Here is a 288,358-nt window from a genome sequence, read left to right on the forward strand (position 1 = left end):
TTAATTTCTCCTGTCTCTACCTCCAAGGGACCTGCATTTACTTTCACTTATCTCCTCCTTCTTACATACTCATAAAAGCTCTTACCAGCTGTCACGCAAAGTTAACATTTCAGGTCAATAACCTTTAACCAGAACTATCTTTAGCTTCTCTAGTTAGCCATTGTTGTACGACTTTTCCAGTGGAGTATTTCTTCTGCTCTTCAGTTAAGTGGCTAAATATTGTCTCTCCCCTCTTTATGATTTCTATGTTAGCTAATTTCACAGGAGGGGGGTCAATCTGAGAATTTTCCTGGTTCCCTTCTTCCCCCAGCACCTCTTCACTATTGTTTCCATCCTCGTCTGTCCTCACTACCTGGCACACATTCACCGGTTTGTCTTGTTCACAATTGTAATATTTCTTTACAAGTGACTCCTGACAACACAGCCCAGCGCCCATGCCATCAGAGTGCTCCCAGTTTCGCACATTCTGTCAGTATGGTGCTGCATATGTGCAGCTTACATTGGCACCTGGCTTGCCAGGATGAATTCGCGCTTGCATGCAAAAATGTCATCCTGTACTGCAACGTCTGCTCGTCACTCACGCTCCGCCTTGCCACTTCTCCTCCCTCGGCCACTCGCTCCCCACTTCACCCCCCACATACCAGTGGGCCACTCCCACCCTGCCTCGCCATTTCTCCTCCCTCGGCCGCTCACTCCCCACTTCATTCCCCCACCCCCCCAGCTTGTCAGCCACTCGCTCCCCACCTCGCCACTTCTCCCCTCTCTGCTCTGCCTCTGCTGTCCGCTCCTTCCCGCTTCTGGTCCTCGCTCCCTCTGACGATCGCCATCTTTCCTACCCCCGTGGAGGAAGCGGGTGAGAGCGCCTTTAATTTCCAGCAGCCAGCTTTCACTTGCCATGTTATACTACAGTAGGAACACAAGGACATTTGGGAATCATTCCTACCCTCTGCACAGCCCTTCCTGACTTGTGGAGGGTCCCCTACATTCTCACTCCAAATCTCTCTTTCACTACCACCCCATTGCCTGTCACTACCTCACTTTCTGTCCTTCCCAGACCTCTCTGGATTCTTAGGGAAGGGTTTTCTCTGATTAAAGGGTTTGTGTATGAGTTCATAATCATCTTCCATTGCAACAGATTCCCTCACCTTTGTGACCCTTTGTTCCTCATTATAGATCTTTATATTAATTGGGATACTATTTTTAAATTGTTCTAATTCTACTTCACGTAAATTCTCATATGAGGATTTTTTAAATACTTTCATGGGATGTAAGCATCGCTGGCTATTTTATTGCCCATCCCTAATTGCCCTTGAGAAGGTGGTGGTGAGCTGCCTTCTTGAACTGCTGCAGTCCTTGGCATGTAGGTATACCCACAGTGCTGTTAGGAAGGGAGTGCCAGGATTTTGACCCAGCGACAGTGAAGGAACAGCGATGTAGTTCCAAGTCAGGATGGTATGTGACTTGGAGGGGAAATTGCAGGTGGTGGTGTTCCCATGCATCTGCAGCCCTTGTCCTTCTAGTTGGTAGAGGTCACAGGCTTGGAAGGTGCTGTCAAAGGATCCTGTTGTTGTTGTTAGCACGGTGCGAGCATTGTTTATAGATGTCTTGGAGTCTTTGTATGGTTAAATAGTAGTTCCTTTATTTTATATACATAACTATTTAAATTCTCATTAAGCATGTCCAGAGGATTTATCAACCTACTAATTTCTCCAGTACTACTTTTTCACTAATACTAATTTCTTTCAGTTCCTCATTATCACTAGTCCCATGGTTCTCCAGTATTCCTGGGAGGTTTTTTGCATCATCTTCCATGAAGACAGACACAAAGTATTTGTTTAGTTTCTTTGCCATTTCCTTATTTCCCATTATAAATTCCCCTGACTCTGACTGTAACGGGCCCACATTTGCCTTTGCTAATCTTTTCCTTTTTAGATGCCTATAGGAGCTTTTACAGTCTGTTTTTATTTTCCTCGTTAGTTTACTTTCATATTCTTTTCTCTTTGTTTATCAGTTTCTTGGTCCTCCTTTCCTGAATTCTAAAATGGTCCTTAAAACATGGCCATGTTCGATGCCAAAGTGATTGTAGAACAGGAAGATTTATCTTGGGGTGCATTAAAGTCATTAAATGTTGAGGAATTATAAAGCTGTAGCTAAACAGGTGGGAGTAACTTTAAGGCCGAAATCAAGGAGGCCTGCAATCCTTAAAACTCTAGCGAATCATTTTGGTATTGACTCAGAACCAGAAGAAGCAGGCACGGAACCTGAGACTGACAAAGTAACCTTAGCTATAATTCAAATTAAAATGCAGAGAATGGAATTAGAGTTGTAAATGCAAAGGGAGAGAGAGGCAAGACAGCTTGAGTTAGAGAGGGAAAGACTGAAATTGCAAAGTGTGGATACCACTGGCAATTCAAATACTGACCCCAATTCGGAACAAAGCTTTAATTTTATGAGACACTCACGATTAGTGTCAAAATTTAATGAGGATGAGGTCAAATCATAGTTTATCTCTTTTGAGAAAATTGCTCTCAGGTTAAAGTGGCCTAAAGATTTTTGGAACCTCCTTTTACAAGGCCAATTCGTGGGAAGAGCCCATGAAGTTTACTCCATATTGTCAGAGGAAAGCTCTTTAGATTATGAGCAAACCAAAACTGCTATTTTAAGTGCCTATGAGTTAGTCCCTGAGGCATACAAAAAATCAGAAATACTTGAAAAAAACCTGCTCAAACCTTTCTTGAATTTGTGTGAGTTAAACACATGACTATCAATCTCTGCATGACATCTCTGAAGTTAGAATATTTCATCTTCAGCTGCTTCATCAATGACCTTCCCTCCATCATAGGGTCAGAAGTGGGGATGTTCGCTGATGATTACACAATGTTCAGCACCATTCGCGACTGATACTGAAGCAGTCCGTGTAGAAATGCAGCAAGACCTGGACAATATCCAGACTTGGGCTGATAACTGACAAATTACATTCATGTCACACAAGTGCCAGGCAATGACCATCTCCAACAAGACAGAATCTAACCATCTCCCCTTGATGTTCAATGGCATTACCATCGTTGAATCCCCCACTATCAACATCCTGGGGGTCACCATTGACCAGAAACTGAACTGGATCAGCCATATAAGTACTGTGGCTACAAGAGCAGGTAAAACGCTGGGAATTCTGAAGACAGTAACTCACCTGCTGACTCCCAAAGCCTGTCCGCCATCTACAAGGCACAAGTTAGGAGTGTGATGGAATACTCTCCATTTGCCTTGATGGGTGTAGCTCCAACAACACTTGAGAAGCTCGACACCTCCAAGACAAAGCAGCCCTCTTGATTGGCACCCCATCCACAACTTTCACTCCTTCCACACCGACACATCGTGGCAGCAGTGTGTACCATTTACAAGCTACACTGCAGGAACGTACCAAGGCTCTGTAATATAAGGGTCTAAAAGGGTTAATATTTGAGACAGTGAGAGTAATCCCTCCCACTGTAGTGATGATGATGTAATAGTCACATGGGCATTCGGCTTGGAAGAAGTTAAAAGCATCATGAGAACTGTTATCTGGACATGCTTAATGAGAATTAAAATAGTTATGTATATAAAATAAAGGAACTACTATTTAACCATACAAAGACTCCAAGACATCTATAAACAATGCTCGCACCGTGCTAACAACAACAACAGGATCCTTTGACAGCACCTTCCAAGCCTGTGACCTCTACCAACTAGAAGGACAAGGGCTGCAGATGCATGGGAACACCACCACCTGCAAGTTGCCCTCCAAGTCACACACCATCCTGACTTGGAACTATATCGCCGTTCCTTCACTGTTGCTGGGTCAAAATCCTGGCACTCCCTTCCTAACAGCACTGTGGGTGTACCTACATGCCAAGGACTGCAGCAGTTCAAGAAGGCAGCTCACCACCACCTTCTCAAGGGCAATTAGGGATGGGCAATAAAATAGCCAGCGATGCTTACATCCCATGAAAGTATTAAAAAAATCCTCATATGAGAATTTACGTGAAGTAGAATTAGAACAATTTAAAAATAGTATCCCAATTAATATAAAGATCCATAATGAGGAACAAAGGGTCACAAAGGTGAGGGAATCTGCTGCAATGGAAGATGATTATGAACTCATACACAAACCCTTTAATCAGAGAAAACCCTTCCCTAAGAATCCAGAGAGGTCTGGGAAGGACAGAAAGTGAGGTAGTGACAGGCAATGGGGTAGTAGTGAAAGAGAGATTTGGAGTGAGAATGTAGGGGACCCTCCACAAGTCAGGAAGGGCTGTGCAGAGGGTAGGAATGATTCCCAAATGTCCTTGTGTTCCTACTGTAGTATAACATGGCATGTGAAAGCTGACTGCTGGAAATTAAAGGGGCAGCCAGTGGATTTTGTTGGGGTTCACAAGGCCAGTCCAGGAAAGGGCACCCTAACAGCTGGCATGGCAGACAAGTTCACGGTCCTAACCATGGCGATGGACCCCTCTAGGAATGCCAGCATGGAACAGTCAAAATCCCCAAGGGTGACCAGGATTTTGTCTTCAAGGGAAATGTGGTCCCACACCCTCTAATGAGGTGAGCACATCAATTGTCCTGCTCAGGGATACAGGGGCCACCCAATCATTAATGCTGGGTAAAGGCACAACCTTCCCACCAGACAGCTCGATGACTGTGAAGGTTCTGCTAAAAGGCATTGAAGGTGGGTACATGCCCGTAGCCCTATATCCGGTCCGCTTACTGTGTGACCTAGTCTCGGGACTGGTTATAGTAGGGATTGTCCTAGTCTGCCTGTGGCTGGAGTAGATTTGCTGTTGGGTTATGATTTGGCTGCGGATAAAGCCTTCCCGGTAGTCTTAGACCAGCCAAATGAGGCCAGAGGGATGGAACAGTTTCAGGAGGATGTACCTGGAATATTCCCTCACTGGGTAGTGACCAGATCCATGGCTAAGCCAGCTCCCATAGAGAGAGCTGAGCCAACAATTCAGAGGTCTGACTGGCTGAGACCTTTTTCAGAGATTTAGAAGAGAAGGAGATGTTCAGCAGATCCTCCTTGATTGAGGCTCAGCAGGCAGACTACCTGTTCTGAGGCAGAGACAGAAGGAGTGCCTAAATGTTATTACTTAAAAAACGGGGTAGTGATGAGAAAGTGGAGACTCCACAATGACCTGCAGAGGAGGAGTGGACAATGGTCCAAATTTTATTTCCTCCCAGCTATAGAAGGGAAATCTTGAGGATTGCCCATAACATCTCAATGGCTGGGCACATGGGTCTCCAAAAGACCCAGGCCTGGATAAGCCAGCACTTATATTGGGCTCACCTCCACAAAGATGTGGTTAAATTCTGTAGGATGTGTCAGGTTGCTGGGAAACCACAGCCTGCAATGCATCCTGCCCCACTAATACCTATACCTGCTTTTGACAAACCCTTTAGCAGAGTTCTGGTAGATTGTGTCGGACCTTTACCTGGAACTAGGACGGGTTTTCAATATCTCTTAACAGTTATTGACCTGGCCGCCCGATTCCCGGAGGGCATACCCTGAAGAAAAATCACAGCAAAAGCTGTGGTTGAGGGGCTGACCCAATATTTCACCCACTGTGGACTGCCCAAAGAGATCCAATCAGATCAAAGATCAAATTTTATGTCCCAGGTATTGTACCTCATAACCTCATCATCGAAAGCTAAAATCCTTGGCATAGCACTCAAAATCACAAGGGGTTCTGGAATGGGATCATCAAACCCTGAAAACCATGATCAGAGCCTACTGCTGTCTCTCTTTCCTGCACGGAGGAAGCGAGGGAGAGAGAGGGTGACAAGATAGGCGGGGCGGGGAGGAAGACTGCAAGCGGGAGGGAGAGGGGAGCAGAAGCAGGAGGGAGAGGGAGTGGGGACTAGAAGCACAAGGGTGCGGGAAGCATAAATCGGAGGGAGCGGGGAGTCAAGCAGAGGGGAGGAAGCGGCGAGTGACCGAGGGGGGAGAAGTGGTTAGGACAAGAGTTTAGCTTTTCTGCTCTTCGCCACGAGAGATTTACCCAATGAATTGACAGGCTTCAGTCTGTTTGAACTGATCTACAGGCATGAGGTAAGAAGTTCCCTTAAGTTGATTAAATAAAAATTTCAAGATCAAAGGGAGGAAACCTTGTTGCTGAATTATCTATCAGCCTTTCACAAGCGACTCTTTAAAGCATGTACCGTGACTAAGGAACACCTTAAAGCCTCCCAGCAGATCATAAAAAGGCAGACAGACATGGTGAGGCTGGGACATTCAAACCAGGGGATCAGGTCCTGGTGCTGTTATTGGGTAAACCCCTGAAAGCTAGGTTTAGTGGCCTGTACTGCACGAGGAGAAAGATCAAAGAGGTCAATTACCCGATCAACACCCCCGACCAGAGAAAGAAACAATGGCTGTGCCACATAAATATGTTAAAGAAATGGCTGCGTTTGTGGACAATGCAACCACTAGGTGGTGCAGTACTGGCACATATGCAAGTGCAGCCTCCTGCACTGAAACGTCACTGCGACATTTGTGACAGCTGCCGGTGGTAAAGATGGCGCTGCTCAATATATCACAAAAACAAATGAAACTCAAATCCCCAGTGGCTGTGAACGCTGCCTCCACCCCACCCCCAACAGTACCCCACTCCCGCACTTCTCTTCACTGCTGCCTCCTGTGCTCGCTTCCCACCTCCCGCCTCAACACTTCTCCCCCCTCGGCCACTCATCGTTTCTCCCCCACTTGCCTCGCCACTTCCTCCCCCTCTGCTCTGTTTCTGCTCCCCACTCCCTCCCGCTCACAGTCTCCCATCCCTGCCCTGCCTATCTTGTCGCTCGCGCTCTCACCCGCTTCCTCCACGGGGGTAGGAAAGATGGCGATCGTGGGAGGGAGCGAGGACCAGATGCGGGAAGGAGCGGACAGCAGAGGCAGAGCAGAGAGGGGAGAAGTGGCGAGGTGGGGAGCGAGTGGCTGACAAGTCGGGGGGTGGGGGGATGAAGTGGGGAGTGAGCGGCCGAGGGAGGAGAAATGGCGAGGCAGGGAGCGAGTGGCCCACTGGTAGGTGGGGGGGTGAAGTGGGGAGCGAGTGGCCGAGGGAGGAGAAGTGGCAAGGCGGAGCGTGAGTGGCGAGCAGATGTTGCAGTACAGGATGACATTTTTGCATGCAAGCGCGAATTCATCCTGGCAAGCCAGGTGCCAATGTAAGCTGCACATATGCAGCACCATACTGACAGAATGTGCGAAACTGGGAGCACTCTGATGGCATGGGCGCTGGGCTGTGTTGTCAGGTGTCACTTGTAAAGGAATATTACAATTGTGAACAAGACAAACCGGTGAATGTGTGCCAGGTAGTGAGGATATTCTTACAGGGCATGATGGGGTAGATGTAGGAAGGATGGTTCCCCTGGCTGGGAACAGTTTCTGAATAAGAGATAGGCCATTTAGGACTGAGATGAGGAGGAATTTCTTTACTTAGAGGGTGGTGAATCTTTGGTATTCTCTACCCTAGAGGGTTCCAGAGGCTTAGCCATTGAGTATAATCAAGACAGAGATCGATAGATTTCTAGATATTAAAGATGTCAAGGGATACGGAAATAGTGCAGGAAAATGAGGTTGAGGTAAATCAGCCATCATCTAGCTGAAAGGTGGAACAGGCTCGAGGGGCCAAATGGCCTACTCCTGCTCCTATTTCCTATATTCCTATGTTCCTAAGTGTTTTAGCACAGCAAAAATATGAGAAAGCCTGCAGGTTTTTGTTTTACAATTTTCTGATCAATTTTCCTCCTGTGTCCAAGTTATTCATTTAATTTAATGTTTCAGATCCCAGAAGAGCCCCTAATCTGTTATGGACAGATTGGAGATGATAGGGATGGTTTCCCCTTTTCTCGTCTCTCGACTGACCAAAGGCAGCATGTTTTTAAAAAGCCTTTTAACGCCTGAGCATTTTAATGGTCAACAAACAGAGTAAGTTTAAAAGAACGATAAATGTTTATTGTACAACACCTGGAAATATACACAACTTCACTCACTCGCACATGCATACAGACACACACACACAAGAAAAAATAAAGATTAAAAGACAATATGTGTTTAGGTCTGATGGTTTTAAAGAGTTCGCTGTAAAACTTGCTTTTTCCCCAGGGTGAAGACTTGAAACGATGCAGGCCTGCTTTTCCATTTTTTCTGGTTTCTCTGAAAAAAAAACTCAGAAGGTTCAGGAGTACCGATGCATTGTTGCAGATTTCTCTTGTTATATCTGAGTCACAGTTTAATGGCGAAAGTCTGGTTCAATTTTCTCAGGTAGGCAGCTCAAGGCCAACTCCAGTCTCCGCCTACATGTAGTTTAAAGATCTTAGGCAGAGTCCTCCTTCTTCACTGGAATAGGTGGAATTCTCACTTTTGAACTAACAACTGAATTAAAACCGACACTGATTTCACTCTGATTGTTCCAGAAAGTGCTGCCGCTTGATTTGCGCACCGCCGTTGACGTCACAATCCTTTCTCCTGATTGGCTGATTTGAATCCGAGCCACTTTGGCGAACCTCAAGTTTGTTTGGGTTTGTTTCATAAGTGCATTATATAGTTCATAATTTGTCCTTGCGTGAGCATGACATTACAAAATCTTAGAAGGAAACGAGGCACCTTGTACCTCAAATGCTCATGTGTTCTGTGATGAATGTCCGGAGGAATAGAATATGGTAAATCAAGGGTTGGATAGTGGTAATGTGAGCGATCACAATACGCAGGCCAGAGCTATCATATCCAAAGGCCAGTTGCCCCGAATGGGTACTCGGGTGACATATATTCCAGAGGGGTCTAGTGAGTGGAAAGGTGTACGGGGTGTTCAGATAGAGGTAGCACCCTTGTATTTTCAGTCAGCTGCATCCAATTTGTAGGATGGCCTGGAATCACTGGTCCTCATCTACACCCAGCTCTCACTGCTGGCTCCAAACGCCACACCCTAGTACACTGCCTCAGCTGACCGGTGGAACGTAGTGAGGGGAGAAATGATGAACATGACACCACCTGGATGGATGTCTTTCTTGATAAAGGTAACGGCCAGGGCAGAAGGATTCCAAGCGGCTCAAGTGACCATCATGTTCTGGACCAAAGGCGTGCCACATCATATTGTGTGGACTACAATTGTTGATATACCAGCTATGGATTAAATAGCAAGGGAAGGAGGATCCCTTCAAACCTTAGTTAACAACTCACCCAGGAGAGGGAAACTCTGAATCCAAACCTACGGCTTGGAGACCTCGCTGCCACCATCCCAGTTCACTGGGCCATGACAAATGAGCTCCAGGCTTAAAGGGTGGGGTCAGTCAGCACAAACTGTACTCCACCTTAAAGCACCACTGGGCAGGCAGGAAGGAACTCCATCCACCCCAACTCTAACTCAACAAGTAAGTCCCCGCTTTCCCGTTGCTACAGGAAAACGGCAGGTGCAGGATGGCACTGGCAGCCGCAGTTCCAATTCTGCTTGCAGGCAACTCAGGATATTGTTCATTTTGATGATGACCTAGAGATGACATCATCATCTGGTAGCACCCTGAGTGACCAAGCAGTCTTTTTGAAGGACAGCACTGCGTGCTCCGAAATTGGAGAGGGGCCTAGAAAAGGTGGCCTAAACAAATGCTCGTCTCCCTACCACCCAGTTGTCTTGCCGCGGTCAACGGGCATCTCTTAATGTGGTCAAACTACGACAAAGAAAGAAACGCGAACTCCTAACCTCGCTTCAAAAAGGTGGGAAAAGAAGAAAAATTCTGAAACTCTCCTGCTGGAACGTGAGAACAATGCTCGACTCTGGTGATAACAGTCGCCCCCAATGACGCTCAGTCCTGGTGGCCCATGAGCTAGCCAGACTAGACATTGATCTAGTGCTCCTGAGTGAGGTCCACTTCTCAGAGCAAGTCAGCCTGACCGAACACAGCATTAACTACACCCTCTATTGGTCGGGTCGACCTGAAGGTGAACAATGCCTCTTCGGTGTCGGCTTCATGGTGAAGAAGACTATCGCCATTAAACTTTCAAGCCTGCCAATCAGCCACTCTGAACACATCATGTCCCTGCACCTACCCCTCCAAGACCAAAAGTATGCAACCCTCATCAGTGTTTATGCTCCAATCCTGAAGACTAACCCAGCTGACAAAGATAAGTTCTACACAGAGCTCCGTGAACTCATCCAGAATGCCCCTCCCAAGGACAAAATTGTCGTCCTTGGCGATTTCAATGCCAGAGCGGGCCGGAACCGCCTGGCATGGAAAGGAGTGCTCGGAAACCATGGTGTTGGAAACTGTAATGAAAATGGACATTTCCTCTTGGAACTCTGTGCAGAAAAGCAGCTGTCCATAACCAACACCTTCTTTCAACAAAAAGATCGCTTAAGACCACATGGATGCATCCCCGCTCCAAACACTGACACCTGATAGATTACATCTTGGTGCACCAGTGTGACCTACAGGACCTCCTGCATACTACAGTCATACCCAGTGCTGACTGTCATACAGACCACTGGCTTGTTCGTTCAAAGCTGAACTCCACTTTCAGCCTAAGCCTAAGAACAGGCCTAGAGACAACCCATCAAAGAAATGTCGAGGCAGCAACCTGCAAACCTCATCTTGCAGAGATAGATATCGAGCAACCTTGCAGACTAGACTGGAACATCCTGATCTCACTGCTGATTCCACTCCAGAAGAACTCTGGGAACACATCAAAGCTGCAGGACGGATACTTCCAACGAGGTCATCAGACCCAGCACCAAGAAGAATAGGGAGTGGTTTGATGAAAATGACAAGGAAATTCAAGATCTGCTCAAAATAAAAAGGTCAGCTCATCAAGCTCACCTGGCTCAGCCAAGAGAAAAAGACAGCCTACCGTCAAGCATGAAGCACCCTTCAATGTAAACTGAGGAACATCCAACATGACTGATGGATTGCACTTGCGGAAAAAACGTTTCGCTGATATTGGTGACATAATAAGTTTCTGTGAAGCACTAAAATCTGTCTATGGACCAGCATATTAAACCCTAAACCCCCTGAGGAGCACCAATGGCAAGATCCTACACACCGCCAAGGAGTTAGTCCTGGATCGCTGGTCGGAGCACTTTGAAACTCTCTTCAGCGCCAAGTGCACAGTGCGTGATACTGCCATCAATCACATCCAACAATAGCCTGTCAAAGAAGAACTGGATGACAGCCCAACTCTGGAGGAAACTGTGACCGCCATCAACCAGATGAAGAACAACAAAGCCCCTGAAGTCAATGGAATTCCACCCAAAGCCTTGAAGCTTGGTGGCCTCGCCCTATACACCAAGCTTCATGAGTGTTTCACGGCCTGCTGGGAACAGGGCAGGATCTTCATGATACCGTTATCATCACCTTGTACAAAAACAAAGGAGAAAAATCAGACTGCTCCAACTACTGTGGGATCACCCTCCTTTCTATTGCTGGGAAGATCCTGGATAGAATACTTCTGAACAGGCTTGTGCCTACCATTGCAGAAGAAAACCTCCCAGAGAGCCAGTGTGGTTTCAGAGCAAACAGAGGAATCGCAGACATGGTATTTACACTCAGACAATTACAAGAAAAGTGTTGTGAGCAAAACAAAGGCCTGTACGTCACTTTCGCCAACCTCACCAAGACATTCAACACTGTGAGCAGAGATGGACTTTGGAACATCCTTGAAAAACTTGGATGCCCACCCAGGCTCCTGGCCATGGTGAAGCAGTTTCATGAAAATCAGTACGGACAAGTCAAGCAAAACAGCAACCTCTCAAGTCCCTTCCATATCTCCAATGGTGTGAAGCAGGAATGTGTGCTGGCCCCGACCTTATTCACCTTTTCAGCATGATGCTGCAGCAGGCAACGGAAGACCTTAAGGAGGGAGTTTACGTTCGCTTCCAGACTGAGGGAGGTCTTTTCAACCTCAGGCATCTTCAGGCTCACACAAAGACACAAGAAAAACTCATCCGTGAACTTCTTTTCGCCGATAACTGTGCTCTCCTGGCCCACAGTCAGTCAGACCTGTAATGTATAACAACACATTTTTCCAAGGCAGCACAACTCTTCAGACTAAAAATCAGTTTAAAGACAAGTGAAGTCCTGCATCAGCCTGCACCCCAAGAAGAATATTGATCACCAAGCATTGTCATCGAGGGAACCGAGCTGAATGCTGTCAAAAAATTTACTTATTTGGGGAGCGTCATCTCGTTTGATGCCACCATAGACAAGGAAGTGTACAATAGGATTTCAAAAGCAAACAGTACATTCAACAGACTCTACAAACGTGTGTGGAGCAACCACAGCCTCAGAGCACAGACCAAACTCAAAGTGTACAAAGTCATAGTCCTCACCACCCTTCTTTACGGTGCCGAGTCATGAGTTCTATACTGCTGTCATGTACACCTTCTAAAGCACTTCCATCAGCGCTACCTCCACAGCATCTTCAAGATCCGCTGGCAGGACCGCATCACAAACATTGAAGTCCTGGAAATAGCCATCAAAGCCATCCTCCTGCAAAGACAACTGTGTTGGGCTGGTCATGTTGCCCGGATGGACGACAATCACCAAAATCGTGTTGTATGGAGAGCTGACCACTTGTAAATGGAACAGAGGGGCCCCGTGCAAACGCTTCAAGGATTCCCTGAAGAAGACAGAGCTAAGCGATCCCATAACCAACAGATCAGATCAAAGCTCTGCAGTCCTGTCACATTCAGCCGTGAATGGTGGTGGACAATTAAACAACTAACTGGAGGAAGTGGCTCCACAAATATCCCCATCCTCAATGATGGGGGAGCCCAGCACATCAGTGCGAAAGATAAGGCTGAAGCATTTGCAGCAATCTTCAGCCAGAAGTGCCAAGTTGATGATCCATCTCGGCCTCCTCCTGAAGTCCCCAGCATCACAGATGCCAGACTTCAGCCAATTCGATTCACTCCGCATGATATCAAGGAACGACTGAAGGCACTGGATACTACAATGGCTATGGGTCCGGACAACATTCCGGCAATAGTACAGACGACCTGTGCTCCAGAACTTGCCGTGCCCCAGCCAAGCTGTTCCAGTACAGTGGCAACACTGGCATCTACCCTGCAATGTGGAAAATTGTCCAGGTATGTCCTGTGCACAAAAAGCAGGACAAGTCCAACCCAGCCAGTTACCGCCCCATCAGTCTACTCTCAATCATCAGTAAAGTGATGGAAGGTGTCATCAACAGTGCCAGCAAGCAGCACTTGCTTAGCAATAACCTGCTCAGTGACGCTCAGTTGGGTTCCACCAGGGCCACTCAGCATCTGACCTCATTACAGCCTTGGTTCAAAACAGCTGAACTCAAGAGGTGAGGTGAGAGTGACTGCCCTTAACATCAAGGCAGCATTTGACCGAGTATGGCATCAAAGAGCCCTAGCAAAACTGAAGTCAATAGGAATCAGGGGGAAAACTCTCTGCTGGTTGGAGTCATACCCAGCACAAAGGAAGATGGTTGTGGTTGTTGGAGGTCAATCATCTGAGCTCCAGGACATCACTGCAGGAGTTCCTCAGGGTAGTGTCCTAGGCCCAACCATCTTCAGCTGCTTCATCAATGACCTTCCTTCAATCATAAGGTCAGAAGTGGGGGTGTTCGCTGATGATTGCACAATATTCAGCACCATTTGTGACTCCTCAGATACTGAAGCAGTCCGTGTAGAAATGCATCAAGACCTGGAAAATATCCAGGCTTGGGCTGATAAATGGCAAGTAATGTTCGCACCACACAAGGGGCGGCACAGTGGCTCAGTGGTTAGCACCACAGCCTCACAGCTCCAGTGACCCGGGTCCAGTTCTGGGTACTGCCTGTGCGGAGTTTGCAAGTTCTCCCTGTGACCGTGTGGGTTTCTGCCGGGTGCTCTGGTTTCCCCCCACAGCCAAAGACTTGCAGGTTGATAGGTAAATTGGCCATTGTAAGTTGCCCCTAGTGTAGGTAGGTGACAGGAGAATGGTGGGGATGTGGTGGGGAATATGGGATTAATGTAGGATTAGTATAAATGGGTGGTTGTTGGTTGTCACAGACTTGGTGGACCGAAGGGCCTGTTTCAGTGCTGTATCTCTCTATGACAAGTGCCAGACAATGGCCATCTCCAACAAGAGAGAATCAAACCATCTCCCCTTGACATTCAATGGCATTACAATAGCTGAATCCCCCACGATCAACATCTTGGGGGGGTTGCCATTGACCAGAAACTGAACTGGTGTAGCCATATAAATTCCTGAGGCTACAAGAGCAGGTCAGAGGCTAGAAATGCTGTGGTGAGTAACTCACCTCCTGACTCCCCAAAGCCTGGCACAAGTCAGGAGTGTGATGGAATATTCTCCACTCCCCTTGGATGGGTGCAGCTCCAACAACACTCAAGAAGCTCGACACCATCCAGGATAAAGCAGCCCGCTTGTTTGGCACCTGATTGACAAACATTCACTCTCTCCACCACCGACACACAGTGGCAGCAGTGTGCACCATCTACAAGATGCACTGCATCAAGGCTCCTTAGACAGCACCTTCCAAACCCGTGACCTCCACCAACTAGAAGGACAAGGGCAGCAAATGCATGGGAAAATCACCACCTGCAAGTTCCCCTCCAAGTCACACACCATCCTGACTTGGAACTGTTTTGTCATTCCTTCACTGTTGCTGTGTCAAAATCCTGGAAAATCCTTCCTAACAGCACTGTGTGTGTACTTACCCCATGGATGGCAGCTCACCACCACCTTCTGAAGGGCAATTAGGGATGGGCAATACATGCTGCCCTAGCCAGCGATGCCCACATCCCATGCATAAAAATAAAGTCCCTCTCTGTGTGTCACATCAGCCAGTGGGAAGCGCAGGACAGAGATAATGATGCCTGGAGATGTAACATCAGGACGGCTACAGACACCTTTGAGACTGAGTAAAGAACCAGCATGAAAGAGAAAAGAGAAGGATAGATCCATTTACCCCCAGCAGCGACTGCACCCTTGTACCCACTGTTGGAGAATCTGCAGGTCACAGATAGGCCTGACAAGCCAACAGCGGGCCTGCAACTGATGAGTACAACTTTTCTAAAATCTTTGTCCGTGAAGTAAATGCCAAGAGAGAGAGTGAGTGGAAGGATGCGACAATTGTGGGATATGAGGAAAATCTACTGGCAAGTTTAAATATAAATTGAATGTTTAGTATGATGGCCAAGATGTGAGGTCCATGGACCGGCAGAATGGGGTGAAAGAGTCAAGAGTGAAAAAGCACAGCGCAAATTCTAATAATGGGTCTGGAAGTGACTCTTGCTTCAGAAAATGATCATGTGCTGGAGAAAGAGCCTCCGATAGTGCAAGAGTGAGATCTTACAGTAGTAGTCCCGAAAGACATCAAAGTGCTAGTGGAGGCCATAGTATGAACAGATTCCACAATGAAACGAAGGCAGAAGAACAGTCTCCCAATAGAACTAGAAGCAGAAATTCTCAACACCGTGACGTTTGGTGGCTACCAATAGACTTGAGGATAAACTAATCAGAGTGGCAAAACAAAAGGAGTTAGAAAGTTGGAGTGAGTTTGGTGTTTATTCCGAGGTACCAGATAGGGGACAGCCGGCCTCATCATATAGATGAATTGGTACTTAAAAAGCCCTCGCAGATGGAATTTATAAGGTTAGTTGTGAGGGGCTTTGAAGAGCAACTGGGTATTATTGAAAATCTCTTTACCTCATTTGGACACATATTCCTGGGAGTGTAGATCAATCGACATAAAAACCACATTTCTGCAGAGTGATACTTTTCAGAGAGAAGTGTTTGTGAAACTGCCTAAAGAGGCAGCAGATGCAGAAGGGAAATTAAACAAATGCGTTTATGGCCTCCATGATGCTTCCAGTGTGTGGTATTTCTCAGTGAGATCTGTCTTGCTGAAAATTGTGTTCAACTAAAAGTAGATCCTACAAAGGGAAACATTCATGATACATGATGATTCCGGGGCCCATATCCCTCTATTCCCATCCTATTCATGTATTTGTCAAGATGCCTCTTAAATGTCGCTATCGTATCTGCTTCCACCACCTCCCCCGGCAGCAAGTTCCAGGCACTCACCACCCTCTGTGTAAACAACTTGCCTCGCACATCACCTCTAAACTTTGCCCCTTACACCTTAAACCTATGTCCCCTAGTAACTGACTCTTCCACCCTGGGTAAAAGCTTCTGACTATCCACTCTGTCCATGCCGCTCATAACTTTGTAAACCTCTATCATGTCGCCCCTCCACCTCTGTCGTTCCAGTGAAAACAATCCGAGTTTATCCAACCTCTCCTCATAGTTAATGCCCTCCAGACCAGGCAACATCCTGGTAAACCTCCTCTGTACCCTCTCCAAAGCCTCCACGTCCTTCTGGTAGTGTGGCGACCAGAATTACGCGCAATATTCTAAGTGTGACCTAACTAAAGTTCTGTACAGCTGCAGCATGACTTTCCAATTTTTATACTCTATGCCCCGACCGATGAAGGCAAGCATGCCGTATGCCTTCTTGACAACCTTATCCACCTGTGTTGCCACTTTCAGTGACCTGTGGACCTGTACGCCCAGATCTCTCTGCCTGTCAATACTCCTAAGGGTTCTGCCATTTACTGTATACTTCCCACCTGTATTGGATCTTCCAAAATGCATTACCTCACATTTGTCTGGATTAAACTCCATCTGCCATTTCTCCGCCCAAGTCTCCAACCGATCTATATCCTGCTGTATCCTCTGACATTCCTCATCACTGTCCGCAACACCACCAACCTTTGTGTCATCCGCAAACTTACTAATCAGACCAGCTACATTTTCCTCCAAATCATTTATATATACGACAAACAGCAAAGGTCCCAGCACTGATCCCTGCGGAACACCACTAGTCACATCCCTCCATTCAGAAAAGCCCCTTCCACTGCTACCCTCTGTCTTCTATGACAGAGCCAGTTCTGTATCCATCTTGCCAGCTCACCTCTGATCCCGTGTGACTTCACCTTTTGTACCAGTCTGCCATGAGGGACCTTGTCAAAGGCTTTACTGAAGTCCATATAGACAACATCCACCACCCTTCCCTCATCAATCATCTTCGTCACTTCCTCAAAAAACTCAGTCAAATTAGTGAGACACAACCTCCCCTTCACAAAACCATGCTGCCTCTCGCTAATAAGTTCATTTGTTTCCAAATGGGAGTAAATCCTGTCCCGAAGAATCCTCTCTAATAATTTCCCTACCACTGACGTAAGGCTCACCGGCCTATAATTTCCTGGATTATCCTTGCTACCCTTCTTAAACAAAGGAACAACATTGGCTATTCTCCAGTCCTCTGGGATCTCACCTGTAGCCAATGAGGATGCAAAGATTTCTGTCAAGGCCCCAGCAATTTCTTCCCTTGCCTCCCTCAGTATTCTGGGGTAGATCCCATCAGGTCTTGGGGACTTATCTGCCTTAATGCTTTGCAAGACACCCAACACCTCCTCCTTTTTGATAATGAGATGACTGAGACTATCTACACTCCCTTCCCTAGGCTCATCATCCACCAAGTCCATCTCTTTGGTGAATACTGATGCAAAGTACTCATTTAGTACCTTGCCCATTTCCTCTGGCTCCACACATAGATTCCCTTCTCTGTCCTTGAGTGGGCCAACCCTTTCCCTAGTTACCCTCTTGCTCTTTATATACATATAAAAAGCCTTGGGATTTTCCTTAATCCTGCTTGCCAATGACTTTTCATGACCCCTTTTCGCCCTCCTGACTCCTTGCTTAAGTTCCTTCCTACTGTCTTTATATTCCTCAAGGGATTCGTTTGTTCCTAGCCTTCCAGCCCTTACGAATGCTTCCTTTTTCTTTTTGACTAGGCTCACAATATCCTGCGTTATCCAAAGTTCCTGAAACTTGCCAAACTTATCCTTCTTCCTCACAGGAACATGCTGGTCCTGGATTCTAATCAACTGACGTTTGAAAGACTCCCACATGTCAGATGTTGATTTACCCTCAAACAGCCGCCCCCAATCTAAATTCTTCAGTTCCTGCCTACTATTGTTATAATTCGCAGAATAAGTCTGGAATAAGTTTGAATCAACAATTCTATTTAGAGAGTGTTACTCCCATCCCGGTTCATCCTGTTCGGTCATCACAGAAAGATGATGATCTATCTAAAGCAGAGATTGAGCGATTGCAAAGCTTGATTGGTCAATTAAACTGGTTGTGCACTCACACTCGACCTGATGCTAGTTTTGATGTGCTGGATTTAATTACTACGACAAAACACCCAAACGTCGAGAATGTTTCAAAAACATTAAAAGAATTAAATCTGGAGAAATGTATACTGAAGTTCCCATTCTTTGGTAACCCAAAGAATATGAAACTAGTAATTTTCAGTGATGCTTCACATGCTAATCTTCCTGATGGGTATTCGAGTGCAGCTGGCTTCATCATATTTCTGATGGGTGAAAATGGGAAATGTTGTCTTTTAGCTTGGGAAGCTAAGAAAATTAAAAGGGTCATTAAAAGTACTTTAGCTGCAGAAACACTGGGTCGTGTGGAGGCAGTGGATCTGGGGTTCTATTTGTTAAATATTTTAGGTGAGATCTTACAAGTAGCATACTGAAGATAGAATACCCATTGAATGTTATGTATATAATTGTTCCTTGTGGGATAATGTACATACTACAAAAAGTGAGAGTGAAAAAAAATTATGGATTGACCTTGCTGGATTGAAACAAATGCTGGAGAGAAAGGATTTAAAATTAAATGGCAAGTCATCAACTATCTGATTGTTCTATGAAAAGAAATGCTTGTACAGAGAAATTGTTAGGGGCTCTGGAGAAAGAGCTTTGTACGAAATATGGAACTTATTTTGATTTGTTTTGAAATGTTTGTGCATGTTAAACTCTAAGTTTTATTTAAAGAAAAAGAAGAGTCTCTGTTAATTGTGTTTAATCATATGCAGGTGGAGGGTGTTAATTAGATTCTTACTTGAGTATGTATAAGGAGACACTGACTGAAACTGGGTGAAGGTTTGAGTGAGGAGTGTCTGTTTGTAACATTTTTACTTTATAAAATATTGCAAGACTAAGAAAAGATTGGCTGCAGCAAAGTCCTTCAACAAAAGCTTTCTGGAGTGTAACAAGAGTGACCCCTCATTTTGGAGGTGGTATTTATTGAGAGTGACCCCTTGGTTGGAGGTGGTATTTACTGAGAGGGTCCCCTCGGTTGGAGGTGGTATTTACTGAGAGGGACCCCTCGGTTGGAGGTGGTATTTACTGAGAGGGACCCCTCGGTTGGAGGTGGTATTTACTGAGAGGGACCCCTCGTTTGGAGGTGGTATTTACTGAGAGGGACCCCTCGGTTGGAGGTGGTATTTACTGAGAGGGACCCCTCGGTTGGAGGTGGTATTTACTGAGAGGGACCCCTCGGTTGGAGGTGGTATTTACTGAGAGGGACCCCTCGGTTGGAGGTGGTATTTACTGAGAGGGACCCCTCGTTCGGAGGTGGTATTTACTGAGAGGGATCCCTCGTTCGGAGGTGGTATTTACTGAGAGGGACCCCTCGGTTGGAGGTGGTATTTACTGAGAGGGACCCCTCGGTTGGAGGTGGTATTTACTGAGAGGGACCCCTCGTTCGGAGGTGGTATTTACTGAGAGGGACCCCTCGGTTGGAGGTGGTATTTACTGAGAGGGACCCCTCGTTCGGAGGTGGTATTTACTGAGAGGGATTCCTCGTTCGGAGGTGGTATTTACTGAGAGGGACCCCTCGGTTGGAGGTGGTATTTACTGAGAGGGACCCCTCGGTTGGAGGTGGTATTTACTGAGAGGGACCCCTCGTTCGGAGGTGGTATTTACTGAGAGGGACCCCTCGTTCGGAGGTGGTATTTACTGAGAGGGACCCCTCGGTTGGAGGTGGTATTTACTGAGAGGGATCCCTCGTTCGGAGGTGGTATTTACTGAGAGGGACCCCTCGGTTGGAGGTGGTATTTACTGAGAGGGATTCCTCGTTTGGAGGTGGTATTTACTGAGAGGGACCCCTCGGTTGGAGGTGGTATTTACTGAGAGGGATCCCTCGTTCGGAGGTGGTATTTACTGAGAGGGACCCCTCGTTTGGAGGTGGTATTTACTGAGAGGGACCCCTTGGTTGGAGGTGGTATTTACTGAGAGGGATCCCTCGTTCGGAGGTGGTATTTACTGAGAGGGATCCCTCGTTCGGAGGTGGTATTTACTGAGAGGGACCCCTCGTTCGGAGGTGGTATTTACTGAGAGGGACCCCTCGTTCGGAGGTGGTATTTACTGAGAGGGACCCCTCGTTTGGAGGTGGTATTTACTGAGAGGGACCCCTCGTTTGGAGGTGGTATTTACTGAGAGGGACCCCTTGGTTGGAGGTGGTATTTACTGAGAGGGATCCCTCGTTCGGAGGTGGTATTTACTGAGAGGGATCCCTCGTTCGGAGGTGGTATTTACTGAGAGGGACCCCTCGTTCGGAGGTGGTATTTACTGAGAGGGACCCCTCGTTCGGAGGTGGTATTTACTGAAGGGACCCCTTGGTTGGAGGTGGTATTTACTGAGAGGGATCCCTCGTTCGGTGGTGGTATTTTCTCCTCTGTCTTGGGGTCCGTGCATCATTCCTGATAAGGGAGAGATTGTATGATGGTTCTCATCATTGGCCAGTGCCATATGTCCAAGATATTAGGAGTGAATGTAGAGCTGCCTGCTAATTAATGTCTCTCTGTCTCCATGTTGTTCGGGACCTGCTTGTTGCCTGACTCTAGAGAAATGGCGTTCCCCTTGTGTGACATGTCACTTAGGCACGGCTTGTTGGGACTCCAGATATTGTGATGTTCCCCTGAAATTTTCCATTTACATTGTATGGATGAATGGAAATGGATTGAAACGTCTTTTATATTAAAGAAAGTTGGTGTATACTCTGAAAGCTGAAAAAGCCTTTCCAAATATTTATGTAATCAGGGAATTTGTCCTCTTTTGTGATTGGTTGCATGGTGTCCTTCCTGTGTTGAATCTGTCTGCATAGACAGATAGACCTTTGCTCAGTCCAGTGACATCTAGGCGGCCAGCAGACGACGGCTTTATGAAGAAGCAATTTGTGTTGAATATAATCACAAGTTTCAGAAGTGTCAGTGGATGAAATTGTGACCCTGTCGCGAGGAAGGAGTTGAATGTATCAGAAAAGTTAGTCAGCAGAGACATCTCCATAGGTTCCTTTTGTCTTTTTTTATTTTTTCTCTTTGGGACTATTATGACTCGCCTCAGAAACAAAGCTGCTCTGACAGGAGGGATTGCTTTGTGCTGCTTCATTATATTTCTGGTGTTAATTGTTAAAGACGTTTTTAAAAACCTAGTGGAAGACCAGATCAAAGAGGTAAGAAACAGCAGAGCTGTGTAACTTGAGCACTGTGCAGAGACCTATTGTTTATGTTTATGATGTTTTATGTATTTATGCAAAGATAATTTACACAGTGTGGTATAAAATTGGCAAAACACTTAACAGCATTAGCCTTTCAGTCTAACCTTGGCTTCCTTGAATTCATTCAGCAAATGGTAACACAAATGGAGAGAGATGAGTACCTGGTGAAAACGTCTATTGTTTGTCCTGCAAGCTGTGTGGAGAGAGATGGACGTGAGATGGGAAAATGATGGTCCGGTATCAATAAACCCTGCATGCCACCTCCTCCAGTGTTGCCTGTAGCCATGGCCATGATTCCCCTGCCTGCAATGGCCAACACATTATCTTCATGGAGTGGGGACAGGGTTCGAGTGTTGGTGGGGCTTTTCCAGTCCCTGTCTGCTGCCTCATGTTGTGTGTGACCGCCTCCTGCAAGAAAGAAGCTGTTTAGAGAATGTGAATGTTGTTGTAGAATAGTGCAGAAGTTGTTTTATAGTTAGGAGCAGTGTAGAAGAGGTGTGGGAAAGTGAGAGTTGAAACAATGCTGAGAGTACATGGTATGGAATGTGTAGGAGAGTAAGTAATGCCACAGTGATTGCAGGAGAGTAATGGGTAACAGGGGACTGGAATATTGAGTCATGAGACTGTAGGTGGTGGCGGTATGAACAGACGGTAATTGATGAGAGCTCGGATTCTTACCTAGACAACTCTGGTGAGGTCATTGAACTATTTTGCTGCATTGTAACCAAGTTCTGGGAGCTAAGCTCTGCATTTGCACTGGCGGTGGAGGTGTTGCCCAGAGGGCAAGGCATCAGGATCTCCCTCCACCAGTCCACCGCCTGGTTAGTCCCTCTATAGATGCAGACTCCATCTACAGATCTTAGTCTAGAAATTTGACCACATAGTGCCCAATTTCTGAGAACTAAATGGCCTTCTAAGCCTCCAGTATGATGGGCAGGAAGCACATGCCCATTACAAGTTAGAGGGACACTGCCCGCCATATTAGTATTGGCAGTGGGTGCCATTTTGGGTGCAGCTAAGATCCAAGATACACTCAACCCACTGTTTTGGGAAATGCTAATCGATGGGGAGAGATGAACCACTGCACCCAATCCTGAAAGGACCCTCATGTCCTGTGTTCATTGTTTATAGTTTGCTCACTGCTCTGATTTCTCACACTGGACTAAAAATTAAATTGCTCCCATTTTTGGGCATGGGGTGGGTGACTATTCACTATTGCCCCAAGCCTAATCTTGTTGAGGCAGGCAGCATGCACACTTTCAGGACTGAATTTTATACTCCTGCTAAAGGCAGGATTGTTGGAATGGGGGAGCGGGGGGGTGGGGGCAGAGAATCCCTGTGGAGCCGTCCACCATGGAACCCGGCACTGTAATGCTCTTTTCCGACTTTGTCGGAGGCGGGGAAGTATCATGGCAGCATTGACACTCTGACGCGACAGGGTCGTTATTTAAATCTTTTACATACTGATTTAAATGCAGTTGAATGTCATTCACTGCGATCGAGCAAAGTGTTCTCAATTTTGTGTTTGACATGCTGCACTTGTAATATCAGAGTTTGAAAGGGTTAATATTTGAGACAGGGTAAGGAATACCTCCCACCATGATGATGTAAGAGATCACACGTGAGGGGGACTGGAGGGAGATGCAGCATGGCTTCAGAGGAGTCACACAGACTTGAGTAAAGCTGTATATAGTTAGAATGTGATAAAAGAGTTAATGTTCAAATTACTGAAGACTCGGTAATCTCTCCTAGCTAGACTAACCAAATATACAAATGGTGAACAGCAGTGGTTCTTACCATACAACACCCAGAAGAATTTGAGAAATTCTTTAAAGAAAGCTGACCTGGAAAAAAACCCATCAGAACTGCAGGAGAGGCTGTGAAAAGCTCCAGAGCTGCTCCATGAATGAAGGACACATGGAGAGTCCGGGAATCGGCTTGTAGAGGCATTCAGGCTGCACCACAGAGGTGGGCAGTTTGTGGGGGAAAAAATTCCGGTCCAGCAATTGCAGGCTTCGAGTTAGAGAACCAAGCAACAGTCAGAGATCTGGTGAGCGACCCTGAAAGAGGGTAAAAATTTGTTCCTAACGACATTAGCCAGACAGTATCAGGAAACCAAAGATCCTTAGTGAGGGCGGATCCGAGGTCAGCGCCATTATATGTGGTGACCACGAGGCAGATAAAAGAAAGAGGCTGCAAATACTCAACTCCCTAAGTGAAGAGAGTAAAAAGAGTATAAAGAAAAAATGCTGCAAAACTACATTTGAAGAAAGAAATAGAGTCTAGCAGCAAGAATTCACAGGGAGAAATGGTGATCATAGCGGGAGTAAGTGCAAGGCTGAAAAGCACGGGAAACCTCCGATACCGGAGGGAAAATTTTAAAACAAAAAGTAAACCAAATAGAAAGCCATGGATCTTAAATTCACAATACAAAGAGATTTGGACACATTGGAAGGACCAATGGTGAAAAAAGATTTTTGAGATATAAAATTGCTTCCGAATTAGATAGCCAGTCTGAAGCCGAGCAAGTTAACACATTGCTGTATTCCATTGGAGCAATAGCAGACTATGTTATTGCAAGACAAGGCATTAATGAGACATCAGACAAATTTGAAGTTTGAAAAGCCTTTGATAGTTATTCTAACCTGCGGAGTAATAAGCTTCTGGAAAGAACAAAATTTAACAGAAAGGTCCAGAAACCAGGTGAAACAGTTTTTGCTTTTATTAATGACCTTTACAGACTAGCTGAAGAATGTGAATATGGAGACATAAAAGCAGAATTAATAAGAGGCTGCTTTGTTGTAGGTCTTGCTGATGAAAACCTTTCAGATTTATTGCAGTCAAAGGAAGACCTCATCCTAGACAAAACAATACAGCTGGTGAGAGAAGCAGAAGTCCAGAAGAAAAACCGAGCAATCCTGAGAGTTGAAGAAAGACCTTCATTTAGGAAACCTCTAGTGACCGTACAGTTCCTTAACCACAGGGCTGTAAAAGAGGCACAAAAAAAGAATATACACTGGTGGGGGGGGGGGGTGGGTGTCAGTGCAAGACACCATGAAACCCTGTCAACACTGTGGTGACACAAATACCCACAGGCACGAACAGTGTCCTGCAAACAAAGCAGAATGCTTCCACTAAGAAAATAGGGCATTTTGGGAAGATGTGCCAAAGTAAAATAAAAGCAAAATACTGCAGATGCTGGAAATCTGAAATAAAAACAAGAAATGCTGGAAATATTCAGCAAGTCTGGCAGCAACTGTGGAGAGAGAAGCAGAGTTAACGTTTCAGGTCAGTGACCCTTCATCAGAGCTGCTGAGTATTTCCAGCATTTCTTGTTTTTATGTGCCAAAGTAAAATCTCTACTCCCACAGGTTTGAAAGAAAAAGTCTTATGATATAGAATTGTTAATGAAGTTGAACAATCTCCATCAGGAGAGAAATCAAAAACCTTCCTTCGTGAGATCAGTGATCCTAATCAGACATTTTGATCTGCAGATATATATGTCAATAGACATATCACTAATTTTAAACTAGACACTGGAGCAAGTGTAAAGGTTTTATCAGACAATGAACTGTGGTTATCAATGCATTATCTGCACCCAACAGAAACTCAGTTACACGGTCCAGGAGGGATTGAACTGAAAGTCAAGGGAAAGCTACAGGCAACACTCCAGTACAGGGGAAAGCAGATATTAGAAATACTGTGTTGTAAAGGAATCGGGAATTTTCTCTTTTAAGCAGAAGAGCTTGTATAGAACTTCATCTTCTAAGAAAAGTGGAAGAAGTTAAGCAACAAGAATCCAGGCGTCCCTTCCAAAAGGATTTTCCAAAATTATTCACTGGTCTGGGAGACTGAAGACCGCATACAGCATTACTTTGCGAAAAGATGCTAAACCAGTTTGTCTCTTCATGCCTTGGAAGATGGCACACCTACTAATGAAGCAAGTCCAACATCAGTTAGAAGAGATGACCAGGATGGGAGCCATTACTGAACCTACAGAGTGGTGTTCGGGAATGGTTCCCATTCCTAAACCTAACAGTGTTCTTCGCATTTGTGTAGACTTAATAAGGCTGTGGCAAGAGAAGTTCATCTTCTCATCTTCATTATGCGGCACAGTGGCGCAGTGGTTAGCACCGCTGCCTCACAGCTCCAGCGACCCGGGTTCGATTCCGGGTACTGCCTGTGTGGAGTTTGCAAGTTCTCCCTGTGTCTGCGTGGGTTTCCTCCGGGTGCTCCGGTTTCCTCCCACAAGCCAAAAGACTTGCAGGTTGATAGGTAAATTGGCCATTATAAATTGCCCCTAGTATAGGTAGGTGGTAGGGAAATATAGGGACAGGTGGGGATGTGGTAGGAATATGGGATTAGTGTAGGATTAGTATAAATGGGTGGTTGATGGTCGGCACAGACTCGATGGGCCGAAGGGCCTGTTTCAGTGCTGTATCTCTAAACAATAAACAAAATAAACAAACATAATGTCCTCCATAGATGAAAGCTTGGCAAAGTTATCCAAAAGTACCATGTTCACAAAGCTTGACACAAATAGTGGCTTTTTGCAAGTTCCATTGGACAAGACGTCAAGGTTATTGACAACTTTCATTAGCCCATTCAGAAGATTTTGTTTTAACAGTTTACCATTCGGTATAACATCAGCACCAGAAATATTCCAAAGCACTTGGCAAACATTCTACAGGGCCTTAAAGGTGTAATAGGCAATATGGACGACATCTTAGTTCATCATGAATCCATCAAAGAAAATGACCTGAGGGTTAGAATGGTTTTGAATTGTGTACAAGAAGGTGGCCTGACACTTAATGAAAAGTGTGAATTCTCAAAATCATCTTTGCTTTTTAGGACACATTGTCAGTAGCAACGGCATAATAGCAGACCCGCAAAGTACGAGAGCCATTAGTGAATTCACACTTCCTACTTTTGCCCAAGATCTCCTTAGAATGGTTAATCAGTTGGCACAAGTTACCCAATCTAGCGCAAGCACAAAAACATTACGATAACTATTAAGGAAAGCTCGAGCATGGTGTTGGATGCATGTCATCAGCAGGCATTTCAAAGGATCAAGGAGATGCTGATTTCACCAGATATCTTTAACACATTATAACCCCTGCCAACCTTAATTGCAGCAGACGCCTGGGATACAGGGATAGGGGCAGTCCTTTTCCAAGAACAGCCAAATGGAAGTTGAAGACCAGTTTATTATGCATTACGAGCATTGTCTGACACTGAGACGATGTATGCCGCCATAAAGAAGATTTCGCAGTCACGTGGGCTTGTGAGAAGTTCTCAGATTATATTATCGGTTTAAAGATTGTTATTGAGACAGACCACAAAGCCCTAGTTTCCTTACTTGATGAAAAGGAACTCGCTAGAATGCCTCTGCAAATCCAGAGCTTCCAGTTGAAGCTAATGAGATTCATGTATGAAACGGTGCACGCACAGGGCAAGCTGCAAATGACAGCAGATGCATTATCCAGAGCTACTGTCGAACATCCTACACAACAGGATGTTAATTTTATTAATGAGGTTGAGTCATATTCTCAGTTCACTGCATCACAATGACTGGCAAGTTCGAAAAAGCTCTGAGAAATTAATCATGCTCAGATGCAAGATGAGGAATGCATCTAAAGTCACCAATATTGCACACAAGACTGGTCACAGCAGTGTCCCAGTGGTAAGAGGATGAAAATCTCCTTCAAACACAGAAGATACTTTACTATTATGGATGATTTACTGGTATCTGATTGGGGGTTGATGATTCCAGACTCACTCTGGGTAGACATCTTAGAGAAAATACATCAGGGTCAAATGGATACAACGAAATGTAGAGCACGGGCTCAGGCCTCCGTGTGGTGGCCAGGAATATCGAGAGGTAAAGAAGAAATGATTTCTAATTGTAGAAGGAACCCCCTTATCTCGATCCAATTTCCAACAAGACTGTGGGAATGTCTGGGGATGGATCACAGAACTGTTACAGTGCAGAAGGAGGCCATTCGACCCATCATGTTCACACCAGCTCTTTGAAAGAGCAACTCTCTCTGTTCCCTTCCCTGCCTTCTCCGCATAACCCTGGATCTATTCATGTTTAATGGAAAATCCTACCTGATTGTCATTGACTTCGATCCACTTTGAAAAATAGTCAAACATTTTGTACACAACGATAACTGAGACAGTCATTCGAGCTTTATCAGAGATCTTTGCAACACATGGTATACCTGACCAGATAGTTTGTGATAATAGTCCACAATTTGCTAACGATGACTTCACGCACTTTGCAGAAAACTGTGGATTTGTACATCTTACAAGTTCCTCTAGATATCCTCAACCTAATGGAGAAGCTGAAAGAGGAGTCAGTACTATTAAAGCACTGTTAAAGAAGAATGACATTTTCAAACAGCACTCCTGAAGTTTAGACCTACTCCATTTCAATCTGGATTAGCACCATCAGAACTGTTGATGGGAAGGAAGCTTCGAACACAACTTCCCATCCTACCTAAAAATTACTTCCAGGGCTAGAAGTCCAGAATTATCAGAGAGTTCAAGACAGAGAAAAGTCTTATTGAAAATCACAAACCTCTAACTATAACTGGAGTTATTGTACAGGAACCTACCCAAGTTAATGGAAGGAGAAAAGGTATGGGTATGAGACCAAGGCAGAGAAGGAGTAATCGTCCAGAGAGATGACAATCAACAGAGATCTTATTTAGTACAAACTTCAGAAGATACTAGAAGAAACAGGAAGAATCTTATTTCTATGCATCAAAGACATCAGTCAGTCAGATATTTGGACGAATCAGTTGTTGAACCAGAGATTCAGAAAGCACCAGATACTACAAACCTCAATGAAGGCTGTCCAAGTCAAGAAACAAGAGTTCAGAGAAAGAATACTGATCTCCGAGTCTGACAACAACACGATCAGGGAGAGTTGTGAAGCCTCCTGACAGATTGAATCTGTGATGTCAGAGACTTGGGGGAGATGTAATGTAAGGGTTTGAAAAGGTTAATGTGTGAGACAGTGTGAGAAATACCTCCCACCATGATAATGTAAGATATCATATGTGAGAGACTCGAGGGAGATGCAGCATGGCTTCAGAGAACACAGGCTTGAGAAAAGCTGTGTATAGTTAGAATGTAATATAAGAGTTAATGTTCAAATTACTGAAGACTAATCAACATACAAACAGTGGCAGCAGACTAACCAAACATACAACAGCAATACCCTAACTTCAGTTTCACAACTTTCAAAATCTGGCACCACCGAGGCGAGAGTCTGTGAGGGGATTGTGTGTGAGGGAGGGGGGAATCGCTGCGAGGGGATTGTGTGTGAATGGGGGGGATCTCGGCGAGGGGATTGTGTGTGAGGGGGGGGGAATCGCTGCGAGGGGATTGTGTGTGAAGGGGGGGGATCTCGGCGAGGGGATTGTGTGTGAAGGGGGGGGGAATCGCTGCGAGGGGATTGTGTGTGAGGGGGGGGATCTCGACGAGGGGATTGTGTGTGAAGGGGGGGGGGGATCTATGTGAGCGGATTGTGTGTGAGGGGGGGAATATCTGCGAGGGGATTGTGTGTAAGGGGGGGTGATCTCTGTGAGCAGATTGTGTGTGAGGGGGGGAATATCTGCGAGGGGATTGTGTGTGAGGGGGGGTGATCTCTGTGAGGGGATTGTGTGTGAGGGGGGGAATATCTGCGAGGGGATTGTGTGTGAGGGGGGGGGATCTCTGCGAGGGGATTGTGTGTGAGGGGGGGATCTCGGCGAGGGGATTGTGTGTGAGGGGGGGAATATCTGCGAGGGGATTGTGTGTGAGGGGGGGGATCTCTGTGAGGGGATTGTGTGTAAGGGGGGGGGCGGTGAACCCTGTGAGGGGATTGTGTGTGAGGGGGGGAATATCTGTGAGGGGATTGTGTGTGAGGGGGTGTGATCTCTGTGAGGGGATTGTGTGTGAGGGGGGAAATATCTGCGAGGGGATTGTGTGTGAGGGGGGTGATCTCTGCGAGGGGATTGTGTGTAAGGGGGGGGTGAACCCTGTGAGGGGATTGTGTGTGAGGGGGGGAATATCTGTGAGGGGATTGTGTGTGAGGGGGGGTGATCTCTGTGAGGGGATTGTGTGTGAGGGGGGGTGATCTCTGTGAGGGGATTGTGTGTGAGGGGGGGATCTCTGCGAGGGGATAGTGTGTGAGGGGGAGGATCTCTGCGAGGGGATTGTGTGTGAGGGGGGGATCTCGGCGAGGGGATTGTGTGTGAGGGGGGGAATATCTGCGAGGGGATTGTGTGTGAGGGGGGGGATCTCTGTGAGGGGATTGTGTGTAAGGGGGGGGGCGGTGAACCCTGTGAGGGGATTGTGTGTGAGGGGGGGAATATCTGTGAGGGGATTGTGTGTGAGGGGGTGTGATCTCTGTGAGGGGATTGTGTGTGAGGGGGGAAATATCTGCGAGGGGATTGTGTGTGAGGGGGGTGATCTCTGCGAGGGGATTGTGTGTAAGGGGGGGGGTGAACCCTGTGAGGGGATTGTGTGTGAGGGGGGGAATATCTGTGAGGGGATTGTGTGTGAGGGGGGGTGATCTCTGTGAGGGGATTGTGTGTGAGGGGGGGTGATCTCTGTGAGGGGATTGTGTGTGAAAGGGGGTATCTCTGCAAGGGGATTGTGTGTGAAAGGGGGGGATATCTGATTGGGGATTGTGTGTGGGGGGGGATCTCTGGGAGGGGAATGTGTGAGCGGGGGGATCTCTATGAGGGGAGTGTGTGTGAAAGGGGGGATCTCTGAGAGGGGATTGTGCGTGAGGGGGGGGGATCTCTGTGAGAGAATTGTGTGTGTGAGAGGGGGGGATCTCTCTGAGGGGATTGTGTGTGAAGGGGGGGGATCTCTGTGAGGTGATTGTGTGTGTGAGAGGGGGGATCTCTGTGAGGGGATTGTGTGTGAAGGGGAGGGGATCTCTGTGAGGGGATTGTGTGTGAAGGGGGGGATCTCTGCGAGGGGATTGTGTGTGAAGGGGAGGGGATCTCTGCGAGGGGATTGTGTGTGAGGGGGGGATCTCTGCGAGGGGATTGTATGTGTAGGGGAGGGGACCTCTGTGAGGGGATTGTGTGTGGGGGGGGTCTCTGCGAGGGGATTGTATGTGAGGGGGGGGGCAAGCGAGGGGATTGTGTGTGAAGGGGAGGGGATTTCTGCGAGGGGATTGTGTGTGAAGGGGGGGGATTTCTGCGAGGGGATTGTGTGTGAAGGGGGGGGATTTCTGCGAGGGGATTGTGTGTGAAGGGGGGGGATTTCTGCGAGGGGATTGTGTGTGTGGGGAGGGATCTCTGTGAGGGGATTGACTGTGAAGGGGGGGATCTCTGCGAGGGGATTGTGTGTGAGGGGGGGATCTTTGTTGTGGGATCGTGTGTGAGGGGGGGGGATCTCTACGAGGGGATTGTGTGTGAGGGGGGGGATCTCTGTGAGGGGATTGAGTGTGAAGGGGGTATCTCTGCGAGGGGATAGTGTGTGAGGGGGGATCTCTGCGAGGTATTGCGTGTGAAGGGGGGGTGATCTCAGCGAGGGGATTGTGTGTGAAGGGGGGGATCTCTGCGAGGGGATTGTGTGTGGGGGGGGGATCTCTGGGAGGGGAATGTGTGAGCGGGGGGATCTCTATGAGGGGAGTGTGTGTGAAAGGGGGGATCTCTGTGAGGGGATTGTGCGTGAGGGGGGGGGATCTCTGCGAGGGGAATGTGTGAGCGGGGGGATCTCTCTGAGGGGATTGTGTGTGAAGGGGGGGGATGTCTGTGAGGTGATTGTGTGTGGGGGGTGGAATCTGTGAGGGGATTGTGTGTCAAGGGGGGGATCTCTGCGAGGGGAATGTGTGTGGGGGGGGATCTCTGGCAGAGGATTGTGTGTGAAGGGGGCAATCTCTGTGAGTGGATTGTGTGTGAGGGGGGGATCTCTGTGAGGGGATTGTGGGGGGGGGGGATCTCTGCGAGGGGATTGTGGGTGGGGGATCTCTGTGAGGGAATTGTGTGTGGGGGGGGATCTCTGTGAGGGGATTGTGGGGGGGTGGATCTCTGTGAGGGGATTGTGTGTGGGGGGGGATGTCTGCGAGGGGATTGTGTGTGAAGGAGGGGAATCTCTGCAAGGGGATTGTGTGTGTGGTGGGGTCTCTGTGAGGGGATTGTGTGTTAAGGGGGGGGATCTCTGCGAGGGGATTGTGTGCGAGGGGGGGGGATCTCTGCGAGTGGATTGTGTGCGAGGGGGGGGGATCTCTGCGAGGGGATTGTGTGTGAAATGGGGGATCGCAGTGAGGGGATTGTGTGGGAGGGGGTGATCTCTTTGAATGGATTGTGTGTGAAGGGGGGGATCTCTGTGAGAGAATTCTGTGTGAAGGGGGGATCTCTGCGAGGGGATTGTGTGTGAAGGGGGGAGATCTCTGCGAGGGGATTGTGTGTGGGGGGGGATCTCTGTGAGGGGATTGTGTGTGAAGGGGGGATCTCTGCGAGGGGATTGTTTGTGAGGGTGGGGGATGTCAGTGAGGGGATTGTGTGTTGGGGGGGGATCTCAGTGAACGGACAGTGTGTGAAGGGGGGATCTCTGCGAGGGGATTGTGTGTGTTGGGGGGATCTCTGCGAGGGGATTGTGTGTGAACGGAGGGATCTCTGCGAGGGGAGTGTGTGTGAAGGGGGGATCTCTGCAAGGGGATTGTGTGTGAGGCGGGGGGATCTCTGTGAGGGATTGTGTGTGAAGGGGGTGATCTCTGTGAGGGGATTGTGTGTGAAGGGTGGGGATCTCTGTGAGGGGATTGTGTGTGAAGGGGGTGATCTCTGTGAGGGGATTGTGTGTGAAGGGTGGGGATCTCTGTGAGGAGATTGTGTGTGAGTGGGGGATCTCTGTGAGGGGATTGTGTGTGAGGGGGGGATCTCTGTGAGGGCATTGTGTGTGAAGGGGGTGATCTCTGTGACGGGATTGTGTGTGAAGGGTGGGGATCTCTGTGAGGGGATTGTGTGTGAAGGGGGGTATCTCTGCAAGGGGATTGTATGTGAAGGGGGTGGGATCTCTGCGAGGGGATTGTGTGTGTGGGGGGATCTCTGCGAGGGGATTGTGTGTGAAGGGGGGTATATCTGCAAGGGGATTGTATGTGAAGGGGGTGGGATCTCTGCGAGGGTATTGTGTGTGAAGGGGGGGATTTCTGCAAGGGGATTTTGTGTGAAGGGGGGGGATCTCTGAGAGGGGATTGTGTGTGGGTGGGGGTTCTATGTGAGGGGATTGAGTGTGAAGGGAGGGATCTCTGCGAGGGGATTGTGTGTGAAGGGCGGGGATCTCTGTGAGGGGAGTGTGTGTGAAAGGGGGATCTCTGTGAGGGGATTGTGCGTGAGGGGGGGGGATCTCTGTGAGGTGATTGTGTCTGAGGGGGGGGGAATCTCTGTGAGGGGATTGTGTGTGAAGGGGAGGGGATCTCTGTGAGGGGATTGTGTGTGAAGGGGGGGTTCTCTGCGAGGGGATTGTGTGTGAAGGGGAGGGGATCTCTGCGAGGGGATTGTGTGTGAGGGGGGGATCTCTGCGAGGGGATTGTGTGTGAAGGGGAGGGGACCTCTGTGAGGGGATTGTGTGTGGGGGGGGGGGTCTGTGAGGGGATTGAATATGAAGGGGGGGAGATCTCTGCGAGGGGATTGTATGTGAGGGGGGGGGGCATGCGAGGGGATTGTGTGTGAAGGGGAGGGGATTTCTGCGAGGGGATTGTGTGTGAAGGGGCGGGATCTCTGCGAGGGGATTGTGTGTGAAGGGGCGGGATCTCTGCGAGGGGATTGTGTGTGAAGGGGGGGATTTCTGCGAGAGGATTGTGTGTGAGGGGACGGATCTCTGTGAGGGGATTGACTGTGAAGGGGGGGATCTCTGCGAGGGGATTGTGTGTGGGGGGGGGATCTCTGTTTTGGGATCGTGTGTGAGGGGGGGATCTCTGCGAGGGGATTGTGTGTGAAAGAGGGGGATCTCTGCGAGAGGATTGTGTGTGAAAGGGGGGGGATCTTTGCGTGGGGATTGTTTTTGAGGGGGGGGATCTCTGTGAGGGGATTGTGTGTGAGGGGGGGATCTCTGCGAGGGGATTGTTTGTGAAGGGGGGGATCTCTGCGAGGGGATAGTGTGTGAGGGGGGGGATCTCTGCGAGGTATTGCGTGTGAAGGGGGGGTGATCTCAGCGAGGGGATTGTGTGTGAGGGGGGGGGGATCTCTGCGAGGTATTGTGTGTGAAGTGGGGGTGATCTCTGCAAGGGGATTGTGTGTGAATGGGGGGGGGGATCTCTGCGAGTGGATTGTATGTGAAAGGGGGGATCTCTGCGAGGGGATTGTGTGTGGGGGGGGGATCACTGGGAGGGGAATGTGTGAGCGGGGGGATCTCTATGAGGGGATTGTGCGTGAGGGGGGGGATCTCTGGGAGGGGATTGTGTGTGAAGGGGGGGGATCTCTGTGAGGGGATTGTGTGTGAACGGGGGGATCTCTGTGAGGTGATTGTGTGTGGGGGGGGGGGAATCTCTGTGAGGGGATTGTGTGTGAGGGGGGGAATCTCTGTGAGGGGATTGTGTGTATGAAGGGGGGGATCTCTGCGAGGGGAATGTGTGTGGGGGGGGATCTCTGGCAGAGGATTGTGTGTGAAGGGGGCAATCTCTGTGAGCGGATTGTGTGTGAGGGGGGGGGGGATCTCTGTGAGGGAATTGTGTGTGGGGGGAGGATCTCTGTGAGGGGATTGTGTGTGAGGGTGGGGGATCTCAGTGAGGGGATTGTGTGTGAGGGTGGGGGATCTCAGTGAGGGGATTGTGTGTGAAGGGGGGGGATCTCTGCGAGGGGATTGTGTGTGGGGGAGGGGGGATCTCTGTGAGGGGATTGTGTGTGAGGGTGGGGGATCTCAGTGAGGGGATTGTGTTTCGGGGGGGGATCTCAGTGAGCGGACAGTGTGTGAAGGGGAGGATCTCTGTGAGGGGAGTGTGTGTGAAGGGGGGATCTCTGCAAGGGGATTGTGTGTGAGGGGGGGGATCTCTGTGAGGGTATTGTGTGTGAGGGGGGATCTCTGTGAGGGGATTGTGTGTGAGGGGGGGATCTCTGTGAGAGGATTGTGTGAAGGGGGTTGATCTCTGCGAGGGGATTGTGTGTGGTGGGGGGGGATCTCTGTGAGGAGATTGTGTGTGAGTGGGGGGGATCACTGCGAGGGGATTGTGTGTGAGGGGGGGATCTTTGTGAGGGGATTGTGTGTGAAGGGGGGGGGGGGATCTCTGTGAGGAGATTGAGTGTGAGATGGGGAATATGTGCGAAGGGATTGTGTGTGGGGGGGGTTGTCTATGAGGGGATTGTGTGTGAGGGGGGGGATCTCTGCGAGGGGATTGTGTGCGAGGGGGGGATCTCTGCGAGGGGATTGTGTGTGAAGGGGGTGGATCTCTGTGAGGGGTTTGTGTGTGAAGGGGGGGATCTCTGTGAGGGGATTGTGAGTGAAGGGGGGGATATCTGCAAGGGGATTGTGTGTGAGGGAGGTATCTCTGTGAGGGGATTGTGAGTGAAGGGGGGGATATCTGCAAGGGGATTGTGTGTGAGGGAGGTATCTCTGCGAGGGGATTGTTTGTGAAGGGGGGAATTCTGTGAGGGGATTGTGTGAAGGGGGTGGATCTCTGTGAGGGGATTGTGTGTGAAGGGGGGGGGATCTCTGTGAGAGAATTCTGTGTGAAGGTTGGGATCTCTGCGAGGGGATTGTGTGTGAAGGGGGGAGATCTCTGCGAGGGGATTGTGTGTGGGGGGGGGGATCTCTGTGAGGGGATTGTGTGTGAAGGGGGGATCTCTGCGAGGGGATTGTTTGTGAGGGTGGGGGATGTCAGTGAGGGGATTGTGTGTTGGGGGGGATCTCAGTGAGCGGACAGTGTGTGAAGGGGGGGATCTCTGCGAGGGGATTGTGTGTGTTGGGGGGATCTCTGCGAGGGGATTGTGTGTGAACGGGGGGATCTCTGCGAGGGGAGTGTGTGTGAAGGGGGGATCTCTGCAAGGGGATTGTGTGTGAGGCGGGGGGATCTCTGTGAGGGTATTGTGTGTGAGGGGGGGATCTCTGTGAGGGGATTGTGTGTGAAGGGTGGGGATCTCTGTGAGGAGATTGTGTGTGAGTGGGGGGGGATCTCTGTGAGACTATTGTGTGTGTGGGGGGATCTCTGCGAGGGGATTGTGTTTGAAGGGGGGTATCTCTGCAAGGGGATTGTATGTGAAGGGGGTGGGATCTCTGCGAGGGGATTGTGTGTGAGTGGGGGGGGGATCTCTGCGAGGGGATTGTGTGTGTGGGGGGATCTCTGCGAGGGGATTGTGTGTGAAGGGGGGTATCTCTGCAAGGGGATTGTATGTGAAGGGGGTGGGATCTCTGCGAGGGGATTGTGTGTGAAGGGGGGTATCTCTGCAAGGGGATTGTATGTGAAGGGGGTGGGATCTCTGCGAGGGGATTGTGTGTGAAGGGGGGGTTTTCTGCAAGGGGATTTTGTGTGAAGGGGGGGGATCTCTGCAAGGGGATTGTGTGTGAAGGGGGGGGATCTCTGTGAGGGGATTGTGAGTGAAGGGGGGGATATCTCCAAGGGGATTGTGTGTGAGGGAGGTATCTCTGCGAGGGGATTGTGTGTGGGTGGGGGGAATCTCTGTGAGGGGATTGTGAGTGAAGGGGGGGATATCTGCAAGGGGATTGTGTGTGAGGGAGGTATCTCTGCGAGGGGATTGTGTGTGGGGGGGGGGATCTCTGTGAGGGTATTGTGTGTGAGGGGGGGGATCTCTGGGAGGGGATTGTGTGTGAAGTGGGGGATCACTGTGAGGGGATTGTGTGTGAAGTGTGGGGATCTCTGTGAGGGGATTGTGTGTGAGGGGGGGGATCTCTGTGAGGGGATTGTGTGTGAAGGGGGGGGGGGGGATCTCTGTGAGGGGATTGTGTGTGTGGGGGGGGATCTCTGTGAGGGGATTGTGTGTGAGGGGGGGGATCTCTGTGAGGGGATTGTGTGTGAAGGGGGGGGGATCTCTGTGAGGGGATTGTGTGTGGGGGGGGGATCTCTGTGAGGGGATTGTGTGTGAAGGGGGGGGGGATCTCTGTGAGGGGATTGTGTGTGGGGGGGGGATCTCTGTGAGGGGATTGTGTGTGAGGGTGGGGGATCTCAGTGAGGGGATTGTGTGTGAAGGGGGGGGATCTCTGGGAGGGGATTGTGTGTGAAGTGGGGGATCACTGTGAGGGGATTGTGTGTGAAGTGTGGGGATCTCTGTGAGGGGATTGTGTGTGAGGGGGGGGATCTCTGTGAGGGGATTGTGTGTGAAGGGGGGGGGGGATCTCTGTGAGGGGATTGTGTGTGTGGGGGGGGATCTCTGTGAGGGGATTGTGTGTGAGGGTGGGGGATCTCAGTGAGGGGATTGTGTGTGAAGGGGGGGGATCTCTGCGAGGGGAGTGTGTGTGAAGGGGGGATCTCTGCAAGGGGATTGTGTGTGAGGGTGGGGGATCTCAGTGAGGGGATTGTGTTTCGGGGGGGGATCTCAGTGAGCGGACAGTGTGTGAAGGGGAGGATCTCTGTGAGGGGAGTGTGTGTGAAGGGGGGATCTCTGCAAGGGGATTGTGTGTGAAGGGGGGATCTCTGTGAGGGTATTGTGTGTGAGGGGGGGATCTCTGTGAGGGGATTGTGTGTGAGGGGGGATCTCTGTGAGGGGATTGTGTGTGAGGGGGGGATCTCTGTGAGAGGATTGTGTGAAGGGGGTTGATCTCTGCGAGGGGATTGTGTGTGAGTGGGGGGGATCACTGCGAGGGGATTGTGTGTGAGGGGGGGGATCTCTGGGAGGGGATTGTGTGTGAAGTGGGGGATCACTGTGAGGGGATTGTGTGTGAAGTGTGGGGATCTCTGTGAGGGGATTGTGTGTGAGGGGGGGGATCTCTGGGAGGGGATTGTGTGTGAAGTGGGGGATCACTGTGAGGGGATTGTGTGTGAAGTGTGGGGATCTCTGTGAGGGGATTGTGTGTGAGGGGGGGGATCTCTGTGAGGGGATTGTGTGTGAAGGGGGGGGGGATCTCTGTGAGGGGATTGTGTGTGGGGGGGGGATCTCTGTGAGGGGATTGTGTGTGAGGGTGGGGGATCTCAGTGAGGGGATTGTGTGTGAAGGGGGGGGATCTCTGCGAGGGGAGTGTGTGTGAAGGGGGGATCTCTGCAAGGGGATTGTGTGTGAGGGTGGGGGATCTCAGTGAGGGGATTGTGTTTCGGGGGGGGATCTCAGTGAGCGGACAGTGTGTGAAGGGGAGGATCTCTGTGAGGGGAGTGTGTGTGAAGGGGGGATCTCTGCAAGGGGATTGTGTGTGAAGGGGGGATCTCTGTGAGGATATTGTGTGTGAGGGGGGGATCTCTGTGAGGGGATTGTGTGTGAGGGGGGGATCTCTGTGAGAGGATTGTGTGAAGGGGGTTGATCTCTGCGAGGGGATTGTGTGTGGTGGGGGGGGATCTCTGTGAGGAGATTGTGTGTGAGTGGGGGGGATCACTGCGAGGGGATTGTGTGTGAGGGGGGGATCACTGCGAGGGGATTGTGTGTGAAGGGGGGGGGGATCTCTGTGAGGAGATTGAGTGTGAGATGGGGAATATGTGCGAAGGGATTGTGTGTGGGGGGGGTTGTCTATGAGGGGATTGTGTGTGAGGGGGGGATCTCTGCGAGGGGATTGTGTGCGAGGGGGGGATCTCTGCGAGGGGATTGTGTGTGAAGGGGGTGGATCTCTGTGAGGGGTTTGTGTGTGAAGGGGGTGGATCTCTGTGAGGGGTTTGTGTGTGAAGGGGGGGGATCTCTGTGAGGGAATTGTGAGTGAAGGGGGGGATATCTGCAAGGGGATTGTGTGTGAGGGAGGTATCTCTGCGAGGGGATTGTGTGTGAAGGGGGGAATTCTGTGAGGGGATTGTGTGTGAGGGAGGTATCTCTGCGAGGGGATTGTTTGTGAAGGGGGGAATTCTGTGAGGGGATTGTGTGAAGGGGGTGGATCTCTGTGAGGGGATTGTGTGTGAAGGGGGGGGATCTCTGTGAGAGAATTCTGTGTGAAGGTTGGGATCTCTGCGAGGGGATTGTGTGTGAAGGGGGGAATTCTGTGAGGGGATTGTGTGTGAAGGGGGGAATTCTGTGAGGGGATTGTGTGTGAAGGGGGGAATTCTGTGAGGGGATTGTGTGTGAAGGGGGGAATTCTGTGAGGGGATTGTGTGTGAAGGGGGGAATTCTGTGAGGGGATTGTGTGTGAAGGGGGTGGATCTCTGCGAGGGGATTGTGTGTGAAATGGGGGATCGCAGTGAGGGGATTGTGTGGGAGGGGGTGATCTCTTTGAATGGATTGTGTGTGAAGGGGGGGGGATCTCTGTGAGAGAATTCTGTGTGAAGGTTGGGATCTCTGCGAGGGGATTGTGTGTGAAGGGGGGAATTCTGTGAGTGGATTGTGTGTGAAGCTGGAGGAATCTGCCAGGGGATTGTGTGTGAAGGGGGTGGATCTCTGCGAGGGGATTGTGTGTGAAGGGGGGATCTCTGCGAATGGATTGTTTGTGAGGGTGGGGGATCTCAGTGAGGGGATTGTGTGTCAGGGGGGGATCTCAGTGAGCGGACAGTGTGTGAAGGGGGGGATCTCTGCGAGGGGATTGTGTGTGAACGGGGGGATCTCTGCGAGGGGAGTGTGTGTGAACGGGGGGATCTCTGCGAGGGGAGTGTGTGTGAACGGGGGGATCTCTGCGAGGGGAGTGTGTGTGAACGGGGGGATCTCTGCGAGGGGAGTGTGTGTGAAGGGGGGATCTCTGCAAGGGGATTGTGTGTGAGGGGGGGGATCTCTGTGAGGGTACTGTGTGTGAGGGGGGATCTCTGCGAGGGGATTGTGTGTGAAGGGGGGATCTCTGCAAGGGGATTGTGTGTGGTGAGGGGGATCTCTGTGAGGGTACTGTGTGTGAGGGGGGGATCTCTGCGAGGGGATTGTGTGTGGGGTGGGGTCTCTGCGAGGGGATTGTGTGTTAAGGGGGGGGATCTCTGCGAGGGGATTGTGTGCGAGTGGGGGGGATCTCTGCGAGGGGATTGTGTGTGAAGGGGGGAGATCTCTGCGAGGGGATTGTGTGTGAAGGGGGTGGATTTCTGTGAGGGGATTGTGTGTGAAGGGAGTGGATCTCTGCGAGGGGATTGTGTGTGAGGGGGGGATCTCTGTGAGGGGTTTGTGTGTGAAGGGGGTGATCTCTGTGAGGGGATTGTGTGTGAAGTATGGGGATCTCTGTGAGGAGATTGTGTGTGAGTGGGGGGGGATCTCTGCGAGGGGATTGTGTGTGTGGGGGGATCTTTGCGAGGGGATTGTGTGTGAAGGGGGGTATCTCTGCAAGGGGATTGTATGTGAAGGGGGTGGGATCTCTGCGAGGGGATTGTGTGTGAAGGGGGGGATTTCTGCGAGGGGATTTTGTGTGAAGGTGGGGGATCTCTGAGAGGGGATTGTGTGTGGGTGGGGGTTCTATGTGAGGGGACTGTGTGTGAAGGGAGGGATCTCTGCGAGGGGATTGTGTGTGAAGGGCGGGGATCTCTGTGAGGGGATTGTGTGTGAAGGGGGGGGATCTCTGTGAGGGGATTGTGAGTGAGGGGGGGGGGATATCTGCAAGGGGATTGTGTGTGAGGGAGGTATCTCTGCGAGGGGATTGTGTGTGGGTGGGGGGGATCTCTGTGAGGGGATTGTGAGTGAAGGGGGGGTATATCTGCAAGGGGATTGTGTGTGAGGGAGGTATCTCTGCGAGGGGATTGTGTGTGGGGGGGGGATCTCTGTGAGGATATTGTGTGTGAGGGGGGGATCTCTGTGAGGGGAATGTGTGTGAAGGGGGGGATCTCTGTGAGGGGATTGTGTGGGAGGGGGTGATCTCTTTGAATGGATTGTGTGTGAAGGGGGGTGATCTCTGTGAGAGAATTCTGTGTGAAGGGGGGGATCTCTGCGAGGGGATTGTGTGTGAAGGGGGGAGATCTCTGCGAGGGGATTGTGTGTGGGGGGGGGATCTCTGTGAGGGGATTGTGTGTGAAGGGGGGATCTCTGCGAGGGGATTGTTTGTGAGGGTGGGGGATGTCAGTGAGGGGATTGTGTGTTGGGGGGGATCTCAGTGAGCGGACAGTGTGTGAAGGGGGGGATCTCTGCGAGGGGATTGTGTGTGAACGGGGGGATCTCTGCGAGGGGATTGTGTGTGAACGGGGGGATCTCTGTGAGGGGATTGTGTGTGAAGGGGGGATCTCTGCGAGGGGATTGTTTGTGAGGGTGGGGGATGTCAGTGAGGGGATTGTGTGTTGGGGGGGATCTCAGTGAGCGGACAGTGTGTGAAGGGGGGGATCTCTGCGAGGGGATTGTGTGTGTTGGGGGGATCTCTGCGAGGGGATTGTGTGTGAACGGGGGGATCTCTGTGAGGGGATTGTGTGTGAGGGTGGGGGATGTCAGTGAGGGGATTGTGTGTTGGGGGGGATCTCAGTGAGCGGACAGTGTGTGAAGGGGGGGATCTCTGCGAGGGGATTGTGTGTGTTGGGGGGATCTCTGCGAGGGGATTGTGTGTGAAAGGGGGGATCTCTGCGAGGGGAGTGTGTGTGAAGAGGGGATCTCTGCAAGGGGATTGTGTGTGAGGCGGGGGGATCTCTGTGAGGGTATTGTGTGTGAGGGGGGGATCTCTGTGAGGGGATTGTGTGTGAAGGGTGGGGATCTCTGTGAGGAGTTTGTGTGTGAGTGGGGGGGGATCTCTGTGAGGGGATTGTGTGTGTGGGGGGATCTCTGCGAGGGGATTGTGTTTGAAGGGGGGTATCTCTGCAAGGGGATTGTGTGTGAAGTATGGGGATCTCTGTGAGGAGATTGTGTGTGAGTGGGGGGGGATCTCTGCGAGGGGATTGTGTGTGTGGGGGGATCTTTGCGAGGGGATTGTGTGTGAAGGGGGGTATCTCTGCAAGGGGATTGTATGTGAAGGGGGTGGGATCTCTGCGAGGGGATTGTGTGTGAAGGGGGGGATTTCTGCGAGGGGATTTTGTGTGAAGGTGGGGGATCTCTGAGAGGGGATTGTGTGTGGGTGGGGGTTCTATGTGAGGGGACTGTGTGTGAAGGGAGGGATCTCTGCGAGGGGATTGTGTGTGAAGGGCGGGGATCTCTGTGAGGGGATTGTGTGTGAAGGGGGGGGATCTCTGTGAGGGGATTGTGAGTGAGGGGGGGGGGATATCTGCAAGGGGATTGTGTGTGAGGGAGGTATCTCTGCGAGGGGATTGTGTGTGGGTGGGGGGGATCTCTGTGAGGGGATTGTGAGTGAAGGGGGGGTATATCTGCAAGGGGATTGTGTGTGAGGGAGGTATCTCTGCGAGGGGATTGTGTGTGGGGGGGGGATCTCTGTGAGGATATTGTGTGTGAGGGGGGGATCTCTGTGAGGGGAATGTGTGTGAAGGGGGGGATCTCTGTGAGGGGATTGTGTGGGAGGGGGTGATCTCTTTGAATGGATTGTGTGTGAAGGGGGGTGATCTCTGTGAGAGAATTCTGTGTGAAGGGGGGGATCTCTGCGAGGGGATTGTGTGTGAAGGGGGGAGATCTCTGCGAGGGGATTGTGTGTGGGGGGGGGATCTCTGTGAGGGGATTGTGTGTGAAGGGGGGATCTCTGCGAGGGGATTGTTTGTGAGGGTGGGGGATGTCAGTGAGGGGATTGTGTGTTGGGGGGGATCTCAGTGAGCGGACAGTGTGTGAAGGGGGGGATCTCTGCGAGGGGATTGTGTGTGAACGGGGGGATCTCTGTGAGGGGATTGTGTGTGAACGGGGGGATCTCTGTGAGGGGATTGTGTGTGAAGGGGGGATCTCTGCGAGGGGATTGTTTGTGAGGGTGGGGGATGTCAGTGAGGGGATTGTGTGTTGGGGGGGATCTCAGTGAGCGGACAGTGTGTGAAGGGGGGGATCTCTGCGAGGGGATTGTGTGTGTTGGGGGGATCTCTGCGAGGGGATTGTGTGTGAACGGGGGGATCTCTGCGAGGGGAGTGTGTGTGAAGAGGGGATCTCTGCAAGGGGATTGTGTGTGAGGCGGGGGGATCTCTGTGAGGGTATTGTGTGTGAGGGGGGGATCTCTGTGAGGGGATTGTGTGTGAAGGGTGGGGATCTCTGTGAGGAGTTTGTGTGTGAGTGGGGGGGGATCTCTGTGAGGGGATTGTGTGTGTGGGGGGATCTCTGCGAGGGGATTGTGTTTGAAGGGGGGTATCTCTGCAAGGGGATTGTATGTGAAGGGGGTGGGATCTCTGCGAGGGGATTGTGTGTGAGTGGGGGGGGGGGAATCTCTGCGAGGGGATTGTGTGTGTGGGGGGATCTCTGCGAGGGGATTGTGTGTGAAGGGGGGTATCTCTGCAAGGGGATTGTATGTGAAGGGGGTGGGATCTCTGCGAGGGGATTGTGTGTGAAGGGGGGTATCTCTGCAAGGGGATTGTATGTGAAGGGGGTGGGATCTCTGCGAGGGGATTGTGTGTGAAGGGGGGGTTTTCTGCAAGGGGATTTTGTGTGAAGGGGGGGAACTCTGCAAGGGGATTGTGTGTGAAGGGGGGGGATCTCTGTGAGGGGATTGTGAGTGAAGGGGGGGATATCTCCAAGGGGATTGTGTGTGAGGGAGGTATCTCTGCGAGGGGATTGTGAGTGGGTGGGGGGAATCTCTGTGAGGGGATTGTGAGTGAAGGGGGGGATATCTGCAAGGGGATTGTGTGTGAGGGAGGTATCTCTGCGAGGGGATTGTGTGTGGGGGGGGGGATCTCTGTGAGGGTATTGTGTGTGAGGGGGGGATCTCTGTGAGGGGATTGTGTGTGAGGGGGGGGATCTCTGGGAGGGGATTGTGTGTGAAGTGGGGGATCACTGTGAGGGGATTGTGTGTGAAGTGTGGGGATCTCTGTGAGGGGATTGTGTGTGAGGGGGGGGATCTCTGTGAGGGGATTGTGTGTGAAGTGGGGGATCACTGTGAGGGGATTGTGTGTGAAGTGTGGGGATCTCTGTGAGGGGATTGTGTGTGAGGGGGGGGATCTCTGGGAGGGGATTGTGTGTGAAGTGGGGGATCACTGTGAGGGGATTGTGTGTGAAGTGTGGGGATCTCTGTGAGGGGATTGTGTGTGAGGGGGGGGATCTCTGTGAGGGGATTGTGTGTGAAGGGGGGGGGATCTCTGTGAGGGGATTGTGTGTGGTGGGGGAGGATCTCTGTGAGGGGATTGTATGTGAGGGTGGGGGATCTCAGTGAGGGGATTGTGTGTGAAGGGGGGGATCTCTGCGAGGGGATTGTGTGTGGGGGAGGGGGGATCTCTGTGAGGGGATTGTGTGTGAGGGTGGGGGATCTCAGTGAGGGGATTGTGTTTCGGGGGGGGATCTCAGTGAGCGGACAGTGTGTGAAGGGGAGGATCTCTGTGAGGGGAGTGTGTGTGAAGGGGGGATCTCTGCAAGGGGATTGTGTGTGAGGGGGGGGATCTCTGTGAGGGTATTGTGTGTGAGGGGGGGATCTCTGTGAGGGGATTGTGTGTGAGGGGGGATCTCTGTGAGGGGATTGTGTGTGAGGGGGGGATCTCTGTGAGAGGATTGTGTGAAGGGGGTTGATCTCTGCGAGGGGATTGTGTGTGGTGGGGGGGGATCTCTGTGAGGAGATTGTGTGTGAGTGGGGGGGATCACTGCGAGGGGATTGTGTGTGAGGGGGGGATCTCTGTGAGGGGATTGTGTGTGAAGGGGGGGGGGATCTCTGTGAGGAGATTGAGTGTGAGATGGGGAATATGTGCGAAGGGATTGTGTGTGGGGGGGGGTTGTCTATGAGGGGATTGTGTGTGAGGGGGGGGATCTCTGCGAGGGGATTGTGTGCGAGGGGGGATCTCTGCGAGGGGATTGTGTGTGAAGGGGGTGGATCTCTGTGAGGGGTTTGTGTGTGAAGGGGGTGGATCTCTGTGAGGGGTTTGTGTGTGAAGGGGGGGGGATCTCTGTGAGGGGATTGTGAGTGAAGGGGGGGATATCTGCAAGGGGATTGTGTGTGAGGGAGGTATCTCTGCGAGGGGATTGTGTGTGAAGGGCGGAATTCTGTGAGGGGATTGTGTGTGAGGGAGGTATCTCTGCGAGGGGATTGTTTGTGAAGGGGGGAATTCTGTGAGGGGATTGTGTGAAGGGGGTGGATCTCTGTGAGGGGATTGTGTGTGAAGGGGGGGGGATCTCTGTGAGAGAATTCTGTGTGAAGGTTGGGATCTCTGCGAGGGGATTGTGTGTGAAGCTGGAGGAATCTGCCAGGGGATTGTGTGTGAAGGGGGTGGATCTCTGCGAGGGGATTGTGTGTGAAGTGTGGGGATCTCTGTGAGGGGATTGTGTGTGAGGGGGGGGATCTCTGGGAGGGGATTGTGTGTGAAGTGGGGGATCACTGTGAGGGGATTGTGTGTGAAGTGTGGGGATCTCTGTGAGGGGATTGTGTGTGAGGGGGGGGATCTCTGGGAGGGGATTGTGTGTGAAGTGGGGGATCACTGTGAGGGGATTGTGTGTGAAGTGTGGGGATCTCTGTGAGGGGATTGTGTGTGAGGGGGGGGATCTCTGTGAGGGGATTGTGTGTGAAGGGGGGGGGATCTCTGTGAGGGGATTGTGTGTGGTGGGGGAGGATCTCTGTGAGGGGATTGTATGTGAGGGTGGGGGATCTCAGTGAGGGGATTGTGTGTGAAGGGGGGGATCTCTGCGAGGGGATTGTGTGTGGGGGAGGGGGGATCTCTGTGAGGGGATTGTGTGTGAGGGTGGGGGATCTCAGTGAGGGGATTGTGTTTCGGGGGGGGATCTCAGTGAGCGGACAGTGTGTGAAGGGGAGGATCTCTGTGAGGGGAGTGTGTGTGAAGGGGGGATCTCTGCAAGGGGATTGTGTGTGAGGGGGGGGATCTCTGTGAGGGTATTGTGTGTGAGGGGGGGATCTCTGTGAGGGGATTGTGTGTGAGGGGGGATCTCTGTGAGGGGATTGTGTGTGAGGGGGGGATCTCTGTGAGGGTATTGTGTGTGAGGGGGGGATCTCTGTGAGGGTATTGTGTGTGAGGGGGGGATCTCTGTGAGGGGATTGTGTGTGAGGGGGGATCTCTGTGAGGGGATTGTGTGTGAGGGGGGGATCTCTGTGAGAGGATTGTGTGAAGGGGGTTGATCTCTGCGAGGGGATTGTGTGTGGTGGGGGGGGATCTCTGTGAGGAGATTGTGTGTGAGTGGGGGGGATCACTGCGAGGGGATTGTGTGTGAGGGGGGGATCTCTGTGAGGGGATTGTGTGTGAAGGGGGGGGGATCTCTGTGAGGAGATTGAGTGTGAGATGGGGAATATGTGCGAAGGGATTGTGTGTGGGGGGGGGTTGTCTATGAGGGGATTGTGTGTGAGGGGGGGGATCTCTGCGAGGGGATTGTGTGCGAGGGGGGATCTCTGCGAGGGGATTGTGTGTGAAGGGGGTGGATCTCTGTGAGGGGTTTGTGTGTGAAGGGGGTGGATCTCTGTGAGGGGTTTGTGTGTGAAGGGGGGGGGATCTCTGTGAGGGGATTGTGAGTGAAGGGGGGGATATCTGCAAGGGGATTGTGTGTGAGGGAGGTATCTCTGCGAGGGGATTGTGTGTGAAGGGCGGAATTCTGTGAGGGGATTGTGTGTGAGGGAGGTATCTCTGCGAGGGGATTGTTTGTGAAGGGGGGAATTCTGTGAGGGGATTGTGTGAAGGGGGTGGATCTCTGCGAGGGGATTGTGTGTGAAGCTGGAGGAATCTGCCAGGGGATTGTGTGTGAAGGGGGTGGATCTCTGCGAGGGGATTGTGTGTGAAGGGGGGAATTCTGTGAGGGGATTCTGTGTGAAGGGGGTGGATCTCTGTGAGGGGATTGTGTGTGAAATGGGGGATCGCAGTGAGGGGATTGTGTGGGAGGGGGTGATCTCTTTGAATGGATTGTGTGTGAAGGGGGGGGATCTCTGTGAGAGAATTCTGTGTGAAGGTTGGGATCTCTGCGAGGGGATTGTGTGTGAAGGGGGGACTTCTGTGAGTGGATTGTGTGTGAAGCTGGAGGAATCTGCCAGGGGATTGTGTGTGAAGGGGGTGGATCTCTGCGAGGAGATTGTGTGTGAAGGGGGGATCTCTGCGAATGGATTGTTTGTGAGGGTGGGGGATCTCAGTGAGGGGATTGTGTGTCAGGGGGGGATCTCAGTGAGCGGACAGTGTGTGAAGGGGGGGATCTCTGCGAGGGGAGTGTGTGTGAACGGGGGGATCTCTGCGAGGGGAGTGTGTGTGAACGGGGGGATCTCTGCGAGGGGAGTGTGTGTGAACGGGGGGATCTCTGCGAGGGGAGTGTGTGTGAAGGGGGGATCTCTGCAAGGGGATTGTGTGTGAGGGGGGGATCTCTGTGAGGGTACTGTGTGTGAGGGGGGGATCTCTGCGAGGGGATTGTGTGTGAAGGGGGGATCTCTGCAAGGGGATTGTGTGTGGTGGGGGGGATCTCTGCGAGGGGATTGTGTGTGGCGTGGGGTCTCTGCGAGGGGATTGTGTGTTAAGGGGGGGGATCTCTGCGAGGGGATTGTGTGCGAGTGGGGGGGATCTCTGCGAGGGGATTGTGTGTGAAGGGGGGAGATCTCTGCGAGGGGATTGTGTGTGAAGGGGGTGGATTTCTGTGAGGGGATTGTGTGTGAAGGGAGTGGATCTCTGCGAGGGGATTGTGTGTGAGGGGGGGATCTCTGTGAGGGGTTTGTGTGTGAAGGGGGTGATCTCTGTGAGGGGATTGTGTGTGAAGTTTGGGGATCTCTGTGAGGAGATTGTGTGTGAGTGGGGGGGGATCTCTGTGAGGGGATTGTGTGTGTGGGGGGATCTTTGCGAGGGGATTGTGTGTGAAGGGGGGTATCTCTGCAAGGGGATTGTATGTGAAGGGGGTGGGATCTCTGCGAGGGGATTGTGTGTGAAGGGGGGGATTTCTGCGAGGGGATTTTGTGTGAAGGTGGGGGATCTCTGAGAGGGGATTGTGTGTGGGTGGGGGTTCTATGTGAGGGGATTGTGTGTGAAGGGAGGGATCTCTGCGAGGGGATTGTGTGTGAAGGGCGGGGATCTCTGTGAGGGGATTGTGTGTGAAGGGGGGGGATCTCTGTGAGGGGATTGTGAGTGAGGGGGGGGGATATCTGCAAGGGGATTGTGTGTGAGGGAGGTATCTCTGCGAGGGGATTGTGTGTGGGTGGGGGGGATCTCTGTGAGGGGATTGTGAGTGAAGGGGGGGTATATCTGCAAGGGGATTGTGTGTGAGGGAGGTATCTCTGCGAGGGGATTGTGTGTGGGGGGGGGATCTCTGTGAGGATATTGTGTGTGAGGGGGGGATCTCTGTGAGGGGAATGTGTGTGACGGGGGGGATCTCTGTGAGGGGATTGTGTGGGAGGGGGTGATCTCTTTGAATGGATTGTGTGTGACGGGGGGGATCTCTGTGAGGGGATTGTGTGGGAGGGGGTGATCTCTTTGAATGGATTGTGTGTGAAGGGGGGGGATCTCTGTGAGAGAATTCTGTGTGAAGGGGGGGATCTCTGCGAGGGGATTGTGTGTGTTGGGGGGATCTCTGCGAGGGGATTGTGTGTGAACGGGGGGATCCCTGTGAGGGGATTGTGTGTGAAGGGGGGATCTCTGCGAGGGGATTGTTTGTGAGGGTGGGGGATGTCAGTGAGGGGATTGTGTGTTGGGGGGGATCTCAGTGAGCGGACAGTGTGTGAAGGGGGGGATCTCTGCGAGGGGATTGTGTGTGTTGGGGGGATCTCTGCGAGGGGATTGTGTGTGAACGGGGGGATCTCTGCGAGGGGAGTGTGTGTGAAGGGGGGATCTCTGCAAGGGGATTGTGTGTGAGGCGGGGGGATCTCTGTGAGGGTATTGTGTGTGAGGGGGGGATCTCTGTGAGGGGATTGTGTGTGAAGGGTGGGGATCTCTGTGAGGAGATTGTGTGTGAGTGGGGGGGGATCTCTGTGAGGGGATTGTGTGTGTGGGGGGATCTCTGCGAGGGGATTGTGTTTGAAGGGGGGTATCTCTGCAAGGGGATTGTATGTGAAGGGGGTGGGATCTCTGCGAGGGGATTGTGTGTGAGTGGGGGGGGGGGATCTCTGCGAGGGGATTGTGTGTGTGGGGGGATCTCTGCGAGGGGATTGTGTGTGAAGGGGGGTATCTCTGCAAGGGGATTGTATGTGAAGGGGGTGGGATCTCTGCGAGGGGATTGTGTGTGAAGGGGGGGTTTTCTGCAAGGGGATTTTGTGTGAAGGGGGGGGATCTCTGCAAGGGGATTGTGTGTGAAGGGGGGGGATCTCTGTGAGGGGATTGTGAGTGAAGGGGGGGATATCTCCAAGGGGATTGTGTGTGAGGGAGGTATCTCTGCGAGGGGATTGTATGTGAAGGGGGTGGGATCTCTGCGAGGGGATTGTGTGTGAAGGGGGGTATCTCTGCAAGGGGATTGTATGTGAAGGGGGTGGGATCTCTGCGAGGGGATTGTGTGTGAAGGGGGGGTTTTCTGCAAGGGGATTTTGTGTGAAGGGGGGGGATCTCTGCAAGGGGATTGTGTGTGAAGGGGGGGGATCTCTGTGAGGGGATTGTGAGTGAAGGGGGGGATATCTCCAAGGGGATTGTGTGTGAGGGAGGTATCTCTGCGAGGGGATTGTGTGTGGGTGGGGGGAATCTCTGTGAGGGGATTGTGAGTGAAGGGGGGGGATATCTGCAAGGGGATTGTGTGTGAGGGAGGTATCTCTGCGAGGGGATTGTGTGTGGGGGGTGGATCTCTGTGAGGGTATTGTGTGTGAGGGGGGGATCTCTGTGAGGGGATTGTGTGTGAGGGGGGGGATCTCTGGGAGGGGATTGTGTGTGAAGTGGGGGATCACTGTGAGGGGATTGTGTGTGAGGGGGGGGATCTCTGTGAGGGGATTGTGTGTGAGGGCGGGGGATCTCAGTGAGGGGATTGTGTGTGAAGGGGGGGGATCTCTGCGAGGGGATTGTGTGTGGGGGAGGGGGGATCTCTGTGAGGGGATTGTGTGTGAGGGTGGGGGATCTCAGTGAGGGGATTGTGTTTCGGGGGGGGGATCTCAGTGAGCGGACAGTGTGTGAAGGGGAGGATCTCTGTGAGGGGAGTGTGTGTGAAGGGGGGATCTCTGCAAGGGGATTGTGTGTGAGGGTGGGGATCTCTGTGAGGGTATTGTGTGTGAGGGGGGGATCTCTGTGAGGGGATTGTGTGTGAGGGGGGATCTCTGTGAGGGGATTGTGTGTGAGGGGGGGATCTCTGTGAGAGGATTGTGTGAAGGGGGTTGATCTCTGCGAGGGGATTGTGTGTGGTGGGGGGGGATCTCTGTGAGGAGATTGTGTGTGAGTGGGGGGGATCACTGCAAGGGGATTGTGTGTGAGGGGGGGATCACTGCGAGGGGATTGTGTGTGAGGGGGGGATCTCTGTGAGGAGATTGAGTGTGAGATGGGGAATATGTGCGAAGGGATTGTGTGTGGGGGGGGTTGTCTATGAGGGGATTGTGTGTGAGGGGGGGATCTCTGCGAGGGGATTGTGTGCGAGGGGGGGATCTCTGCGAGGGGATTGTGTGTGAAGGGGGTGGATCTCTGTGAGGGGTTTGTGTGTGAAGGGGGTGGATCTCTGTGAGGGGTTTGTGTGTGAAGGGGGGGGATCTCTGTGAGGGGATTGTGAGTGAAGTGGGGGATATCTGCAAGGGGATTGTGTGTGAGGGAGGTATCTCTGCGAGGGGATTGTGTGTGAAGGGGGGAATTCTGTGAGGGGATTGTGTGTGAGGGAGGTATCTCTGCGAGGGGATTGTTTGTGAAGGGGGGAATTCTGTGAGGGGATTGTGTGAAGGGGGTGGATCTCTGTGAGGGGATTGTGTGTGAAGGGGGGGGGATCTCTGTGAGAGAATTCTGTGTGAAGGTTGGGATCTCTGCGAGGGGATTGTGTGTGAAGGGGGGAATTCTGTGAGTGGATTGTGTGTGAAGGGGGGAATTCTGTGAGTGGATTGTGTGTGAAGCTGGAGGAATCTGCCAGGGGATTGTGTGTGAAGGGGGTGGATCTCTGCGAGGGGATTGTGTGTGAAGGGGGGGGGATCTCTGTGAGAGAATTCTGTGTGAAGGTTGGGATCTCTGCGAGGGGATTGTGTGTGAAGGGGGGAATTCTGTGAGTGGATTGTGTGTGAAGGGGGGAATTCTGTGAGTGGATTGTGTGTGAAGCTGGAGGAATCTGCCAGGGGATTGTGTGTGAAGGGGGTGGATCTCTGCGAGGGGATTGTGTGTGAAGGGGGGAATTCTGTGAGGGGATTCTGTGTGAAGGGGGTGGATCTCTGTGAGGGGATTGTGTGTGAAATGGGGGATCGCAGTGAGGGGATTGTGTGGGAGGGGGTGATCTCTTTGAATGAATTGTGTGTGAAGGGGGGGGATCTCTGTGAGAGAATTCTGTGTGAAGGTTGGGATCTCTGCGAGGGGATTGTGTGTGAAGGGGGGAATTCTGTGAGTGGATTGTGTGTGAAGCTGGAGGAATCTGCCAGGGGATTGTGTGTGAAAGGGGTGGATCTCTGCGAGGGGATTGTGTGTGAAGGGGGGATCTCTGCGAATGGATTGTTTGTGAGGGTGGGGGATCTCAGTGAGGGGATTGTGTGTCAGGGGGGGATCTCAGTGAGCGGACAGTGTGTGAAGGGGGGGATCTCTGCGAGGGGATTGTGTGTGAACGGGGGGGATCTCTGCGAGGGGAGTGTGTGTGAACGGGGGGATCTCTGCGAGGGGAGTGTGTGTGAACGGGGGGATCTCTGCGAGGGGAGTGTGTGTGAACGGGGGGATCTCTGCGAGGGGAGTGTGTGTGAAGGGGGGATCTCTGCAAGGGGATTGTGTGTGGTGGGGGGGATCTCTGTGAGGGTACTGTGTGTGAGGGGGGGATCTCTGCAAGGGGATTGTGTGTGGGGTGGGGTCTCTGCGAGGGGATTGTGTGTTAAGGGGGGGGATCTCTGCGAGGGGATTGTGTGCGAGTGGGGGGGATCTCTGCGAGGGGATTGTGTGTGAAGGGGGGAGATCTCTGCGAGGGGATTGTGTGTGAAGGGGGTGGATTTCTGTGAGGTGATTGTGTGTGAAGGGAGTGGATCTCTGCGAGGGGATTGTGTGTGAGGGGGGGATCTCTGTGAGGGGTTTGTGTGTGAAGGGGGTGATCTCTGTGAGGGGATTGTGTGTGAAGTTTGGGGATCTCTGTGAGGAGATTGTGTGTGAGTGGGGGGGGATCTCTGCGAGGGGATTGTGTGTGTGGGGGGATCTTTGCGAGGGGATTGTGTGTGAAGGGGGGTATCTCTGCAAGGGGATTGTATGTGAAGGGGGTGGGATCTCTGCGAGGGGATTGTGTGTGAAGGGGGGGATTTCTGCGAGGGGATTTTGTGTGAAGGTGGGGGATCTCTGAGAGGGGATTGTGTGTGGGTGGGGGTTCTATGTGAGGGGATTGTGTGTGAAGGGAGGGATCTCTGCGAGGGGATTGTGTGTGAAGGGCGGGGATCTCTGTGAGGGGATTGTGTGTGAAGGGGGGGGATCTCTGTGAGGGGATTGTGAGTGAGGGGGGGGGGATATCTGCAAGGGGATTGTGTGTGAGGGAGGTATCTCTGCGAGGGGATTGTGTGTGGGTGGGGGGGGATCTCTGTGAGGGGATTGTGAGTGAAGGGGGGGTATATCTGCAAGGGGATTGTGTGTGAGGGAGGTATCTCTGCGAGGGGATTGTGTGTGGGGGGGGGGATCTCTGTGAGGATATTGTGTGTGAGGGGGGGATCTCTGTGAGGGGATTGTGTGTGAAGGGGGGGATCTCTGTGAGGGGATTGTGTGTGAAGTGTGGGGATCTCTGTGAGGATATTGTGTGTGAGTGGCAGGGTGGATCTCTGCGAGGGGATTGTGTGTGTTGGGGGGATCTCTGCGAGGGGAGTGTGTGTGAAGGCGGGATCACTGCAAGGGGATTGTGTGTGGGGGGGGTGGGATCTCTGTGAGGGTATTGTGTGTGAGGGGGGGATCTCTGTGAGGGGATTGTGTGTGAAGGGGGTGATCTCTGTGAGGGGATTGTGTGTGAAGGGTGGGGATCTCTGTGAGGAGATTGTGTGTGAGTGGGGGGGCATCTCTGCGAGGGGATTGTGTGTGTGGGGGGATCTTTGCGAGGGGATTGTGTGTGAAGGGGGGTATCTCTGCAAGGGGATTGTATGTGAAGGGGGTGGGATCTCTGCGAGGGGATTGTGTGTGAAGGGGGGGATTTCTGCGAGGGGATTTTGTGTGAAGGGGGGGGATCTCTGAGAGGGGATTGTGTGTGGGTGGGGGTTCTATGTGAGGGGATTGTGTGTGAAGGGAGGGATCTCTGCTAGGGGATTGTGTGTGAAGGGCGGGGATCTCTGTGAGGGGATTGTGTGTGAAGGGGGGGGATCTCTGTGAGGGGATTGTGAGTGAAGGGGGGGGATATCTGCAAGGGGATTGTGTGTGAGGGAGGTATCTCTGCGAGGGGATTGTGTGTGGGTGGGGGGGATCTCTGTGAGGGGATTGTGAGTGAAGGGGGGGGATATCTGCAAGGGGATTGTGTGTGAGGGAGGTATCTCTGCAAGGGGATTGTGTGTGGGGGGGGGATCTCTGTGAGGGTATTGTGTGTGAGGGGGGTATCTCTGTGAGGGGATTGTGTGTGAAGGGGGGATCTCTGTGAGGGGATTGTGTGTGAAGGGGGGGATCTCTGTGAGGATATTGTGTGTGAGTGGGGGGGGGAATCTCTGCGAGGGGATAGTGTGTGGGGGGGGATCTCTGCGAGGGGATAGTGTGTGGGGGGGGGATCTCTGCGAGGGGATTGTGTGTGAAGGGCGGTATCTCTGCAAGGGGATTGTATGTGAAGGGGGTGGGATCTCTGTGAGGGGATTGTGTGTGAGGGGGGGGGTAATCTCTGTGAGGGGATTGTGTATGTGGGGGGGGATCTCTGCGAGGCGATTGTGTGTGAGGGGGTATCTCTGCGAGGGGATTGTGTGTGAATGGGGGGGATCTGTGCGAGGGGATTGTGTGTGAGGGAGGTATCTCTGCGAGGGGATTGTGTGTGGGGGGGGGATCTCTGTGAGGGGATTGTGTGTGAGGGGGGGGATCTCTGCGAGGGGATTGTGTGTAGGGGGGATCTCTGCGAGGGGATTGTGTGTGAATGGGGGGGATCTGTGCGAGGGGATTGTGTGTGAGGGAGGTATCTCTGCGAGGGGATTGTGTGTGAGGGGGGGATCTGTGTGAGGGGATTGTGTGTGAAGTGTGGGGATCTCTGTGAGGATATTGTTTGTGAGTGGGGGGGGGATCTCTGCGAGGGGATAGTGTGTGGGGGGGGATCTCTGCGAGGGAATTGTGTGTGAAGGGCGGTATCTCTGCAAGGGGATTGTATGTGAAGGGGGTGGGATCTCTGTGAGGGGATTGTGTGTGAGGGGGGGGGAATCTCTGTGAGGGGATTGTGTGTGTGAAAGGGGGGATCTCTGTGAGGGGATTGTGTGTGAGGAGGGGGGGATCTCTGCGAGGCGATTGTGTGTGAAGGCGGTGGATCTCTGCGAGGGGATTGTGTGTGAGGGGGGCGGATCTCTGCGAGGGGATTGTGTGGGGGGGATCTCTGCGAGGGGATTGTGTGTGAGGGGGGGGATCTCTGCGAGGGGATTGTGTGTAGTGGGGGATCTCTGAAAATGTATAGACTGTGTTTGTCAGTGGGGGAGGGGGAGTGGGAGGCGGGGAGCCATTACAGGGTAGTTTAAATGTTGGTTGTGAAGGCTCACATTTTTGAAAACGTTGTCAGATCAACATTAACCCCAACTATCGAACAATCACTGGCATCCTGCAGAGCAAAAACTAACAAATATCAGAGAGGCATCACCGAACCATTGGGCCTCACTTGCTTTGACATTTGACCTGGTTCCCCGGTGGCTTGCTTCTTGTTTGAGAGATTTAATTCAAAACTAGACTACTGCTTTAATACATTGCTGCTGAATGCTCAGAGACTATTGACAGAACTGGCAGCCTTTTAAAGATGGCAACAGTACCTGCTTCAGCATCAGGTGACGCTCCATTGCTGCCCCCACCACTTGATATGGTGAAGTGGGGGGGTGGGGGGGGGAGAAAGCCGTCGCCATTTTGCAAAATGGCCACTTGCCACATAATTGTAATCGTAACTGGCAGCGGGATCATAATTTCCAGTCCGAGTGTGCAGCCCAGCGCTGAATGTGCAGCTGCCTGGCTGCAAGCTTAGCAGTGGGCCTAGCAGCATATACAGTTAGCACATGTTGCAGCTACGCTGCACTTCTTAAAGGCAGCCTGTCCTCCTTAAAGGGGAGCAACACCCATTGTAAGGAAGCTGTTGCTGACTGTCTCTGCAGGAATTGGCTGCAAGGAGAAGCATCCCAAATGAAGTAACAGCCAAGAGAGAAGGATCCCAGGTTTCTGTGGGGCGGCTGGAGGTACTTGTGCATGAGGTTGAAAGGAGGAGAGAAACAATATTTCAAAACAAACTTCCGACGGGAGTGGGAGCAGGTGGCCAAGGAAGTCAATGCCAAGAATCTGGCCCCGATGACCTGGCAACAGTGCCACAATGACCTCACACAGGTGGTCAATGTCAGTGAAGGCTTCGTCATGAGACACCTACTACCGTCACAATGCCAATCTCTCACACTGCTCAATGCACCACACCCCCATCACCCACCCAGCAACACTCCCTGGCATTCAGAATTCAGGCCTAACATCCAGATACTCCACCTCACTCTCACACACCAATGATGCCAGCCTCACCCCCACTGCTCACTGCCACCACATACTTCCAGCTATTCAGCTATGGCAGGCATATCACCCAAACACATTCACTGATATTCTACCTTCTGTCTTGCAGGATACGGTGGCCCACAACAGGGAGGAAGCATAGCAGAGCTGCAGAGGGATAGACAAGTTTGCATCTCCTAAGCGCTCCGGAGGAGATGGTGCTCTGTGTTATGGGGACGTCTGTGACTGGGCCCGTGGCATCTGACAGCCCCGAGAACATTCGGGAATGGTGGTACGTTCCTGCCTTATGCCCCTTCTCGAATCCCTCCTCACCCACATCCCGCTCTCTGGAATGAGGGGCAAGCTACAGATGGTGTGACTGGGAACTTCTTGTTTTTCCTCATAGCCGGCCACCCACCACCACCACCCCCCAGATTTTATGCTTTCAGATACCCAAGAACTGCCACACGAGCAGCCAGTGCAGCCTCATCCTGAAGAGCAAGAGCAACACCAGACCTCTGATGAAGAAGCACTGTCACTTGGTCTGACACTTGCAGCCACCAGCTCACATCCTGGCACTGCATGTAGTTTATAGGGGAGTAAAGAGATGGGATCAGCACGTGGTGAGTCACCAGGCACATGTGGCCTGCAGCCAGACCAGGGGGAAAGGATAGTTTATGCGCTAGCTCACCAGAGGACAAGTTCTACTCCACAAAACTTGTATGAGGTGACATGCAGGAGAGTACTGACAATGATGCACAACAAGGGATGCTTCCTTCATTGGCAGACCTGCCAGATAGCCTCTTGTCACTGTCAAGGAGCATGGGGGAATCTGGCTCCAACTTGACCCAGGACTGTGCACAGTGCCTGGAGCCCATTCTTACCAGTGCAGAAGTGGTGGCAAACACCATAAGAACATCTGTGGACCTAATTATGATGCAGTGTCTGGTTACTGCTGTCTCAGCTTCCATTGCAGCACAGGCCAGAACATCACTGCAGGAGTTCCTCAGGATAGTGTCCTAGGCCCAACCATCTTCACCTGCTTCATCAGTGACCTTCCCTCCATCACATGGTGAGATGTTGGGATGTTCACTGATGATTGCACAGAGTTCAGTGCCATTCGCGACTCCTCAGATACTGAAGCAGTCCGCATCCATGTTGTTATGAAAGTGATTCTGTTTTTTGTTAAATATTTTTTTAAAGGAATTTATAGTTAAAGTGAATAAATGTTGGAACAAGTTTGTTTTTAAAAAGAGAGCCATCAAGACGACACTGAGGGAGACAGATTGGCAAAAGTGTTGCTGGTTGTCACATGACTCAGGTTGGAGATGGAGCAGAAAACCTGGTAACGGGTGGATAAATGACAAGCGTCCCTTTGATTGGACAAGCCCAGTAGCAGCAAAGCACTTGGGATGAGTAGAACACTGACAAGCTTTCTGGTGTGTGTGTTTTACCCACTGGAAGGAGATAAAGTCAAGTCTGTAGAAGTGTCAAGGTGGGAGAAAAGACTACAACCCAGCTCACTTCCCAGAAGCTCCAAAAAAGATCCTGTGAAGTCATTGTGTCGGTTCATCTTGTTTCCTGTATTTGAAGAAAGCCTGCTAAAAATAATTCTCAACGCCGCCAGTAGAGAACTGTTCTAATGGAATCTCTGTGGCCTGTCTGTGTGCTTGGAGGTTGGACTGTTTGCCAGTTTTGGTGCAGTGTGTCTCATCTGCTGTTTTCTTCAGGGGTGGGCAAGTCATCTGCCCGGGTGTTTTTTTTGTCTGTAATAGAGCTCTGGTCCAAAAATCCTTTTTTTTTGGCTTTGGTATGCATATATCTGTGTGTGCGTGAGTGTGAGATGCTAAGGTAAAAAAGGCGACTTTAAAAATTTTAATCTGTGTGTTTGTTTACTTCATTACTGTTAAGACTTGTCTTATAATAATCTGATAATTTTGGTTGTTCAGGAAAGAAACATGGTCAGTGTGTTCTATTCTGGGGAAAATAGAGTATATGATTAACTGTATCGATAAGTGGGAAAATTTTAAATATGTTGTAACCTATGGAGAAGTGGGACTGAATTAACAGTGCACTCCTCCTGCCTCAATCGTAACAATATGCAACAAGACCTGGACAACATTCAGACTTGGGCTGATAACTGCCAAGTAACATTCACGCCACATAAGTGCCAGGTAATGACCATCTCCAACAAGAGAGAATCTAACCACCTCCCCTTGACATTCAATGGCATTACCATCGCTGAATCACCTACTATTAACATCCTGGGGATTACCATTGACCAGAAACTGAACTGAATCATCCATATAAATTGTGGGTGGCTTTTATTTCTGGATTTTGGCCAAGAGGACACTGTGATGGGATGTAGCAGAGGGATAGAAAGGTGGGGATTGGGGTGCAATGGTGATGATAGGATGAGGTCTTGAAGGAAACAGAGTGTCAGTAGCCGCTCATGGACAACCTGTCCAGAGCAAAGAGGACCCAGATGCTTCCTCCCTGCTTCCTCCTTCTTCTCTTACTCCTCCCAACATGGCCTCCAGATGCTTGGTGGCAAAGGCCGCACCCTCATGACAGTGATGTTGTGGAGAATGCAACATGGTGTACACTCACTCTGCTAAGTATTGGAGGGATAACCCTGAGTGGTTCAGGTAACGAAACTGTGCTTCAGGATTCTGGTGGTTTACTCCATGGTATTTCTTGTGGCTGCATGCCTCTTGTTATAGACACATTGTCCTTGCATGGCCTTGTGGCAAAGAAGTCATGAACCATGTACACAGAGGGAATTCCAGCCAGCCTGGAAGGATCTGCACTGTAGAAATTGAAGGCCATGGTGACATTGGCAGCTATTGGCAATGCCATCCTCATCTTGCTGGGTGGCTTTAGGCCCTGGTGAAGGAGGTGGCACCGTTCAGTGACTACCTTGTTGTAGGCACCTCAAACATTGCTGCTGGCTGAATACCCTTGGTGGGCAGGACCGCTGCGGAGCCTTCCTCCTCTCTGCAGCCTGTACTCCATGCCCTGATGAATTGCAGGGACTGCAACTATTGCCCCCATAACTCTAGCAGGCTTTCTGTCGTCAGGCAGAAAACTCCTCTGACCTCCCTGGCAGGATGCAGCAACAATCCCTCCAAAATCCAACAAGTCACCAAAACTCCTCCAAGGACACATCATGGTACCTCCACAACCTTTGCAAGAGCAAAGTAAGTCCAAAAGCACCTCACTGGCGAGTTGGATGGGCTGGTGGGGAATCCCTCGTGCAGCTGATTGCATGTTTAGGACATGGCATTAACTGAACCTGTACAGTCCAAATTGGCAGAACATGTGTCAAATCAGCCTGAGTGTCTGTTGGACGTCACAATCTGTGTAACCTTGTGGTGCACACATGGCATGCCCACGCGAGTGTCCTTACCAGCGTGACGTGCTGCATGGGCTGCACCTGAAGGGGCATGCCCACCATTTTCACCAACTCCGATTTCCATAGTGCTGGCTCCAACAGCGTTACCGAGATGAATTTATTGGCCACCATGTAAGCTCTAGTGCTTACTGTTAATTATTAACATATCCTGCAAAACAATACACAGTAAACATAAAATGTAAATGGCGTCACTGCTCAAATGTACTAATACTGTATTGAAAATGAACTCACCAAATATTTTTTAAAAATTAAAGATCTTGAATAAAGAGCTTATCTTATTTTAAGATCAGATTTTGTTGTATTTCGCACTCCATTTCTGGTCCTGCCAGATTATTGTGCTGACAGTTATCAAGTAGACCTCAATTCATAACTCCTTTATCCGACACACCATATAAATATTACAATTTTTACATCATCAGTCTTTTTATATTGCTGAGCTCAAAATGTAAATTATGCCTATGATTTTCAACTAAGATTTAATTCTTTAGTAATTAGTTTTAGCAAGAATTGGATTGTAGAAACCAAATTTTAGTTGTCTTGCTTTCAAATTTATATAATAAAATAAGGTACTGCAAACAGATTCCAACACTTACACTATCACACACCATTTTTATTGACAGCCCCTGTTGCAAGGACAATTAATGGTCTTAAATTGCCTTGTAGGAAACTATATTAATGTTAATTAAATTAATTAAAATGTTTTAAAGTGGGTTAATGGTTTAGATAAAATTGCAATATAGGAATTTCAAACAATCACATTGGCCCCAATATTGACTGAGGCGGGACTTCTCGCAGGGAGTGCGGAGTGTGCAGGGAGGGAGGAGATCTGTATGGAGCACTGAAGTTTTAACTTTGCAGTGTACTTTTTTTTTAGGTTTCGTGCCCAAATGCCAGTCTGATTGACAGGCTTTGGCTCCCTGCCAGGTGGGGGAATAAACATTCTGTGCATGTTGGGCGAGAGATTTCAGGGGTGTGTAAAGTGTAGTTTGAAGGGTCAAGGGAAGAGCAAGGGCAGAGATGGGGTTGGTGACCACAGGAAAGGGGGGGGAGCGGAGGGGTGGTGGTCATGGGACGGGGCATGATTGCTGAGTGGGAGGGGGTAGGTTCTGATCATGGGGAGGTCCAATCGTGTGAGAGGAGACATCTGCCTGAGTGAGATATTGCCAGAGTGAATTTGGAAATTTGGTGCATGTCGGAATTCGTGCAGAGGGGGAAAGAGGGGCTCCTTTTCTTATCTTTTTTAGTCTCCAGCAGCTGGTGAGTCTTCTTCCTTTTGAATCTATAGTAGGTGAGTGCAACTTTCCATTGCTTCAGCTGTGAATTATTAACTAATTGACTGAAGAAAAGGTTGTCCAGAGATGTCGGTGGTGTGCTACAACTGCAGAATGTGGGAATCTGTGGAATGCACTGCGATCCCAGATAACAATGTCTGCAGTAAGTGTCTGCAGCTTGCATGAATTTAGCTCAGAATTGCTGAGCTGGAGACTGAGTTGGAGACATTGCAGAGCATCAGGGAGGGGGAGAGTTACCTGGACACTTTGTTCCAGGAGGCAGTCACACCCCTTAGAGTAGGGAGACCATTAGAGATGGCCAATGGTCAGGAATAGGAGGGTGTGACTGTGAGTCAGGCAGGTAGGTGGAATCAGCATGTAGTGATGGAGGAGCCTCAGCCCTTGACCTTGTCCAACAGGTACGAGGTCCTTGCTACCTGTGTGGATGAAGAGAAGGACTGCAAGGTGGATGAGCGGACTGACCGTGGCACCATGAACATAGAACATAGAACAGTACAGCACAGTACAGGCCCTTCGGCCCACGATGTTGTGCCGAACTTCTAACCTACTCTAAGATCTAACTACCTACCTACCCTTCATTCTACTATCATCCATGTACCTATCCAAGAGTCGCTTAAATGTCCCGAATGTATCTGCTTCTACTACCACCGCTGGCAGCACATTCCACGCACCCACCACTCTCTGTGTAAAGAACCTACCTCTGACATCTCCCCGAAACCTTCCTCCAATCACCTTAAAATTATGCCCCCTGTTGATAGCCCTTTCCACCCTGGGAAAAAGTCTCTGGCTATCCACTCTATCTATGCCTCTCATCATCTTGTACCCCTCTATCAAGTCACCTCTCATCCTTCTTCGCTCCAATGAGAAAAGCCCTAGTTCCCTCAATCTTTCTTCGTAAGACATGCTCTCCAGTCCAGGCAGCATCCTGGTAAGTCTCCTCTGCACCCTCTCTAAAGCTTCCACATCCTTCCTATAATGAGGCGACCAGAACTGAACACAATATTCCAAGTGTGGTCTAACCAGGGCCTTATAGAGCTGCAGCATAACCTCACGGCTCTTAAACTCAATCCCCCTGTTAATGAAAGCCAACACACCATACGCTTTCTTAACAACCCAATCAACTTGGGTGGCAACTGTGAGCGATCTATGGACATGGACCCCAAGATCCCTCTGTTCCTCCACACTACCAGGAATCCTGTCTTTAAGCCTGTATTCTGCATTCAAATTCGACCTTCCAAAATTAATCACTTCACACTTTTCCAGGTTGAACTCCATCTGTCACTTCTCAGCCCAGCTCTGCATCCTGTCAATGTTCCGTTGCAACCTACAACAGCCTTCCACACCATCCACAACTCCAGCAACCTTCGTGTCATCGGCAAACTTACTAACCCAGCCTTCCACTTCCTCATCCAAGTCATTCATAAAAATCACAAAGAGCAGAGGTCCCAGAACAGATCCCTGCGGAACACCACTGGTCACCGAGCTCCATGCTGAATACTTTCCATCTACTACCACCCTCTGTCTTCTATGGGCCAGCCAATTTTGTATCCAGACAGCCAACTTTCCCTGTATCCCATGCCTCCTTACTTTCTGAATGAGCCTACCATGGGGAACCTTATCAAACGCCTTGCTAAAATCCATATACACCACATCCACTGCTCTTCCTTCATAAATGTGTTTTGTCACATCTTCAAAGAATTCAATAAGGCTTGTGAGGCATGACCTGCCCCTCACAAAGCCATGCTGACTGTCTCTAATCAAACCATGCTTTTCCAAATAATTATAAATCCTGTCTCTCAGAATCCTCTCCAATAATTTGCCCACTACCGACGTAAGACTGACTGGTCTGCAATTCCCAGGGTTATCCCTATTCCCTTTCTTGAACAAGGGAATAACATTTGCCACCCTCCAATCATCTGGTACTACTCCAGTGGACAGTGAGGATGCAAAGATTGTCGTCAAAGGCGCGGCAATCTCTTCCCTCGCTTCCCGTAATATCTTTGGGTATATCCCGTCTGGCCCTGGGGACTTATCTGTCCTCATGGTGAAAGATTCCATTCCATTCCAGTGGGGGGAGTGAAGAGGTACGTGGTAGTGATAGGAGACAGTATAGTCAGGGGGATAGATACTGTTCTCTGCAGCCATACTTCAGTCCCGCCATCCCAGGAATCAGTCTGGTAAACCTTCGCTGCACTCCCTCTATAGCAAGAACATCTTTCCTCAGATAAGGAGACCAAAACTGCACACAATATTCCAGGTGTGGCCTCACCAAGGCCCTATATAATTGCAGCAAGACATCCCTGCTCCTGTACTCGAATCCTCTCGCTATGAAGTCCAACATATCATTTGCCTTTTATGTTGCCTGTTGCACCTGCATGCTTACCTTCAGCGACTGGTGCACGAGTACACCCAGGTCTCGCTGCATATTCCCCTCTCTCAGTTTATAGCCGTTCAGATAATAATCTGCCTTCCTGTTTTTGCCACCAAAGTGGATAACCCCACATTTATCCACATTATACTGCATCTGCCATGCATCTGCCCACTCATTTAACTTGTCCAAATCACCCTGAAGCCTCTCTGCATCCTCCCCACAACTCACCCTCCCACCCAGTTTTGTGTCATCTGCAAATTTGGAGATATTACATTTAGTTCCCTTATCTAAATCATTAATATATATTGTGAATAGCTGGGGTCCTAGCACCGATCCCTGCGGTACCACACTCGTCACTGCCTGCCATTCGGAAAAAGACCCATTTATCCCGACTCTTTGTTTCCTGTCCGCCAACCAATTTTCTATCCATTGCAATACACTGTCCCCAATTCCATGCACTTTAATTTTACACACTAATCTCTAATGTGGGACTCTTGTCGAAAGCCTTCTGAAAGTCCAAATAAACCACATCCACTCTTTGCTTCTCTTTCTGCCCCTGATTTGAGTCTAATTCAGCCGACTTCCTTCTCAGTCATTCCTCTGTTTCTTTCTCACTCTTTCAATCTCATTTGTTAAGGAGATACGCTGCCAGTCCTGTTATTGGCTGAGGTCCCGGATGCGCCATTGCACTCACACACTGTTATCAGCTCACACTTCCAGCTAGTTACAGGGCAGCAAGATTCCAAGCTGAGGGGTGCAGGATATTGTCTAATTAACCGGGCAGGTGCAAGATGCCCCACTGCAGCAAATTCTGGGCCATTGTGTCTAATTCATTCAGTGTTGGATTTCTATATTTTAATCAGTTTATTGCTGAATTTCAGCAAGCCAAATTCAGTATTTGTATGAAGAGGAGTGTGCAATGTCATGATAATTAAAGTAATGTTGCTATTCCATTGCCAATTATTATCTGTAGCAGCCCACAAGTGTCAAATTGATCTGAGCTATTAGAAACAATAACCTCATGTAGAATGCTGAGGTGGTGGGGATGGGGGACGGGGGTTGGGGGACATTAGGCAATATAGTGCCTGCTTCTTCGACTCTGTGCAGCCTCCTAACACGTGAAAGGGTATCTGAGATGTGCACACCTACATTGGGGAGTCCAGGCCAGATGACACAGTCTCTGAATAAGGGGCAGGCCATTTAGGACTAAGATAAGGAGAAAGCTCCTCACTCAGAGGGTTGTGAATCTTTCGAATTCTCTGTCTCAGAGGACTGTGGAGGCTCAGTCATTGAGTATGGTCAAGACTGAGATCAATAGATTTCTAGGTATTAAAAACATCAAAGGGCTATGGGGATAGAGCAGGAAAATGGTGTTGAAGTAGATGATCAGCTATGTTTGCACTGAATGGAGGAGAGGGCTCGAACGGCTGAATAGTCTACTCCTGTTCCTATTTCTTATGTTCTTATTTCCAACTGGAAAAGGAGTTTGCCGGTCTGCACCTAATGACTGCCAGCAGCATGCAGCGTAGGCAGGTAATGATGTCAATCAGAGCGTAATGCTGATTCTAAGCCAGTGCTGCCATTTTTGAACACCACGCTCAGCCAATACCCTGTCTTAATCTCTCACAGCTGAACGCAATCCTAAATGGCATGATAAAACCCACCCCCACCACACCCACCTCCCCACCTCTCCACCTACGCTATTTAAAGGGATTATGAACTACTTACCGGTTAGTTGCTGGTTTATTTCTCCTGGCTGATGGTCCAATTGTATGTAATCTTGGAGGTTTCCTGTATTTGGTGAAAGTATGAATAATCTACAGGGTGTGGCCTGGCTGGTGCTGAAGTATTTTTCTGTTCATTTAAAAACCTGTGCTGAAATAAGTTGCTTCCGGACATGGGTGACCTGGTCAGCATTCCTCTGGGAATTGAGTATCATTGAGAGAATGAGCAGAGGCCACAGAGAGCAGGACAAGTTTCAAGAAGAAGGAGGAGGACAAGGAGGGGGAGAAGAGCTCTCAACAGGAGGTCATATCCGCAGAGGGTCTTTACTGAGCTGCAGTCGAGGCAGGACAAAGGTTAACAAAGCAGTTAATAAAACATATGGGGTCCTGAGCTTGAAAAATACAGGCATAAAGTACAAAAGCCAAGAAATTATGCTAAACCTGTATAAAACACTAGTTTGGCCCCAGCTGTAGTGCTGTGTCTAATCCTGGGCACTGCACTTTAGGAAGGACATGAAGGCTATGGAAAGGGCACAGGGGAGATTTACTAGATTGGTTCCAGGAATGAGGGATTACGGTTATGGGGATAGACTGGAGAAGCTGGGGCTGTTGTCCTTAGAGCAGTGCAGTTTAAGGGGAGATTTGATAGATGTGTTTAAAATGATGAAGGGTTTAGACAGAGAAAACAAAGAGAAACAGTTTTCAATGGCTGGAAAGTCAATAGCTAGAGGACACAGATTTAAGGTGATTGGTAAAAGAATGAGAGGTAACATGAGGAAACATTATTTTATGCAACGAGTGGTTAGGATTTGAAATGTACTGCCTGATAGATTGGTGGATACAGATTCAATAGTAGCCTTCAAGAGGGAATTGGATAACATTTTTTATTCATTTCATGGGATGAGGGCATCACTGGCTAGGCCAGCATTTACTGTCCATTCCTAATTGCCCTTGAGAAGGTGGTGGTGAGCTGCCTTCTTGAACCGCTGCAGTCTATCTGGTGGAGGTACACCAATAGTGCTGTTAGGAAGGGAAGTCCAGATTTTGACCCAGTGACAATGAAGGAACAGCAATATATTTGCAAGTCAGGATGGAATGTTTGAAGGAGAAAGAATTTCAGGGAGATGGGGAAAGAGAAGGGAAGTGGGACTAATTTAATGGCTTTACAAAAGAGCCAGCACAGCCTCAATGGGCTGAATGGTCTCCTTCTGTGCTGTACTATTCAAAGAAGTGTGTAAACTTGAGGTAATGCAAATGGATTGAAGGGTTGAGTACTGATTGATATTGCTGGCAGCTGGATGATGGGGGTACAGTGCTATGAGCAGTGAATGAGGTTAATGCTGCAATTGGTAGGATATACTATCTAAGATGAACTCACTCACCTTGACCTTTCATGTCAGATCATTAAACTTCTTTCTGCACTGCATCAATGATCTTTGAGCTACACGCCTGGCATTGCCCTCCATTGCTATCTGTTCAGATTGCCTCCTGCCCCTCTGTGGACACGGACAACTCTCCTTCTCTCCAGGCCTCACACTAAGACCTCTAGTGCATTGTTTGAAACCTTCGGTGCTCGCGCTCTCACAATTTCAGCCATTGTTCAAACTATCAGAACCCAAACTGACTTTTGAAAAAATTCACTCCACCTCTGCAGCCATGATGTGGATAGCACATGCTGCTGCAATGCAATTCAGTGAATGGGCGGATGTTAATCACGTACAGTGATCCCCACATCCATTTTGGGGGGGTTAGCCAATCGCTTCCCCCTTGGAGTTCTATTTAAAGGGGCTGAGAGAAAATCCCACCCCGAGATGTAATGAATTGGAATGCATAGACCAATGTTACTGATTCTTTGCAAGCTTGAGTGTTCTGAACAGAGACTTCTCTTGCTAATTTGAAAAAGTTGGAAGAAGTGACAACCTCAACATGAGTAATTTTAACTTGGGATTAAGGCATTAAATGGGTGATGTGGGATTGGCTGCCATAACATACCTCTCTCGATTTGCCTCCTCATTGACTTCAACAGGAAGGAACATTGGGGGAGAGTACAACGAGCAGTTAATCTGATAGTCTCCATTTGACACATTCGCCAAAGTGAACGTGAGCCCCTGAGTGTGACTTTCTTTGGATGATAACAGATGTATGTGAATGCACGGAATGTGGTTAATCAGACTGGTGAAGTACCGGTGCAGATTGCACTGTGGAAATATGATGTTGTGGCTATAACAGAGACCTGGCTCAAAGAAGGGCAGGACTGGGTATTAAATATTCCTGGATACAAAGTGTTCAGGAAAGATAGGAAAGGGAAAAAAGGGGGAGGGGTGGTGGTATTGATTAAGGACAGCAATGCAGTGCTGGAGAAAAAGGATGTCCCAGAGGGGTCAAGGGCAGAATCAATTTGGCTAGAGCTAAGGAATGAAAAAGGAGCAGTTACATTGCTTGGTGTTGCCTATAGGCCACCAACTAGTGGGAAAGGGTATGGAGGAACACATTTGTAAGGAAATTATAGAGAGGTGCAAAAATTATAGGGTAGTTATAATGACGGATTCTAATTATCTAAGCATAGACAATTGGGACAATAGTAGTGTAAAGTGCAGTGAGGGGCAAGAGTTCCTAGAGTGTGTTCAGGAAAATTTTCTACAACAGCATGTTGCGAGCCAATGAGAAAGGAGGCACTGCTAGACCTGGCTCTTGGGAATGAGGTGGGCCTAGTGGATCAAGTATCAGTAGGAGAATATTTTGTGGATGGTGATCATTGTATCATAAGGTTTAGGTTGACTATGGAAAAGGACAAAGAGCAATCCAGGGTAAGAATAATTAACTGGGGGAAGGCCAACTTCAATGGGGTAAGAATGGAGCTGGGGTGAATAAATTGGAGTCAAAAGCTGGCAGGAAAACCAATAGAAGAACAATGGGCTACCTTCAAAGAAGAGAGAGTTTTGGCACAGTCAAGGTATGTTCCCTCGAAGGGGAAAAGTAAGGCAAACAAATCCAGAGCTCCCTGGATGACAAAAGAGATAGAGATTAATATGAAGAAGAAAAAGTGTGCTTATGACAGATGCCAGGTAGAAAATACTATTGAGAACAAGGCTGAATATAGAAGGTCCAGAGGGGAAATGAAAAAGCAAATAAGAGAAGCAAAGAGAGAGCATGAAAAGAGACTGGTAGCATTAAAGGAAAGCCCTAAGTTTTCTATAGGCGTATAAATAGTAAAAGGGTGCTAAAAGGAGGAGTGGGGCTGATTAGGGACCAGAAAGGGGATTTACACATAGAGGCAGAGGGCATAGCTGAGGTATTAAATGAATACTTTACATTGTCTTTACCAAGGAAGGAGATGCAACCCAGGCAATGTTGAAAAAGGAGGTAAGTCAGACACTCGAGGGGTTTAAAATTGATAAAGAAGTATTAGATAGGCTGTCTGTACTTAAAGTGGATAAAGCACCAGGGTCGGATGAGATGCATCCAAGGATACTGAGGGAAGTGAGGGTGGAAATCGCAGAGGCACTGGCCATAATTCTTCAGTCTTCCTTAGACTCAGGGCTGGTGGCAGAAGACTGGAGAATTGCAAACATTACACCCTTGTTCAAAAAAGGGTGTAAAGATAAGCCCAGCAACTACAGGCCAGTCAGTTTAACTTCGGTGGTGGGAAAACTTCTAGAAAAAATAATTGGGGAAAAATCAGTAGTCACATGGACAAATGTGAGTTAATTAAAGTAAGCCAGCATGAATGTTTTAATAGAAAATCCTGTTTGACTAACTTGCTGGAGTTTTTTGAGGAGGTAACATAGAGGGTTGATAAGGGCGATGTTGTATTTGATACAGTGCCACACAACAGACTTGTGAACAAACTTGTAGCTCATGGAATAAAAGGGATGGTAGCAACATGGATACAAAATTGGCTGAATGACAGGAAACAAAGAGTAGTGGTTAATGGATGTTTTTCGGACTGAAGTTTGTAGTGGAGTTCCCCAGAGATCAGTGTTGGGCCTCTTGCTTTTCCTGATATATATTAATGATCTAGACCTTGGTGTACAGGGCACAATTTCAAAGTTTGCAGATGATATGAAACTTGGAAGCATTGTGAACTGTGAGGCGGATAGTGTAGAACTTCAAAAGGACATAGACAGGTTGGTGGAATGGGCAGACAGGTTGCAGATGAAGTTCAATGCAGAGAAATGTGAAGTGATTCATTTTGGTAGGAAGAACATGGAGAGACAGCATAGAATAAAGGGTACAATTGTAAAGTGGGTGCAGGAGTAGAGGGACCTGGGTGAAAAAGTGCATAAGTCATTGAAGGTGGCAGGACAGGTTGAGAGAGCAGTTAATAAAGCATACAGTATCCTGGGCTTTATTAATAGGGGCATAAAGTACAAGAGCAAGGAAGTTATGTTGAACTTGTATAAGACACTAGTTTGGCCTCAGCTGGAGTATTGCATCCAGTTCTGGGGGCTGCACTTTAGGAAAGACATGACGGCAGTGGAGAGAGTACAGAAAAGATTCATAAGAATGGTTTCAGGGATGAGGAATTTCAGTTATGAAGAAAGATTTAAGAAGTTAGGATTGTTTTCCTTGGAGAAGAGAAAGCTGAGAGGTGATTTGATAGAGATATTCAAAATCATGAAGGGTCTGGACAGAGTAGATCGAGAGAAACTGTTCCCAGTTCGTGAAAGGATCGAGAACAAGAGGGCACAGATTTAAAGTATTTGGTAAGAGAAGCAAAAGTGACATGAGGAAAAACTTATTCACACAGCGAGTGGTTAAGGTCTGGAATGCACTGCCTGAGAACGTGGTGGAGGCAGGTTCAATTGAAACATTCAAAAGGGAATTAGACAGTTATATGAAAAGGAAGAATGTGCAGGGTTATGGGGAGAAGGCAGGGGAGTGGAACTGAGTGAATTTCTCTTTCAGAGAGCTGGTGCAGACACGATGGGCTGAATGGTCTCCTTCTGCACTGTAATGATTCTGTGAAGGAGACTGATGGGCTTGTGGGGATGTCGGTAGCCTATGTTTTAGTTAAAGGGCAGATATAAAGGCAGAAAAATCAGGAAAATGTGTTTATAAGAGACACTGGCCTCATAAAAACTGTATTTGCCACTGTGAAATTCCATGTTTCAATCAGACGATTGAGTAATATTTTAGATTGGAAAATACTGTAACTATTGATGTTTCACTTGAATTGAACTGACGTTCATCGTCCAAATGTTGTTGTAAAGTTTCTGAACCTATCCTTGCAGCACACAAAGCTGAAGTTGAACAGCGAGGCCTATAAGAACTGGAAGGACCCCCCTGTTCCTGCATACATGCAGTTCTTCTTCTTCCATGTGGAAAACCAAAAGGAAACATTACAGGGTGAACGAGCAATCGTGAGACAACTTGGACCATACACATACAAGTAAGGGCCACAGTTACTGCTGTTAGATTACCAATCAAATTTTATATAAAGATAAATAGAGGTCTAATCATCTGTTCCAATACACTAATAATTATGCTTACTATGTGATATCTTTTAAAATATAGAGACAGTCTTGATTTTTCAGAGATTTCTGTTTTTTAATTTCAATCTGCTATATTCTGTTTTGGTCGATTGTTAAGTTCTTAATGGCTAATTTGTGGTTAATGACATAGAGAGGGTGCAGAGGAAATTTACCGGAATGGTTCCAAGGATAAGGGATTTTAATGACAAAGTTAGGTTGGAAAAGCTGAGGTTGTTCTCCTTCGAGCAAAAGAGATTGAGGGGGGATTTGATTAGAGGTGTGCAAGATTCTGACAGGTTTGTATAGGGTAGACAAAGAAAAGCTGTTCCCATTAACTAATGGTACAAGGACAAGGCGACACAGATTTAAAGTTTTGGGCAAGAGATGCATTGGGGGATGGAACTGACTGGATTGCTCCAAGGAGACCTAGCCTGGACTCAATGGGCCGGATGGCCGCCTTCCCTGTCGTGATGACTTTATGACTATGATTTTTTTTGCACTGGAGAATGATGATACTGGAACTGAGAGGTTCTAACTATTAGGAAAGACTGAACAGGCTGGGTCTCTTTTCTCTTGAAAAGAGAAGCCTGAGAGGTGACCTAATAGAGAATGCTTTCACTTGTGGGGAAGAGCAAAGCTAGACGCCATCAATGTAAGATAGTCACCAAGAAATCAGGGAATTCAGAAGAAACTTCTTTACCCAGAGAGTGGTGAGAATGTGGAACTCACTGCCACAGGGAGAGGTTGAAGCAAATAGTATCGATGCATTTAAGGGGAGGCTAGAAATGCATATGAGAGGGAAAGGAATAGGATATGGCCATAGTATGGGATGAAATAAGGCAGGAGGAAGATTGTGTGGAGCATAAACACTAGCATGGGCACGTTGGTCCAAATGACTTCTTTCTGCTCTGTAAATACTATGTAATTCTATGATCCCAGAAATCACCCAAAATGTTCTTCAAGTGAACATCATGTCTTTCATATGGGGGTGAGTTTTAACTTGGTGTGGGCTCCTGCCCAGCTACCTACACCATGGTGGGAGCCCCAAACCACTATTTAAAGGAGGTTGCGTTCACTCAATTTCAAGCCTGCTTTTGGGTTCAGGGATTTTCTCAGAGATGGAAACAAAGGAGGGGTTCGGTCCCTCCCATGTTAGCTGGATGGAAGTGCTGCTCCCACAAAGTAACAAGAGGCTGCCCGGCAGCTTCAGGAGGAAAGTCTGGTTGGAGGTGACAGAAGACATTAGCAGCAGGAGCATCATTCCTGAGGGCCTCGATCCAGTGGCATGAGAGATTTAATGACATGATTTGACTAGAAAAGGTCAGTTTCCCAGCTGTTGCTGTTCACCCCGTCTTTTCCCCCACTTCATTCGCAGATCAATGACCACCCATTCCCTCACCACCAATCACAAGGGTACACTCTGCTCCCTCTCATACTCACATCTAAGATGCACCGATCTGCGGGTTGATGTTTCCACCAACAGGGTCCTCTCCTCGATCGCTTTCAGTTGCAGAAACTGCACTCAGTTCCCAATGATGACATCTGCATTCTTCCACCACTGCCCTCCTTTTCCCACTCAGCTCATGTGCACAAGACTCACACATTTCCCATTGCCTTCTCAAAATCTACGAGTAACTCGCTATCTACTCCCCTTCTGCAGCAGAGCAGAGCACACAACACAAGAGGCAAAAGTAAGACTGAGGGGGGGAAACCATAGAATCATAGAAAGTTTACGGCACAGAACCACCAGCCTCCTGCCCTTTACCCAGGTGGAGAAAGACGCATAGAAATAAATGGGTCTTCCAGAAACTGACCATTGGAGAGGATGATGGTTTGCTGAGCATGATGAATGTTCAGTGAAGTTGGAAATCTCAATCAGTCTTTCATTTTCAAATGGCCACGTATGTTAGACTCACACATCTAATTCATCCCTTTCCTCTTTCTGTTATCTCTGCTTAGACCACATCTCGGGAACTGCGTTCAGCTCTGGGAACCACACCTCAGGAAAGATAAATTGACCTTGGAAGGGGTGCTGAACAGATTCACCAGAATGATCACACAGCTGAAAGGGTTAAAGTGTGTGAACTGGTTGCATAGACTGGGCTTGTATTGCCTTCTGTACAGAGGATTAAGGAGTGAGCTATTCAAAGTGTTTAAATGATTAAAGGAGTTCAGGAGAAACTATTTCCTCCCATTGGAGAATCCAGAACAAAGGGGGCATAACATTAATTTTAGAGCTAAGCTGTTCAGGAGTAATGTCAGGAAGCACTTCTGCACACAAAGGGTAGTGGAAATCTGGAAGTCTCTCCCCCCACCTCTTCCAAAAAGCTGCAGGGGCTGGTCGGGGTGGGGGAGGGGCGTCAATTGAAAATTTCAAAACCGAGACTGATAGATTTTTGTTAGACATAAGTATTAAGGGTTAAAGAACCAAAGTGAGCAGATGGAGTTGGGTACAGATCAGCCATAATCTAATTGAATGGTTGAACAGGTTCGAGGGGCTGAATAGCCTCCTCCTGCTCCTATGTTCCTGTGATCCCATATGTTTTTTAACAGCCCCAACTTGTGCTGCCACTTTCAAAAATTTGTATACATAAACTTTCTGCTTTCTCTGTTCCTGCATCCCCTTAAAACAAATCGCTAATAGATAATGTTAATAATATATTTTTGCCCTTACATTCTTCCTCCCCATAGAGATTGAAATCCATTTGCCCTGATTTTTGGGCATGAGGGCTGTGATTCAGTGTGCCCATGCCCGTTGGAAACAAGGTGGGTAAGACACAAAATTCATCTACCAACCTCGTTTCCATGATTAAAACATGGCCACAAACAGCTCCCGTGCAGCCCTGGATTCCATTGTGCAGCCCGTGTCCGCTGGGTGCTGCAAGAGTCTGGGTGACACTGTGAAGAATCCATGTGCTCCAGGGAGTCGTCCCTTTTTAAAGGCATAATACCTATAAAAGGGGAGTTTCAGTAACGCATTGCAGGCTGCTGAATAATCACATTTTAGCACTGAGGGAGAAGGAGGATGGTGCAGCAGGGAAAAGAAAGGGTTCCTTCTACAGTGATGCCCCCCTAGAAGCACTACACAGAGAGGTGGAGGCCAGGAAGGAGGTCATGCTTCCCACTGACCCTCCGAAGGGAGTGGGAGCATATGGCGAAGGTGGTCAATGCCCAGCACCTGGCAGCAGTGCCTCACAATGGTGGTCAAGGTCAATGGATGCATCTGCCCATCTATCACGCAGCACACTGCACACCTCTCACTCTGCCCAATCCACCACGTGCCCATCATTCAACCACCAGCACAACCTGACACTCAGGACTCAACACCTCACTGACACACCCGCCCACACAAACATTCCACACACCTCCACCTCTAGATGCCTCTGCAAACCTACAGTTATTCAGCGATGACCGGCATCAGCCAAACACAGTGACACAGGGTCACTGACATTCTGCCCTTTCTCTTGCAGGAGAAGGTTGCACACAGCAGGAGTGAGAGACAGATGAAGAATTGGGTGGAGTGATTGAAGTCATTGGAAAGGTCACGCAGAAAGCCACCTTCAAGGCAAAGGATAGAAACGGTTTTGATGTTAGCCCTAATCAAGCCCTTGTGCATGAGTTTCCACTGTACTTTCCATTTAGTGTGATTTTATCATATTACACATCACCTTGTGAAGGACCATTATGGTTGAGGGCCACCATGAATCCATCCCCTCAGCGCCCTCGAGCAGATGGTCCACAGGGTTAAGAACACCAATGCCACGGCACCGGTGATACCCAGCGCTGCCAAGGCAGTCCTGGATGATAGTAATTTGCTGCCTTATGCACCTTCTCCACTCACTTGTCCTTCATCCTGAAATGTACCATGAAATGCTGATGGAGTGACCACCTTCTGCTTTCCTCCCCACTCCCCCTTCCCTCGTGCACACCCTCCCCTATCCTTTTGTACTTTAAGTTAGTCAGAAACTGCTAGCTGCTCAGCCCCTGCAGCTTCACACTGAAGAGCAAGAGGAGGAAGAGAGCTCTGAGGAAGAGGCACCGGCATTTGACCTAACACTCGCAGCCACCTGCTCAGATACTGTCACTGCACGAACATTAGAGGCTAATTTAGAGCCAGGACTAGTAGTTGGTGTGTCACCGGGCATAAGTGGGCTGCAGCCAGGACAGGAGCTTTGGCCAACTTGTGAGAGAACTCCCCAGAGGGTGAGGTCGTATACCAGTTCTGCTGCAGGGGACTCAGATGAGGAGCCTGTTGGGGAAGATTACAGGAGAACACTGAACACTGAGATGCTTGGAGCATTGGCAGGCCTTCCTGGGAGCCTCCAGTCACTGAAAAAGATCATGGATGAATCCAACTCCACCATGGCACAGGGCATTGTGCAGAGCTTGTAGCCCATCCTTTCCACTGTGCAAGTGGTGGGCACCTCCATGGCAGCACTGCCAGACTGACCCATGAGGGAACGTCGGCTGGCTGCTGTCTCAGCTTCCACTGCAGCACAGGTGGAGGCCTCCCGATGTCTCAGTGCTGCAGTGGAAGCTCAGACAGAGGTCATGAGATCCATGCTTGCTGCCTTGCAGGATCAGATTGCTGCCATCATGGCAGTGGGCCTCAGTGGTCAGAAAGACATGCAGACTCACACAACAATCTGTGCTCCAGCAGATTACTAGAATTGCTGAGGTGCCACCCAAGGGGAGTGGCAGTGACACTGTGAAGCACGAACCTACTGTCCTCCCTCAGGGCAATAGCATTCATCCTCCCACCACTGCCACTCCAACAGTGCCCTTGCTGTTGCCTGTCAGTCAGCCCAGGCTGCTGCAGCCCATGCCGAGGTGGTACAGTCCAAATCCGGGTTCTCAAGACCAGAGCTGCTCGAGGTCATCCTGCAAGGCCATCTGCAGTCTCCCCCAGTGAAAGTCAGCAGCCTTCCAACAGTCATGCTGCAGCCACTGGGGTAGCTTTGTGTAGGCGAACTAGGTCAGGTAAAGGCACCACCAAAATAGGCATTAAGGGTGAACAGTTCAGTTTTTTGTATTTTTGATGTGTGGCTGGACAAAGTTGTTGAGTGAAGGTATTTTTTGTTGCTCTTTATTGAATGGTGTTGGCCCAGGGGACTTTGTGATGGAGAGTCTGATATGGATGTACTGGAGGGAATGGTGGCTCCATGGTGAGGTGAGGAAGTTCCGTTTAACTGAAGTCAAGCCTCACAATGCGATCCCTCTCTCTCCATCCAGTTGCACGTGGTGGATGTGGTCTCCTCCCTGCCTCCCTCCCTCCGCCTCCTCCTCTTCCTCTTCTTCTTCCTCCTCTTCCTCTTCCTCTTCTCTTTCTTCTCCTTCTTCTTCTTCCTCCTCCTCCTGAGGTGGCCTCTAGATCCCAGCAGATAGGGTCTGGGGCCTCAGAATTGCAAGGTTGTGGAGACCCTCTTGGGTGTGTACTGCAGAGATCTCCCCGAGTGATCTAAGCAGTGAAATCTGTGCTTTAGGAGGCTGATACTTGCTCCATGGTGTTGCATATAGTCCCATGGCTCTCATTGAAAGTCCTCTGAGCTTGTGTGCTGGGATGGTGGAAGGGGGTAATGATCCATATATGGAGTGGATAACCCTTGTCGCCAAGCAGCCATCTTGTTGGCTGGCTAACAGCATTGTGGGTGCTGCCAGGATAGTGGGCATTCACCTAGATGAATTTCTTATTATGGTTGTGGATCCTGTATCGCTCCCCGTTGATGTGTGGTGAGGGCCCGTAGAACCATGAGTGTGCATTCAATGGCTCCCTGCACCATTGGGAAGCCACTCTCCTAGAGAACCACTGATCCTTTCAGCCTGCTGTTCCCTTTCCAAAGAGGAGAGATGAAATCCACTCTCCTCCTGTACAGCACCTCTGTCACCTCCCGCATACCTCTGCAGATGGCAAAGTGCAACATGTTGCTGATGTTGCTGTTTGCTGCCTGGAAGGATCCTGTGGAGTGGAATGTAAGAGTAATGGTGATCTTCAGAGCCACTGGAAGGGCCATCCTCGGCCTGGTTTGAGGCTTTAGGCCGTCTTCAAGGAGGTGACACAACTCCATCAATAACACCTTTGTGAAGCAAAGCCTCCTGAGGTATTGCTCCTGGCTCATCCCAACATAGGATAGGTGCTCCTGGAAAACCCTCTCAGGTTCCAAAGGGAGCCTCCCCTCTCCCCTCTCCTGTCAGAGGTACCCCTTTCTGCCTTTTCCATTGCCTGACATGCTCTTGCTGCAAAGTAAGTGGCACTGCAACTACTGGCCCCATACTTATCCAAAAAACAAGGATCACCGAGAAATGGACAAGTGAGAATGTGTTGCATTGCGGCAGTTTAACTTCACTTATGCTGCTACTTTGCAACAGCATCCCACTTATCCATTATTCCATGATCTCAGTGAAGTTAATTAAAACATTCCATTTTCATTTCCCAGGATCCCAGGAGGTGTTGAAACTCTGAGTACAGCAGGCAAATTTCCAGGTGATAGGAGCTTTCAACTGGATCTGGCAGTGGGTCAAAAATTTTGAAAAGAAGTTGTTCAACCATAACTGCTTTAGTTTTCTTGGGGTTTTTTACTTCATGGGCGGGGCCTAAGCCAAATCGAGCAGGAAGAGCTCAACAGCACCACTAGAGGTCCAAGAGAAAGTAAAAGGCCGGTTGTGGCAGCTGCCGGTACTGCAAGCTGCAGATCTTTGTAGGGAGATAAAAACTGTTCTCTTCAGCTCAAAGCTGATGAGTTAGAGTCTGAGATTCAGACATTGTGATGGATCAGGGAGGGGGAAAGTTACCTGTTACTTGTTCCTTCAGGCTAGGTACTTCAGATTTTCTCTGTGGTCAGGGACAGGAGGGTGTGATTATGTGTGGGGCAGGCAAGGGGACCAGAAGGTAGAACTGGAGGGATTAATTTGGATGCCATGAAATCCAGTGGTGCTAGGGGTTGCTAACTCTGAGTGGAGGTATTCCTGGGTGTTTGATCATCTGAGTACACAGTGGTAGCAGCAATAGCAGAGTGGTAGATGTTTAACAGAGTGATAGCACAGAGTAATCACTGAACAGAGTGCAGCATTAACAGAGTGAAAATGCTGGGAATTTGCTAACATTGGGAATTCAGTGCAAAGGGCAAAGGAGGGGCTGCTTTTTGCCTCCAGCACTTGCAGTGGAAGCTTGTGGCTGTTGGTATTTAAAATTTTTCTGCACTGTCCAGTGCATGTTAGTGTGTAGGAAAAAAAAAACTTCAAACAAACTAAAAACTACATATAAATAATATAAATAAATGAGACTAAGAGATAGCAGAGCAGGTTGTGTGTCTGCACTGCAGTATGTGGGAGTTTGTGAACAGCGAGACTATTCAGAGTGAACAGGTAAAGTAGATGTCTCCATCTCAAATCTCTTCGGCAAACTGAGGTCCGGCTCTGCTAATTAGGGAGGTGAACATGTGGCTGAAGTTGTAATGTAGGAAAGAGGGGTTCCATTTCCTAGAGTGAACTGTGGACAGGAAGCAACTGTACATTTGGGACAGGCTCCACCGGAATCCTTTCTGGAACCAGAGCCTTAACGGAAAGAAAAAATAGAGCAGTTACAAGGACTGGAAACTGGTAAATGGCAGCGGAGGGCTCAGGCGGTACAGATAATAGTTCAAGAACAAAAGGGTGGAGAGTAGAGTGACAGCCAGAAATTGGGGAAAGGAAAAACTAAACGATGAAAAGTACTTAAACCAGAACATAGAACATAGAACATAGAACATTACAGCGCAGTACAGGCCCTTCAGCCCTCGATGTTGCGCCGACCTGTGAAACCATCTGACCTACACTATTCCATTTTCATCCATATGTCTATCCAATGACCACTTAAATGCCCTTAAAGTTGGCGAGTCTACTACTGTTGCAGGCAGGGCGTTCCACGCCCCTACTACTCTCTGTGTAAAGAAACTACCTCTGACATCTGTCCTATATCTATCACCCCTCAACTTAAAGCTATGTCCCCTCGTGTTTGCCATCACCATCCAAGGAAAAAGGCTCTCACTATCCACCCTGTCCAACCCTCTGATTATCTTATATGTCTCTATTAAGTCACCTCTTCTCCTCCTTCTCTCTAACGAAAACAACCTCAAGTCCCTCAGCCTATCCTCGTAAGACCTTCCCTCCATACCAGGCAACATCCTAGTAAATCTCCTCTGCACCTTTTCCAAAGCTTCCACATCCTTCCTATAATGCGGTGACCAGAACTGCACGCAATACTCCAGGTGCGGCCGCACCAGAGTTCTGTACAGCTGCAGCATGACCTCGTGGCTCCTAAACTCGATCCCCCAACTAATAAAAGCTAACACACCATATGCCTTCTTAACAGCTCTATTAACCTGGGTGGCAACTTTCAGGGATTTATGTACCTGGACACCAAGATCTCTCTACTCATCTACACTACCAAGAATCTTCCCATTAGCCCAGTATTCTGTAATCCTGTTACTCCTTCCGAAGTGAATCACCTCACACTTTTCCGCATTAAACTCCATTTGCCATCTCTCAGCCCAGCTCTACAGCCTATCTATGTCCCTCTGTAACCTACAACATCCTTCGGCACTATCCACAACTCCACCGACCTTAGTGTCATCCGCAAATTTACTAACCCACCCTTCTACACCCTCATCCAGGTCATTTATAAAAATGACAAACAGCAGTGGTCCCAAAACAGATCCTTGCGGTACACCACTAGAAACTATACTCCAGGATGAACATTTATCATCAACCACCACCCTCTGTCTTCTTTCAGCTAGCCATTTCTGATCCAAAGCACTAATTCACCTTCAATCCCATACTTCTGTATTTTCTGCAATAGCCTACCGTGGGGAACTTTATCAAACGCCTTACTGAAATCCATATAGACCACATCCACGGCTTTACCCTCATCCACCTGTTTGGTCACCTTGTCAAAAAACTCAATAAGGTTTGTGAGGCACGACCTACCCTTCACAAAACCGTGCTGACTATCTCGAATGAACTTATTCTTTTCAAGATGATTATAAATCCTATCTCTTATAACCTTTTCCAACATTTTACCCACAACCGAAGTAAGGCTCACAGGTCTATAATTACCAGGGCTGTCTCTACTCCCCTTCTCGAACAAGGGGACAACATTTGCTATCCTCCAGTCTTCCGGCACTATTCCTGTCGACAATGACGACATAAAAATCAAGGACAAAGGCTCTGCAATCTCCTCCCTGGCTTCCCAGAGAATCCTAGGATAAATCCCATCTGGCCCAGGGAACTTATCTATTTTCACACTTTCCAAAATTGCTAACACCTCCTCCTTGTGAACCTCAATCCCATCTAGCCTAGTAGTCTGTATCTCAGTATTCTCCTCGACAACATTTTCTTTCTCCACTGTAAATACTGACGAAAAATATTCATTTAACACTTCCCCTATCTCCTCCAATTCCACACACAACTTCCCACTACTATCCTTGATTGGCCCTAACCTATCTCTAGTCATTCTTTTATTCCTGATATACCTATAGAAAGCCTTAGGGTTTTCTTTGATCCTATCCGCCAATGACTTCTCGTGTCCTCTCCTCGCTCTTCTTATCTCTCCCTTTAGATCCTTCCTGACTAGCTTGTAACTCTCAAGCGCCCTAACTGAGCCTTCACGTCTCATCCTAACATAAGCCTTCTTCTTCCTCTTGACAAGCTCTTCAACTTCTTTAGTAAACCACGGCTCCCTCGCTCGACAACTTCCTCCCTGCCTCACAGGTACATACTTATCAAGGACACGCAGTAGCTACTCCTTGAATAAGCTCCACATTTCGATTGTGCCCATCCCCTGCAGTTTCCTTCCCCATCCTACGCATCCTAAATTTTGCCTAATCGCATCATAATTTCCTTTCCCCCAGCTATAATTCTTGCCCTGCTGTATATGCCTGTCCCTGCCCATCGCTAAGGTAAACCTAACCGAATTGTGATCACTATCACCAAAGTGCTCACCAACTTCTAAATCTAACACCTGGCCGGGTTCATTACCCAGTACCAAATCCAATGTGGCATCGCCCCTGGTTGGCCTGTCTACATACTGTGTCAGAAAACCCTCCTGCACACACTGGACAAAAACTGACCCATCTAAAGTACTCGAACTATAGTATTTCCAGTCAATATTTGGAAAGTTAAAGTCCCCCATAACCACTACCCTGTTACTCTCGCTCCTGTCAAGAATCATCTTTGCTATCCTTTCCTCTACATCTCTGGAACTATTTGGAGGTCTATAGAAAACTCCCAACAGGGTGACCTCTCCTCTCCTGTTTCTAACCTCGGCCCAGACTACCTCAGGAGACGAGTCCTCAAACGTCCTTTCTGCCGCCGTAATACTCTCCTTGATTAACAATGCCACACCCCCCCCTCTTTTACCATCTTCTCTGTTCTTAGTGAAACATCTAAATCCCGGAACCCGCAACATCCATTCCTGTCCCTGCTCTACCCATGTCTCTGAAATGGCCACAACATCGAGATCCCATGCTGCAAGCTCACCCACCTTATTCCGGATGCTCCTGGCGTTGAAGTAGACACATTTTAAACCAAGCTCTTGCTTGCCAGTGCCCTCTTGTGTCCTTATAACCTTATCCCTGACCTCACTACTCTCAACATCCTGCACACTGGAACTACAATTTAGGTTCCCATCCCCTGCTGAATTAGTTTAAACCCCCCCGAAGAGCACTAGCAAATCTATCCCCCAGGATATTGGTACCCCTCTGGTTCAGGTGAAGACCATCCTGTTTGTAGAGGTCCCACCTACCCCAGAAAGAGCCCCAATTATCCAGGAAACCAAAACCCTCCCTCCTACACCATCCCTGCAGCCACGTGTTCAACTCCTCTCTCTCCCTATTCCTCACTTCGCTAGCACGTGGCATGGGCAACAACCCAGAGATAACAACTCTGTTTGTTCTCACTCTAAGCTTCCACCCTAGCTCCCTGAATTTCTGCCTTAAATCCCCATCTGTCTTCCTACCTATGTCGTTGGTGCCTATGTGTACCACGACTTGGGGCTGCTCCCCCTCCCCCTTGAGGATCCCAAAAACACGATCCGAGACATCACGTACCCTGGCACCTGGGAGGCAACACACCAACCGTGAGTCTCTCTCGTTCCCACAAAACCTCCTATCTGTTCCCCTAACTATGGAGTCCCCAATGACGAATGCTCTGCTCCTCTTACCCCTTCCCTTCTGAGCAACAGGGACAGACTCTGTGCCAGAGACCTGTATCCCATTGCCTACCCCTGGTAAGTCGTCTCCCCCAACAGTATCCAAAACGGTATACCTGTTGTTGAGGGAAACGGCCACAGGGGATCCCTGCACTGCCTGCTGGTTCCCTCTCCTTCCCCTGACGGTAACCCATCTACCTTCTTCTTTTACCTGAGGTGTGACTGCCTCCCGATAACTCCTCTCAATAATCCCCTTCGCCTCCCGAATGATCCGAAGTTCCTCCAGCTCCAGCTCCAGTTCCCTAACGCGGTCCTCGAGGAGCTGGAGCTGGGTGCACTTCCCGCAGATGCAGTCAGCAGGGACACCCTTGGCGACCCTTACCTCCCACATTCTGCAGGAGGAACATTCAATTGCCTTAACCTCCATTCCCACTATTCTAAATTCCCAAGTTTTTAACCAATCACACGATAAAACAAGAAGAGAAATAGAAAAAGCCTTACCTTACCTACACACAACCGAGTCCTTTTTTTTTGGTAAGAGGAGGAGGGCGGGTGGGAGACACTACAAGAGTAGTGTCTCAGGTTCAGAAACAGCCCAAGTATATAGGTTTCTACTTACCCAGCAGTCCCTGCTCCACCGAAACTCCCGATGAAATTGACTTCCCAGCTGTTCACTCCTCGCTCGCAATGCCTGTGCTCCTGGAAAAGCTGCAAAACGAAAAGAAATCGGGAAAAAAATGAGTAAAACATTAGAGCTGAAGGACAGCTTATGATGTATGGACCAAATAAGTGTTCTTTCTACAAAACACATGGACTTCCAGGCACAAATGAAATGAACTGCAGCTGCAAATTCACATTTGAGGTTATAACATGGTAGCCCTTACTGAGACAGGGCTGCAAGACAGTCAGGACTAGGAAATAAATATACCAGGTTACATGGATAGATTGGGAAAGGGGGATGAGTAGCCCTAGTGATTAAGGATGACTTTGAGTAGAATTAAGTAAAAAAGGATTTAAGACTGTAGTGGGAGTTGTGTAGAAGCCCCCTGTGAAGTGGTAGATTGAAAAAGATGCAGAGATCAGACAAGCATGTAGCAAATGCACGGTGGTCCTAATGGGGGAGTTTTAATTTTCATATAGATTGGGATAAGCACATGTCAGAAAGGTGGTGAATATCACCGTGTGTTCGGGATAGTTTTCTGCAATAATATGTCCTAGATCCAACAAGTGAATATGTCATATTAAATGTACTTAATGAGTAATGAGGCAGATTTAGTTGAAAGCCAAACAGTGCGTAAACTTTTATCTCATAGCGATCATAATATGATTGAGTTCAACATCGTGTTTGAAAGGAAGAAAAGCAAAACAGCTAATAAGATTCTAGATTTAGGTAAGGTTGACTTCACTGTGATGAGAAAGAGACTGTCCACAGTAAACTGGTCAAATCTGTTAATCGGTAAAATGACAGAAATCAGTGGAAAGTGTTCAAAAAGAATTTATGATACAAATCAAGTTTATGCCCTTAAAGGGCAAGAGCTCTCCTCAGCAAAAAAAGACAGCCATGAACAACTACAAAGGCCAGGAACAACATAAAACTAAAAGAAAATGCATACAAAAATGCAAAAAACAGCATAAATCCACTCAAATGGGAAAGAGATAAAGGACAGCAAAGGATGTCGAAACAGATAGTAAGAGCTACAAAGGAGCAAGGGATAACAAAATCAGCACTAATATTTTTGCAATTCTGTTAGGAATAAGAGAGTGGAGCAATGGGGGTTGCTTGAAAACTGACAATGGTGATAGTGTCCATGAAAATAAGAAAATGGCAGACATGCTGAATAATTACTGTCAATTTTTACAATAGAGGTGGAGGTCAGAAAGGTAATAGAGGAAAACCAGAGAATTATGGATCAGTTATCTGTTGTCATGAAATAACTAGATATAATTATAATTAAGGATTGAGGTACTGAGCACCTTGAACATTTTCAGCATTTATTTATATGGACTTCCAGAAGGCATTTGATAAAGTCTCCCATAAGAGACTGTTAGATGTAGTTGAAACGTATGAAACTGAAGGCAAATTATTGACCTGGTTAGGAAATTGGCTGAGTGACAGGAAACAGGAAGTAGGAATAATGGGCAGGTACTCTAATTGGCATGATATAACTAGTGGGGTCCCGCAAGGATCTGTGTTGGGGCCTCAACTATTCATCATATTTATTAATGACTTAAATGATGGGATCGAAAGGTCTACATCCAAATTTGATGATGACACAAAGGAAAGGGGAAAAGGATGGACCAGCCGGCATCGACCTCGGCAGTGACAAAGACACACCCTGCCCAGTCGACTGTGCAAAGTCCTCAGAAACATCTGGGGACTGGTGCCAAAATTGGGAATGCTGTCCCATGAGACTAGTCATGCAACAGCCTGACATAGTCATACTCACAGATTCATATCTTACAGCCAATGTCCCAGACACCTCCATCACCATCCCTACATATGTCCTGTCCCACCAATAGGGCAGGCCTACGAAAGGTGGCGGCACAGTGGTATACAGTCAGGAGAGAGTTGCACTGGGAGCCCTCAACATTGAAGTCTCATGGCGTCAGGTCAAACATGGGCAAGGAAACCACCTGATTACCGCCCACCCACAGCTGATGAATCAGTACTCCTCCATGTTGAATACTAATTGGAAGAAGCACTGAGGGTGGCAAGGGCACAGAGTGTACTCTGGATGTGGGACTTCAATGGCCATCATGCCATCACTAAGAGCGGCACCACTACTGACTGAGCTGGCTAAGCCCTGGAGGACATATCTGCTAGATTGGGCCTGTGGTGCGAGAATGAACAAGAGGGAAAAACTAACTTGACCTTGCCGTCACCAATGTACTGGCTACAGATGCATCTGTCCATGACTGTATTACTAGGAGCGACCACAGTCCTTGTGGAGATGAAGTCCCATCTTCACAGTGAGGATACCCTCAATTGTGTTGTGTGGCACTACCACCGTGCTAAATGGGATAGATTACAAACACATATAGCAACTCAAAACTGGGCATCCATGAGGCGCTGTGGACCATCAGCAGCAGCAGAGTTGTACTCAACCACAATCTGTAACCTCATGGCCCTGCATATCCCCCACTCTACCATTACCATCAAGCTGGGGGACAAACCCTGGTTCAATGAAGAGTGCACGAGGGCATGCCAGGAGCAGCACCAGGCATACCTCAAAATGAGGTGTCAACCTGGTGAAGCTACAACATCGGACTACTTGCTGCCAAATAGCGTAGGTAGCATGTGATAGACGGAACTAAGGGATCCCAGAACCAATGGATCAGATCCTGTGCAGGCCTGCCACATCCAGCCGTGAATGGTGGTGGACAATTAAACAACAAACTGGAAGAGGAGACTCCACAAACATCCCCATCCTCAATGATGGGGGAATCCAGCACATCAGTGCAAAAGACAAGGATGAAGCATTTGCAATCATCTTCAGCCAGAAGTGCCAAGTTGATGATCCATCTCGGCCTCCTCCTGAGGTCTCCAGCATCACAGATGCCAGTCTTTAGCCAATCCAATTCACTGCACATGATATCAAGTGATGGCTAAAGACACTTGATACTGCAAAAGCTATGGGCCCTGGCAACATTCTGGCAATAGTACTGAAGACTTGTACTCCAGAACTAGCCACAACCGTAGCCAAGCTATTCCAGCACAACTGCAACACTGCCAACTACTCAACAATGTAGAAAATTGCCCAGGTATGTCCTGTACACAAAAAGAAGTTCTGTGTGCACACTGTCTCTGCTGGAATATCCAGTTCTGTGTGCACACTATATCTGCTCAAATATCTAGTTCTGTGTGCACACTGTCTCTGCTGGAATATCCAGTTCTGTGTGCACACTGTATCTGCTAGAATATCCAGTTCTGTGTGCACTGTATCTGCTGGAATATCCAGTTCTGTGTGTGTGCATTGTCTCTGCTGGAATATCAAGTTGTATGTATGTACCTGCTGGAACATTCAGTTCTGTATACACACTGTCTCTGCTGGAATATCCAGATCTGCGTGCACTGTATCTGCTGGAATATCCAGTTCTGTGTGTGTGCCTTGTCTCTGCTGGAATATCAAGTTGTATGTATGTACCTGCTGGAACATTCAGTTCTGTATACACACTGTATCTGCTGAAATATCCAGTTCTGTGTGTGCACTGTATCTGCTGGAATGTCCAGTTCTGTGTGCACACTATATCTGCTCGAATATCTAGTTCTGTGTGCACACTGTCTCTGCTGGAATATCCAGTTCTGTGTGCACACTGTATCTGCTAGAATATCCAGTTCTGTGTGCACACTGTCTCTGCTGGAATATCCAGTTCTGTGTGCACTGTATCTGCTGGAATATCCAGTTCTGTGTGTGTGCATTGTCTCTGCTGGAATATCAAGTTGTATGTATGTACCTGCTGGAACATTCAGTTCTGTATACACACTGTCTCTGCTGGAATATCCAGATCTGCGTGCACTGTATCTGCTGGAATATCCAGTTCTGTGTGTGTGCATTGTCTCTGCTGGAATATCAAGTTGTATGTATGTACCTGCTGGAACATTCAGTTCTGTATACACACTGTATCTGCTGAAATATCCAGTTCTGTGTGTGCACTGTATCTGCTGGAATGTCCAGTTCTGTGTCCACAATGTATTTACTGAAATATCCAGTTCTGCGTGTGCACTGTATTTGCTGGAATATCCAGTTCTGAGTCCACAGTGTATTTACTGAAGTATCCAGTTCTGTGTGTGCACTGCATCTGCTGAAATATCCAGTTCTGTGTCCACACTGTATCTGCTGAAAGATCCAGTTCTGTGTCCACACTGTATTTACTGAAATATCCAGTTCTGTGTGTGCAAAGCCCCTGGGAAGGACAGCATTACCCCTGAAATAATCAAGAGTGCCAAGCCTGCTATACTCTCAGCACTACATGAACTGCTTTGCCTGTGCTGGGACGAGGGAGCAGTACCCCAGGACATGCGCGATGCCAACATCATCACCCTCTATGAAAACAAAGGTGACCGCGGTGACTGCAACAACTACCGTGGAATCTCCCTGCTCAGCATAGTGGGGAAAGTCTTTGCTCGAGTCGCTCTGAACAGGCTCCAGAAGCTGGCCGAGCGCGTCTACCCTGAGGCACAGTGTGGCTTTCGTGCAGAGAGATCGACTATTGACATGCTGTTCTCCCTTCGTCAGATACAGGAGAAATGCCGTGAACAACAGATGCCCCTCTACATTGCTTTCATTGATCTCGCCAAAGCCTTTGACCTCGTCAGCAGACGTGGTCTCTTCAGACTACTAGAAAAGATCGGATGTCCACCAAAGCTACTAAGTATCATCACCTCATTCCATGACAATATGAAAGGCACAATTCAACATGGTGGCTCCTCATCAGAGCCCTTTCCTATCCTGAGTGGTGTGAAACAGGGCTGTGTTCTCGCACCCACACTTTTTGGGATTTTCTTCTCCCTGCTGCTTTCACATGCGTTCAAATACTCTGAAGAAGGAATTTTCCTCCACACAAGATCAGGGGGCAGGTTGTTCAACCTTGCCCGTCTAAGAGCGAAGTCCAAAGTACGGAAAGTCCTCATCAGAGAACTCCTCTTTGCTGACGATGCTGCTTTAACATCTCACACTGAAGAATGCCTGCAGAGTCTCATCGACAGGTTTGCGTCTGCCTGCAATGAATTTGGCCTAACCATCAGCCTCAAGAAAACGAACATCATGGGGCAGGATGTCAGAAATGCTCCATCCATCAATATTGGCGACCACGCTCTGGAAGTGGTTCAAGAGTTCACCTACCTAGGCTCAACTATCACCAGTAACCTGTCTCTAGATGCAGAAATCAACAAGCGCATGGGTAAGGCTTCCACTGCTATGTCCAGACTGGCCAAGAGAGTGTGGGAAAATGGCGCACTGACACGGAACACAAAAGTCCGAGTGTATCAGGCCTGTGTCCTCAGTACCTTGCTCTACGGCAGCGAGGCCTGGACAACGTATGCCAGCCAAGAGCGACGTCTCAATTCATTCCATCTTCGCTGCCTTCGGAGAATACTTGGCATCAGGTGGCAGGACTATATCTCCAACACAGAAGTCCTTGAAGCGGCCAACACCCCCAGCTTATACACACTACTGAGTCAGCGGCGCTTGAGATGGCTTGGCCATGTGAGCCGCATGGAAGATGGCAGGATCCCCAAAGACACATTGTACAGCGAGCTCGCCACTGGTATCAGACCCACCGGCCGTCCATGTCTCCGTTATAAAGACGTCTGCAAACGTGACATGAAATCGTGTGACATTGATCACAAGTCGTGGGAGTCAGTTGCCAGCATTCGCCAGAGCTGGCGGGCAGCCATAAAGACAGGGCTAAATTGTGGCGAGTCGAAGAGACTTAGTAGTTGGCAGGAAAAAAGACAGAGGCGCAAGGGGAGAGCCAACTGTGCAACAGCCCCAACAAACAAATTTCTCTGCAGCGCCTGTGGAAGAGCCTGTCACTCCAGAATTGGCCTTTATAGCCACTCCAGGCGCTGCTTCACAAACCACTGACCACCTCCAGGCGCGTATCCATTGTCTCTCGAGATAAGGAGGCCCAAAAGAAAAAGAAAAAAAAAAAGTGTGCACTGTGTTTACTGAAATATCCAGTTCAATGTGCACACTGTATCTGCTGAAAGATCCAGTTCTGTGTCCACACTGTATTTACTGAAATATCCAGTTCTGTGTGTGCACTGTGTTTACTGAAATATCCAGTTCAATGTGCACACTGTATCTGCTGGAATATCCAGTTCTGTGTCCACACAGTATTTACTGAAATATCCAGTTCAATGTGCACACTGTATCTGCTGAAATATCCAGTTCTGTGTGCACACAGTATTTACTGAAATATCCAGTTCAATGTGCACACTGTATCTGCTGAAATATCCAGTTCTGTGTCCACACAGTATTTACTGAAATATCCAGTTCTGTGCATGCACTGTATCTGCTGGAATATCCAGTTCTGTGTCCACACTGTATTTACTGAAATATCCAGTTCAATGTGCACACTGTATCTGCTGAAATATCCAGTTCTGTGTCCACACAGTATTTACTGAAATATCCAGTTCTGTGCATGCACTGTATCTGCTGGAATATCCAGTTCTGTGTCCACACTGTATTTACTGAAATATCCAGTTCAATGTGCACACTGTATCTGCTGAAATATCCAGTTCTGTGTCCACACTGTATTTATTGAAATATCCAGTTCTGTGTGCGCACTGTATCTGCTGGAATATCCAGTTCTGTGTGTGCACTGTATCTGCTGAAAGATCCAGTTCTGTGTCCGCACTGTATCTGCTGAAATATCCAGTTCTGTGTCCACACTGTATTTACTGAAATATCCAGTTCTGTATGTGCACTGTATCTGCTGAAATATCCAGTTCTGTGTCCACACTGTATTTACTGAAATATCCAGTTCTGTGTGTACACTGTATCTGTTGAAATATCCAGTTCTGTGTCCACACTGTATTTACTGAAATATCCAGTTCTGTGTGTGCACTGTATCTGCTGGAATATCCAGTTCTGTGTCCACACCGTATTTACTGAAATACCCAGTTCTGTGTGTGCACTGTATCTGCTGAATATCCAGTTCTGTGTCCACACTGTATTTATTGAAATATCCAGTTCTCTGTGCGCACTGTATTTACTGAAATATCCAGTTCTGTGTGTGCACTGTATCTGCTGAAATATCCAGTTCTGTGTGTGCACTGTATTTACTGAAATATCCAGTTCTGTCTGTGCACTGTATTTACTGAAATATCCAGTTCTGTGTGTGCACTGTATTTACTGAAATACCCAGTTCTGTCTGTGCACTGTATTTACTGAAATATCCAGTTCTGTCTGTGCACTGTATTTACTGAAATATCCAGTTCTGTGTGTGCACTGTATTTACTGAAATATCCAGTTCTGTGTGTGCACTGTATTTACTGAAATATCCAGTTCTGTGTGTGCACTGTATTTACTGAAATATCCAGTTCTGTGTGCGCACTGTATCTGCTGAAATATCCGGATCAGTTGCCATTTAATTCTTTCAATTTCCTTCTTTGGCAATTTAATTAATTTTCCATTCCTTCCTTTTTTTTGTCGCCTTTTTCTCCAGTTTCATCTCTCTGGAATATGTTGGCCTTCGGCTCAAGTGCCATCTGCTGTCTGACCTGAGTGTCCGTTATTTACATATAACTCCTGACTCAGGGAACGATTCACTCACAGGGATCTCACTGCTCAGCCTATCCTGTCTTCACTTTATTCTCCACAGATACATACTTTCCAACAGTGGTCTGTGGATAAGGACTTGGGCTGGTTTTCCTAATCCCTACCCCAGCTCATTGAGGGAGTTGTGCACCTATCACTCCTGCTGCTGCTGCTGAGATTAGCTAACTCACAGCAATCACATTTGGGAACTTCTTGTGGCCTAGGATCACTCTCCTTCCCTATCAGGAAGCAGATACTTGACAATATCTACAAACAACAAAGCTGAGATTGGCATCTTGCGACAAGATAAATTATTCTGTGGGTGTTTGTGCAGTGAAATCATAACTACATGGAATGAAATAGTGTATTACAGCTCAGAACCCAGCATTCAGCCCAACAGCTCTGTGCTCTCCTTATGCTGCACAAAAGCTTCCTCCTTAATTTCATCTCACCCTTTCACCATATCCTTCTATTCCTTTCTCCCTCATGTACTTATCCCTTAAACACATTCTTTAAAAATGAGTTTATGATCTTGGAATAGGCAACAACAACAGCAACAACAACTTATATTTATATAGCACCTTTAATGTAATAAAATGTCCCAAGGTGCTTCACAGGTGAATTGAAAACAAAATATGGCACCAAGCCACAGGTGATCAAAAGTGTGGTCAAAGAGATAGATTTTAAGGAGTGTCTTAAAGGAGGAAAGTGAGGTGGTGAGGCCTCCAGATCTTGGGACTTAGGCAACTGAAGGTACAGTCAACAACAGAGGAGCAATTAACATCAGGATGCCCAAGAGGCCAGAATTAGATCTCTTGGAGGGTTGTGGGACTGGAGGACATTACCGAAGTAAGGAGGGAGAGGCCATCGAGGGATTTGAAAACAAGGATGCGAATTTTGAAATCAAGGCATTGCTTGACGGGGATCCAATGTAGGCCAGCGAGCACAGGGGTGATAGGGAAATGTGACTTGGTGTGAGTTAAGACAGGGGCAGTAGAGTTTTGGATGACCTCAAGTTTACGGCGAGTTGAATGTAGGAGACAAGCCAGGAGTGCATTGGAATAGTCAAGTCTAGCGGTAAAGAAGGCATGAATGAAGGTTTCAGCAGCAGATAAGCTGAAACAGGGGTGAAGTTGGACAATGTTACGGAGGTGGTAATAGATGGTCTTAGTGATGGCACGGATATGAGGTTGGATGCTCATCTTGGGGTAAAAGATACTTTTGTTCCACCTAGGGAATTGTGGATACAAAGCAGAGTCCCTTTCCTGTCATTTCTTGAACAGTGATGTCCCTTAGCATAATACTATGTGGCCTTACATACTGCTACTATTTTAGTTTACAATCAGTAGAAGATGCAGTACTGCTAAGGTGTTCATTATATTCTCATATCCAAAATGCTTAACTTTCCCAGCATGATGCGTATTACTGAGTATGACTTAACAGAGCCCAATCAATCTCATTTCAAACAGGGAGCTCAGATACAGGGCGAATGTGTCATTATTCGACAATGCCACAATATCAGCTACTAATCACAGGAGCTACATATTTGAACAAGCAATGTCAGTCGGTGACCCGAGAAAAGACTTTGTTACAACAATCAACATTCCATTTGCTGTAAGTAATATAATTTATTTATATATATATATATATATATATATATATGATACAATGCACCATCCATCAGAACATAAAAAATAGGTGCAGCAGTATTCCATTTTTCCCCTGAAATCTGCTCCACCATTTAATATGATCACAACTGATCTTTTACTTCAACTCCACTTTTCCATCCCATCCCCAAATCCCTTGATTTCCTTAGAGTCCAAAAATATGTCTATCCTATCCTTGAATATACTCAACGACTCAGCGTTCACAGCCCTCTGGGGCGGAGAAATCCAAAGATTCACAACCTTCTGAGTGAAGACATTTCTCCTTATCTCAGTGCTAAATTGCACCCCTTATCGTGAGACAATGAGCCCTAGATTTAGACTCTTCAGCCAGGGAAAACAACCTCGCAGCATCTACATGTTGAACCCTTTCAGAATCTTATATGTTTCAATGAGATCATCTCTCATTCTTCTAAATTCCAGAGAGTATGGGCCCAATTTACTCAATCACCACTCATAGGACAGTCCTCTCATCCCAGTTCCCAATCTAGTGAACATTTGTTGCGCTCCCTCTAAGACAAGTATATCTTTCCTTAGGCACAGAGATCAAAACCGTGCACAGTACTCTGGGTGTGGTCTCACCACAGCTTTGTACAATTGTAGCAGGACTTCCTTAATCTTTCACTCCAATCCACTTGCAATAAAGGCTAACATGCCATCCCGTAAATACTTTTATACTTGACTCAGGCCCAAAAACCCATTCTTGACACAAAAGCCCTTTGACCATCAGCAAGAGACTATCACATAATAGCTACACATGGTCCAGAAACATAGAGCACATTAATTTTCTCATACTGTTTTCTCAGACGTATATATAGAGTCATAGAGTCATTACAGCACCGAAGGAGGCCGTTCAGCCTATCGAGTCCTTACTGGCTCTCCACGGAGCTATCCAGTCAAACCCATTTTCCTGCTCAATCCGTATAGTCCTGCAAGTTTATTTCCCACAAGTACGCATCCAATTTCCTTTTGAAATCATTGATTGTCTCTGCTCCCACCATTCTCAGAGGCAGTGAGTTCCAGGTCATTATCGCCTGCTGTGTAAAAAGTTCCTCCTCACATTCCCCCCTGCTTCTTTTGCCCAAAACCTTATATCTGTGTTTACTAATCCTTGTACCATCAGCTAATGGGAACAATTTTTTTTTTTGTCTACCCTATCTAAACCTGTCATAATCTTGTACACCTTGATCAAATCTCCCCTCAATCTCCATTGCTCTAAGTAGAACAACCCCAGCCTCTCCAAACTAACCTTGTGGCTCAAATCCCCCATCCCTGGAACCATTCTGGTAAATCTCCTCTGCACCCTCTCAAGGTCCCTCACATCCTTCCCAAAGTGTTGTGGCCAGAGCTGGGCGCAATACTCCAGTCGGGGCCTAACCAGAGCTTTATAAAGGTTCAGCATAACTTCCCTGATTTTGTATGCAATACTCTATTTATGAAGCCCAAGATCCCTTATGCTTTACTAACCACTCTCTCAATACGTCCTGCCACCTTCAAATATCTATGCACATGCATCCCCAGGGTCCCTCTGTTCCTGCACACTCTTTGGAACTGTGCCATTAAGTCTATATTGCACCACACTATCCTTCTGCCAAAATGCATCACCTCACACTTGTCAGTATTAAATTCTATCTGCCACCTGTCTGCCCATCTGTGTCCTGTTGCAGGTGGCTCATATCATTCTCACTGCTACACCTCCAAGTTTGGTATCGGTGGCAACTTTTGAAATTTTACTCTGTATTCCAAGATTTAAGTCATTTATTTATAAATAGTTGTTTGGTAGTACAGAACTTGAGTATTGCTGAAAACAGAGACATTTTGTTAAAGCTTTCGGTCTTGCACTCATCAGGACAGTTCGCAGGAATACCAATGTAAGGGAAAGCAACAAATTTATACTGTATGAGAAGAGAGCCTATCACACAAATGAGTAACATGGTATATGAATTTCAATGCCAGTGTGATGCTAGGTATATAGGCCATATATCGCAAAGACTGGTGGATCGTATGACACAGCATATCCCTTCTACTGTTCAGAATGGGCATGGTACAGACCGTTCTCAACTAGTCTGCACTTGCAAAACTCAAAACACACTGCCCAACATGAGATGTGATTCCGTGATTGGACAACATTTGCTAAATAATGCTCAGTGTGCTAAGAATTACACTGACAACCAATTTAAGATTGTCAGTAGAGCTTGCAGTATGGTGCATTTGTACATACTGGAAGCTACATATATTAATACTCAGGGCCCTGTTCTTTGCAGACAGAAAGAACATGTACACACCATTGCACCTGTTTTAGCTAAACAAAATAAGTGACAGCCATTTGCTGGTTCATTCCTCAGGGCACTGCCTCGACCAATCAGAGTCAAGCTGCCTGGTTTAAATTTCAAACAAAGCTTGGCAGTTAACTGTCAGTCACCATATACTGCTCCATTCTCCACGGCAATGCCCCTACCAATCAGAGCCAATTTTCCAACAAATCAGCACTCTCTTCTCATACAATATAAATTTGTTGCTTTCCCTTTCATTGGTATTCTTGTGGATTGTCCTGATGAGTGCAAGACAAAAAGCTTCGACAAAATGTCTCTGTCTCTGTTTTCAACAATACTCATTTATATATATCAAAAAAGCAGAGGTCCTAGTACTGGCCCTTGGGGAACACCACTGTCTACCATTCTACCAGATTGAGCAACATTGCTTAGAGGGGATTGGTATTTTGTTCTTATTTAAAGACTGCAATTTGGAAACACAAGATAGCAACATTTTCAAGGGATCCTGATTTGATTAATCTGTTGGCAAAGTTGATTGTAGAGTACTGAGATCCCAAAGTATTGGGGTGTGCAGTCGGTTTGACACTGGTTTCTATCAGCTGATCAGTCGGGTTGGAGTTTCTTTATGTGGTAAATCCCAGCTGGGCTATTTCCACACTCTCTTGTTTGATAATGTAACAATAAAATCATTTGTGTTGCATGGCAATGTTTAAATAATTTCTTTTTCAGGCAATTATGTCTGCCTTGTGATTGTCAGTTACTGACAGGGGTTCGTTTCACAGTAGATTTCGTGACATTTTATTTGTGGGAATGATACTGACAGTTTTTTCCTGATTTCCTTTCCCAGACTCTACTGCAAATGATAAAGGACAGTAGTATGACCAAGAAAATCATTGTGTCAGCTTTATTTGCCTTGAAGAGCAGTAAACTCTTTCAAACCCGCAGTGTGGATGAATTGCTATGGGGTTATGAGGATCCTTTGCTGAAGCTTGGTCATAAACTGCTGCCAAGCATTTTCCCAAGCAGCCAATTTGGACTTTTCTATGGAGTGAGTAATCTGTGCATTGGAAAATGTTTCAAACAGCCCGGAATAAATCCGTGTATGAAATAAGATTTATTGCCATGCTTGGTAGATCTCCTGTGGCGTTGTTCCTGTGTATTGTGGGACCTGGAGGGTGGTGTCTAATGTTTGTCTTAGTCCTGCTGCAGCCTAGACGTGGCCATAATCAATCCATCACCGTCCCACAGCACATTGAATGAGACAATACTTGAAGTGGCCACATCCAGTTCAGCATGTGCAAAATCCTGAAGGCCTGGAGTAGAATGATATTTCTGAATGTTACCTTTGACGAAAGTGTATCCTTGAGAGTAAATGACTAAACACTAACTGGATCCTATTTTATTGTCATTTTAACACTTGATTTTGATCATAATTTTATCAACAACTTATATTTATATATACCCTTAAGGTAGAATAATGTCCCAAGGTGCAGGACAGAGCTAATGGCTTTGATTGTCCTGTTTCACTGGAGGAAACAATAGTCTAAGATTGAATGCTGGCTAAATAGTCTGACAATACAATGCCAGTGGAAGAGTCAGGAGAGATGGTGGTGAGGTAGAGCTGGATGTTGTCAGTATCCATGTGGAACCTGATGCTGTGTCTGAAGATGATGTCCCCAAGGGGCAGGATATAAATGAAGAAGAGAGGACAAGATAGATCCCTGGAGAACTCCAAATGTAATGGTGTAGGAGTGAGAGTGGGAGTGGGAAGGGAAGCCATTGAGGGAGACACTTTGTCTGAATGGAGCTAGGCAAGGGCAGTTCCACTGAGCTGGAGGAGGATGGTGTGGCCAACCATGTCAAAGCCTGCAGACAGGTCGAGAAGGATGAGGAGGGATACTTTACCATGGTCTGGTATTATTTACAGATAATGCAGTGTAGATTTACTAGAACAATACCTGGACTCCAAGTGTAAACCTACCAGGAGACATGCGTTCCCTTGAATTTAGAAGGCTGTGGGTGATTTAATCAAAGTTTTCAAGATATTAAAGGGAACAGATAGGGTAGATAGAGATAAACTATTTCCACTGTTTGGGGAGTCAAGATTCAAAGGACATTGACTAAATATTAGAGCCAGACCTTTCAGGAGTGAAATTAGGAGACGCTTCTACATGCAAAGGGATGGTAGAAATTTGGACCTCTTTTTTGAAAATGGCATTTGATGTTAGATCAAGATTGATTGATTTTTCTTAACCAAAGGCAGTACAGGATATGCAACATAGCAGGTATATGAGGCTAGGTCACAGATCAGCCATGATGTCACTGAATGGTGGAACAGGCTCGAGAGGCTAAATGGCCAGTGCCTGTTCCTGTGTTCCTGTGTTCTTGTAGTCACAATCAGAAAATTACATACAGCCTGAAATAGGCCATTCAGCTCAAATGGTCTTATGGTGTTTATAGTCCATACAAGCCTCCTCCTACTCTAATTACCTCTTTCCACCCTGCCCACATACACCTCTATTCCCTTTATTCCTGATGTATGCATCAGCCCTGCCCTTAAATGCATTAACGCTCTCTGCTTCAAGAACATCCACAATTTGCAAACAGGGCTAGGTGCATCTTCATGACATCCTTACAGTGTGTCTATTGATGTGTGCTTATGGGCAGTTGTTACTTACTCCTGGTCAAGCACAAGGCCTTCCATTGAAAAACAGCTATAGCTACTCTCTTCACATTATTTCCATAATTCTACATTATTTCTGTCAACAAGAAGATCTCATTACTCAGTGATGCCTTATCACAGTGTAATTTTTAGGTGTTTTGCCTTGCTCCAACACCCTGCCAATAAAACACCCCATTTGAAATTCCACATTCAGATGTGCTCCCTGCTGCATTTTTCAATTTGTATTAGTAGAATTGTAGGGCGTTCCAGAGAAAGTCTTAGACTCCGGTAAAGGTTAACTAATAACTTGTTCAAGAAGGGGAGTAGAGACAGCCCTGGTAATTATAGACCTGTGAGCCTTACTTCGGTTGTGGGTAAAATGTTGGAAAAGGTTATAAGAGACAGGATTTATAATCATCTTGAAAAGAATAAGTTCATTTGCGATAGTCAGCACGGTTTTGTGAAAGGTAGGTCGTGCCTCACAAACCTTATTGAGTTTTTCGAGAAGGTGACCAAACAGGTGGATGAGGGTAAAGCCGTGGATGTGGTGTATATGGATTTCAGTAAGGCGTTTGATAAGGTTCCCCACGGTAGGCTATTGCAGAAAATACGCAAGTATGGGGTTGAAGGTGATTTAGAGCTTTGGATCAGAAATTGGCTAGCTGAAAGAAGACAGAGGGTGGTGGTTGATGGCAAATGTTCATCCTGGAGTTTAGTTACTAGTGGTGTACCGCAAGGTTCTGTTTTGGGGCCACTGCTGTTTGTCATTTTTATAAACGACCTGGATGAGGGTGTAGAAGGGTGGGTTAGTAAATTTGCGGATGACACGAAGGTCGGTGGAGTTGTGGATAGTGTCGAAGGGTGTTGTAGGGTACAGAGGGACATAGATAGGCTGCAGAGCTGGGCTGAGAGATGGCAAATGGAGTTTAATGCGGAGAAGTGTGAGGTGATTCACTTTGGAAGGAGTAACAGCAATGCAGAGTACTGGGCTAATGGGAAGATTCTTGGTAGTGTAGATGAGCAGAGAGATCTTGGTATCCAGGTACATAAATCCCTGAAAGTTGCTACCCAGGTTAATAGGGCTGTTAAGAAGGCATATGGTGTGTTAGCCTTTATTAGTAGGGGGATCGAGTTTCAGAGCCACGGGGTCATGATGCAGCTGTACAAAACTCTGGTGAGGCCGCACCTGGAGTATTGCGTGCAGTTCTGGTCACCGCATTATAGGAAGGATGTCGAAGCTTTGGAAAGGGTGCAGAGGAGATTTACTAGGATGTTGCCTGGTATGGAAGGAAGGTCTTACGAGGAAAGGCTGAGGGACTTGGGGTTGTTTTCGTTAGAGAGAAGGAGGAGGAGAGGTGACTTAATAGAGACATACAAGATAATCAGAGGGTTAGATAGGGTGGATAGTGAGAGTCTTTTTCCTCGGATGAGGATGGCAAACACGAGGGGACATAGCTTTAAGTTGAGGGGTGAAAGATATAGGACAGATGTCAGAGGTAGTTTCTTTACGCAGAGAGTAGTAGGGGCGTGGAACGCCCTGCCTGCAACAGTAGTAGACTCGCCAACTTTAAGGGCATTTAAGTGGTCATTGGATAGACATATGGATGTAAATGGAATAGTGTAGGTCAGATGATCGGCGCAACATCGAGGGCCGAAGGGCCTGTACTGCGCTGTAATATTCTAATTCTAATTCTAAATTCTAACTCTATTATTTACAGTTATTATACACACTCTCCTCCAGCCACCTAAGCTAGCATCCTTAATGCTGCTATACCTTCTTCTTCTCCAGCCTATCTCATGTAACTGTTACATCATCGCTCGCACTGTTTTCAGTATTACCCCTTATACTGTAGTTCCCAACATTACCCACCTGGGTCATCCTCTCAGTGTCCAAAAATGATCATTCTGTCTACATCCCAAACTCACAGGCATCCCATCCCCATTACACAGGGATCCACTTCACTATTACATATGTGTCAGCTATGGCTCAGTTGGTAGCTCTTCTGCCCTTCAAGCAAGGGGTTGTGGGTTCAAGCCCCACTCTAGACACTTGTATATAAAGTCTAGCCTGTCATTCTAGTGGAATGCAGTGCTGTCTTTTGGGTGGTGCAGTCTCACAGCTCCAGTGACCTGGGTTCAATTCTGGGCACTGCCTGTGCGGAGTTTGCAAGTTCTCCCTGTGACCAGGTGGGTTTCCACCGGGTACTCCAGTTTCCTCCCACGCCAAAGACTTGCAGGTTGATAGGTAAATTTGCCATTGTAAATTGCCCCTAGTGTAGGTAGGTGGTAGGAGAATTGAGGGAAGGTGGGGATGTGATAGGGAATATGGGATTAATGTAGGATTAGTATAAATGGGTGCTCGTTGGTCAGCACAGACTCACTGGGCCGAAGGGCCTGTTTCAGTGCCGTATCTCTAAATAAAATAAAATAAATAAACATACAAATTAGGGTCAGAAGTAGGCCATTTGGCTCCTCGAACCTGCTCTGTCATTCAATAAGATCATGGCTGATCTGTTTGTGTCTCGAATTCCACACCCCCATCTATCCCCGATAACCTTTGAGTCCCTGCCTACCAAGAATCTATCTATCTCTGCCTTAAAAATATTCAATGACGCCGCCTCCACCACCTTCTGAGGCAGAGGTCCAAAGTCGCATAACCCTCTAGGGAGAAAAAAATTCTCCTCATCTCTGTCCTAAAAGGGTGACCCCTTAATTTTAAAATAGTGCCCCCTAGTTCTGACTCACTCACAAAAGGAAATATCGTTTCCACATCCACCTTGTCAAGACTGTCCTGGATCTTATATACTTCAATCAAGTCTCCCCTCACTCTTCTAAATTCCAGTGAAAAGAAGCCCAGTCTGTCCAACCTTTCCTCATTAGACAACCCGCTCATTCCAGGTATCAATCTAGTAAACCTCCTCTGAACTGCCTCCAACACATTTACATCCTTCTTTAAATAAGGAGACCAAAACTGCACACAGTATTCGAGATGTGGTCTCACCAATGCCCTGTATGGCTGAAGCATAACATCCTTACTATTATTTTCAATTGCTCTCATAATAAAGGACAGCATTCCATTAGCCTTCTTTATTACTAGCTGTACCTGCATACTAACTTTTTGTGACTCACGCACTAGAACACCTAGATCCCTCTGTACCACGGAATTCTGCAGTCGTTCTCCGTTTAAGTAATACTCTGCTTTTTTATTCTTCCTGCCAAAGTGAACAACTTCACATTTTCCCACATTATACTCCACCAGCCGGATTTTTGCCCACTCACTCACCCTATCGGCACAGTGGCGCAGTGGTTAGCACCGCAGCTTCACAGCTCCAGGGACCCGGGTTCGATTCTGGGTACTGCCTGTGCGGAGTTTGCAAGTTCTCCCTGTGTCTGCGTGGGTTTCCTCCGGGTGCTCCGGTTTCCTCCCACATGCCAAAGACTTGCAGGTTGATAGGTTAATTGGCCATTATAAATTGCTCCTAGTATAGGTAGGTGGTAGGGAAATATATAGGGACAGGTGGGGATGTGATAGGAATATGGGATTAGTGTAGGATTAGTATATGTGGGTGGTTGATGGTCGGCACAGACTCGGTGGGCCGAAGGGCCTGTTTCAGTGCTGTATCTCTAAACTAAACTATCTAGTTCGGTCTGCACCTCCTTATGTCCTCTTCACAGCATACTTTCCTACCTATCTTTGGGTTATCTAAACATTTAGCTGCCATGCCATCACTCCCCTCATTTATGTCATTGATATAAATTATAAAACGTTGAGGTCCCAGCACAGACCCCTGCGGGATTCCACTGGTCACATCCTGCCAATCAGAAAAGGACCCATTTATGCAAACTCTGTTTTCTGCCAGCCAGCCAAACTTCTATCCATTCTAATATGTTACCCACTACACCATGAGCAATAAACTTTTATGTGGCATCTTGTCAAATGCCTTCTGGAAATCCAAGTTCAGTACCTCAACAGGCTCCCCTTTATCCACAGCGCATGTTACTCTTTCAAAGAACTCCAATAAATTGGTTAACTATGATTTCCCTTTCACAAAACCATGCTGACTATTCCTGATTACCTTGAGTTTTTCGAAATGCCCAGCTATAGCCTCATTAATGATCGATTGTAACACTATCCCCACGACAGACATCAAGCTAACTGGCCTGTAGTTACCTGTTTTCTGCCTCACCCCTTCTTGAATAGAGGGGTTATATTTGCTATTTTCCAGTCTGATGGAACCTTTCCAGAATCTAGCGAATTTTGAAAAATTAACACCAATGCATCTTCTACCTCATTAGCCACCTCTTTTAAGACCCTAGGATGAAGCCCATCAGGATCCGAGGACTTGTCAGCCAACAGCTCCATCAATTTGTTCAGTACTGCTTCTCTGGTGATTGTAATGTCTCCAAGTTCCTCTCTTCCTTCCACCTCCTGAGTTACAGCTATTGCTGGAATGTTTTTTGTATCCTCTATAGTGAAGACAGAAGCAAAATATTTGTTCATTTCATCTGCCATTTCCTTATTATCTACTATTAACTCCCCATTCTTATTCTCTAGAGGACCAACACTCACTTTACTTACTCTTTTCCTTTTTAAATACCAGTAGAAACTCTTGCTAGCTTCCTCTCATACTCTAATTTATTTCTCTTGATTAACCTTTTAGGCATTCTCTGCTGCTCTTTATATTCTGACTAATCCTCTGACCTACCACTCATCTGTGCGCAATTATGTGCTTTTCCCTTAAGTTTGATGCTTTCCTTGACTTCTTTAGTTAACCATGGATGGTGTGTCCTCCCCTTAGAATTTTTCTTTATAGTAGGAATATACTTATTCTGAATATTCTGAAATATGTCTGCCACTGCTTCTCTATTGATCTATCTCCTAGCCTAGTAACCCAGTTCACTTCAGCTAGCTCAGATTTCATGCCCACAAGGTTGCCCTTATTTAAATTTAAAATACTAGTCTTAGACTCACTCTTCTCTCTGTCAAACTGGATGTAAAATTCAATCATATTGTGGTCGCTGCTACCCAGAGGTGCCTTTACTCTGAGGTCATTAATTAATCCTGTCACATTACACAATGCCAAGTCTAATATAACCTGCTCTCTGGTTGATTCCAGAATGTGCTGCTCGAAGAAACTATCTCAAAAGCATTCTATGAACTCTTCATCCAGGTTACTATTGCCAATCTGATTTTTCCAGCTTATATGTAGATTAAAATCACCCATGATTATTGCCGTCCCTTTATCACAAGCACCCAATATTTCTTCTTGTATACTTCGTCCTTCATTGTGATTACTGTTAGGGGGCCTGTTGACCACTCCCACTAGTGACTTCTTTCCCTAGTATTCCTCATCTCCACCTAAACATATTCTACATCCTGATCTCCTGAACCAAGGTCATTGCACCAATGCCATCCTTGATTAACTGTGCTGCCCAAAACCTTTACCTAGATTCCTATTCTTCTCGAATGTCATATACCCTTCAATATTCAGGACCCATTCCTTGTCATGCTGCAGCCATGTCTCTGTAATGGCTATCAGATCATATTGATTTACTTCAACATGCGCTGTTAGTTTGTCTACTTTGTTTTAAATGGTACATGCATTCAGATACAGAGCCTTCAGTTTTGTCTTTTTGTTATCTTTGTAACATCGAGTCTTGACTGTTGGTGTGGTCTTAGGTTTTTTCTCTCTGTCCCTTCCTGCCATTCTCTGACCTTCATTTCCCATATTCCTATTCTGCTTTCCTGCCTGGACTCTACCCCTTGATTTGTTACATCCACCCAAGCTTGATCCCTCAGCCGCCTTGTTTAGTCCTCTCTACTTTCCTACTTATACGGTTTGCTAGAATGCTGGTCCCAGCACAGTTCAGGTACAGACTGCCCCAATTGTCCAGCCCTCACTTTCCCCAATACTGGTGCCATTGCCCAACAGACCGAAACCTACTTCTCCCACACCAGTCTTTGAGCCACGTATTCATGTTGCTAATCTTTTGTGCCCTCTGCCAATTGGCATGTGGCTCAGGTAATAATCCAGAGATTATTACCCTTGAGGTTCTACTCTTCAATTTGGTGCCTAGATCCTCATACTGTCTAAGCAGAACCTCTTTCCTAGTCCTGCCTATGTCATTGATACCTACATAGACCACGACAACTGGATCCTCCCCCTCCCACTCCAAGTTCCTTTCCAGCCCTGAACAGATGTCCTGCACCCTAGCACCCTACAGGCAACACAATCTTCTGGACTCCCACCCTTGCTGCACAGAACAGTGTCAATCCCCCTCACCATACTATCTCCATACTAATACTACATTCCTTTTTGCTCCCCCCACTTGAATGGCTTCCTGTACCACAGTGTCATGGCCAGTCTGCTCATCCACCCTGCAGACCTTGCTTTCATCCATACAGGTTGAGAGCACCTCAAACCTGTTTGACAATTGCATAGTCTGAGGCTCCTCCACTACTGCCTTGCTTATCCCTTTACCTGCCTCACTCACGGTCACATCCTCCTATCCCTTACTGCTGACCAAAACAGACGACCCTGTTCTAAGAGGTGCGACTGTCTTCCGGAACAAAATGCCCAGGTATTTCTCCCCCTCCCTTATGGTTGCATAGTGTTTGCAGTTCGGCTTCCAGAGCAATAATCCTGATCCGGAATTCCTCTAGCTGCTTACACTTTCTGCAGACGTGTTTGTCCTGGATTGCCTTGGCATCCAAAAGCTCCCACAGACCACAGCTGTAACCTAACACCTGTCCTGCCTTTGTTACTTATGCTATTAGTTAATTTACTTTAATTACTTTCTTAATTAACTTAGAATAATTCCTCTGTATCGTAGAATTTACTGTGTTTATTATATGTTAGTAACACCTACAGCTAATTGTCTCTTTATCTTCTGTTTCAAACACTGCCTACATTCAACACTGCCCTAATTTACCCCATTACCCTAGTCAGTAAATTGTTTTCCAAATACATGATCAACGGGCAGTCTCTTCTCTCTTGCTGTTAGTATCTCTATGTCATATGAACATAAGAACATACAAATTAGGAGCAGGAGTAGGCCACTCGGCCCATTGAGCCTGCTCCGCCATTCAATAAGTTCATGGCTGAACTGATTACTCCACATTTCCACCTACCCCCGATAACCTTTCACCCCCTTGCTTATCAAGAATCTATCGGCCTCTGCCTTAAAAATATTCAAAGACTCTGCTTCCACTGCCTTTTGAGGAAGAGAATTCCAAAGACTCATGACCCTCTGAGAGAAAACATTTCTCCTCATCTCTGTCTTAAATGGACGACTCCTCAATTTTAAACAGTGATCCCTAGTTCTAGATTCTCCCGCAAGGGGAAACATCCTTTCCACATCCACCCTGTCAAGACCCCTCAGGATCTTTTATGTTTCAATCAGGCCACATCTTACTCTTCTAAATTCCAGCGGATACAAGCCTAGCCTGTCCAACCTTTCCTCATAAGACAGCCCGTCCATTCCAGGTATTAATCGAGTAAACTTTCTCTGTACTGCCTCCAACACGTTTACATCCTTCCTTAAATAAGGAGACCAGTACTGTACACATTACTCCAGATGTGGTCTCACTCCGATGCCCTGTATAGCTGAAGTATAACCTTCCTACTTTCATATTCAATTCCCCTCGTGATAAATGATAACATTCTATTAGTTTTCCTAATTACGTGCTGTACTGTGGGGACCTCTCTCGATGTACATAACACTCTGGCTTTATCACCATCTGTGCCAACTTGTTACTTTTCCCACCTTATCCTGTTAGACAAAAACCCTCAACAAAGATATGCTCTGTTCCGCAGCAGTACCATCCTTTCTTGCATCAAGCCCAGTTTAACATCTCTTTCCTCGCCCTGCAATGCTAAGCATGGCCAGATCCATAAACTCCTGGTTTGGTAGCTCCTGCTCCTGGCTCTACCCTGAACCATCACTGCTTTGTAAAGGGTGGATGGAAGGCACAGAGGGAGTCAGGAGTGAACAGTATGTTGCGGCCAGGTGAGGAGGAGGTCTCAGGCTCCCCATTTGTGCTTCCTCTTACTTTACTGCAATGGGTTTATTCCTTTTAAACAGTGGTTGTGCTTACCACCTCTGTGAGTGTTTTACCTTTACTGTGATTGGGAAAGAACCAATCGGACAGGTTTTCTTGAGTTTAAAGAAGAAAGAGGTAAGTTTATTTTACTTAACAATCTAACCCCAATTTAAAAATAATTTTAAAAAGCTACAAATTCACATGAGAATTACACACACACAAATAGATTACAAAGAAAAAAATAGATTTGGTGGTTGGATTGGAGTCGGAACTTAAATACACAGACTGTGAGTGTATGATTTGGTGGTCTTTCGGCTGAACCTGTATTCTTGAAGTCCTCGGCTGGTTGAAGTGCACTTTGTGGTTGGCCTGCTTTGCTCAGGGTTTTCTTGGAGGCAGAACTGTAGCTGGCTCTCCTCCCCTGGTCTCTGGCTGTAGCAGTCTGTAGGCTTGGAGGGTCCACAGTCACAGACGGTTTTCAACTTGATGTTTTCTGATGTGAGAGAGAGAGAAAGAAAGGGAATCATGCAGTCTTCTGCGACTGCACACACCGAGTTAGTGCCTGTCTCTTCTGTGTGTAACAAAATCCCCAGTTTTTTCAGAGATGGACAGATGGTCGCATAATTCTCTCAATACCCTTTGTTTTTAATGAGGTCCAAAGTCGAGAACCCAAAAGCTCTCTTGGGTGGTGTTGTCAGTGTTTAACCGCCTGGAGGGAGGTCTCCACTTATGAATGCCTCAGGATGACTTTGAATGTCCCGATAACAAGGATGATCTGGATAATCTACTCTGTTAGCCAAAGCATTGTTCTGACTGGGCTTTTTGTTAGACTTTTGTCTCCTGTTCTATCTCCTGGTATTTCAGATACAAATTGTGGTGGCTATCTTAGCTGCTACTTTTAAAAAAAAAGTTAACTGCAGTATTTTCTCCATTTTTAAAAGTCTAATGTAAGTTTCCAACTGATGAAATTAATATTTCTCATTTGGCATATAGGGTTTTCTTGACAAGCAGCTTTGAAAAAGAGTTTGGGATTTGTTTTTCCCACTTCCAGGTGACTTGAACATCATTTCTGTGACATTTGATTTGTGCATATTTAGTTAATCAAATAATTCATTGGTACAGCAGGTAGGTGGTTACTTGAACCAATCCGGATTTCATTTTTTTTGCCCTACATGTGTGAAACCACCTTTTCAGGACAGGTGTCTGTGAAATATGTGGTGCTGTGTGTGTGCAGCAGTTATGGGACTATTAATTGCATAGACTGGTCAAGCCTAATGAAAGTTATGAGACAATTTCCTGCATAAAAGCAAGATTAAAACACAAATAAAAGCAGAAAGTGCTGGAAATACTCAGCAGGTCTGGCAGCATCTGTGGAGAGAGAAGCAGGGTTAACGTTTCAGGTCTGTGACCTGATTTCTGATGAAGGGTCACTGACCTGAAACATTAACTCTGTTTCTCTCTCCACAGACGCTGCCAGACCTGCTGAGTATTTCCGGCATTTCTTGTTTTTTTTTCAGATTTCCAGCATCTGCAGTATTTTGCTTTTATTTACGATTAAAACACACTTGAGTGCACACACCAGGTCCGATCAGTGACATGGGTATTTTAAGAAACTGGCAGTGCAGACTGAAAAGTAAATCTCCGCAAATTATACACTTTGCAATTTTCCTCCTTACTTTCTAAATTAACATCAGGGATACGACTAGATCTAGAAATGCTGATATTATAAAATAGCTAAGAATGCTTTTAAATGGAAAGCGGGTTCATCACGATGTTCAGTGTATTTTTTTTTCATTTATTTCCAAAATTATAAACAATATCCAGACCATTCCACCACTTTCTGTGGTATCATGACAGTGAAAATACGACATTGGTCTTTCTTCTCCCCAAAACAACTTTTGATGAAGGCGGTGGTTCTTTAAATGGTGCACACAATCTCATATCAGACAACACTCATAAACTGTTGGTTTATGGTGCTACCTGAAGCCTTTAAATGTTACCAGGTACAGTAGTCTAGTCGTTAAGGTATTCCATTACTAGCAGGTTAAATCCCACTGGGACAATTGTAAAATTTAAGCCTTGGTAATTTGCGGCTTAGCTCCAAAAAATGCCCGTAAGCATTACTGTAAATACTCAACTGATTCACTAATATCCTTCAGAGAGGTAGCCTGTCACCTCTACCCAGTCTAGCCTACATGTGACTCCAGTCCCACACTTAAGTGGTTGACTTTAATGCCCTCAGGATAGCTGAGGATGAACAGTAACACCCACTTTGGTGGCGCCAGCCCTGCCCAAGAACATTCACAAATAGGTGCATTTATTATTCTGTAACAGTTCCTGCTTGTCTATTTGTGTATAGTTGACAAAAGAGTGTTACATTGGTCACAGAGGACAGATATAAATAATGAGCATCAGGTGCTTTTTATAACAGCATTTAATACACTTTCAGGCAAACGGAACAGATGATGGAGAATACTTATTCAACACTGGCAAAAACAATTACATGAAATTCACCAAAATAATAACATGGAAAGGACAGAAGTAAGTAAGTGTTCATAATTACAATTATTGGAACTAAAATTTTATATCAATTCAGTACGAACAAACTGAGAAACAAATTTGTCCAGTAAATTCAATTTATATTTGATGCAGCAGAGATTCTTGGTGCTATGTTGTCTCTGGATGTTATACTGCTGTTGATACAATGCAAGTGAGAACACCACCTTGCAGACCTGTATTTATATAGCGCCTTTCCTGATCTCAGGACTTTACAGCCAATGAAGTACTTTTTGTAGTATCACTGCTGTTGTAATGTAGTAAACACAGCAGTCAATTTGAGCACAACAAGCTCCGATGAACAGCGATGAAGTAAATGACCAGATCATCTGTTTGGTTCAGGAACATTGGTCAGGAAACCGGGGAGCCATAGCTAACATACCCTGAGTAGATCTAACACATCTTGAGCAGATCTAACATACCTTGAGTAGATCTAACATGCTGAGTAGATCTAACACACACTGAGTAGATCTAACACATCTTGAGTAGATCTAACACACACTGAGTAGATCTAACACACACCTTGAGTAGATCTCACACACCCTGAGTAAACCTAACACACCTTGAGTAGATCTAACACACACTGAGTAAACCTAACACACCTTGAGTAGATCTAGCACACACCTTGAGTAGATCTAACGCACACTTTGAGTAGATCTCACACACACTGAGTAAACCTAACACACCCTGAGTAGATCTAACACACACTGAGTAAACCTAACACATCTTGAGTAGATCTAACACATCTTGAGTAGATCTAACACACACCTTGAGTAGATCTAACACATCTTGAGTAGATCTAACACACTGAGTAGATCTAACACACGCCTTGAGTAGATCTAACACACACCTTGAGTAGATCTCACACACACCTTGAGTAGATCTAACACACCATGAGTAGATCTAACACACACTGAGTAGATCTAACACATCTTGAGTAGATCTAACACACTGAGTAGATCTAACACATCTTGAGTAGATCTAACACACTGAGTAGATCTACACACACTTGAGTAGATCTAACACACTGAGTAGATCTAACACACACCTTGAGTAGATCTAACACACACTGAGTAGATCTAACACACACCTTGAGTAGATCTCACACACACCTTGAGTAGATCTAACACACCTTGAGTAGATCTCTCACACACCTTGAGTAGATCTAACACACCTTGAGTAGATCTAACACACACTGAGTAGATCTAACACATCTTGAGTAGATCTAACACACTGAGTAGATCTAACACACACTTGAGTAGATCTAACACACTGAGTAGATCTAACACACACCTTGAGTAGATCTAACACACACTGAGTAGATCTAACACACACCTTGAGTAGATCTCACACACACCTTGAGTAGATCTAACACACACTGAGTGGATCTAACACACACCTTGAGCAGGTCTAACACACTTTGAGTAGATCTCACACACACTGAGTAGATCTAACACACACCTTGAGTAGATCTCACACACACTGAGTATATCTAACACAAACCTTGAGCAGATCTAACACACTTTGAGTAGATCTAACACACACTTGAGTAGATCTAACACACACCGAGTAGATCTAACACATCTTGAGTAGATCTAACACACTGAGTAGATCTAACACACACCTTGAGTAGATCTAACACACACTGAGTAGATCTAACACACACCTTGAGTAGATCTCACACACACCTTGAGTAGATCTAACACACCTTGAGTAGATCTAACACACACTGAGTAGATCTAACACATCTTGAGTAGATCTAACACACTGAGTAGATCTAACACACACTTGAGTAGATCTAACACACTGAGTAGATCTAACACACACCTTGAGTAGATCTAACACACACTGAGTAGATCTAACACACACCTCGAATAGATCTCACACACACCTTGAGTAGATCTAACACACCTTGAGTAGATCTCTCACACACCTTGAGTAGATCTAACACACCTTGAGTAGATCTAACACACACTGAGTAGATCTAACACGTCTTGAGTAGATCTAACACACTGAGTAGATCTAACACACACTTGAGTAGATCTAACACACTGAGTAGATCTAACACACACCTTGAGTAGATCTAACACACACTGAGTAGATCTAACACACACCTTGAGTAGATCTAACACACACCTTGAGTAGATCTAACACACCTTGAGTAGATCTCTCACACACCTTGAGTAGATCTAACACACACTGAGTAGATCTAACACACACTGAATAGATCTAACACACACCTTGAGTAGATCTCTGAGCTGCTGACTCAGCTAAAAGCAACAAAAAATCCGCATCCTCTGGTTACTGACCCTTCTGCCACTGGAAGCAGTTTTTCCTTATTTACTCTATCAAAACTCTTTATGGTTTTGAACACGTACATCAAATAGAATCACAGAATCATAAAAAATTTCAGGCACAGAAAGAGGCCACTTGGCCCATCGTGTCTGTGCCGGCCGAAAATGATCCACCTATTCTAATCCCACCTTCCAGCATTTGGTCCGTAGCCCTGCAGATTACAGCACTTGAATTGTATATCCAAACTCCTTTTGAATGAGTTGAGAGTTTCTGCCTCAACTACCCTTTCAGGCAGTGAGATCCAGACCCCCATCACCCTCTGGGTGAAAAGGTTTTTCCTCATCTGCCATCTAATTGTTCTACCAATCACTTTAAATCTATGCCCCCTCGTCACTGACCTCTCTGCTAAGGTGAATAGACCCTTCACCTCCACTCTATCCTGGTCCCTCACAATTTTGTACATTTCAATCAGATCTCCCCTGAGCCATCTCTGTTCCAAGGAGAACAACCCCAGCGTATCCATTCTTCCCTCATAGCTGCATTTTTCCAGTCCTGGCAACATCCTCATAAATCTCCTCTGTACCCCCTCTAGTGCAATTACATCCTTTCTGTAATGAGGTGACCAGAACTGCAACAGTACTCAAGTTGTGGCCTAAACAATGAGCTATACAGTTCCAGCATAACCTCCCTGCTGTTTTATTCTATACCTCGACTAATAAAGGAAAGGATTCCATATGCCTTCTTAACCACCTTATCAACCTGTCCTGCTACCTTCAGGGATCTGTGGACATTCAGTCCAAGATCCCTCACTTCCTCTACACTTCTCAGTATTTTCCCATTAATCGTGTATTCCTTTGCTTTTTTGACCTCCCCAAATGCATCACCTCACACTTCTCCAGGTTGAATTCCATTTGCCATTTTCTGCCCATCTGACCAGACCATCAATATCTTCCTGCAGCCTACAGCTATCCTCGTCGCTATCTACCACACGGCCAATCTTTGTGTTGTCCGCAACACTTTTGATCATGCCCCCTACATTTATGTCCAAATTGTTAATATATACCACAAAAAGCAAAGGACTTAGTACTGAGCCCTGCGGAACGTCACTGGAAACAGCCCTCCAGTCGCTAAAACAGCCGTCAACAATTACCCTTTGTTTCCTGCCACTGAGCCAATTTTGTATCCACCTTGCTGCATTTCCCTGGATCCCGTGGGATTTCATTTTTTTAACCAGTTTGCCATATGGGACCTTGTTAAAAGCCTTGCTAAAATCCATGTAGACCACCTCAACTGTACTACTCTCATCTACCTTCCTTGCTACTTCTTCAAAAAATTCAATCAATTTAGTCAAACAAGATCTTCCCTTAACAAATCCATGCTGACTATCCTTGATTAACCTGTGCCTTTCTAACTGACAGTCTATCCTGTCTCTCAGAATAGATTCTAATAATTTTCCCACTACTGAGGTTAGACTGGCTGGTCTGTAATTATTCGGTCTATCCTTCGCTCCCTTTTTAAACAGAGGTACAACGTTAACAGTTCTCCAATCCTCTGGCACCTCACCTGTATCCAGTGAGGACTGGAAAATGATGGTCAGATCCTCTGATATTTTCTCTCTTGGTTCTTTTAACAGCCTAGGATACATTACATCTGGCCCTGGTGATTTTTCTAATTTCAAGGATGCTAATCCCATTAATACTTCCGCTCTCCCTATGTTTATCACATCCAATACTTGACACTCTTCCTCCTTAACTACAATATCTGCATCGTCCCCCTCTTTCGTGAAGACAGACGTAAAGTATTCATTAAGAACCATACCAATATCTTCCACTCCTACACATAGGTTACCTTTTTGGTCTTTTATGGGGCCTACTCTCTCCTTAGTTATCCTCTTACTCTTAATGTATTGATAAAACATTTTTGGGTTCACCTTGATTTTGCTTGCCAATATTCTTTTATGCCCTCTCTTTGCTTTCCTAATTTCCATTTTGATTCCACCCCTCCACTTTCTATACTCCTCTTGGCTTTCTGTCGTATTGAGTTCTCGGTGTCTGACATAAGCTTTCCTTTTCTGCCTTGTCTTACCCTGTAGTCCCCTTGACATCCATGGGGCTCTAGATTTTGCAGTCTCACCCTTTTTCTTTGTGGGATCACTTCTCCCTTTATTCTTCTCTCCTCTGAGGGGACCAACCACAGTTTTTCTCATCTCTCCACAAAATTGAATTCCCTCATCCTGGTACTATTCTGGTAAATCTCCCCTGCACTCTCTCCAAGGCCTTGACATCCTTCCTAAAATGTGATGTCCAGGATTGAACATTCCAGCTGAGGCCTAATCAGTGTTTTATAAAGGTATAGTTATAACTTCTTTCTTTTTCTACTCTATTGCTCTATTAATAAAACCAAGGATTACAAATGCTTTATTAACAGCCTTTCTGGCTTGTCCTTCTCCCATTCAGATATTTGTGTAGATACACATGAGGTCTCTCTGTTGCTGAACGCCCTTTAAAATGTTATCATTTGATTTAAATTGTCTCTCATTCTTCCTTCTAAAAGGCCTCAAATATTAAAGGCACTGTTTACCTTAAAAGCGCAACTTAATTGCACCTTTTATATGCACAGAACTAAGTTGGGCCCAAATTTAACCCACTCAAAGCCCATTCCCTGACACAGATTTAAAATCAGGTCATTTTGTCCTAAAACCCCAGCTTCTCTTTTGTTTCTACTTTTTAGTGACTGGTGCTAAAAGCACGCTGCCTGTTCTGGGAAGATTGGAGAGGTGAATAATGTCTACCATGTAGTGATGTAATGTGTATGGTTTTAAACAATGAAGGGACTGAGAATGCAGGCAGTGGATTGCTGTTCTCTGAGTACTCTCTAAACGGCAGCTGTGACAATGAGTTGCTCTCTCACTATCAAGTATAATACTGCATCGCTCCCAGAGCATAATACATGAAACAGAGGTAAACATTAACTGGTGCCGTAAAGCTGTGCGGCTACTGAAGGAAATGACTGTAACAAGACCAAGGCAATAACTGACACACTGGAGCTGCAGCTTTGGAGAGTCTGATGCTGCAAGTGCTGAAGGAAAAGGAGGTTCTTTCTGAACATCCCTCGTGGAACAGTAGCATGATAGCAGCCTGGATGGGGGTAGAAAAAGAGTGAGTGATGTCTTACCTGTAACCAGATCGTGGAGCAAGTGAGGAAGAAATTTACTTAATCTTGGAATATTGCCTTACAATGGAACTTAACTGAACTTTACTGTAAGCTTGATGCAGTATTCCTTCAGGAATTGTTTGTAGTATATATAAATGATTTGGAGGAAAATGTAGCTGGTCTGATTAGTAAGTTTGCGGACGACACAAAGGTTGGTGGAGTTGTGGATAGTGATGAGGATTGTCGGAGGATACAGCAGAATATAGATCGGTTGGAGACTTGGGCGGAGAAATGGCAGATGGAGTTTAATCCGGACAAATGTGAGGTAATGCATTTTGGAAGGTCTAATACAGGTGGGAGGTATACAGTCAATGGCAGAACCCTTAGGAGTATTGACAGGCAGAGAGATCTGGGCGTACAGGTCCACAGGTCACTGAAAGTGGCAACGCTGGTGGATAAGGTAGTCAAGAAGGCATACGGCATGCTTGCCTTCATCGGTCGGGTCATAGAGTATAAAAATTAGCAAGTCATGTTGCAGCTGTACAGAACCTTAGTTAGGCCACACTTAGAATATTGCATGCTATTTTGGTCGCCACACTACCAGAAGGACGTGGAGGCTTTGGAGAGGGTACAGAGGAGGTTTACCAGGATGTTGCCTGGTCTGGAGGGCATTAGCTATGAGGAGAGGTTGGAAAAACTCGGATTGTTTTCACTGGAACGATGGAGGCGGAGGGGTGACATGATAGAGGTTTACAAAGTTATGAGCGGCATGGACAGAGTGGATAGTCAGAAGCTTTTTCCCAGGGTGGAAGAGTTAGTTACTAGGGGACATAGGTTTAAGGTGCGAGGGGCAAGGTTTAGAGGGGATATGCGAGGCAAGTTTTTTACACAGAGGGTGGTGAGTGCCTGGAACTTGCTGCCAGGGGAGGTGGTAGAAGCAGATACGATAGCGACGTTTAAGAGACATCTTGACAAATACATGAATATGATGGGAATAGAGGGATATGGGCCCCGGAAGTGCAGAAGGTGTTAGTTTAGGCAGGCATCAAGATCGGCGCAGGCTTGGAGGGCCGAATGGCCTGTTCCTGTGCTGTACTGTTCTTTCTTTGTTCTTTTTGTTCTTTGAAGGGTGTGAAGGCATTGGCGAGGGTGCAGAAAAGATCCACGAGAATGATTCCTTGGATGAGGGACTTCAGTTATGAGGTTAAATTGGAGAACCTGGGGCTGTTGTTCTTGGAGAAGAGAAGATTAAGAAGAGATTAGATAGAGGTGTTCAAAGTCATGAGAGGCCTGGACAGAGTAGATAGGGAAGAACTGTTCCCATTGGCAGAAGGGTCGAGAACCTTTGGGGCAGCACAGTGGCGCAGTGGTTAGCACCGCAGCCTCACAGCTCCAGCGAACCGGGTTCAGTTCTGGGTACTGCCTGTGCGGAGTTTGCAAGTTCTCCCTGTGTCTGTGTGGGTTTTCGCTCGGTGCTTAGGTTTCCTCCCACCGCCAGAGACTTGCAGGTGATAGGTAAATTAGCCATTATAAATTGCCCCTGGTGTAGGTAGGTGGTAGGGAATATGGGATTACTGTAGGGTTAGTGTAAATGGGTGGTTCTCGGTCGGCACAGACTTGGTGGGCCGAAGGGCCTGTTTCAGTGCTGTATCACTAAATATAATATAACCAATGGACACCAATTTCAGGTGAATGGCAAAAGAACCACCGGGGACACGAGGAAGAATTTTTTTATACAGCAAGTGGTTAGGATCTGGAATGTACTGTCTGAGAGTGTGGTGGAGGCAGGTTCAGTGAGTGTTTAGGATCTGGAATGCACTGTCTGAGTGTGTGGTGGAGGCAGGTTCAGTGAGTGTTTAGGATCTGGAATGCACTGTCTGAGAGTGTGGTGGAGGCAGGTTCAGTGAGTGTTTAGGATCAGGAATGCACTGTCTGAGAGTGTGGTGGAGGCAGGTTCAGTGAGTGTTTAGGATCTGGAATGCACTGTCTGAGAGTGTGGTGGAGGCAGGTTCAGTGAGTGTTTAGGATCTGGAATGCACTGCCTGAGAGTGTGGTGGAGGCAGGTTCAATGTGTGTTTAGGATCTGGAATGAACTGTCTGAGAGTGTGGTGGAGGCAGGTTCAGTGAGTGTTTAGGATCTGGAATGCACTGTCTGAGACTGTGGTGGAGGCAGGTTCAGTGAGCGGTGAGGATCTGGAATGCACTGTCTGAGAGTGTGGTGGGGGCAGGTTCAGTGAGCGGTTAGGATCTGGAATGAACTGTCTGAGAGTGTGGTGGAGGCAGGTTCAGTGAGTGTTTAGGATCTGGAATGAACTGCCTGAGAGTGTGGTGGAGGCAGGTTCAGTGAACGGTTAGGATCTGGAATGAACTGTCTGAGAGTGTGGTGGAGGCAGGTTCAGTGAACGGTTAGGATCTGGAATGAACTGTCTGAGAGTGTGGTGGAGGCAGGTTCAGTGAGTGTTTAGGATCTGGAATGCACTGTCTGAGAGTGTGGTGGGGGCAGGTTCAGTGAGCGGTTAGGATCTGGAATGAACTGCCTGAGAGTGTGGTGGAGGCAGGTTCAGTGAACGGTTAGGATCTGGAATGAACTGTCTGAGAGTGTGGTGGAGGCAGGTTCAGTGAACGGTTAGGATCTGGAATGAACTGTCTGAGAGTGTGGTGGAGGCAGGTTCAGTGAGCGGTTAGGATCTGGAATGAACTGCCTGAGAGTGCGGCGGAGGCAGGTTCAGTGAACGGTTAGGATCTGGAATGCACTGTCTGAGAGTGTGGTGGAGGCAGGATCAGTGAGTGTTTAGGATCTGGAATGCACTGTCTGAGAGTGTGGTGGGGGCAGGTTCAGTGAGCAGTTAGGATCTGGAATGAACTGTCTGAGAGTGTGGTGGAGGCAGGTACAGTGAGTGTTTAGGATCTGGAATGCACTGTCTGAGAGTGTGGTGGAGGCAGGTTCAGTGAGCGGTTAGGATCTGGAATGCACTGTCTGAGAGTGTGGTGGAGGCAGGTTCAGTGTGTGTTTAGGATCTGGAATGCACTGTCTGAGAGTGTGATGGAGGCAGGTTCAGTGAGTGTTTAGGATCTGGAATGCACTGTCTGAGAGTGTGGTGGGGGCTGGTTCAGTGAGTGTTTAGGATCTGGAGTGCACTGCCTGAGAGTGTGGTGGGGGCTGGTTCAGTGAGCGGTTAGGATCTGGAATGCACTGCCTGAGAGTGTGGTGGAGGCAGGTTCAGTGAGTGTTTAGGATCTGGAATGCACTGCCTGAGAGTGTGGTGGAGGCAGGTTCAGTGAACGGTTAGGATCTGGAATGAACTGCCTGAGAGTATGGTGGAGGCAGGTTCAGTGAGCGGTGAGGATCTGGAATGCACTGTCTGAGAGTGTGGTGGGGGCTGGTTCAGTGAGCGGTTAGGATCTGGAATGCACTGTCTGAGAGTGTGGTGGAGGCAGGTTCAGTGTGTGTTTAGGATCTGGAATGCACTGTCTGAGAGTGTGGTGGAGGCAGGTTCAGTGTGTGTTTAGGATCTGGAATGCACTGTCTGAGAGTGTGGTGGAGGCAGGTTCAGTGTGTGTTTAGGATCTGGAATGCACTGTCTGAGAGTGTGGTGGAGGCAGGTTCAGTGTGTGTTTAGGATCTGGAATGCACTGTCTGAGAGTGTGGTGGAGGCAGGTTCAGTGTGTGTTTAGGATCTGGAATGCACTGTCTGAGAGTGTGGTGGAGGCAGGTTCAGTGTGTGTTTAGGATCTGGAATGCACTGTCTGAGAGTGTGGTGGAGGCAGGTTCAGTGTGTGTTTAGGATCTGGAATGCACTGTCTGAGAGTGTGGTGGAGGCAGGTTCAGTGAGTGTTTAGGATCTGGAATGCACTGCCTGAGAGTGTGGTGGGGGCTGGTTCAGTGAGCGGTTAGGATCTGGAATGCACTGCCTGAGAGTGTGGTGGAGGCAGGTTCAGTGAACGGTTAGGATCTGGAATGAACTGCCTGAGAGTGCGGTGGAGGCAGGTTCAGTGTGTGTTTAGGATCTGGAATGCACTGTCTGAGAGTGTGGTGGAGGCAGGTTCAGTGTGTGTTTAGGATCTGGAATGCACTGTCTGAGAGTGTGGTGGAGGCAGGTTCAGTGTGTGTTTAGGATCTGGAATGCACTGTCTGAGAGTGTGGTGGAGGCAGGTTCAGTGTGTGTTTAGGATCTGGAATGCACTGTCTGAGAGTGTGGTGGAGGCAGGTTCAGTGTGTGTTTAGGATCTGGAATGCACTGTCTGAGAGTGTGGTGGAGGCAGGTTCAGTGTGTGTTTAGGATCTGGAATGCACTGTCTGAGAGTGTGGTGGAGGCAGGTTCAGTGTGTGTTTAGGATCTGGAATGCACTGTCTGAGAGTGTGGTGGAGGCAGGTTCAGTGTGTGTTTAGGATCTGGAATGCACTGTCTGAGAGTGTGGTGGAGGCAGGTTCAGTGTGTGTTTAGGATCTGGAATGCACTGTCTGAGAGTGTGGTGGAGGCAGGTTCAGTGTGTGTTTAGGATCTGGAATGCACTGTCTGAGAGTGTGGTGGAGGCAGGTTCAGTGTGTGTTTAGGATCTGGAATGCACTGTCTGAGAGTGTGGTGGAGGCAGGTTCAGTGAGTGTTTAGGATCAGGAATGCACTGTCTGAGAGTGTGGTGGAGGCAGGTTCAGTGAGTGTTTAGGATCTGGAATGCACTGCCTGAGAGTGTGGTGGAGGCAGGTTCAGTGAGTGTTTAGGATCTGGAATGCACTGTCTGAGAGTGTGGTGGAGGCAGGTTCAGTGAGTGTTTAGGATCTGGAATGCACTGCCTGAGAGTGTGGTGGAGGCAGGTTCAATGTGTGTTTAGGATCTGGAATGAACTGTCTGAGAGTGTGGTGGAGGCAGGTTCAGTGAGTGTTTAGGATCTGGAATGCACTGTCTGAGACTGTGGTGGAGGCAGGTTCAGTGAGCGGTGAGGATCTGGAATGCACTGTCTGAGAGTGTGGTGGGGGCAGGTTCAGTGAGCGGTTAGGATCTGGAATGAACTGTCTGAGAGTGTGGTGGAGGCAGGTTCAGTGAGTGTTTAGGATCTGGAATGAACTGCCTGAGAGTGTGGTGGAGGCAGGTTCAGTGAACGGTTAGGATCTGGAATGAACTGTCTGAGAGTGTGGTGGAGGCAGGTTCAGTGAACGGTTAGGATCTGGAATGAACTGTCTGAGAGTGTGGTGGAGGCAGGTTCAGTGAACGGTTAGGATCTGGAATGAACTGTCTGAGAGTGTGGTGGAGGCAGGTTCAGTGAGCGGTTAGGATCTGGAATGAACTGCCTGAGAGTGCGGCGGAGGCAGGTTCAGTGAACGGTTAGGATCTGGAATGCACTGTCTGAGAGTGTGGTGGAGGCAGGATCAGTGAGTGTTTAGGATCTGGAATGCACTGTCTGAGAGTGTGGTGGGGGCAGGTTCAGTGAGCAGTTAGGATCTGGAATGAACTGTCTGAGAGTGTGGTGGAGGCAGGTACAGTGAGTGTTTAGGATCTGGAATGCACTGTCTGAGAGTGTGGTGGAGGCAGGTTCAGTGAGCGGTTAGGATCTGGAATGCACTGTCTGAGAGTGTGGTGGAGGCAGGTTCAGTGTGTGTTTAGGATCTGGAATGCACTGTCTGAGAGTGTGATGGAGGCAGGTTCAGTGAGTGTTTAGGATCTGGAATGCACTGTCTGAGAGTGTGGTGGGGGCTGGTTCAGTGAGTGTTTAGGATCTGGAATGCACTGCCTGAGAGTGTGGTGGGGGCTGGTTCAGTGAGCGGTTAGGATCTGGAATGCACTGCCTGAGAGTGTGGTGGAGGCAGGTTCAGTGAGTGTTTAGGATCTGGAATGCACTGCCTGAGAGTGTGGTGGAGGCAGGTTCAGTGAACGGTTAGGATCTGGAATGAACTGCCTGAGAGTATGGTGGAGGCAGGTTCAGTGAGCGGTGAGGATCTGGAATGCACTGTCTGAGAGTGTGGTGGGGGCTGGTTCAGTGAGCGGTTAGGATCTGGAATGAACTGTCTGAGAGTGTGGTGGAGGCAGGTTCAGTGTGTGTTTAGGATCTGGAATGCACTGTCTGAGAGTGTGGTGGAGGCAGGTTCAGTGTGTGTTTAGGATCTGGAATGCACTGTCTGAGAGTGTGGTGGAGGCAGGTTCAGTGAGTGTTTAGGATCTGGAATGCACTGTCTGAGAGTGTGGTGGAGGCAGGTTCAGTGTGTGTTTAGGATCTGGAATGCACTGTCTGAGAGTGTGGTGGAGGCAGGTTCAGTGTGTGTTTAGGATCTGGAATGCACTGTCTGAGAGTGTGGTGGAGGCAGGTTCAGTGTGTGTTTAGGATCTGGAATGCACTGTCTGAGAGTGTGGTGGAGGCAGGTTCAGTGTGTGTTTAGGATCTGGAATGCACTGTCTGAGAGTGTGGTGGAGGCAGGTTCAGTGTGTGTTTAGGATCTGGAATGCACTGTCTGAGAGTGTGGTGGAGGCAGGTTCAGTGAGTGTTTAGGATCTGGAATGCACTGCCTGAGAGTGTGGTGGGGGCTGGTTCAGTGAGCGGTTAGGATCTGGAATGCACTGCCTGAGAGTGTGGTGGAGGCAGGTTCAGTGAACGGTTAGGATCTGGAATGAACTGCCTGAGAGTGCGGTGGAGGCAGGTTCAGTGTGTGTTTAGGATCTGGAATGCACTGTCTGAGAGTGTGGTGGAGGCAGGTTCAGTGTGTGTTTAGGATCTGGAATGCACTGTCTGAGAGTGTGGTGGAGGCAGGTTCAGTGTGTGTTTAGGATCTGGAATGCACTGTCTGAGAGTGTGGTGGAGGCAGGTTCAGTGTGTGTTTAGGATCTGGAATGCACTGTCTGAGAGTGTGGTGGAGGCAGGTTCAGTGTCTGTTTAGGATCTGGAATGCACTGTCTGAGAGTGTGGTGGAGGCAGGTTCAGTGTGTGTTTAGGATCTGGAATGCACTGTCTGAGAGTGTGGTGGAGGCAGGTTCAGTGAGTGTTTAGGATCTGGAATGCACTGCCTGAGAGTGTGGTGGGGGCTGGTTCAGTGAGCGGTTAGGATCTGGAATGCACTGCCTGAGAGTGTGGTGGAGGCAGGTTCAGTGAACGGTTAGGATCTGGAATGAACTGCCTGAGAGTGCGGTGGAGGCAGGTTCAGTGTGTGTTTAGGATCTGGAATGCACTGTCTGAGAGTGTGGTGGAGGCAGGTTCAGTGAGTGTTTAGGATCTGGAATGCACTGTCTGAGAGTGTGGTGGAGGCAGGTTCAGTGTGTGTTTAGGATCTGGAATGCACTGTCTGAGAGTGTGGTGGAGGCAGGTTCAGTGTGTGTTTAGGATCTGGAATGCACTGTCTGAGAGTGTGGTGGAGGCAGGTTCAGTGTGTGTTTAGGATCTGGAATGAACTGCCTGAGAGTGCGGTGGAGGCAGGTTCAGTGTGTGTTTAGGATCTGGAATGCACTGTCTGAGAGTGTGGTGGAGGCAGGTTCAGTGAGTGTTTAGGATCTGGAATGCACTGTCTGAGAGTGTGGTGGAGGCAGGTTCAGTGAGTGTTTAGGATCTGGAATGCACTGTCTGAGAGTGTGGTGGAGGCAGGTTCAGTGAGTGTTTAGGATCTGGAATGCACTGTCTGAGAGTGTGGTGGAGGCAGGTTCAGTGAGTGTTTAGGATCTGGAATGCACTGTCTGAGAGTGTGGTGGAGGCAGGTTCAGTGAGCGGTTAGGATCTGGAATGCACTGTCTGAGAGTGTGGTGGAGGCAGGTTCAGTGAGTGTTTAGGATCTGGAATGAACTGCCTGAGAGTGTGGTGGAGGCAGGTACAATGTGTGTTTAGGATCTGGAATGAACTGCCTGAGAGTGAGGTGGAGGCAGGTTCAGTGAGTGTTTAGGATCTGGAATGCACTGTCTGAGAGTGAGGTGGAGGCAGGTTCAGTATGTGTTTAGGATCTGGAATGCACTGTCTGAGAGTGTGGTGGATGCAGGTTCAGTGAGTGTTTAGGATCTGGAATGCACTGCCTGAGAGTGTGGTGGAGGCAGGTTCAGTGAGTGTTTAGGATCTGGAATGCACTCTCTGAGTGTGGTGGAGGCAGGTTCAGTGAGTGTTTAGGATCTGGAACGCACTGCCTGAGAGTGTGGTGGAGGCAGGTTCAGTGAGTGTTTAGGATCTGGAATGCACTGCCTGAGAGTGTGGTGGAGGCAGGTTCAGTGAGCGGGTAGGATCTGGAATGCACTGTCTGAGAGTGTGGTGGAGGCAGGTTCAGTGAGTGTTTAGGATCTGGAATGAACTGCCTGAGAGTGTGGTGGAGGCAGGTTCAGTGAGTGTTTAGGATCTGGAATGCACTGTCTGAGAGTGTGGTGGAGGCAGGTTCAGTGAGTGTTTAGGATCTGGAATGAACTGCCTGAGAGTGTGGTGGAGGCAGGTTCAGTGAGCGGTTAGGATCTGGAATGAACTGCCTGAGAGTGCGGCGGAGGCAGGTTCAGTGAGCGGGTAGGATCTGGAATGCACTGTCTGAGAGTGTGGTGGAGGCAGGTTCAGTGAGTGTTTAGGATCTGGAATGCACTGTCTGAGAGTGTGGTGGAGGCAGGTTCAGTGAGTGTTTAGGATCTGGAATGAACTGCCTGAGAGTGTGGTGGAGGCAGGTTCAGTGAGCGGTTAGGATCTGGAATGAACTGCCTGAGAGTGTGGTGGAGGCAGGTTCAATGAGTGTTTAGGATCTGGAATGCACTGTCTGGGAGCATGGTGGAGGCAGGTTCAGTGAGTGTTTAGGATCTGGAATGCACTGCCTGAGAGTGTGGTGGAGGCAGGTTCAGTGAGTGTTTAAGATCTGAATGCACTGCCTGAGAGTGTGGTGGAGGCAGGTTCAGTGAGTGTTTAGGATCTGGAATGCACCGTCTGAGAGTGTGGTGGAGGCAGGTTCAGTGTCTGTTTAGGATCTGGAATGCACTCCCTGAGTGTGGTGGAGGCAGATTCAGTGAGTGTTTAGGATCTGGAATGCACTGTCTGAGAGTGTGGTGGAGGCAGGTTCAGTGAGTGTTTAGGATCTGGAACGCACTGCCTGAGAGTGTGGTGGAGGCAGGTTCAGTGAGTGTTTAGGATCTGGAATGCACTGCCTGAGAGTGTGGTGGAGGCAGGTTCAGTGTGTGTTTAGGATCTGGAATGCACTGCCTGAGAGTGTGGTGGAGGCAGGTTCAGTGAGTGTTTAGGATCTGGAATGCACTGCCTGAGAGTGTGGTGGAGGCAGGTTCAGTGAGCGGTGAGGATCTGGAATGCACTGTCTGAGAGTGTGGTGGAGGCAGGTTCAGTGAGTGTTTAGGATCTGGAATGAACTGCCTGAGAGTGTGGTGGAGGCAGGTTCAGTGAGCGGTTAGGATCTGGAATGCACTGTCTGAGAGTGTGGTGGAGGTAGGTTCAGTGAGCGGTTAGGATCTGGAATGCACTGTCTGAGAATGTGGTGGAGGTAGGTTCAGTGAGTGGTTAGCATATGGAATGCACTGTCTGAGAGTGTGGTGGAGGCAGGTTCAGTGAGTGTTTAGGATCTGGAATGAACTGCCTGAGAGTGTGGTGGAGGCAGGTTCAGTGAGCGGTTAGGATCTGGAATGCACTGTCTGAGAGTGTGGTGGAGGCAGGTTCAGTGAGCGGTTAGGATCTGGAATGCACTGTCTGAGAGTGTGGTGGAGGCAGGTTCAGTGAGTGTTTAGGATCTGGAATGCACTGTCTGAGAGTGTGGTGGAGGCAGGTTCAGTGAGCGGTTAGTATCTGGAATGCACTGTCTGAGAGTGTGGTGGAGGCAGGTTCAGTGAGCGGTTAGGATCTGGAATGAACTGCCTGAGAGTGCGATGGAGGCAGGTTCAATCAAGGCATTCAAAAGGGAATTGGATAAACACCTGAAGAGAAAAAATTTGCATGGCTCCCAGCAAAAGGCAGGGGAATGGGACTAGGTGAGTTGCTCTTGCAGAGAGCCAGCACAGACACGATGGGCTGAATAGCCTCCCCCTGTGCTGTAAGCATTCTATGATTCTATGATCACAGAGAGAAAATGCACAACACTCTCCCAACCGTTCACCAATAATCCAAATGTACTTGCATGCTAATGTTTTAGATAGCATCTTTCATGACCTCAAGTCATCTCAAAGCACTTTAACCAGCAGTGAAGTACTTTTTGAATTTTAGTCATTGTTGTAATGCACCCTTCACTTCTTGCACATGACAAGGAAAATGGAAAGTAGATGCTCTTCTGTTTTTGAGGTTGAAGCATATTGCTGGAATTATGTGGAGGAACTTGATAAATTCTCCCTGGGTGTGCTTCATCTTAACATCCGCTGCAAAGGAACACTCTTCCAACCCATAGTAATAATGGCCCTGACCTTGATGCCCACAGAATCAGTCAAGACAAAGAATTGAATGATTAATAACCATGTTGAATATTTTCTATTGAACAGGTCTCTAAGCTGGTGGGGATCAAACTCTTGCAACATGATAAATGGAACAGATGGAGCTAGCTTCCACCCATTGATAAAAAAGAATGAGTCCCTATATATTTTTGCATCTGATATTTGCAGGTAATTGCGCAAATGCAGGGTTGGTACAGTGTACAAGTCTGGTCTCCTGAACATAAAAAGGATATTGAGGCTCTAGAGAAGGTGCAAAATAAGATTTACAGGGTTGATGCCAGAACTGAATGGTTATACCTATCAGGAAAGGATGAACAGGTTGGGGCTCCTTTTACTAGAAAAGAGAAGAGTGAGAGATGACCCATTCACTTTCTCCACTGCCTCTACATGAAGGGGTTTGGTAAGGTAGACATACAGCTGTTTCCACTCCTGTGGGAATCCAAAACTAGGAGCTATAAATATAAGCTAGTCACCAATAAATCCAATAGGGAATTCAGAAGAAACTTCTTCACCCAGACAGAGAGTGGTGAGAATGTGGAACTTGCTACCACGGGGAGTATTTGGGGTCAATAGTGTTGATGCATTTAAGGAGAAGCTGGATAAACACCCGAGGGAGAAAGGAATAGAGAGATATGTTAATGGGATTAGATGGAAGGAGACTCGTGTGGAACATAAACACTGGCATGGACCAGTTGGGCTGAATGGCCTGTTTCTGTGCTATAAATACTCATTAAGCCAATACATTACCATGACAGCAGGTCAGCCTTACATTTAATTTTTTTGTCCGTCACTTGCTTAGGCACCTGATCTCTTTGGCCAGATTATGGAACTGGCTGTCTTATATAGCCCAGCTCCCATTGCTGGTGCTGAAGATAATATTGGCTGATACTGGGCCGGCCCTCCTTCTCCCTTCTGCCGCCTACAGCACACAGCCCCTGTCAACATAATAACAGCTCCCTGCTCGTCCCTCTTGTACTATTCCAGAAAGCCAGTTGGTGAAGGATAGAACTGGAGCCAATCTTTATACAATTTTATAACCATTTATTTACCGAGTTATACATTACAAGCGTACATCTCCTAACACAACCATCACTGTTTCTATATATAGAGACTCAAGTGAATACCCAGTTAATGCCCACCACCTGCATACAATTAAACACAATTAATATACAATTAAGATACTTTTCTCTCTCTTCAAATAAAAATTAGAGTTAAGTGCACAACCAAAATTGCAAAGCAAGAAGAATCTCCATATTCTGTACAAAGCATTACATTGTGAGATACCCCTCCTCTAAGATCCCGAACAATTTCTTTGCATTTCTTTTTGTGAAACAATCAGACAGTTGATGACTTGTGCCCACCCATTTAATTTTAGATATTTCATTTGTTTTTTTAATAGAATGTTTACTCAACAGCAAGGGTATCTCATTAGAGACTTCAATCAGTACTTGTAAAATGGCTTACTCCAGCTATTTTACATGGGATCACAACTTTTTTTAGTGACCTCGCTGTGTTACCAGTGCCAAACCTAAAGCAAGTAGTACTTTTATATCCCTTAACCTTGCATCTATTTGCACTACTGAGCAAATCAAGGTAACATTTTTAACCATCTGTTCCTCCTACTGTGAAGTCCAAGCATTATCCAGCACTGCACAGTTAAACCAGTCTGTGAACAACACATTCATCGCAAGGATAGAACTCCTTGTGAACGGTAACATTTGTTTAGATTCGTCATTATCTTCATTCTCTTCCTCAGAAATCTCTGTGTCATTTGTAACTGCCTCTCTGCTTTGGGCAGTTCATCACATAATGATGCTTGGAGTCACACCTGAAGGACCTTATGACTGTTCCTAGGACATTCCTGGGATTCATTCATCCCTTATTGCTATTCCAATTCTGACTTCTGCTGTAATAGCCAGATCTGCTAAAGGTGCTTTCAGCCTCATTCTGCCCGTCTTTAACCCTTTCATTGTGCAGGTGCCTGCGTCCAGTATCTGGACCATTTTGAAATTTGACAATCATTGAGTCCTCTATTCTTTGCATCACCACAGAATGTCTCATTTGTTCCATGAAGGCTGAAGGAAATGATTGTTTCCCAGGAATCTTTCTATGGTAGCAGACATCTGATCTTTGGAATTCTCTGCCCGAGAGGCTGTGGAGGCTCAGTTTTTGAGTATTTTCAAGATTTAGATTGATAGATTTCTACATATTAAAAACATCAAGGGATACGGGGATAGTGCAGGAAAATGGTGTTGAAGTAGAAGATCAGCCATGATCTCATTGAATAGCAGAGTGGGCTCGAAGGGCTGAATGGCCGACTCCTGCTCCTATTTCTTATGTTCTTGTTATAGTTTATAAGGTGCTCGTAGTGGTGCCTTGTACCAGCCTCACCAGGGAGAACAGATGTGCATGGTCAGCAGGCCCAGAACAGAACAACTTATTTGCCTTTTTAAAGATGTCCTTGGGGGCCAGAAGAGCAGGAGGCTTCTGCCTTTTCCTGCCCCTGATTTCCTGCAATCACCTGGGATTTCCTCATCTCTCCACCTTTCTTGTTGGGAAGCATTCCAGCTGGTCCCTGGCAGCAAAGTCCTGCCAAGTTCAGTCTATCACCACCTACTGGCCTGATGCCATCGATGTGAGTTTGGCGAAAGTTAGGTCTGGTACTTTAATTGCCCTTGAGAAGGTGGTGGTGAGCTGCCTCCTTGAACCGCTGCAGTCCATGTGGGGTAGGCACACCCACAGTGCTGTTAGGAAGGGAGTTCCAAGATTTTGACCCAGCGACAGGAAGGAACGGCGATATAGTTACAAGCCAGGATTGTATGTGGCTTGGAGGGGAACTTGCAGGTGGTGTTGTTCCCAAGCATCTGCTGCCCTTGTCTTTCGAGGTGGAAGAGATTGTGGGTTTGGAAGGTGCTGTCGAAGGAGCCTTGGTGCATTGCTGCAGTGCATCTTATAGATGGTACACACTGCCGTCACTGTGCGTCGGTGGTGGAGGGAGTGAATATTTAAGGTGGTAGTTGGGGTGCCAATCAAGTGGGCTGCTTTGTCCTGGATGGTGTCGAGTTTCTTGAGTGTTGTTGGAGCTGCACCCATCCAGGCAAGTGGAGAGTATTCCATCACACTCCTGACCTGTGCCTTGTAGATGGTGGACAGGCATTGAGGAATCAGCAGGTGGGTTATTCGCTGCAGAATTCCTAGCCTCTGAACTGTTCTTGTAGCCACAGTATTTACATGGCTGGTTCAGTTAAATGTCTGCTCATAATAGCTTTGAATGTCAAGGGAGATGGTTCGACACTTTCTTGTTTGGGATGGTCATTGCATGGTACTTGTGTGGTGCGAATATCACTTGCCACTTATCAGCCCAAGCCTGGGTGTTGTCCAGGTTTTGCTGCATGAAGGTATGGACTGCATCAGTATCTGAGGATAAAAACAAGAAATGCTGGAAACACTCAGCAGGTCTGGCAGCATCTGTGGAGAGAGAAGCAGAGTTAATGTTTCAGGTCAGCGACTCTTCTTCAGAACTGGCAAACTTCCAAACCCTGGTCCACTCCTCCATTACCCCCACCACCTCATCCCTTTCCCAAGGCACCTGCCCCTGCAATCGCAGGTGGTGTAATACCTGCCCATTTACCTCCTCTCTCCTCACTATCCCAGGCCCCAAACACTCCTTTCAGGTGAAGCAGCGATTTACTTGTACTTCTTTCAATGTAATATACTGTATTTGCTGCTCACAATGCGGTCTCCTCTACATTGGGGAGACCAAACACAGACCGGGTGACTGCTTTGCAGAACACCTCCACTCAGTCTGCAAGCAGGACCCCGAGCTTCTGCTTGCTTGCCATTTCAACACTCCGCCCTGCTGTCATGCTCACATCTCTGTCCTGGGCTTGCTGTAGTGTTCCAATGAACATCAACGCAAGCTCGAGGAACAGCATCTCATTTACCGATTAGGCACACTACAGCCTGTCAGACTGAACATTGAGTTCAATCATTTCAGAGCATGACGGGCCCCCCATTTTACTTTTATTTTTGGTTGTTTTTTTTCTTTTTCCTTTAAAAAAAATTTTTTTGTGCTTATTTTATTTTATTTAATCTTAGTTTGTTCAGTTTGCTTACCCACTGTTTTTTTCATGTTTGTATTTGCGGCTGTTCAGTTTTCAGTCCATTAACACCCTTTCTGTACTAATGCTTTGTCTTTCAACACACCATTAACATATCTTTGCTCCATGACCTTCCGGTCAGCTATTTGTTTAGTTTAGCGATACAGCACTGAAACAGGCCCTTCGGCCCACCGAGTCCGTGCCGACCATCAACCACCCATTTATACTAATCCTACACTAATTCCATATCCCTGCCACATCCCCACCTGTCCCTATATTTTCCCTACCACCTACCTATACTAGGGGCAATTTATAATGGCCAATTTACCTATCAACCTGCAAGTCTTTGGCATGTGGGAAGAAACCGGAGCACCAGGAGGAAACCCACGCAGACACAGGGAGAACTTGCAAACTCCACACAGGCAGTACCCAGGATTGAACCCGGGTCGCTGGAGCTGTGAGGCTGCGGTGCTAACCACTGCGCCACTGTGCCGCCATTCTGTGACCTTGTCCTATCTACACCTTCTCCTTTGTTATCTCTTGCTCCACCCCCACTTTACTTGCTTATAACCTTTTACATTTCTAATATTTGCCAGTTCTGAAGAAGGGTCACTGACCTGAAACGTTAACTCTGCTTCTCTCTCTACAGATGCTGCCAGACCTGAGTATTTCCGGCATTTCTTGTTATTATTTCAGATTTCCAGCATCCGCAGTATTTTGCTTTTAATTCAGTATCTGAGGAGTCGTGATTGGAAGTGAACATTGTGGAATTATCAGTGAACATCCCCACTTCTGACCTTATGATGGAGGGAAGGTCATTGATGAAGCAGCTGAAGATGGTTGGGTCTAGGACACGGCACTGAGGAACTCCTGCAGCTTCTTCCCACTCCTCTTCATCTAATCCTATATTAATATTCCAATACATTGTAACCTGGAGGGAAGGGAGTGAATTGAGATGAGGTATTTGAGAGATAAGAGAAAGAGATACTTTCTGGTTAAAGAGTGACAATGGCAGGGGTTGAGAGAGATTACCTTCCTACGCAACCTGCCTGCCTTCAGAAGGGAAAGATTTTTCATTTTTCAGAATGAATTATGATAGAAAGGCAGAACAAACTTGGTATAATAAATAAAAACAGAACATGCCGGATATACTCAGCAGGTCTGGCAGCATCTCTGGAGAGAGAACCAGGTCACAGACCTGAAATGTTAACACTGCTTCTCTCTCCACAGATGCTGCCTGACCTGCTGAGTATCTCCCGCACTTTCGATTTTTATTACAGATTTCCATCACAGTATTTTGCTTTTCTTTTAGAACAAACTTGCTGTTTGTCTGATTAGGCTGTACTGGTCAGAATGGTGCAGGGAAGTCGAACTGGCATCACACCAGCAAGCTGAGGCTGGGGAGAGGAAGGAGTGGTGGGTTGGGTGTAGGGGAGGAGCAGAGAGAGTGAAGAGGAGAGGGTTTGCAGAGGGGGAGTGGTGGAGGGGCAGAGGGGAGACAACTGAAACAACTTTAAGGAAAGATTGACTTTTAAATGTTCCTGCTTCATACAGGTCTTTCAATATGGTCTTTGAAAAGGAGCTGGAAGTGCAAGGAATCAAAGCATATCGATTTGTTCTTCCGAAAGAGGCTTTGGCAAGTGACCATCCCAATAATAAAGGATTTTGTCTATCAGGGAACTGCCATTTATCCGGAGTTCTAAACATCAGCATCTGCAGACAAGGTGGAGCATTTAAATACTCTTATTCTGCAGGTTTAGAGAACAACACACAAATGGCAGTGCTTTTTACAAGTCCTGAGGACTGAATCATTTAGGAATATTACAAGCACATTATTGTTCTCTGAGTATTGACAGTGCATTACAAAGAAACAGGCCATTCAGCCCAACTGTCAATGGTGGAGAGCTGTGCCAACTGTAGCTCAATTGGTAGCACTTTCACCTGTGGGTTAGAAAGCTGTGGGTTTAAATCTGGGCACTGGTCCAATCTGCACCTTCTCCTTTGTTATCTCTTGCCCCACCCCCACCTCACTTGCTTATAATCTGTGACTTTTCTAATATTTGTCAGTTCCGAAGAAGGGTCACTGACCCAAAACGTTAACTCTGCTTCTCTTTCCACAGATGCTGCCAGACCTGCTGAGTGATTCCAGCATTTCTTGTTTTTGTATCACTAAAAGATTACCTGGTCAAAGTTTCACAGAATCGTTACAGTGCAGAAGGAGGTCATTCAGCCCATCGTGTCCACACTGGCTCTCGGAAAGATAAATTCACTCAGTTCCATTCCCCCGCCTTCTCCCCATAACCCTGCACATTCTTCCTTTTCATATAACTATCTAATTCCCTTTTGAATGTTTCAATTGAACCTGCCTCCACCACGTTCTCAGGCAGCACATTCCAGACCTTAACCACTCGCTGTGTGAATAAGTTTTTCCTCATGTCACTTTTGCTTCTCTTACCAAACACTTTAAATCTGTGCCCTCTCATTTCTGATCCTTTCATGAGTGGGAACAGTTTCTCTCTATCTACTCTGTCCAGACCCCTCATGATTTTGAATACCTCTATCAAATCACCTTTCAGCCTTCTCTGCTCCAAGGAAAACAGTCCTAACGTCTCCAAACTATCTTCATAACTGAAATTCCTCATCCCTGGAACCATCCTCGTGAATCTTTTCTGTACTCTCTTCAATGCCCTCACATCTTTCCTGAAGTGCAGTGCCCAGAACTGGACTCAATACTCTCGCTGAGGCTAAACTAGTATCTCATTGCTATTTGTGGGAGCTTGCTTCGACTCCACATTGTCACCAGTCTGTTGGTAAAGCAATTTGTCCTGAAATTCCTATTGGATTTATTACTTATCACCTCTAGTTCTGGTCTCCCACACAAGTGGAAACATCTTCTCTACATCTACCCTATCAAGCCCTTTCATAATTTTAAAGAGCTCTATTCGGTCTAGAGAAAAGAACCCCCAGACTGTTCAATCTTTCCTGATGGTTATAACCTCTCATTTCCAGCATCATTCTAGTCAAACTATTTTGCACCTTCTCTACTGCCCCTATATCCTTTTTTATAATTTGAAGTCAGGATAGATGACATTGTCCATTTGCATGTAGCTCTTTAAAGTATAGTGACTTATTTTCTCACACAAAGTGATGCTGACCATTTCGATGAATCAGATTTGCCTTTCAGTAGACAGCACATACTTTAACCTTGGCCAGTGGTCCAAGCTGATGTTCCATGCTATTACGTGGAGTATCACAGATCATGAGCCAACATCCCTCGGCATTTTGTGTTGAAGCCTGGAATGTTTCATTGTGTTCTCCAGATTTGAAGTATAATCCCATGTTGTGCTACTGGAAACCCCTGAAGCAGTCTGTGACAAAATACGACGCTACATTTTAGATCACAAGGCACCTTCTGATGGTTGAGTGGTTTTGTCTCTGCTTGGGTTTCCCATACAACAAAAGCTTAAAAACCTTAGTAAAGAGGAATAAAAACAAGAAATGCTGGAAATACTCAGCAGGTCAGACAGCATCTGTGGAGAGAGAAGCAGAGTTAGCGTTTCAGCTCAGTGACCTGGTTCTGATGCTGCCAGACCTGCTGAGTATTTCCAGCATTTCTTGTTTTTATTTCAGATAGCCAGCATCTGTAGTATTTTGCTTTTATTTTAGTAAAGAGGAGACAGAGCAGCAAACAATGCCTCAAACGTCATTCTTCAGAACGAATTCTCTTAAAAAGATCAAACTACATAAGATAGCCACGAATAAATAAAATAAGGAACTCAGGAGAAACCTTTCCACCCAGAGCGTGGTGACAATGTGGAGTTGTGGATAGTGCTGAAGGTAGGTTACCAGGGACATAGATAGGCTGCAGAGCTGGGCTGAGAGATGGCAAATGGAGTTTAATGCGGAAAAGTGCGAGGTGATTCACGTTGGAAGGAGTAACAGGAATGCAGAGTACTGGGCTAATGGGAAGATTCTTGGTAGTGTAGATGAGCAGAGAGATCTTGGTGTCCAGGTACATAAATCCCTGAAAGTTGCTACCCAGGTTAATAGGGCTGTTAAGAAGGCATATGGTGTGTTAGCTTTTATTAGTAGGGGGATCGAGTTTCGGAGCCACGAGGTCATGCTGCAGCTGTACAAAACTCTGGTGAGACCGCACCTGGAGTATTGCATGCAGTTCTGGTCACCGCATTATAGGAAGGATGTGGAAGCTTTGGAAAGGGTGCAGAGGAGATTTACTAGGATGTTGCCTGGTATGGAGGGAAGGTCTTACGAGGAAAGGCTGAGGGACTTGAGGTTGTTTTCATTAGAGAGAAGGAGGAGGAGAGGTGACTTAATAGAGACATATAAGATAATCAGAGGGTTAGATAGGGTGGATAGTGAGAGTCTTTTTCCTCGGATGGTGATGGCAAACACGAGGGGACATAGCTTTAAGTTGAGGGGTGAAAGATATAGGACAGATGTCAGAGAGTAGTAGGGGCGTGGAACGCCCTGCCTGCAACAGTAGTAGACTCGCCAACTTTAAGGGCATTTAAGTGGTCATTGGATAGACATATGGATGAAAATGGAATAGTGTAGGTCAGATGGTTTCACAGGTCGGCGCAACATCGAGGGCTGAAGGGCCTGTACTGCACTGTAATGTTCTATGTTCTATCTCCCCCGGAATGAGGTGATTATATCTGTACAAGCTGTGCAGTCTTTACGCTGAAGAGGGTGAGGCAAATGATAGGGGAAGGCTCATCGGGGGTCTGACTGTGGCAGGCGTTGTGTCAATTTAACTTGCAAAAAGATAGTGTGACAACGGGTAAAACTAGCAGATGAGGAATGTGTGATAAGCAGCAACAGAGAAATGAAGTAAGAGATGCAAGTATGAGATTGATAAAAAGGAGGATGCAGGTTTCGAGGCATTGCAAATAGATGATTACAGTGGATCTGTGAGCCAAGATACAAGGTAACCAGTTAAAGCATTCTTTCAGCCGGCTGCGTAGTGATCAGTCAGTGAGAAGGTTTTATATTCAGAGAGTGAAGCTCCTGCTGATGGCCAAAGTGGGCAAGGAGCAACTGGAAGCAGTGAGCAGTGTGCGGACTTGCTGCAGGCCTGTTCTTCACACTAGGGCGGGAGGGTATGAACAGTAGTTAACCCTGGGGAAGGGCATTGGCACTCGGTGACAGTCCTGGGGGTGAGGGGCTTGTAGTCGGGGTCAGTGCTGGGGGTGAGGGGGATGTAATTGGTGTCAGTGCTGGGGGTGAGGGGGTTGTAGTCGGGGTCAGTGCTGGGGCTGAGGGGTTGTAGTCGGGGTCAGTGCTGGGGGTGAGGGGGTTGTAGTCGGGGTCAGTGCTGGGGGTGAGGGGGATGTAATTGGTGTCAGTGCTGGGGGTGAGGGGCTTGTAGTCGGGGTCAGTGCTGGGGGTGAGGGGGTTGTAGTCGGGGTCAGTGCTGAGGGTGAGGGGGGGTGTATTCGGGGTCAGTGAGGGGAGTGTGACTCAGAGTCAGTGCTGAGGGTGAGGGGGTTGTAGTCGGGGTCAGTGAGGGGAGTGTGACTCAGAGTCAGTGAGGGGAGTGAGGGGGTTGTAGACGGGGTCAGTGAGGGGGGTGAGGGGGATGTAGTCGGGGTCAGTGAGGGGGGTGTGACTCAGAGTCAGTGAGGGGAGTGAGGGGGTTGTAGACGGGGTCAGTGAGGGGGGTGAGGGGGATGTAGTCGGGGTCAGTGAGGGGGGTGTGACTCAGAGTCAGTGAGGGGAGTGAGGGGGTTGTAGTCGGGGTCAGTGAGGGGGGTGTGACTCAGAGTCAGTGCTGGGGGTGAGGGGGTTGTAGACGGGGTCAGTGAGGGGGGTGAAGGGGTTGTAGTCGGGGTCAGTGCTGGGGTTGAGGTGGTTGTAGTCGGGGTCAGTGAGGGGGGTGTGACTCAGTCAGTGCTGGGGGTGAGGGGGTTGTAGACGGGGTCAGTGAGGGGAGTGTGACTCAGAGTCAGTGAGGGGAGTGAGGGGGTTGTAGTCGGGGTCAGTGAGGGGGGTGTGACTCGGGGTCAGTCGCAATGCCCCCTTGCCTCTCTCTGCATCCTGTCTTTAAAGTGCCTGAGCAGGGTTTGGAGGTCAGAATGAGTGGATTGTTGTGTTCTTGACAGGGATGTTATGATGACGTGCTGTGCTCTGGCTCCAGATTTTCTCAACTATTTATCTGCATCTTTATATTAAAATATTGCTGAGACTTGCAATAAAGACACAGTGGTCAGAGTTTGCTGTAAAAAAAAAAATACAATACTGTCATTAATTCTGAGCCCCTGCTTGTTGTACATGAGATTATACAACTTTCAGAGAAAATGGAACAAGTTCTTTCACCGTCTCTTTGTGAAATAAACTTTTTTTTTTCTTTTGATATCCCAGGAGCTCCTATTTTCATATCGTTTCCTCATTTTTACAATGCGGATCAGAAATTAGTGACTGACATAGGCGGAATGAAACCTAATATGGAAACTCACCAGACATTTCTCGATATCGAACCAGTAAGTGGAAAGAACTGTTTGTGCAATATATGGTACCTTGAAACCTTTCTAAAAACATGACATTTAAGGTACTGTACATGAATTCACCTCCATCAAACAAAAGAATGAGGGGCCACATAATTGTGCTGCATCTCTTGGTTTAGAATCATCGGGCCCTGGAACATAGAAGACTATTCACACCCCATTGTGTTTGTGCAGGCCCCTCACTGCAGCTGACCTAAACTAGCCCAGCTGACCTGCTCATCTCTTATCTTCCTCTGCTTCAATGATTATCCAAATTTCCCTTAAAAGATGGAATTATCGAAAGTTTACAACACAGAAAGAGGCCAATTGGCCCATCGTGTCTGCGTCAACCGGAAGAAAAAGAAGCCACCCAGCCTAATCCCAGTTTCCAGCATTTGATCCGTAGCCCTGCAGATTACAGCACTTGAGGTGCATATCCAGATTCCTTTTAAATGAGTTGAGGATCTCTGCCTCAACTACCCTTTCGGGCAGTGCGTTCCAGACCCCCACCTCTGGCTGAAAAGGTTTTTCCTCGACTCCCCTCTAATCCGTCTACCAATCACTTTAAAACTATGCCCCCCTAGTCACTGACCTTTGTGCTAAGGTGAATAGACCCTGCACCTCCACTCTATCCAGGTCCCTCACAATTTTGAACAGTTCAATCAATCTCCCCTCAGCCTCCTCTGTTCCAAGGAGAACAACCCCAACCTATCCAATCTTTCCTCATAGCTGCATTTTTCCAGTCCTGGCAACATCCTCGTAAATCTCCTCTGTACCCTCTCTAGTGCAATTACATCCTTTCTGTAATGAGGTGACCAGAACTGCACACAGTTCTCAAGTTGTGGCCTAACTAGTGTTTTATACAGTTTCAGCATTACTTCCCTGCTGTTATATTCTAAACCTCGGCTATTAAAGGAAAGGATTCCATATGCCTTCCTAACCACCTTTATTGACCTGTCCTGCTACCTTCAGGGATCTGTGGACATATACTGTTATTATTCGGTCTATCCCTCGCTCCCTTTTTAAACAAAGGTATAACATTAGCAGACCTCCAATCCTCCGGCACCACACCTGTATCCAGTGAGGACTGGAAAATGATGGTCAGACCCTCTGCTATTTCCTCTCTTGCTTCTTTTAACAGCCTGGGGTACATTTCATCCGGCCCTGGTGATTTACCAACTTCGAAGGATGCTAATCCCATTAATACTTCCTCTCTCCCTAGGTTTATCACATCCAATACTTCACACTCCTCCTCCTTAGCTACAATATCTGCATCGTCCCCCTCCTTTGTGAAGACAGTCACAAAGTATTCATTAAGAACCACACCCACATCTTCTGCCTCCACATGTAGATTACCTTTTTGGTCTTTTATGGGCCCTACTCTCTCCATGGTTATCTTCTTATTTTTGATGTATGATAAAACATCTTTGGGTTCTCCTCGATTTTACTTACAAATATTTTTTCATGCCCTCATTTTACTTTCCTAATTTCCTTTTTGATTTCACCTCTCCACTTTCTATATACCTGTCGGCTTTCTTTAGTATTGAGTTCTCAGTGTTGGACATAAGTTTGACAGATGATGCAATGACCTTTGCCTCAACTATTCCCTGCCGTAAAGTATTCCATGCTCCAGTGATCCATTGTGTAAAGAAATTCCTCAAAACATTTTAGTGGCTTTTAAAGGCTTTAAAAAAATATATGTTTTTAAAAATGTGGAATTTTTACTGATTGTGGAGAAACGTCATAATCCACAGGTATAAATTTAGCTTTTCAGGGCCAGTGAGGGTGTTTAGCAGTAGTTGTGAAACTAGTTCACCATTTAAAAGCTCAGTTACACCATCACCATGGACATCCTGCGGGTTACTATTGACCAGAAACTGAACTGGACCAGCCACATAAATACTTTAGCTACAACAGCAGGTCAGAGGCTAGGAATCCTGTGGCAAGTAACTCACCTCCAGTTTCCCCAAAGCCTGTCCACCATCTACAAGGCACAAGTTAGGAGTGTGCTAGAATATTGTCCATTTGCCTGGATGGGTGCAGCTCCAGCAACACTCAAGAAGCTTGACATCATCCAGGAGAAAGCAACCCGCTTTCAACATTCACTCCCCTCACAAAGGACACACAGTGGCAGCAGTGTGTACCATCTACAAGATGCACTGCAGCAACTCACCAAGTCTCCTTCAATAGCACCTTCCAAACCCAGGACCTCTACCACTTAGAAGAACAAGGACAGCAGACACATGGGAACACCAACACCGTCAAGTTCCCATCCAAGTACACATCATCCTGATTTGGAAATATATCACCGTTCCTTCACTGTCACAGGATCCAAATCCTGGAATTCCCTCTCTAACAGCACTGCGGCTGTACCCGCACCAAATGGACTGCAGTAGCTCAAGAAGGCAGCTCAGCACCACCTTCTCAATTAGGGATAGGCAACAACTACTGGCCTTGCCAATGACACTCACATCCCATGTAAGAATTAAAAAATATTTTACAAGAGGAACCTTTTTCCTGTGTTTTTAGAATGAGAACAACAGAGTAGAAGTTCTCTTCAGTTCATGGTTTCAATGAAAATAGCAGCCTCTTCAGAGCACCCTATAGAGGAGAATAGACTCACCAACAGTAACTTCTGAATTTCTGTATTTCACTGTGCGTGTGTGAACTCCCAAACTTAAGGTCGGTTTCACTGGAGCCATGATGGTGAATGCTGACTGTTTAGCCATCATTACCACAGCAAAATTTGGGCCATTGTCTGCAGTCAGCACCACAAACTCCATTCCCTTGCCACCAACTCCACCCTCTGCCTGACAACTGTCTGTGGCTAAACCAAACAGTTTGCAACATTGGTGTCATATTTGATCCTGAAATGAGCTTTCATGCTATCACTAATACCACCTATTTCCACTGCCTGAACATCACCAGATTTTGCCCCTGTCTCATCTCATCTGTTGCTGAAACCTTCTTTCATGCCTTTGTTACCTCTAGACTTGTTCTTTTGGCTGGTCTCCCAAATTCTGCCCTGTGTAAACTTAAGGTCATCCAAAACTCTACTGCCGGTGTCCTTACTAACACCAAGTCCCGTTCACCCCTCACCCCTGTGAGTGCTCACTGACCTACATTGGCTCCCGGTCAAGCAATGCCTGAATTTTCAAATCTCATCCTTGTTTCCAAATCCCTCCATAACCTCTCCCCTCCCTATCTCTGTAATCTCCTCCAGCCCCTACCACTGTCCCTGTCTGTGTAATCTCCTCCAGCCCCTACCACCGTCCCTGTCTGTGTAATCTCCTCCAGCCCTCTACCACTCTCCCTATCTGTGTAATCTCCTCCAGCCCCCTACCACCCTATCTCTGTAATCTCCTCCAGCCCCCTACCACCCTCCCTATCTCTGTCATCTCCTCCAGCCCCCTACCACCCTCCCTATCTCTGTCATCTCCTCCAGCCCCCTACAGCCCTCCCTATCTTTGTAATATCCTCCAACCCCCTACCACCCTCTCTATCTTTGTAATCTTCTCCAGCCCCCTACCACCCTCCCTATCTTTGTAATCTCCTCCAGCCCCCTACCACCCTCCCTATCTCTGTAATCTTCTCCAGCCCCCTACCACCCTCCCTATCTTTGTAATCTCCTCCAGCCCCCTACCACCCTCTCTATCTCTGTAATCTTCTCCAGCCCCCTACCACCCTCCCTATCTTTGTAATCTCCTCCAGCCCCCTACCACCCTCCCTATCTCTGTCATCTCCTCCAGCCCCCTACAACCCTCCGACGTATCTGCGCTCATTCAATTCTAGCCTCATGACCATCCCTGATTTTAATCGTTCCATCATTGGTAACTGTGTCTTCTGCCAGGGCCCTAGGCTCTGGAATTCCCTCCTAAACTCTCCCCCTCTCTTTCTTCCTTTAAGACAATCCTTAAAAGCTACTTCTTTGACCTAATATCTCCCTATGTGGCTTAGTGTTACATTTTGTTTATTAATACTCCAGTGAAGCACCTTGTGATGCTGTACTACATAAAGGATCTATATAAATACAAATAGCCGGTGCCTAGGCAAGCACAGTCGGGGCGGGGTGGGGGAGGTGGTGTGGGGGGACTGGGTGGCTGCCGGACTGACAAAGAAGTCAGGGCAGGTAGTGCAGGAGTCCCCAGCGGACATCCCACTTTCTAACTGTCAGTTCTGAGTACTGATGGGAAGAGGGATCATCTAGAGAATGCACCGAGAGTCATAACCGGAATGTCATGGGTGACTCAGCTGTGCTGGGATGGAGAAAAAGGGACAAGAAGGCAATAGTGGTAGGGGTGCTGTGGTTAGAGGAACAGATAGGCCTTTCTGTGGTTGCAGACGTGATTCCAGGATGGTATGTTGCCTCCCTGGTGCAAGAGTCATGGATATCACCGAGCGGTTACAGAGTATTCTGAAAGGTGAAGGTGCACAGCCGGAGGTCGTGGTCCACATTGGTACCAATGACACAGGTAGAAAGAGGGGTGAGGTCCTGCAAAAAGAATTTAGGGAGCTAGGTAGCAGATTAAAAAGTAGGACCTCAAAGGTTGTAATCTCTGGGTTTCTTCCAGTGCCACGTGCTAATGAGTATAGGAATAGGAGAATAGAGCAGATGAATGCGTGGCTGAAGAGATCGTGCAGGAGGGAGGGCTTTAGTTTCCTGGATCACTGGGTCTGTTTCTGGCAAAGGTAGGACCTGTACAAGTTGGACTGGTTGCACCTGAACTGGAACGGGACCAACAACCTTGCTGGGAGGTTTGCTAGTGCTGTTGGGGGGGTTTAAACTAATTTGGCAGGGGGATGGGATACAGAGTGGAGGTACAGTAGGGGGTAATAAAAACAAGAAATGCTGGAACCACTCAGCAGGTCTGGCAGCATCTGTGGGAAGAGAAGCAGAGTTAACGTTTCGGGTCAGTGACCCTTCTTCGGAACTGACCCGAAACGTTAACTCTGCTTCTCTTTCCACAGATGCTGCCAGACCTGCTGAGTGGTTCCAGCATTTCTTGTTTTTATTTCAGATTTCCAGCATCCGCAGTATTTTGCTTTTATTACAGTAGGGGGTGATATACAATCAAATATAAATGAGAAGCTAAGTCAATCTGGAGGGCATAGTAAATGTAGACTGGTTAAAGCTCAAGCAAATAATACAAGGCTGGATTGTATCTATTTCAATGCAAGGAGTCTTACTAGTAAGGCAGATGAATTGAGGGTGTTGATTAACACATGGGAATATGATATTATTGCTATCACAGAGACATGGTTGAGGGAAGGGCAGGACAGACAGCTCAATATTCCAGGGTATAGAATCTTCAGACGTGATAGGGAAGGGGGTAAAAGAGGAGGTGGCATTGCACTGTTAATCAAGGAGTCAATTAATGCCGTAAGGAGGGATGATATCTTAGAAGGTTCCTCAAATGAGGCCATATGGGTAGAACTTAAAAATAAAAAGGGACAATCACTCGGCTGAGAGTGTACTACAGACCTCCAAACAGTCAGGGAGAGATAGAGGAGCAGATAGGCAAATCTCAGAGAGGTGCAAAAATAATAAGGTAATAATAGTAGGGGATTACAACTTCCCCAATATTAGAGGGGACAGTATTAGTGCAAAAAGATTAAAGGGGGCGGAATTCTTCAAGTGCATTCAGGAGAGCTTTTTGAGCCAGTACGTAGAGAGTCCTACAAGAGAAGGGGCAGTACTGGACCTAATCCTAGGGAATGAAGCCGGTCAAGTGGTAGAAGTGTCAGTGGGGGAGCAGTTCGGGGATGGTGACCATAACTCTGTACGATTTAAGGTAGTTATGAAAAAGGACAAAGATGGAACGGAAATAAAGGTACTGAATAGGGGGAAGTCCGATTTCAATATGCTAAAACAGGATCTGGCCAAAGTGAACTGATAGCAGCGTCTTGTAGGAAAGTCTACATCAGACCAGTGGGAGTCATTTAGAAGGGAAATTGTGAGGGTTCAGGTGCAGCATGTTCCTGTAAAGGTGAAGAGTAGGACCAACAGGTACAGGGATATAGAGGATTGGATCAGGAAAAAAAATTAGGCTTATGGCAGATTCAGAGTGCTGAAAACATCGGAGGCACTAGAGGAGTATAGAAAGTATAGGGGGGGGTACTTAAAAATGTAATTAGGAGAGTGAAGAGGGGACATGAAAAAACACTGGCAGACAAGATAAGGGAAAAACCCAAGGCGTCTTATAAGTATGTTAGGGGTAAGAGGATAACCAGGGAAAAAGTAGGGCCCATTAGGGATCAAAGAGGCAATCTGTGTGTGGAGCCGGAGGACATAGGTGATGTTTTAAATGATCACTTTTCATCTGTGTTCACTATGGAGAAGGACGATGTAGGTGTAGAGATCAGGAGGGGGATTGTGATATACTTGAACAAATTAGCATTGAAAGGGAGGAAGTATGAGCTGTTTTAGTGAGCTTAAAAGTGGATAAATCCCCAGGCCCAGATGAGATGTATCCCAGGCTGTTATGTGAGGCAAGGGAGGAGATAGCAGGGGCTCTGACACAAATTTTCAAATCCTTTCTGGCCACAGGAGAGGTGGCAGAGAACTGGAGGACAGTGAATGTGGTACCATTGTTCAAGAAGGGGAGCAGGGATAAACCAGGTATTTACAGGCCGGTGAGTCTAACATCAGTGGTAGGGAAATTATTGGAAAAAATTCTGAGAGACAGGATTAAACTCCACTTGGAGAGGCAGGAATTGATCAGGGATAGTCAGCATGGCTTTATCAGGGGGAGATCATGTCTAACTAACTTGATTAGATTTTTCAAGGAGGTGACTAGATGTGTAGATGAGGGTAAAGCAGTTGATGTAGTCTACATGGTCTTCAGTAAGGCTTTTGCTAAAGTCCCGCATGGGAGATTTGTTTAGAAGGTAAGAGCCCATGGGATCCAGGACAATTTGGCAAATTGGATTCAAAATTGGCTTAGTGGCAGGAGGCAGAGGGTGATGGTCGAGGATTGTTTTTGCGAATGGAGGCCTGTGACCAGTGATGTACCACAGGGATCGGTGCTGGGACCCTTGCTGTTTGTAGTGTACATTAATGATTTAGACGTGAATATAGGAGGTATGATCAGTAAGTTCGCAGATGACATGAAAATTGGTGATGTCGTAAATAGTGAGGAAGAAAGCATTAGATTACAGGACAATGTAGATGGGCTGGTAAAATGGGCAGAGCAGTGGCAGGTGGAGTTTAATCCTGAGAAGTGTGAGGTGATGCATTTTGGGAGGACTAACAAGGCAAAGGAATATACAATGGATGGTAGGACCCTGGGGAATACAGAGGGTCAGAGGGACCTTGGGGTGCTTGTCCATAGATCACTGAAGGCATCAGCACAGGTAGATCAGGTGGTTAGACAGGCATATGGAATACTTGCCTTTATCAGCTGAGGCATAGAATCTAAGAGCAGGGAGTTTATGACAGAGCTGTATAAAACGCTAGTTAGGCCACAGCTGGAGTACTGTGTACAGTTCTGGTCACCACACTATAGGAAGGATGTGATTGCACTGGAGAGGGTGCAGAGGAGATTCACCAGGATATTGCCTGGGCTGGAGCATTTCAGTTATGAAAAGAGACTGAAAAGGCTAGGGTTGTTTTCCTTAGAACGGAGAAGGCTGAGGGGGGACATGATTGAGGAATGCAAAATTATGTGTGGCATTGATAGGATAGATAGGAAGAAACTTTTTTCCTTAGCGGAGATGTCAGTAACCAAGGGGCATAGATTTAAGGTAAGGGGCAGGAGGTTTAGAGGGGAGTTGAGGAAAGTTTTTTTCACCCAGAGGGTGGTTGGAATCTGGAACGCACTGCCTGAAGAGGTGGTAGAGACAGGAACCCTCACAACATTTAAGAAGTATTTAGATGGGCACTTGCACCGCCATAGCATACCAGACTACAGGCCAAGTGCTGAAATATGGGATTAGTTTGGACGGGTGCTTGATGGTCGGTGCAGGCGCGTTGGGCCGAAGGGCCTGTTTCGGTGCTGTAAAACTTTATGACTCTATGACAAATTCTTGTATTATATACAATTAAAGATCAATGTATGACTTCAGAAGTGGGAACTAATGTAGTTTTCTATCTTAGTCCAATTGTCCTCTGTCCTCTAACCAATTATTACCTAAAGATTACACTTTATATTGATTTTCCACAGGAGATCGACTTGTATTATATAAAAAGGGATCCAGCACTTCCTGTCTGCAAGCTTTACTTCCTGCTGTATTGATTTTTGGTCATTTTTTATGTCATCATTTATCATTGCGACTGGCTGCATAAACAAGTATAATTGGATTTGTCATGAAAACACTTCCCTGCAATTTACGTATCTAGCCTGTCAGTAGGAGGCAGTGTGTAGCGAGCCTCCTTTTCCCATTGCCCAGCTGTGCTTGTCTCCCAAACAAGTTGGCCTCTTACCTCTTGTGGTGCCTGCTGCTCATCTATCCTTTGTCACCTCTCACAGTCCCCACTTTTGCTTCAGTGGTGGATCAGTGAGTAGCAATCTTTCCTCTGAGTTAGAAGATTGTGGGTTCAAATCTCCCTCCAGTGACTTCAGCATAAAATCAAAACTGGTACTCCAGCATAGTACTGAGGGAATGCTGCACTGGTGGAGGAACTTTCTTATGAATGAGGTGTTTAAACCCTGTCTGCTCTCTCAGGTGGATTTGAACGATCCCATGGGACTATTCCAAAGAAGAGCAGGGGAGCTCTCCATAATGTCCTGGCAAATATTTATCCCTCAATCAACATCATGAAAAACAGATGATCTTATTGTTGTTTGTGGGAGCTTGCTCTGCACAGATTGGCTGCTGCCTTTCCTACTTTATAACAATGACTACACTTCGAAAAGTATTGGCTGTAAAGCATCTTGAGATATCCTGAGATCATGAAGGGCGCTATAAAAATGCAAGTCTTTCTTTCTCACATGCCCCCTTCCATGTGTTCATTGACAGTTGCATAATTCTCCAGCAGCCTCTCACTGCTATCCCTTCATTTACCTGCTCCTTTCTCTTTCCTGTCTGCCAATCCTGCATTCCCCTTCTTTGGCCAGCTCTTGTCGCTTGCCATTGCTACCCCTTCAGATTGTCTCCCCATACCTGTAAACATTTGATGAGAAATGCTAAAGAAACCAATGTAGCTGAAGTAACCTTGTCCTTTCATTATTCACAGATGACTGGTGTACCTGTCAGAGTAGCCAAGAGAATGCAGCTCAATATTCATCTTGAGTCGATAAACTACATTGTGTAAGTTCCTCACTTTGCTCCCTGTGGTAACTGAGAGCTGTGAATACATATTTTAGAACAAATATATGTATTTCCCAACTATAAAGCCCACCCATTGAGTGAATTATTGAGGATATCCATGGTACTTGTGAGTCTGCTTGAATTCTGAGTTGCCATTTCAAAAGCTTATGTTCTGAAGAAGGGTCACTGACCTGAAACGTTAATTCTGCTTCTCTCTCCACTGATACTGCCAGACCTACTGAGTATTTCCAGCATTTCTTGTTTTTATTTCAGATTTCCAGCATCTGCAGTATTTTGCTTTTATTTCTTAATTAATACTTCCAGTTATCCTCATAACAATGTCCCCAAAACATTTTACACAATGAAGTACTTTTGAAGAGCATTGGGTCAGATCTTGCTGGAGTGGAGCATCTCACAGTGTGTCCCATTAGTTAAACATTACCTGCACCCTTCACTTCAAATCTTGCTGCCCTGTAACTTGCTGGAAGTATGAACTAATAATGGAGCGGTGAGGGCAACAGACCATCTGGGACTTCAGTGACGAGCAGGGCCAATAGTCTATCTCTAGCCAATGAGATTGAAGGAATGAGACAGAAACAAAGGAGGGTCTGAGAAGAAAATCAGATAAATTAGAGACAAATCAGGGAGAGAAAGGGAAATAAAGAGAGGGAAAGAAAGATTGGATTAAGAGAGAGAAAGGAAAAGTAAGAAAAATACTTAAAATTTAATATTTGGCATTTTAATAATCTGTAAGAAGCATTTGCTTCCAGTAGGAATGAGACTGATGAGTTTAAATTGTTCCCTTTCTGGGCTGGTGAGATTGATTGGCACTGCAGCAACAATTATCACATCATTAAAAAGCTGCTTACACTCTTAGTTGCCATCCCTAACTTGCTATGGTGAATTTAATGGGCAATTAATGTGCAAATGCAACAAAGTTCTTAAAAATAACAGGTAGGCTAAGAGCAAGATGGTGTTTGTGTATGTCACCCAGCAAGTTCTAGAGATTTGCAGCTGATGGCATATTTCTTCATCGTCTGAACCTAATGTTTGATTGTTCATGAATACCGGCGTGTATTAATGCACCATTATTTTCCAGCAAAATTTGTCCTATAAACACATTGCAGTGATATAATATACAAAACACAAATGAGCCTGTATAATTTCATAGACACTGTATGGTACACGTAATACATTATGCAGTGTATGAGGGCCAGACATGACCACAGCAGTTGAAGACACTGGGCTGCTGGACAAGTACATCACTCAGTGGGGGCTGAGATTCTTACCACTTGATCGATTGCAGATATCTAACTGCTAGGTTGGTGTTGTGTTGACATCTTCTTCTGTTTTGATTATTGTACTTCAATTGACAACTCCATGCCCCAGTTGGGAAACAAAAAGAGTTTGTGTCATTAAACCTGAAGTAAACTTTGGGATCCACCAGTCAGGAAGCTCTGCCACTCACTTTATCAGAGTATCCGCGGTCAGGGGGATGTTCTCTGTTCAGTAGTCTCTGCAAAACTGCTGACACAATTGAAGCACCAACCAATGTAGGGGGTTAAGGCATTGCAGCCAGAGGGCTGGAGAAAAGGACGGGACTGATCTCTTACCTGCAGCTTGTCTGTGTCCTGGGGGATCTAAGCCAGGCCTGGGAATTCAAATGGGCTCCAATTCTGCCATCCAATATGCTTCCTTTCACCCAGAGTACCACTTGCACTGAGGATCTCAGGCCGAAACCTAGGAAACCCCCAACTTCCCATGGCCACGTCCCCTCTGTTTTAAGAGATCCTGTTTGGGGCAAATGAAAGTTCCACCACAAACAGAGTCTCACTAGGACATTCAGTGACAGGGCAAGGCTATGTCTTATCTGGTTCCTAAATCCAGGTCTTAGACTGGTTCTATAACCAGAAAGCCCACTGATATTTGGGGCATTTGCCTCAATGCTTGCAGTAAGATCAATCCTTTCTAGATTTGAATGCTGGTCATGCTATTGTATGAAATAGAGAATCACAGAATCCAAAAATATACTTTATTCATAAGATTTGTAAAAAAAAGTACATTACAAAACAATTCATAGTGGACATTTCAGAAAGTGCAAAAAGGTTCAGTTCTTTCGATACCGAACAACTTGCCTCACAACTCTCGCCATTCCATTTTATATACAATGTACATTTGCATTACGCAGCAAAACTATTTTCTGGTGCATACAGCCCGAGGGGTTTTACACAGGTTCCAGCCCCTTGATGTACTATGACGGGTTGCATCTGAACTGGAGGGGCACCAATATCCTGGGCGGGAGGTTTGCTAGAGCTCTTCGGGAGGGTTTAAACTAGCTTGGCAGGGGGATGGGAATCGGAGCTACGGATCAGTGGATGGGGTAGCTGCTGAACAGGCAGATACAGAGTGCAGAGAGTCTGTGAGGAAGGTTAGACAGTTGACAGGGCAAAGTTGCAGCCAGTATGATGGGTTGAAGTGTGTCTATTTTAACGCAAGAAGTGTCAGGAATAAGGGTGATGAACTTAGAGCATGGATCAGTACTTGGAGCGACGATGTTGTGGCCATTACGGAGACTTGGATATCACAGGGGCTGGAATGGATGTTGGATGTTCCGGGGTTTAGATGTTTCAAAAGGAATAGGGAGGGAGGTAAAAGAGGTGGGGGAGTGGCATTGCTAATCAGGGATAGTATCACAGCTGCAGAAAGGGAGGTCGTAGAGGAGGGTTTGTCTACTGAGTCAGTATGGGTGGAAGTCAGAAACAGGAAAGGAGCAGTCACTTTATTGAGAGTTTTCTATAGACCCCCCAATAGCAACAGAGACACGGAGGAACAGATTGGGAGGCAGATTTTGGAATGGTGCAGAAGTAACAAGGTTGTTGTCATGGGTGACTTCAACTTCCCTAATATTGATTGGAACCTCCTTAGTGCAAATAATTTGGATGGAGCAGATTTTGGCAGGTGTGTCCAGGAAGGTTTCCTGACTCAATATGTAGATAGACCGACTAGAGGGGAGGCTATGTTGGATTTAGTGCTTGGCAACGAACCAGGCCAGGTGGCAGATCTCTCGGTGGGAGAGCATTTCGGTGATAGTGATCACAACTCCCTGACCTTTACTATAGTCATGGAGAGGGATAGGAGCAGACGGGATGGGAAAATATTTAATTGGGGGAGGGGGAAATTACAAAGCTATTAGGCAGGAACTGGGGAGCATAAATTGGGAACAGATGTTCTCAGGGAAATGCACGACAGAAATGTGGAGGTTGTTTAGGGAGCACTTGCTGCAACTGCTGGATGAGGCAAGGAAGGGATGGTAGGTTGAAGGAACCTTGGATGACAAGAGATTTGGAACAGCTAGTCAAGAGGAAAAAGGAAGCTTACTTAAGGTTGAGGAAGCAAGGGTCAGACAGGGCTCTAGAGGGTTACAAGGATGGATTTAGGAGAGCTAGAAGGGGACATGAAAAAGTCTTGGCGGGTAGGATTAAGGAAAATCCCAAGGCGTTCTACACTTATGTGAGGAACAAGAGGAATGCCAGAGTGAGGGGAGGGCGGATCAGGGATAGTGGTGGGAACTTGTGCCTGGAGTCGGAGGAGGTAGGGGAGGTCCTAAATGAATAGTTTGCTTCAGTATTCACTAGTGAGAGAGACCTTGTCGTTTGTGAGGACAGCGTGAAACAGGCTGATATGCTCGAACAGGTTGATGTTAAGAAGGAGGATGTGCTGGAAATTTTGAAAGACATGAGGATAGATAAGTCCCCGGGGCCAGACGGGATATACCCAAGGATATTACAGGAAGCGAGGGAAGAGATTGCCGCGCCTTTGGCGATGATCTTTGCGTCTTCACTGTCCACTGGAATAGTACCGGATGATTGGAGGGTGGCAAATGTTGTTCCCTTGTTCAAGAAAGGGAATAGGGATAACCCTGGGAATTATAGACCAGTCAGTCTTACGTCGGTAGTGGGCAAATTATTGGAGAGGATTCTGAGAGACACGATTTATGATTATTTGGAAAAGCATAGTTTGATTAGAGACAGTCAGCATGGCTTTGTGAGGGGCAGGTCATGCCTCACAAGCCTTATTGAATTCTTTGAGGATGTGACAAAACACATTGATGAAGGAAGAGCAGTGGATGTGGTGTATATGGATTTTAGCAAGGCGTTTGATAAGGTTCCCCATGGTAGGCTCATTCAGAAAGTAAGGAGGCATGGGATACAGGGAAAGTTGGCTGTCTGGATACAGAATTGGCTGGCCCATAGAAGACAGAGGGTGATAGTAGATGGAAAGTATTCAGTCTGGAGCTCGGTGACCAGTGGTGTTCCGCAGGGATCTGTTCTGGGACCTCTGCTCTTTGTGATTTTTATAAATGACTTGGATGAGGAAGTGGAAGGCTGGGTTAGCAAGTTTGCTGATGACACGAAGGTTGCTGGAGTTGTGGATAGTGTGGAAGGCTGTTGTAGGTTGCAACGGGACATTGACAGGATGCAGAGCTGGGCTGAGAAGTAGCAGATGGAGTTCAACCTGGAAAAGTGTGAAGTGATTCATTTTGGAAGGTCGAATTTGAATGCAGAATACAGGCTTAAAGACAGGATTCTTGGCAGTGTGGAGGAACAGAGGGATCTTGGGGTCCATGTCCATAGATCGCTTAAAGTTGCCACCCAAGTTGATAGGGTTGTTAAGAAGGCGTATGGGGTGTTGGCTTTCATTAACAGGGGGATTGAGTTTAAGAGCCGCGAGGTTATGCTGCAGCTCTATAAAGCCCTGGATAGACCACACTTGGAATATTGTGTTCAGTTCTGGATGCCTCATTATAGGAAGGATGTGGAAGCTTTAGAGAGGGTGCAGAGGAGATTTACCAGGATGCTGCCTGGACTGGAGGGCATGTCTTATGAAGAAAGATTGAGGGAGCTAGGGCTTTTCTCATTGGAGTGAAGAAGGATGAGAGGTGACTTGATAGAGGTGTACAAGATGATGAGAGGCATAGATAGAGTGGATAGCCAGAGACTTTTTCCCAGGGCGGAAAGGGCTATCACCAGGGGGCATAATTTTAAGGTGATAGGAGGAAGGTTTAGGGGAGATGTCAGAGGTAGGTTCTTTACACAGAGAGTGGTGGGTGCATGGAATGCACTGCCAGCGGTGGTAGTAGAAGCAGATACATTAGGGACATTTAAGCGACTCTTGGATAGGTACATGGATGATAGTAGAATGAAGGGTATGTAGGTATTTTGATCTTAGAGTAGGTTAAAGGGTCGGCACAACATCATGGGCCGAAGGGCCTGTACTGTGCTGTACTGTTCTATGTTCTATGTTCTATATTCTAACCTTCAGTGCATCCCTCAGCACATAGTCCTGGACCTTGGAAATGTGCCAGTCTGCAACACTCGGTCGTAGACAACTCTTCGCGCTGGAGGACCAGTAAGTTTCAGGCAGACCAAAGGACGTCTTTCACTGAATTGATGGTCCTCCAGCAGCAGTTGATGTTTGTCTCGGTGTGCGTCCCTGGGAACAGGCTATAGAGCACAGACTCCTGTGTTACAAACCTGCTCCACAGGATGAACCTCCACAAAAACCACTGCATCTCTTTTCACACCTGCTTTGCAAAGACACATTCCAGAAGGAGGTGGGCAACAGTCTCCTCCTCAACCACCTCGAGGGCAGCTTGCAGAGGCGGTGAGAATTCAGGTGTGCAGGGAGGATCTGACAGGGAGGGTCCTTCTCACCACCAGCCAAGCTACGTCTTGATGCTTGTTTGAAAGTTCTGCTGATGAGGCATTCTGCCAAATGACTTTGGCAGTCTATTCGGGGAACCCATCCAACAGGATCCACCATCTCCTTATCCCATAGGGCCTTGAGGACATTCCGTGCAGACCACTGCCTGATGGATTGGTGGTCAAAGGTGTTTTTCTGCACAAACTTTTCCACGAAGGATAGATGGTAGGGCACAGTGCAACTGGATGGAGCGTTCCGCGGCAATGTAATCAGACCCATCCTTCGCAACACCGGGGACAGATAGAACCTCAGCACGTAGTGACACTTGGTGTTTGCGTACTGGGGCTCTACGCACAGCTTGATGTAGCCGCACACGAAAGTGGTCATCAGGACGAGGGCAATGTTGGGTACATTTTTTCTGCCTTAATCCAGAGGTTTGAACATCGTGTCCCTCTGGAGCTGGTCCATTTTGCATCTCCAGACCTGGGCCACATACAGCAACAACGTGAGCACCTCACACCTGATGGCCTGGTTTTTACCCACAATGGAAAGAGAATGCTGCTCCCTCATGCTCAGTTTATGGTGTACCCTGGCTACTCGCTCCTTCCAGGTTTGGGCACATGCCCCGGCCCTTCCGAACCATATCCCCAGCACTTTCATTTAGTCTGACCTGACGGTGAAGGGGACAAGGGATCGGTCGGCTCAGTTTCCAAAGAATATGGCCTCGCTCTTGCCACGATTTGCTTTGGCTCCCGAGGCCAGTTCGAATGGTCACAGATGCCCATCTGTCTGCGAATGGACAGCAGATCTGAGCAGAAGACGGCGACGTGGTCCATGTACAGGGAGGCTTTGACCTGAGTGCCTCCGCTGCCTGGGATTGTCACTCCTCTCATGTCCGCATCTTTCCAAATGGACTCAGCAAAGGGTTCGATACAGCAAACAAACAAGACAGGGGAGAGAGGACAGTCCTGTCTGACTCCAGATTGGATTGGGAAACTTTCTGATTCCCACCCATTGAGCGAGACTGCGCGACTGATGTTTGTGTAGCGCAGTTTGATCCAATTGCGAATTCCCTCACGTCCATCAAGTAGGTGTGCGATATCCTGTCAAAAGCCTTCTCCTGGTCCAAGCTGATGAGGCAGGTGTCCACCCTCCTGTCCCGTACATAGGCGATCGTATTTTTTTTTAGAATTAGAACATTACAGCGCAGTACAGGCCCTTCGGCCCTCGATGTTGCGCCGACCTGTGAAACCATCTGACCTACACTATTCCATTTTCATCCATATGTCTATCCAATGACCACTTAAATGCCCTTAAAGTTGGCAAGTCTACTACTGCTGCAGGCAGGGCGTTCCACGCCCCTACTACTCTCTGTGTAAAGAAACTACCTCTAACATCTGTCCTATATCTATCACCCCTCAACTTAAAGCTATGTCCCCTCGTGTTTGCCATCACCATCCGAGGAAAAAGACTCTCACTATCCACCCTATCTAACCCTCTGATTATCTTATATGTCTCTATTAAGTCACCTCTCCTCCTCCTTCTCTCCAACGAAAACAACCTCAAGTCCCTCAGCCATTACTCGTAAGACCTTCCCTCCATACCAGGCAACATCCTAGTAAATCTCCTCTGCACCCTTTCCATAGCTTCCACATCCTTCCTATAATGCGGTGACCAGAACTGCACGCAATACTCCAGGTGCGGTATCCCTGTGTAGCACGAGACTATCAGAGATCTTCCTGCCGGGTACAGTGCAGGTCTGGTCAGGGTGAATCACCAACTCCAGAGCAGACTTGACTTGACTGGTGATGACTTTGGACAGAATCTTGGAGTCTACGTTAAGCAGTGACATGGGCTGCTGATTCCTAGTTTCTGCTTCTCCCCCTTCCGCTTGTAGATGAGGGTGATGATGCCTTTCCTCATGGATTCTGACATGCTGCCAGCCAGTAGCATACTCTCATATACTTCCAGCAGGTCTGGGCCGACCCAGTCCCACACAGCTGAATACAACTCAACCAGTAAGCTGTCTGAAGGACCTGACAACCTTTGTCAGCTCGTCCAGAGTTAGCAAATTGTCCAGACTGTCCCATATGCTGTCATCTAAGACCTCTGTGATAGATGACAGGAAGGACTGGGAGGCTCTGCTGTCCATGGGCTTCATGGCGTACTGCCCAGCATAAAAGGATTTGCTGATCCTGAGTATGTCAGACTGCGAAGACGTTACCGAGCCATCCTCTTCCTTCAGGCTGCTGATCACAGAGCTGTCTCTGTGTACCTTTTGGAAGAAGTAACGCGAGCACATCTCATCCTGCTCAACAGAGTGGACTCTGGACCGGAAGATGATCTTGGAGGCCTCCGTGGGAAAGAACGAGGCCTGCTGGCTCTTCACCTCTTGGAGATCCTCCTTGACCTCCACCCCCATCGACTGCAGCTGGAGCAGATTTTGCATTCTTTTCTGGAGTCGGGACATTACCCTCTGTCTCTCTCTCGCCCTCTGAACACCTTTGAAGATAAAGAACTTCTTAATGTTCGCCTTGATCACTTCCCACCAGTGCACCGGAGCCCGTTCACTCTTTCCTGATGGGTATAACCTCACTGTTCAAGTATCATTCTTGTAAATCTTTTTTGCGCCCTCTCTATAGAGTGACTCAATATCCTATTGATATTATGGTGACCAGAATTGTATACAGTACTCCGGGTATTGTCTAACCAGGGTTCCATATAAGTTTAGCATAACTTCTTTTCCATTCTATCCCTCTAGAAATAAACGCTAGTGCTTGGTTTGTTTTTTAACTTGCATCGCAACTTTTAATGATTTGTGTATTTGTACTCCCAGATCCCGTTGCTTCTCGATCCCATTTAGATTCTTATTCTTCAAATGTGGACTCTTTATTTTTCTTACAGAAATGTAATATCTCACATTTATCTATGTTGCCAATTATATGTCCATTCTGCAAATTTATCAATGTTTTCTTGTAAATTGTTGCAGTCCTCCGCAGTATTAACTATCCCTTCCGATTTGGTGTCATTTGCAAAGTTAGAAATTGTGTTGTTGATTCCAAATTCTGAATCATTAATATAAATTGTGAACAGCTTCTTACATGCAATAGATTGTCACAAATATTTAGCACCAGGTATTCTAATGCATCATTTTCAATATATTTGTTTACAGCCAAACTGGGAAAATAAGGACAATGATTTTACCCATTATCTATTTAAATGAGGTAGGTTACATGATTTTTTAGGTTGCATGTTAAACATACTGAACGAACGTGACAGCTTTCATGTCCATTTCCCAAGCTTGATATTCTATGTCTTTCTGAGTGTCATTGACAATTTGGTGTCAATTTTTAAGCAGCATTTTTTAAAAACACAACACAATTATTAATTTAACCACAGTTTGCATTGCTAAAGCACTCCTCATGGAAGCCACTTGCTGGAGCTTGGGAAAGCAGTGGAGCTTGAAGAGCCATGGAGTTAGTGCAGGTGAAGCTGAGGAATTAGGAGTGAGTTGAAACTTATGGGTGCTTCAGCTGGAGAGAGTGCTGGAGAAGTCAAAACTCAAGATGACAAAGTTCTGGACTGGGGTTTTGGCAGCAGAAGGGGTAATATGGGGCACAGCTACAAAGGTGGAAGAAAGCATTCTTTGTGACACAGCTAATGTGGGAAACAATGCTAAAATTAGGATCAAGCAGCATAGGAATATTCCACTGTCCCTAACTCAATCTGATGTGGCAGCAGTGGGAACAAGGCTGGAGGCTGGAGAAGCAAAATCAATAGCTTATACTTTATTGGTGTTTCAGTTGGAGGAATTTTGTCTAATCCAAGTCTGATTTGTTGGGTACATGGTTGGTAAGGGTAGTGACAAATTTTTGTATCAACAAGGAGGCAAAGCTGACTGTTGCCATGATACATAGAACAGCGCCATTAAGTATTAAGATTGCCTTACCCTATCCCTTCTGTCAAAATGTATCACCTCACACTTCTCTGTTTTAAATTCTATCTGCCACTTGTCTGCCCATTCTGCTCGCCTATCTATGTCCTGTTGCAGGCGGTTTGTATCATCCTCACTGTTTGCCATACCTCCAAATTTGGTGTCATCAGAAAATTTAGACATTTTACTTTGTATTCCAATATCTAAGTCAGTCATATATATCGAAAAAGCAATGGTCCGAGCACTGACCCTTGGGAAACACCACTGTCTATATTCCTCCAGTCTGAAAAACAATCATTTACCACTAGTCGCTGTTTTCTGTCCTGAAGACAATTTTTTTATTCACTGACCCTTCTATTCCATGAGCCTCAGTTTTGTTAACCAACCTTTTATGTGACACTTTGTTCAACTCTTCCTTTAAATCCATAAAGACAACATCCACTGCTTTCCCTTTATCAACCCTCTCTGTTACTTCAGCAAAAAAATCAATTAGATCAGTCAAGCATGATCTGCCTTTTACAAATCCATGCTCGCTCTCCTTAATTAACTCAAACCTCTCTAAGTGCCTGTTGATTTTTTTCCTGATTCATTGTTTCTAAAACCTTACCCACCACTGATGTTACGAAGAAGGGTCACTGACCCGAAACGTTAACTCTGCTTCTCTTTCCACAGATGCTGCCAGACCTGCTGAGTGAATCCAGCATTTCTTGTTTTTGTTTCTGATGTTAAACTAACTGGCCTGTAGTTGCTAGGACTGTCCTTTCTTGAATAAAGGTGTCACATTTGCCACTCTCCAGTCCTCTGGCACCTCCCTCGTATCCAGGGAAGATTGGAAGATTATAGCAAGCCCTTCCACTATCTCCACCCCAACTTCCTTTAGTAACCTGGAATGCAAACCATTCGGATCAGGCCACACACCCACTCTAAGCATAGCCAGCCTTTCCTGTACATCCTGCCGATCTATTTTCAGCCTATCTCGTGCCTCCACCATTTCTGCTTCTACTGATAATTTGTCAGCATCTTCTTCCTCAGCAAACACCAATACAAATTACTAATTAAGTATCCTAGCCTTGCCCTGCACCTCTCGGCCTATATCACCCTTTTGTCCCTAATAGCACCTATCCTGCCTCTTACTATTTACATGCTGGTAGAAGATTTTTGGATTCTCTTTCATGTTGACTGCCATTCTATTCTCATATTCTCTTTGTCAGTCTTATTTCCCTCTTCACTTCCTCTCAACTTATTGAATTTGACCTGGTTCTTACTTGAAGAATTCACCTAACAGGCATCATATGTCCTCTTTTTTTTGGTTTCATGATGTTCTCTATCTCCCTCGTCATCCAAGGAGCCCTGGCTTCAGTTCCCCTGCCTTTCACTCTTGTTGCAATGTCCCTAGCCTGTACTTGAAACACTTCCTCCTTAAAGAATAACCATTGTTACATTAGTTTTTCTTGCTTCCATTTTACTGGCTAGATCCCCCACTCATCCTACTGAAGTTAGCTCTCTTCCAATTCAGAAGTTCTAAGATTGTTCCTTGCTTTTTTTCATTACTAATCTAAACTTTATGATACAATGATCACTGTTACCCAAGTTGTTCCCCCACAGACTCTTGGTCCACTGGCCCACCTAATTTCTCAGCACCAGATCCAGAATTACCTCCTTCCTAGTTAGACTGAGAACATACCGGTCAAGGAAGTCCTCCTGAACACATTTCAAAAATCATCCTCCGCCATTTCCGCCACCTCCAGCGTGATGCCACTACCAAAAGCATCTTCCCCTCTCCTCCCATCCCCTGTCAGCATTGCGAAGGGATTGTTCCCTCCGTGACACCCTGGCCCACTCCTCATTACCCCCAACACCTCGCACCCTTCCCACGGCACCTTCCCATGCAATTGCAGGAGGTGTAATACCTCCTCTCTCCTCACTATCCAAGGCCCCAAACACTCCTTTCAGGTGAAGCAGCAATTTACTCATACTTCTTTCAATTTAGTTTACTGTATTCGCTGCTCACAATGTGGTCTCCCCTACATTGGGGAGACCAAACACAGACTGGGTGACCGCATTGCGGAACACCTCCACTCAGTCTGTAAGCATGACCCCGAGCTTCCGGTTGCTTGCCATTTCAACACACCCCCCTGCTCTCATGCTCACATCTCTGTCCTGGGATTGCTGCAGTGTTCCAGTGAACATCAACGCAAGCTCGAGGATCAGCATCTCATCTACCGATTAGGCATGCCACAGCCTGCCAGACTGAAGACTGAATTCAATAATTTCAGAGCATGACAAGCCCCCCTTTTTTAGTTTCAGTTTTTTTTTTCTTTTTCTTTTTTCTTTTTCTTTTATTTTATTTTAGTTTGTTTCATCATTCATTTTTCTTACTATGTGCCTGCCCACTGTTTTTTTCATGGTTGTGCTTTAGGCCAGGGCTGTTCACTTTTCTGTCCATTAACACCCTCTCTTCACTAATGCTTTATTTTTCTGCACACCATTAACATGCCATTTGCCTTTCCTCTATGATCTTCTGGTCAGTTATTCTCTGTGACCCGTTCTATCAACACCTTCCCTTTTGTTATCTCTTGCCCCACCCCCTCTAACCTTTGCCAGTTCTGATGGAGAGTCACTGACCTGAAACGTAAACTCTGCTTCTCTCGACACAGATGCTGCCAGACCTGTTGAGTATTTTCAGCGTTTCTTGTTTTTATTTCAGATTTCCAGCATCTGCAGTATTTTGCTTTTATCTCACCATTTTTAAGCCACGTTCTCTTATTGCCACCACATCATATTCCCACATGGCTATTTGTGCTTGTAGCCCACCAACCTTATTCACCGCATTTACATGCATTGCAAACCTGTCTTTGTATTCTTCAGAGTCCTTCTTAACTTGCCTATATTTAATATGGTACTACTTCCTTCTCTAATGCTATCCAACAATCTCACTCCTTTGTGCACCTTATTCCCCTTTTCTACTTCTATATGCAGGTGCCCATCCCCCTGCCAATTTAGTTTAAACCCTCCTCAACCACAATAGTGAACCACCCCTTGATCACTTTGTTCCCAGTCCTGTTGAGGTGCCTCCTGCCGATATTGTATTTATGGCCCTTGAGTTTGGATTCTCCAACAAGTGGAAAAATTCTCTCCAAATCCATCTTTTTCAAATTATTCACAATTTTAAAGAGCTCCATCAGCTCACCTCAAGTCTACTCTCTTCCAAAGGAGAAAACCCCCAGCATGTTCATTTCTCCCCAATAGCTGTAATCGCTCAGTTCTGGTACCATCCTTCTGTGATCTTCGTCCAGTGCTTCAATGTCATAGAGAGATACAGCACCAAAACAGGCCCTTCGGCCCACCAAATCTGTGCTGACCTTCAACCACCCATTTATACTAATCCTACATTAATCCCATTTTCCCTCTCACATCCCCTACCCACACTAGGGGCAATTTTTTTTTTTACAATAGCTGATTTACTTATCAGCTCACAGGTCTTTGGCTGTGGGCTCAGAGGACTCAGAGGAAACCCATGCAGTCACAGGGAGAACTTGCAAACTCTGCACAGGCAGTACCCAGAATCAAACCCGGGTCACTGGAGCTGTGAGCCTGCGGTGCTACCCACTGCACCACTGTGCCACCCACGTCCACTTTATGGAGATCAGAACTATTACCTGACCAGGATCCTGTACAAATTTAACATCACAGGCTGAATTTTGTCAGCCCGTCACAGGTCCTCCCAGTGACACCAGAAGCAGGTGCTGTTTCTGCATGTCCCATGTGCAGCTGGCCGACCGCGGTCACGTGGCAGGCAGCCAATTATCATACCTGAGGCGTGGGGCCCGTCCTATTGAAGGATGGGGGCAGCCTACAAGGTGTTGATGGTGTCGCCAGCTGACAAAAACACAGGTGCTGGCACCGACTTTAAATCACGGCCAGCCTGGTTTGTGCAGCTGCCTTTCAATGATGCAGTAAATTGGAATGCTGCAGGAGTGCTCTGCTGCTGTTACCCCTGGGCCCACCAGCTCTCTACAAATGCTGCTGCTGCTGTAAACCCAGGACCCCCTCCTTCACCACTGCTACTGCTGTAACTGCTGGACCCCCCTCTACCATTGCTGCTGCTGTAACCCCTGGACCCCCCTCTACCACTGCTGCTGCTGTAACTCCTGGACCCCCTCTACCACTGCTGCTGCTGTAACCCCTGGACCCCCCTCTACCACTGCTGCTGCTGTAACTCCTGGACCCCCCTCTACCACTGCTGCTGCTGTAACTCCTGGATCCCCCTCTACCACTGCTGCTGCTGTAACCCCTGGACCCCCCTCTACCACTGCTGCTGCTGTAACTCCTGGACTCCCCTCTACGACTGCTGCTGCTGTAACTCCTGGACCCTCCTCTACCACTGCTGCTGCTGTAACCCCTGGACCCTCCTCTACCACTGCTGCTGCTGTAACCCCTGGACTCCCCTCTACCACTGCTGCTGCTGTAACCCCTGGACCCTCCTCTACCACTGCTGCTGCTGTAAGCCCTGGAACCCCCTCTACCACTGCTGCTGCTGTAACTCCTGGACCCTCCTCTACCACTGCTGCTGCTGTAACCCCTGGAACCCCCTCTACCACTGCTGCTGTAACTCCTGGACCCTCCTCTACCACTGCTGCTGCTGTAACCCCTGGACCCTCCTCTACCACTGCTGCTGCTGTAACCCCTGGAACCCCCTCTACCACTGCTGCTGCTGTAACTCCTGGACCCTCCTCTACCACTGCTGCTGCTGTAACCCCTGGAACCCCCTCTACCACTGCTACTGCTGTAACCCCTGGACCCCCCTCTACCACTGCTACTGCTGTAACTCCCGGACCCCCCTCTACCACTGCTACTGCTGTAACCCCTGGACTCCCCTCTACCACTGCTGCTGCTGTAACTCCTGGACTCTTCTCTACCACTGTTGCTGCTGGACACCCCACCACCTATTGTGTTATTGCTTTCTTCAGCAATAATGTACCAAATAATCTTGAGCTGAATGGTAATTAAATAGTGGGTTTTTCATTGTTAAGTTTCAAGTTTGCAAGATATAATACACGTGTGACTAGCTGACTAACACGACTCCAACTAAACCGTCACTTGTTGGTTGTCATCATCATTTGTGTGAAGCACTCAAACTGTTAGTGATATTACAACATCCCCCTTTGCTTAAATGGAAACACATAAAAGATAAGCTATGTACACAATGAAAGAGAACAGTTTTGAACAATATTTACATATGCACCAAATCTCAAGCGTCTCTAAAATGTACAAGTGGTCCACTGACTCAACCTGATCTTGTTACTGTGTAGCTTGGCGGAGAACTCAACTTGTCAACTTTTTTCTGTTGACCTGTGTGTGTGTGTGTTCTGACAGTCATCCTGTGCTTGAGCATTATACTCCTCGCTCTTCTTCACTACGTTCTGTGGATTGGAATGTAAACATGTTCTCGTAGCAATCGGGTTGTCAGGCACAATGCTGTTAGCTAGCTCCCTCAGCTGACATTTGTTTCTCCTTAGTATTGCTCCATTAGGGGTGGTAACTTCATACGGCCTTGGCCCACTGCCGATTTTGGGAAACCAGGTTCCTCCTGTGGATGGATCACTCTGATCTTCCGTTAAATCTGTAATGGTGGTAATTCCACATCTGTGTGTTTGTCATGCACAACTTTCATCTCTTGTGTCTCTATCAGTTTGTCCTGTTTTGATGAAGTGATGATTTGGAAGAGTCATCATAATTTGTCTTCCAAATATAATTTCCACAGCTGATGGTAATCCTGTGCCAATTGGTGTTGCTCTTAGGTGTAACATGTAGATCCTGTTTGGTTTCTCAACACTTAACAATCAGTGACTTGACTGTCTGTACCATTCTTTCAGCTAGGCCATTCAACCTGGGGTAATGCAGTGATGATGTAACATAGTTCACTACCCATTTCTATCACATATCTTCAAACGGTTTGGCGGTATACTGCAGTCCATTGTTCAATAATATCTCCTCCAGGGGCCACTCAGATGAATATTATGCTGATAGTGTTAGCAACTGACTGGCTCAACCTGTCCCTCAATTGGCGGATTATGGGAATTTTGGAGAAGTAGTCAGTTAGTAATAGATAATCATCACCTTTAACAGAGAAGAGGTCTGTGGCTATCCTTGTCCAGGGATGTGACAGATCTTCATGCAGAAGAAGTGGCTCTTTATGCTGGCTTGGTTGATGCCCTTGTCATGCATCATTTACCTGTCCTGCTCACTCGATGTCACTGTTAATTCCCGGTCGGTAGACTGTTTCATGTGCAGATCTTCTGGACTTCTCAACATCCACATGACTTTGGTACAACTGTGACACAATGTCAAGCTGAAGCATTTGGGGAATTGCACCTTTGTTCCCATAAAGATCACACCAGTAGAAACCCTCAACACTCTTCGGAATGGCCAAAAGATTCTGAGTTCTGTAGTGTCTTGTATAGTGCCAGGCCATCTTTTGCCAATTAGTTGCCAAAACTCCTTGAAAACTGGGTCTTTGGAACATTCTTCTTGTAATTCCTTACACTTCCATTGTCCAAACTGCATCAAATCTTTCTAGTATACATCTTCCAGTTCTGTGTCGACTCCATCAACCTGGGGGTCTAATGGAATGTCTTCACACTTTCTGGGATTGGGTAATCTGCTACGGGTGTCTGAGGCCACCAAAAGATTTCTTGGTTTCTATCTGATCTCACAGTCATATCCTTGCACTTTGATTAGTAGCCGCTGTAGTCAAGGAGACTTGCTGGTGAGCAGTTTTTGCTCTATCATGGCCAATAGTTTGCGATCCGTCTCAACTATGAAATGCTTCCCAAAAAGATAAATGTGAAACTTGGCGATTCCGAATACCAGAGTTAGTGTTTCCCTTTCTATGTTGGAATAATTTGCCTGCATGGGTGACAATCACTTTGATACAAAAGCAATCGAATGACCATCTTGCAGAAAGCATGCTCCAGGCTTTTCAATGAAGCATCTACATCACAAATGGTATCCTTATTGTGGTCATAATACTGAGAGCATGCCTCTGTTAACAGTACTTGCTTCAACAAATCAAATGCACACTGATGGTCCTCTTGCGACTGGTAAAGCTTACCCTTTCTAAAAAGTTCCTGTAGAGATGAAGACTTCTCTGAAAAGTTTGAGATGTGGGGAGCTAGGAAATTTAATCGGCTAAGACATCTTCCATAAGTCTTCTTTGTCTTGTGGACTAGGCATAGACTGGATATCCTCTACTTTGCTGGAATTCGGTCTTATGCCTATATCAGAGTAGATTGATGTGAATACGTTGATGTGACTCAAGTTAATGGTACATTTCTTGCTGTTCAATACAAGGCTTTCCTTTCTGGCAGTTTGTATGAGGATGTCCAGATTCCTGTCGTGCTCCTCTTTTGTGCTGCTCATCACTGCTATATCGTCTGCAACACAGACACACCCTGGAACATTTTCCGTGATATGATCCACATGTTGTCGAAATAAATCCTGGCTTACTGGTAGACCAAACAGTAGGTGCAAAATACAATATCTTCCAAATGGAGACCTGAAAGTCATTAACTCCTGTAAACTTTCAGAGAGATGGACCGACCAGTATCCGTGCTTTGCATCTAGCTTTGAAAGGAATCTAGCACTGTGAACTTTAGATTCAGTTCCTCCAAGGTGGAGATTTTATGAGAACATTGTTTTAATGCCCAGTTCAGTCTTCTAGGGTCCAAACATACTCTGGTGTTGCTGTCTTTTTTAATCACCACTGTTGCAGAACTGTTCCAATCTGTGTGCTGCTGAACAGCCTGAATAATTCCTTATCTCTCCATAGTATCCAGCTTGGCTTTGAGTTTATCCTTGATATGGACACGACATTTCCTTGGTGGATCTACAGAAGGAACGGCATCCTCTCACATGCAGAGAAGCTACTCCTTTGAAACTTCCCACTGTATCCGTTCTTTGTAAGTCTTGTATGGATTCAATGGGATCACATCTGTTTTGGACGTCTGTCCTTGGCACACTGCTGATCTCATAGATTGTCACCATTCAAAGCCTTACAACTGCTGGACAATTAGTGTCGACAATGTAGAATATTTGCTGTGACCATGAAGAGTTTCCATACCTACATTCCAGTTTTAGTTTTCCCTTACATTGAATTGGAGTACCATTGTACAACGTGAGTCTTGCGTTTGTAGGTTGTATCATTGCTTCCCATCTTGCCAGGTACATGTTCTTCAGTATTCTCAATAGCAAAATATTTGCACTTGCCCCTGTGTCGACCTTGAGCTACACTTTGTGTTGTCCAGTCTTCTCTGGGCATATGATGCCAATGGTGATGTATGTGTAACTGTGTCCATCTGGTGTGCAATTGCTACTGTTTGGAAAGCTTGTTCACCATCAGAGCTCTCTTTGTTACTCATCTCCCTATCTATTTTGTGCACATGTCTGCATTTGGATTGGCCTCTTACAAATGCATCTCTGTTCCTCACACAAGGTATTTTGTTAGGTTGTGGCCTGCTGTGATTTCTGGCCAATTTTCTATTACCAGACCTCCTGCATAGCCTTGCACTTTCTTGCCACACACCTAACAGTTGTCCATGTAAGCTGGAAAATTTCTTGGTCGGTGTATCAGACCACACTTGCCACATATCTTGCCTTGCTGGGGTGACCTGGTTACCTCTCCTATGGTTGTAGCTCCAAGTGCTCTTATGCACCACCTGCTTGCAGCTATAGCCTCCAACTTGCTGCCTTCTCTCAGGCGACTTTCGATGTCATACTCTTCGTCTTTGTCTAAAAGCTCTTTCTGAAAAGCTACTATGGAGTAGGTGCAATGACCATTATCCTTTTGGATAAATCCACTCCTGAGAAATCACAGTCTTTTCCTTTCTGAAAAGCTACTATGGAGTAGGTGCAATGACCATTATCCTTTTGGATAAATCCACTCCTGAGAAATCACAGTCTTTTCCTTTCTTGTGACATCTGCTTATGAATTGATGGATGGTCTCCTTGAACTGCTGTCTGTGTCACAGAATCACAAAATCACAGAATTGTTACAGTGCAGAAGGAGGCCATTCAGCCCATTGTGTCCGCACTAGCTCTCTGAAAGAACAACTCCCTCAGTTCCATTCCCCCGCCTTCTCCCCATAACCCTGCACATTCTTCCTTTTCATATAACTGTCTAATTCCCTTTTGAATGCTTCAATTGAACCTGCCTCCACCACATTCTCAGGCAGATCATTCCAGACCTTAACCACTCGCTAACCATTCCAGACCTTAACCACTTCCTCATGTCACTTTTGCTTCTCTTACCAAATACTTTAAATCTGTGCCCTCTCGTTCTTGATCCTTTCACAAGTGGGAACAGTTTCTCTCTATCTACTCTGTCTAGACCCCTCATGATTTTAAATAACTCTATCACATCACCTCTCAGCCTTCTCTTCTCCAAGGAAAACAGTCCTAACTTCTCCAATCTATCTTCATAACTGAAATTCCTCATCCCTGGAACCATTCTCATGAATCTTTTCTGCACTCTCTCCACTGCCCTCACGTCTTTCCTAAAGTGTGGCGCCCAGAACTGGATGCAATACTCCAGCTGAGGCTGAACTAGTGTCTTATACTTATAATTTGAGCTCAGAATGCCGAGAGATGCTGCCTTTGAGGAACTCTTTTGTATAAATATGGGGAGGATTGATTGGCCGAGACTGTTAAAACAAGGTGAAAGATTTGCATTTATATAGCACCTTTCATGACTTCTGGACATCCCAAAGCACTTCCACACCCAATAAAGTGTTTTGAAATGTAGTCACTGTTGTAATGTAGGAAACAGAGCAGCCACAAACAGCAGTGAGATCATGACTAGATCATTTATATTCAGGTGATGCTGGATGAGGATAAATATTAGCCCGGACACTGGAGTGTGCTCCTCTTCTCTTCAAATAGTTTCACCTGAGAGGACAGATTTACCATCGCGTCTGATGGACCTCTGACAGTGCAGTACTCCCTCAGTACTAACTGTAACTTTAAACCCTATATGATGTGCACTGTGAAAGGCAAAATGGCTCCAGCTGTTAGACAACATAAGAACTAAAAAAAAAGGAGCTGGAGTAGGCCATTTGGTCCTTCATGTCTACTCCATTATTCAATAAGATCATGGTTAATCTTCTACCTCAGGTACACCTTCCCGCACTCTCCCCATTGTTAATGGTAGGTTAATAATGTTGTTAAAGACACGCAGGTGAAGGGCATTATTTAGTTAAGGACACAGAGTGGATATAAAGAGAGCCTGTTGGGGGACAGGGGAATAAGTAGGAGGCAGAGATATGTAATGCTGCATTCTGTGAATAAACCGACTATCAAGAAAAGGCTCTGTGTCTAGTTTCCAAAAATCTATCAGCCTCCGTCTTGAATACATTCAACATTAAGCATCCACGGTAGAGAATTCCAAAACTTCACAATCCTCTGAGTCAAGAGACTTTTCCACAGCTCAGTCTGAAATGGCTGAGCCCATTCATGTAAAGTTCATGCAAAGGGCCTGAATAAGTGCATAGATTTGCATAGGTGTGACTTCATCTTGGACAGATCATAGTCCCAGTGGTTTGTAGTCGGTGTTTAAAATTGCACAGCCAAGATCCACCCAACTACTGATGGAGAACTAAAAATGTAAACCTGGAATCAAGGCAAGCCAAGGTTGGTCATGAAGAGTCACAGACCTGAAACGTTAACTCTGCTTCTCTCTCCACTGATGCTGCCAGACCTGCTGAGTATTTCCAGCACTTTTTGGTTTTATTTCAGATTTCCAGCATTTGCAGTATTTTGCTTTTATATTAAGCCAAGGTTGGCATTTGGTAAAAGAGATAATGTAGCCTCTTTCACGGAAGAGTGATGTTGTGTTGTACTTTTCTGCCATTTGTCTACTAGAACGCTTTAATTGATGACAAATCAGCAACCAAACTAAAAGCAGCACTTCATAAAATGAATATAGTGACCTACATTCCTTATGTTATCCTGTGGATTGGAATCTTGCTTTTCCTGACTTCTCTTATCCTAGCTGTTGTTGCATGCAGACACAAAGAGAATAAGGTACATTTATGTTTATTACTGGAATTATTTCTGTCATATCATTGAAGATTTATTTCTTGCATTGTGACATCAAAAGTTTATTTATTAATCAGTCCGAGATAAGTGAAAGTTTACCAGGCTGATTCCTGGGATTGCGGGACTGACGTATGAGGAGAGATTGAGTCGGCTAGGATTATATTCGCTGGGGTTCAAAAGAGTGACGGAGGATCTCATAGAAACCTATAAAATTCCAACAGGACTTGACAGGGTAGATGCAGGAAGGATGTTCCCGATGGTGGGGGAGTCCAGAACCAGGGGTCATAGTCTAAGGATACGAGGTAAACCTTTCAGGACTGAGATGAGGAGAAATTTCTTCACCCAGAGAGTGGTGAGCCTGTGGAATTCACTACCACAGAAAGCAGTTGAGGCCAAAACATGGTATGTTTTCAAAAAGGAGTTAGATATAGTTCTTGGGTCTAAAGGGATCAAAGGATATGGGGGGAAAGCAGGAACAGGCTACTGAGTTGGATGATCAGCCATGATCGAAGGGCCGAATGGCCTACTCCTGCTCCTATTTTCTATGTTTCTATAAAGCTAATTCACTAATCCACCAAGGGCGGCACAGTGGCGCAGTGGTTAGCACCGCAGCCTCACAGCTCCAGTGACCTGGGTTCAATTCTGGGTACTGCCTGTGTGGAGTTTGCAAGTTCTCCCTGTGTCTACGTGGGTTTCCTCCGGGTGCTCCGGTTTCCTCCCACAGCCAAAGATTTGCAGGTTGATAGGTAAATTGGCCATTATAAATTGCTCCTAGTATAGGTAGGTGGTAGGGAAATATAGGGACAGTGGTAGGAATATGGAGTTAGAGTAGGATTAGTATAAATGGGTGGTTGATGGTTGGCACAGACTCGGTGGGCCGAAGGGCCTGTTTCAGTGCTGTATCTCTAAACTAAACTATTACAGTTGACTGACAGCTTGACAGTTGAAAGCAGAAAGTGCTTGACTTGAGATTTCAATGTCATGTTTTGTTTTCAAAGCATTTAAGATCAATAAGATTTTAAATACTGAAAATTTTAGATTTTTACTGACTTAAAAGGACTGAACATATAATCTCTCCCTTTGTTATTTTAGGAATTTACACCTGTAGTCTTAAAACTGTTGAATGCTGAAACACACTGAAGTAAAGGAGGAGATCTAACCACATGGATTGCTGCAATTAAACAGACACTGCATTTCAGTAATTCAGTCTATGGTTTTTAACAGCTGCAGTAACTTTACAGTGTAACAGATTAAAATGGAGCCTTTGATTGACAAACTATATAACACTCAGTTACCAATAAATTGGAAATGTGATCCTTTAAGTTTTCCAGAAACCGCTATTACTGTTACCAAGAGAGGACATGACAGGATAATTTCACCTTTTAAATAATAATAGTTTTTTAAAAACTGCAATTATGCTATGATTGGAAGCTTGGTACAATCACTTTAAACATTTATTCTTATTTTTAATTGCTCCCTTTGCACACTATTGTTTGCACGACTATTGTCTTTGATTTTAAGCCGATATATTTTGCTCTGTTGTACCAATCTAGTGGTAGCAATGGATTCTGTCAGGCTTTTATTATGGCAACTGTTGGTTTGCCATTATAGATTTGCCTTTGTGTTTCTTGGATCCATAAATAACACGATACTTCAGAAAGTAGCTTATACTGAAATGTTAGCATTTCATTATTCATTTATTCAGTCATTGTCTGTATCATCTCACTAGGCAACACACATCATCCTGACCAACATTCCCTCTCATTATTTTTGCTTGCATGGGTATTTAAGTGCACGGCGTCTTTAAATCTTTTTGCATGATCGCGCATGTGTGGTAACGTAAAGGGGACGACTTGTGCACGGCCTACGTGGGGACTTTCGGGTTGCTGCACAGTCATGCAGTTTCAGCCAGTGCCAGGTGTACATGAAGGATCCTTTCTGGGCTGACATTCACTTTTTAAATTTACAATCAATTCAAAAACCATTATCCTTTTGACTTTATCTTTAGAAGAACAAGCTCCTGGATCCTAGTTACCTGAGCTAAATCACCAATGATGTTCTTGTATGTCATTGTAACTGTCGTCATGGTGATTGGAATTGCATCACACTTTCACATCCTTTAACGACCTACAGCTTTTGGACCAGCTTCCCAGTCTCTTCAATAGTTATTGAACCTACTAGCTGGCCACGTTTTTCACTGCTGCTCTTGACTTCAAATTTACATCTCTAAATTCTTTTTTGGTTATTTCTTTAGAAAATGTCTTCAGCTTTGAAGTGGATTACAGCCATTTAAATCTCTGTCATATTCTTACCTCGAGTGTCTTCTATCAGTGAACCATTTCTACTTGTTAAACTCTCTATTAAATTCCTCTCTGTTTTGATCAGAAGGATGATGGAACACACCAGAGTAACAATGCATGAGGCCAGGAGCATTGGGCTGTAGCTTTGATCCTCACTCTTAGAAATGCCCTATCTCAGTTTCACATTTGTGTGGTGAGCAGACAACACGGAAGGTTAAGAGATTTGGGAAAAGACAGGTACATGGGATTAGGATAGTGCTTATGTACAGGATAAGCACCAGTACAGACTGGTTGGGCCAGGCGGCCTGTATCCCTGTTGTAATCGCTATGTAATATGTTTCTGTGGGGAAAGGGAACGTTCGAGGGTAAAGCTGTTGCCGAGTGATTTTTCACTGCCTCCTAGTGGCCGGCTGCAGACCAGCTTTGGCCGAGGCCTGTAAGGCAGTCACCCACCTGACCACAATAGACCTGGAATGGAGAAAAAAGGATAAACTCAGAAAATAAAGCAAATAAAAAACTATTTCTCTAACTTGTGAACATTTTTTTAACGAACCTGTTGCTCCACATTCATGTCTCAAATTACCTGAATTTCTTCCTTGTGAACAATTTCACGCGAAACATTTATTTGGATCCTGGATCCATATTAAAACGGTTGAATCCAACAGACAAATGTTCTTTCAGACCGCATGTGGGCAGGAGCAGCAGGAGTGTTCTGCTGTACCACCCCGACCTGGCCCACCAAGCAAACCTGCTTCCCTCCCCACAATCTGAACCCCACCTGATCTGAACTTCCTCCTAGTATGAACCCCCTGATCTTGAATGTCCCCCACCCCCCCACACTAATATGAAGCCAGCTCAAACCGAATGCCCCTGATCTGATTCCTCGTATATAAAACCCCCTCGATCTGAACTGATTTTTTTTTTTGACCCAGCCACTGCATTAGCATCCGATTTCTGGTTTTCTGACCAATTGGAATGAACAGGCATGATGTTGACCTATTTAAAGGGGCTTTCCTAGGATGAGATTCGAAGCATTGTGCAACTGTTTAAACAGTGCTAGCAGCTGCAGCAATCAATTCACCATGTTGCGAGGCAGGACCTCACTCCACTGATCCCTTCCTAGAGCTGTTGTTACGGTGCATAAGGACCCACAGGGGGATTCTGCTCATTGTCGACTGAAGGGAGAAGCCTGCTACAGAGAACAAACAGGCGAGGCTGGAAGTCACCGAAGAGGTGAGCAGCAGGAGTGTGATCCCGCGATCCTGGATACAGGGCCAAAAGAGATTCAATGACCTCATCAGGACAGGAAAGGTGAATGGAATGTCACTGTCAAGTGTATCCTCATGTGATCCTGATAAGCCTCTAACCCCAGCACACCCCCCTCTCATTCTGCCTTCCCAAGACTCCTGCACAGCTCTCCTCAGACTGACACACCTTGCAGCTCCTCACCTCCCCATCTGAACAGCCACCACTGACAAACACCCATCATCTTATGAAAATGTCACCCCCATCCCTCACAGTCACCCTCCACAAATATTCTCCTTCCATCCCCTCTACACATTCTATTTCTCACTCATAACTCTCAGCTTTCTCTCCTTGCAGAAGAGAGCACAGAACACGAGGGAGAGGTAGAGAATCAGGGGCAGCGCTCCTGTCACAGACACCCTGACCATATTTAAAATCACCCGAGTTGTTGAGGGCCTGTCCACTAGAGGTGGAGAGATGGGTTTGTCCCACATACCTGGTGACAGAATTCAATATCACACAGCCACATGGCACATAACAATCACTCATGTTGCTGTTCTGTCACCTGTAATTGAAACACGATCATCTCTAGCCAAGCTGTTCCAGTACAGCTACAACACTGGCATCTACCCAGCAATGTGGAAAATTGCCCAAGCATGTCTTGTCCATAAAAAACAGGACAAGTCCAATCTGGCCAATTACCCCCCCCCCCCCCCCATCAGTCTACTCTCAATCATCAGTAAAGTGATGGAAGGGGTCATCGATAGTGCTATCAAGCAGCACTTGCTCAGCAATAACCTGCTGACTGACACTCAGTTTGGGTTCCACCAGGGTCACTCAGTACCTGACCTCAGTACAGCCTTGGTCCAAACATGGACAAAAGAGCTGAATTCTAGAGGTGAGGTGAGAGTGACTGCCCTTGACATCAAGGTAGCATTTGACTGAGTATGGCATCAAGGAGCCCTAGCAAAACTGGAGTCAATGGGAATCAGAGGAAAACTCTCTGCTGGTTGGAATCATACCTAGCGCAAAGGAAGATGGCTGTGGTTGTTGGAGGTCAATCATCTCAGTCCCAGGACATCACTGCGGGAGTTCCTCAGGGTAGTATCCTCGGCCCAACCATCTTCAGCTACTTCATCAATGACCTTCCTTCAATCATAAGGTCAGAAGTGGGAATGTTTGCTGATGATTGTACAATGTTCAGCACCACTCGCGACTCCTCAGATACTGAAGCAGATGTGTCATATGCAGCAAAACCTGGATAACATTCATGCTTCAGCTGATAAGTGGCAAGTAACATTCGCACCACACAAGTGCCAGGCAATGACCATCTCCAACAAGAGAGAATCTCACCATCTCCCCTTGACATTCAATTACATTACCATTGCTGAATCCCCCACTGTCAACATCCTAGGGGCTACCATTGACCAGAAACTGAACTGGAGTAGCCATATAAGTAGTGTGGCTACAGGAGCAAGTTAGAGGCTGGGAACTCTGTGGCGAGTAACTCACCTCCTGTCTCACCAAAGCCCGTCCACCATTGACAAGGCAAAATCAGGAGTGTGATAGAATATTCTCCACTTGCCTGGATGGGTGCAGCTCCAACAATACTCAAGAAGCTCAACACCATCCAGGACAAAGCAGCCTGCTTGATTTGCACCCCATCCACCATCTTCAACATTCACTCCCTTCACCACCGATGCACAGTGGCAACAGTGTGTACCATCTACAAGATGCACTGCAGTAACTCACCAAGGCTCCTTTGACAGCATCTTCCAAATCCACAACCTCTACCACCTAGAAGGACAAGGGCAGCAGATGCGACAAGGTGTTGATGGCGCCGTCAGTTGACACAAATGCAGGAGCTGGTGCCATCTTTAAATCACTGCCAGCTCGGTTTGCGCAGCTGCCTTTCAATGATGCAGTGAACTTGGAATGCTGCAGGAGTGCTCTGCTGCTGTAACCCCTGGCCACCACCCCCACCCCCCAAATCCAGACACTGGAATCTCATCTTCAGCAGCCTAATGGCCTGCTTGATGGTCACTCGGGTGGAGCTGTGGCAAGTGTTGTACCTCTCCTCTGCTGCAGTGCGAGGGTTCCTCACAGGCATTGTGGGGGATTGAAAAGCTGTGGCGCCTGGGACAGTTGAAGTATGTAGGCATCTTGGCCGCTTCCCAGGAAGTGGGCACACACTTGTAGAAAGCGTTTTCGGGCATCACAGACCAGTTGTCCATTGAGCAAAGGGAGGCCACTGGCTTCTCAGTGTGAGCCTTGATTGCCACCTGCGTGCAGTTGATGACACCTTGCACCTGTGGGAATCCAGCTATCCCTCTCGGTCTGACTGTCAGGGTCAGTCCAGTCGCACACATAGTCACCAGCCCTCTTGAACAGGACATTGGTCACCTCCTTGTTGCAGTGGTGGGCTGCTGCCTGGGAGACCCCATACATGTCCCCAGTGGATCCCTGGAAAGAGCCAGATGCATAGATGTTGACTGGCACGGTGATCTTCAGGGCCATGGGGATTGGGTCCACCAAAATGCCAGGGCTGCAACTCATTCTGCAGCATGGCGGATAAGTCGGTCATGGACTGTTTGCTGACACTGCCACTCCAAAATTCGCAGGTAGTTGAGGCGAGTCCAGTACATTCTCTGGCATGGATAGGCTGTTGTTGGCATGCCCGACTGCTGCCACTCTCCTATTGGAGCTTCACGGGTGGGTCCAGCTGGATCCTGGCCCTCCCTCCCTCTGTGCCGCTACTGCGTAGCACAAGGGTCCACAAAGACAGTGGGCTGGATTTTATCCAGCCCTCGATATCGTGATCCGTGGTGGGGAGGGGCCTGAAGATGGGTCCGGATGAGGCCCACCACAGACGTCGACGTCGGGAGCTCCCGGCCCAATCCTCCCGGCAGCAGCGAGGCTCCGTGGCAGCCCCCACACCTCTGGGCGAGAGGACCTCAATTAAAATATTCATATGAATAAATTTACATAGACTTATCTCCAATGTTAAGGGCCCACCGCAATCTTCGGCGTAGCGGCCGGCGTCTTCAAGGCAGCATGACACTGGTGGGGAGGAGAGAGGAGGTAAGATTTTCAGTGCCCGGCGGTTGGAGGAAAGGGGGTCAAATGCACGTAATAGGTGTAGGGGATGCAGGGAAGGGTTGAACTTCAAACTTTGTGCAATTTGGGGGTGGGGGGGGCAAAGGTCAGATGTAAAAGTTAAGTGTTTTAGGTCATTTAGGAACATAGGGGAAGACGGTGGCGTCGCGGTAATGTCATTAAACTAGTAATTCAGAGGCCCAGGCTAATGCTCTGGTGAAACGGGTTCAAATCCCACCACGGCAGCTGGTGGAATTTAAATTTAATGAATTAAAAATCTGGAATTGAAAGCTATTCTCAGTAATTGTCGAATGAAACCGTCATCGATTGTCGTTAAAATCCATCGGGTTCACTAATGTCCTTTAGGGAAGAAAATCTGCCGTCCTTACCCGGTCTGGCCTACATGTGACACCAGACCCACAGCAATGTGGTTGACTCTTAACTATCCTCTGAAATGGCCTAGCAAGCCATTCAGTTCAAGGGCAATTAGGGATGGCAACAAATGCTGGCCTTGCCAGAGTCGCCCATGTCCCATGAAAGAATAATAAATAAAGGCCATTTAGGCGCCCGAGCCTGTTCCACCATTCAATGAGCTCATGGCTGATCTGCATTCTAATCTCATATCCCTATATACCTTAATACCTTTGGATAACAAAATTTATCAATCTCAGATTTTAAAATTACAACAGATCTAGTATCAATTGCTGTTTGTAAAAGGGAATCCCAAACTTTGACCATCCTCTGTCTATAGGAGCGTTTCCCAATATCACTCCTGAAAGGTCTGGCCCTAATTTTTTGACTATGTCCCTGAGTCCTAGACTCCCCAGTCAACGGGAATAGTTTCTCTCTATCTACCCTATCAGATCCCCTTAATATCTTGAAAAGTTCAATCAAATCACCCTGTAACCTTCTAAATTCAAGGGAATACAATCCCACTTTATGTAATCTCTCCTCATAATTTAACCCCAGGAGTGCAAGTATCATTCTGGTAAATCTACTCTGCAATTTCCTCAAGGCCAGTGTCCTTCCTAAGGTGTGGTGCCCTGAACTGCTCACAATACACTACTTGCAGTCTGACCAGGGCTTTGTATAGCTGGATATGTCTTCTACTCTCATGTATTCTAGTCCTCTAGATATAAAGGTCAGCCTTTCCATTAGCCGTTCTGATTATTCTCTGTACCTGTTCATGACTGTTTGATGATCTGTGTACCTGATCCTTCAAGTATCTTTGGACTTCCACTGTTCAAGCATTTCACCATTTGGAAAGTACTCTGTTCTATCCTTTTTAGGTCACAAGTAAATCACATTTGCCTAGATTGAAATCCATTTGCCACAGTTTTGCCTATTCACTTAAACTAGTAATATTTCTTGGTAATTTCATGCTTCCAACTACACTGCTTGCAATGCCACCTATCTTTGTGTCTTCAACAAATGTGGATATGGGGGTTTCTATTTTATCATGTATGTTGTTAATAAATACGGTGAATAGTTGAGACCCCAACACAGATTCTTGCTGGACAACACTATTCACATGTTGCCAATTAGAATACCTGCCCATTGCCCATACTCACTGTCCCCTGCCACTCAGCCAATTTCCTAACCAGGTCAATAATATACCGCCAATTCCATCAGCTTCAACTTCAGCCAAAAGTCTGTTATCACGGACAGGTGGTAAGTGGTGTGGGTGGCTTCTACTTTTCACCTCCCAACTGACAGCAAATAGTGTTTTATTAAAGCTGGTGTGTTAGTCCCTGAGTGTTTTTTAGGGTCAAATAAACAATTGGCAGGTTTTCTTGTAGGTTTAAAGAATAGGAAGGTTAACTTTTTATTTAAACAGTAAAACCCGAATTGTTCACAACCTTCACCCACTCACATGTTCTCACACACATGCACATATAGATAGAAGGGAAAGGGTAAGATGCAATGAAAGTTCTAAGTGATGTACGAGTTCGTGGTTCACGGAAACCTGTTGAATCTTCACGAGAGGAAAGTCTTTTCAAAACTGCAAGCCTGGATGTTTACAGTCATGAACTTGCTGAGGTGTTGTAGATTTCTGGTAGCTAAAACTTCATTCCAGAGGCGTTGGTCACCTTTTAAGTTCTCTGCTGCAGCAAGTGGAAGTATAGTATCAACTGGACCAATCTCACAGCCTTTGGCTGGAAATGGCTTTCTGTGGTCTTTGCTTGATCTTCCCTCTTCATCAAGAAGGCTTTTAACGTAAAAATCCATCACATTTGAGTCTCAAGATGTCAGATGACACAAGGCCCACTCCTCTGGTATGACCACACAATGGTCCAGGATATGGAAACCATTGCTATCTGTTAGTGTCTGGATGGGGAACATTCTGTTACAATGGTGCTGCTGCACCGCTATTCATCTTGATTTGGGCTGTAGAGTCAGTCTGTCTCCAGAACTGTTGTTAGTTCATTCCTGTAGGTAGGGATCATCAAAATGTAAGGGGCTTCTTTCAGTTTCAATGGGTTCTCCCCAGATCTAATTCAGATGCAGGCAGGCTTGTTTATTGATAGTACAGGAGGGGTCACCTGACTCATACGAACAAACGAACATACGATTTAGGTGCGGGAATAGGTCACTCAGCCCTTTGAGACTGCTCCACCATTCAATAAGTTCATGGCTGAACAGATTACTCCACATTTCCACCTACCCCCAATAACCTTCCACTCCGTTGCTTATCAATAATCTATCTACTTCTGATGCAAAAATATTCAAAGACTCTGTTTCCACCGCCTTTTGAGGAAGAGAATTCCAAAGACTCTCAACCCTCTGAGAGAAAAAATTTCTCCTCATCTCTGTCTTAAATGGGCAATGCCTTATTTTTAAACAATGACCCCTAGTTCTAGATTTTCCCACAAGGGGAAACATCCTTTCCACATCCACCCTGTCAAGACCCCTCAGGATCTTATATGTTTCAATCAAGTCACCTCTTACTCTTCTAACCTCCAGTGGATACAAGCCTAGCCTGTTCAATCTTTCCTCATAAGACAGCCTGCCCATTGCAGGTATTAGTCTAGTAAACTTGCTCTGTACTGCCTCCAACGCATTTACATCCTTCCTTAAATAAGGAGACCAGTACTGTACACAGTAATCAGATGTGGTCTCACCAATGCCCTGTATAACTGAAGCATAACCTCCCTACTTTTGTATTCAATTCCCCTCGCGATAAACCATAACATTCTATTAGCTTTCCTAATTATGTGCTGTACCTGCATACTAACCTTTTGTGATTCATGCACTAGGTCACCCATATCCCTCTGACCCAGTGGATGTGGTGTACCTAGATTTCCAAAAGGCCTTCGACAAGGTGCCGCACAAGAGGCTGCTGCATAAGATAAGGATGCATGGCGTTAGGGGTAAAGTATTAGCATGGATAGAGGATTGGTTGACTAACAGGAGGCAGAGAGTGGGGATAAATGAGTGCTATTCTGGTTGGCAATCAGTCACTAGTGGTGTGCCTCAGGGATCGGTGTTGGGACCGCAATTATTTACAATTTATATAGATGATTTGGAGTTGGGGACCACGTGTAGGGTGTCAAAGTTTGCAGATGACACTAAGATGAGTGGCAGAGCAAAGTGTGCAGATGACTGTGAAACTTTGCAGAGGAACATAGATACATTGAGTGAGTGGGCAAAGGTCTGGCAGATGGAATACAATGTTAATAAATGTGAAGTCATTCATTTCGGTAGGAGTAACAGTAAAAAGGATTATTACTTGAATGGTAAAAAGTTACAGCATGCTGCTATGCAGAGGGACCTGGGTGTCCTTGTGCATTAATCGCAGAAGGTTGGTCTGCAGGTACAGCAAGTAATTAGGAAGGCAAATGGAATTTTGTCCTTCATTGCTAAAGGGATTGAGTTTAAAAGCAGAGAGGTTATGTTGCAGCTGTATAAGGTACCGGTGAGGCCGCACCTGGAGTACTGTGCGCAGTTTTGGTCTCCTTACTTGAGAAAGGATGTACTGGCACTGGAGAGGGTGCAGAGGAGGTTCACTAGGTTGATTCCGGAGCTGAGGGGGTTGGCTTATGAGGAGAGACTGAGTAGATTGGGATTATATTCATTGGAATTCAGAAGAATGAGGGGGGATCTTATAGAAACATATAAAATTATGAAGGGAATAGATAAGATACAAGTAGAGAGGATGTTTCCACTGGCAGGTGAAGCTAGGACAAGAGGGCATAGCCTCAAGATTAGAGGGAGCAGATTTAGGACTGAATTAAGAAGGAACTTCTTCACCCAGAGGATTGTTAATCTATGGAATTCCTTGCCCAGTGAAGTAGTTGACGCTTCTTCAGTAAACGTTTTTAAAGCTAAGGTAGATATCTTTTTGAACAATAAAGGAATTAAGGGATACGGTGAGAACGCGGGTAAGTGGATTTGAGTCCACAAAAAGATCAGCCATGATCTTATTGAATGGCACAGCAGGCTCAAGGGGCCGGATGGCCTACTCCTGCTCCTAGTTCTTATGATCTTATGATCTCAGAGCTCTGCAATCTCTCGCCATTTAGATAATATGCTTCTTTTTTATTCTTCCTGCCAATTTCACACTTTCCCATATTATACTCCATTTGCCAGGTCTTTGCCCACCCACTTAACCTATCTACATCCCTTTGTAGCCTCCTTATGATCTCTTCACAAGTTACTTTCCTACCTATCTTTGTGTCATCAGCAAATTTAGCAACCATACCTTCGGTCCCTTCATCTAAGTCATTTATAGAAATTGTAAAAGGTTGAGACCCCAGCACAGATCCCTGTGATGCACCACTCATTACATCTTGCCAACCAGAAAATGACCTATGTTTGCCGACTCTCTGTTTCCTGTTAGCTAACCAATCTTCTATCCATGCCAATATATTATCCCCATACACTACGAGCTTTTATTTTCTGAAATAACCTTTGATGTGGCACCTTATCAAATGCCTTCTGGAAATCTAAGTACAATACATCCACGGTTCTCCTTTATCCACAGCACATGTAACTTCCTCAAAGAACTCCAATAAATTGGTTAAACATGATTTCCCTTTCACAAAATGTTTACTCTGCCTGATTACCTTGAATTTTTCTAAATGCCCTGCTATAACCTCTTTAATAATAGCTTCTTTTCCCGATGACAGATGTTAAGCTAACTGGCCTGTAGTTTCCTGCTTTCTGTCTTGCTCCCTTTTTGAATAAATAAGTTACACTCACTATTATCTATGTTAGAAATAAGATTATGTGTTACATCTCTTAGTAATATTTGAGACTGTGATATACATATCCACTTAGAAGTGTATTGCATGTTAAATTCTTTAATGAATATATAAAAGTTAATAAATCATCTCATGTAGCATTCTGTGACAACTACAAGAACCCCCTCTCTGTGTCTCTTTTGGTGGAGGGATACGTATTGAAGAGAGTTTCCCAGGCCCTTATAATATCTGGGATATTTATGAATAGCCATAATAATTAAAAATAGGCTATCCGAAAGATGGTAATATTCTCTGTAAGTTTTCTTTCTTTGAGGGAAAGCTAGTTCAATTCTTTGGACCCAAATAAGTGTCTATAAGAATTTGTCTGGTTTGAACTTAATTAAAGGAGATTCATAGGGATGCACTCCTGATTTGGTTTGGTCCCTATAAGCGGTTAAAGTCATAAATCACTTGATCTCAAAAACTCTAATAAATTTGTCGAATAGAATTTCCCTTTAGTAAAACCATGTTCTAATCATACTGTGCTTTTCTAAGTGCATTGTTAAGACTTCCTTAAAAATAGATTCCAGCATTTTCCCAATGACTGATGTTAGGCTAAGTGACCTGTACTTCCTTGTTTTCTCTCTCTCTCCTTTCTTGAAAAGCTGTATAACATTTGCCAACTTCCAATTTGATGGGACCACTTCTGAATCTAAGGAATTTTGGAAAATCATAGCTAGCCCATCCACTATCTCTGGAGCGATCTCTTTTAGAACCCTAGGGTATAGTCCAACAGGTCCTGGAGATTTGTCAGATTTTAGTCCCTTAAGTTTCTCCAAAATATTTTCTCTGCTGATATTAATTTCCTTAATTTCCTCATTTTTTTAGCCCCTAGGTTACTGTCTGTTTCTGGTATGGAACTTGTGTCTTTTACTGTGAAGATAGACACAAAATATGCGTTTCATGCCTCTGCCATTTCCTCATTCCCCATGATGATTTCTCCTGTCTCTGCTTCTAAGGGACTTTAGTTAATCTCTTCCTTTTTATATACCTATAAAAGCTCTTGCAAACTGTTTTTATATTGCTGGCTAGTTTCCTCTCATTCTATTTATTCCTTTTTCATCAACTTTTTGATGGCCCTTTGCTGGTTTCTAAAACACTCCTAATCCTCAGACTTGCTACTTTATTTTGCAACATTGTAAGCCTCTTCTTTTAATCTAAGACTATCCTTCACTTTCCGAGTGAGCCACTGATGGGTCTTCCTTGCTGAGTTTTAGTTTTTCAATGGAATGTATTTTTGTTAAACATTTTGAATTGTTTCTTTAAAGGTTTCCCACTGTTCATTTACTGACATACTTTTAGTCTATTTACCAAATTTATCTTAGCCAGTTCTCCCCTCATACCTAAGTATTTGGCTATGTTTAAGTTTAAAATTCTTGTTTGTGATTAGAGCATGTCACTTTCAAACTTAACATGGAATTCAATGTTATTATGATCACTGTTTCCCAGTGGATCTTTTACTATGACTTTACTAATTAACTCTGCTTCATTACACAATTCTAGATCTAAGATAGCTTTATTCCTAATTGGCTCCATTACAAGTTGCTCCAAGAAACTCATCTTCTGGACCACTCTTGTCAATTTAATTGTCCCAGTCTATATAAAGATTAATGTCCCTCACAATTATTGCATTGCTTTTGCTACAAGCTTCAATAATTTTCTGCTATTCTTGGGATGCTTTTTGTGTCTTCTACCATGAAGACAGAGACAAAATACTTGTTTAAAGTCTCTGCCATTTCCTTGTTTCCCACCATTAATTCCCCAGTCTCATCTCTAAGGGACCAACACTTACTTTAGCCACTGTCTTACTTTTTATATATTTGTGGAAGCTTTTACTGACTGTTTTTATATTTCTTGCTAGTTTACTCTCATACTCTATTTTCTCCCCTTTTTTGTTTAGTCATCCTCTGCTGATTTCTAAATTTTTCCCAATTTTCTGGTTTAACACTAATCATTGTACACCTTTTCTTTCAGAGTCTCTTTCTCAATGGAATATATCTTGGTTGAGAGTCATGAAATATATCCTTAAATGTCTGCCACTGCTTCTCTACTGTCTTACCTTTTAACCTCTTTTTCCAGTCCACTTTAGCCAACTCTGTCTTCATACCCTTTTTAATTGCCTTCATTTAAGTTTAGGACACTAGTTTCAGACCCAAATTTCTCGCCCTCAAACCGAATGCAAAATTCTATCATGTTATGATTACTCTTTACTATGAGGTAATTTATTAATCCTGTCTCATTACACATTACCAGGTCTAAAATAGGCTGCTCCCGGGTTGGTTCAGAGTGTATTGCACTAAGAAACTGTCCCGGATACACTCTCTAAACTCATCCTCCAGGCTACCTTTGCCAATTTGATTCGTCCAATCTGTATGAAGAATAAAATCACCCACGATATCCCAGAATATCGATGCTTCAGGCAGGATAGAGAGGGAGGTAAAAGGGGTGGAGGAGTTGCATTACTGGTCAAAGAGGATATCACAGCTGTGCTGAAGGAGGGCATTATGGAGGACTCGAGCAGTGAGGCAATATGGGCAGAACTCAGAAATAGGAAGGGTGCGGTAACAATGTTGGGGCTGTACTACAGGCCTCCCAACAGCGAGCGTGAGATAGAGGTACAAATATCTAAACAGATTATGGAAAGATGTAGGAGCAACAGGGTGGTGGTGATAGGAGATTTTAATTTTCCCAACATTGACTGGGATTCACATAGTGTTAGAGGTCTAGATGGAGCAGAATTTGTAAGGAGCATCCAGGAGGGTTTGCTAGAGCAGTATGTAAATAGTCCAACTCGGGAAGGGGCCATACTGGACCTGGTGTTGGGGAATGAGCCCGGCCAGGTGGTTGAAGTTTCAGTAGGGGATTACTTTGGGAATAGTGATTCCGTAAGTTTTAGAATACTCATGGACAAAGACGAGAGTGATCCTAAAGGAAGAGTGCTAAATTGGGGGAAGGCCAACTATACCAAAATTCGGCAGGAGCTGGGGAATGTAGATTGGGAGCAGCTGTTTGAAGGTAAATCCACATTTGATATGTGGGAGGCTTTTAAAGAGAGTTTAATTAGCGTGCAGGAGAGACATGTTCCTGTGAAAATGAGGGATAGAAATGGCAAGATTAGGGAACCATGGATGACAGGTGAAATTGTGAGACTAGCTAAGAGGAAAAAGGAAGCATACATAAGGTCTAGGAGGCTGAGGAAAGACGAAGCTATGAAAGAATATCGGGAATGTAGGACCAATCTGAAACGAGGAATTAAGAGGGCTAAAAGGGGTCATGAAATATCTTTAGCAAACAGGGTTAAGGAAAATCCCAAAGCCTTTTATTCATATATAAGGAGCAAGAGAGTAACTAGAGAAAGGATTGGCCCACTCAAGGACAAAGGAGGAAAGTTATGCGTGGAGTCAGAGAAAATGGGTGAGATTCTAAACGAGTACTTTGCATCGGTATTCACCGAGGAGAGGGACATGACGGATGTTGAGGTTAGGGACAGATGTTTGATTACTCTAGGTCAAGTCGGCATAAGGAGGGAGGAAGTGTTGGGTATTCTAAAAGGCATTAAGGTGGACAAGTCCCCAGGTCCGGATGGGAAGCGAGAGAGGAAATAGCTGGGGCCTTAACAGATATTTTGGCAGCATCCTTAAACACAGGTGAGGTCCCGGAGGACTGGAGAATTGCTAATGTTGTCCCCTTGTTTAAGAAGGGTAGCAGGGATAATCCAGGTAATTATAGACTGGTGAGCCTGACGTCAGTGGTAGGGAAGCTGCTGGAGAAGATACTGAGGGATAGGATCTATTCCCATTTGGAAGAAAATGGGCTTATCAGTGATAGGTAACATGGTTTTGTGCAGGGAAGGTCATGTCTTACCAACTTAATAGAATTCTTTGAGGAAGTGACAAAGTTGATTGATCAGGGAAGGGCTGTAGATGTCATATACATGGACTTCAGTAAGGCGTTTGATAAGGTTCCCCATGGTAGGCTGATGGAGAAAGTGAAGTCGCATGGGGTCCAGGGTGTACTAGCTAGATGGATAAAGAACTGGCTGGGCAACAGGAGACAGAGAGTAGCAGTGGAAGGGAGTTTCTCAAAATGGAGACGTGTGACCAGTGGTGTTCCACAGGGATCCGTGCTGGGACCACTGTTGTTTGTGATATACATAAATGATTTGGAGGAAAGTATAGGTGGTCTGATTAGCAAGTTTGCAGACGACACTAAGAATGGTGGAGTAGCAGATAGTGAAGGGGACTGTCAGAGAATACAGCAGAATATAGATAGATTGGAGAGTTTGGCAGAGAAATGGCAGATGGAGTTCAATCAGGGCAAATGCGAGGTGATGCATTTTGGAAGATCCAATTCAAGAGTGAACTATACAGTGAATGGAAAAGTCCTGGGGAAAATTGATGTACAGAGAGATTTGGGTGTTCAGGTCCATTGTTCCCTGAAGGTGACAACGCAGGTCAATAGAGTGGTCAAGAAGGCATACGGCATGCTTTCCTTCATCGGACAGGGTATTGAGTACAAGGGTTGGCAGGTCATGTTACAGTTGTATAAGACTTTGGTTCGGCCACATTTGGAATACTGCGTGCAGTTCTGGTCGCCACATTACCAAAAGGATGTAGATGCTTTGGAGAGGGTGCAGAGGAGGTTCACCAGGATGTTGCCTGGTATGGAGGGCGCTAGCTATGAAGAGAGGTTGAGTAGATTAGGATTATTTTCATTAGAAAGACGGAGGTTGAGGGGGGACCTAATTGAGGTGTACAAAATCATGAGAGGTATAGACAGGGTGGATAGCAAGAAGCTTTTTCCCAGAGTGGGGGATTCAATTACTAGGGGTCACGAGTTCAAAGTGAGAGGGGAAAAGTTTAGGGGGGACATGCGTGGAAAGTTCTTTACGCAGAGGGTGGTGGGTGCCTGGAACGCGTTGCCAGCGGAGGTGGTAGACGCGGGAACGATAGCATCTTTTAAGATGTATCTAGACAGATACATGAATGGGCAGGAAGCAAAGAGATACAGACCCTTAGAAAATAGGCGACATGTTTAGATAGAGGATCTGGATCGGCGCAGGCTTGGAGGGCCGAAGGGCGTGTTCCTGTGCTGTAATTTTCTTTGTTCTTTGTTCTTTGTTCACGGTCACTGAAGTACCTTTCATACAAGCCACCATTATTTCTTGATTTATACTCTGTCCTACAGTGTAGCTACAGCTAGATGGCCTATAAACCACTCCCACAAGTGACTTCTTTCCTTTGCTATTTCTTACCACCAAAATTTAGCCTGGGGCAGGATGGCCTGTGAATGGCCTTCCTACCCTTCCACTAATTGAGGCCCTTAACTGGGAAATTAATCCCCAATTAAGAGCCTGTCATGCTGGCCCATCACCAACCAAGAATGAGGCATACATTATTTTGCCACATGAACATTAAAACTTATAATTGCTACTGGGAGGAAAAGAGGGCCGAACACAAGAAATTGCCAAGCCCCTTGCTGGAAAGACCTTTTTTGCATACTGGCAGACAGTGTTGGAACAAAGGACCCATCCCTGCTTCTCCAATACACAGAAGTCTCGGCCAGGCGAGTTTAGTCACATGACTAACTGGCTGTTTGAATTTGAATTTGCCACAGAGTGTTTGAAAGGGAGAAAGCTCTTTGCTCCTGGACTGAAAAGAGCTCTCTCCTGTCTGCTCCCATCTCTTTCTCATGGAACTGAAGACCCATTGAAGACATATGAACCCCAAGAGAGAAATGTCTCCTGCAGTGAACAAGGTTTAAGAAGAATGCTGAGCCCGAATGAAAAGCAAGACTACTTACAAAAGGGCTACAGTGAGCTCGAAGCACAGTAACAAGAAACTCTCTTGGTATTGCCTCAAACTTCTCTTCTTTATTTTTCTTCTCTTTTCTGTCCCTATTTGCATGTGTGTATTGTGTGTGCGTTTCGTATATCCGTAGGCGTTAACCGTATTAGAGTTTCAGTTTAAGTTTTAATAAATTTCACTTTTCTTCTTTAAACCTAAGAAATCCCGTTTGTGCTAATTTCTTTGCCTTATAATTGGAAAGTGGTGAAGAAGGATTCACCAAGGGGGAGCTCAAAACAGAGTGTGTTTAAAATTAAACCCTATTACAATAAGGCAGGTGAAGACAGTAAAAGACCCCGAGACACCTTTCACACCTTGTCGTAACAGGCAATTATCTGTCCGGCGGGCGTCCCTGTCGCTGCACGGGAAGCATGGCACGAAAATCCCTGCAGGCTGCTTCCCAACTCCGGGTGGGGACAGGGGGAGCCCCTCGTTAAAAGGCACTTAGTGCCTGAATGAGGGACCTGGCATTGGGAATGGGGGCGTCCTAAAAGCCAACAGCTGCCCTTGCTAGCAACTCCCCTACACCCCCCTTCCCTACGACTCCCCCCCACCAACACCCCGCAAGAGCCCTCCTTCCCTGACCTACCTGTGACCTGGATCCAGCGCCACTCCTGGGCCTTGGGTAGTTGCTCCACCGGCAGCAGAAACCGCCTCCATTTTGGCGCTGCTCTGTGGAAGAGCTGCCAGCCTCCAATTGGCTGGGAATTCCGGTGCTAGGATCCTTGATCCTTGCAAAATAAAAGACCATGGGATCCAGGGGAATGTAGCAAGCTGGATACAAAATTGGTTCAGTGGCAGGAAACAAAGAGTAATGGTTGATGGCTGTTATTGCAACCGGAAGGCTGTTTCAAGTGGGATTCTGCAGGGCTCAGTATTTGGTCCCCTACGTTTTGTGGTATATATTAATGATTTGGGATTAAATGTAGGTGGCATGATCAAGAAGTTTGCAGACAACACAAAATTTGGGTGCATGGTTGATAGCGAGGAGGATAGATGTAGACTGCAGGAAGATATCAATGGACTGGTCAGATGGGCAGAAAAGTGGCAAATAGATTTCAACCCAGAAAAGCGTGAGGTGATACATTTGGGGAGGTCAAACAGGCCAAATGGGAGGATACTGAGAGGTGTAGAGGAGGTGAGGGATTTTGGAATGTATGTCCACGGATCCCTGAAGGCAGTAGAACAGGTCAATAAGGTGGTTAAGAAGGCATATGGGATCCTTTCCTTTATTAGCCGTGGTATAGGATATAAGAGCAGGGAGGTTATGCGGAGCTGATAAAATACTATTTAGGCCACAACTTGAATACTATGTGCAGTTCTGGTCACCTCATTACAGAAAGGATGTAATTGCACTGGAGACGGGATTTACAAGGATGTTGCCGGGACTGGAATTGCAGCTATGAGGAAAGATTGGATAGGCTGGGGTTGTTCTCCTTGGAACAGAGGAGGCTGAGGAGAGATCTGATTGAAATGTACAACACTTTGAGGGGCCTGTGTTACGAACAAGGCTGGAGGAGTGCACTTTCTCTTGTTCCACTTCTCCACAGGTCACAACATATATTTAAATGTTTTACCCAGTCACCGAAAAGGCCATTTATATACTTTACCTATTTTAGTTTCAGAATAAAATCCACCAACCAGGTTTCTTTAATAAACAACAAAAGTATTAATTTATTATAAAACAAGACTTAGTCAAAAAAGATGCAAGGCTTTAACACATTGTTTGAAATATGACAGTAAATATATATATTCCCTTCTAAATACCCAACACACACACACACACACACATGTTAAAGGAAAAATAAAGATGCATTGGCCAAAGTACTTGTTAATTCTTGAAGAAAAAGGATAAGATATGTTTATTTATTTAGAGATACAGCACTGAAACAGGCCCTTCTGCCCACCAAGTCTGTGCTGACCAACAACCACCCTTTTATACTAATCCTACATGAATCCCATATTCCCTACCACATCCACTCCATTCTCCTACCTACACTAGGGGCAATTTACAATGGCCAATTTACCTGCAAGTCTTTGGCGGTGGGAGGAAACCAGAGCACCCGGCAGAAACCCACACGGTCACAGGGAGAACTTGCAAACTCCGCATAGGCAGTACCCAGAACCGAACCTGGGTCATTGGAGCTGTGAGGCTGCGGTGCTAACCACTGCACCACTGTGCCGCCCCAGCCACTGTTCCAGATGGCATACAGCCTAGCATCAAAGTGCATGTAAACAGGTCACTGGGATCTTTTCAGAAGCAGTTTGTTCAGAAGATGTTGAGAGGAAGGCTTCCAGAAGCTTCTCAGACGAAATGTTGCTTCAGTTTCTCTATTTCTTACACTTGATTCTCAGGGTTTCTCAAAGAGCTGGGAGAAAGAACCAATTTCCAACAATCTTTTAACCATGGGTCCTCAAAAAAAATTAATAATGGAAGCATCTTCATGACACAAAAAGAACAAAGAACAAAGAAAATTACAGCACAGGAACAGGCCCTTCGGCCCTCCAAGCCTGCGCCGATCCAGATCCTCTATCTAAACATGTCGCCTATTTTCTCAGGGTCTGTATCTCTTTTCTTCCTGCCCATTCATGTATCTGTCTAGATACATCTTAAAAGACGCCATCGTGCCCGCATCTACCACCTCCGCTGGCAATGCGTTCCAGGCACCCACCACCCTCTGCGTAAAGAACTTTCCACGCATATCCTCCCTAAACTTTTCCCCTTTCACTTTGAACTCGTGTCCTCTAGTAATTGAATCCCCCACTCTGGGAAAAAGCCTCTTGCTATCCACCCTGTCTATACCTCTCATGATTTTGTACACCTCAATTAGGACCCCCTCAACCTCCGTCTTTCTAACAAAAATAATCCTAATCTACTCAACCTCTCTTCATAGCTAGCGCCCTCCATACCAGGCAACATCCTGGTGAACCTCCTCTGCACCCTCTCCAAAGCATCCACATCATTTTGGTAATGTGGCGACCAGAACTGCACGCAGTATTCCACCTGGATAGAGTGGAGACGAAGGGCCTATTTACTTTAGCAGAGGGGTCAGTGACTAGGGGGCATAGATTTAAAGGGATTAGTAAAAGGATTAGCGGGGAGATGAGGAAAACCTTTTTCACCCAGAGGGTGGTAGGGGTCTGGAACCCACTGCTTGAACGGATAGTAGATGCTGAAACCCTCAACTCCTTTAAAAGGTGTCTGAATATGCACCTGAAGCCCAGTAACTTCCAGGGATATGGACCAAGTGCTGGAAAATGGGATCAGGTTGGGTGGTTCGTTTCTCTGTAGGCGCAGACACGATGGGCAGAATGGCCTCCTCTGTGCCGTAAATGTTTCTACATTTTCTAAATATCTTAAAAGGAGGAATGTGCAGGAATGTGGGGAGGGGGTGGGAGAGTGGCAATACGTGAATTGCTCCTTAGGAGGGCCATCATGGACATGAAGGGTTGAATGACCTTCTGTTCCGTAACGATTCTATGATTCCCGCAGAAGGCCCACCACTGTCCACTTAAGTGTATGATTAGTACTAGATTCAGCAGGCCTTCCAGAGAAGAGGCGACATGGGGTTTTCGGCTTCACTTTTTCCACATGTCGAGACCCCCATCGCCAGAATAAAATCCCGGCCCATGTCTCTGTAATGGCTATATCATACCCATTTATTTCTTTTTGTGCTACCAATTCAACCATATTGTTATGAATACTGCGTGCATTCAAATAAAGGGCCTTTAATTCTATCTTTTTACCATTTTTCCCAACTCTGACCTTGTTTGCTGGTGCACGATGTTTCTACGTTCTGTCCCTTCCTGTCACACTCTGGTTGTTATTACCCATATCACTACTCTGCACTATTGCCATGCCCTTTCTCATTAATTTCTAAATTTCCCCCCACCTGAGCCCTCCTCCCCACTATTTAGTTTAAAGCCCTCTCTACAGCCCTAGTTATACGATTCACCAGAACACAGGTCCTAAGGCAGTTCAGTTGAAGGCTGTCCTTCCGACAGTCTTTATCCTTATCCTCATAGGTAGCAAGTACATTGCACCTGTTGAAAAGGATCACCGAGGTTCCCTTATCACTGACGATCATACCAACCGTGTTCTGAACCTGCACCTCTCTATGAGGTGTGACGAAGTCTGGAACACATTTTTCAGATACTGCTCACCCTCCCATTTGTTGAAGTGTCTCCAACTCTGACTCCAGCTCAATGATCTGAGCTGGAGAGATCTGAGATGGTGACATCTACTTCACATGTGTTCACTCTGAATAGTCTCCCACATACTGCAGTCCAGACACACAACCTGCTCTGTTATCTCTTAGTCTAGATTATTTATATCTACTTTTTAGTTTGTTGTAGGTTTTTTTCTTTTTCTACACACTAACTTTTATGAAACACTGAAACACTGGACAAAAATGTTAAATACATACTGTCCCAAGCTTAACTGAACAACTACAAGTGTTGGGGCAAAAAGCAACACCTCCTTCCCGCTTTGCACTGAATTAAGCAAATTCCCAACATTTTCACTCTGTTTATGTTGCACTCTGTTCACTGATCACTCTTTGCCAATCACTGCTTCACCCTCTCCTCCCACATAAGAGTCCCATTTGTTATACTCCAGAAAGCTTTTGCTGAAGGATTTTTTAAATTTTATTTAGAGATACAGCATTGAAACAGGGCCTTCGGCCCACCGAGTCTGAGCCGACTATCAACCACCCATTTATACTAATCCTACACTAATCCCATATTCCTACCACATCCCCACCTGTCCCTATATTCCCTTACCACCTACCTATACTTGGGGCAATTTATAATGGCCAATTTACCTATCAACCTGCAAGTCTTTGGTGGTGGGAGGAAACCAGAGTACCCGGCGAAAACCCACGCAGACACAGGGAGAACTTGCAAACTCCACACAGGCAGTACCCAGAATTGAACCCAAGTCCTGGAGCTGTGAGGCTGCAGTGCTAAACACTGCGCCACTGTGCCGCCCGAGATTATGCTGGAGCTAATCTTTACTCAGTTTTGCACTCAGGTTACAAAGTAAAAATGTTACAGACACTCCTCACTCAAACCTTCACCCAGTTTCAGTCAGTGTCTCCTTATATATACTCAAGTAAGACCTTAATTAACACTCTCCACCTGTATATGATTAAACACAATTAACAGAGTCCCTTATTTTCTTGAAATAAAATTTCGAGTTTAACGTGCACAAACATTTCAAAATAATTTCCAAATTTTGCACAAAGTATTACATTGCGAGAAGCTCCTCCTCCAGAACCCCGAACAATTTCTTTGTACAAGCATATCTTTTCATAGAGCAATCAGATAGTTGACGACTTGCATTTAATTTTGGAGATTTCCTTTCACTCCAGCATTTACTGCAATCCAGCAAGGTGAATCCATAACCCTTTTCCACTCACACTTTTAGTTGAATGTATATTATCCCACAAAGAACAATTATCTACATGACATTGAATGGGTATTTTATCTCCAGTATGTCCCTTGTAAAGAATCTCACCTAAAATATTTGCAAATAGAACCCCATATCCACTGCCTTCACAACAGCCAGTATTTCCACAAGAGCCAGTGTTTCTGCAGCTAAAGTACTTTTAACAACCCTTTTTATTTTCTTAGCTGCAGGACATTTCCCATATCCATCCTTCTGGAGCAGGATATCGCACAGTACAGAGACACAGGACTATCGCAGAGTACCTAACTGCTACGAAGTCAATAAAAAGGAATGAAACTGGACCGACCACCAGGCATCGACCTAGGCACCAGAAACTACAACGGCAAACTCAGCCCTGTCGACCCTGCAAAGTCCTCCTTACTAACATCTGGGGGCTTGTGTCAAAGTTGGGAGAGCTGTCCCACAGACTAGTCAAGCAACAGCCCGACATAGTCATACTCACGGAATCATACCTTACAAACAATGTCCCAGACATCGCCATCACCATCCCCAGGTATGTCCTGTCCCACCGGCAGAACAGACCCACCAGAGGTGGTGGCACAGTGGTATACAGTAGGGAGGGAATTGCCCTGGGAGTCCTCAACATTGACTCCGGACCCCGTGAAGTCTCATGGCATCAGGTAAAACATGGGCAAGGTAACCTCCTGCTGATTACCACCTACCGCCCTCCCTCAGCTGATGACTCAGTACTCCTCCATGTTGAACACCACTTGGAGGAAGCACTGAGCGTGGCAAGGGCACAAAATGTACTCTGCGTGGGGGACTTCAATGTCCATCACCAAGAGTGGCACGGTAGCACCACTAATGACCAAGCTGGCTGAGTCCTAAAGGACATAGCTGCTAGACTGGGTCTGCGGCAGGTGGTGGGGGAACCAACACGAGGGAAAAACATACTTGACCTTGTCCTCACCAATCTGCCTGCCACAGACGCTTCTGTCCATGACAGTATTGGTAGGAGTGACCACCGCACAGTCCTTGTGGAGACGAAGTCCCGCTTTCACATTGAGGATACCGTCCATCGTGTTGTGTGGCACTATCACTGTGCTAAATGGGATAGATTTCGAACAGATCTAGCAATGCAAAACTGGGCATCCATGAGCTGCTGTGGGCCATCAGCAGCAGCAGAATTGTACTCAACCACAATCTGTAACCTCATGGCCCGACATATCCCCCACTCTACCATTACCATCAAGCCAGGAGACCAACCCTGGTTCAATGAAGAGTGCAGGAGGGCATGCCAGGAGCAGCACCAGGCATGCCTCAAAATGAGGTGTCAACCTGGTGAAACTACAACCCAGGACTACTTGCATGCCAAACTGCGTAAGCAGCATGCGATAGACAGAGCTAAGCGATTCCATAACCAACAGATCAGATCTAAGCTCTGCAGTCCTGCCACATCCAGCCGTGAATGGTGGTGGACAATTAAACAACTAACTGGAGGAGGTGGCTCCACAAATATCCCCATCCTCAATGATGGGGGAGCCCAGCACATCCGTGCAAAAGATAAGGCGGAAGCATTTGCAACAATCTTCAGCCAGAAGTGCTGAGTTGATGATCCATCTCGGCCTCCTCCTGAGGTCCACAGCATCACAGATGCCAGACTTAGCCAATTCAATTCACTCCACGTGATATCAAGAAACGACTGAAGGCATTGGATACTACAAAAGCTATGGGCCCTGACAATATTCCAGCAATAGTACTGAAGACCTGTGCTCCAAAACCTGCTGCGCCCCGAGCCAAGCTGTTCCAGTACAGCTACAACACTGGCATCTATCCTGCAATGTGGAAAATTGCCCAGGTATGTCCTGTACACAAAAAGCAGGACAAGTCCAATCCAGCCAATTACTGCCCCATCAGCCTACTCTCAATCATCAGTAAAGTGATGGAAGGCGTCATCAACAGTGCCATCAAGCGGCACTTGCTTAGCAATAACCTGCTCAGTGAAGCTCAGTTTGGGTTCCGCCAGGGCCACTCAGCTTCTGAACTCATTACAGCCTTGGTTCAAACATGGACAAAAGAGCTGAACTCAAGAGGTGAGGTGAGAGTGACTGCCCTTGACATCAAGGCAGCATTTGACCGAGTATGGCATCAAGGAGCCCTAGCAAAACTGAGGTCAATGGGAATCAGGGGGGAAACCCTCCGCTGGCTGGAGTCATACCTAGCGCAAAGGAAGACGGTTGTGGTTGTAGGAAGTCAATCATCTGAGCTCTAGGACATCACTGCAGGAGTTCCTCAGGGTAGTGTCCTAGGCCCAACCATCTTCAGCTGCTTCAGCAATGACTTTCCTTCAATCATAAGGTCAGAAGTGGGGATGTTCGCTGATAATTGCACAATGTTCAGCACCATTTGTGACTCCTCAGATACTGAAGCAGTCCGTGTAGAAATACAGCAAGACCTGGACAATATCCAGGCTTGGGCTGATAAGTGGCAAGTAACATTCGCGCCACACAAGTGCCAGGCAATGACCATCTCCAACAAGAGAGAATCTAACCATCTCCCCTTGACATTCAACGGCATTACCATCGCTGAATCCCCCACTATCAATATCCTCGGGCTACCATTGACCAGAAACTGAACTGGAGTAGCCATATAAATACTGTGGTGACAAGAGCAGATCAGAGGCTAGGAATCCTGAGGCGAGTAACTCACCTCCTGACTTCCCAAAGCCTGTCCACTATCGACAAGGCGCAAGCAGAAGTGTGATGGAATACTCTCCACTTGACTGGATGGGTGCAGCTCCAACAACACACAAGAAGCTCGACACCATCCAGGACAAAGCAGCCCGCTTGATTGGCACCCCATCTACAAACATTCACTCCCTCCACCACCGACACACAGTGGCAGCAGTGTGTACCATCTACAAGATGCACTGCAGCAACGCACCAAGGCTCCTTAGACAGCACCTTCCAAACCCACGACCTCTACCACCTCGATGGACAAGGGTAGCAGATGCATGGCAACATCACCACCTGCAAGTTCCCCTCCAAGTCACACTCCATCCTGATTTGGAACTATATCACCGTTCCTTCACTGTCGCTGGGTCAAAATCCTGGAACTCCCTTCCTAACAGCACTGTGGGTCTACCTACCCCACATGGACTGCAGCAGTTCAAGAAGGCAGCTCACCACCACCTTCTCAAGGGAAATTAGGGGTGGGCGATAAATGCTGGCCTGGCCAGCGACGCCCACATCCCATGAATGAATAAAAATAAAAAAATTGGTGTTCCGCACAGAGACCAATTGATAGGGACAATATCCCCCAACCATCTGAAGTGAATTCTCTGCTAAACCACCCTCTCTTCACACAAACATGCCAATCTCCATCTTCTCTAATACACGCCCCATTCTTCATCTCCTCTCACACATGTCTCATTCTCCTCATAAACAATTCTTTATTCTGTTTTCATGGGATGTAGGCACATCTGAGTGGCATGTTCGGCCATTTCAGAGGGCAGTAAAGCATCAACCACATTGCTGCAGGTCTGGGATCACATGGAGGCCAGATTGGGTAAGGACGGCAGATTTCCTTTAATAAAGGACATTATTGAAACAGATTGATTTTTACAACAATCAATGATAGTGGTCATGGCACCATTACTGAGAGTTACTTTCAATTACAGATGTTTTTCTTCAGCTAATTCAGTGAATTTATCAATTAATTGAATCGAAATTTCACCAACTGGCATTTGAATCTTTGTCCCAGGGAATGAGGCCTGGTCCATTGGATACGTAGGCCAGTGACATAACCACTGCACCACTATCTCCCATTCTCCCTCTCCTCACATACGTCCCATTCTCCCTCTCCTCTCTCGCATCCCAATCTCTCTCTCCTCTCACACACATCCCATTCTCTCTCTCTCTCGCCTTTCACACAGGTCCCATTCTCCATCACCTCTCACACAAGTCCCATTCTCCCTCTCCTCACATACGTCCCATTCTCCCTCTCCGCCCTCGCGTCCCATTCCCTCTCTCCTTTCACGCTGTCGCATTCACCGTCTCCTCTCACATACGTCCCATTCTCCATCTCCTCTCACACACGTCCCGTTCTCCATCTCCTCTCACACACGTCCCATTCTCTCTCTCCTCTCACACACTTCCCATTCTTTCTCTCCTCTCACACACGTCCCATTTTCTCTCTCCTCTCACACAAGTCCCATTCTCTCTCTCCTCTCACACAAGTCCCATTCTCTCTCTCCTCTCACACACTTCCCATTCTCTCTCTCCTCTCACACACGTCCCATTCTCTCTCTCCTCTCACACACTTCCCTTTCTCTCTCTCCTCTCACACACATCCCATTTTCTCTCTCCTCTCACACACGTCCCATTCTCTCTCTCCTCTCACAAGTCCATTCCCTCTCTCCTCTGAAACATGTCCCAATGTCTCTCCCCTCTCACACACGTCCCATTCTCTCTCTCCTCTCACACACGTCCCATTCTCTCTCTCCTCTCACAGACGTCTCATTCTCTCCCTCCTCTCACACACCTCCCTTTCTCCATCTCCTCTCACACACGTCCATTCTCTCTCTCCTCTTACACATGTTCTATTCTCTCCCTCCTCTCACACACGTACCATTCTCTCTCTCCTCTCACAGACGTCTCATTCTCTCCCTCCTCTCACACACATCCCATTCTCTCTCTCCTCTCACACACTTCCCTTTCTCTCTCTCCTCTCACACATGTCTCATTCTCTCTCTCCTCTCACACACTTCCCTTTGTCTCTCTCCTCTCACACACTTCCCTTGCTCTCTCTCCTCTCACACATGTCTCATTCTCTCTCTCCTCTCACACACTTCCCATTCTCTCTCTCCTCTCACACACTTCCCTTTCTCTCTCTCCTCCCACACATGTCTCATTCTCTCTCCCTCTCAAACACTTCCCTTTCTCTCTCTCCTCTCACACATGTCCCTTTCTCTCTCTCCTCTCACACACTTCCCTTTCTCTCTCTCCTCTCACACGTCTCATTCCCTCTATCCTCTCACACATGTCTCATTCTCTCTCTCCTCTCACACATGTCCCATTCTCTCTCTCCTCTCACACATGTCTCATTCTCTCTCTCCTCTCACACATGTCCCATTCTCTCTTTCCTCTCACACATGTATCATTCTCTCTCTCCTCTCACACACTTCCCTTTCTCTCTCTCCTCTCACACATGACTCATTCTCTCTCTCCTCTCACACACTTCCCTTTCTCTCTCTCCTCTCACACATGTCCCATTCTCTCTCTCCTCTCACACATGTCCCATTCTCTCTCTCCTCTCACACATGTCCCATTCTCTCTCTCCTCTCACACACTTCCATTTCTCCCTCTCCTCTCACACACTTCCCTTTCTCTCTCTCCTCTCACACATGTCTCATTCTCTCTCTCCTCTCACAAACTTCCCTTTCTCTCTCTCCTCTCACACATGTCTCATTCTCTCTCTCCTCTCACACACTTCCCTTTCTCTCTCTCCTCTCACACATGTACCATTCTCTCTCTCCTCTCACACATGTCCCATTCTCTCACTCCTCTCACACACATCCCTTTCTCTCTCTCCTCTCACACATGTCCCATTCTCTCTCTCCTCTCACACACTTCCCTTTCTCTCTCTCCTCTCACACATGTCTCATTCTCTCTCTCCTCTCACACATGTCCCATTCTCGCTCTCCTCTCACACATGTCTCATTCTCTCTCTCCTCTCACACACTTCCCTTTCTCCCTCTCCTCTCACACATGTCCCATTCTCTCTCTCCTCTCACACACTTCCCTTTCTCTCTCTCCTCTCACACACTTCCCTTTCTCTCTCTCCTCTCACACACTTCCCTTTCTCTCTCTCCTCTCACACAAGTCCCATTCTCTATCTCCTCTCACACATGTCTCATTCTCTCTCTCCTCTCACACACTTCCCTTTCTCTCTCTCCTCTCACACAAGTCCCATTCTCTCTCTCCTCTCACACATGTCTCATTCTCTCTCGCCTCTCACACACTTCCCTTTCTCTCTCTCCTCTCACATATGTCTCATTCTCTCTATCCTCTCACACACTTCCCTTTCTCTCTCTCCTCTCACACAAGTCCCATTCTCTATCTCCTCTCACACATGTCTCATTCTCTCTCTCCTCTCATACACTTCCCTTTCTCTCTCTCCTCTCACACAATTCCCATTCTATCTCTCCTCTCACACACTTCCCTTTCTCTCTCTCCTCTCACATATGTCTCATTCTCTCTCTCCTCTCACACACTTCCCTTTCTCTCTCTCCTCTCACAGATGTCTCATTCTCTCTCTCCTCTCACACAAGTCCCATTCTCTCTCTCCTCTCACACCTGTCCCTTTCTCTCGCTCCTCTCACATACTTCCCTTTCTCTCTCTCCTCTCACACATGTCTCATTCTCTCCCTCCTCTCACACACTTCCCTTTCCGTCTCTCTTCTCACACATGTCTCATTCTCTCTCTCCTCTCATACACTTCCCTTTCTCTCTCTCCTCTCACACACTTCCCTTTCCGTCTCTCCTCTCACACATGTCTCATTCTCTCTCTCCTCTCACACACTTCCCTTTCCCTCTCTCCTCTCACACAAGTCCCATTCTCTCTCTCCTCTCACACCTGTCCCATTCTCTCTCTCCTCTCACACACTTCCCTTTCTCTCTCTCCTCTCACACATGTCTCATTCTCTCTCTGCTCTCACACACTTCCCTTTCTCTCTCCCCTCTCACACATGTCTCATTCTCTCTCTCCGCTAACACACTTCCCTTTCTCTCTCTCCTCTCACACATGTCTCATTCTCTCTCTCCTCTCACACACTTCCCTTTCTCTCTCTCCTCTCACACACTTCCCATTCTCTCTCCTCTCACACATGTCCCATTCTCTCTCTCTTCTCACACATGTCCCATTCTCTCTCTCCTCTCACACACTTCCCTTTCTCTCTCTCCTCTCACACATGTCTCATTCTCTCTCTCCTCTCACAGACTTCCCTTTCTCTCTCTCCTCTCACACAATTCCCATTCTCTCTCCTCTCACACACGTCCCATTTTCTCTCTCCTCTCACACATATCCTATTCTCCATCTCCTCTCACACACTTCCCTTTCTCTCTCTCCTCTCACACACGTCCTATTTTCTCTCTCCTCTCACACATATCCTATTCTCCATCTCCTCTCACACACTTCCCTTTCTCTCTCTCCTCTCACACACGTCCCATTTTCTCTCTCCTCTCACACGTCTCATTCACTCTCTCCTCTCACACACTTCCCTTTCTCTCTCTCCTCTCACACACGTCCCATTTTCTCTCTCCTCTCACACATGTCTCATTCACTCTCTCCTCTCACACACTTCCCTTAGTCTCTCTCCTCTCACACACGTCCCATTTTCTCTCTCCTCTCACACGTCTCATTCACTCTCTCCTCTCACACACTTCCCTTTCTCTCTCTCTTCTCACACACGTCCCATTTTCTCTCTCCTCTCACACACGTCCCATTTTCTCTCTCCTCTCACACGTCTCATTCACTCTCTCCTCTCACACACTTCCCATTCTCTCTCTCCTCTCACACACGTCCCATTTTCTCTCTCCTCTCACACATATCCCATTCTCCTTCTCCTCTCTACTGTGCACAATTCTGGTCTCCATATCTAAGGAAGGATATACTTAACTTGGAGCAAAGGTTCACCAGATTGGTTCCTGGGATGACAGTGTTGTGCTCTGATGAGAGGCTGAGTAAACTGGGCCTATGCACTCTGGAGATTAGTAAAATGAGTCATGATCTCAGTGAAACTTTCAATATTCTGAAGGGTCTCAACAGGGTAAACACTGAGTGGTTCTTTCCTCTGGCTGGGGAATCTAGAACACGGGGGCACAGTTCAAGCATCAGTGGACGATCATTTAGGATTGAGAACAGGAGAAATTTCTTCACTCAGCGGGCTGTGAATCTTTGGAATTCTCTACCCCACAGAGTTGTGGATGCTCCATCTTTGAGTATATTCAAGATTGAGACTGATATATTTTGGTCTCTCAGAAAATCAAGGGATATGGGGAGCAGACGGGAAAGTAGAGTTGAGGCATAGGAACAGCTACGATCGCCTCGAAGGACAAGGACAGCAGACACATGGGAACACCACCACCTGCAAGTTCCCCTCCAAGTCACACACCATCCTGACTTGGAACTATATCGCCGTTCCTTCACTATCGCTGGGTCAAAATCCTGGAACTCCCTTCCTAACAGCACTGTGGGTGTACCTACCCCACATGGACTGCAGCGGTTCAAGAAGGCAGCTCACCACCACCTTCTCAAGGGACTTAATTCTGGCCTTATTATGACTGAATAAAGAAATAAGGCTCGAGGGGCCATATGGTCTACACCTACTAATATTATCTCCCAGTACCTATTCCTGGGGCACTCCACTCAGTACATTCAGGCAAGCAAAATAAGAAGGATGCATACTACTTATAAAATAAGAATTTAAATGAGGTAGGGGAGCAAAGAGATCTGGGAGAACAATTATACAAATCATTAAAAGTAGTAACACAAGTTAACAAAGCCAGAAATAAAACAAACCAAGCACTCGGCTTTATTTCTATAGGGATAGAATTGAGAAGTAAAGTAGTTAAACTAAACTTGTATTGCACCTTGGTTAGACCTAACCTGGAGTACAGTGTACAATTCTGGTCACCCAATTATAAAAAAGATTCCGAGAGAGTGTAACAAAGATTTACAAGGTAAGATATCAGAAATGTTTGTCTATATCTATCAGAGAGAATGGGTCTCTTTTCTCTTGAAAAGTGAAGACTGAGGGGTGACCCAATAGAGGTCTTTAAAATTAGATATTAAAATTAAAATTAATGGGGAAGAGCAAAACTGGAGTCTGTCAATATAATATAGAGATCAAGAAATCAAATAGGGTATTCAGAAGAAACTTCTTTACCCAAAGAGTGGTGAGAATGTGGAACTCACTGCCACAGGGAGCAGTTAAAGCAAATCGGATTGATGCATTTAAGAGGAGACTGATGAAGCATGTGAGGGAGATCTGAATAGAGGGTTATTATCTAGTTGTGTGAGACCCCTTGGGGATGAGCGACCATAATATGATAGAATTCTTCATCAAGATGGAGAGTGACGTAGTTGATTCTGAGACTAGGGTCCTGAATCTTAGTAAAGGAAACTAAGGAGGTATGAGGCGCGAGTTGGCTCTGATGGATTGGGAAACGTTACTTAAAGGGATGATGGTGGAAAGGCAATGGCAAACATTCAAAGAGCCATGGATGAACTGCAACAATTGTTTATTCCTGTCTGGTGCAAAAGTAAAACGGGAAATTAGAGATAGCATTAGATCCAAGGAAGAGGCATATAAATTCACCAGAAAAAACAACAGACCTGATGATTGGGAGCAGTTTAGAATTCCTCAAAGGAGGACGAAGGGATTGATTAAGAAGGGGAAAATAGAGTACGAGAGCAAGCTTGCGGGGAACATAAAAACTGACTGTAAAAGTTTCTATAGGCATGTGAAAAGAAAAAGATTTGTGAAGACAAATGTAGGTCCCTTACGGTCAGAAACAGGGGAATTTATTATGGGGAACAAAGAAATGGCTGACCAACTAAATGCATACTTTGGTTCTGTCTTCACAAAGGAGGACACAAATATCATACCAGAAATGTTGGGGAACACAGGGTTTAGTGAGAGAGAGGAACTGAAGGAAATCAGTATTAGTAGAGAAATGGTGTTGGGGAAATTGATGGGATTGAAGGTCGATAAATCCCCAGGGCCTGATAATCTACATCCCAGAGTACTTAAGGAAGTGGCCCTAGAAATAGTGGATGCATTGATGGTCATCTTCCAAGATTCTATAGACTCTGGAACAGTTCCTACAGATTGGAGGGTAGCTGATGTAACCCCACTATTTAAAAAAGGAGGTAGAGAGAAAGCAGGGAATTATAGACCAGTCAGCCTGACATCAGGAGTGGGGAAAATTCTAGAGTCCATTATCAAAGATTTTATAGCAGAGCACTTGGAGAACAGTGGTAGAATCGGGCAGATTCAGCATGGATTTACGAAAGGGAAATCATGCTTAACAAATCTACTAGAATTCTTCAAGGATGTAACTAGTAGAGTCGATGAGGGGGAGCCAGTGGATGTGGTTTATTTGGACTTTCAGAAGGCTTTCGACAAAGTCCCACTTAAGAGATTAGTGTGTAAAATTAAAGCGCATGGGATTGGGGGTAGTGTATTGCGATGGATAGAAAATTGGTTGGCAGACAGGAAGCAAACACACCCTGATCCCTGGGAGACTCCACTCAGTACATTACCACACCCTGATCCCTGGGAGACTCCACTCAGTACATTACCACACCCTATCCCTGGGAGACTCCACTCAGTACATTACCACACCCTGATCCCTGGGGGACTCCAGTCAATAAATCTTCCAGAAAACTGATTCCTAGGAGTCTCAACTTACTGCATTTTCCAACACAGTTCCCTTAGCCACCTATTCACTACATCTCCCCAGCACTGATCCCTAGGACAACCCACTCAGTACATCTCCTAGCACTGATCCCTGGGACACTCAACATAGTACATCTGAGGAGGTATTTGAGACACTGGATGGGCTAAAAATTGACAAAGAGGAGGTATTAGATAGGCTGGCTGTACTTAAAGTTGATAAGTCACCAGGACCAGATGAGATGCATCTGAGGATGCTGAGGGAAGTAAGGGTGGAAATTGCAGAGGCACTGGCCATAATTTTCCAATCCTCCTTAGATACAGGAGTGGTGCCAGAGGACCAGAGAATTGCAAATGTTACACCATTGTTCAATAGAGGGTGTAAGGATAAACCCAGAAAATACAGGCCAGTCAGTTTAACCTCGGTGGTGGGAAAGCTTTTAGAAATGATAATTCAGGACAATATTAACAGTCACTTGGACAAATGTGGTTTAATTAAGGAAAGTCAGCATGGATTTGTTAAAGGCAAATTGTGTTTAACTAACTTGATGTTTTTTGATGAGGTGACAGAGAGGCTTGATGAGGGCAATGCTGTTGATGTGGTGTATATCGACTTTCAAAAGGCATTGATAAAACGCCACATAACAGGCTGTGAGCAAAGTTAGAACTCATGGAATAAAAGGGACAGGAGCAGCATGGATATGAAATTGGGTGAGTGACAGGAAACAGAGAGTAGTTGTGAACTGTTGTTTTTCTGAAAGCAGGAAGATGTATAATGGGGCTCCCCAGGGATCGGTGTTGGGACCACAGCTTTTCTTGATCTATATTAATGGTCTAGACTTGGGTGTGTTGGGCACAATTTCAAAATTTGCAGATGATACAAAACTTGGAAGTATTGCGAACTGTGAGGAGGATAGTGATAGACTTCTGGAGGAGATTTCCAGGTGGAATGGATAGACAAGTGCCAGATGAAACTTCATGCAGCAAAGTGTGAAGTAATACATTTTGGTAGGAAGAACAAGGAGAGGCAATAAAAATTAAAGGATACAATTTTTAAAGTGGGTGTAGGAGCAGAGGGACCTGTGGGTAGATGTGCACAAATCATTGTAGGTGGCAGGGCAGGTTGAGAAAGTGATTAAGAAGACAAACAGGTTCTGGGCTTTATAAATAGAGGAATAGACTACAAAAGCAAGGAAGTTATGGTGAACCCATATAAAACACTGGTTCAGCCTCAACTGCACTATTGTGTCCAATGCTGGGTTCCACACTTTAGGAAATATGTGAATGTATTGGAGAGAGTGCAGATTTATGAAAATGAAAATCCGGGGATGAGAGACTTCAGTTACATGGATAGATTGGAGAATCTCCTTAGAGAAGAGAAGGTTCAGAGGAAATTTGATACAGGTGTTTAAAATGTGAGGGGGATGGACAGAATAGATGGAGAGTAACTTTTGGTGAAAGAGTTGAAAAGCAGAGGACACCAATTTAAGGTGATTGGCAAAAAGACCAGAGGTGACATGAGGAAAAACCTTTTTCACGCAGTGTTATGACTGACCGCTCCACTCAAAGCCCCCAATCAAAATACACGATTCTGCTTGTGGTGGGAGAAACGTACTGTTGTTTCAATCCCGTCCCTCCACAGATAACATACCAAATTTTAACCAAATTGAAGAAAGACCCAGCTAAATTGTACCATCTATTAACCCCTGAATGAAACTAACCAAACCAGGTATCTTTAAGTCAACAAATTAATTGTTTAATTAGAAAAACTAAATTCTTAAACATTACTAAGATATATTTTATCTTCTTTGGCCTCCTTGTCTCGAGAGACAATGGGTAAGCGCCTGGAGGTGGTCAGTGGTTTGTGGAGCAGCGCCTGGAGTGGCTATAAAGGTCAATTCTAGAGTGACAGACTCGTCCACAGGCGCGACAGATTAAAATTGATTGTCGAGGCTGTTACACAGTTGGCTCTCCCCTTGCGCTTCTGTCTTTTTTCCTGCCAACTGCGAAGTCTCTTCGACTCGCCACACTTTAGCCCCACCTTTATGGCTGTCCGCCAGCTCTGGCGATCACTGGCAACTGATTCCCACGACTTGTGGTCAATGTCACAGGACTTCATGTCGCGTTTGCAGACGTCTTTAAAGCGGAGACATGGATGGCCAGTGGGTCTGATACCAGTGACGAGCTCGCTGTACAATGTGTCCTTGGGGATCCTGCCATCTTCCATGCGGCTCACATGGCCAAGCCATCTCAAGCGCAACTGGCTCAGTAGGGTGTATATGCTGGGGATGTTGGCCGCCTCGAGGACTACTGCATTGGAGATACGGTCCTGCCACCTGATGCCAAGGATTCTCCGGAGGCAGCGAAGATGGAATGAGTTGAGACGTCGCTCTTGGCTGACATACATTGTCCAGGCCTCATTGCCATAGAGCAAGGTACTGAGGACACAGGCTTGTAACACTCGGACTTTTGTGTTCCATGTCAGTGCGCCATTTTCCCACACCCTCTTGGCCAGTCTGGACATAGCAGCGGATGCCTTTCCCATGCGCTTTCTGTATCGAGAGACAGGTTACTGGTGATAGTTGAGCCTAGGTAGGTGAACTCTTGAACCACTTCCAGAGCGTGGTCTCCGATATTGATGGATGGAGCATTTCTGATGTCCTGTCCCATGATGTTCGTTTTCTTGAGACTGATGGTTAGGCCAAATTCATTGCAGGCAGCCGCAATCCTGTCGATGAGTCTCTGCAGACATTCTTCTGTGTGGGATGTTAATGCAGCATCGTCAGCAAAGAGGAGTTCCCTGATGAGGACCTTCCGTACTTTGGTCTTCGCTCTAAGATGAACAAGGTTGAACAACCTGCCATCTGATCTTGTGTGGAGGAAAATTCCTTCTTCTGAAGACTTGAACGCATGTGAGAGCAGCAGGGAGAAGAAGATCCCAAACAGTGTAGGTGCGAGAACACAGCCCTGTTTCACACCATTGAGACTCTGCTATGCTGAATTGTGCCTTTCATATTGTCATGGAATGAGGTGATGATACTTAGTAGCTTTGGTGGACATCCGATCTTTGCTAGTAGTCTGAAGAGACCACGTCTGCTGATGAGGTCAAAGGCTTTGGTGAGATCTATGAAAGCAACGTAGAGGGGCATCTGTTGTTCGCAGCATTTCTCCTGTAGCTGGCGAAGGGAGAACAGCATGTCAATGGTGGATCTCTCTGCTTGAAAGCCCCACTGTGCCTCAGGGTAGACACACTCAGCCAGCTTCTGGAGTCTGTTTAAAACGACTCGAGTGAAGACTTTCCCCACTATGCTGAGCAGGGAGATTCCACGGTAGTTGTTGCAGTCACCGTGGTCACCCTTGTTCTTATAGAGGGTAATGATATTGGCATCACGCATGTCCTGTGGTACTTCTCCCTCATCCCAGCACAGGCAAAGCAGTTCATGGAGTGCCGAGAGTATTCAAAGGCATCACTGAGTTCCGATTTTGTTGGCTGTACGTCCAGCTCATCCATGACTGGCAGAGACTGGGCTGCATTGAAGGTGGTCTCAGTGACAACATTTTCCCTGGAGTACAGTTCTAGGTAGTGCTCCACCCAGCGGTCCATCTGCTTGCGTTGGTCAGTGATCGTGTCCCCTGATTTAGACTTGAGGGGGGGCGATCTTATTGATGGTTGGCTCAAAAGCTCTCTTAATGCCATCATACATTCCTCTGATGTTTCCGGTGTTGGAGGCCAGTTGAATACAACTGCATAGGTGTTGCCAGTAGTCATTTGCACAGCGCCTGGCTGTTCTTTGCGCAGCGCTTCTGGCTACTTTAAGTGCTATGGATGTTAACTCGCTGGGGGCTTTCTTGTAGTTCAACCGTGCAGTGCGCTTAGCAGCTATGACAGATTCCAACTATTCAAAGTGAGATTGAAACCAGTCTGCATTCTGCTTCTCACATTTGCCAAAGGTGGTCATTGCTGAGTCGTAGATGGCATCTCTGATGTGGGCCCACTTCGTCTCTGCATCCCCTGTGGGAGTGTTTTGAAGGGCTTTTTCAAGTGAATTTAGAAACAGCTGTGGATAAGAAATTCTGTTCTTAAACTCTTAAATTCTTAAACATTCTTCTTTGGCCTCCTTATCTCGAGAGACAATGGATAAGCGCCTGGAGGTGGTCAGTGGTTTGTGAAACAGCGCCTGGAGTGGCTATAAAGGCCAATTCTAGAGTGACAGGCTCTTCCACAGGTGCTGCAGAGAAATTTGTTTGTCGGGGCTGTTACACAGTTGGCTCTCCCCTTGCACCTCTGTCTTTTTTCCTGCCAACTACTAAGTCTCTTCGACTCGCCACATTTCAGCCCCGTCTTTATGGCTGCCCGCCAGCTCTGGCGAATGCTGGCAACTGACTCCCATGACTTGTGATCAATGTCACAGGATTTCATGTCGCGTTTGCAGACGTCTTTAAAGCGGAGACATGGACGGCCGGTGGGTCTGACACCAGTGGCGAGCTCGCTGTACAATGTGTCTTTGGGGATTCTGCCATCTTCCATGCGGCTCACATGGCCAAGCCATCTCAAGCGCCGCTGACTCAGTAGTGTGTATAAGCTGGGGATGTTGGCCACCTCGAGGACTTCTATGTTGGAGATACAGTCCTGCCACCTGATGCCAAGTATTCTCCAGAGGCAACGAAGATGGAATGAAACATTACTAAGAACAACAGTTAAAATAGAAAAAATTAGAGTCCTGGCAGATTTATGCTCCTGCCAGATGTGGAACAGTCCAAGGTTGCTTGAAGTCCTTACAGCCGTCCAATGGGGATAAAAAAGGTTCTTCAACAGTGGAACAGTCCATAGTTTAGAAGTTAAAATTGATGCTTTCGTTCTCCAGCGATGAATTTCAATGATTAACAACTTGCAAACACTTTTTTTTAATTCAATTTGGCTTTAGAATTTTTGAGGGATAAAGGATTGTCACAGTCTAACTTCCCTTCCTTCAGTTTAATTTATCAGAGATCTCTGTTTTGGCTTGACTTTTTAGAATTTTGAGAGAGAATAATAAATAAATAAATAAAGGCTAAATTCTCTTCCTTCAGTTCAAATGGTCTGAGAGATCTCCTTTCAAGTGCTAACAAATAGCTGTCTGTCTGTTTCTCTGAGTTAGAACAATCTGTTTCCAATATAAGCCAGTTCAAAATTAAATTGTAACAATGTATCTCTCAATCTCGGGTCCTGAATGACTGTATCCCAGAAAACAAGTATGCACTCTTTGACTCACAGTCTCCGAATGGATGTATCCCGGGGCAACGAGAATGCATTCTTTGACTCAGTTTTTAGAGCTTGCTGCCTTAAAGCAGTACTGCTCCCTTTCCAGCCTTAAAGGCACACCAAATTCTTCCTGAAAAAGAACTACAGGACCATAACACCTCTGCCCCTGGCGGAATGAAACGCCATTCCTGAAATGCGTTTCATGACAATGGGTAAAAAAACATACAATTTGAAAAAAACATTAACACATTTTCCCTCATTTACAGATATACTCTACTAATAATTTACAGCATTCTCATCGCCATCCACATAATTAAATCCGCAACAAAGCTTTGGCAATAACATTATTTTTCCCCGAAATGTGTACAGCCCTCAGGTGATAAGGCTGGAACAACAGACTCCATCTAAAGATTCTAGTATTTCAGTTCTTAAACTTTTCCACAAATGTTAATGGGTTATGATCAGTATATATTAATACCTCCTTATAGTACTGGTGGATATATACCTCAAAATATTTGAGAGCCAGTAAAAGTCCCAATGTATCTTTTCCCACAGTGGAATATTTTTTCTGATGATAATCTGGCTTTCTAGAAAATACCCTAATGGCTTCTCTCTGCTGGATTCATCATCAACCCCAGCTCGCTAGCATCAATCGCTAATTTAAAGGGTTTAGTGAAATTTGGAGCAGCCAATACTGGTTCATTAGTTAAGATTGCCTTTAGCTTTTCAAAAGCTGCCTGGTATTCATCTGACCATAACACTTTGTTTTTTGTAGCAAGTCGGGTTAACGGAGCAGCCACAGAACTAAAGTTTCATACAAATTTCTGATAAAACCTGCACATCCCTAAAAATCTCATTATTTCCCATTTCGATTTAGAGATAGGGAACTCCATTAACGCTTGTACCTTTGCTGTTTTTGGTAATACCTGACCTTGCCCCACTATGTGTCCGAGGCAAGTTACTCTTGCCTTTTCAAATTCACTCTTTTCCAAATTTACCACTAGTCCGCAGCCTGTAACTTTCTAATCAAAAGTTTTAATAGGTTTAAGTGTTCTTGCCAAGTGTTACTGTATATTAGTACGTCATCAAGATACACTACACAGTTGGGAACACTGGCTCCCATCTGATTCATTAATCTTTGAAAAGTAGCTGGGGCATTTTTATAGCCCGAATGACATCACCCGGCACTGATAAAGACCGTCAGGTGTTACAAAAGCTGGTATCTCTTTGGTTCGAGGAGTCAAACGAACTTGCCAGTAGCCCTTTAACAAGTCAATCTTGGTAAGAAACTTAGCGCTGCCTACTCTGTCTTTTAAATGCAGAATTGAGTAGGAGTCTGCCTTTGTTACAGCATTAACTTTTCTATAATCTCTACAAAATTGGGTTGACCAGTCAGGTTTAGGTACTAGAACTAGTGATGAACTCCAGCTACTCTGACTAGGTTCAATCAAATTGTTTTCCAGCATGTACTGGATCTCTGCTTTCACTTGGGCCTGTTTGTCTGGACTGAAGCGGTAAGGATGTTGTTTTAAAGGAACGGTTCCCCCTATATCCACATCATGTGTGGCTAAGGTTGTACATCCCGGAACACGGATACAGAGGCCGGAATTTTATGGTGGATGGACGGGAACCGGACTCCGACGTGAAAGTCGGTGGTGAACCCGCTTCCGCCTAGCCCGGGGATCCGTCCCATATTTTACGAGTCCCCGGACTTTAATTGTCCCGAGGCGGGACTTCCACCCACTTGAGGGAGGAGGTCCCGCCTCAGTGAGCTACCGGCCAATCAGCAGGCCAGCAGATCTTAGTCCCAGCAGCACCACCAGGAGCGGTGGCCACTTCTGGGACAGCAGCCAAGCCGACACCATGGATCAAGGAGGGAAGATAAGTAGGAGCATGCCTCACCAGGGGGATTGGTCCTTCCCTGGTGAGGCTGCAGTGGTCGTTTTGGGGGAGGGCAGGGTGTCTTGGGTCCCGGGGGTGGGTTGGAAGGCGGGGGCAGCCCTCGATTGGGCACCCTGTGCCCGACTGCCATGCGCCCCCCCCCCCCCCCCCCCACCACCGGGGCGTGGAAAGGCCGTCAGCTATCGCTGGACAGCCTTTCACGTCCCCAGCATGCACGCTTGCCATGGGTAAAATACCCACGGAGGCGGGTGAGGGCTGTTAAGTGGTCGTTAAGTGGCCAGTTTAGGGTCTTGATTGGCCTCGTGCGGGCGGGCCGTTTCCCACCCCCCGCCCAATTCCGTAAACTTGTCTGGAGGCGGAAGTGAGGCGGGTAGGCCTCCCGGAGCCTGCCGCTCAATTTTACGCTGCCCCTACACCACCATCTGACCCACTGGGGCGCTGTAAAATTCTGGCCAAAGTCTAGTAACGACGATTCATTCATTTGTTCCAAGAATCTGTCTTTTATAAGTTTTAGAGGACCTCTTACTTCATGTCCATAAACCAATTCAAAAGGACTGAAGCCTGTAGACTCATTTGATGAATCTCTGGTGGCAAATAAAAAACGTCTAGTCCTTTATCCCAGTCATGTGGATATTTGTGACAGTATGTTCGAATCATCGTTTTGACAGTCTGGTGAAATCTGTCTCAAGCGCTCTGTGACTGGGGATGATATGCTGAAGATTTCAACTGTCTAATCCCCAAATTGCCCATGACTTCTTGAAATACCTTAGACATGAAATTAGAACCTTAATCCAATTGAACTTCAAGTCGTAATCCATATCTCGTAAAGAATTGGGTTAACTTTTCTACCACTAATCTAGCAGTAATTGCCCTCAAAGGGATGGCCTCTGGAAATCGAGTAGCCGTATCCATGTATTGATGTCCCACTTTTGTTTTCGACAACGGTCCTCCACAGTCAACTAATACCCTGTTAAATGGTTCTTCAATGACTGGTATGGGAGATAGTGGTGCTGGTTTTATGGTAGGTTGTGGTTTTCCCACCATTTGATATGTATGGCATGTCCTACAAAATTGTCTTACATCCTTTGTAAGACCTGGCCAGTAATAATGTTTTTTTTTATTCATTCATGGGACGTGGGCGTCGTTGGCTAGGCCAGCATTTATTGCCCATCCCTAATTGCCCTTGAGAAGATGGTGGTGAGTTGCCTTCTTGAACCGCTGCAGTCCATGTCGGGTAGGTACACCCACAATGCTGTGAGGAAGGGAGTTTCAGGATTTTGACCCAGCGACAGTGAAGGAACGATGATATAATTCCAAGTCAGGATGGTGTGTGACTTGGAGGGGAATTGGCAGATGGTGGTGTTCCCGTGCATTTGCTGCCCTTGTCTTTCTAGTTGGTAGAGGTCGTGGGTTTGGGAGGTGCTATTTAAGGAACCTTGGTGCGTTGCTGCAGTGCATCTTGTAGATGGTACACACTGCTGCCACTGTGCGTCAGTGATGGAGGGAGTGAATGTTTGTAGATGGGGTGCCAATCAAGTGGGCTGCTTTGTCCTGGATGGTGTCGAGCTTCTTGAGTGTTGTTGGAGCTGCATCCATCCAGGCAAGTGAAGAGTATTCCATCACACTCCTAACTTGTGCCTTGTAGATGGTGGACAGGCTTTGGGGAGTCAGGAGGTGAGTTACTCACCGCAGGATTCCTAGCTATTTTGTTGGATTATGCGTGATTTGGTCTTCCGAATTCCTCTATGTCCTGCAAAAGGAATGTCGTGTGCAAACCTTAACAATCCTTGTCGATATTTAGGTGATACCACTATATGTTCAACAACCGTCCAGTGTTCGTTGGCAGGTCTATGAGGTGGTCTCCAATTCCTCCTCAAAACCGTGTTTGCCATATAATAGCCTTCCGAAACACCTTTTGCCTCAACTTATGACAGAGCCTTCTGTGCTATTCCTTATATCCCTGGATCAGCTTGCTGTGCTGCAATGATAGATGATCTGTTAAACATCTCATTTGGATTATCTAAATCCCCAAATAAGGTTTCAGATACTTGACTATCTATTTGTGGTGCCCCTTTTACCTCTGACAATGGATTCTGTTTCGCCATTGCTTGGGCAACTACACACACAGGAAATATTCCCAGAACTTGCTCCTGTAATTGCTCTGTTTCTTTAATTTCGTTATAGGAGAAACTGATACTTTTGATCCAGCCAAATCATTTCCTAGGAGTAGGTCAATTCCCTTCACTGGTAAACTGTGGACAATACCTACAGTAACTATCCCAGATATTAGGTCACTCTCTAGGCATACTTTATACAAAGGTACAGGTATATACTCCCAGCCAATTCCATTAACTAAAACTTTAGTGTTCAACGCGCTCTCTGGTGGAAACCCTATGTCTTTCCCCAGCAAGGTGTTTGGGATGCTCCTGTGTCCCTGAGTATAATGATAGGTTTTCCTATATGGAGTTACTCTCCCCTTTGACAAAAAATCACTTTTACTCTCAGGTATTTTATTCTTAACCTCTGCACTCCTTTTAGCTTTAATATCTGGTTTCATATTCACAGCTGTCATTAAAACTATAGCCTGGTCTGCTATACTCTCAGTCAGAGTCTTTTCCTCTGCACTAACTGGATTTACCTCGCAATTTCCAGCACTCTGAACGAAGATGATCTGTTTTGTTGCAATGATAACACTTTGGCTTGCGAACCTCATTTCTTCCCTCAGCACCTTCCTTTCTGACCTGAGGAGGTGATCCTAGGGCATTTCCAGCTGTTTTTTCTTGTCCCCGGCTACTTGCCTTCCTTTCACTCTCCCACTTTCTATCCTTCTCGGATTTATGGGGGTGACAAACAAAATAGGTTGGCTTATTCACAAGCTCAAAATCATCAGCAATCTCTGCTGTTTGCCTGTATTCAATGGTCAAAAGTAATTTGCTTCACCCTCTCAAATTCTACATATGTCTCCCAGCCAATCTCTGTAAATTCCTAAACTTCTGACGATAAGCTTCAGGGATTAACTCATACACAGTGAGAATAGCCTTTTTTGCCATCTCATAATCTGCAGCAGTCTCTTCAGAAAGCATGGCATAAGCTTTATGAGCTCTGCCTACCAGCCTGCCCTGCATGGGCAACGTCCAGCTTTCTTTCGGCCATTTCATCTGTTTGGCTATTTTTTCAAAAAATATGAAAAATTCCTCGACATCCCTTTCGTCGAATTTAAGCTGTATAAATTTAAACAACTTTTCACAGAGTCCTGTGCTAAATTCAGATTCTTCCTGACCCGAATTTTCCCTGAATTTAAGACTACCCCTTTGTCTTAGTTCCATCTCTTTTAACTTAAATCCTCTCTCTTTCTCCCTGTCTTCCAATTCAAGTTTTCTTATTGCTATTGCTTTTTCTTTTTCCATTTGAAACTCCAGTTTTTTCATTTCTAACTGAATCCTAGCCAATTCCACTGCATTACTCTCGGACCTACTACCTTCTTCTCTCTCATATTCCCTTTTTTGTTCCACGTAATCCCCTTCAGCTTCATCATCATCTTCTGCCAATTCCAGATGTTTGACTATTATGTCAATTATCTCTGCTTTTTTGGCACCTGATTAGAATTCCAACCCCAATTTTGCTGCCAATTCTTTTAATTTGTTCTTAGTTAAAGCTATCAAGTCACTCAGGGAAACATTCTACTTTCCCAAAAACTCTGCTACAACCACTAATGCCATTACAATTGTATAGACTGTACCTTATTATACAAGAGACCTGGTTCTTTTATTTTCGTTGTAATTGGTGTCAGATTTAGATCCCAATAATCGAGTTTCCAATTGCTATGATCCCAGTCGTGAGAGAAATTAAATATGATGCCAAACGCAAGACCCCAATTGTTATCTCAGAAATGAGTAATCAATATGATTCCAAATGTGATCCCTCTATATTAGTCTGATTCTGATCCCAGACATGAGCCACCAAATTAACTATGATTCAACCTTGAGCAAGCCCCCAGTTAAGATACGATTCAAATCCCGGATGAAAAACCCAATAAATATGTTACAACCGACCGCTCCACTCAAAGCCCCCAATCAAAATATATGATTCTGATTGTGGTGGGAGAAACGCACTGATAATTCAATCCTGTCACTCCACTAACATATCATTTTAAACTTTCCAAATTAAAGAAAGACACAGCCAAATTGTACCATCTATTAACCCCTGAATGGGGCTAACCAAACCAGGTGTCTTTAAATCAACAAATTAAATGTTTAATTAGAAAAACTAATTCTTAAACATTACTAATATATAAACAACATTTAAAATAGAAAAAATTAGAGTCCTGGCAGATTTATGCTCCTGCCAGATGTGGAACAGTCCAAGGTTGCTTGAAGTCCTTACAGCCGTCCAATGGGGAAAATAAAAGGTTCTTCAACAGTGGAACAGTCCAATTTGGAAGTTAAAATTGATGCTTTCCTTCTCCAGCGATGATTAACAACTTGCAAACACTTTTTTTTAATGAATCAATTCGGATTTAGAATTTATGAGGGATAAAAGATTGTCACAGTCTAACTTCCCTTCCTTCAGTTTAATTTATCCGAGATCTCTGTTTTGATTTGACTTTTTAGAATTTTGAAAGAGAATAATAAATAAATAGACTAAATTCTTTTCCTTCAGTTCAAACTGTCTGAGAGTTCTCCCTTCTGGTGCTAACACACAGCTATCTGTTTCTCTGAGCTAGAACAGTCTGTTTCCACTATAAGCCAGTTAAAAATTATATTGTAATAATGTATCTCTCGATCTCTGGTCCTGAATGGCTGCATCCTAGGCAACGAGAATGAACTCTTTGACTCACAGTTTCCGATGGCTGTATCCCAGGACAATGAGATTGCACTGTTTGACTCAGTTTTTAGAGCTTGATGCCTTAAAGCAGTACTGCTCCCTTTCCAGCCTTAAAAGCACACCACATTCTTCCTGAAAAAAAAATACAGGATCATAACAGCAGTGATCTGGAATGCACTGCCTGCAAGGGCGGTGGAGGCAAATGCAATTACCGCTTTCAAAAGGGAATTGAATAATTATCTGAAGAGAAAAAATTTGCAGGGCTACAGGGAAAGGGTGGGCGAGTCCAGAACAAAAGGGCATAACGTTAAAATTAGAAGTAGTCTGTTTAGGCGTGATGTGAGGAAGCACTTCTTCACACAAATTATAGAGAAAATCTGGATTCTCTTCCTCCTAAAAGCTTTTGAGGCAGGTTCAATGGAAAATTTCAAGACAGAAATGGATAGATATTTGTTAGGCATGGGATTAAGGTTTACAGAACTAAAGAGGGTAGGTGGAGTTAAGATACAGATGAGACACGATCTAATGGTGGACTAGGTTCAATGCGCTAAATGGCCCCACCTTTTCCTATGTTCCAGATCTGAAAGGTTGCAACAGTTGGGTAAAGCTGAACAGGCTGAGACTCTTTTGTCTCGAAAAAGGGATGAGAGCGTCACCTAATAGAGGCTTTTAACACAATGAAAGTGTTTGATAAGGTAAATGTAGAGATGATGCGCTGGATTTTGCCAGCCCTCTGGACACGGGCGGAAGGCAGTGGAAAGCGTTGGAAGGGGTGCCCGAAATCTTCCTGCTGCCACGGAATACTTTGAACATTGGGACCAGCGGCAGCGTGGGTGCTCACTGACCGGAGGCACGGGGCCAATTCAACCAATTAGTAGATCAATATCCACCCCCACTGACATTTTACCAGCATCAGGACTGGCTCTCGCTGCATGGGTAGACCACCAGGTAAACTGTGGCAGCCTCCCAGTGGGTTCCTGGTGGGAGGGGGTGCCTTTCTTAATGGCTGCTCCATGGCCCACAGAGGGGCCTCCTGGTGACAAAGGCCACCCCTGCGGCTCCGACACTGCCGCTGGAGCCTTCCCCCGCCATCCCACCCCACTTGAGCCCCAGGGCCTACCTGGCCCCGGCACGGTAAATAAAAAACTTACCTGGCCTTCGAGGGCACCTCAACATGGAAGCACTCTCTCCTTCGTCCTGCAGCCTCACCGGCAGCCATTCTATCTGTGGTGCTGCTAATCTGCTGGCCCTCTGGCTGGGCAGGCAGCTCCGGGAGGTGGGCTGCTATCCTGAGTTGGATGGCAATCCTGGCAGTTGCCTCTTAATTGGCTGCTGCTGGTAAAATGCAGCCTAAGGTCCCGCTGCCTGCTTCCACAGGCTTGGGTCCCATTTTCAGTCCCGATGGTGGGACTACTTGCCTTTTGGAAAAATTCCAACCAATGCTTCCAGTTGTGGGAAAGTCCAACATTATTGGCCATAAATATAAGAGCGTCACGAATAAATCCAATAGGGAATTCAGGAGAAATTTGTCTATCCAGAGAGTGTTTAGAGTGTAGAGCTTGTTACCACATGGAATAGTTGAGGCAAAAAGCATAGATGCATTTTAAGGGAATGCCTGATAAGGACATGAGGGAGGAGTAAAGAGAAGGATGTGTTTATACAGTTAAGTGAAGAGTTTTAGGATGATCCTATGGAGCATAAACACTGGCATTAACCTGTTGGGCTGATAGGTGTGTTTCTGTGCAGTAGATTCTATGTAGGGCTATTGAACCACTGCTGCAGCACTGAAGCCCTTCTGTGACCAGTGGACACTGAATAATCAACATCCACCATCCCATGCTGTTTTAACTTTTATTTGTGTAGTTTTGTTGCACAGTAAGTAGTTATAATTGTTTGTTTAGTATTCATGGCGCCTGCAGCACTTGCCTTTATTGTTTATGCTCCTGTCTGGTGACACTGGGGAACTCAGCACCTCCCCTGACAACCCAACAGGAACATGTATTTATCCAGCACATTTTAACAAGACTAAACATCCCAAGGCATTTCACAGGAGGACTGCCAAATTAATTTTGACATCGCGACACATACAAAGATATTGGGAGATGTCATCAAAAGCTTGATCAAAAAGATAGGTTTTAAGGGAGGAAGAAGAGGTACAGAGTCAGAGAGGTTGAGGAAGGGAATTCCAGAATTTAGGACCAAGACAACTGAAGGCACGGTCACCAGTAGTGCAGCAATTAAAATCAGGGAGGCTCAACAGGCCATAGAAATGGAGCAGAAGTAGACCATTCGGCTCCTGCCTTTCAATACCATCATGGCTGATCTTCTGCCTCAACCCCACTTTCCCACCTGCTCACCATATCCCTTGCTTCCTGAGAGACCAAAAATCTCTCAATTTCAGCCTTAAATATATTCAACAAATACATCTACAACCCGCTGGGGAAGAGAATTCCAAAGATTTACAACCCTTGAGTGAAGTCATTTCAGCTCATCTCAGTACTAAATGATCGACCCCTTATTCTGAGACTGTGTTTGAGATTCCCCAACCAGTGGAAACAATCTCTCAGTGTCTACCCAACCCCAGCTCCTTCAGAATCTTGTATGTTTCAATGAGATCACCTCTCATTCTTCTAAACTCCAGAGGGTAGAGGTGCAATTTACTCAGCCTCTTATCAAAGGCCAACCCTCACATCCCAGGAACCAATAGGCAGCCTTGGTGACGGCGCTGATATGTGCTGAAAAATCATCTTGGGGTCAGATATGACACCACGGTTGCGAATAATATGTTCAGCCTCAAACAGTTACCAAAGAGAAAAATGGAGTTTGGGACTGGGAGAGAAATGGAGCCAGTGGCGAAGGAGAGGGATGGAGTCAGTGGCAAGGGAGAGAAGTCCGCTAGAGGGAGAGAGAGGAGCCACTGGTGAGGAAGAGGGATGGTGTCAGTATGAGGCATGCAGGTGAAAAAGGGAGAGTGATGGAGTTGGTGTTGAAGGAGGAATGGAGTCGGTGTTGAGGGAGAGGGATGCAGTTGGTGATGAGGGAGGGGGATGGAGTTGGTGTTGAGGGAGAGGGATGGAGTCGGTGGTGAGGGAGAGGGAACGAGCTGGTGGTGAGGGAGAGGGATGGAGTTGGTGTTGAGGGAGAGGGATGGAGCTGGTGGTGAGGGACAGGGATGGAGTTGGTGTTGAGGGAGAGGGATGGAGTTGGTGTTGAGGGAGAGCAATGGAGCTGGTGGTGAGGGAGAGGGAAGGAGTTGGTGTTGAGGGAGAGGGATGGAGTTGGTATTGAGGGAGAGGGATGGAGTTCGTGTTGAGGGAGAGGGATGGAGTTGGTGTTGAGGGAGAGGGATGGAGCTGGTGCTTGAGGGAGAGGGATGGAGTTGGTATTGAGGGAGAGGGATGGAGTTGGTGTTGAGGGAGAGGGATGGAGTTGGTATTGAGGGAGAGGGATGGAGTTGGTGTTGAGGGAGAGGGATGGAGCTGATTTTGAGGGAGAGGGATGGAGTTGGTATTGAGGGATAGGGATGGAGTTGGTGTTTAGGGAGAGGGATGGAGTTGGTGTTGAGGGAGAGGGATGGAGTCGGTGGTGAGGGAGAGGGATCGAGCTGGTGGTGAGGGAGAGGGATGGAGTTGGTGTTGAGGGAGAGGGATGGAGCTGGTGGTGAGGGACAGGGATGGAGTTGGTGTTGAGGGAGAGGGATGGAGTTGGTGTTGAGGGAGAGCGATGGAGCTGGTGGTGAGGGAGAGGGATGGAGTTGGTGGTGAGGGAGAGGGATGGAGTTGGTATTGAGGGAGAGGGATGGAGTTCGTGTTGAGGGAGAGGGATGGAGTTGGTGTTGAGGGAGAGGGATGGAGCTGGTGTTTGAGGGAGAGGGTTGGAGTTGGTATTGAGAGAGAGGGATGGAGTTGGTATTGAGGGAGAGGGATGGAGTTGGTGTTGAGGGAGAGGGATGGAGTTGGTGTTGAGGGGAAGGAATGGAGCTGCTGTTGAGGGAGAGGGATGGAGTCGGGATTGAGGGAGAGGGAGGACTTGGTGGTGAGGGAGAGGGATGGAGTTGGTGTTGAGGGAGAGGGCGGGAGTCGGTGGTGAGAGAGAGGGATGGAGTCGGTGGTGAGGGAGAGGGATGGAGTCGGTGGTGAGGGACAGGGATGGAGCTGGTGTTGAGGGAGAGGGATGGAGTTGGTATTGAGGGAGAGGGATGGAGTTGGTGTTGAGGGGAAGGGATGGAGCTGGTGTTGAGGGAGAGGGATGGAGTTCATGGTGAGGGAGAGGGATGGAGACGGTGGTGAGGGAGGGGGATGGAGTTGGTGGTGAGGGAGAGGGATGGAGACGGTGGTGAGGGAGAGGGATGGAGTTGGTATTGAGGGAGAGGGATGGAGTTGGTGTTGAGGGGAAGGGATGGAGCTGGTGTTGAGGGAGAGGGATGGAGTTGGTGTTGAGGGGAAGGGATGGAGCTGGTGTTGAGGGAGAGGGATGGAGTTCATGGTGAGGGAGGGGGATGGAGTTGGTGGTGAGGGAGAGGGATGGAGACGGTGGTGTGGGAGGGGGATGGAGTTGCTGTTGAGGGAGAAGGATGGTGCCGGTGGTGAGGGAGAGGGATGGAGTCGGTGGTGAAGGAGAGGGATGGAGTCGGTGGAGAGGGAGAGGGATGGAGTCGGTGGTGAGGGAGAGGGATGGAGCTGGTGGTGAGGGAGAGGGATGGAGCAGGTGGAGGGAGAGGGATGGAGCTGGTGTTGAGGGAGAGGGATGGAGATGGTGGTGAAGGAGAGGGATGGAGTCGGTGGTGAGGGAGATGGATGGAGTCGGTGGTGAGGGAGAGGGATGGAGTTGGTGTTGAGGGAGAGGGATGGAGTCGGTGGTGAAGGATTGGGATGGAGCTGGTGGTGAGGGAGAGGGATGGAGTTGGTATTGAGGGAGAGGGATGGAGTTGGTGTTGAGGGGAAGGGATGGAGCTGGTGTTGAGGGAGAGGGATGGAGTTGGTGTTGAGGGAGAGGGATGGAGTTGGTGTTGAGGGGAAGGGATGGAGCTGGTGTTGAGGGAGAGGGACGGAGTTCATGGTGAGGGAGAGGGATGGAGACGGTGGTGAGGGAGGGGGATGGAGTTGGTGGTGAGGGAGAGGGATGGAGACGGTGGTGAAGGAGAGGGATGGAGTTGGTATTGAGGGAGAGGGATGGAGTTGGTGTTGAGGGGAAGGGATGGAGCTGGTGTTGAGGGAGAGGGATGGAGTTGGTGTTGAGGGGAAGGGATGGAGCTGGTGTTGAGGGAGAGGGATGTAGTTCATGGTGAGGGAGGGGGATGGAGTTGGTGGTGAGGGAGAGGGATGGAGACGGTGGTGAGGGAAGGGGATGGAGTTGCTGTTGAGGGAGAAGGATGGTGCCGGTGGTGAGGGAGAGGGATGGAGTCGGTGGTGAGGGAGAGGGATGGAGTCGGTGGAGAGGGAGAGGGATGGAGCCGGTGGTGAGGGAGAGGGATGGACCTGGTGGTGAGGGAGAGGGATGGAGCAGGTGGTGAGGGAGAGGGATGGAGCTGGTGTTGAGGGAGAGGGATGGAGATGGTGGTGAAGGAGAGGGATGGAGTCGGTGGTGAGGGAGATGGATGGAGTCGGTGGTGAGGGAGAGGGATGGAGTTGGTGTTGAGGGAGAGGGATGGAGTCGGTGGTGAAGGATTGGGATGGAGCTGGTGGTGAGGGAGAGGGATGGAGTTGGTATTGAGGGAGAGGGATGGAGTTGGTATTGAGGGGAAGGGATGGAGCTGGTGTTGAGGGAGAGGGATGGAGTTGGTGTTGAGGGAGAGGGATGGAGTTGGTGTTGAGGGGAAGGGATGGAGCTGGTGTTGAGGGAGAGGGATGGAGTTCATGATGAGGGAGGGGGATGGAGTTGCTGTTGAGGGAGAGGGATGGAGTTGCTGTTAAGGGGAAGGGATGAAGCTGGAGTTGAGGGAGAGGGATGGAGTTGGTGGAGAGGGAGAGGGATGGAGTCGGTGGTGAGGGAGAGGGATGGAGACGGTGGTGAGGGAGAGGGATGGAGTTGGTATTGAGGGAGAGGGATGGAGTTGGTGTTGAGGGGAAGGGATGGAGCTGGTGTTGAGGGAGAGGGATGGAGTTGGTGTTGAGGGGAAGGGATGGAGCTGGTGTTGAGGGAGAGGGATGGAGTTCATGGTGAGGGTGGGGGATGGAGTTGGTGGTGAGGGAGAGGGATGGAGACGGTGGTGAGGGAGGGGGATGGAGTTGCTGTTGAGGGAGAAGGATGGTGCCGGTGGTGAGGGAGAGGGATGGAGTCGGTGGTGAGGGAGAGGGATGGAGTCGGTGGAGAGGGAGAGGGATGGAGCCGGTGGTGAGGGAGAGGGATGGAGCTGGTGGTGAGGGAGAGGGATGGAGTCGGTGGTGAGGGAGAGGGATGGAGCTGGTGGTGAGGGAGAAGGATGGAGCAGGTGGTGAGGGAGTGGGATGGAGCTGGTGGTGAGGGAGAGGGATGGAGCAGGTGGTGTGGGAGAGGGATGGAGCAGGTTGTGGGGGAGAGGGATGGAGTTGGTGTTGAGGGAGATGGATGGAGCTGGTGGTGAGGGAGAGGGATGGAGTTGGTGTTGAGGGAGAGGGATGGAGTTGGTGTTGAGGCAGAAGGATGGAGTAGGTGGTGAGGGAGAGGGATGGAGTCGGTGGTGAGGGAGAGGGATGGAGCTGGTGGTGAGGGAGAGGGATGGAGTCGGTGGTGAGGGAGAGGGATGCAGCTTGTGGTGAGGGAGAGGGATGGAGTCGGTGGTGAGGGAGAGGGATGGAGCTGGTGGTGAGGGAGAGGGATGGAGCAGGTTGTGGGGGAGAGGGATGGAGTTGGTGTTGAGGGAGATGGATGGAGCTGGTGGTGAGGGAGAGGGATGGAGTTGGTGTTGAGGGAGAGGGATGTAGTTGGTGTTGAGGGAGAAGGATGGTGCCGGTGGTGAGGGATAGGGATGGAGTCGGTGGAGAGGGAGAGGGATGGAGTCGGTGCTGAGGGAGAGGGATGGAGTCGGTGGAGAGGGAGAGGGCTGGAGCTGGTGGTGAGGGAGAGGGATGGAGTCGGTGGTGAGGGAGAGGATGGAGCTGGTGGTGAGGGAGAGGGATGGAGCAGGTTGTGGGGGAGAGGGATGGAGTTGGTGTTGAGGGAGAGGGATGGAGTTGGTGGTGAGGGAGAGGGATAGAGTTGGTGTTGAGGGAGAGGGATGGTGCTGGTGGTGAGGGAGAGGGATGGAGTCGGTGGTGAAGGAGAGGGATGGAGTCGGTGGAGAGGGAGAGGGATGGAGTCGGTGGTGAGGGAGAGGGATGGAGCTGGTGGTGAGGGAGAGGGATGGAGCAGGTGGAGGGAGAGGGATGGAGCTGGTGTTGAGGGAGAGGGATGGAGATGGTGGTGAAGGAGAGGGATGGAGTCGGTGGTGAGGGAGATGGATGGAGTCGGTGGTGAGGGAGAGGGATGGAGTTGGTGTTGAGGGAGAGGGATGGAGTCGGTGGTGAAGGATTGGGATGGAGCTGGTGGTGAGGGAGAGGGATGGAGTTGGTATTGAGGGAGAGGGATGGAGTTGGTGTTGAGGGGAAGGGATGGAGCTGGTGTTGAGGGAGAGCGACGGAGTTCATGGTGAGGGAGAGGGATGGAGACGGTGGTGAGGGAGGGGGATGGAGTTGGTGGTGAGGGAGAGGGATGGAGACAGTGGTGAAGGAGAGGGATGGAGTTGGTATTGAGGGAGAGGAATGGAGTTGGTGTTGAGGGGAAGGGATGGAGCTGGTGTTGAGGGAGAGGGATGGAGTTGGTGTTGAGGGGAAGGGATGGAGCTGGTGTTGAGGGAGAGGGATGTAGTTCATGGTGAGGGAGGGGGATGGAGTTGGTGGTGAGGGAGAGGGATGGAGACGGTGGTGAGGGAGGGGGATGGAGTTGCTGTTGAGGGAGAAGGATGGTGCCGGTGGTGAGGGAGAGGGATGGAGTCGGTGGTGAGGGAGAGGGATGGAGTCGGTGGAGAGGGAGAGGGATGGAGCCGGTGGTGAGGGAGAGGGATGGACCTGGTGGTGAGGGAGAGGGATGGAGCAGGTGGTGAGGGAGAGGGATGGAGCTGGTGTTGAGGGAGAGGGATGGAGATGGTGGTGAAGGAGAGGGATGGAGTCGGTGGTGAGGGAGATGGATGGAGTCGGTGGTGAGGGAGAGGGATGGAGTTGGGGTTGAGGGAGAGGGATGGAGTCGGTGGTGAAGGATTGGGATGGAGCTGGAGGTGAGGGAGAGGGATGGAGTTGGTATTGAGGGAGAGGGTTGGAGTTGGTATTGAGGGGAAGGGATGGAGCTGGTGTTGAGGGAGAGGGATGGAGTTGGTGTTGAGGGAGAGGGATGGAGTTGGTGTTGAGGGGAAGGGATGGAGCTGGTGTTGAGGGAGAGGGATGGAGTTCATGATGAGGGAGGGGGATGGAGTTGCTGTTGAGGGAGAAGGATGGTGCCGGTGGTGAGGGAGAGGGATGGAGTCGGTGGTGAGGGAGAGGGATGGAGTTGGTATTGAGGGAGAGGGATGGAGTTGGTGTTAAGGGGAAGGGATGAAGCTGGAGTTGAGGGAGAGGGATGGAGTTGGTGGAGAGGGAGAGGGATGGAGTCGGTGGTGAGGGAGAGGGATGGAGACGGTGGTGAGGGAGAGGGATGGAGTTGGTATTGAGGGAGAGGGATGGAGTTGGTGTTGAGGGGAAGGGATGGAGCTGGTGTTGAGGGAGAGGGATGGAGTTGGTGTTGAGGGGAAGGGATGGAGCTGGTGTTGAGGGAGAGGGATGGAGTTCATGGTGAGGGTGGGGGATGGAGTTGGTGGTGAGGGAGAGGGATGGAGACGGTGGTGAGGGAGGGGGATGGAGTTGCTGTTGAGGGAGAAGGATGGTGCCGGTGGTGAGGGAGAGGGATGGAGTCGGTGGTGAGGGAGAGGGATGGAGTCGGTGGAGAGGGAGAGGGATGGAGTCGGTGGTGAGGGAGAGGGATGGAGCTGGTGGTGAGGGAGAGGGATGGAGCCGGTGGTGAGGGAGAGGGATGGAGCTGGTGGTGAGGGAGAGGGATGGAGTCGGTGGTGAGGGAGTGGGATGGAGCTGGTGGTGAGGGAGAAGGATGGAGCAGGTGGTGAGGGAGTGGGATGGAGCTGGTGGTGAGGGGGAGGGATGGAGCAGGTGGTGTGGGAGAGGGATGGAGCAGGTTGTGGGGGAGAGGGATGGAGTTGGTGTTGAGGGAGATGGATGGAGCTGGTGGTGAGGGAGAGGGATGGAGTTGGTGTTGAGGGAGAGGGATGGAGTTGGTGTTGAGGCAGAAGGATGGAGTAGGTGGTGAGGGAGAGGGATGGAGTCGGTGGTGAGGGAGAGGGATGGAGCTGGTGGTGAGGGAGAGGGATGGAGTCGGTGGTGAGGGAGAGGGATGCAGCTTGTGGTGAGGGAGAGGGATGGAGTCGGTGGTGAGGGAGAGGGATGGAGCTGGTGGTGAGGGAGAGGGATGGAGCTGGTTGTGGGGGAGAGGGATGGAGTTGGTGTTGAGGGAGATGGATGGAGCTGGTGGTGAGGGAGAGGGATGGAGTTGGTGTTGAGGGAGAGGGATGGAGTTGGTGTTGAGGGAGAAGGATGGTGCCGGTGGTGAGGGATAGGGATGGAGTCGGTGGTGAGGGAGAGGGATGGAGTCGGTGGAGAGGGAGAGGGATGGAGTCGGTGCTGAGGGAGAGGGATGGAGTCGGTGGAGAGGGAGAGGGCTGGAGCTGGTGGTGAGGGAGAGGGATGGAGCTGGTGGTGAGGGAGAGGGATGGAGCAGGTTGTGGGGGAGAGGGATGGAGTTGGTGTTGAGGGAGAGGGATGGAGTTGGTGGTGAGGGAGAGGGATGGAGTTGGTGTTGAGGGAGAGGGATGGTGCTGGTGGTGAGGGAGAGGGATGGAGTTGGTGGAGAGGGAGAGGGATGGAGTCGGTGCTGAGGGAGAGGGATGGAGTCAGTGGAGAGGGAGAGGGCTGGAGCTGGTGGTGAGGGAGAGGAATGGAGTCGGTGGTGAGGGAGAGGATGGAGCTGGTGGTGAGGGAGAGGGATGGAGCAGGTTGTAGGGAGAGGGATGGAGCTGGTGGTGAGGGAGAAGGATGGAGCAGGTGGTGAGGGAGTGGGATGGAGCTGGTGGTGAGGGAGAGGGATGGAGCAGGTGGTGTGCGAGAGGGATGGAGCAGGTTGTGGGGGAGAGGGATGGAGTTGGTGATGAGGTAGAGGGATGGAGTTGGTGATGAGGTAGAGGGATGGAGCAGGTGGTGAGGATGAGGGATGGAGCTGGTGGTGAGGGAGAGGGATGGAGCTGGTGGTGAGGGAGAGGGATGTAGCTGGTGTTGAGGGAGAGGGATGGAGTTGGCGGTGAGGGAGAGGAATGGAGTTAGTGGTGAGGGAGAGGGATGGAGTCGGTGGTGAGGGAGAGGGATGGAGTCTTTGTTGAGGGAGAGGGATGGAGTCTTTGTTGAGGGAGAGGGATGGAGTCTTTGTTGAGGGAGAGGGATGGAGCTGGTGGTGAGGGAGAGGGATGGAGATGGTGGTGAGGGAGAGGGATGGAGTTGGCGGTGAGGGAGAGGAATGGAGTTAGTGGTGAGGGAGAGGGATGGAGCTAGTGGTGAGGGAGAGGGATGGAGTCGGTGGTGAGGGAGAGGGATGGAGTCTTTGTTGAGGGAGAGGGATGGAGCTGGTGGTGAGGGAGCGGGATGGAGCTGGTGGTGCGGGAGAGGGATAGAGCTGGTGGTGAGGGAGTGGGATGGAGATGGTGGTGAAGGAGAGGGATGGAGTCGGTGGTGAGGGAGATGGATGGAGTCGGTGGTGAGGGAGAGGGATGGAGTTGGTGTTGAGGGAGAGGGATGGAGTCGGTGGTGAAGGATTGGGATGGAGCTGGTGGTGAGGGAGAGGGATGGAGTTGGTATTGAGGGAGAGGGATGGAGTTGGTGTTGAGGGGAAGGGATGGAGCTGGTGTTGAGGGAGAGGGATGGAGTTGGTGTTGAGGGAGAGGGATGGAGTTGGTGTTGAGGGGAAGGGATGGAGCTGGTGTTGAGGGAGAGGGACGGAGTTCATGGTGAGGGAGAGGGATGGAGACGGTGGTGAGGGAGGGGGATGGAGTTGATGGTGAGGGAGAGGGATGGAGACGGTGGTGAAGGAGAGGGATGGAGTTGGTATTGAGGGAGAGGGATGGAGTTGGTGTTGAGGGGAAGGGATGGAGCTGGTGTTGAGGGAGAGGGATGGAGTTGGTGTTGAGGGGAAGGGATGGAGCTGGTGTTGAGGGAGAGGGATGTAGTTCATGGTGAGGGAGGGGGATGGAGTTGGTGGTGAGGGAGAGGGATGGAGACGGTGGTGAGGGAGGGGGATGGAGTTGCTGTTGAGGGAGAAGGATGGTGCCGGTGGTGAGGGAGAGGGATGGAGTCGGTGGTGAGGGAGAGGGATGGAGTCGGTGGAGAGGGAGAGGGATGGAGCCGGTGGTGAGGGAGAGGGATGGACCTGGTGGTGAGGGAGAGGGATGGAGCAGGTGGTGAGGGAGAGGGATGGAGCTGGTGTTGAGGGAGAGGGATGGAGATGGTGGTGAAGGAGAGGGATGGAGTCGGTGGTGAGGGAGATGGATGGAGTCGGTGGTGAGGGAGAGGGATGGAGTTGGTGTTGAGGGAGAGGGATGGAGTCGGTGGTGAAGGATTGGGATGGAGCTGGTGGTGAGGGAGAGGGATGGAGTTGGTATTGAGGGAGAGGGATGGAGTTGGTATTGAGGGGAAGGGATGGAGCTGGTGTTGAGGGAGAGGGATGGAGTTGGTGTTGAGGGAGAGGGATGGAGTTGGTGTTGAGGGGAAGGGATGGAGCTGGTGTTGAGGGAGAGGGATGGAGTTCATGATGAGGGAGGGGGATGGAGTTGCTGTTGAGGGAGAAGGATGGTGCCGGTGGTGAGGGAGAGGGATGGAGTCGGTGGTGAGGGAGAGGGATGGAGTTGGTATTGAGGGAGAGGGATGGAGTTGGTGTTAAGGGGAAGGGATGAAGCTGGAGTTGAGGGAGAGGGATGGAGTTGGTGGAGAGGGAGAGGGATGGAGTCGGTGGTGAGGGAGAGGGATGGAGACGGTGGTGAGGGAGAGGGATGGAGTTGGTATTGAGGGAGAGGGATGGAGTTGGTGTTGAGGGGAAGGGATGGAGCTGGTGTTGAGGGAGAGGGATGGAGTTGGTGTTGAGGGGAAGGGATGGAGCTGGTGTTGAGGGAGAGGGATGGAGTTCATGGTGAGGGTGGGGGATGGAGTTGGTGGTGAGGGAGAGGGATGGAGACGGTGGTGAGGGAGGGGGATGGAGTTGCTGTTGAGGGAGAAGGATGGTGCCGGTGGTGAGGGAGAGGGATGGAGTCGGTGGTGAGGGAGAGGGATGGAGTCGGTGGAGAGGGAGAGGGATGGAGTCGGTGGTGAGGGAGAGGGATGGAGCTGGTGGTGAGGGAGAGGGATGGAGCCGGTGGTGAGGGAGAGGGATGGAGCTGGTGGTGAGGGAGAGGGATGGAGTCGGTGGTGAGGGAGAGGGATGGAGCTGGTGGTGAGGGAGAAGGATGGAGCAGGTGGTGAGGGAGTGGGATGGAGCTGGTGGTGAGGGAGAGGGATGGAGCAGGTGGTGTGGGAGAGGGATGGAGCAGGTTGTGGGGGAGAGGGATGGAGTTGGTGTTGAGGGAGATGGATGGAGCTGGTGGTGAGGGAGAGGGATGGAGTTGGTGTTGAGGGAGAGGGATGGAGTTGGTGTTGAGGCAGAAGGATGGAGTAGGTGGTGAGGGAGAGGGATGGAGTCGGTGGTGAGGGAGAGGATGGAGTTGGTGGAGAGGGAGAGGGATGGAGTCGGTGCTGAGGGAGAGGGATGGAGTCAGTGGAGAGGGAGAGGGCTGGAGCTGGTGGTGAGGGAGAGGAATGGAGTCGGTGGTGAGGGAGAGGATGGAGCTGGTGGTGAGGGAGAGGGATGGAGCAGGTTGTAGGGAGAGGGATGGAGCTGGTGGTGAGGGAGAAGGATGGAGCAGGTGGTGAGGGAGTGGGATGGAGCTGGTGGTGAGGGAGAGGGATGGAGCAGGTGGTGTGGGAGAGGGATGGAGCAGGTTGTGGGGGAGAGGGATGGAGTTGGTGATGAGGTAGAGGGATGGAGATGGTGATGAGGTAGAGGGATGGAGCAGGTGGTGAGGATGAGGGATGGAGCTGGTGGTGAGGGAGAGGGATGGAGCTGGTGGTGAGGGAGAGGGATGTAGCTGGTGTTGAGGGAGAGGGATGGAGTTGGCGGTGAGGGAGAGGAATGGAGTTAGTGGTGAGGGAGAGGGATGGAGTCGGTGGTGAGGGAGAGGGATGGAGTCTTTGTTGAGGGAGAGGGATGGAGTCTTTGTTGAGGGAGAGGGATGGAGCTGGTGGTGAGGGAGAGGGATGGAGCTGGTGGTGAGGGAGTAGGATGGAGTTGGCGGTGAGGGAGAGGAATGGAGTTAGTGGTGAGGGAGAGGGATGGAGCTAGTGGTGAGGGAGAGGGATGGAGTCGGTGGTGAGGGAGAGGGATGGAGTCTTTGTTGAGGGAGAGGGATGGAGCTGGTGGTGAGGTAGAGGGATGGAGCTGGTGGTGCGGGAGAGGGATGGAGTCGGTGTTGAGGGAGAGGGATGGAGCTGGTGTTGCGGGAGAAAGATGGAGTTGGTGGTGAGGCAGAGGGATGCAGGTGGTGGTGAGGGAGAGGGATGGAGTCGGTGGTGAGGGAGGGGGATGGAGTCGGTGGTGAGGGAGATGGATGGAGTTGGTGGTGAGGGATAGGGATGGAGTTGCTGGTGAGGGAGAGGGATGGAGTTGGTGTTGAGGAAGAGGGCGGGAGTTGGTGGTGAGAGAGAGTGTTGGAGTTGGAGGTGAGGGAGAGGGATGGAGTTGGTGGTGAGGGAGACGGATGGAGCTGGTGTTGAGGGAGAGGGATGGATTTGGTATTGAGAGAGAGGGATGGAGATGGTGTTGAGGGAGAGGGATGGAGTTGGTGTTGAGGGAGAAGGATGGTGCCGGTATTGAGGGAGAGGGATGGAGTCGGTGGTGAGGGAGAGGGATGGAGTCGGTGGTGAGGGAGAGGGATGGAGCTGGTGGTGAGGGAGAGGGATGGAGTCGGTGCTGAGGGAGAGGGCTGGAGCTGGTGGTGAGGGAGAGGGATGGAGTCGGTGGTGAGGGAGAGGGATGGAGCTGGTGGTGAGGGAGAGGGATGGAGCAGGTCGTGAGGGAGAGGGATGGAGTTGTTGGTGAGGGAGAGGGATGGAGCCGGTGGTGAGGGGGAGGGATGGAGCTGGTGGTAAGGGAGAGGGATGGAGCAGGTTGTCGGGGAGAGGGATGGAGTTGGTGTTGAGGGAGAGGGATGGAGCTGGTGGTGAGGGAGAGGGATGGAGTTGGTGTTGAGGGAGAGGGATGGAGTTGGTGTTGAGGGAGAAGGATGGTGCCGGTGGTGAGGGAGAGGGATGGAGTCGGTGGAGAGGGAGAGGGATGGAGTCGGTGCTAAGGGAGAGGGCTGGAGCTGGTGGTGAGGGAGAGGGATGGAGTCGGTGGTGAGGGAGAGGGATGCAGCTGGTGGTGAGGGAAAAGGATGGGGCAGGTGTTGAGGGAGTGGGATGGAGCTGGTGGTGATGGAGAGGGATGGAGCCGGTGGTGAGGGAGAGGGATGGAGACGGTGTTGAGGGAGAGGAATGCAGCTGGTGGTGAGGGCGAGGGATGGAGTTGGTGGTGAGGGAGAGGGATGGAGCTGGTGGTGAGGTAGAGGGATGAAGACGGTGTTGAGGGAGAGGGATGCAGCTGGTGGTGAGGGAGAGGGATGGAGCTGGTGGTGAGGGAGTGGGATGGAGCTGGTGGTGAGGGAGAGGGATGGAGTTGGTGGTGAGGGAGCGGGATGGAGCTGGTGCTGAGGGAGAGGGAGGAGCTGGTGTTGAGGGAGAGGGATGGAGTTGGTATTGAGGGAGAGGGATGGAGTTGGTGTTGAGGGAGAGGGATGGAGTTGGTGTTGAGGGGAATGAATGGAGCTGGTGTTGAGGGAGAGGGATGGAGCTGGTGGTGAGGGAGAGGGATGGAGTCGGTGGTGAGGGAGAGGGATGGAGCCGGTGGTGAGCGAGAGGGATGGAGCTGGTGGTGAGGGCGAGGGATGCAATCGGTGGAGAGGGAGAGGGATGGAGTTGGTGGTGAGGGATTGGGATGGAGTTGGTGGTGAGGGAGAGGGATGGAGTTGGTGTTGAGGGAGAGGGATGCAATCGGTGGAGAGGGAGAGGGATGGAGCTGGTGGTGAGGGATTGGGATGGAGTTGGTGGTGAGGGAGAGGGATGGAGTTGGTGTTGAGGGAGAGGGATGGAGCTGGTGGTGAGGGAGAGGGATGCAGTTCGTTGTGAGGGAGAGGGAAGCAGCTGGTGGTGAGGAAGTGGGATGGAGTCGGTGTTGAGGGAGAGGGATGGAGCTGGTGTTGCGGGGGAAGGATGGAGTTGGTGGTGAGGCAGAGGGATGGAGTTCGTTGTGAGGGAGAGGGATGGAGCTGGTGGTGAGGGAGAGGGATGGAGACGGTGTTGAGGGAGAGGAATGCAGCTGGTGGTGAGGGCGAGGGTTGGAGTTGGGAGTGAGGGAGAGGGATGGAGCTGGTGGTGAGGTAGAGGAATGAAGCTGGTGGTGAGGAAGAGGGATGAAGACGGTGTTGAGGGAGAGGGATGCAGCTGGTGGTGAGGGAGAGGGATGGAGTTGGTGGTGAGGGAGAGGGATGGAGCTGGTGGTGAGGGAGAGGGATGAAGACGGTGTTGAGGGAGAGGGATGCAGCTGGTGGTGAGGGAGAGGGATGGAGCTGGTGGTGAGGGAGAGGGATGGAGTTCGTTGTGAGGGAGAGGGAAGCAGCTGGTGGTGAGGAAGTGGGATGGAGTCGGTGTTGAGGGAGAGGGATGGAGCTGGTGTTGCGGGGGAAGGATGGGGTTGGTGGTGAGGCAGAGGGATGCAGGTGGTGGTGAGGGAGTGGGATGGAGTCGGTGGTGAGGGAGAGGGATGGAGTCGGTGGTGAGGGAGATGGATGGAGTTGGTGGTGAGGGAGAGGGATGGAGTTGGTGTTGAGGAAGAGGGCGGGAGTTGGTGGTGAGAGAGAGGGTTGGAGTTGGAGGTGAGGGAGAAGGATGGAGCAGGTGGTGAGGGAGTGGGATGGAGCTGGTGGTGAGGGAGAGGGATGGAGCTGGTGGTGAGGGAGAAGGATGGAGCAGGTGGTGAGGGAGTGGGATGGAGCTGGTGGTGAGGGAGAGGGATGGAGCAGGTGGTGTGGGAGAGGGATGGAGCAGGTTGTGGGGGAGAGGGATGGAGTTGGTGATGAGGAAGTGGGATGGAGTCGGTGTTGAGGGAGAGGGATGGAGCTGGTGTTGCGGGGGAAAGATGGGGTTGGTGGTGAGGCAGAGGGATGCAGGTGGTGGTGAGGGAGTGGGATGGAGTCGGTGGTGAGGGAGAGGGATGGAGTCGGTGGTGAGGGGGATGGATGGCGTTGGTGGTGAGGGAGAGGGATGGAGTTGGTGTTGAGGAAGAGGGCGGGAGTTGGTGGTGAGAGAGAGGGTTGGAGTTGGAGGTGAGGGAGAAGGATGGAGCAGGTGGTGAGGGAGTGGGATGGAGCTGGTGGTGAGGGAGAGGGATGGAGCTGGTGGTGAGGGAGAAGGATGGAGCAGGTGGTGAGGGAGTGGGATGGAGCTGGTGGTGAGGGAGAGGGATGGAGCAGGTGGTGTGGGAGAGGGATGGAGCAGGTTGTGGGGGAGAGGGATGGAGTTGGTGATGAGGTAGAGGGATGGAGTTGGTGATGAGGTAGAGGGATGGAGCAGGTGGTGAGGATGAGGGATGGAGCTGGTGGTGAGGGAGAGGGATGGAGCTGGTGGTGAGGGAGAGGGATGTAGCTGGTGTTGAGGGAGAGGGATGGAGTTGGCGGTGAGGGAGAGGAATGGAGTTAGTGGTGAGGGAGAGGGATGGAGTCGGTGGTGAGGGAGAAGGATGGAGTCTTTGTTGAGGGAGAGGGATGGAGTCTTTGTTGAGGGAGAGGGATGGAGCTGGTGGTGAGGGAGAGGGATGGAGCTGGTGGTGAGGGAGAGGGATGGAGTTGGCGGTGAGGGAGAGGAATGGAGTTAGTGGTGAGGGAGAGGGATGGAGCTAGTGGTGAGGGAGAGGGATGGAGTCGGTGGTGAGGGAGAGGGATGGAGTCTTTGTTGAGGGAGAGGGATGGAGCTGGTGGTGAGGGAGAGGGATGGAGCTGGTGGTGCGGGAGAGGGATAGAGCTGGTGGTGAGGGAGTGGGATGGAGTTGGTGGTGAGGCAGAGGGATGCAGGTGGTGGTGAGGGAGAGGGATGCAGCTGGTGGTGAGGAAGTGGGATGGAGTCGGTGTTGAGGGAGAGGGATGGAGCTGGTGTTGCGGGAGAAAGATGGAGTTGGTGGTGAGGCAGAGGGATGCAGGTGGTGGTGAGGGAGAGGGATGGAGTCGGTGGTGAGGGAGGGGGATGGAGTCGGTGGAGAGCGAGATGGATGGAGTTGGTGGTGAGGGATAGGGATGGAGTTGCTGGTGAGGGAGAGGGATGGAGTTGGTGTTGAGGAAGAGGGCGGGAGTTGGTGGTGAGAGAGAGGGTTGGAGTTGGAGGTGAGGGAGAGGGATGGAGTTGGTGGTGAGGGAGACGGATGGAGCTGGTGTTGAGGGAGAGGGATGGATTTGGTATTGAGAGAGAGGGATGGAGATGGTGTTGAGGGAGAGGGATGGAGTTGGTGTTGAGGGAGAAGGATGGTGCCGGTATTGAGGGAGAGGGATGGAGTCGGTGGTGAGGGAGAGGGATGGAGTCGGTGGTGAGGGAGAGGGATGGAGCTGGTGGTGAGGGAGAGGGATGGAGTCGGTGCTGAGGGAGAGGGCTGGAGCTGGTGGTGAGGGAGAGGGATGGAGTCGGTGGTGAGGGAGAGGGATGGAGCTGGTGGTGAGGGAGAGGGATGGAGCAGGTCGTGAGGGAGAGGGATGGAGTTGTTGGTGAGGGAGAGGGATGGAGCCGGTGGTGAGGGGGAGGGATGGAGCTGGTGGTAAGGGAGAGGGATGGAGCAGGTTGTCGGGGAGAGGGATGGAGTTGGTGTTGAGGGAGAGGGATGGAGCTGGTGGTGAGGGAGAGGGATGGAGTTGGTGTTGAGGGAGAGGGATGGAGTTGGTGTTGAGGGAGAAGGATGGTGCCGGTGGTGAGGGAGAGGGATGGAGTCGGTGGAGAGGGAGAGGGATGGAGTCGGTGCTAAGGGAGAGGGCTGGAGCTGGTGGTGAGGGAGAGGGATGGAGTCGGTGGTGAGGGAGAGGGATGCAGCTGGTGGTGAGGGAAAAGGATGGGGCAGGTGTTGAGGGAGTGGGATGGAGCTGGTGGTGATGGAGAGGGATGGAGCCGGTGGTGAGGGAGAGGGATGGAGACGGTGTTGAGGGAGAGGAATGCAGCTGGTGGTGAGGGCGAGGGATGGAGTTGGTGGTGAGGGAGAGGGATGGAGCTGGTGGTGAGGTAGAGGGATGAAGACGGTGTTGAGGGAGAGGGATGCAGCTGGTGGTGAGGGAGAGGGATGGAGCTGGTGGTGAGGGAGTGGGATGGAGCTGGTGGTGAGGGAGAGGGATGGAGTTGGTGGTGAGGGAGCGGGATGGAGCTGGTGCTGAGGGAGAGGGAGGAGCTGGTGTTGAGGGAGAGGGATGGAGTTGGTATTGAGGGAGAGGGATGGAGTTGGTGTTGAGGGAGAGGGATGGAGTTGGTGTTAAGGGGAATGAATGGAGCTGGTGTTGAGGGAGAGGGATGGAGCTGGTGGTGAGGGAGAGGGATGGAGTCGGTGGTGAGGGAGAGGGATGGAGCCGGTGGTGAGCGAGAGGGATGGAGCTGGTGGTGAGGGAGAGGGATGCAATCGGTGGAGAGGGAGAGGGATGGAGTTGGTGGTGAGGGATTGGGATGGAGTTGGTGGTGAGGGAGAGGGATGGAGTTGGTGTTGAGGGAGAGGGATGGAGCTGGTGGTGAGGGAGAGGGATGGAGTTCGTTGTGAGGGAGAGGGAAGCAGCTGGTGGTGAGAAAGTGGGATGGAGTCGGTGTTGAGGGAGAGGGATGGAGCTGGTGTTGCGGGGGAAGGATGGAGACGGTGTTGAGGGAGAGGAATGCAGCTGGTGGTGAGGGCGAGGGTTGGAGTTGGTAGTGAGGGAGAGGGATGGAGCTGGTGGTGAGGTAGAGGAATGAAGCTGGTGGTGAGGAAGAGGGATGAAGACGGTGTTGAGGGAGAGGGATGCAGCTGGTGGTGAGGAAGTGGGATGGAGTCGGTGTTGAGGGAGAGGGATGGAGTTGGTGGTGAGGGAGAGGGATGGAGCTGGTGGTGAGGGAGAGGGATGAAGACGGTGTTGAGGGAGAGGGATGCAGCTGGTGGTGAGGGAGAGGGATGGAGCTGGTGGTGAGGCAGAGGGATGCAGGTGGTGGTGAGGGAGTGGGATGGAGTCGGTGGTGAGGGAGAGGGATGGAGTCGGTGGTGAGGGAGATGGATGGAGTTGGTGGTGAGGGAGAGGGATGGAGTTGGTGTTGAGGAAGAGGGCGGGAGTTGGTGGTGAGAGAGAGGGTTGGAGTTGGAGGTGAGGGAGAGGGATGGAGTTGGTGGTGAGGGAGACGGATGGAGCTGGTGTTGAGGGAGAGGGATGGAGCAGTTCGCGAGGGAGAGGGATGGAGTTGGTGTTGAGGGAGAAGAATGGAGTTGGTGTTGAGGGAGAAGGATGGTGCCGGTAGTGAGGGAGAGGGATGGAGTCGGTGGTGAGGGAGAGGGATGGAGTCGGTGGTGAGGGAGAGGGATGGAGCTGGTGGTGATGGAGAGGGATGGAGTCGGTGCTGAGGGAGAGGGCTGGAGCTGGTGGTGAGGGAGAGGGATGGAGTCGGTGGTGAGGGAGAGGGCTGGAGCTGGTGGTGAGGGAGAGGGATGGAGCAGGTCGTGAGGGAGGGGGATGGAGTTGGTGGTGAGGGAGAGGGATGGAGCCGGTGGTGAGGGGGAGGGATGGAGCTGGTGGTGAGGGAGAGGGATGGAGCAGGTTGTCGGGGAGAGGGATGGAGTTGGTGTTGAGGGAGAGGGATGGAGCTGGTGGTGAGGGAGAGGGATGGAGTCGGTGGAGAGGGAGAGGGATGGAGCTGGTGGTGAGGGAGTGGGATGGAGTCGGTGGTGAGGGAGAGGGATGCAGCTGGTGGTGAGGGAAAAGGATGGGGCAGGTGGTGAGGGAGAGGGATGGAGTCGGTGGTGAGGGAGAGGGATGGAGTCGGTGGAGAGGGAGAGGGATGGATTCGGTGCTAAAGGAGAGGGCTGGAGCTGGTGGTGAGGGAGTGGGATGGAGTCGGTGGTGAGGGAGAGGGATGCAGCTGGTGGTGAGGGAGTGGGATGGAGTCGGTGGTGAGGGAGAGGGATGCAGCTGGTGGTGAGGGAAAAGGATGGGGCAGGTGGTGAGGGAGTGGGATGGAGCTGGTGGTGATGGAGAGGGATGGAGCAGGTTGTGGGGGAGAGTGATGGAGTTGGTGATGAGGGAGAGGGATGGAGCAGGTGTTGAGGATGAGGGATGGAGCTGGTGGTGAGGGAGAGGGATGGAGCTGGTGGTGAGGGAGTGGGATGGAGCTGGTGGTGAGGGAGAGGGATGGAGTTGGTGGTGAGGGAGAGGAATGGAGTTAGTGGTGAGGAAGAGGGATGGAGCTAGATGTGAGGGAGAGGGATGGAGTTGGTGGTGAGGGAGAGGAATGGAGTTAGTGGTGAGGGAGAGGGATGGAGCTAGTGGTGAGGGAGAGGGATAGAGTTGGTGGTGAGGGAGAGGGATGGAGTCTTTGTTGAGGGAGAGGGATGGAGCTGGTGGTGAGGGAGAGGGATGGAGTTGATGTTGAGGGCGAGGGTTGGAGCTGGTGATGAGGGAGAGGGATGGAGTAGGTGTTGAGGGAGAGGAATGGAGTCGGTGGTGAAGGAGAGGGATGGAGCTGGTGGTGAGGGAGCGGGATGGGGTCGGTGGTGAGGGAGAGGAATGGAGTCGGTGTTGAGGTAAAGGAATGGAGTTGGCGGTGAGGGAGAGGGATGTCGTCGGTGGAGAGGGATGTAGTCGGTAGTGAGGGAGAGGGATGGAGTCGGTGTTGAGGGAGAGGAATCGAGTCGGTGGTGAGGGAGAGGGATGCAGTTGGTGTTGAGGGAGCGGGATGAAGTCGGTGTTGAGGGAGAGGGATGGAGTAGGTGACGAGGGAGAGGGATGGAGTCGGTGCTGGGGGAGAGGGATGGAGTTGGTGGTGAGGGAAAGGCATGGAGTCGGAGGTGAGGGAGAGGGATGGAGTTGGTGGTGAGGGAGAGGGATGGAGTTCGTTGTGAGGGAGAGGGATGGACCTGGTGGTGAGGGAGAGGGATGGAGCTGGTGTTGAGGGAGAGGGATGGAGACGGTGTTGAGGGAGAGGAATGCAGCTGGTGGTGAGGGCGAGGGATGGAGTTGGTAGTGAGGGAGAGGGATGGAGCTGGTGGTGAGGTAGAGGAATGAAGCTGGTGGTGATGGAGAGGGATGAAGACGGTGTTGAGGGAGAGGGATGCAGCTGGTGGTGAGGGAGAGGGATGGAGTTGGTGGTGAGGGAGAGGGATGGAGCTGGTGGTGAGGGAGAGGGATGAAGACGGTGTTGAGGGAGAGGGATGCAGCTGGTGGTGAGGGAGAGGGATGGAGCTGGTGGTGAGGGAGTGGGATGGAGCTGGTGGTGAGGGAGAGGGATGGAGCTGGTGGTGAGGGAGAGGGATGGAGTCGGTGGTGAGGGAGAGGGAGGAGCTGGTGTTGAGGGAGAGGGATGGAGTTGGTATTGAGGGAGAGGGATGGAGTTGGTGTTGAGGGAGAGGGATGGAGTTGGTGTTGAGGGCAAGGAATGGAGCTGGTGTTGAGGGTGAGGGATGGAGTCGGTGGTGAGGGAGAGGGATGGAGTCGGTGGTGAGCGAGAGGGATGGAGTTGGTGGTGAGGGCGAGGGATGCAATCGGTGGAGAGGGAGAGGGATGGAGTTGGTGGTGAGGGATTGGGATGGAGTTGGTGGTGAGGGAGAGGGATGGAGTTGGTGTTGAGGGAGAGGGATGGAGCTGGTGGTGAGGGAGAGGGATGGAGTTCGTTGTGAGGGAGAGGGATGCAGCTGGTGGTGAGGAAGTGGGATGGAGTCGGTGTTGAGGGAGAGGATGGAGCTGGTGTTGCGGGAGAAGGATGGAGATGGTGTTGAGGGAGAGGGATGCAGATGGTGGTGAGGGAGAGGGATGGAGTTGGTGGTGAGGGAGACGGATGGAGCAGGTGGTGAGGGAGAGGGATGGAGCTGGTGGTGAGGGAGAGATTTGGAGTTGGTGGTGAAGGCGAGTGATGGAGCTGGGGGTGAGGGAGAGGGATGGAGTCGGTGTTGAGGGAGAGGGATGGAGTTGGTGGTGAGGCAGAGGGATGCAGGTGGTGGTGAGGGAGAGGGATGCAGCTGGTGGTGAGGAAGTGGGATGGAGTCGGTGTTGAGGGAGAGGGATGGAGCTGGTGTTGCGGGAGAAAGATGGAGTTGGTGGTGAGGCAGAGGGATGCAGGTGGTGGTGAGGGAGAGGGATGGAGTCGGTGGTGAGGGAGGGGGATGGAGTCGGTGGTGAGGGAGATGGATGGAGTTGGTGGTGAGGGATAGGGATGGAGTTGCTGGTGAGGGAGAGGGATGGAGTTGGTGTTGAGGAAGAGGGCGGGAGTTGGTGGTGAGAGAGAGGGTTGGAGTTGGAGGTGAGGGAGAGGGATGGAGTTGGTGGTGAGGGAGACGGATGGAGCTGGTGTTGAGGGAGAGGGATGGATTTGGTATTGAGAGAGAGGGATGGAGATGGTGTTGAGGGAGAGGGATGGAGTTGGTGGTAAGGGAGAGGGATGGAGCAGGTTGTCGGGGAGAGGGATGGAGTCGGTGGAGAGGGAGAGGGATGGAGTCGGTGCTAAGGGAGAGGGCTGGAGCTGGTGGTGAGGGAGAGGGATGGAGTCGGTGGTGAGGGAGAGGGATGCAGCTGGTGGTGAGGGAAAAGGATGGGGCAGGTGTTGAGGGAGTGGGATGGAGCTGGTGGTGATGGAGAGGGATGGAGCCGGTGGTGAGGGAGAGGGATGGAGACGGTGTTGAGGGAGAGGAATGCAGCTGGTGCTGAGGGCGAGGGATGGAGTTGGTGGTGAGGGAGAGGGATGGAGCTGGTGGTGAGGTAGAGGGATGAAGACGGTGTTGAGGGAGAGGGATGCAGCTGGTGGTGAGGGAGAGGGATGGAGCTGGTGGTGAGGGAGTGGGATGGAGCTGGTGGTGAGGGAGAGGGATGGAGTTGGTGGTGAGGGAGTGGGATGGAGCTGGTGGTGAGGGAGAGGGATGGAGTTGGTGTTGAGGGAGAGGGATGGAGTTGGTGTTGAGGGGAAGGGATGGAGCTGGTGTTGAGGGAGAGGGACGGAGTTCATGGTGAGGGAGAGGGATGGAGACGGTGGTGAGGGAGGGGGATGGAGTTGGTGGTGAGGGAGAGGGATGGAGACGGTGGTGAAGGAGAGGGATGGAGTTGGTATTGAGGGAGAGGGATGGAGTTGGTGTTGAGGGAGAGGGATGGAGCTGGTGTTGAGGGAGAGGGATGAAGACGGTGTTGAGGGAGAGGGATGCAGCTGGTGGTGAGGGAGAGGGATGGAGTTGGTGGTGAGGGAGAGGGATGGAGCTGGTGGTGAGGTAGAGGGATGAAGACGGTGTTGAGGGAGAGGGATGCAGCTGGTGGTGAGGGAGAGGGATGGAGCTGGTGGTGAGGGAGTGGGATGGAGCTGGTGGTGAGGGAGAGGGATGGAGTTGGTGGTGAGGGAGTGGGATGGAGCTGGTGGTGAGGGAGAGGGATGGAGTTGGTGGTGAGGGAGCGGGATGGAGCTGGTGCTGAGGGAGAGGGAGGAGCTGGTGTTGAGGGAGAGGGATGGAGTTGGTATTGAGGGAGAGGGATGGAGTTGGTGTTGAGGGAGAGGGATGGAGTTGGTGTTGAGGGGAATGAATGGAGCTGGTGTTGAGGGAGAGGGATGGAGCTGGTGGTGAGGGAGAGGGATGGAGTCGGTGGTGAGGGAGAGGGATGGAGCCGGTGGTGAGCGAGAGGGATGGAGCTGGTGGTGAGGGAGAGGGATGCAATCGGTGGAGAGGGAGAGGGATGGAGTTGGTGGTGAGGGATTGGGATGGAGTTGGTGGTGAGGGAGAGGGATGGAGTTGGTGTTGAGGGAGAGGGATGGAGCTGGTGGTGAGGGAGAGGGATGGAGTTCGTTGTGAGGGAGAGGGAAGCAGCTGGTGGTGAGAAAGTGGGATGGAGTCGGTGTTGAGGGAGAGGGATGGAGCTGGTGTTGCGGGGGAAGGATGGAGTTGGTGGTGAGGCAGAGGGATGGAGTTCGTTGTGAGGGAGAGGGATGGAGCTGGTGGTGAGGGAGAGGGATGGAGTTGGTGGTGAGGGAGAGGGATGGAGCTGGTGTTGAGGGAGAGGGATGGAGACGGTGTTGAGGGAGAGGAATGCAGCTGGTGGTGAGGGCGAGGGTTGGAGTTGGTAGTGAGGGAGAGGGATGGAGCTGGTGGTGAGGTAGAGGAATGAAGCTGGTGGTGAGGAAGAGGGATGAAGACGGTGTTGAGGGAGAGGGATGCAGCTGGTGGTGAGGAAGTGGGATGGAGTCGGTGTTGAGGGAGAGGGATGGAGTTGGTGGTGAGGGAGAGGGATGGAGCTGGTGGTGAGGGAGAGGGATGAAGACGGTGTTGAGGGAGAGGGATGCAGCTGGTGGTGAGGGAGAGGGAAGCAGCTGGTGGTGAGGAAGTGCGATGGAGTCGGTGTTGAGGGAGAGGGATGGAGCTGGTGTTGCGGGGGAAGGATGGGGTTGGTGGTGAGGCAGAGGGATGCAGGTGGTGGTGAGGGAGTGGGATGGAGTCGGTGGTGAGGGAGAGGGATGGAGTCGGTGGTGAGGGAGATGGATGGAGTTGGTGGTGAGGGAGAGGGATGGAGTTGGTGTTGAGGAAGAGGGCGGGAGTTGGTGGTGAGAGAGAGGGTTGGAGTTGGAGGTGAGGGAGAGGGATGGAGTTGGTGGTGAGGGAGACGGATGGAGCTGGTGTTGAGGGAGAGGGATGGAGCAGGTCGTGAGGGAGAGGGATGGAGTTGGTGTTGAGGGAGAAGAATGGAGTTGGTGTTGAGGGAGAAGGATGGTGCCGGTAGTGAGGGAGAGGGATGGAGTCGGTGGTGAGGGAGAGGGATGGAGTCGGTGGTGAGGGAGAGGGATGGAGCTGGTGGTGATGGAGAGGGATGGAGTCGGTGCTGAGGGAGAGGGCTGGAGCTGGTGGTGAGGGAGAGGGATGGAGTCGGTGGTGAGGGAGAGGGATGGAGCTGGTGGTGAGGGAGAGGGATGGAGCAGGTCGTGAGGGAGGGGGATGGAGTTGGTGGTGAGGGAGAGGGATGGAGCCGGTGGTGAGGGGGAGGGATGGAGCTGGTGGTGAGGGAGAGGGATGGAGCAGGTTGTCGGGGAGAGGGATGGAGTTGGTGTTGAGGGAGAGGGATGGAGCTGGTGGTGAGGGAGAGGGATGGAGTCGGTGGAGAGGGAGAGGGATGGAGCTGGTGGTGAGGGAGTGGGATGGAGTCGGTGGTGAGGGAGAGGGATGCAGCTGGTGGTGAGGGAAAAGGATGGGGCAGGTGGTGAGGGAGAGGGATGGAGTCGGTGGTGAGGGAGAGGGATGGAGTCGGTGGAGAGGGAGAGGGATGGATTCGGTGCTAAAGGAGAGGGCTGGAGCTGGTGGTGAGGGAGTGGGATGGAGTCGGTGGTGAGGGAGAGGGATGCAGCTGGTGGTGAGGGAGTGGGATGGAGTCGGTGGTGAGGGAGAGGGATGCAGCTGGTGGTGAGGGAAAAGGATGGGGCAGGTGGTGAGGGAGTGGGATGGAGCTGGTGGTGATGGAGAGGGATGGAGCAGGTTGTGGGGGAGAGTGATGGAGTTGGTGATGAGGGAGAGGGATGAAGCAGGTGTTGAGGATGAGGGATGGAGCTGGTGGTGAGGGAGAGGGATGGAGCTGGTGGTGAGGGAGTGGGATGGAGCTGGTGGTGAGGGAGAGGGATGGAGTTGGTGGTGAGGGAGAGGAATGGAGTTAGTGGTGAGGAAGAGGGATGGAGCTAGATGTGAGGGAGAGGGATGGAGTTGGTGGTGAGGGAGAGGAATGGAGTTAGTTAGTGGTGAGGGAGAGGGATGGAGCTAGTGGTGAGGGAGAGGGATAGAGTCGGTGGTGAGGGAGAGGGATGGAGTCTTTGTTGAGGGAGAGGGATGGAGCTGGTGGTGAGGGAGAGGGATGGAGTTGATGTTGAGGGCGAGGGTTGGAGCTGGTGATGAGGGAGAGGGATGGAGTAGGTGTTGAGGGAGAGGAATGGAGTCGGTGGTGAAGGAGAGGGATGGAGCTGGTGGTGAGGGAGCGGGATGGAGTCGGTGGTGAGGGAGAGGAATGGAGTCGGTGTTGAGGTAAAGGAATGGAGTTGGCGGTGAGGGAGAGGGATGTCGTCGGTGGAGAGGGATGTAGTCGGTAGTGAGGGAGAGGGATGGAGTCGGTGTTGAGGGAGAGGAATCGAGTCGGTGGTGAGGGAGAGGGATGCAGTTGGTGTTGAGGGAGCGGGATGAAGTCGGTGTTGAGGGAGAGAGATGGAGTAGGTGGTGAGGGAGAGGGATGGAGTTGGTGACGAGGGAGAGGGATGGAGTCGGTGCTGGGGGAGAGGGATGGAGTTGGTGGTGAGGGAAAGGCATGGAGTCGGAGGTGAGGGAGAGGGATGGAGTTGGTGGTGAGGGAGAGGGATGGAGTTCGTTGTGAGGGAGAGGGATGGAGCTGGTGGTGAGGGAGAGGGAGGGAGCTGGTGTTGAGGGAGAGGGATGGAGACGGTGTTGAGGGAGAGGAATGCAGCTGGTGGTGAGGGCGAGGGATGGAGTTGGTAGTGAGGGAGAGGGATGGAGCTGGTGGTGAGGTAGAGGAATGAAGCTGGTGGTGATGGAGAGGGATGAAGACGGTGTTGAGGGAGAGGGATGCAGCTGGTGGTGAGGGAGAGGGATGGAGTTGGTGGTGAGGGAGAGGGATGGAGCTGGTGGTGAGGGAGAGGGATGAAGACGGTGTTGAGGGAGAGGGATGCAGCTGGTGGTGAGGGAGAGGGATGGAGCTGGTGGTGAGGGAGTGGGATGGAGCTGGTGGTGAGGGAGAGGGATGGAGCTGGTGGTGAGGGAGAGGGATGGAGTCGGTGGTGAGGGAGAGGGAGGAGCTGGTGTTGAGGGAGAGGGATGGAGTTGGTATTGAGGGAGAGGGATGGAGTTGGTGTTGAGGGAGAGGGATGGAGTTGGTGTTGAGGGCAAGGAATGGAGCTGGTGTTGAGGGTGAGGGATGGAGTCGGTGGTGAGGGAGAGGGATGGAGTCGGTGGTGAGCGAGAGGGATGGAGTTGGTGGTGAGGGCGAGGGATGCAATCGGTGGAGAGGGAGAGGGATGGAGTTGGTGGTGAGGGATTGGGATGGAGTTGGTGGTGAGGGAGAGGGATGGAGTTGGTGTTGAGGGAGAGGGATGGAGCTGGTGGTGAGGGAGAGGGATGGAGTTCGTTGTGAGGGAGAGGGATGCAGCTGGTGGTGAGGAAGTGGGATGGAGTCGGTGTTGAGGGAGAGGATGGAGCTGGTGTTGCGGGAGAAGGATGGAGATGGTGTTGAGGGAGAGGGATGCAGATGGTGGTGAGGGAGAGGGATGGAGTTGGTGGTGAGGGAGACGGATGGAGCAGGTGGTGAGGGAGAGGGATGGAGCTGGTGGTGAGGGAGAGATTTGGAGTTGGTGGTGAAGGCGAGTGATGGAGCTGGGGGTGAGGGAGAGGGATGGAGTCGGTGTTGAGGGAGAGGGATGGAGTTGGTGGTGAAGGAGTGGGGTGGAGCTGGTGGTGTGGGAGTGGGATGGAGTCAGTGGTGAGGGAGAGGGATGGAGTCGGTGCTGAGGGTGAGGGCTGGAGCTGGTGGTGAGGGAGAGGGATGGAGCAGGTTGTGAGGGAGAGGGATGGAGATGGTGGTGAGGGAGAGGGATGGAGATGGTGGTGAGGGTGAGGGATGGAGCTGGTGGTGAGGGAGAGGAATGGAGTTGGTGTTGAGGGAGAGGGATGGAGATGGTGGTGAGGGAGAGGGATAGAGTCGGTGGTGAGGGAGAGGGAGGAGCTGGTGTTGAGCTAGAGGGATGGAGTTGGTATTGAGGGAGAGGGATGGAGTTGGTGTTGAGGGAGAGGGATGGAGACGGTGGTGAGGGAGAGGGATGGAGTCGGTGGTGAGGGAGAGGGATGGAGTCGGTGGTGAGGGAGAGGAATGGAGCTGGTGGTGAGGTAGAAGGATGGAGTCGGTGGTGAGGGAGATGGATGGAGCTGGTGTTGAGGGACAGAGAGGGAGATGGTGTTGAGGGAGGGGGATGGAGTTGATGATGAGGGAGAGGGATGGAGACGGTGGTGAGGGAGAGGGATGGAGTCGGTGGTGAGGGAGATGGATGGAGCTGGTGGTAAGGGAGAGGGATGGAATCGGTGGTACGGTTGAGGGACGGAGTCGGTGGTGAGGGAGCGGGATGGAGTCGGTAATGAGGGAGAGGGATGAAGCTGGTGGTGAGGGAAAGGGATGGAGTCGGTGGTGAGGGACAGGGATGGAGCTGGTGGTGAGGGAGAGGGATGGAGCTGGTGGTGAGGGAGAGGGATGGAGTTGGTGGTGAGGGAGAGGGATGGAGCTGATGTTGAGGGAGAGAGATGGAGTCGGTGGTGAGGGAGAGGGATGGAGTCGGTGGTGAGGGAGAGGGGTGGAGTTGGCAGTGAGGGATAGGGATGGAGTCGGTGGTGAGGGAGAGGGATGGAGTTGGTGGTGAGGGAGACGGAGGGAGTCGGTGGTGAGGGAGGGGGATGGATTCGGTGGTGAGGGAGAGGGATGGAGTCGGTGGTGAGGGAGTTGGATGGAGTCGGTGGTGATGGAGAGGGATGGAGTTGTTGGTGAGGGAGAGGGAAGGAGTCGGTGGTGAGGGAGTGGGATGGAGCTGGTGGTGAGGGAGAGGGATGGAGTTGGTGGTGAGGGAGAGGGATGGAGCTGGTGTTGAGGGAGAGAGATGGAGTCGGTGGTGAGGGAGAGGGATGGAGTCGGTGGTGAGGGAGAGGGATGGAGTTGTTGGTGAGGGAGAGGGAAGGAGTCGGTGGTGAGGGAGAGGGATGGAGACGGTGGTGAGGGAGAGGGATGGAGTCGGTGTTGAGGGAGAGGGATGGAGTCGGTGGTGAGGGAGAGGAATGGAGCTGGTGGTGAGGTAGAAGGAGAGTCGGTGGTGAGGGAGAGGGATGGAGCTGGTGTTGAGGGAGAGAGAGGGAGTTGGTGTTGAGGGAGGGGGATGGAGTTGGTTGTGCAGTTGAGGGACGGAGTCGGTGGTGAGGGACCGGGATGGAGTCGGTGGTGAGGGAGAGGGATGGAGCTGGTGGTGAGGGAGAGGGATGGAGCTGGTGGTGAGGGAGAGGGATGGAGTCGGTTGTGCAGTTGAGGGACGGAGTCGGTGGTGAGGGACCGGGATGGAGTCGGTGGTGAGGGAGAGGGATGGAGCTGGTGGTGAGGGAGAGGGAAGGAGTCGGTGGTGAGGGAGGGGGATGGAGTCGGTGGTGAGGGAGAGGGATGGAGTGGGTGGTGAGGGAGTGGGATGGAGTCGGTGGTGAGGGAGAGGGATGGAGTTGGTGGTTAGGGAGAGGGATGTAGTCGGCGTTGAGGGAGAGGGATGGAGTCGGCGTTGAGGGAGAGGAATGGAGCTGGTGGTGAGGGAGAGGGATGGAGTCGGTGGTGAGGGAGAGGGATGGAGTCGGCGTTGAGGGAGAGGAATGGAGCTGGTGGTGATGGAGAGCGACCGAGTCGGTGTTGAGGGCTGGAATCGGCGTTGAGGGAGAGGAATGGAGTTGGTGTTGAGGGAGAGGGACCGAGTCGGTGTTGAGGGACTGGGATGGAGTGGGTGCTGAGGGAGAGGCTTGGAGTCGGTGCTGAGGGAGAGTGATGGAGCTGGTGGTGAGGGAGAGGGAAGGAGTCGGTGTTGAGGGAGAGGGATGGAGCTGGTGGTGAGGGAGAGGGAAAGAGTCGGTGCTGAGAGAGAGGGATGATGTCGGTGTTGAGTGAGAGGGATGGAATCGGTGGTGAGGGAGAGGGCGGTAGTCGGTGGTGAGGGAGAGGGATGGAGTCGGTGGTGAGGGAGAGGGATGGAGTCAGTGGTGAGGGAGAAGGATGGAGTTGGTATTGAGGGAGAGGGATGGAGTTGGTGTTGAGGGAGAGGGATGGCGTCGGTGGTGAGGGGGAGGGATGAAGCAGGCGGTGAGGGAGAGGGATGTAGTTGGTGTTGAGGGAGTGGGATGGAGTCGGTGGTGAGGGAGAGGGATGGAGTCGGTGGTGAGGGAAAGGGATGGAGTCGGTGGTGAGGGAGAGGGATGGAGTCGGTGCTGAGGGACAGCGATGGAGCTGGTGGTAAGGGAGAGGGATGGAGTCGGTGGTGAGGGAGAGGGATGGAGTCGGTGGTGAGTGGGAGGGATGAAGCAGGCGGTGAGGGAGAGGGATGTAGTTGGTGTTGAGGGAGAGGGATGGAGTCGGTGGTGAGGGAGAGGGATGGAGTCGGTGGTGAGGGAGAGGGATGGAGTCGGTGGTGAGGGAGAGGGATGGCGCTGGTGTTGAGGGAGAGGGATGGATTTGGTGTTGAGGGAGGAGGATGGAGTAGGTGGTGAGGGAGAGGGATGGAGATGGTGGTGAGGGAGAGGGATGGAGTCGGTGGTGAGGGAGAGGGAAGGAGTCGGTGGTGAGGGAGAGGAATGGAGCTGGTGGTGAGGTAGAGGGATGGAGCTGGTGTTGAGGGAGAGAGAGGGAGTTGGTGTTGAGGGAGGGGGATGGAGTTGATGGTGAGGGAGAGGGATGGAGACGGTGGTGAGGGAGAGGGATGGAGCTGGTGGTAAGGGAGAGGGATGGAGTTGGTGGTGAGGTAGAGGGATGGAGTTGGTGGTTAGGGAGAGGGATGTAGTCGGCGTTGAGGGAGAGGGATGGAGTCGGCGTTGAGGGAGAGGAATGGAGCTGGTGGTGAGGGAGAGGGATGGAGTCGGTGGTGAGGGAGAGGGATGGAGTCGGCGTTGAGGGAGAGGAATGGAGCTGGTGGTGATGGAGAGCGACCGAGTCGGTGTTGAGGGCTGGAATCGGCGTTGAGGGAGAGGAATGGAGTTGGTGTTGAGGGAGAGGGACCGAGTCGGTGTTGAGGGACTGGGATGGAGTGGGTGCTGAGGGAGAGGCTTGGAGTCGGTGCTGAGGGAGAGTGATGGAGCTGGTGGTGAGGGAGAGGGAAGGAGTCGGTGTTGAGGGAGAGGGATGGAGCTGGTGGTGAGGGAGAGGGAAAGAGTCGGTGCTGAGAGAGAGGGATGATGTCGGTGTTGAGTGAGAGGGATGGAATCGGTGGTGAGGGAGAGGGCGGTAGTCGGTGGTGAGGGAGAGGGATGGAGTCGGTGGTGAGGGAGAGGGATGGAGTCAGTGGTGAGGGAGAAGGATGGAGTTGGTATTGAGGGAGAGGGATGGAGTTGGTGTTGAGGGAGAGGGATGGCGTCGGTGGTGAGGGGGAGGGATGAAGCAGGCGGTGAGGGAGAGGGATGTAGTTGGTGTTGAGGGAGTGGGATGGAGTCGGTGGTGAGGGAGAGGGATGGAGTCGGTGGTGAGGGAAAGGGATGGAGTCGGTGGTGAGGGAGAGGGATGGAGTCGGTGCTGAGGGACAGCGATGGAGCTGGTGGTAAGGGAGAGGGATGGAGTCGGTGGTGAGGGAGAGGGATGGAGTCGGTGGTGAGTGGGAGGGATGAAGCAGGCGGTGAGGGAGAGGGATGTAGTTGGTGTTGAGGGAGAGGGATGGAGTCGGTGGTGAGGGAGAGGGATGGAGTCGGTGGTGAGGGAGAGGGATGGAGTCGGTGGTGAGGGAGAGGGATGGCGCTGGTGTTGAGGGAGAGGGATGGATTTGGTGTTGAGGGAGGAGGATGGAGTAGGTGGTGAGGGAGAGGGATGGAGATGGTGGTGAGGGAGAGGGATGGAGTCGGTGGTGAGGGAGAGGGAAGGAGTCGGTGGTGAGGGAGAGGAATGGAGCTGGTGGTGAGGTAGAGGGATGGAGCTGGTGTTGAGGGAGAGAGAGGGAGTTGGTGTTGAGGGAGGGGGATGGAGTTGATGGTGAGGGAGAGGGATGGAGACGGTGGTGAGGGAGAGGGATGGAGCTGGTGGTAAGGGAGAGGGATGGAGTTGGTGGTGAGGTAGAGGGATGGAGCTGGTGGTGAGGGAGAGGGATGGAATCGGTGGTGAGGGAAAGGGATGGAGCTGGTGTTGAGGTAGAGGGATGGAGCTGGTGGTGAGGGAGAGGGATGGAGCTGGTGGTAAGGGAGAGGGATGGAGTCGGTGGTGAGGGAGAGGGATGGAGCTGGTGTTGAGGGAGAGGGAGTTGGTGTTGAGGGAGGGGGATGGATTTGATGGTGAGGGAGAGGGATGGAGACGGTGGTGAGGGAGCGGGATGGAGTCGGTGGTACGGGAGAGGGATGGAGGTGGTGGTGAGGGAAAGGGATGGAGTCGGTGGTGAGGGAAAGGGATGGAGTCGGTGGTGAGGGAGAGGGATGGAGCTGGTGGTGAGGGAGAGGGATGGAATCGGTGGTGAGGGAGAGGGATGGAGTTGGTGGTGAGGGAAAGGGATGGAGTCGGAGGTGAGGGAGAGGGATGGAGTTGGTGGTGAGGCAGAGGGATGGAGTTCGTTGTGAGGGAGAGGGATGGAGCTGGTGGTGAGGGAGTGGGATGCAGCTGGTGGTGAGGGAGAGGGATGGAGTTGGTGGTGAGGGAGAGGGATGGAGCTGGTGTTGAGGGAGAGGGATGGAGACGGTGTTGAGGGAGAGGAATGCCGCTGGTGGTGAGGGCGAGGGATGGAGTTGGTAGTGAGGGAGAGGGATGGAGCTGGTGGTGAGGTACAGGAATGAAGCTGGTGGTGAGGGAGAGGGATGAAGACGGTGTTGAGGGAGAGGGATGCAGCTGGTGGTGAGGGAGAGGGATGGAGTTGGTGGTGAGGGAGAGGGATGGAGCTGGTGGTGAGGGAGAGGGATGAAGACGGTGTTGAGGGAGTGGGATGCAGCTGGTGGTGAGGGAGAGGGATGGAGCTGGTGGTGAGGGAGTGGGATGGAGCTGGTGGTGAGGGAGAGGGATGGAGTTGGTGGTGAGGGAGCGGGATGGAGCTGGTGGTGAGGGAGAGGGATGGAGTCGGTGGTGAGGGAGAGGGAGGAGCTGGTGTTGAGGGAGAGGGATGGAGTTGGTATTGAGGGAGAGGGATGGAGTTGGTGTTGAGGGAGAGGGATGGAGTTGGTGTTGAGGGAGAGGGATGGAGTCGGGATTGAGGGAGAGGGATGGAGTCGGTGGTGTGGGAGAGGAATGGAGCTGGTGGTGAGGTAGAAGGAGAGTCGGTGGTGAGGGAGAGGGATGGAGCTGGTGTTGAGGGAGAGAGAGGGAGTTGGTGTTGAGGGAGGGGGATGGAGTTGATGGTGAGGGAGAGGGATGGAGACGGTGGTGAGGGAGATGGATGGAGTCGGTGGTGAGGGAGAGGGATGGAGCTGGTGGTGAGGGAGAGGGATGGAGTCGGTGGTACGGTTGAGGGACGGAGTCGGTGATGAGGGAGGGGCATGGAGTCGGTGGTGAGGGAGAGGGATGGAGTTGGTGGTTAGGGAGAGGGATGTAGTCGGCGTTGAGGGAGAGGGATGGAGTCGGCGTTGAGGGAGAGGAATGGAGCTGGTGGTGAGGGAGAGGGATGGAGTCGGTGGTGAGGGAGAGGGATGGAGTCGGCGTTGAGGGAGAGGAGTGAAGCTGGTGGTGAGGGAGAGGGATGGAGTTGATGTGAGGGAGAGGGATGGAGTCAGTGTTGAGGGAGAGGGATGGAGTCGGTGTTGAGGGAGAGGAATGGAGCTGGTGGTGATGGAGAGCGACCGAGTCGGTGTTGAGGGCTGGAATCGGCGTTGAGGGAGAGGAATGGAGTTGGTGTTGAGCGAGAGGGACCGAGTCGGTGTTGAGGGACTGGGATGGAGTGGGTGCTGAGGGAGAGGGCTGGAGTCGGTGCTGAGGGAGAGTGATGGAGCTGGTGGTGAGGGAGAGGGAAGGAGTCGGTGTTGAGGGAGAGGGATGGAGCTGGTGGTGAGGGAGAGGGAAGGAGTCGGTGGTGAGAGAGAGGGATGATGTCGGTGTTGAGGGAGAGGGATGGAATCGGTGGTGAGGGAGAGGGCGGTAGTCGGTGGTGAGGGAGAGGGATGGAGTCAGTGGTGAGGGAGAGGGATGATGTCGGTGATGAGGGAGAGGGATGGAATCGGTGGTGAGGGAGAGGGCGGTCGTCGGTGGTGAGGGAGAGAGATGGAGTCGGTGGTGAGGGAGAGGGATGGAGTCGGTGGTGAGGGAGAGGGATGGAGTTGGTGTTGAGGGAGAGGGATGGAGTCGGTGTTGAGGGAGAGGGATGGCGTCGGTGGTGAGGGGGAGGGATGAAGCAGGCGGTGAGGGAGAGGGATGTAGTTGGTGTTGAGGGAGTGGGATGGAGTCGGTGGTGAGGGAGAGGGATGGAGTCGGTGGTGAGGGAAAGGGATGGAGTCGGTGGTGAGGGAGAGGGATGGAGTCGGTGGTGAGGGGGAGGGATGAAGCAGGCGGTGAGGGAGAGGGATGTAGTTGGTGTTGAGGGAGAGGGATGGAGTCGGTGGTGAGGGAGAGGGATGGAGTCGGTGCTGAGGGAGAGGGATGGAGTTGCTGGTGAGGGAGATGGATGGAGTCGGTGGTGAGGGAGGGGGATGGAGTCGGTGGTGAGGGAGAGGGATGGAGTCGGTGATGAGGGAGGGGGATGGAGTCGGTGGTGAGGGAGGGGGATGGAGTCGGTGGTGAGGGAGAGGGATGGAGTTGGTGGTGAGTGAGAGGGATGGAGTCGGTGGTGAGGGAGAGGGATGGCGCTGGTGTTGAGGGAGAGGGATGGATTTGGTGTTGAGGGAGGGGGATGGAGTAGGTGGTGAGGGAGAGGGATGGAGACGGTGGTGAGGGAGAGGGTGGTAGTCGGTGGTGAGGGAGAGGGATGGAGTCAGTGGTGAGGGAGAGGGATGGAGTTGGAATTGAGGGAGAGGGATGGAGTTGTTGTTGAGGGAGAGGGATGGAGTCGGTGTTGAGGGAGAGGGATGGAGTCGGTGGTGAGGGAGAGGGATGGAGTCGGTGGTGAATGGAGAGGGATGGAGTCAGTGGTGAGGGAGAGGGATGGAGTCGGTGCTGATGGACAGCGATGGAGCTGGTGGTAAGGGAGAGGGATGGAGTCAGTGGTGAGGGAGAGGGATGGAGTCGGTGGTGAGTGGGAGGGATGAAGCAGGCGGTGAGGGAGAGGGATGTAGTGGGTGTTGAGGGAGAGGGATGGAGTCGGTGGTGAGGGAGAGGAATGGAGTTGGTGGTGAGGGAGAGGGATGGCGCTGGTGTTGAGGGAGAGGGATGGATTTGGTGTTGAGGGAGGGGGATGGAGTAGGTGGTGAGGGAGAGGGATGGAGACGGTGGTGAGGGAGAGGGAAGGAGTCGGTGGTGAGTGAGAGGGATGGAGTCGGTGGTGAGGGAGAGGGATGGCGCTGGTGTTGAGGGAGAGGAATGGATTTGGTGTTGAGGGAGGGGGATGGAGTAGGTGGTGAGGGAGAGGGATGGAGACGGTGGTGAGGGAGAGGGTGGTAGTCGGTGGTGAGGGAGAGGGATGGAGTCAGTGGTGAGGGAGAGGGATGGAGTTGGAATTGAGGGAGAGGGATGGAGTTGTTGTTGAGGGAGAGGGATGGAGTCGGTGTTGAGGGAGAGGGATGGCGTCGGAGGTGAGGGGGAGGGATGAAGCAGGCGGTGAGGGAGAGGGATGTAGTAGGTGTTGAGGGAGAGGGATGGAGTCGGTGGTGAGGGAGAGGGATGGAGTCGGTGGTGAATGGAGAGGGATGGAGTCAGTGGTGAGGGAGAGGGATGGAGTCGGTGCTGAGGGACAGCGATGGAGCTGGTGGTAAGGGAGAGGGATGGAGTCGGTGGTGAGGGAGAGGGATGGAGTCGGTGGTGAGTGGGAGGGATGAAGCAGGCGGTGAGGGAGAGGGATGTAGTTGGTGTTGAGGGAGAGGGATGGAGTCGGTGGTGAGGGAGAGGAATGGAGTTGGTGGTGAGGGAGAGGGATGGAGTCGGTGGTGAGGGAGAGGGATGGCGCTGGTGTTGAGGGAGAGGGATGGATTTGGTGTTGAGGGAGGGGGATGGAGTAGGTGGTGAGGGACAGGGATGGAGACGGTGGTGAGGGAGAGGAATGGAGCTGGTGGTGAGGTAGAGGGATGGATTCGGTGGTGAGGGAGAGGGAAGGAGTCGGTGGTGAGGGAGAGGAATGGAGCTGGTGGTGAAGTAGAGGGATGGATTCGGTGGTGAAGGAGAGGGATGGAGTCGGTGGTGAGGGAGAGGGATGGAGCCGGTGTTGAGGGAGAGAGAGGGAGTTGGTGTTGAGGGAGGGGGATGGAGTTGATGGTGAGGGAGAGGGATGGAGTTGGTGGTGAGGGAGAGGGATGGAGTTGATGGTGAGGGAGAGGGATGGAGTTGGTGTTGAGGGATGGAGTCAGTGGTGAGGGAGGGGGATGGAGTTGATGGTGAGGGAGAGGGATGGAGTTGGTGTTGAGGGATGGAGTCAGTGGTGAGGGAGGGGGATGGAGTTGATGGTGAGGGAGAGGGATGGAGTTGATGGTGAGGGAGGGGGATGGAGTTGGTGTTGAGGGAGGGGGATGGAGAGGGATGGAGTTGGTGTTGAGGGATGGAGTCAGTGGTGAGGGAGGGGGATGGAGTTGATGGTGAGGGAGAGGGATGGAGTTGATGGTGAGGGAGGGGGATGGAGTTGGTGGTGAGGGAGAGGGATGGAGTCGGTGTTGAGGGAGGGGGATGGAGTTGGTGTTGAGGGAGGGGGATGGAGAGGGATGGAGTTGGTGTTGAGGGATGGAGTTGATGGTGAGGGAGAGGGATGGAGTTGATGGTGAGGGAGGGGGATGGAGTTGATGGTGAGGGAGAGGGATGGAGAGGGATGGAGTTGGTGGTGAGGGAGGGGGATGGAGTTGGTGGTGAGGGATGGAGTCAGTGGTGTGGGAGGGGGATGGAGTTGGTGGTGAGGGATGGAGTCAGTGGTGTGGGAGAGGGATGGAGTCGGTGGTGAGGGAGGGGGATGGAGTTGGTGGTGAGGGAGGGGGATGGAGTCGGTGGTGAGGGAGAGGGATGGAGTCGGTGGTGAGGGAGAGGGATGGAGTCGGTGGTGAGGGAGGGGGATGGAGTCGGTGGTGAGGGAGAGGGATGGAGTCGGTGTTGAGGGAGGGGGATGGAGTTGATGGTGAGGGAGGGGGATGGAGTCGGTGGTGAGGGAGAGGGATGGAGTCGGTGGTGAGGGAGAGGGATGGAGTCGGTGGTGAGGGAGGGGGATGGAGTCGGTGGTGAGGGAGAGGGATGGAGTCGGTGTTGAGGGAGGGGGATGGAGTTGGTGGTGAGGGATGGAGTCAGTGGTGAGGGAGGGGGATGGAGTTGATGGTGAGGGAGAGGGATGGAGTTGGTGTTGAGGGATGGAGTCAGTGGTGAGGGAGGGGGATGGAGTTGATGGTGAGGGAGAGGGATGGAGTTGATGGTGAGGGAGGGGGATGGAGTTGGTGTTGAGGGAGGGGGATGGAGAGGGATGGAGTTGGTGTTGAGGGATGGAGTCAGTGGTGAGGGAGGGGGATGGAGTTGATGGTGAGGGAGAGGGATGGAGTTGATGGTGAGGGAGGGGGATGGAGTTGGTGGTGAGGGAGAGGGATGGAGTCGGTGTTGAGGGAGGGGGATGGAGTTGGTGTTGAGGGAGGGGGATGGAGAGGGATGGAGTTGGTGTTGAGGGATGGAGTTGATGGTGAGGGAGAGGGATGGAGTTGATGGTGAGGGAGGGGGATGGAGTTGATGGTGAGGGAGAGGGATGGAGAGGGATGGAGTTGGTGGTGAGGGAGGGGGATGGAGTTGGTGGTGAGGGATGGAGTCAGTGGTGTGGGAGGGGGATGGAGTTGGTGGTGAGGGATGGAGTCAGTGGTGTGGGAGAGGGATGGAGTCGGTGGTGAGGGAGGGGGATGGAGTTGGTGGTGAGGGAGGGGGATGGAGTCGGTGGTGAGGGAGGGGGATGGAGTCGGTGGTGAGGGAGAGGGATGGAGTCGGTGGTGAGGGAGAGGGATGGAGTCGGTGGTGAGGGAGGGGGATGGAGTCGGTGGTGAGGGAGGGGGATGGAGTCGGTGGTGAGGGAGAGGGATGGAGTCGGTGTTGAGGGAGAGGGATGGAGTTGGTGGTGAGGGAGGGGGATGGAGTCGGTGGTGAGGGAGAGGGATGGAGTCGGTGGTGAGGGAGGGGGATGGAGTCGGTGGTGAGGGAGAGGGATGGAGTCGGTGGTGAGGGAGAGGGATGGAGTCGGTGTTGAGGGAGAGGGATGGAGTTGGTGGTGAGGGAGGGGGATGGAGTCGGTGGTGAGGGAGAGGGATGGAGTCGGTGGTGAGGGAGGGGGATGGAGTCGGTGGTGAGGGAGGGGGATGGAGTTGGTGTTGAGGGAGGGGGATGGAGTCGGTGTTGAGGGAGAGGGATGGAGTTGGTGGTGAGGGAGGGGGATGGAGTCGGTGTTGAGGGAGAGGGATGGAGTCGGTGGTGAGGGAGAGGGATGGAGTCGGCGTTGAGGGATGGAGTCAGTGGTCTGGGAGTGGGATGGAGTCGGTGGTGAGGGAGGGGGATGGAGTCGGTGGTGAGGGAGAGGGATGGAGTCGGTGGTGAGGGAGGGGGATGGAGTCGGTGTTGAGGGAGGGGGATGGAGTTGGTGGTGAGGGATGGAGTCAGTGGTGTGGGATGGAGATTGTGGAGGCACTGAGGACATCGCCTCCACTCTTGCCCATCTTCGATGTTTGCTTCAATTCCCAGCAGCTCCTGTCCGCCATTCAGGGCCCCAAGCCGGGGTTGATTGACAGCCCCTCCGCCAATTGCCGTCATTCCTTGCAGTCAATCCCCGCCTTCCTTGGAGACCTCGGCATCCGTATCCGGGAGTGGCTGCTCAGTCACCAAAGTCCATTGATGGATGTCCGATTCAACCTATCAGAGTGCATCAAGCACTAACAGTGGAGTCTGAGTGGTTAATGAGGGGAGAGGGGGCGGGCTTTGAGGCAGTGCGAGGATCGGGACTCGAGTGGCGGACATCACGGTGAGAGGTAGTGGAAAGAGCGAGGGGGTCGGGCCGTCGGTTACTGGGTACTGACGACCGGGCCCCTAATGGCCCTGGAACCCGGGTTTCAGAGCCAGGCCGGGTGCAGTTGTGGTCGGTGGAGTAGTGGCTTCCGCCCCGGCCTTGTGGCCTCACAGCGGGAAAAGGTCTGAGTAACCGGCGGGGACTGAGCCCGGGTTTCGGCAACTGAACATGAAAGGCAAAGACAGGGGCTAGCATGGAGACATGAAAGCAGTCTTAGAGGACAGCAATTGAGTAACTGCCAGAGAAAGAGCTGAGTGGTGTTAGTGTGCAGGAGTGGCACAGCATCTTGTTAGGATGGAGAGATTTGTAAACAAGGATGAGAATCTTGGGTGTCATGTTGAGGTGATGAAATTATAGCCAAGGATTTTGGTGGCAGTCGTGAAGAGATGGGATAAAGATGGGCACTGTTCCAAGGTGCAAAGATGATATTTTAGTCATGTGTATGTGGGTGTGGAAGCTGAACTCAAAGGCCCAACGTCTACCTATGGATAGTCCGCAATCTCTATAAATTGATGTCATCAATGAGTTCAATCAATTCCATGAATTCAGAATTTTACTGACTAATATTTCAGCCTCTGTCCAGAAAATTGTTCAATTATTTGTGCTGATTTGGGTAAGATATTAGGATTAAGGAAGGGTCAAGGAACACACAACGACTGCAGAGCATCCTGAAGGGGGAGGGTGAACAGCCAGCAGTCGTGGTCCACATCAGAACCAATGACATAGGTAGAAAGAGGGATGTAGCCCTGCAGCTGGAATTTAGGGAGCTAGGTAAGAAATTAGCAAACAGGACTTCATAGGTAGTTATTTCCAGTTTACTCCTAGTGCCACGCACAAGTGAGTATAGAACTAGAAGGATAAGACAGATGAATGTGTGGTTGGGAAGATGGTGCAGGAGGGAGAGCTTTAGATTCCTGGGACATTGGGCTATGGGGGAGATGGGACCTGTACAGGTCAGATGTGTTGCACCTGAACAGAGCCGGGACTGAGTTCCTAGTGGGATGTTTGGCTAGTGCTGTTGGGGAGGGTTTAAATTAGTTTGGCAGGGGGTTGGGGACCTGAAGGTAGACTCAGTTGGGACAAGATCAGAAATGAAAATGGAAGGCAGAAAGGCAGATGATCCTGGAAGACAAAGGAAACAAAGGTTAGAGAAAAAAAGAGGTTGGCAGTGCTCAAGGGTATCTATTTCAATGCAAGGAGTATAGTAAATAAAGCAGATGAGCTGAGGGCACAGATAGACACGTGACAATATGATGTCATAGATATTACTGAAACATGCCTTAAGGAGGGACAAGAATTGCAGCTCAACGTTCCTCGTTACAGGGTTTTCAGATGCGTTAGGGAGGGGGATAAGAAAGGAAGGGGAGTTGCAGTTCTGGTCAAAGAAACAGTTACAGCTGTGAGGAGGGATTACATGTTGGAAGGTTCATCAAATGAGGCCAAGCTAAGGAACAAAAAAGGGACATTCACACTGCTGGGAGTGTACTTTCGACCCCCAAACAGTCAGAGGGAGATAGAAGAGCAGATGATGTAAGCAAATCTCAGAAGTGCAAGAACAATAGGGCAGTAATAGTCGGGGATTTTAACTACCCCAGTATTAACTGGGATAGTTTTCGTGTGAAAGGAATTGAGGGGGCAGAATTCTTGAGGTGCATTCAAGAGAACCTTTTTGCCCAGTATGTAGGAAGTCCAACAGGAAAGGGGGCAGTTTTAGACTTCATTTTAGAAAATGAAGATGGGTAGGTGGAAGGAGTGGCTGTGGGAGAGCATTTTGGTGGTATTGATCATAAATCAGTCAATTTTAACATAATTATGGAAAAGGACAAGGATAGAACAGGAGTTAGAGTTCTCAATTGGGGAAAGGCTAATTTTACTAAACTGAGGAGTGATTTAGTGAAAGTGGACAGGAAACAGCTACTTGAAGGTAAACCAGTGTCAGAGCAGTGGGAGGCATTCAAAGGGGAGATTCAAGGGGTTCGGAGTAAACATGATTCCACAAAGAAAAAGGGTGGGATGGCCAAATCTAGAGCCCCATGGATGTCGAGGAGCCTACAGGGTAAGATAAGACAGAAAAGGAAAGTTTGTGTCCTACACCGAGAACTCAACACTACAGAAAGCCGAGAGGAGTATAGAGAATGGAGGGGTGAAATCAAACAGGAAATTAGGAAAGCAAAGAGAGAGCATTAACAAATATAGGCAAGCAAAATCAAGGTAAACCCAAAGATGTTTTATCAATACATGAAGAGTAAGAGGATAGCTAAGGAAAGAGTAGGGTTCATAAAAGACCAAAAAGGTAACCTATGTGTAGGGGCGGAATACGTTTGTATGGTTATTAATGGATACTTCACGTCTGTCTTCACAAAAGAGGGCTCGATGCAGATATTGTAGTTAAGGAAGAGGGGCGTGAAGTATTGGATGTGATAAACGTAGGGAAAGAGGATTAGCTTTCTTGAAAGTTGATAAATCACCAGGGCTGGATGAAGTGCACCCCAGGGTGTTAAAAGAAGCAAGAGAGGAAATAGCGGAAGGTCCGACCATCACTTTTCAGTCCTCACTGAATACAAGTGTGGTGCCAGAGTATTGGAGGACTGTTAACATTGTACCTCTGTTTAAAAAGGGAGCGAGGGGTAGACCGAATAATTACAGGCCAATCAGTCTAACCTCAGTCATGGGCAAATTATTGGAATCAATTCTGAGAGACAGGATAAACTGTCACTTAGAAAGACATGGATTAATCAAGGACAGTCAGCATGGATTTGTTAAGGGAAGATCTTGTTTGACCAACTTGATCGAATATTTTGAAGAAATAAGATTGATGAGGGTAGTGCAGTTGATGTGGTCTACATGGATTTTAACAAGGCTTTTGACAAGGTCCCATATGGCAGACTGGTTTAAAAAATAAATCCCATGGGATCCAGGGAAATGCAGCAAGGATACAAAATTGGCTCAGTGGCATGAAACAAAGGGTAATTGTTGATGGCTGTTTTAGTGACTGGAGGGCTGTTTCCAGTGGTGTTCCGCAGGGCTCAGTACTGGGTCCCCTGCTTTTTGTGGTGTATATGAACAATTTGGACATAAATGTGGGGGGGCATGATCAGGAAGTTTGCGGATGACACAAAGATTGGCTTTGTGCTACCATATGGTAGATAGCGAGGAGGGTAGCTATAGGCTGCAGGAAGATATTGTTTGCATAACAGGGAGCACTAGACCCATGCATTATTTTGCAGTCTGATCAGATGGGCAGAAAAGTGGCAAATGAATTCAACTTGGAGAAATGTGAGGTGATGCATTTGGGGAGGTCAAAGAAGGCAAAGGAATACACGATTAATGGGAAAATACTGAGAGGTGTAGAGGAAGTGAGGGACCTTGGAGTGAATGTCCACAGATCCCTGAAGGTAGCAGGACAGGTCGATAAGGTGGTTAAGAAGGCATATGGAATCCTTTCCTTTATTAGCCCAGGTATAGAATACAAGAGCAGGGAGGTTATGCTCGAACTGTATAAATCATTGGTTAGGCCACAACTTGAATACTGTGTGCAGTTCTGGTCACCACATTACAGAAAGGATGTAATTGCACTAGAGAGCGTACAGTGGAGATTTACGAGGATATTGGCAGGGCTGGACAAATGCAGCCGAGGGGAGATCTGATTGAGATGTCTAAAATTTTGCAGGATAGAGTGGATGTGACGAGCCTATTTACCTTTGCGGAGAGGTCAATGCCTCGAGGGCATAGCTTTAAAGTGATTGGTGGGAAGTTGAGGAAAATGTTTTTCACCCAGCGGGTGGTAGGGGGTCTGGAACTCACTGCCTGAAAGTGTAGTTGAGGCAGAAACCCTCAACTTATTTAAAAGGAGTCTGGATATGCACCTCAAGTGCCGTAATCTGCAGGGCTGCAGACCAAATGCTGGAAGGTGGGATTAGACTGGATTGTTTTTTGGCTAGCACGGACATGATGGGCCAAGTGTTCTTTTTCTGTGCCGTAAACCTTCCATGATTTTATGGAATACTTTCTGCTCCCAGTGTCCATATTGAGCACCCCCTGCAAAATAATGCATGGGTCTAGTGCTCCCCTGTTATGCAAACAATATCTGATAGTTAGGGAACCCTCAACCTACACCAAGGTGAAATCCCTCTTTTCCTTGTGGCCTCTGGGTGAGGTTGCCAAAATGGGGACATTCTGTGCTGAAAATCTGTATGCTAACCGGGTCCCAATTCCCAGTCCCTTTTGTGCTGTTTGCTTCTTATTTTACAACTCGTATGCGTAGTTATAAAAGGTCTTCTGAATATTTTTTAGGATTTAAAATGTAGCAACAGGCCATTCAGCCTAACAGGTTTATGCTGCAAGCAAACCTCCTCTCATCTGTCTTCATCTATCACCATATACTTCTATTCCTTTCTCCCTTATGCTTGCTTAACTTCCCCAGTGCTGACATTTCTTGTCTACAAACCTCATTGCTCATTATCATAAATTTTGGTTATGCTTTTTATATTAGTAGTTAACATTGAAAATGTCGATATAAATTAATCTCAGTGGGAGTTCCTTCTGTAACAAGTCCCAGTGACAGTCCTTGCAGGCTGTAGAATTGTAACTGCACTGAATCCTGTAGCCTCCAACATACAGTGAGAAATGCCGTGAGAGACCTGACTTTAAAAAAAATTACTGGTTGTAGAAAATGAACTCTAATGAAAGATTTGCTAACTGCTGATTTATACGTTTTAGATATATTCCTACATTGCAGCAAAGCTTTATTATAAAATGGTTCTAGAATGCACTGCCTGAAAGGGTGTTCGAGGCAAATTCAGTTTGGCTTTCAGAAGGGAATTGGATAACAACTCGAAGGGAAATAAATTGCAAGGCTACGTGGAAAGTGTAGGGGAGTGAGATTAGCTAAATTGTTCTTGGAGGAAGCCAGCACAGACTCGATGGGCCAAATGGTGGCCTTCCATGCTGTTACCATTCTATGGTTCAGTAAGAGGTAGAAGGCTGCTAGGGGTTAGGGTACAAAGAATAAGTTAATGTGCTCGTTTTAAATTGACACTTTAGAGATGGAGGTAAGGAGTTTCTTGTTGGGAATTGGCAAGTGCTACATCTGCAGTCAGGTGGAGAAAAGACTTGTAAAAGTTGAGGTGTACTTTGCCAGTGCTTCCTTTGGCTTGAAGCCAAGTAGAATGTGAAAAAGACCAGTTGTTGATATCAGTGCAATCTTGTGCATTAGCATTCAGGTTGTGTGTCCTTGTTGCTAATCCACAAACAAAAATTAAAAACAAACAAAAACCCACCTAATCCTTCAAGGCAAAATATCTGGAGGCATGAAATATGAAATGCAAACAGAATATGCTGAAAAAGCACTCATGCAGGTCAGGCAGCATCTGCGGAGAGAGATAGCATTCTCAACTAAGTGACCTTTCATTAGAACTGGACGATGTTCGAGATTAATAACAGAGCCAAGGAAAAAGGGGATGCAGAGAGGAATGACCTATAGAAGAAATATATAAAACATTAAAAATCATGTGTACTGCTTTGATAAATGTAAAAGCAGCTGGGAATGATGTGGGTTATGTCTTTGCTAACTGTGCTCTTTACCCTGAGAGAACAAAGAACAGTACAGCACGGGAACAGGCCATTTGGCCCTCCAAGCCTGCGCCGATCTTGATGCCTGCCTAAACTAAAACCTTGTGCACTTCCGGGGCCCATATCCCTCTATTCCTTTCCTATTCATGTATTTGTCAAGATGTCTCTTAAACGTCGCTATCGTATCTGCTTCTACCACCTCCCCTGGCAGCAAGTTCCAGGCACTCGCCACCCTCTGTGTAAAAAAAAAACCTGCCTCGCACATCCCCTCTAAACTTTGCCCCTCGCACCTTAAACCTATGTCCCCTAGTAACTGACTCTTCCACCCTGGGAAAAAGCTTATGACTGTCCACTCTGTCCATGCCGCTCATAACTTTGTAAACCTCTATCATGTCGCCCCTCCACCTCTGTCGTTCCAGTGAAAACAATCCGAGTTTTTCCAACCTCTCCTCATAGCTAATGCCCTCCAGACCAGGCAACATCCTGGTAAACCTCCTCTGTACCCTCTCCAAAGCCTCCACGTCCTTCTGGTAGTGTGGCGACCAGAATTGCACGCAATATTGTAAGTGTGGCCTAACTAAGGTTCTGTACAGCTGCAACATGACTTGCCAATTTTTATACTCTATGCCCCGACCGATGAAGGCAAGCATGCCGTATGCCTTCTTGACTACCTTATCCACCTGCGTTGACACTTTTAGTGACCTGTGGACCTGTACGCCCAGATCTCTCTGCCTGTCAATACTCCTAAGGGTTCTGCCATTTTCTGTATACCTCCCACCTGCATTAGACCTTCCAAAATGCATTACCTCACATTTGTCCGGATTAAACTCCATCTGCCATTTCTCCGCCCAAGTCTCCAACCGATCTATATCCTGCTGTATCCTCTGACAATCCTCATCATTATCCGCAACTCCACCAACCTTTGTGTCGTCCGCAAACTTACTAATCAGACCAGCTACATTTTCCTCCAAATCATTTATATATACTACAAACAGCAAAGGTCCCAGCACTGATCCCTGCGGAACACCACTAGTCACATCCTTCCATTCAGAAAAACACCCATCAGCTGTTACCCTCTGAGATTCCGATTGCTTTGAAAGAGACAAACTTGTATTTTTTTTTAATTGTTTCTGGTTTTGCGTTATTCCAGTATTTGTCTGAACTAGCAACTTCTTCCATTTTGCTTGTCACTTCTTCAATGGTTATTTTTCTTATGTCTATCATGGAGCTGGCCATGTAGACCAGGAAGGCTTATGCTGAATTATTTGCAAATTCATTTTCGTGTATCTGCCCTAGGACAAGTCCATTAACAGCCAGGGAATTTGTGACTGATTTTTTTTTTATCCATTGACTTTTTGCCAGATTGTCATCTTCCGTAGCCATATGAACATACGAATTAGGAGCAGGAGTTGGCCACTCGGCTGCTGGAGCCTGCTGCACCATTCAATAAGATCATAGTTGATCTGATTGTAACCTCAAATCCACATTCCTGCCAACCCCCAATAACCTTTCACCCCCTTGATTATCAAGGATCTATCTACCTCTGTCTTAAAAATATTCAAAAACTCTGCTTCCACCGCCTTTTGAAGAAGAGTTCCAAAAACTCATGACCCTCGGAGAGAATTTTTTTTCTTCATCTTTGTCTTAAATGGGCGACCCCTTATTTGTAAACAGTGACCCCTAGTTCTAGATTCTGCCACGAGAGGAAACATTCTTTCCTCATCCACCATGTCAAGACACCTCAGGATCTTGTATGTTTCAAGCAGGTCACCTCTTACTCTTCCAAACTCCAGTGGATACAAGCCTAGCACGTCAACCTTTCCTCATAAGGCAACCTGCACATTCCAGACATTACTGTGGTAAACCTTTTCTGAACTGCTTCCAATGCTTTTACATCCTTCCTTAAATAAGGAGACCGATATTGTACACAGTACTCCAGATGTGGTCTCACTAATGCCCTGTGTAACTGAAGCATAACCTGTCTACTTTTGTATTCAATTCCCCTCACAAACAATAACATTATATTAGCTTTCCTAATTACATGCTGGACCTACATACTAACCTTTTGCAATTCATGCACTAGCACACCCAGATCCCTCTACATCTTGGAGCTCTGCAATCTCTCACTGTTTAGATAATATGCTGCTGTTTTATTCTTCCTGCCAAAATGAACAGTTTCACATTTTTCCACATTATGCTCCATTTTCCAGATCTTTGCCCACTCACTTAACCTATCTATATCTCTGCAGCCTCCTTATGTCCTCTTCACAACTTATTTTCCTGCCTGTCTTTGTGTCATCAGCAAATTTAGCATCCATACCTTCGGTCCCTTCATCTAAGCCATTTATATAAATTGTAAAAAGTTGAGGCCCCAACACTGATCCCTGTGGCACACCACTCGTTACATCTTGCCAACCAGAAAATGACCCATTTATGACTAGTCTCTGTTTTCTGTTAGCTAGCCAATCTTCTGTCTGTGCCAATATGTTACCCCCTACACCATGAGCTGTTATTTTACATAACCTTTGATGTGGCACCTTAGCAAATGCCTTCTGGAAATCCAAATACAGTACATTGACTGGTTCTCTTTATCCACAGCACATGCTACTTCAAAGAACTCCAATAAATTGGTTAAACATGATTTCCCTTTCACAAAACCATGTTGATTCTGCCTGATTACCCTGAATTTTTCTAAGTGTCCTGTTATAATGTCTTTAATAATAGCTTCTAACATTTTCCCAATGACAGGTGTTAAGCTAACTGGCCTGTAGTTTCCTGCTTTCTGTCCCCTCCCTTTTTGAATAAAGGAGTTACATTGGCTATTTTCCAATCTAATGGAACCTTCTCTGAATCTAGGGAATTTTGGAGAATTAAAACCAACACATCAACTATCTCACTAGCCACTTCTTTTAAGACCCTAGGATGAAGTCTATCAGGACCCGGGGACTTGTCAGCACGCAGCTCCAACAACTTGTTCAGTGCCAATTCACTGGTTATTGTAATTTTCTTGAGATCCCCCCCCTCCCTTCCATTTCCTGATTTACAGCTATTTCTGGGATGTTACTTGTATCCTCTTTGGTGAAGACTGATGCAAAATACATGTTCAATTCATCTGCCATCTCCTTATTTTCCATTATTAATTCCCCAGACTCATTTTTTATAGGACCAGTGCTCACTTTGTTAACTTACATTCTGTTTTTATATTTCTAGCGAGCTTTCTCTCGTACTCTAATTTTTCCTTCCTTCTTAATCTTTTGGTCATTCTTTGCTGTTTTTTATATACTGTCTGTTGTGGGACAACTCAGTCACTACACGAAGAGACTCGGGTACAAGTTTTGATCATTTATTCAAGCGTATACAGGGAGAGTCCATCTCGGGCAATCCGAGGTAGTGCTCTGAAATCTCTCAGACGCAAACTTATATACTGTTCTTCTCACAAAATATGGTCAAACAATGGTTGATTGATCATACACTAATGAATACATGATTCTAGTCTTTATCAGTGCCCAGATGTGTCTCTGTTTCACATTAGTCAAACATTCCACATTGTGAAGTCTGTACAGATCCCAGCTATCAACCTTCACTCCCTAATCCTGCCTTTTGCCCGAACAGCTTGTCTGTTTCTTTCTCATCTTGACTTAATTATATTCTGTTGAGGTGCCTTTCAAATACATTGCTTAATTCTGCTTAACCCCTTCAGTCCCCCCTATTGGCCCTTGGCCTAGCCCAAGATGGCCAAGAGACCTAAACAGTGATGTGCTCAACTCTCATTGCTCTCCTCCACTCATTGATACTGGCCAGGTATTGAGTTTAGGTTTGCAAAGGCAATTGACTACACCATCTGTATGGGTCAGCCCTGCAGTAAGGGCTCACAGACAACCTGTCTAGCCCCCACGTTCTCATGTCTCCATACTGCTGGCCTCTCCTTGTGTATCTTCCTGACCCTGTAAATTAGGCATGGCAAATATATGACCACTACTTGGGCAATGACCAAGATGTGAGAGATGATCCTGAAACAGGGGTGCATCTACGTTTGAACCCCAATTCCACAGATCCTGCCACCATGTGGTATCATTGATCTGTTTGACCTCCTCTTCCAGCGTCTTAAGTTTGTTGTTGTAATGTGTAATACACCTTATGTACCTGCTGTAACCCCTCATGGATGGCCGTGAGGTGTGTGGGCAGTGGTGGGATAGAATAGGAGAACTGCCTCACGTGCTGTGTGAGGTTTTCCTTTATACTTTTGGTAACCTGCAAGTTGACTGTTTCTTTTTAATATATCTCCACCAGCTCTACCTTTCCCACCCTCACCGGTACCTGTGGGTGTAGACATACTGTTTGATTAATTATTGGATAGGATGGTTTGTGTCCGTACTGATACTCGTGCTGTGTTGTGGTCAGACAATATCTCCCTTTTCCCATATAGACAATGTGGGTCGGTTCCATTGCTGCCCATATAGCTTCCATTGTACAATTGACCGTTGCGTTAAATTCACTTTATTGCCTCTTCAATCATATATATTGGATGTGGACACACTACGGCAGAGGCTCCTATAGTACATCTATCTAATGTAGTACCTATCATTTTCTACTTCAAATAACGTCTTTCTAGGTGTTGATTCTGGTATAACTGGGATCGCCAAGACCACACCTATCAATAGGCTATTATCGACAATACATTTTTCATCGGTTTTATACACGTGTTAAACCTCTGAGCTGGCAACCAGTCACGTGTTGGTTCTGATGTCAGGACAATTTAGACAAGTGTTGATTTGATATCCATAGGAAATTTCACCCTCATGGGGTTGTCTCAGATTTTCCTGTGTCTGCTCAAGCAGCCAAGATCCATATGTACTGCAGACATTGTTTGTAGCCACGTCCTCTGAGATGTTACGCCCTTCGCCAATTCGTTGGATACAGAACTGGCTCTGTCATAGAAGACAGAGGGTAGCAGTAGAAGGGTGCTTTTCTGAATGGAGGGCTGTGACTATTGGTGTTCCGCAGGGATCAGTGCTGGGACCTTTGCTGTTTGTAGTATATATAAATGATTTGGAGGAAAATGTAGCTGGTCTGATTAGTAAGTTTGCGGACGACACAAAAGTTGGTGGAGTTGCAAATAGTGATGAGGATTGTCAGAGGATACAGCAGGATATAGATCAGTTGGAGACTTGGGCGGAGAAATAGCAGATGGAGTTTAATCCGGACAAATGTGAGGTAATGCATTTTGGAAAGTCTAATACAGGTGGGAGGTATACAGTAAATGGCAGAACCCTTAGGAGTATTGACAGGCAGAGAGATCTGGGCAACGCATGTGGATAAGGTAGTCAAGAAGGCATACGGCATGCTTGCCTTCATCGGTCGGGGCGTAGAGTATAAAAATTGGCAAGTCATGCTGCAGCTGTACAGAACCTTAGTTAGGCCACACTTAGAATATTGCGTGCAATTCTGGTCGCCACACTACCAGAAGGACGTGGAGGCTTTGGAGAGGGTACAGAAGAGGTTTACCAGGATGTTGCCTGGTCTGGAGGATATTAGCTATGAGGAGAGGTTGGATAAACTCGGATTGTTTTCACTGCAACGAAGGAGGTGGAGGGGTGACATGGTAGAGGTTTACAAAGTTATGAGTGACATGGACTGACATAGTCAGAAGCTTTTTCCCAGGATGGAAGAGTCAGTTATTAGGGGACATGGGTTTAAGGTGCGAGGGGCAAAGCTTAGAAGGGATGTGCGAGGCAAGTTTTTTACTCAGAGGGTGGTGAGTGCCTGGAACTTGCTGCCGGGGGAGGTGGTGGAAGCAGGTACGGTAGCGACGTTTAAGAGGCATCTTGACAAATAGGGTGGCGCAGTGGTTAGCACTGCAGCCTCACAGCTCCAGCGACCCGGGTTCAGTTCTGGGTACTGCCTGTGTGGAGTTTGCAAGTTCTCCCTGTGTCTGCGTGGGTTTCCTCCGGGTGCTCCGGTTTCCTCCCACATGCCAAAGACTTGCAGGTTGATAGGTAAATTGGCCATTAGCAATCGCCCCTGGTATAGGTAGGTGGTAGGGAAATATAGGAACAGGTGGGAATGTATTAGGAATATGGAATTAGTGTAGGATTAGTATAAATGGGTGGTTGATGGTCGGCACAGACTCGGTGGGCCGAAGGGCCTGTTACAGTGCTGTATCTCTAAACTAAACATGAAAAGGATGGGAATAGAGGGATACGGTCCCCAGAAGTGCAGGAGGTTTTAGTTTAGACAGGCATCAAGAGTGGTGCATGCTTAGAGAGCCAAATGTCCTGTTCCTGTGCTGTACTCTTCTTTGTTTACCCTGTATCCTTAGACTATGACCCCTGGTTCTGGACTCCCCCACCATCGGGAACATCCTTCCTGTATCTACTCAGTCAAGTCCTGTTAGAATTTTATAGGTTTCTACGAGATCCCCCCTCACTCTTCTGAACTCCAGCGAATATAATCTTAACTGACTCAATCTCTCCTCATACGTCAGTCTCGCCATCCCAGGAATCAGTCTGGTAAACCTTCGCTGCACTCCCTCTATAGCAAGAGCATCCTTCCTCAGGTAAGGAGACCAAAACTGGACACAATATTCCAGGTGTAGCCTCACCAAGGCCCTGTATAATTGCAGCAAGACATTCCTGCTCCTGTACTTGAATCCTCTTGCTATGAAGGCCAACATACCATTTGCCTTTTTTACCGCCTGTTGGACCAGCATGCTTACCTTCAGCGACTGGTGTACGAGAACACCCAGGCCGCGCTGCATATTCACTTTTCTCAGTTGAGAGTCATTCAGATAATCTACCTTCCTGCTTTTGCTACCAGAGTGGATAACCTCACATTTATCCACATTTTACTGCATCTGCTATGCATTTGCCTACTCACTCAACTTGTCCAAATCACCCTGAAGCCCCTCTGCATCCTCCTCACAACTCACCCTCCCACCCAGTTTTGTGTCATCTGCAAATTTGGAGATATTACATTTGGTTCCCTCATCTAAATCATTAATATATAATGTGAATAGCTGTGGTCCTAGCACTGATCCCTGAGGTACCCCACTAGTCACTGCCTACCATTCGGAAAAAGACCCATTTATCCCTACTCTTTGTTTCCTGTCTGCCAACCAATTTTCTGTCCATCGCAATACATTACCCCCAATCCCATGTGCTTTAATTTTGCATGCTGATCTCTTATGTGGGACTTTGTCAAAAGCCTTCTGAAATACTAAATAAACCACATCCACTGGCTTCCCCTCATCAACTCTACTAGTTACATCCTCGAAGAATTCTAGTAGATTTATCAAGCATGATTTCCCTTTCATAAATCTATGCTGACTCTGTCCGATTCTACCACTGTTCTCCAAGTGCTCTGCTATAAAATCTTTGATAATGGACTCTAGAATTTTCCCCACTTCCGACGTCAGGCTGACTGGTCTATAATTTTCTGCTTTCTCTCTACCTCCCTTTTTAAATACTGGGGTTACATTAGCTACCCTCCAATCTGTAGGAACTGTTCCAGAGTCTATAGAATCTTGGAAGATGACCACCAATGCATCCACTATTTCTAGGGCCACTTCCTTAAGTACTCTGGGATGTAGATTATCAGGCCCTGGGGATTTATCGGCCTTCAATCCCATCAATTTCCCCAACACCATTTCTCTACTAATACTGATTTCCTTCAGTTCCTCTCTCTCACTAAACCCCGTGTTCCCCAACATTTCTGGTATGATATTTGTGTCCTCCTTTGTGAAGACAGAACCAAAATATGCATTTAGTTGATCAGCCATTTCTTTGTTTCCCCATAATAAATTCCCCTGTTTCTGACTGTAAGGGACCTACATTTGTCTTCAATCTTTTTCTCTTCGCATACCTATAGAAACTTTTACTGTCAGTTTTTATGTTCCCCGCAAGCTTGCTCTCGTACTCTATTTTCCCCTTCTTAATCAATCCCTTGGTCCTCTTTTGCTGAATTCTAAACTGCTCCCAATCCTCAAGTCTGTTGTTTTGTCTGGCAAATTTATATGCCTCTTCCTTGGATCTAATGCTATCTCTAATTTCCCTTGTAAGCCATGGTTTGGCTACCTTCCGCATTTTACTTTTGTGCCATCAAGAATAAACAATTGTTGCAGTTCATCCATACGCTCTTTAAATGTTTGCCATTGCCTATCCACCGTCATCCCTTTAAGTAACATTTTCCAATCTATCATAATCAACTCGCGCCTCATACCTTTGCAGTTTCCGTTACTAAGATTCAGGATCCAAGTCTCGGAATCAACTTGTGGCACTCTCCATCTAGTTCAACTAGTTCACAACCAAAACATGACTCGAGGTTTCCACAAAAATATATACAAGTTCTGATGAAAGGTCACTGAATGAAATGTTAACTTTGCTTCTCTCTCCATAGATGCTGCCAGACGCCCATTATTTTTTTCCAGTCTATATTTAGATTAAAATTGATTATCGCCGTACCTTTCTGACAAGCACCCATTATTTCTTCCTTTATACCCCGTCGTACTGTGTCGTTACTGTTCGGGGGCCTGTACACCAATCTCACAAGTGACTTCTTGCCTTTATCATTTCTCATTTCGACCCAAACCGCTTCTACATCCTGTTTTCCTGAACTTGGGTCATCCCTCTCTATTGTGCTAATACCATCATAATTGACAGAGCCACTCCTCCCCTTTTTCCTCGCTTCCTGTCCTTCCTGTATGTCTTGTACTTTTCAATATTCAGGTCCCAATCTATGTCATCCTGCAGCCATGTCTCTGTAATGGCTATCAGATCGTACTTATTTATTGCTATTTGCGCTATCAGCTCGTCTGTTTTGTTTTGAATGCTATATGCATTCAGATACAGAGCCTTTAGTTTTGTCCTTTTACTATTTTTGTAACCTCTAGCCTTGTCTGCTGATCTACTCTTAGATTTGTACTCACTGTCCCTTCTTGTCATGGTCTGTTTATCTTCTCTCATGTTAATACCTTTATCTCTTGCCTGGTCTCTACTCTTTGATTTACCACATCTTTCCAATTTGATCCCTTGCACCCACTATTTAGTTTAAAACCCTCTCTACTTCCTTAGTTATGCAACTCAGTAGAAGACTGGTCCCGCCACGGTTCAGATGTAGACCATCCCAACGGTACAGCCCCCACTTTCCCCAGTGCTAGTGCCAATGCCCCATGAACCTTCACCCACACCAGTCTTTGAGCCATGCATTCATTTCTCTAATTTTTGTTGCCTTACTCCAATTTGCATGTAGCTCAGGTAATAATCCAGAGATTATAACTTTTGAGGTTCTGCTTCTTAATTTGGTGCTTAGCTCCTCATACAGAACCTTCTTCCTTGTCCTCCCTAGGTCGTTGGTACCCACATGGACTATGACAACTGGATTCTCCCCCTCCCACTGTAAGTTCCTCCCCAGCCCTGAGCAAATGCCCCGAACCCTGACACAGGGCAGGCAACACAGCCTTCTTGACTCTCACTCTTTGCTGCAGAGAACTGTGTCAATCCCCCTGTCTATACTGTCCCCTACTACTACTACTTTCCTTTTTGCTGTCCCCATTTGAATAGTTTCCTGTACCATGGTACCATGGTCAGTCTGCTCATCCACACTATAGCCCTCGCTCTTGTCCATACAAGCTGCAAGAACCTCAAACTTGTTGCACAATTGCAAGGGCTGAGGCTCCTCCACACCCACCTTCTCGATCCCCTTACCTGCCTGACTAGCAGTCACACCCTCCTGTCCCTGACCATTGACCAAAACAGGCAACCCTATTCTAAGTGGTGTGACTGCCTTCTGGAACAAGTTGTCCAGGTAACTTGCCTCCTCCCTGATGCATCGCAATGTCTGCAGCTTGACGTCCAGCTTAATGACTCTGAGCTGAAGCTTCTCAAGCAGCAGACATTTACTGCAGATGTGGTTGCGATGGATTGCCGTGGCATCCAGGAACTCCCACATACTGCAGCTGCGACACATCACTTGTCCTGCCATCTATATTGTGTTAATTAAATTTAATTTATTGGGCTAGGTTGTGACTTTCCCCGTTATCTGCTTATTGCCGCCATCCCTACCACCTTACGCAGCTTGAATAGTAAGCTGACGTGTAGCACTGATGCTTGTGGATGGTGGATGGGTACTTGGTTGGGATACTAAGAGGGGTCTACCTGTGCCTTCAGGCGAGGATTGGAAAAAATTGATGTGGAGGAAAGGTTTAGGACAGATCAACTAGTTTTGGAGCTTTAATTGTTGCATCTGAATTAGCAAAACTAACTAGGGGCCATAAATACAAGATAGTCACTAGTAAATGTGTTGAGGGATTCAGGAGAAGCTTCTTTACTCAATGCTTAGACTGTGAAACTTGATACCATGTGGAGTAGTTGAGGCAAATGGGATAGATGCCTTTTAAGGGGAAGCTATATAAGCATAAGGGAAAAAGGGAATCCAAGGATATGCTGATAGGGTGAGATGAAATATGGTGGAACGAGGCTTGTGTGCAGTATAAACATGACTTAGACCTCCTGGGACGAATGGCCTGTTTTTGAACTGTCTCTTCTATATAATTAATTATAGTGAAAAGATTCAAAGCAATGCCAACTGCTAATATGTCATCATTCTTTTAACAGATGCAGTTTATGCTGCTTTTTAGTCGTCAGGGGAAACTTCGACTGCAAAAATGGTATGTTCCCCTCTCAGACAAAGAGAAGAAAAAAATTACAAGGGAGCTGGTCCAGACAGTTTTGGCTCGTAAACCCAAGATGTGCAGCTTTTTGGAATGGAGAGATCTGAAGATTGTATATAAAAGGTTAGAATTCAAACATTCATTTTTAGCTCGGGTTTGACCCTTGTGTTATAACAATAATGAGCCTTTTTTTTCCCTTTTGAAATGGAACTGAGTAGCATTATTGAAGTGAAGATAAGTGAAGTAAAGCTGGTTTGCATTGAGCTGGCCGGCAGCTGGGGTCGCTGGAGGTCAGAGGCCGGCTGGTATCGCTGGGGGCCGGTTGGGGCTGCTGGGGTGGGGGTGGTGGGGTGGTGGGGAGGAGGGGCGGCGGCAGCTGGTTGGGGTCACTGGGGGTCCTGCTGGGATCGGTCGGGGCTGCTGGTGGGCCGATCGGAGCTGTTTGGGGTTGCTGGGGGGGTTGGTTGGGGGGTGCTGGTCGGGGTTGCTGGGAGGCGGGGGGCCAGCCGGGGTCACTGGGGGGTTCGCTTGGGGTGGGGGTGGGCCGGTCGGGGTCGCTGGTGGGGGGGTGCCAGTCGGGGTCGCTGGGGGGCAGGGGGGACCGGTCGGGATTGCTGGGGGGGGGCGTTGCTGGTTGGGGTTGCTGGGAAGCGGGGGGCCAGCCGGGGTCACTGAAGGGTTCGCTTGGGGGGGATGGGTGGGGGGCTGCCAGTTGGGGTCGCTGGGGAGCAGGGGGGACCGGTTGGGATTGCTTGGGGGGGGGGGGGGGGGGGCGTTGCTGGTTGGGGTTGCTGGGAAGCGGGGGGCCAGCCGGAGTCACTGAAGGGTTCGCTTGGGGGGGATGGGTGGGGGGCTGCCAGTTGGGGTCGCTGGGGGGCAGGGGGGACCGGTTGGGATTGCTGGGGGGGGGGGCTGGTCGGGGTTGCTGGGAGGAGGGGGGCCAGCCGGGGTCACTGGGGGGTCGCTTGGGGTGGGGGTGGGCAGGCCGGGGTCACTCGGGGGCTGGGTGGCAGTCGGGGTTGCTGGGGGGTCGCTTGGGGGCTGGGCAGCAGTCGGGTTCGCTGGGGGACGCTTGGGGACTGGGCGGGAGTCAGGGTCGCTGGGGGCTGGTGTAGTTGTCAGATGATCAGCCACGATTTGATTGAATGGTGGAGCTGGTTAGTGAGGCTGAATGGTCTCGTACTTTTTTTTGCTTCTTATGTTTGCGACGGGGGTTGGGCTCACTGGCAGGTGTCAGGGTTGGGCCGGTGCCAGCCAGTGTCGGTCAGGGGCTGGGTCTGATGGCCGATGTCTTTGAAATTATGAAAAGTTTTGATAGTCAACATTTGTTGGTAAGAGCAAATCTAGAGACCAATTATACAAGATAATCACCAAATAATCGAATAGGATATTGTGAATAAACGTCTTCATCCAGAGGGGGGGGGTGAGAATATGGAACTTAATGCCACAGGGAGTGTTTCAAGTATTAAACATAATATTATCAGTGCCTTTCAGGGGAGGCTACATTAGCATATCAGAGAGATCGGAATAGAGGGTTATGCTGATAGAGTTAGATGAAGAAAGGAAGGAGGCTCAAGTGGAGCATAAACCCTGGCAGCGACTACTTAGGCTGATTTGGCCTGTTTCTGTGCTATATATTTTATGTCGTTTCTACGTATCCAATGCCAGCAAATGTTCCTGTATGTGGAGAATGATCGGCAGCTGTAAAAATTTTCAGGGGGTGTGATTCAGACCAGAACACAGGATTAGGTTAAGAAACAGCTAGATGCTGTTCTGAGAAGACACATTTGGCCTGTTTGCTTTTAATCATTAATGACTCATTTTTCATCCCTCCCTGTCTTTTCGTTGATATCTTATGTAATATTAAAAGAATATTTTATCCAGTAGTCATATTGTGTCTTCTCCCTGTGAGCTGCATCTTTGTGTGTGCGGGTACTCGTGCACCTGCTTAGCTCCTGCTACCAGCAATAATCCCTCTGATGTCATGTGCTTTTTGTTCTTTTTTTATTGATGCTCAGCTCCTGATGTTTGTTCTGCTCCAGGTCATCTTGCCCTGATGCAGTGATGGGCAGTTTCTCATCAATGAGACGAGGAAATATAATTCATGAATACAATGTACTGTTCCTATGAGTTGGATATAGACTTTTCGATGCATTGTTAATTTTAGGCTTGTATTTGTGATTTAGGTTTCTTTACATTCAGGCTGAAAGCTGGATAGTCTTTCCATCACACTCTTATTTTACCCTTGCAGCAGATTTTTGTGTACATTCTTTCAGCCCTGATGCTGTATATTTTAAAATTACTTCTGTATTTTAGGGTGGTGCAGTGACACATTTAGTTTTTCCATTGTGTATGTGCTGTGCACAAAGAAATGGTGCTAGCTGGAGGAGTTGACTTTCTGCTGAGTGGCATTTGGTCACATGCTGCACTATTAAGTACTGCTTTTAAAGTGCTTTGGGGAATCCTGAAAATATGAAAAATGCCCTATAAATGTGTTACATCAATGTAAGTTTGTTTTTCCATAGCATTGGTAAAATTTAGCCCCACTAGTTATGAGTTTAGTGCTGTTAATTTGTTCATTTCAGTGTGGATTTAATTTTAATTATTTAAAAATCCATATTATTGGATGCATGCATCACTGGAACTCCGCTTAATTCAACATTTATTTTGAAGTTATGCTCTAGAAGGTGTGTAACAGTATTTTTCTCAGACAAAGCTCCTCCAGTCCTCTGGGCTGATGCTTTTTCAGGTAGATTGCAATGGTTTAAGTAACTTATGTGACTGAAATATTATGTTTGTATAGGTATGCAAGTCTTTATTTCTGCTGTGCTATTGAGGACCAGGACAATGAACTCATAACCCTTGAGATTATCCATCGTTATGTTGAGCTCCTAGACAAGTATTTTGGAAGTGTGAGTTGAAAAACTTTGATTCATTGTACATATATCATCAGCCCTCAAGGGCAGCAAATGTGGTTGATCTTGAAGTTAGAAGGTGTGACTGTAAGATTGGTTATGCAGTCATGAACCTTTCAGACAGTGCATTTTGTACGCAATGGACCAGATCTGTCCACTTGTGAATAAGTTTCATAAGTGCAGTTTATCCCAATGTATATTATCTGCCAAATGTGCAATTATTCGGAGCAAAGTTTTGATCAACTTAATCCAAGTTGGAAATGACTACTTATTCAGAACAATGTACAACATTAATGGTTCTCAAAGAACAGTAAATTTGAATTATCTATTCACTTTCTTCTTTTAACTTGAATCATGTCATTTACTTATTTTGTTTAATTAGAGATTACATTTTTAACTTGTATGAAAACTTTCCAAAAAAAAGTCCCTCACTGTAGAAATGGGCACAAAGTCAGCTTCTCTCCCAATGTATTCTCATTCAAAGCTATTCCCTCACTCTCATCCATCCCCACTCCTTGCTGAAGTTGGCTCACGTTGGGGTTTGATTCCACAGTGTTGGCAGCCTACCAAAGGAGTCTTTCTGCATTTGTAGCTAATTATTTAGAATGATCTAATGACCCCACATGCACATTCTAACCGAGGCCATACAGACAACAGCCAGGAGGAGGAAACTTGACTGGTTTGATTTCCTCACCCCTTTCACTATGGGCACGCATGTAGTGGTCAGAGCTTAAAACTCTGCATCTATAGCTATGCATTTGTGAATATAATTTTCAAGCTAACTACCCAAATTATGTTCGCCTTTTTTAATTTATCAAAGCTTTATCGTTGATCTAAGGTCTTTAGCACATGATACAACTGAATATGGATAAAAAGCCATGAAGCAATATTATATAAAAGGGGCTTTTATAAATTTAAAACCCATTTTATTTTTTGCAAGATGAATTGAAAGGCCAGAAATATTTGTTGCCATGTAACACTTAACCTTAATTTCTGTCTTTTGTAATTTATCTCAGAACCTGAATCTAGAGGTTTAGGTTATGGGTATTGGGGATGGTAAAAAGGATAGGAGTGATGAGTGAGATAAATCAAAATGTAACCTACAGTATCTGTATGTTATGTAAATGTATGATTTTATGTGTAGTATCACATAGCAAATAAGCATCTTGAATAACTAATACTGCACAAAACTTCAAACTTGTGAAGTTCCTTGTTACAGTATATTTTTGTAGCACCATCTTGTCACTGGTATACTGATCAAATAGAAATAACTTCCACTTACTGAATGTAACATCTGTTTGAGAAAGATAAATGCATTACTATTGCTGACATGACTAACCTCCCTTGGTTGGGGTTGGAAATTGAAAAGTTGTAGTTACTCAACTTATAAAATATTGTCTCTGCTAACATTTAGTGAGATTTAAACCAAGTGTGCTGTGTAATCACCATGTTTTTGTTTCCCCTCCCTTGAAGGTTTGCGAACTTGACATTATCTTTAACTTTGAGAAGGCTTATTTTATCTTGGATGAGTTCTTGTTAGGAGGGGAAGTGCAGGAGACTTCAAAGAAGAATGTACTGAAAGCAATCGAACAAGCTGATCTGCTGCAGGAGGTATGAGTTGAGGAATGTACTGGCCAGAGCACGAGCATGTTATGTTTGGCAGGAGGAATTACCATCCCTGTATTAAGCTTAACTGGAAAGTACTGCTTAGTTTGCAAAGCATTGTCTCCGCTATTTCCTTTCATTTGTGTTTGTGATGTGTGTAATTTGTAGTTGCACGTTGGTGTCTCATAACAATATGGAGGCAGAAGTAGAATTTATTGTTAAAATTGTTTGCATACATGTAAAGGTGTGTGTGTGCGTCTTAAATTTTTTTGAGTTTAAAACCACGCTATAGTGTTTTGTTCTATGTTTACCACTTAAGGCAGCCATGATCCTTTCGATATGACAATTTTTGTCTTTAAAGAGTAAATTAGTAAAACACTTTTTAAATATCTCCAGCCTACCTTTTGTTCCATATTGTGCTTTTGTCTCTGTCTGTCCTCTATTTTCTCCTTTCCCTAGAGAGCTCGGCTTCTCCTTTTGTGTTTGACACATTCTGTTTACAGCCATATTAGTTTAGCTCCTCTTTTGTTATTTAACCTGACTTCTGTGCTTCTTTACTGTCCCATTGCTGAAACCCAGAAGCTTGACTCACTTCTATGATGCTTTTCAGGTATAGTTTACTAAGTGTTATTACATAGAGCCAAATATACAGTATTGTGCAAAAGTTAACAGAACAAATTGGATAGTGAGGTAACTTGGTGACTGAACATTTCTGTGTACTTTTTCAGAATAAGTATAGTACAGACTCTTCAGAAGTGCAGTATCTCACTAAATCAAATTATTGCTAGGAGGTATTTGCATGAAAGCATTAGATGAATGGATTCAAGTCTCTTGTCTGCTTGCTCAGGCTGAACTTGGCGCACCATCTCAATGTCCTGTTTGATCTTGGTCTGAGCTTCAAGCTGCACGGCCATCATTTATTCTACCTCTGAAACATTTTGTGTTTATCATTATCTTAGCTCCACTGAAATCTTCAAGCATTACTTTGACTTTGATAACTTTTCCTCAAATCTTACTTGTTTCCTAGGTTCTACCCTATGTAAACTCCAACCTCTTCAAAACTCTGCTGCTTGCATCCTTGCCTATCTATCCTGGCCTTTGACCCCCTCTTCTTGTTCTTTTTGGATCTTCATTCTTCTCCAATTGGCGTAAAGGTTCAAATTCAAAGAAGAACAGGGGAGATCCCCCTCAACCAACATCTCTTTACTTAAAAAAAAATCTGTTCATGTATCACAGTACTGTTTGTAGAACTGTGCTGTGCTCATATTGCCTGCTGTGTTTCACCACATCACATCAGCAACTGCACTTCAAAAGTACTCAATTGGCTGTAAAGTGCTTTCGGATGTCCTGAGGATGTGAAAGGCACTGTCGAAATGCCAGTCCTTTCGTTTACAGTGATGCATAGGGCTCAGGTCAATAAACTTCTGTCTGAAGAGCAGGCTGCTTTGTAGGTTATCAGTTGGATCAAAGTCAGACTGTTAACTTCACACCATTATTTTAACAAGTAAACTTGCTGAAACTTACGGAAACAGTCATGGTTGAGTACTGCTCCAGTACATCAATCACAACTGTTGTTAATTTGGCTTCAAAACATGTTAGCTTGTAACATTCTCAACCTCTTACCCATAAATGGAGAATTCTTTGCTAGCTCCCATCAAGACATTTAAAGCTATTAGCAAGGTATCGGGCATTGCTACCACATTAAGAAGCTGACCTCTTGTTAGCAAGTGCTGAAGTGGATATGCAACTTCCTCAACACACAATGAGCTCATGATAGATGGGTGTTCTTTTCAACTGCAATCTCTACCTGGGGTCCTCAGACAACTGCCAACTTAGTAACTAGTCTTCATTGACTTGATGCATGTCAATAATATTATTATCTCTGCTTACAATGCAGTCTCCATACCTTATTCCCACTCTAGGGACTTGAGCACCAAATCCAGGCTGACACTCCCTGTGCAGTACTGATGGAATGCTGTACTGTTGGAAATGCCATCTTTCAGATGAAATGTTAAACCAAGGTCCTGCCTGCCCACTCAGGTGGGCATAAAAGACCCCATGGCACTGTTTGGAAGAAGAGCAGAGGAGTTCTCCACTGTGTCCTGGACAATATTTATTCTGCAACTAACAAAACTAAGAATAGATTAACTGGACTTTATCATATTGTTGTTTGTGGGAGCTTGTGCACAAATTGGCTGTCACAATTCCTACATTACTACAGTGACAGCACTTCAGAGGTACTTAATTGGCTGTAAAACACTTGGGATGTCCTGAGATTGTGCAAAACACTATGTAAATACAGGCCGTTCTTTTGAAGTTCCTCATTTGAAAACATGGTAGGCAGTGATAGATGGAACTGAATAATGGCTTTACAAATGATGAACAATACTGAGCTCAAGCCAATATTGAGAAGGATTAATGCTGATGTTTCCCACCCAGTTTGTTCAGCGATGGTTGTAAACTCAGTTGAATTACAAACATGAAGCTTCTTCGTGTCATGGAGTTATACAGTACAGAAACTGGCCCTTCGGCCCATCGTGTCTGTGCAGGCCATCAAGCACCTATCTATTCTAATCCCATTATCCCACACTTGGCCTGTAGCCTTGTATGCTACGGCGTTTCAAGTGCTCATCTAAATACTTCTTAAATGTTGTGACGGTTCCTGCCTCTACCACCCCTTCAGGCAGTGTGTTCTAGATTCCAATCACTCTCTGGGTGAATAAAGTTTTCTTCAAATCCCCTCTAAACCTCCTGCCCCTTACTTTAAATCCATAACCCCTGGTTATTGACACCTCCACTAAGGGAAAAGGTTTCTTCCTATCTATGCCCTCATAATTACTGAACTGAGACAATCAGCAGTACAGATGACTTGGAAAATTGCTGTCAGAATGGGAATCCTTATGGAAGGCTACCATTTAACCTGCCACTGCTAGTCCATGTATGCACAATAAGGGAATATTGAAGAGAAAACTACTTCTGGACTCCTGTATCCAAACTGCACAGGGGTTTAATGAGCCAGTCTTTGACTTCAGAGCAGAGGCCAACCTTAACAACACTAAAAGAATATGGCAAAGCTGTCAGTCAGCAGCAAGACCAACTTGCATTTATACTTGGCTTTAACAAGGTGAATATAGAGTATTTCACAAAAGCAAAAGTGGATATCAAGCAGCAGTAGAAGAATGAGGATGATGGCTAAAGACATGGTCATTGATTCTAGATTATGTCCACAAAGTGATAATTGGTAGCCTTTCTTTAGAGAAGTTGTGTTTAATAATAACTATTTGGCTCCTCTTTCTCTGATCTCCGGGAGTCAAAATTGTTGGTTGTTTTAGAAATAGAGCTGTTTAAGATGATTAAAGTGTTTCTTAGGGTGAGCATAGAGAAACTATTTCCTCTGGTGGGGGAGTTCAGAACAAGGGAGGGCATAACATTAATATTAGAGCTAGGCTGTTCAAGGGTGATGCCAGGAAGCACTTCTTCACACAAAGGGGAATGGAAATCGGAAACTTTCTCCCAAAAAGCTAGTGAGGTTGGGGGGGGGTGGGGGGGGTCAATTGAAAGTTTTGAAACTGTGATTATCAGATTTTTGTAGGGCAAGGGTATTAAGAGATGGAATCAAGGTGGGTAGAGAGAGTTAAGATACAGATCAGCCGTGACCTGATTGAATGGTGGAGCAAAGGAAAGGGACTGAATGACCTTCTGTTGGAAGTAAACTTGAGCAAAAAGAAAGTGAAATGGCCTACCAATATCGTCTTGTGGCTAACTGGACCAAATAATGAATTCACTGAGCTTTTCCGTGTACAGGAAGAAGGAAGTGCGAGACAGAGTAATATATCAAACTGATGCGGGAAATCTGTTTTTGGCCTTTCCATGTATCTGTAATTTTGCAGGTTATTTTCCACTATAATCTTTTACCAACATACGAATTAGTAGCAGAAGTAGGCCATTTGGCCCCTCTAGCCTGCTCCACCATTGAATAAGATCATGGCTGATCTGTTTGTGTCTCGAATTCCACACTCTCATCTATCCCTGATAACCTTTGATTCCCTTGCCTAACAAGAATCTATCTACCTCCGCCTTAAAAATATTTAATGACCCCGCCTCCACCACCTTCTGAGGCAGAATTCCAAAGTCTCACAACCCTCAGAGAAAAGATTTCTCCTCATCGCTGTCCTAAAAGGGCGACCCCTAATTTTAAAACAGTGCCCCTAGTTCTGGACTCACCCACAAGAGGAAACATCCTTTCCACATTCACCTTGTCAAGACAATTCAGGATTTTATATACTTCAATCAAGTCTCCCCTCACTTTTCTAAACTCAGTGAAAACATGCCCAGTATGTCCAACCTTTCCTCGTAAATCAACCCGCTCATTCCAGGTATCAATCTAGTAAACCTCCACTGAGCTGCCTCCAATGCATTCACATCCTTCCTTAAATGAGACCAAAACTGCACCAATTTTGTATAACTGAAGCATAACATCCTTACTTTTTATTTTCAATTCCTCTCTCAACAAAGGATAGCATTCCATTAGCCTTCTTTATGACTTGCTGTACCTGTATACTAACTTTTAGTGACTCATGCACTGGAACACCTAGATCCCTCTGCACCTTGGAGTTCTGCAGTCATTCTCCGTTTAGTTAGTTATTTAGAGATACAGCACTGAAACAGGCCCTTCGGCCCACCGAGTCTGTGCTGACCATCAACCACCCATTTATACTAATCCTACACTAATTCCATATTCCTACCACATCCCCACCTGTCCCTATATTTCCCTACCACCTACATATACTAGGGGCAATTTATAATGGCCAATTTACCTATCAACCTGCAAGTCTTTTGGCATGTGGGAGGAAACCGGAGCACCCGGAGGAAACCCACGCAGACACAGGGAGAACTTGCAAACTCCACACAGGCAGTACCCAGAATTGAACCCGGGTCGCTGGAGCTGTGAGGCTGCGATGCTAACCACTGTGCCGCCCCAAGTTTAAGTAACACTCTGCTTTTTTAATCTTCCTGCCAAAGTGAACAACTTCACATTTTCCCACATTGTACGCCAACTGCCAGATTTTTTTCCCCCTCACTCAACCTATATATTTGGTCTGCAAGCTCCTTATGTCCTCTTCACAACATACTTTCCTACCTATTTTTGTGTTATCTGCAAATTTAGCTGCCATGCCATCGCTCCCCTCATCTAAGTCATTGATATATATTGTAAAAAGTTGAGGCCCCAGTATGGACCCCTGCAGGACTCCACTTCTCACATCCTGCCAATCAGAAAAGGAGCCATTTATGCATATTGTCTGTTTTCTGCCAGCCAGCCAATCTTCTGTCCATGCTAATATGTTACCCACTACACCATGAAGTGTAGTTCCCACTTCGCGCAATAACCTTTTCTGTGGCACCTTGTCAAATGCCTTCTGGAAATCCAAGTACAGTACATCAATGTGCTCCCCTTTATCGATGGCACATGTTACTACTTCAAAGAACTCCAATAAATTGGTTAAACATGATCTCCCTTTCACAAAGCCATGCTGACTATTCCCGATTAACTTGAGTTTTGCTAAGTGCCCAGCTATTGTCGTCTTAATGATCGATTCTAAAACCTTCCCCATGTCGGACGTCAAGCTAACTGGCCTATAGTTACCTGTTTTCTGCCTCCCTCCCATTTCTTGAATAGAGGGGTTATATTTGCTATTTTCCAGTCTGATGGAACCTTTCCAGAATCTAGCAAATTTTGAAATATTTGCACCAATGCATCTACTACCTCATTAGCCACCTCTTTTAAGACCCTAGGATGAAGCCCATCAGGACCCGGGGACTTGTCAGTCTGGAGCTCCATCAGTTTTCTCAGTACTGCTTCTCTGGTGATTGTAATTTCACTTCCTCTCTTCCTTCCACCTCCTGAGTTACAGCCATTTCCTTATTATCTACTATAAACTCCCCAATCTCTCACTCTAGAGGATCAACACTCACTTTACTTACTCTTTTCCTTTTTAAATACCTGTAGAAACTCTTGCTATCTGTTTTTACATCTCTAGCTGGCTTCCTCTCATATTCTAACTTTTTTGTCCTAATTAACCTTTTAGTCATTCTCTTCCATTCTTTATATTCTGACCAGTCGTCTGATCTGCCACTCATCTTTGCACAATGAGTTTTCCATGAGTTTGATGCTTTCCTTAACTTCTTTAGTTAACCATGGATGGTGGGTCCTCCCCTTAGAATTTTTCTTTATAGCAGGAATATACCTATCCTGAATATTCTGAAATATCCCCATGAATGTCTGCCACTGCTTCTCTATTGACCTATCTCCTAGCCTAGTAACCCGGTTTACTTCAGTTAGCTCAGCCTTCATGCCCACATAGTTGCCCTTATTTAAGTTTAAAATACTTGTCTTAGACCCACTCTTCTCTTTCTTTAACTGGATGTAAAATTCAATCATATTGTGGTCGCTGCTACCTCGAGGTGCATTTACTCTGAGGTCATTCATTAATCCTGTCACATTACATAATACCAAGTCTAATATAACCTGCTCTTTGGTTGGTTCCAGAATGTGCTGCTCCAAGAAACTATCTCAAGCATTCTATGAACTCCTCATCCAGGCTACTATTGCCAATCTGATTTTTCCAGTTTATATGTAGATTAAAATCACTCATGATTATTGCCGTCCCTTTATCACAAGCACCCAATATTTCTTCTTTTTGATGACCATTGCTCCAGCTTTTAAGGGTTTCTGTTGGAACATCAAAAAAATCTGTTACAACACAACTACCCCTTGACCTTTGACTTTCTTGACACTTTCAAGCTATGTAACTAGGTTATGCAGAAAATACTCGAGTACCTGGATTGCATGGAACAGCTTTCTATAGCAGAAGTCCATCTAATTTTGTTTCTGCACAATTGTTACCTTGTGTATTAATCTGATTGCCATTATGATAGCTTTTCCTGAGTGCTTTAACTGGAATTTATTCTAAACAGGAATTTGTAATCTGCAATGTTTCATGTTGAATATCTTCTATAACAGAATATTTTAATGTAAGTCTGGTGATCATTCACATCTGAAGAGTCTGGTCCGTGCTGCAGCCATTATCGTTGCTCTGCCTATTGCTGTAAGTTTGGATACTGCATAGTTAGAAACAAAATGGTAATTTAATTATTTTTGTGTTCTTGTATCATTGGTTTAGTTTTCAGTCCGTCTTTCTTTCTCTTTTCTTTATTTCTTACACACACACACACACACACACACACACACACATTGGGCAGGCAGCCTGCTGATGTTTCTCTTGTCAGTATGCTGGTTCAACTAGACACTCAGATGTGTATAGGAGTGGCCTTAGCTTGTGTAGGTTGCTTCCTTTGATGGCTTAAACCCAAACTGAGGAGCTTGCTGTGTGGGGTATCTGATGGTCACTCAATGTACAGTGTATCTGTACACTGGCATACCACCTCTGCTTTCCCAGATGTCACTTTCATTTTGTGTGGTTTTTTGACAATACTCTGGGATATTTTAATATGCATGTGCTTTGTATCAAAGTGAGAGTCTAACTCTTTCAGTCTGGGGCTAGTGAGTACTTCATCCACACAGCTACTTATTTTTTGATTTCTATTACAAGAACCTGCTCCAACAAATGTGCTGTTTAGAAATGATTATGAATTTGTGAACTTGTTTTTAATGGTAAGGTAATTTATTTTTAATAATGAATGGTTCACTTGGAAAGTTTATACAGCCCCAGATTGATGCTAATATTTATATAGGTGGAAAAACCAGCGTGTATGTACAAGCTCCATCCATTCATCCCAAACTAACAATTATTGGTGTAGTGTATAAAAATCAGATGCATAGGTAACACAGGTGAGTGCGAAGTAACAATGGGCATATTGCACTAAAGTTTCCAAAATGCTGATCTGTTTTTATAGAAATTTTGGAGTGGGAAGTTGAAGGAATTCGTATATTGGAAGCTGAGTTTGGGCAGTAAAGTGAACATTAATTTAAATTGGAGTTGTCTCACCTTGTCACCATTTGCAATAGTACTAGGTTCATTGGACTGGACTAGATTAGTGGACCAAATGCAATGAATCCCATTAGGGTTTCAAGATGTAGATCTCTTCTGTTCTAACAATAAACAGATTTAATACTAAGTTTCATTTCTCTCCTATTCCCTGACAATCAAAATGCACTTGTCCTAGAATTAACTAATAACAATCAGTGCTTTTAACACAAGTCTAATTGCATTTACTGTTGACTGTAAAGTCTGGGGCTCAAAAATGTAATCACAGGTATTGGTCTCGATAAACTGAAAGCTTGTGTGCACGCTTGGGACCAATGCAGTGGATATTTTTGTGATAACTGGCATCTTGTGGTCTATCTTGGTATGAGTTCAAGGCAGATTTTTAATATTAACTGTTGTAAAACTGCTTGTAAATTGTATCCGTTCACATTGCAACCACTGTCAATATTTCCAAGGCCATTTCACATTGGATGTGCTTTAAGAGCAGGTGGATAAACGCACTGTCCTGGTGTGACAGTGAGCTCGATGCAGTAGGAAGATCACAAGTTGGGTTGCTGATCTCACCTGAGCTCCTGCTCGAGCTCTTGGAAAATGGTTGGTTCTTTCCTCCAGGCGGTTTAATGCTCTTCTAGTGCTCTTTCCTTGGCTTCTGAACTGGTGCATTCCATAACCTTATTAAAATCATTCTCCAAGCTGTACTCTATGCACATTAGTTCCTGTGTGATTTTAAGATGGCTGTGCTGAGGTGGGCTGCACCAATTGTGCTATCACAAGTTCCATTCACTGGTTTCCTCTTGAGAGCATAAGCAGACAAGTGATGCCTAATTCTGACACAGTAGACTCTAGGCTATGATTGAAAGTAAACAGAGAGAGAAGGCAAGGAACCAAAGCAAAGAGAAAGGGGGAGTGTGAGATTCAATGCAATTCTTCCCCCAAAATACCTTTTTTTTTCTTGGCCCACCCTGAGTTTGAACTATGAAAATCTCCCCCATTTTTACAGTTGCAGGTCTATCAGGTAAAAGTTGTTCCTCCCCCACCACTTTTGTTTTAAGCAAGTGCTTGCCTCCCTTTCGGTAACTTCCTATGTAGGGATTCATAGCATGAAGCTTTACTGCTGCTAATCTGCAGCTTGCCACTATCCCATTGGACATGTTTGGGATACAAGGCTAAGGGGTGCATGTAAAACTAAGTTCAGATTATACCCCTGAAACAATGACCGTTTTATTATTCACAAAGCAAAGTTTTCAGGTGAGGATTATCTAACTTGGTTGGAGTGGTGTAATACAGACTGTGAACAATAGATTACACCATCTGCATTTTTCATGTGTAGTAGTTTTGAAAAACCTGATTTACATATTTGAATCCTAATTAATGGATCCTTATTCTGTAAAATTGTCATCACACCCAGTGGAGCTGTGAGGCTGCGGCACAGTGGCGCAGTGGTTAGCACCGCAGCCTCACAGCTCCAGGGACCCGGGTTCGATTCCGGGTACTGCCTGTGTGGAGTTTGCAAGTTCTCCCTGTGTCTGCGTGGGTTTTCTCCGGGTGCTCCGGTTTCCTCCCACAAGCCAAAAGACTTGCAGGTTGACAGGCAAATTGGCCATTATAAATTGTCACCAGTATAGGTAGATGGTAGGGAAATATAGGGACAGGTGGGGATGTTTGTTGGGAATATGGGATTAGTGTAGGATTAGTATAAATGGGAGGTTGATGTTCGGCACGGACTTGGGGGGCCGAAGGGCCTGTTTCAGTGCTGTATCTCTAATCTGATCTAATCTGATCTATCTAATTATTTTCATACCAGCATGTCTGAACCATTGCATTAAATGTTTATTCTGGTTAAATTCACTGCCTTTTATTCAACGTGCATCTATACATTTATTAAAAACTGCCAAGACACAATCACCAACAAATACATTATTTCATTAGTTTCAGCATTGCTTTTCTATTTGTATGGTTTCACATTTTGACCTATTCAGGTTCCTGCTGGAGCTGAACTAGTGTAAATTAATTATGGTACTTGTCTGAGAATAGTGCTATATTTTAGCAAAATGTTTGATTTCGCTCTCGTACTGCACGCTTACAAAATAACTTCAAAAATAGTTAGTTTTTTTCAATTAATAGCTGCACCTGTAGTTGTAGGACATCCTCTCCTTGCTATTATTCAGATCATAGAAAAAACCCTGAATACTCAGTCCCAGGGTCCAGTATGGACACTCAGCATTAATTACTCACAGACCATGTGTAATGACAGTGTACAACAGACGTGAGCTCTCTCAGCTTGGCCTCTAATCCTCTTGTTTCCTTTGAGCTTAGTAGTAACATTGGAAACTTCTGTGCTAGGAGGTCTTGGCTGCACAATTCAATCTTCCCAAGCCTACATGTGTAGCACAGGCTGCTTTCTGATTGGTTCAGTTAGACTAGTGCAATAGCAGCATTTTGAATCAATTAGGAAATAACCCAAAAAATGTTAGCATGCCAGAAGTACAAATCTGCAGAAGAGCCTTGATGGTGGTCACATCAGTTCCAGTGGCATGAGAGGACAACATACAAGCAGCAGGGAACAGCTGGTGGGCCAGACCACCAAGGAAGCAGAGGAGACCAAGACAGAAGTAAAAAAACATTCATGAGGTACAGACTTAGGAATGGGGGAAGGGTGTGAAAGAACTCCATTATGTGGTGATTGTGGATTTTTAGCTCCTATGTGGATCCAGTCCCTACTCCAAATGGATAGACCCTGCTGTTTGAAAGCATGACTAGATACCAAATAAACCTCTGCATCTTAATTTCAATGTCAGAGCAGTACCATAGACTGGTGGTGTAAACATTCCTACTTCCCGCATCCAGCTTGGGACGTCTCTGATCAAATGCGTCAATTTCTCGGGTCTGTGAAATAATTTTTTTCGTTTTGCTTAAAATTTGCAGTGTTTTTATTGCTGTTTTTCTGCTCTATTTTCTCTAGGTTGGGAGATACTATCTAGGACATGACTTTAACTTTCAGAGATTCTTGCTAATGTTTTATCTTGAAATACTACTGCAAAAAGCTAGAGCTGATACCATTTATATACCTTCTGATTTTGCCTGGACAGTGTTTTTCTAACCTCATAAACCATTATCCTATTAATTATTAGATGATTAAGCTATCACTTAGAGCAATGTTTGCTAGATGTGATGCACTATCAATGGGCCAGTTTGTATCTGGGTTTTTTCTTTGTTTGCCTTAATGCAATTAAATGTACAAAATTAAAAATGTTGGTTTCAGATGTTTTGCATGGTAATACAGTATTCAGTTGGATGAAATATTTGGTAGCCTAACTTTTATCTAGTAATAACTCGAGTCTAATGTTTCTTAAGTTCATTATTGCTGATTCCACAGGAGGATCTGTACACTATTGACAAATCTTTATCTCTTAGAATTTTATAGTTGAGTTTGTGCATTCTGATTATGTGGTGATTACTGCGTGTAATAAATCAGATTGATGAAATAGAGAAATGGTGTTCCATGGACCATTTTACTCCTTTCATCTATTTTTTGGCCTAGTTTGTTTTCTAGGTGGCAGGGTGTGTATGTATAAGGCTATGGATCCTGCATCAATCACTTGTGTGCTTGACTTGGGATTGTCCATAAATATTGACTTATGGAGTATTTGTGCTCGAGTTTTTTTCGAGCCCAGATTTTAATTCAAATTATTGTTGTAGCATTAACAGGCCATGAAATAAACTACCTTCTATGAACCAACAGTTTTGAAGCTATATGCACCATGTCAAAATAAATGCACATTACTGCATTTGGCAGTAGTTTTCAATTATGGTACAAGATTTTAATTTTGAATAAAGCAATTGCTTGATGGCTTGATACAGTAGGACTTCAGCTATTATATTGCTGAATTCTCCAACTTACTTCATGTCCTGGTCTTCGTTCCTTGCACTAACATGAAATAACAGCTTCTGCTTGTAACCACTATGCAGGATTGCTACTCGAGAAACAATGTGCTGCATGATGTTTAATTGTATGAGTTTATTCTATCATGTTGATAATGATGCTCCTGTTCCGGCGAAATACTGGAGGAAAACCAATAATTCTCACATGCTGCTTAATTTTGTGTTTTAGAACCAAAATGAAGACTGGGGAAGTTTGTCAGCTGACGATATCTTATGATTGAGAGAAATCTTAGGCTTTTGGCCTGTTATGGCTGCCCATCCAGACCATTGGTAACTATTTTCCCATTTGAGTGGCATGGGTATAATCTGGGAGCATAATAAATAGTGCACGTTTGCAAAATTTCTGTGACATTAATTGCTAAACTGCCTGGTGTGGTAGGAAAAGATTGAGAAAAAGACATACTTTGAACCAAAGTAGATTGGTGATGGTGTTGACCCTAATTGGATTTTGCATGATTGCAATGACTTGGTGCCTTGTTGCTACTCCTGTTGTTTGAAGCTAACATTGTTAAAAGGCAATGCTTAACTTGCATCAGGCTTCTTTTTAAAAACTCCGTTCTATCTTCTGTTTGACATTATGATAAAGTAATATCAGTGCATCAAAGTCAAGGATCTGAAACAGCTACACACTACTCTGTAGATGTTGGCGAAGATCTGTCATATCTTTGAATGTTAGCACTTAGCGTGAGACTGTGCAGTTGTGATTAAAATACAATTTTAAACCATTTGACATTTCATCCGACTGTTGAAAAAAATACATCTTTAAAATGGAGGGGGTGAGATCCAACTTCATAAGTTTGCAATATTAGTGATAATAGGTAAGTAATTTCAAGAATAATTCTTCCTTTGTTAATTTCTTGTTTTCCTGATCTAAAAGAAATATCTGCTGAGAGACCTTAGTTTCCTCCCTTATCATTCATTAGTTGCAGAGACCTGCAAAACATTTGCGGTGAAATTCATATTTTTATTACAACAGAATTTCTTTAAATGCAGGATTTCTAGTTATTCTTTCACCAAAGACTAACAGAATCTAAACTACTCACTCTGAAAAAGCTACATAAAGCTGTCCATGTCCTAGGAGCATAAATACAAATTCTGTCAAGAGCCTGACCTTGTAACTTGTTTATAGTCATAGAATATGAAAATCTAATTAGGAACTGTTCTCCTCTGAGTTGAAAAGGAAGGTTTATATCTGATGGGCTCAATATTATTCGAGGACTAAACACTGTTTCCTTGAAATCTGCCTATTGTTGAGGAAAACAACTTTCTAACTACCAGTCTTGTTCCATGACAAAGTCTTTGTTTAGGATTCAAGTTCCATAGCAACATTATAGCTGCTGCTCCTTTGAGTCTAAAGTTTTTTTGTCACACTTGACCAGTTCCAATGGTTTGTCCTCTCCTGCCTATGCCGTTCCCTCCCACTCGGGTTGCCACAAAAGAAAGCTTACGATGGCTGTAAAATCTCATACAAACGTTTGTCAGTGGGATTTCAACATAGCCTGACTATGGACATGTAAAAGTTTATTCACTTGAATAGCACGTGCCAACAGTACAATTACAGATTTTGTCTTTCCAAGCTTGAGTTAAGTCTGGAGAAACTGATGAAGGATGGCTGGCTATAGGTCTCTTACTGATTTTATTAGTGGGAATAATTTAAAGTGGTTTAACGTTCAAACACAGTATTGAAGCAAGAGCAAAATACTGCAGATGCTGGAACTCTGAAATGAGAATAGAAAGTGCCGGAAATACTCAGCAGGTCTGGCAGCATCTGTGTAGAGAGAAACAGAGTTAACGTTTCAGGTTTCTGACCCTTTATCAGAACTGACAAAAGTTAGAAATGTAACAGTCTTTGAGCAAGTGAAAGGGAGGAGGTGGGAAAGAAGAACAAGGAGGAAGGACTGTGATAGGATGGAGAAGGAACGATTAAATGACAGATGTCATGGAACAGAATGCAAATGGAATGCTAAATAGTTACAGCGAAAGACAAAGTGAGTCCAGAGAGAGTGCTAATGGCAGAATAATGAACAGCTCTGTGTGAAAGCAAAAACATGAAAGATAAGTTTAATACTAACACATGGTTAAAAAATAAATAATTTAAAAAGAAAATATATATATAAAAATCATAAATAAACAAAAAATAATGGGGCTCATGGTCTAAAATTATTGAACTCAATATTGAGTCCCGAGGCTGTAAAGTGCCCAATCGGAAGATGAGGTGCTGTTCCTCAAGCTTGTGTTGATGTTCACTGGAACACTTCAGACCGAGGACAGAAATGTGGGCATGAGAACATGGTCGTGAATTAAAATGGCAAGCAACCGGATGTTCGGGATCATGCTTGGGGACCGAGCGGAGGTGTTCTGCAAAGTGGTCACCCAATCTGCTTTTGGTCTCCCCAATATAGAGGAGACCGCACTGAACAGCAAATACGATATAATAAATTGAAAGAAGTACAAGTAAATCGCTGCTTCACCTGGCTGGACTGTTTGGGGTCTTGAATGATGAGAGAGGAGGTAAAAGGGCAGGTATTACACTTCCTTGCCACTGCATAGGAAAGCGTCGAGGAGGGAAAGGTCCATTCGGAATGCTGACGGGAGGGGAATGTGTTCAGTGGTGGCATCACGCTATAGGTGGCAGAAATGGTGGAGGATGATCCTTAGGATGTGGAGGCTGATGGAGTGGAAAGTGAGGACTTGTCGCAACTCTGGGAGGGGAAAGGGGTGAGGGCAGAAGTGCAGGAAATAGGTCGGACGCAGTTGAGGGCCCTGTCAACCAGAGTGCGGGGGAATCCTCGGTTGAGGAAAAAGGAAGACGTATCAGAGGCGCTGTCTTCATGTTTATTCTACCCAATCATGGATTCTGCATTGACTTATTCTCCCAAAAGAAAGTTCTTTAACTTTGCGGAATTTTTTTGTTTTTAACTTAATATCAATCTACATATACACGCCCTATATATATATCCAAGTTTAACTAGCTGCTTTTCACAGATAATTTCATTGTGCAATAGCACAGAATTCATCATGCTCCATGGAGTACTTAACCTATGTAACCAGGGTCACTGTGTTACACTAACTGAAATGTTTCATTCTCTTTTCCTTGCATGGTATTCTAAGATTAATACTGGTTGGCCATCAAATTGGACAACTCACTTTTCTATTACCAACCAGATGTTTAACCAGAATTTTTTTTAATTTAAAGGGCAGCATTAACATTCCTGCTGCTGATCTGTTTCAGATGTAGCTTTGGTGGAGGCAGGGAAAGAACATCTGCTTGAGGTTTGGGAATTTTGTATTTGTGCCTCTGCATCTCAGTATCTTCCATCCCTTGCATTGTTTCTTGCAATGACAAGTTTAGTCAGATGAGTCTTCACAATTCAGAGCTCTAAGCCCTGGTGTCATCCTGGTTGGTCTGATGAACTTTTTGCACAATGTACAGCACAGAAACAGGCCATTCAGCCCAACTGGTCCATGCTGGTGTTTATGTGCCCACACGCCTAACTGCCTCTAACATCGCCATAACTCCTTTTTTCTCCATTATGTAATTATCTAGCTTCCCCTTAAAACAACTGTGTTACTCACCTCAACCACTCCTTACAGTAGCAGGTTCCAAATTCTAACCACACACTCAATAAAGAAGTTTCTACAGAATTCCCTATTGGATTTATTAGTAACTTATATTTATGGCCCCTAGTTTTGGATTCTTCCGTAAGTTTGTTCCTTTGTTTTATTCATTCTCAGGTTGTGAATGTCGCTGGCAAGGCCAGCACTTATTGCCCTTAAGAAGGTGGTGGTGAGCTGTCTTCTTGAAACCCTGACAGAGTAGCAGTTTGGTACAACTGAGTGGTTTGATTGGCCATTTCAGGGGGCAGTTAAGACTCAGACACATTCCTGTGGGTCTGGAGTAACACGTAAGTCAAACCTGGTAAGGACGGTAGATTTCCTTTCCTAAAGAACATTAGTGAATCTGATTGATAGCAGCAGCAGCTTCCAGATTTATTTAATTGAATTTAGATTATCCAGCTCTCGTGGTAGAATTTGAACTCATGTATCTGGATCATTAGTCTTTGCCTCTGGATTAGTAGTCCAGTAACAACCATTATGTTACCGTACCTGTGCATTCATAGAAGCAAAATTAATACAGCGCAGGAGGAGGCCATTTGGTCCGTCATGTGCACCGGCTCTCCGAATAAGCATCTCACCTAGTGTCGTTCCCCCGCCTTCTCCCCGTAACCCTGCACCGTCTTCCTTTTCAGATAACAGTCTAATTTCCTTTTGAACCTGCCTCCATCATACATTCAGGCAGTGCATTTCAGACCACTCTCAGTGTGAATAAGGTTTTCCTCATGTTGCTTTTCCTTTCACCAATTACTTCAAATCTGTGCCTTCTCCTTCTCGATCTTTTCATGAGTGGGAACAGTTTCTCTCTATCTACTCTGTCCAGACCCCTCATGATTTTAATACCTCTATCAAATCACCTCTCGGCCTTCTCCTCTCCAAGGAAAGCAGTCCTAACTTCTGCAATCTATCTTCATAACTGAAATTCCTCATCCCTGGAACCATTCTCATGAATCTTATCTGCACCCTCTCTTAACGCTTTCACATCCTTCCTAAAGTGCAGTGCTCAGAACTGGAAGCAATACTCCAGCTGAGGCTGAACTAGTGTCTTATACAAGTTCAACATAACATCCTTGCTCTTGTACTCTATGCCCTATTAATAAAGCCCAGGATACTGTATGTTTTATTAACCACTCTCTCAAACTGTCCTGCCACCTTCAATAACTTATGCACATATACACCTAGGTCCCTCTGTTCCTGTACCCCTTTTAGAATTGTACCCTTTATTTTATATTATCTCTCCATGTTCTTCCTATCAAAATAAATCACTTCACGTTTCTCTGCATTGAACTTCATCTGCCACCTACACTATGCTCCTCACAGTTCACAAAGCTTCCAATTTTCGTATCATCCGCAAACTTTGAAATTGTGCCCTGTACACCAAGGTCTAGGCCATTAATATATATCATGAAAATTAAGGGTCCAACACTGACCCCTGGGGCACTCCACTACAAATCTTCCTCCAGCCTAAAGAATATCTATGAATCACTTCTCTGTTCCTTGTCACTCAGCCAATTCTTTATCCATGTTGCTACTGTCCTATTTATTCCATGAGCTATAACTTTGCTTACAAGTTTGTTGCGTGGCACTCTATCAAACGCCTTTTGAAAGTCCATGTACACCACATCAACTGCATTGCCCTCATCAACCCTCTCTGTTACCCTTTCAAAAAAACTCCAAGAAGTTAGTTAAACATGATGTTTCCTTGAGAAATCCATGCTGGCTTTCCTTAATTAACCCACATTTGTCCATGTGACTATTAATTTTGTCCTGAATTATTTTTTTCTAGAAGTTTTACCACCACTGAAGTTAAATTGACTGGCCTGTAGTCGCTGGGCTTATCTTTGCACCATTTTTTGAAAGTGTGAGGTCATGCACTTTGGTAGGTAGAATCAAAAGGCAGACTATTATTTAAATGGAGAGAGACTTCAAAAAAGCGCAGCAAAGAGGGATCTGGATGTTCTTGTGCATGAAATACAAAAAGTTAGCATGCAGGTGCAGCAAGTAATTAAGAAGGCAAATGGAATTTTGGCCTTTATAGCTAGGAGCTTGGAGTTTAAAAATAGGGAAGTCTTGTTACAGGGTGTTGGTGAGGCTGCACCTGGAGTACTGTGTACAGCTTTGGTCCCTGTATTTAAGGAAGGATATACTAGCATTGGAGGCAGTTCAAAAGAGATTCACTAGACTGATTCCTGGGGTTGACTTATCAAGAACGGCTAAACAGGTTAGGCCTTTATTCATTAGAGTTTAGAAGAATGAGGGATGACCTTGAAACGTAAAAGATTCTGAGGGGGCTTGACAGGATAGATGTTGAGAAGATATTTCCACTAACGGGGGAACCTCGAACTAGGGGTCATAGTTACAGAATAAGGGGACACTCATTTAGAACTGAGATGCGAAGGAACAACTTCTCTGAGGGTAGTGAATGAAATTCTCTACCCCAGAGAGTTGTGGAGGCTGGATCACAAAAGTATTTAAGAAGGAGGTAGATAGATTTTTGAAATATCAGCGAGTTGAGGGCTGTGAGGAGCTGGCAGGAAAGAGGAGTTGAGGTCTGGGACAGATCAGCCATGATCTTATTGAATGGCAGGGCAGGCTTTAGAGGCTGAATGGCCTGCTCCTGTTTCTTATGTTCTTATGTTTGCAATTTTCCAGTCCTCTGGCACCACCCCCAAGTCTAAGTACATTAAGTGCAGTGGAAGCATCTTCTGAACCAAACCATTGTAATTTTAAAGAGCTCCATCAGGTCACCAATCAGTCTTTTCAAAAGAAAAGAGCCCCAGCCTTCTCAGTCTTTTCTAATAGTTGTAACCCTCATTTCTAGTGTAATCAGTGTACATCATCTTTGCACTTCCTGCAGTGTTTATCCTTTTTATAATATCGAGACCAGTTATTCAAGAAATAAAAACAAGAAATGCTGGAAATACTCAGCAGGCCAGGCAGCATCTGTGGAGAGAAGCAGAGTTAACATTTCAGGTCTGTGGCCTTTCATCAGAATTGATCAAAACCTTTGCCAGTTCTGATGAAAGGTCACTGACCTGAAGTGTTAACTTTGCTTCTCTCTCCACAGGTGCTGCCAGACCTGCTGAGTATTTCCAGCACTTTCTGTTGTCATGCAGGCCCCTGCCTGCCAAGAATGAGGCAAATTAATTTCACCACATGGACATTAAATTTCAAATTGTTGCTGAGAAGAAAAGGCCTGTGACAAGGGGTTGCCAGGCCCCTGGCTGGAAAGACAGTTTTGCATATTAACAGACTGTTTGGGAACGAAGGGCTATCCCCTGCTCTAATACAATCCACAAACAGATGTGGTCAGACCAGTTTGTCACATGACTAATCTGCCTGGCAGTCTGAGTTTTTTCTGAATTGTACAGTTTGAACTGAGAGCCAGCAGAAAGCTCTTTGCTGCTGGATTGAAAAGACCTCTCCTGGCTGGCTTGCCACAGCCTCTCCTGTCTGCTCCCATCTCTTTCTCACAGAACTCCAAAAACCCACTGAAGACACATGAACTCCACGAAAGAAAAGTCTCCGACAGTGAACAAGGTTTAGGAAGAATACTGGGCCCCAATGAAAAGCACAATCTACCTACAATCAAGGACTCAACAGTGAGCTTGAAGAGCCTTAACAACAACTCTTCAGATATTGCCTCAAACCTTTCCACTTTATTTTTCTTCTCTTTTCTGTCGCTATTTGCATGTGTGTATCGCGTATGCATGCTGATGTGTGAGTCGTGTATCCGTAGGCGTCAACCGAATGAGAGTTTAATAAAATTTCACCTTTAAACCTAAGAAAGCCTGTTTGTGTTGGTTTCTTTGCCTTATAATTGGAAAGCGGTGAATAAGGATTCACCAAGGGGCAGTTAAAAACAGTTTAAAAATAAAACCCTGTTACAGTAAGACCAGGCGAAGGATGAAAGGGAACCCTAGACCTCTTTCTCACCTGGTGGTAACACTGTTTTTATTTCAGATTTCCAGCATCTGCAGTATTTTGCTGTTTTTTAACATAACTTTTCTGCTTTTCAATTCTCTTTCTCTGGAAATGAATTCCAGTGCTTTGTTCGCATTTTTTATGGCCTTGTTAATCTGGTTGCAACTTTTAATGAATTGTAAATCTATAGCCCTAAATCCCTTTGTTCCTCAACAGTAACATCAAGTTGCATTTATATAATGTAATTAAATAGCCCAATGTGCTCCACAGGAACATTATAAAGCAGAATTTGACACCGAGCCACATAAGGTGATGTTAGGGCAGCTGACCAAAAGCTTGGTCAAAGAAGTGCATCTTAAGGAGCATCTTAAAGGAGGAAAGCGATGTAGACAGGTTTAGGGAGGGAATTATAGAGCTGAAGGCAAGTGGAGCGATGAAAATTTGGGGATACACCAGAGGCTGGAATTGGAGGAATACAGATATCTTTGTGGGTTGTATGGCTGGAGGAGATTACAGAGATAGGGAGGGACGAGACCATTGGAGGGATTTGAAAACAAAGATGAGAATTTTAAAACTGAGGCGTTGTTAACCGGGAGCCAATACAAGTCAGCAAGCATGGGTAATGGGTGAAAGGGCCTTGGTGTGAGTAAGGGCATGGGCAGCAGATTTTTGGATGACCTCAGGTTTACAGAGGGTAGACCTGGGAGGCTGACCAGGAGTGCATTGGAACAGGCAAGTCCAGAGATAAGAGGTTTGGATGAGGGTTTCTGCAACAGATGAGCTGTGGCAGGGACCAAGTGGGGCGATGTTATGGAGGTGGAAATCAGTGGTCTTGGCGATGGTGATATGTGGTAGGAAGCTCATCTCATGGTCAAATATAACACCAAGGT

General features: G+C 47.8%; 2 protein-coding genes across 7 annotated transcripts in view; both read left to right on the forward strand.

Annotated features, from left to right (window-relative positions):
* Nucleotides 1-21,033: 21,033 nt before the first annotated feature.
* LOC137374287 (lysosome membrane protein 2-like) lies at nt 21,034-163,719 on the forward strand. The gene is made up of 12 exons (XM_068040093.1): nt 21,034-21,366; nt 69,124-69,281; nt 90,279-90,423; nt 93,594-93,794; nt 105,902-105,993; nt 121,863-121,982; nt 127,469-127,638; nt 132,296-132,414; nt 141,593-141,666; nt 150,542-150,593; nt 162,221-162,382; nt 163,490-163,719. The coding sequence occupies exons 1-12, from the start codon at nt 21,244-21,246 to the stop codon at nt 163,535-163,537; spliced, it is 1,464 nt and encodes a 487-aa protein (XP_067896194.1). The 5' UTR covers nt 21,034-21,243; the 3' UTR covers nt 163,538-163,719.
* Nucleotides 163,720-247,118: 83,399 nt separating this feature from the next.
* Nucleotides 247,119-288,358, forward strand: part of LOC137374288 (AP-1 complex subunit sigma-2) — a 54,155-nt gene continuing 12,915 nt past the window's right edge. The window contains exons 1-5 of one of the 6 annotated variants that reach the window (XR_010975778.1): nt 247,210-247,346; nt 263,406-263,584; nt 266,265-266,373; nt 267,850-267,987; nt 280,099-280,199. Coding sequence is in view for 4 of the 6 variants with exons in the window: in XM_068040096.1 (XP_067896197.1) it covers nt 247,248-247,346; nt 263,406-263,584; nt 266,265-266,373; nt 267,850-267,987 (525 nt within the window). In the remaining 2 variants the exon portion in view is untranslated. Of the gene's footprint in view, nt 247,187-247,209; nt 247,347-263,405; nt 263,585-266,264; nt 266,374-267,849; nt 267,988-280,098; nt 280,200-288,358 lie in introns of those variants that run through there. The other 5 variants (XR_010975777.1, XM_068040097.1, XM_068040098.1 and 2 more) reach the window with 5 other exon arrangements.

Source organism: Heterodontus francisci, chromosome 10 (genome assembly GCF_036365525.1).
Source record: "Heterodontus francisci isolate sHetFra1 chromosome 10, sHetFra1.hap1, whole genome shotgun sequence".
Classification (NCBI taxonomy): domain Eukaryota; kingdom Metazoa; phylum Chordata; class Chondrichthyes; order Heterodontiformes; family Heterodontidae; genus Heterodontus; species Heterodontus francisci.

Excerpts from the sequence above, each read along its gene's own strand:
- LOC137374287 (XM_068040093.1), top strand. The coding sequence starts at position 21,244 with ATGACTCGCCTCAGAAACAAAGCTGCTCTGACAGGAGGGATTGCTTTG. Across the intron at positions 21,367-69,123 it reads TGGAAGACCAGATCAAAGAG|CACACAAAGCTGAAGTTGAA; the intron begins GTAAGAAACAGC and ends CTATCCTTGCAG. Across the intron at positions 105,994-121,862 it reads ATAACATGGAAAGGACAGAA|GTCTCTAAGCTGGTGGGGAT; the intron begins GTAAGTAAGTGT and ends TCTATTGAACAG.